Source organism: Sphaeramia orbicularis, chromosome 15, assembly GCF_902148855.1.
Source record: "Sphaeramia orbicularis chromosome 15, fSphaOr1.1, whole genome shotgun sequence".
NCBI classification, from domain to species: Eukaryota; Metazoa; Chordata; class Actinopteri; order Kurtiformes; family Apogonidae; genus Sphaeramia; species Sphaeramia orbicularis.
In genome coordinates, this window is record NC_043971.1 from 42082163 (window position 1) to 42370520 (window position 288358).

The 288358-nt window shown below is 38.6% G+C and overlaps 7 protein-coding genes and 1 long non-coding RNA gene across 12 annotated transcripts; 7 read left to right on the forward strand and 1 right to left on the reverse strand.

Moving 5' to 3' along the window:
- Positions 1–10425: 10425 nt before the first annotated feature.
- On the forward strand, positions 10426–160625 carry zmiz1a (zinc finger, MIZ-type containing 1a). 5 transcript variants are annotated; one of them, XM_030155484.1, is made up of 24 exons: positions 10426–10586; positions 48363–48487; positions 69271–69342; positions 112345–112452; positions 117587–117700; positions 123094–123199; positions 142562–142697; positions 144920–145034; positions 145823–146043; positions 146141–146342; positions 146500–146781; positions 146872–147051; positions 147240–147308; positions 148137–148302; positions 149224–149365; positions 150387–150597; positions 150704–150809; positions 150985–151145; positions 151894–151961; positions 152050–152118; positions 152203–152480; positions 153679–153866; positions 155783–156067; positions 157253–160625. In XM_030155484.1, the coding sequence occupies exons 4-24, from the start codon at positions 112384–112386 to the stop codon at positions 157358–157360; spliced, it is 3276 nt and encodes a 1091-aa protein (XP_030011344.1). In that variant the 5' UTR covers positions 10426–10586; positions 48363–48487; positions 69271–69342; positions 112345–112383; the 3' UTR covers positions 157361–160625. The 5 variants fall into 5 exon arrangements, with proteins under 5 accessions (XP_030011344.1, XP_030011346.1, XP_030011348.1 ...); XM_030155486.1 differs by lacking the exon at positions 155783–156067; XM_030155488.1 differs by lacking the exons at positions 10426–10586; positions 48363–48487; positions 69271–69342; ... (1 more) ...; positions 117587–117700; positions 123094–123199 and adding an exon at positions 130818–130929.
- Positions 160626–162944: 2319 nt separating this feature from the next.
- Positions 162945–202089, forward strand: chrna1 (cholinergic receptor, nicotinic, alpha 1 (muscle)). The gene is given in 12 exon segments (XM_030155201.1): positions 162945–163077; positions 178737–178879; positions 185351–185395; positions 186835–186944; positions 187033–187228; positions 192681–192918; positions 194427–194650; positions 197861–197942; positions 197945–197974; positions 198133–198206; positions 198208–198258; positions 201603–202089. Coding segments are annotated over 12 exon segments (1377 nt in total). The 5' UTR covers positions 162945–163022; the 3' UTR covers positions 201732–202089.
- On the forward strand, positions 179534–179822 carry LOC115433737 (uncharacterized). The gene is made up of 2 exons (XR_003937412.1): positions 179534–179571; positions 179670–179822. It is a non-coding gene; the product is annotated as an uncharacterized LOC115433737 (long non-coding RNA).
- A 7570-nt stretch (positions 202090–209659) lies between the features above and the next one.
- Positions 209660–223068, reverse strand: LOC115434116 (endoplasmic reticulum junction formation protein lunapark-B-like). The gene is given in 17 exon segments (XM_030155813.1): positions 209660–211370; positions 213227–213316; positions 215938–216042; positions 216045–216107; positions 216258–216328; positions 216839–216944; positions 217111–217206; positions 217458–217574; positions 217771–217819; positions 217933–218016; positions 218156–218196; positions 219247–219305; positions 219458–219594; positions 219683–219733; positions 220185–220226; positions 220803–220871; positions 222935–223068. Coding segments are annotated over 16 exon segments (1326 nt in total). The 5' UTR covers positions 220830–220871; positions 222935–223068; the 3' UTR covers positions 209660–211182.
- An 8253-nt stretch (positions 223069–231321) lies between these two features.
- LOC115433893 (homeobox protein Hox-D11b-like) lies at positions 231322–233990 on the forward strand. The gene is made up of 3 exons (XM_030155451.1): positions 231322–231973; positions 233242–233383; positions 233900–233990. Exons 1-3 carry the CDS (start codon positions 231322–231324, stop codon positions 233988–233990), a joined length of 885 nt encoding a protein of 294 aa, XP_030011311.1.
- Positions 233991–239728: 5738 nt separating this feature from the next.
- On the forward strand, positions 239729–242346 carry LOC115434553 (homeobox protein Hox-D9b-like). The gene is made up of 2 exons (XM_030156590.1): positions 239729–240440; positions 242102–242346. Exons 1-2 carry the CDS (start codon positions 239729–239731, stop codon positions 242344–242346), a joined length of 957 nt encoding a protein of 318 aa, XP_030012450.1.
- A 21927-nt stretch (positions 242347–264273) lies between these two features.
- LOC115434259 (homeobox protein Hox-D4b-like) lies at positions 264274–266874 on the forward strand. The gene is made up of 2 exons (XM_030156105.1): positions 264274–264739; positions 265427–266874. Exons 1-2 carry the CDS (start codon positions 264307–264309, stop codon positions 265708–265710), a joined length of 717 nt encoding a protein of 238 aa, XP_030011965.1. The 5' UTR covers positions 264274–264306; the 3' UTR covers positions 265711–266874.
- Positions 266875–269097: 2223 nt separating this feature from the next.
- mtx2 (metaxin 2) lies at positions 269098–279052 on the forward strand. The gene is made up of 10 exons (XM_030156407.1): positions 269098–269137; positions 272568–272615; positions 272722–272768; positions 272868–272940; positions 273172–273248; positions 273425–273517; positions 273602–273640; positions 273743–273868; positions 276194–276270; positions 278055–279052. The coding sequence occupies exons 1-10, from the start codon at positions 269098–269100 to the stop codon at positions 278212–278214; spliced, it is 780 nt and encodes a 259-aa protein (XP_030012267.1). The 3' UTR covers positions 278215–279052.
- Positions 279053–288358: the final 9306 nt, after the last annotated feature.

Consider the following 288358-nt stretch of genomic DNA (forward strand, 5'->3'; position numbering starts at 1 on the left):
CTCCACACATGAGAGCCTATATATGTGCATTTCTCTGAGAGGGCCATTTGAAGAGCAGCAGGTCAATACACATTCATAGAGAGTGCATTTCCCTGAATGCTTCAACAGTCCGTAAAGCCTTAGTGCCACTTTCCACCATATTCTGCTTACCGCATTAATCCATCGTACAAAAGCGTCCCTTTGCGCATGGAGAGAGGACACTCGTAGACCCACACTCACACACACACACACACCCACACACACACACACACACAACACAGGCCCATGCAGACTCACATTTTCACAGCTTCAATGGCAGAAAATCCATAGACCTTTCTGGGAGGAGGAATTCCATTAGATAATAGATATGGAATCCATCTCGATTCCCCACCTTATCTTCTCCTAGGGTGAGGAATCAATACTGGGGCTTCAGCTCAACTGCCAACAATAACAGGAAATTGATGGGACGGAGTAAGCAGAGTGGAGGTCCAGTAATGGCACTTTCTTGGCCACCTCTGTAATGCAAATCAGAAGGGGAGTTAATTGGTGAAAGGCGTCTTATAGTAATGAGGAGGAATGGGAACTGATGTTGAGTTCATGATCTAACACACTGAAATGAGGCTGTTTAGAAAATCCAACAAAATTACAAGGTGCTGAATAAACAAAAGGGTACAGACTAACAAAGTTACAGAAGAAGGGAAGGAACATGTGCACAGATATCTAGTTATCTGAACAAATGGGTGTGTGCACAGTAAAGGCATCTAATTTTCCACAGAGCTATGGAGGTTTCCTGTCAGAGTTGCCAGGTGCTGTGTTTACAGAGACCGTTGCCTGGTAACACATTCCAAACAGTATTAGGATATGAGGACAGTGGAGCCGCAAAGAGGTGGCTGCTGGGTCAGGTGCTGCAGTACATAGGCTGAGATTCTGACTAACAGATACTGTTCACCGAGGCTGGGGTGGCTCCTTTTTTACGCACACACGAGTCATTTTGTGTTTGTGTATATTAGGTCCCTTATATTACAACATGAGGATGGGTGTTGGTTGGGAAATTTAGAGTTCACTGGCTATCAAGGTCCAGAGTCCGTCCTTACTGAGGTTGTTTGCACAGCTAAAACACCACTCATTGCGTCATATCACAGAGGGGTGTCAGCAGCAGAATGGGAGAGCCTGAATGACGACTGGAAATCTACAACTGGTTTCAATCTGTGGATGTCCTGCAAACGCCAACAGACCGCTAGAGCTCATTTCGTCTTGATTCTTCCTAATTTGTTTGCACCCACCCAAACTGTCCAAGTATTCAGATCCTTAAAGTTTTAACACTGCACTGTAAAATACTCCACTACTCTGGAGTCAAAACCTTACCAAAGAAACTGTATTTAAGTAATATCCACGAAATATATTTAGTTATCTATTACCTATTGTACAGTAAAACTATCCTTATATGTTTTGCCATTATGTTACTCCTCCATTATTTTATTTTGGGTTCATTTCTATGACTTTATATACTTGCAGTGCATTATATTCTGTGAGATTTTCACATTTGTGGAGTCACCATGTGAGAATATCTCTAAAAAGACAATTTTTTTTATGAGCACAGAAAAGGTGGTCTTTTTTGAGTCAAATAGCAATACATTTTGGGATGAAAACAGAAAACAAAAACAAAATAAACTGTAACCTGAAAAGGTATTAAAGTTGTCAAACTTATGTAGTAGAGTAAAAAGTACAACACTTCCCTCTGAGATGGTGGTGAAGTGCAGGTATAAATCAGCATAAAATGGAAATACTCAAATAAAGTACCTCAAATTTGTTCTTAAAGTGCTCACATGCCACGACTGAAGCTGTCCTCTTAGGTTGCTAATTCCTAGACTAAATATTGGGATTTAACATAGTAACACAAGCCACAGCCTTTTGCAGCCTTTCTGGATGAATTAGTAACTCATTCACTCACAGCACAATTACTGTAACTGCGGGTGAGCTAGTGCTGAGCAGCATTTGGATGAGATTGCCTGGTCTCATCCATAACTAATGCTATTAGCTGATATTTGCACTGTAAAGATAACCCCCAGCCCCTCTACCCCACACCACCACTGACCTGACACGGCCAGCAGGTGGTGCTGTCCTCTGTGGTATCACTGTGTGTTTGCACTGCTTTAAATATTTAGGCAATAAATATTAATCCTTATTTTTGGCACCTTGCTGTGTGTTGACTCATTCATATGTAAAGAAATGGAGTTAGGAGTAAATGCTAACTCATTGCCGCTCTCAGTGAAGCCGCATGTTTCCACGCTCTACAATCAGTGCAGATGAAGTAGATGAATAGATGAGGCTATTTTAGATAATTGAGATACACATGATTACAAGTTGTGAGCAACACGCTTTTCTCTCTGATCTCTGTGGTTGTCGACTACGGAGCATTATCTGCAGTAATAGAGTCAGATCTTCATGGACAAATCCCTTTAATGTCATCCACAGCGCCCAGGGGAGACCACCCTCATTGGGAGCAGGGTGGTGGGAGCTAATTTCAACCCACACAATAGACTCATCTCTAAGACTGCCTTGTTAGATCCCATTATTTCTTCGTCTGAAGGCCTGTGTGTGTGTGTCTGTATGCGTGCACTATTAAATGGAGAAATGTACTGTCTGAGCATTGACACTCTCCAGGGAATTAAGGTCATGTTTTCATGCCTCTTGAATACTAATAACTAAAGATTGAAGCTTTCGTCTTCCTGGACACAATACGGTCTAATACGGGGCAGAGATGCGGCGAAACCTTCTGAGAGCCAACAGAATGTTCTCACAGATAACATCATGCTGCAAATCTTGTTCACGGGGAAAAAGATCAGGACATGATCTCAAGTTTTGATTGAGTATTGAGCCTTTGCGGCAGAGCCACTCCTGGCTCGCTCTGTTCTTTCTCTCCCCTTGCACAATGATGTCATCTGTGGGAAGGTATTTCTCAGACACAACCTGTCTGCTCCTGTCAGGGGCCACAGTAACTCGAGCTGCCTTAAAAGTCTGGGAGTGAGCACCGGTCACTTGCAGACAAGGGCGTTATTTATTTTTTCTGGAGGAGATTCAATATCTCCTCCTGCTGTTCCGTGGCTCAGAGCTTCATCGTGAACTCTGAGGCGCAAAACACTTGCCCTCGGGAGACACACAGGAGGTTGTGCATTCGCTCAGAAAAAGCTTTGGACAACTGGGGAGTGGAGGGTTGTACAACATGATTAACAATAGTAAACACATACAATCGTGGAGATTTGAGATAGCTAAGGCTCTTAAATAGACTATAGCCTATGTATTTTTACACTCAGCAATGTCAACATGAAACAGGACTAACTATAGGAACGTGAATGTAAAATATTTGTTAATCTTTTAACATCCACTCTTTTCCTCTAATCCCTCATCCTAAAATAGAGTTAGGCTTAGGAGTTATAACAGAAGTGTTTACAGATGGATCAAACATGACCCTAACCGTACATCTGCCCCTGACCCTAAAATGGGTTCTCGGTGACCTGCGGATTTTAAATGATGAATGTTACAATGTTCTGAAATCTATATTATGGTGACCATAACTCTATGATAAAAATATCCATTTTGTTTCCAATGCATAGGATTGTAGTACATGGGTTTTTCTTTAACATAGAAAACATGGAAACTCTTTGAGAGACTTCTGCTTCCAAATTTCACCAACTGCAATCCAGAATGTGATTTTTTCTTTTAGATCAAAATACTCACTATTTTATTTTCAATCCACAAAGCATAAAGTGAGTGGATTTGAATACTTGAATACAAGGACCTAAGTGATGGCTTTTACCATCCTGTGTTCAGAACAAGCCTCGTCTATCTCTGCCAAATGCTACAAATGAAAAGCTCAGCTAGTGCATCTCTTTAAAATGAGGTTTCTTTGACCTCTGGGGACACACTCAGATGCTACTCGCCATTCAGTCTTTTCATGAACTCCCTTGAGGATCCGTAACATCTCTAAATGAATCTCAAGAATCAGTGTGGATGAGTCACATAGACCAGTATGTGACACCTAGAGCCAGTCTGTCATATAGGAGATAATAAGGCTATTACGTTCACAGCATTTTTATATAAAACAAAAGCCCAAAGAGAATTCATTCTTTACACTTCTGCAAAGAAGTCACTGCACAAAACAACATTTAACATGCAAACACTGCAACAAATCCTTGCTTGAAAACATGCCCATACCAAAGCATTTGGAGATAGAGTGCAGCAATCGATTGGCTTAAAAGGTTATGCGAATCAATACAAAGTTGTTTTGGGCACCAGCGCTATTATATTAATGTCATCCTGAGAAATAGGCAGTCGCTTAGGTGGCTTGTCTGCCAGCCTGTTTTCCTTTTTAACTCTAGTCAAAGGATCCTTGTTCCAATAAAAGATTGCTACTGAGAGCTGATTTCAATGATAAGTTATGACTGAAAATTTTGAATATCAAAAAAGGACTTTATTTGGAATACGGCTTGTCTGGTGATTAACACACAATAAAACACCAGTTCCTTCCTTTCGGCACTGCACCAGAGCATGGATCAGAATACCATGATAACGAGGTAACCTCTGAAACGGAATAAGCTGAATTTATAATGTTCTGTATCCTCATGAGGGCTGCCCTGTGACTAGTGAGGTAGCTAGTTGTGCAGTCAAGGATGACAAAGAGGTTGAAGTGGTCACACATTTACTCAGCTCTCTCCATATCCCTCTGGCACATGTTCTTTCCAAGGTCAGATACTGCATTGCATAATAATGTACCAAAAAAAAAAAGGCTTGCTCAAATGTATGCATGCAAACACGCAAACTGTGCAACAATGAGGGAAAGAAGAAGCCAACTAAAAATAGCACTATCACTGCAGCCATCACCCCGAGCACTGGACCACCACTCTGCTCTTCAAATCTCAGGACTGAGCAGAAGATAAGAGGCCTTCAAGTTTGCTTCCTGAACTGTACGCTGACCTCAGGTTACATATGCTTTAGCGAATATAAACAATATATGAGTGCGCTGTTGCTTCACCGAAAACATGTCTTCTTTCCTTCAGTGGTAAATGCAAGCAACCTGTGACACCCGTGTGTTAAAGCGTAAGGATCACCTCCCTCCACCTTCCTCTGCCTTTCCTCTCCTTTCTTCTACCTCCATATCATCCCCCTCTTCTCCACCTCCTCACCATGGCCTGAGGGAGCTGTTAGCTATCTGGATGCTGGCGCTCTATTGTGAGCGCTCATTGATTGCCTCTGTGCTCCTCACAGCCAGTCGGGCCAGTCAGCATGGGGCCCCGACTGTCTGCCTTATCTGCCGCTGCTCAGTCGGCATACACCGGGAAACAACAGGGGAGGGAGGAGAAAGAGGGAAGGAATGAAAGAAAGAGAGGGAGAGAGGGAGCTTTTATAAAAGGCAGTCCAAGCTTCTTGACACTAGGAGTCATATCATCTGTTTTCTGTCCCTCTCCCAGCTCCTTGTTCTTCTCACAGCCAGAGACAATCAATGGTGTACTCAAGCAGATTCCTCTTGTCTTGTTTTAAATTAGTGCTCTCTCTTCTGCCTTCTCTCTGCAGGAGGGGATCCATTTATTGCCCAGCTTCTTCTGTGCTCTCCTGAATGTTAACCCTTGTTTATCATGCTTTGGTTTTCTCACTCAGCTGGTGAGTTGGGTTGTTGTGGCACGTCCTCACAAAAACAATCCAGAAATGAGAATTTTATGACACACCAATGATCATGTGTTCATCACAGGCTGTTAGCAATTCACACATATCTTAGGAATAATTAGTCAACCATGTGTCGATTGTATATTACTGAATATTTTCATCTCAGGATCCAAAATGTAAATGTGATTTTGATTGAATTAATTGAATTCATGGTGAGGACTTTAAACATATGCTCCTTGTTGGCTCCCAAGTCTTTGCCTGGACTCTAGTTAAAGCAAGGAAAATAAGTTAAAGCCAATAGGAAGAAGTTAAAGGGATCAAAACTGACCTCTCAATCTAATTCTTCACTACGAGCAAAATATGAGCTAATGTTGAAACAGATTAACTGATACGTAGCGACAGCAACATATTCAAAAGTTCAATGTGTAATTCTAAGGTTCAAAGGTCAACTTAATTCATTAATTTATTTATGTTTTGATTTACATAATGTAGCAGTGCAGCTGCAGACTGCAACCATCTGAATACAACTTGACACACCCCGACCTATAGAGGTCACAAAAAACACGAGAAAGAAGAACCCACAAAATTGGCAAAAAGCCAGGTTTTGTCTGTTTTATTTAAGGAGATATTAACTCTGGTCCACACTCAACCATAGTAGGTGATATTCATGTAGCTTAATGCTGGATGCAGTTTACTTGAAAATGGAGAAAAAGAGAAGATGTTCTGAGCTACTGTGGAAACAAGGTGGATTCTGTGAACAGTGACCCACTCCCTCTGTAGATATAAAGGGTTCTGTCTACGGTGATGAAAATGCAATAAATCTCACTATCAGAAAACCTATTTGAATAAATTTTATGCTTATGTATTTAGAGCTCTGTAAACCCCCAAAATCATATCCACTGGACATTAAAGCGCTTTTGTCAGGTAATTATAGCGATGATCAATTTCATCACATAAGTATTGCTTTCTTTTTTTCTTCATATTTTGAATTAAGTCAGACACTTGACGTCTTCTCTCAAACTTCCAAAAGCATCCTCCCTGTTGTTTGTTCATCCAAAGCTGCAGAGCTGAGGCTGTGTAAAACCTTGGTCAGGTTCAGTACACCAGGGTCGGAAAACCCATTTAAAGCAGTGGAAAACATTGCTTTGTCCTTGCTCCTTGTTTGTGTGCGAGGGCGGTATCAGTCACTCAATGAGTCACTTAGTCACACTCTAGTCTTAACAATATATCCTGTTTATTAGTACTTGAGAGTATTATATTCAGCAGTAGGAGTCTAGTAGTGGCGACAGCAGGGTGGCACTGTAAACAACCATCACACCTCCATGTGAACGGGGAGCTGATGTCAGCAGAACTGAAAGTCTCCCTCCATCATGTAGCTACATGAAGCCTCAGCAGCATCCATCACTCCCCCCGCTGCCTCTGCACAGAGAAGGTCTGTCACCACCACAGAGCACAGTGGCCTCAAGAAATGCACCCTAAAGGAAATGCCTGTGAATATAACAGTTTGTGTTGGATGGCGAGGCAGAAGTCCTGACTTGATTGTCTGTTATGTTTCTGAGGTCTAAACAGTTTTCATGTGTAAATTTAAAACTCTTTAACAAAGTGCAATATGTATTAACCTTGTTTGAGCATGCTTCACTGAGACTTCCCTTTGTTCTCATTTGATGCATTCACTCAGCCCTTTGAAATACTCTGTGTATGAAATTATACACAGTGCCAAGTCAAGCTGAAGTCACCCCACCTATAATCCATCCATCTTGTTGGCAGCCATCTGGCCATATTATTTTGGAGAGGCTGTGCCGCACGCCGAGCTATAAAAGCCAGGATTTCTGACAGCAAGCCATTCTTTGAACTGCCGAGTGTCACTGGAGAGTGACCTGACGTCTGCAGAACTCCTTTGACACCCGTAACAAGCCCTGTCGCCTTAAGATGGTATTAAACAAAAACTTGATGGATGATCCAGAACAGATATTATTATTATCTGACTAAAACTTTAATGACAAAATTCAACAATAGATCTATTGACGTTGATCCTAAGCTCATGGGTTAGAAGGAAACCTATACTTCCCTTGATCGTTTCTTTCTTCTGTCTAATAAACTGCCAGAAGCTAAAATTGTGAGACAAGAAGAAGCCCAGAAGATTTGAGAAGGATGCCTGCATGTAGGGTGAGTCTCATGGGAATCACCATTAATACTGTTTCAAAGGTTCAATGTGTGAGATTTAAGGAGATATGGGCAGTTGTGTTATAGTTGTTTTTATTTTACAATGTGCCGTTCATACCTACAGAGGGAGTGGATCACATCTATGCAGTCCACTATGTTAGAGACACCATATTTCCACAGTACCTTTGACCAGACTTTTTCTTCTTTTACATTATCATCACCTACACGTCTGAGTGGAAACTACAATGACTATTACCTCAACTATTAAAACAAACACTGTAAAAAGGGTCTTCTGTGTCTGCCGTGGCCACCACAGAGGAGAGTAGAGGGGCATTCAGTTAATTGCATTCTGCACAATCACCACTAGATGTCACTAAATATTCCACAGTGAACCTTTAATGTGTCGGATGAGGGCTGTCAACAACAGAGGTAGATCAAGAACAAAGTCCCGGGTCATTTTGACAGAAACCATTATCACAGCAACATCAGATCACGACTTCACAGCGAGAGCGTTGTGACATTGATGGCTCACCCAATCTCTGTCTAAGAAGCAGACCCCCGAAATAAAAATGAGTGACTGCCAGAGCTGGTGATGTCACTGGCCACATTTGTCCCCATCAGTACGACTAGCTGCTCCAACCAGGGGGCTGGGGTGTCCTTGAGACAAGCTGGAACTGTGATAGAGACACCCACCCACCCCCAACCTCATTCCTAAGCCCCCACTGCCCCGAATTCAGCCCCCCCACCCCCACACCTCCACCACCCCCATCCCCCTCCTCCTTGCATCAGGAGCCCTCCAGGCAGGAAGGCAGCGAGTCAGCCTCTTCCTTCCCTTCACAGAGGAGAGGAGCCTGGACCGTGTTGGAGTGGGTTCCTGCATGGGCTGGGAGTTCCTGACAGGAATTTGACCCCCGGACTGATGACATTCTGAGGAGAAATTGTGAATTACCTTTCAGCAGACTTCTAACCTCTACTGATGATCTTTTATGTTAATGTGGCAGCTACAGGAATAAAAGTGTGCACATGCAGACCTACTTTTTCTGAGATAGTTTATTTGCAGTGACCACTCTGCTAACCCATTGTTGTTTTTTTATTTTAAGAAAAAAACAAAGAAGAAATCTGGTGTGCAGGCACAGCATGAGGAGTGAGTGATTCTATCTGATGCATTGCGAGCTGAGCGGCCCTCCCTCTGGCCAGTTCAGCTTTGCCTGAGAAGGAAGAGCTTGTGTGCTGCTGCCGCCGCTGCTGCTCTTCGACGTGCGTGTTTTGTCTGTGCGCGACAGGGTCCGTGCGTGTGTGGAGCGAGTGTGCGTGTCGGGAGGAGAGACATTGTTCCTTGACGTCACCGCTCAGCCCAGCCTGCCGCTGCTCTCAAACACGTCTTTGTTATTCCGAGGCTTCCACCGGAGACTGGCTGGCGACAAAACACGGAGCCCGGCCTCTGGAACGGACGGAGCAGGACTGAGGTTTCCAGGGTTCAAGAGTGGAAACGAGTCTGCAAACAAGACACGGCAAACAGGAGACATCCTCACACTCTGAAGCAGGCAGTAAGGATACCCTCAGAATGGTTTTGAGCTACTAGGGAAGCTTATTGGTGCCTTGTCAGGGGAAAAAGCAGATCCATATCATGAAAGTTTGTTTTAGCAGGATGTTTTTCACCTCAAAACAATATACTTTCTCGTCATAGACATATGTTATAATCTTATTACAACATGTAGCCACATATACAAGAAACTTTTCAAATGATGGTGTAAAATAAAGAGGCACCTTAAAGGTGAAGATAATAATAAATGGAATAACAGTTAACTGTTGTGCATTTCAACAGTCATATCTACTGTAAAACTCATAATCCACTGGTGATGTGCATTTTAGAATTTAAAGCTAGTAAAATTCAGTTGGAATTGCATGTAAAATTTGCTTGCAGTTTTATAAACACTGTTACCAATACTGTAAATATCACTAGTAATCATATAATAGAGCTAAGAGGCTACATTCCTTATATATTCCATGTAAAATACACTTTTTTTTTTCATTCTATTTTCTTATAGTATGTTTTGTATGCAGGCTATTAGTCTGTAGCTACTTAGTACTTTTGTAGTAGGTGATAACCCTTTACTAATAAATTTATGAATTTAATTTCTCTGTTTAGTTTGTATATCTTACAGAATGGTGAAGATTATACTGTTGCATAGTTGTAAAGAGTATTTTTTTTTAAAAAATTAATATTATTATTGTTATTATTGTTGTTATCATCAGAAAGTACCAATAGGTAAGGATTAAGATAGATATTATTTACTGTTACATTTATTATTTATTGGAGAGTAAGAGGGCTAAACCCAGAAACAGATAAAAGCATGAATAATGTGGTGCATGTGTTTAGTATGAGGCTAAGGTAACAGGGATGTAATAAGACAGAGGCAGACATAACAGGGCTGTAGCCGCAGTCCCCTCCGGTGTGAAACGTGCTGTTAGCAAGCCATTAGCGTGTACTTACCCCTTTAACACACGGTGCCCTTCCGCCGGGATCCGGGCCGTGTTTTGTGGGCAGCCGCGGAGCACGGCTCTCTGGTAACTGAATAGCCAGTGTAATCTGACACTTCAACTTGCCGTGCTCTACGGTAGTTGATTCAGTCACTCACTCACACCGTCTCCGGGGCTCTCACGTCGGCTTTGTGAAGTGGAAGACAGAGGCAGAGCGGAGGACGGAGGAGAAGCCGTAAACACGAGGGGTTTTTACCAGGAAACCAAACGCGGATTTTACCCCACTGAGCTCCGAGCTGAAAGTAAGTTTCGCGCCCGGTTTTGTCTGCTTTTTGTGTTGTTGTTGCTGCAAACGCGGGGTCGGAACGTGCGTGCGGGGGTTAGCTCAAGATGGGGTTCGCCTCCCGCTGGACGGACACTACCTGCTAACAATAGGGTGACCTCCGAGAAACCTCCGGCAGCCGACGGTGAACTCGTGTCAGGGGGCAGATTCAGTTTGTTCCGCGCGGACGGTATCGCAGCGGCGTGATTTACAGCCCGCTGTTGTATCCTGTGTTTGCATGACTTAGGCTCGAGCGAAATAGGCAAAAGTCCGCGTGTCTGCAGCAACATGTCACGAGAGGCAGAGAGATGATAGGAGAGGAATTTGCAGGTGTTTGTGTGGGTGAATGTGTCCGTCAGCTGATGACACGTCTGATGCTAAACTGAGAATGTATGTCACTTAGCTAACAGTCCACTATGTATGTGTGTATGTGTGTGTGTGTGTGTGTGTGTGTGTGTGTGTGTGTGTGTGTGTGTGTGTGTGTGTCGAGGCTTGTCGACTCCCTTGAAGCTTATTATCGGCTACCTGTTGTAATGCAATTAGCAAGCATGTCTGTCTGCTACCTTTGTTAGGTCTGCTTAAATAAGACGCATGTAACGCAGCTTCAGGTGCACTGATATGGCTAATAGTGGGGATTAGATCCGTGCAGGATTCATTCAGAGATCAATGACTCCCAATGTGGGGTCATTAGAGTCCTAAAGGGGTCTCCACTGGGATAAACATAGCTCACAGAAAGTAAATGCATTCTGATGTCAGATAGATAATGCAAGGGTTGGACTATAATGCATGTGGCTGTAATGTGTTAACCCTCCCCTTCAATCTGACTCCCCCCCTCCTCATCCTCAACCCCCTCCTCACAAGCCCACCTTAACATTTCCACTAAGAAATGGGTCTTTCACCCTGGATTCCTTGACATCAAACAATCTGAATCCTATTTTCTAATCTCTGTCTTGTGTGGATGAGCAGCAGCCCCTCATCGCCTCAAGTCTGGCGGACCCTCCCCGTTAAATTCCTCCGTCTGGATGTGAGGCCAGCCGGGGCAGAGTGAGGCAGAAGAGGGGGGGGGGTCCTGGCAGGAGCAGGAGGAGGAGACTGCTGCTCTTTCATTACCATGCACCCTGCTACAGGACAGTTAAACTTTGGGAGGGGGTTAGAGGAAGCTTTGTTAGAAAGCCAGAGAAGTTTAAAGCAGCATAGGAGCAAATTAGGAGGGATTTGTTGCTGCTATCCACTTGTTGACTTTTGCTATTCTGTAACTACCTGTGTATAATGACCTGACAAGGCTACTACAAGTACTTATTAATAGGTGTCACCTGCAGCAGTTAACTCCCCTTTCCTAAAATACCTGACACACTTACAGTTGAAGTAAACACTGCATGCGTACAAAAACACAGCGTTTCTTGCAGAGCGATTGCATTGGATTGCAAATGTTCTTGTTACTGTGTCCACTCTCTTGCTGTGTGTACATCAGTTGAAGTAAACACATTTCCATTGGGTGCACCTTCCCCTGCCTCCTTGGTAATTTTAATAGGTGATGTAATGAAATTGTTTCAGCAGAAACACTTGTCGGCAGCAGCACATTAATTAGTGCCGGATTTTTTTGTTGTTTTTTTTTTTTTTCTTCCTTCATCTTCTTCTCTTTCTCCTGACAAACTGAGGCGGTGTTAGTCATCTCAAGAAAGCATGAAAAGAAGGCACGCTTGTTCGGAGTAGGTTACCTGATAAATTGTGAAAGAAAGAGGGCAAGGAATTAAAGCCATCTGCAACTGTTTCAAACTTGGATGTGTGTTTATGTGAGTATGAGAGTTTTCTTTCCTTCTGTTGACTCTCCTGGGGCCTCTGCAACCAGCCAGCCAGGCTGCGAGACAAGACAGGAGAGTGTCGGCTTCACTAAACAGGCTAAAGGCTGACTCACTTTGAAAGGAAATTTGGGGTTTTCTCAAAGACTGCTGCTCTATATGGGACTGCGTGCTAATGTCGGTACTCGCTGGAGGTCTCGTCCACGCCATCAGTTGGAGATTGTCGCTCAAAATAAAAGAGATGACGTCAAAAGAGAAACAAATGATAAAGTAATAAATCAGAGATACTGTGATGCGATGGCAGTCAGCCTGCATACTTAGAATATTGCAGATGGCTGTAGCTTAAACATCCACTCTGTGCAGTTTGATTTCAGTGACATGGAACAGCAAGGTGTAAAGCATACATGCTTGACATACATGCATACAACATGTTTATGTTTATGTTTATGTTTACGCATTTGGCAGACGCTTTTTTCCAAAGCGACTTACAGGGGAAAACCAATTAAATCACTCAATCAATCAAATTTTATTTATATAGCGCCAGATCACAAGAAAGTTATCTCTTGACATTTTATATATCGAGTTGGTCAAAACCAGACTCTAAGTCAATTCTACAGAAACCCAACAGAATCCTCCAGGAGCAAACACTTGTGACTGGTGACAGTGGCGAGGAAAAACTTCCCTTTAACAGGCAGAAACCTCGAGCAGACCCAGACTCCTGGAGGATGGCCGTCTGCCTTGACCAGTTGGGGTTAAAGAGAGAGGGTAGAGAAGGGGAAAAAGAGAGAGCGATAGAGATAGGGACTGGGGGAGAGGGGGAGAAGGGGGGGAGTAGGGGGAGACACATGGAGGCGGTTGAGGATAAGTGAGTGGTGATGATGAGGGCAGGGAAGAGGCCGGACCACCGCAGCAGGTCCAGAGATAATCGTGAAAGAATCTGTGGTTGTCCTGGGAAAAACCTTATTAGAATATTTAAAATGGAATGTTTGAAAGTGCTAGGACAGGAGGTGCTCTCGGAAGAGCTGGGTCTTCAGGAGCTTCTTGAAGATAGGCAGGGATGACTCTGTTCTTGTAGCACTTGGTAGAGCGTTCCACCAACGTGGAACGACCCATGAAAAGAGCCTGGATTGTCTTGTACAAGGTCTGGGGACCACCAGACTACGTTCCCCAGACGAGCGGAGTGGTCGTGGGGCGACATAAGCTTTTATTAGTGCACCTAAGTAGACAGGAGCAGACCCACGGAGAATTTTGTAGGCTAGGATTAAAGATTTGAATTTGATGCGGGCAGCTATGGGTAGCCAGTGTAACTCAATGAGTAAGGGGGTGACATGTGCCCTTTTAGGCTGATTGAAGACCAGACGCGCTGCTGCATTCTGGACCATCTGTAGTGGTTTGACAACACAAGCTGGGAGGCCCGTTAGAAGAGCATTGCAGTAGTCAAGACGGGAGATAACCATAGTCTGCACCAGGAGCTGGGTGGCCTGTTCGGTTAGGTATGGCCTGATCTTTCTTAGGTTGAACAGAGTGAAACGGCATGATCGGGTGACAGAGGCAACGTGATCCGTGAAGGTCAACTGATTATCAATCATGACTCCCAAGTTACGTACTACACTGGTAGGAGCCAGAGGTATGGAGTCAATAGTGATGGAGATGTCCAGCTGTATGGTTGGCTTAGCTGGGAAGACCAGCAGTTCAGTTTTGGACAGGTTCAGCTGAAGGTGATGGGCTTTCATCCATGCAGATATGTCAGAGAGACAATCTGAGATCCGCACTGAGACTGTGGAGTCATCAGGTGGGAATGACAGATAGAGCTGGGTATCATCAGCATAGCAATGATATGAGAAGCCGTGTGAGTGGATGATCTGACCGAGTGAGGTGGTGTATATGGCAAAAAGGAGGGGGCCCAACACAGAGCCTTGGGGGACCCCCGTGGTGAGGCGGTGAACTGCTGATGTGTGCCCTAGCCAGGACACACTGAAGGACCGACCAGTAAGGTAAGATTGAAACCAGGAGTGTGCGTGGCCTGTGATGCCCATGTTCCAGAGTATGGATAACAGGATATCATGATTGACAGTGTCAAATGCTGCTGATAAGTCCAGTAGAATGAGTACTGAAGACTTGGCTGCTGCTCTAGCCTCTTTCAAGGTCGCAGACAACAGAGCCGTTTCAGTGGAGTGGCCGATTTTGAAGCCAGATTGGTTGATGTCCAGGAGGTTATTTTGGGAGAGGAATTCTGTGACCTGTTTGAAAACAGCCCTTTCGATGATCTTAGAAAGGTATGGGAGGAGTGAGACTGGTCGATAATTCTCCACTTGAGTGGGGGTGAGGGAAGGTTTTTTGAGTAGTGGTGTTACCTGCGCTTGTTTAAATACTGTAGGAAATGTTCCTGAAGTCAGTGAAGCATTAATCACATGTGTGATTGGTGCTGTGATAGTAGGGGCAACAGACTGTAAGAGGTTGGATGGAATAGGGTCCAACAGGCATGTTGTAGGACGGCTAGAGGAAAGGAGTTTAGACACCTCGTTCTCTGTGAGGGGAGTAAATGAGGGGAATGACGCAGTTGGGCTTTATCAGTTGAGTTAGTAGTAGCCATAGTCAGGGGAGAGGAAGCAGTGTGTGATGATGATGATGTTGAAGAAGGAGGCGTGCAGTCTATGGGTGGATCAGTGAACTGACTGCTGATAGTAGACACTTTATTTGTGAAAAATGAAGCAAAATTGTCAACATACGTGATTGAATAGAAAACGCACATTTCAGACTGATTATTAATTTGTATTGTCACTGCAATTGCAATATTGTATGACTTGTATGACTTTTTTTGCCAAATCATGCAGACCTTGCACAATGTTTTTCTGTGGTTGAACTTGGTCAGAGGTGGTATCGTCCTGGTCCTGTGCACTGCGCCTTCAACTCGTTAAAGTAAATATAACCAAATGAAGAAAATGACATTTATCCTGCTACTGTTAAAATGCATTAATAATGACTTTATCATGCAAAATCAGATCATGTATGACAGATGTGTTATGCTATCAGTTTATGGCAGTATGTCTCTGTGGGAGCAGCAGCATGAAGGTGACTATGATACCATGCAAAGATTGTTAAGATGTTTTTCATGAAGACACCAATCAGAGTTTTGTCAAGACCTGCGCAGTGCACAAAATCTGGTGGAGGTGGCTACCTTGCAAATATCTGTTGTGGAAAATTCCTGTAGTATACTGCAACTACTTTAGGACAAGCAGAGAATACTACTTAAAATCTGTGCCAACACTTAAATGCCATTTATTTGTTGACAGTCATTCCTTGTCCTCATCCAGTATTGTATGTGCTGTAAAGAAATCCTCTTGTTTACACCGTTAGAAATGTTAGAAATCGGGGACAAACAGTACAGGCAGTGTTTCCCTGCTGAGCTGCAGGGTACAGATACATCCTGGTAGTTGCATTTCCAGGACTAAACAATGGCAATAAAGCTTCCACTGCAGGACAAAGCCACACACTTGTTTGGGCTAACCAAGCCTGAAGCTTCATATTAAGGGATTGCAAGAAAAATGTGGTTCTACACAGAACTTTGTCCACTGTTTCTTACATTGACGATACAACAAGGAGAGGTATCTGTTTATACAAATAATGCACAATGAACCCAGGAGGTTGTGTTTTTGTTGCTTTGACTGTCAGCAGGATTACTCAACTACTGCACAGATTTTCATCAGACTTGGTGGAAGGGAAAGGGATGAGCCTTAAAACCCTGTTTGTAGAAATGTTACATAGATCCATACATATTACTTTGCTTAGACCATTTGATTGTATTACAATACTGTGCAGGATTAGTGAGGGTATGGTCTCTCATGGTGCCTTTCTAGTTTTCATTACTGATTAATATGCTGGTTTGTGTTTTGATTAATCCAATTATTATGTTTATGAAGTGTGAGAAAATACTGAAAATAGCTGCTCTACTTTCCTCAAGAGAAATTAATTTAGCTTTCTCATTTTGCTTATCTGATTGATGAATCAAATACCTCCAAGATTACTTTGATTATAATATTTGAAAAAGAAAATCTTTAAATGGAAGGATTTTCCTGAGTCTTTTTAGGCTTTGGTGCAGCCATTTTCATGTGATTTTGGGAAGCACAGATGCCAAATTAATGTTAAAATCAATGTGAAGAGAATCACAATGAAATAAATGACCTATCTCAGATCTAGAGTTTGGAGATCATCTACAGTGGGTAACTTTTTATTGTTTTATGTGTTATCAGGTCTAGTTTCTCTGGGTTTTTGTACACATACAGTGTAACAACGCAAATAATTGTCTAAATGTAGCTTATGTGAAATTGTAGATTCTTTATTGAATAATGTAATTTTTTGGTATGAAAGGACACAAAATCATCCCTAGTGATGCACCTATGTCTTCCACAAACTAAATCGAAATATGTAAAATATATGAAAAAATAATGCACAGATTTTAGCACCCCCCCCACCCCCCCACCCCCACACACACACACACAAACACACTGACAGACTGCAAAGACAGCATCCATGTGCTTTACAGACTCAAGGAAACCCCTGAAATAGTCACACACTACTGAAGTAATTGACTCACTATTGCAGCACTGATGTTTATATCCGAAGCAGAAGCAACAGATGAATAAGAAAAGAACATTAGGATACTACGAACCAATATGGAGGCTTTATAGTATTAAGTAAAACACTTGAAGTTTTTTAAAAAACCTCTCTTTATCACTCATCAGTGATTGTAAAACAGGTCAGGCAACAAGTTCTTTCACAAATTAAATGAGGAACATGGTTTTTAACACCTGCAGCTACTTCCACTGTGCTTACTCACAGATACAGTAAGTTAGTGCACCTTACACTGTATCTTTGAACTTGTTCAAAGCAATAAGATAACGCAGATTAAAAGGGTGTATGGGAAAAAATGGCTAATTGCTTGTGTCTGAGTAATTAGCTTTTTGTTACTCGGCAATTTTACCGTGTTTATGTGTCGGCACAGCTGTAGCCCGCTAAGCACTTAAAACCTGGCGAACACTAATCAATGTTTTGACAGCCTGACATTTCATGTAGCGGCTCACATCGTTTTGTGGAGCGCCGTGAAATACTTGCTGCCTGTTCACTTGACATGGATTCTTGTTGTCTGGTGTCTCGCCGTCAGCCTGAACCCACCCACTCGTGTCCTGAGCAGAAGTCAGCTTTTGTTTCTGTCTCTTTTTTTTTTTTTTCCTCTAACGCTTTCTGTCTCACTTGTGGTTCAACTTGGCAGTACTTTTCATCTAGACAGAGCCTTTGTTTTCAGTGTGCCTATTTTGGTCTTTTAATAAGGAAAAAAAATCTTCTGTTGCCTCTCAGCTTTTTAAAGACTAATTTTGAGAATGAGGGCTTCGAGGGAGTCTACGGAGCTGCTGTTGGAAATGTTTCACTTCAAACTGAGGTTGTGCCCTCATGTCAGGCACTTCACTACTTCCTAAGCATTGTAATTGTATCTGTGAGTGTACGGCGCTCGTCAAGTCAAAACCTGGTAATTGCAGTGGAACTAATCTACAGAAAATGAAGCACCCAGATGTAAGTCATCCCGCTGAGTGTGATGACATCAGCTTGGTACAGAGAGCCAAACATGGATCAGCATGAGGAGGCGGGAGTGGAGGGTGTGTGTGTGTGTGTTTGTGTGTGTGTGTGAGTGTGTGTTGGGGGGGTAGAAAACCTCTTCGCCACATGCCTGTGACCGCTGTCCTTAAAGCTGCAGACCTTGGACTGTGGCTGGACTTTGCGGTGGGTTTACTCAGAACAGTCGGTGTGAATAATGCTGAGTCCTTGAACATGTAGCCTCAAGAAGCAACACATGGCATTGTTGAGTGACCATGTAGCTCTCAGGTGTTTGAATATGTTTACCAGTTTGCAGTTAAAGCAGGGCGGTGAAGGAGCACTTGAACTCAGGAAAACCCTTCCCTGGATAAATAAAAGACTGAACAGTGTTGACTCCAGCCACTGTACACAGCCCAGTGGAATAGGGAACTACAGTGACTATAGGAGCCCACAGGCACATTTTTACACTTAGTGGTATCGGTACTTTTCATGCAACATCTGATACTTTAATTTGACATCGAGTAGGTTTACATAACACAGACAAAGATTGCTGTGTTAGGCCAACTAATGCTGGGCTTTGAAAGTACATATAAATGTTAGCTCAACTGAAATTAAAGTTTTAAAGTCAGACTAAAGGCCCATTTATGCTAACATTACGTATGTAAATAGGTATGCCCGTTTCAAATGTTGTCAAGCGTCACTCTGTACTTCCATGCGTTCATTGCAATCAATCCACCATGCCCTGAATTAACATATTGACCAAATACCAAAAAGAAGAGTAAAGTTTTTTTTTTTTTTTGAGAGAAGTCAATAATTACAAACATGGCGATGACAGAGGAGGAATTTCTAATGTTGATACTGACAATGTTAGTTTCTGACCAACTCACACAGTCGCTTTTTTAAATGTTGCACCATTTCTGGAAATTATTTTCTTCAAATCTCAACACTGCCTCCACAATTTCCGGCAGTACTGCTCTGTTTGGGTTTGCATCCACAAGCTACCAGAGGACGGACAAAATACGCACGAAGTGAGGGGACAGACAGGATGCTCCTTTCGTATACATATTTAACGTTGAGCATAAATGGGCCTTAACATACTCAGATAACACCACTGAAAGTTAATCTAGTCCTGCATGTAAACAGACCAGTTGGACTGGAACAGGACGAGGTGTTTCGTGCGTTCGTGCACAAAATCCTGACTTGGCAGTTGAACTGCATGCATCTGATCTACACAAAAAGTGGACTGTACTAAAAGCACGCCATGTACAAATTTGCAACGTTGTCCATTGTTGCACCAGTTTACCACTGGGTTGGTAACTTTCTATCTCACTGCTGACAATTATTGTGGTCTGTGATGTCATATTTCAAACACAAACAGCCCAATACTAATAAGCTGAAAGAGTGCACAGCGCCACCTATCATAGTGGAGGCCACATGATTTCAATGGTAAATCGATAACAGTTCTGTGGATGTAGACTGGGACGAAGACAATAGTCCAATTAAATGGCTTAGATATAGCTCAACTAAACTCAGCATGTAATGTGTAATTTGTCTGTTTGTAGTCACTATTCAGTGCTCTTGAGCAATGCCCTATATTATGCAGGACAACCTTACGTCACACTTAATAGCCTATACACACTATCTGTATTATTACTTAGAGCACTGATAAAAGTATACTCATTTGATAATCCCTTCACTTCACTTATCATGCTTGTATACTTACGTGCTTTTATAATGTAAGTATTTTTTTAATAATCGTACCAGTTTAATGTGAAAACTGACTCATTTGGATGTTTTGAGCCAAGCTGATTATGAGGCATCACTACAAGACTCTTTTACTTTAGTAGGTTCTATCTTCATTCCTGGTTCCCTGGCTGTTCTTTATTTATTGTCTGCTCCAGCTTTTTATATACATATAGCTAATAATGGTCCCAAGCCAGGCATGTATAGTATATGTGTTTTTTTTTTTTTTAATTGAAAAATGTTAAATGTTCTTGCAGCAGGATGCCCAAACCCCCCACTACTCCACTAGGTCTTCAAATGGAGGCAGAATGCTGAATACACTCTTGACCATAGGCTCACTAAGCTTTGCTGACTTTATTTAAAGATAATGGTCAGAAACAACATGAAAATAATGGTAGTACTTTTTTATTAACCACCCCCCACCTGAGCACACATAGGATATATAAGTACACTGAACACCTGAACTTGTTGAAATATTGCATAATTACAGTTTTTTGTTTGATTTAACAGCGTAAATACCTTTCAGTAAAGTTTTGCACTGCAGTTACACAAAATTTTATTATCAAGATATTAATTTTTGTTGTTTGTTCTAATGTTGGACATCTGTGTTTTAGTTTGTTTTTTAGATAGTTGTGTCAGTATCAGTCTTGTAGCATCATGATCCCGATCAAAGCCCAAGTTCACATTTGAAGCCGGAGCCCACCCGGCATCAGGGACACCGGGTCTTCTAAGTGCTTCACTCCCCTGTCTCAGAGAAAAGCAGAGTGCAGAGAGAGGAGAGAGAAGTTTCTGGCCTGCCCTGTCACTGTCTCATGCATGTTTGATTTGATGTTCCTTGAGAAATGAGCGCAGGGGACGTCACAATGGCCATGTCCTGTTCCCATCCGTTGAGACGCTGGGACCTCTGAATCATAAATGACACCCTGCTTCACCAGGAACAATATGAGAGTCAGAGCCCGCACAGGAGGAACAAAATGTTCCCTCTATCCATCCATCCATTCGCCCACTGCTGCTGCCTGCACTCAAGAGTTCTCACCATCGCAAGCAATTACCCTCACTTTTTTTACTGCTGATGAAATCCTCCTAGAGCCTGTCTCAGCTGCGTTTGTGTGTGTCTGTCTTGGCAAGACCGAAAGATGAAGGGCTAGAGAGAAAAAGAGATAGTATGTGTCTGAGTGAGTGGCGTTGGCATGTGTCTGTTTGGCTTGTAAATCCTGTTTAAGCCAAACAAACTCATTGTCTTCATTCTCCAACTGTGTATGCGTGTGCCCCCCCCCCCCCCCCCCCCCCCCCCCTCCTTTGCCTCCTTTTTTGAGTTGTAAGTACAGTCACTAATTAGTCCCCTCTCCCTCTTCATGCTGGGTCAGTGGGTTTTCGGTTGCACCACTGATCTGCTGTGTTTGCCTTGTCTCTCCTGATACCGGAGCATGCCTGCAAGCCAGCGTCGACTGCAGCCTCTTCCAAGAGGTCTTCACACCTTCCACAGTGTCCCACATGAGTTCATTTGCCAGACAGACACTCAGGACTAGGCTTGCCTTAGAGCCTTTCTCTAATGCCTGCAGTACCTGAGTTCATGCCAGGCATTAGACTCAGCTAAAACCTTTACTACTGCTAACCACAGCCTGTATCAAAGAAGTGTATGTCGCCTTTATGCAAGAACCCATGGGTTTCCAGACTATTAATTTGTCACCATATCCATTTTGATGCCAGAAGCAATCATTGTCATTCCTGATCCATACTAGAAACCTTATTGGCTCTTTGCATGTCAAAATGCAGCTACTTCCTGTCACAAGCAATTTCCAGCCATTTTGCGAATGTAACTATATAAATAATGTCATCTGGTTAACAAGCTAACTGTAGCTAACATTGGCTAGCAAACTAATTACAGTTTTCCAGTCCAACACTGAAACAGCAAAGTATATTTTAAAAACCTTAAAGATAAAATTTTTCTGAAAACATGTTTGTCCCAGCAGCTACAGAAGCCAAAGAAAATGCAGCTAATCTTGTGTTTTATCAACACATACTTATCAGCATAATAAACCTACAAAAAAAGAAAAGCACATATTTATGCATGTATTCACGTATTTAGCAAGACTGAATATAGTCTTAATAAAACAATTACCATTCTTTTTTTTGTTTTGTTTTTTAAAATCTATGAAGTATTATTTTGTTTAGAAATACTGGTTTCAGGAAGTAGTTGCATTGACACATGTATAGAATAAATCAGGTTTCTGGTATAGCCCCAGGAGTGACAACTATATTAGCATGATAACACTAAGATAATGCTACTTCAAAACACTGCTTCTGAGGAGATGTTATGTGAAATGCCAAAATGTCATTCCAGATAGTTGCAAAAATGTTGATGCATACAGTTGTGTTTTTGTGTGTTTAAGTCAACTTTAAGTGATGTGTAGGAATAATAATTAGCGCTAGCAGGCCTGATTAGCAGGCTAAACAACTGCCTGACGACTGACTGATTTTGACACAATAGTGAAGTAATGCTAATTTTAGCTAGCTAACATATGCTAATGCAGTTTGAATTTTATGAAACATTTTTGTGATTAAAATCTTTTGACAATTTGTGTAACCTCTCAACCATAACTACACTAGAAAAGTCCTTTTTATTGAATAAACATAAATTCTGAAGGTCTGACACTGAAAGTGAGCTAATGAGCTAGTTTTTATTCAGTCAGTAAAAGGCCAGTCGATGGACATGGAAGCCTATTAGCCTTAGAATATTATTATCTGAGCAATTATTTATTGTTGAGTCCAAATAGAATAAATGAGACCACAATGCTTCCTATAAAAAAGTGACTTACTTGTATAGATTTCTAGAGAGGAGCTGATGTTTTTATGAATGGAGCCTGGATTTTTTGGGAGGTTTCCTCTAGTGTACATCAGTGGTATTACTACTACTCACATACATGTGTATTCAGACCATGGTTGTTTCCTCTTGCTACTTTCTTACTGGTCACAGTGGAGTCAATAAGGTACAACTTGTTACTGTTGATCTCCAAACACTACCAGTACAAAGGTGATGCAAGTGAACTTTACAGAAATGAACGGTACACAGTTTGTCACAGTTTACACAGCATGTTGGGACTCTGTTGTGATTTATTATATAAAGATAATATGCTTCGTGCTGTGTTTATAATATCATTTTTGTGACTTGTCTAGTCGGTTCTGTTGTCTCTTACTGTGATGCTGGTTTTCTGGTGGAGGTTGCGTGGGAGATGGAGAGTGATGGCAAAGATTCTCTGAGGGCGGTAAAATTGTCTCTAACACGACCTCCAGGGATACATTCTTCCTTCTATTCTGACAAAGTAAATTAACTAGGACTTACTAATGCAAAGGAACAGCAGTTATTCTTGCAATTTCTCTGTTGTGGGGGGAGTCGTGCAGTATCTGCTCTCAAATAATGGTAATGCTTTAGCATGCAAGTGCCGCACAAGATGAAATGTTTTCTCTTTAATTGTAGCTGGTAGACACGACCACTCACTAGGTGCTGATTTTCCACTTGTGCTTTTGCTCCGTTAATGAAGCCAGTTGTGGTTGTTACAGAGAGCCACTAAATCATAATGCCACCTAACATTGAGCTCCACTGCCACAGCTGTAGACTATTTTGCTTTTCGACATCGCTCAGTGACAGAAAAGTCTATTACTGTATGCAGTGTGTTTGCCCGTTTGGTGCCCTCCCTTCGTTTTTGACACTGGCGATTGAGCCAGGCGCTTTCCCAGGGTTCTAAGGACTGACATCCCTTTCATTTTCCCGCCTGGGCGGCTCAGATAAAGGGGCATATTTTAAACCTCTGTGTGGATACACCAACTGTAAAGGGAGACGGGCTGGTGGGCTGGGCCACAGCAACAGAATTAACTTCACAGGGAGGGTGAAAGAGGGATGGAGGAGGAAGGTGGTGGTAGGGGGGCGCGTTGGGGTGATGAGGAGTGAAACAAGTGCAGAGGCAAAGAATCTGAAAATCCACTTTATTAAACAATGATCTCAGCAAAGCACAGTGTATTGGAGGGAAAGGTACAACAAGGAAAAGCAAAGAAAGAGATAAAGTGTAGCTGGCTGCAGACTTGGATAGACTTTGTAAGAAAATGCACCGCAAATATCACTAACATTATCTGCAATCTCAGCACAGATAACCCATCTCTGTTGTTTATTCCCGGTCTATTAAAGGGGCAATGTGTTTCACCACTTTTTTCCCCTCATCTCCTCCCTTTACAAGTATGTCCTCCTAGTAAACTAAAGCCACGCTGGAAGCCGTTGTTTATCATATCAGTAATGAGAGCAGGCTAATCGTGTGTATTCCGGAGACAGCAATGATACACTGCTTGGCGCTTGCCAGGGATCAGCCTCTAAACAATGTTTATCATTGTCTCCCAGGGCTCTTTAATTATCTGGCAACATTATTGACAAAACAGCAAGGGTCTCTGTGTTTTATGACTTTAAAGCATGCTGGTATAGCTATTGTTCACTAATGTGTTTGTGCTTCAGCAATTGGATTTGATCTAATTATGGAAGCATATGTTTGCAGTATGCTTTAACTTAAATATGTTTTGATTGATTTTGAAGAATATGGTTGTAAGTAATGATTATTTTTTTCTAAAACTGATTAATCTTCAGGATGGTCAGTTGATTTATGAATTATCTAGGGCTGCAACCAAAAAGTATTGTTAATTATTTTCACAATTAGTCCATTATTTGTTTTGTCTGAGTGCTAGAAAATGGAGAAAAACTCTTTAAAAGACCAAAATAACTTTAATGTCATGTTTGGTCCACAATTCAAAGGACAGAAGCTGGAACATATTCACGTAGAAATCACTTAAACTATTAATTGATAATAAAAATAGTAACTGTTGATTGCTTTTGTCGTCAATAACTAAACGATTAATGGTTGGAGAAACACTCCACATGGGTATCAGTCACAAATGATCAGTAATGCTACCAATTGTGATGCCTTGGCTTCAATACTAGGTCCTAAACAATAATATAAGTAAGTCCTTAAAATAGGTCTAACATCAAGCGAAGTGTGATTTTTGACATTGATTGGATTCAGTGCTTGGGTGAAGCTTGTTGAATCGTGACAAAATTAGGAACTCTACATATAAAGGTGTTGCACTCAAAAAACATCAGAAAACCTGAAAGCATCAGCCAGTATTTTTCTTTATTTATACTAGGTGCTTTGCCAAAGTCCGATGGCAGCGCAGCAGGACATGAAATAGGTCCTAAATTGCATTGGTAATAGTGTTAGAAAAGTCCTAACTTGTTGAAAGCTGCACAAGACATATTAGCCTAACTGATTATCAAGTAGCCCCTGAATAATTTCCTGTCACCAACAGATCTATTAATGGTCTGATCCTTTTAGCTTTAATAGACTATAGGGTTTGTGGAAATGGCCAAATTGAACTGATAAGACACAAGATAAAGAAAATAAATGACATCCAAAACCACTGTTGGGAGGTGTTTTCCACTGTTTTCTGGCATTTCCTATGAGATGTTTAATCAGTCATTTTCCCCCTAAGTGTAATTTCTAGTATAAGATAAGATGAGATAAGATATGACTTTATTGATCCCACTGTGGGGAATTGCAGTATTTACAGCAGCAAAACTACAAAAAACAAAGTGCAGATAGTCAGAAACACTGAAATGACTGAGTAAAAATGGAGAATCTTCTATTTATGTTACTTGTTATTTACACATATACATATTATTGACATATTTTCTAGGGGTGTGTATTGGTAAGAATATGGCGATATGATGCAAATTACAATACAAGGATCACAATACGATATATCATGATATATCGTGATACTGTTAAAAAGGCAATTTTTTGTTTCTTTTTTTTTTTTCTTAAATGATTATTTCCTTGAAGAATTACACCAGAAATATGCACAAATACTTCACACATTTTTATTTGATCAGAAAAGAATCTAATGCCATATCACAAAATTTTCCTGTGTTTAAACTTAAATTATGTTTTACAGACGTTACAGTTTAAGATCCTGTTCAAATATTCATATTCTATTAGCTTGTGACTAACATCATAACATTATTTTTGTGCAATCCCAACAAAGGAACGAACATTATTTAATAAAAGAGTGTTAAATAGGCAGATAATAAATAAAATATAAACAAAAAAGAAAAACAAAAAAACAAAATGAACCTCCACAACATCTACATTTGAATAAATACCTAAAAATATCGATACAGTACTTTTTAATATCAATACAGTGTTGTGAAGTGAAATATCGCGATATGTTGCAGAACCGATATTTTCTTACACCTTATACACTTATATTTGCAGTATATTTGTACATGAAGTCGGTACTTATATGCTGTGGGAAGGAACGACCTGCGTAAGGAATGAATAAAACCTGTCCTTGCTTTTCCTTGCGGTGCAGTGTTAAATTATCTATATTTAACATGACCACTTCTGTTAAGAGCTCCTCTGTGTCTGCTCCTGTCTCTACGACTCCCCCCTTCCTCCAGATTATATACATTAGCCTCATCTAATACACTTATTACACACACCTCAGCCATATTGCTTTCACAACCGTCCCATAACCTTTACTCGACTGCCTGGCGGGAGTTGAGTAGAAACTGAATGGCATGTGTTGACATTGTTAAAGATACACGTGAGGACATCACACGTTTCATGTCTGACTCATATATTTGGGAGGAGAGGGAGGGGAAGGAGAAGGGGCCCCATACAACATACATACATAGAGCCGGGCCCTGCAGCATCTCCAGGCTGTTGCTCAATGTCGCACCAACACAATTCGGCCTGAGAGAAACAAGAAGATGTGAAAGTATGTGCTGGTTAGAGGCGGTCATTGACAACGGTAGACGCAGAAACACGGCTCTGAAATCTGAATAATGACCAGACAGTATGTTGTTATCATCTCCTCCACCGTCTGCTGATCATATCATATCATGTCTTTGCTTTGATGTTTAACCCTTTTGAGTCTGAGTATATTTTGGCAGTTTTTGAATACTTTTGATTTTTGACCTTGCCTTGTTTGGTATCATTTTCTCCAGCACAACCTCACCTGTGAGTCTTAACAGTTTTGTTTTTTTTTTCATTTGACATGTTGTATTAACACACTGAGCCTAAAAATACATGAAATACAAGTAGGAAAACGTTAGATTCTTTACTGTTTTCACCAAAAACATGTTGAATTAATAATATTTGTAACTTAGAATGAACATACAAACTGAAAACTTAAAAAAAATAAATACAAATTTTGCAAATAACAAAGTTATATACAACCATTTACATGAAAATGCAAGTAATGCCTCAGGTGTTTTTTAGGAAACTTTATACAACTATTTACCATTAAAATATGATTATACAAACATGTTCAATTAACCATTTTTACAACTTCGTAATTATGTTTTTATTGTGTATCATACATCTGGTTTTACTTGTTTTAACATAATTGAATTGACAGTTTACTTTGACATCTGCACTTTCTACAAGTTGAAAGGAATCATCTTAAATTGGTTATGTGATTTGGTGCATTCAGGTACTCCAAAGGGTGAAGGTAATTTTATGTCTTACATCTTACATTGTCTTTTTAGTTGTTTATTCCATTTTTTAAATTTTGTTACATCGTATTGCCCTGTTTTCATCTTGTTTCATCATATTTTGACTTATTTTGTCTTTCACGTTTTCCTTTATTTTCAGATTTTATGCCATTGTTGTCTCATTGTATTTTATCTTTTATTTCATTTTCATCTCGTGTTGTCTGTTTTGTGTTCTATGTTGTATTTTCATCTTATTTCGTCTTCTTTTGTCTTTCAGCTTGAGGTCATTTTTGTTTTGTCCACTTTAATCCTTTTCTTCATTTTTATCCTGTTTTGTCTTTTTTGTTGTTTACGTCATTATATCTTATGTCCTGTTGCATCGTTTCCATCTTATTTCATCTTTTACATCACTTTCTCCTTGTCACATTTGTTACATTTCCATCATGTGTCTTGTTTCATCTTCCGTCCTTTTTTTTTTTGTCGTCGTCTTTCAGCTTTTTTGTTTTAAAATCAGAAATAACTATCTGTTTTTTTTTTTACTTTCACCCAGGATAAAATATCGGCCATTGAAGTGTTGAGAAGTAACAATTCAACATGCATTGTGCTATTATATGTCGACATTCACTGATACAAAAACTTTTTACTGCGATAGCGTTTTTGGCCCCGTAGCCCAAACTTAATTGTATATCAAGAAAGATGGCGTGTTGATGATCTGTATGTGATCACCTTTACTGTTCTTGCTGTGAATTTGTGTATGTAAGAGACAGAGTGAGGGAGGCGGGGGTAGCGGCGGTGGCTTGGGGTGAGGTCCTGCCCTGATTTTCTCTGGAATTCCTTTGTTTTTGGAAGCCAGAAAGGGGGGAAACTGAATCTGCGTAGCCTGAGGGTTTCTTGCTCCTTGAGAAATTCTCTGCACACACACACACACACACACACACACACACAACTGCATGCACACACACTTCTCTCTGCCGCCACCTCTGATGGTTTTAGGGGTGGCTCTGTTTTCAAAGTTGGAGACAGCCAAGGTGTTTTTCACCTTCCACAAAGAAGAAAGAAGTGAGGGAGGGGGAAAAAAAGGAGTGAGGGAAAAAATTGACGACTGCAGCAGCTGAAGCGACTTTGAGCCTGGAGGGACTGATGCTGCTCAAACATAAATTTGCTCCATATTTCAGGACCACAAAAATGAAAGTCAAATATAGGCCCTGTCAGTCAGGACACAAAAGACACCACCACCTATGAATATGAGCGGAGAATACTTAATATACACCAGCAGAGGAGACACTCTTACACAGTCTTTATTCACACCCAAGAAATGAAAGTGTGGGACAATAATTGACTAATGTTTTCCATTTTTAATCAGCTCTGGTGTAAATTAATAACCGTTGCTTGCTGACTAAGGGTCGAGCAGCTGTAGAAATACCGTCATGGCCCATTAAAACTGATAAACCTAAGGTAATGGTGTTAAAATTGTACAAAGGTATCTTCATTTACTCAGTGCCACAAGTTTTCCATGACCAGATCCTTATCGGAGGGGGGGGTTGCTTTAAGTAACTAACTTCCACAAAGCCCAGCTTTTCCCTCTCGTTTGAAGGGGGCTCGTGTTGAGCGAGGGGGAACTGAATAGGCTTGTTGCCGGCTTCTATTGAGCCGGCCTCATTCTTCGCTGTCCCCTGGAACAGACAGGATGGGGAGGGGGGTGGGGGTGGGGGGCCAGTGGAGGAGGTGTGGGCAGAGAGGAAAGGGGGAACAGGAGAAGGGCTAGGAGGTCTGGTCATGTGAGCAGTAATAGCGTTCGTGCTGGTCCCTTTCAGCCTGTCACAGTAAATCTGTTTGACTTGTCACTTTGTAAATCATTACGAAGGCTAAAAGCCTTTCTATTGGATTGTGGTGGAAGGAGGGAGGCAGCAGGTTTCCTTTGTGCCTTCTTGACGATGATGATAATCAAGTTTGTTTCTGGCCATCCTGCTGTGAGGCTATAATTAGCTCCCTTCTTCTCTCCTCTCATCTCCTTTTTGCATGTTGCTCCTCAAAGTGGAAGTAGAGTGGGAGAGTCGTTGCGTGGAGGTCATACTTTGAGTTTTTGCTTCACTGTGAACACACACATCCTCAGTTTTATCGCTACTGTAGATTCAGAGCATTCACAAACCTGGTTGGTGTATCTTTGTGCCTCATGCATAATTAATTATTCTGTCTGCAGAACTGAACTGATTTTCAAGAAGAGCATCGATGGTCGATCCATGCATCAGAATCCATGATCAAATTATGAAAAAAATGATGTGCTACTTCACAATGCATTCATGAAATAGACAAGAGGCACATTGTTTTATATGCTTTCGATTTTATGGTCAAGTCAAATATGAGGAAATGGAAAAAATAGGCATGTGTTCAAGCCTAATTTTCCCATTTATTTTTTATTTGTGTGACCCAAGGTTTGTTTCCTGCAAGCTCCATTCATTAAGTCCTGCTAGCTTTTATAAGCAGTGATAGAGAATTACACCCTTCATCCTTGGTTTAGAGGAACTAGAGGTTTAACTGTCCAAATATTGCCAGGCATTATTATAGCTAAGAATACGTTAGTCATTGGATATCGATCAATTTTTAAAGGCTAATACAGTAATAATACTTTGGAGCAGGTACATGCTAGAGGTTGAACTATTGATATCAACCCAAGTAAATGAAATTGGATCAGTGAAATCAACTCAGAGTAATTAACACATCTTAATACTGAAAATATTAAAAATGTAGACATTTCCATCGGTGAAGTTCTGCTGATACTGATCCAGTTTTTCCCAATTGATTGCTCTGTCTCACATTTGTGTCAGAGCAGTTTTATAAACAGTAGTCCCAGTTTTCAGTTTCTCTTTTTCACCACAGCACAAAACTGTTGTAGTGTCTGATTTATAAATGGATAATTCATTTTTCATGATCTGATTTCAGATTCTCATTTGAAAAGAATGAATGACACACAGATGATGCTATTTTACTGCATGTGAGGTTTTCGTTTCCTTTTCCCAGGTTACTCAAATTCAGAGTCAATGCTCAAGGTTTGTCTGAACTTGCAGCGTCACTTTCCGACCAAACTGGTTGGAGTTGGACAGACACATGACAGTGTAGATCTTGTGGGGTGGTATGACGTATGATTAACACAAAGCCTACAGCAAACTCTCTCCTTTTTTTTTTCCTTCTTCCTTTCTTCCTCTAGTTTTCTTCTTCCTCATTACCTTTTTTTAGTTTTTTCCTCTCCATCTGTGTTCATCCCGCTCTTTAGCTTTAACTGTTTGTTCCCTTTCTTCTTTGGTGTTTGTGCCAGTAGCACTCATGCCTGGAACAGAGCGCCAGGGCAGACATCTGTCGCACAGTGTCCCTGATCTGATCTGTGGCTCGAAGCATCGGGGTCACTGAGAGTAGCAGCAGCCAGTCCTCACACCGTGGGAGAGAATTCTATCTTTCCCCTCTCTCCTCTTGTTTGTCCATGTTTCTCTTTTTCCTGTCAGCGTCTCATTAAAATTCAGACTATACTCCGTCACACACACACCAGGGTATTAGGCTGTTTGTTGTCTCCATGTGGAGCGTCTGTTGTTTGGACTGTGTTGCACTAAGTCAGACTGGGCTGGCACTGTCCCATCTCTCTCCTGATAAGGCTCTTTCTTCGAGTCACAGGAGCAGAGAGAAATGTCGGTTTTATCAGGCTGATAGTCGTCTGCAGTGACGTTGGGTTGATGTGCAGGGACGATTTTGACAGTTAAACTGGATCTTTGCGCTTGGAGTCGTGCCATTAATGACAAAACCGATGACAGAATGAATAAAAGACTGTTAATTGCGGCTGTTCGCTTGTGTTAGAGAGAGTAACTGTGGTTTGACATACCCGGTGTCTGCCAAGTTTGATCCTTCGCATACCTTCTTGAGAGATTAATGGCTGTGTATTGATTCCTCTCAGTGTTTTGACAGTTATTGGTGTTGCAGTAGTTGCTTTTTCTTGAAAACAGGTGAGTTGATGCCAAGCAGAAAGGCTTGTAAACTCTCATATGGTCAGTGGGAAATGTTAAATATGAAGAATGGTATGAATGAAGGGAAATGCTTTTTTGCACGCCGTTGCCTATTAACTACAAATCACTGACATTTCCCTGCCTCGGAGGCAGAAGATTGATTCCGAATTTGAGTAAATTATGAAAGCCAGCTTGCAGAGAGTCAAAACTGGATTGAACTACATGATTAATCATAGTATTTTGATCTGTAGGGATGAATGTAGTACTGTCTTAACTTTGATTAAATGTGGCTCAAACCTGTAAAATACATTTCTTGGGGACTCGATGAGTTGGCAGCTTTGATTTACTAACATGATTGTAAGGCAGCATGATGATTGATGTGCCACACTGTATTGTAGGCCTATCATGATTATTACATAATACCTGATCGCAATTATTTTAGCTAACGGTGAACATTGTGTAATCTGTAAGATAATTTCCTTTTAAGTGTGTAAAACAGGTTGATTAAGCTAACAGAGGTGTGTTGTTATGCATTTTCTCCATAAGGTCCATGCATATTACTGAACTATTATTACACATAGAACATAAAGCATTAACAGGTTAATTGATCAATCTAAATCATAGTTTCGAATGTGAGCATGAATGGTGGTTCATCTGTATACACTCTGACACTCTGTGTGCACTCTGACAGCAGCCATTTTAGTCATTTTATGTGATTTTTTTTTTTTATGTTTGTAGAACCAATAGGGTCTTTTAATCTTTTAGTCTGCATTGGTATTTATTGATTTATTTATTGTTGATTATTTAAATGCATTTAGTCATAGTTGCTTTCAATTATCTTGTATTTGTGCACTGATTTATTTATGTTTGTCACATTGCACTTTAGATGTGGGCTGATGTCTGTGGTAAGCTGCAAATGAATTGCCTGTATGGGATAAATAAAGTTTTATGCATCTGAATCTGAATATGTCAGCCCTGTGATGAACTGGTGACAGGTCCAAGGTGTACCCCACCTTTGCCTGGTGGTAGCTATGAAAAGCTCCAGCACCTGCATGAGAAAATGAACGAATGGATGAATGAACATAAAGGCACTTAATGTACAGAAAAAGACATATTGTTAAGTATGTTGAGCAGTTATTTAGTAGTTTCACGATCATGACAGCCTTGTGTGTATTTCAGTACTATGATGAGGTTCACTGATGTGTTTTTATTCACTACACTAAAGAGGATGTAGGTACAACCACATCACTAGAATTGGTTTACGTTATCACTATAGTCATGTACCTGCAAGCAGAGAAGACTGGTGTGTTCAAAGACGTCACAGTATTTGAGATTTGAGAGTCAGCTGCCAAACGGTAACCGTGCAAAAATGACAATAAACAAAATCTCATCCTAAACTCATTCTTTTGTTTGTTTACTTGCCTACCTTCCTGATTTGATTTTCTGACAGCGCAGCTTGTCAGTGCAGGAGTCAACTGTCTGATGTTTGAGGGTCTACAAAATCTACTAACAAGGAGGCTTTCCAACTTCAATTACCGTTGCATAATTTACACAAAAACTATGCAGCGTTATCTGTCAGGATTGTCTGTTTTAATGTGGAGTCAATTATACTGAGACTGATGGCAACCTTGAAGATCAGAAATATTATGAACAAAAACATTTTGGGAAATGGTCTGTAACGAAGCATGAATTGAACATGCAAAGCCACTGGTAAATATATCAGATAACCTTAAATCCCTTGGATTATTCGGCTGCATCGCGGTTCGATTCAGTTCAACTCACGTGAGTCAGCTGAGTAACAGAGTAGAAGGTTATCATGTGTGACGAGCAGATTAGCTCCCGTTATGACGCCTGTCCTCTTTCAAAATGAATATCTTAACTTATCTTGTTTACTTAATATAAATCCCTGAGATGGAAATCATGCTGAGATTAGATAAATGGCAGCAGCTGTTGTTATCTTTTGAAACATAATTGACCTGTGCCACTCAGCTGGCAGGGTCCCAGCTCAGCGACAGCTCCATGATCTGAATGTACTGTAAGTGCTTTTTAAAGTGCCGATAACAGCCTGATCAAAATAAATGTTTACAAATGGTTGCTACAAAGATGTCTGAAAGTGTGAGTGAATGCATATACCATAGCCGTAGTGCTTCTCAAGTGATTCGGTTGTCAGATTAGAGCTGCTCATATGACCAGGTCTAACTTGTAGCCAATGTACACTTGGAAGAAAAACTGGCTGCTCTGCAAATTTCGGATAACATACACCATGCAAATATAAACTGGCTTGCTTTGTGCATTAATTCTCCTTACTTAACATAGCCCAAAGATCCCAGTACAGCACACTTGACTGTATAAGTTACTCTTAAACGCTCATATTAGCACTTGTTATCATCCAGAGATTTTTGCAACACTAAGTATACTTACCTTTTAAACTCTTTCCTTGTGTACACTTGAATAATTAATCTCCAAAGTTGGTGATTTTGGTGATTACTTTATCCTTTTAGCATACACAAGGTCAGAATTTTGGGGATATATTTGATGTTTTACCTGTTGTAGTTCATTCAGATTCAGATCCAGAATACTTTATTAATCCCAGAGGAAACTGTGTGTTACAGTGGCTCCATGCAAGTAAAAATATATATGTATGCATATTGAGGCACTATTAAAACACAATTAGAACAAACATTATGTACTAGGCAGATATTATCAATATGATAAGAAATATACATGAATAAGTGTGCGAAATATGGTTGTGTGCCTTATGCTAAACACCGAAATTAGAAAATGTTCCCTTTTGGGGCTCAAAGTTTTTCTGTTATAAGCCTGATCCTCACTAAAAGTTTCCTAAAAATAGTGGATGTTAAAAGTTTAATTAAATAAACCATTTAAAGCTGGAATGGATTATCTAAAAACAGCACAAAACTGCAAACAGGCACCGTGTAAAGCTTGAAGTTTCTCCAACAGTTTCCTCTCCACTACTTATGCAGCAGCCTGGAAAAGGTGTTTTTTACTGATGACAGGCAAGGTCAGGCCAGTGAAACAGGACAGTGTGAGTGTGTGGGGAGGGTGTGAGGGTAGTGAGAGGAGGGGGTGGCAGAAGGATGAAATGTTGGAAAAAATGTGTGTATGCCACTGCAGATCTGCTGGTGTAGTCGCTGCTAATCTGCTGCAGCTCCAAATCAAACAGAAGTGAGATTCTGATGCCACTGCAGCATGACACTGATCGCTGGTACTCTGAAACGCCGTCAGAACTATCTTCATGGATAATTGGGGCTACTGAATCTTATTTGCTGTGCTCATGCTCTCTACCAATGTCATGCAGTCGGATCTCACACTGTTGTGGGGCTGTTGAAAGAAGGCGCTACAGTAAATCTATACTCGACATCAGCCCATTTTATACAACGCTATCCAAACTGTCTGCTGGACTTTGAGGCAGAAAGATCACAGCCCATCCATTAAAGCAGTCTGAAGTAAGAAACCCAAGTGTGTATTTTTGCATCAACTCTGTGCGCATGCAGCGTGGTGTGTAACCTTGTGGGTGTTTGAAAGGGTAGCAGGCTCTTCGTGAGTGTCGCTGATGCACATCGTGTCCTGTGTGACTTTGACCAGGCACAGGCCTTGCAGCTTTACAGAGCAGAGCGAGCAGCAATAGATAGATTGAGCTTAAACAGCCCCACATAAATGCAGGGGTAAAGGAGGTAAAAACGCTGGAAGGCAAGCTGTTTCCACCCTCCTGTGATTTAAACATTTAGAATTTTCCCATTAACCCTCATAACACATAAAAAAGACCTTGGCTACAATGCCTACTTTTACACTTAGACTGTTATGCTGTGCTGTTATTATCCTAATTTGCGCAAGTGAAAATGAGAGAAAGGGAGAGCCCATTGTGCCCCCTTTGATTAAGTGGAATGTTTGAATGTAGGCCCTCCACCTTCAAGAGAGATTTGATACTTGAGGGGTTGAAGTGTTTTTGATGGAAACTCCATTAATGATTGATAACAGGAGGAGAGCAGTTAAAAATCTCCCTGCTCCAGCACCATCAATTATTAAACGCTCTCTCCTTGCATTTTGGTGGCACATAAAATATCAGTCACCATCTTGAAATCTCGAGTTGATATCTGTCAAAGGAATTAGAGCTTTTGTATTGATTTCTTCCCTGTCTTAATCCGTGGCTTGTACGGTGTGCATTTTAAAGATGATGCTTGTAACAGATTGCAGATTTGAAGCCATTAGCATTGGCTTAGCCGCTCTTATCAAAGCAAAATCTTTTGGAATCATTTATATAATCCTTTTTGGCATTATCATGGGTTTATCATCTATTATTAAAACAGAAGTAACTCAAATCACTTAATGTAGTGTTATAAATCAGGCCATACTGATTTTTTTCTTCACTAGAGGTAAATTGTAGTTTGTCAGAGCAGTACATCGTCCTCACTCTTTCGCACTCTTCTGCATATTTGGTTGATCTTGTGATGGTTATGTGTCACTCGGCATCTAACTCGGAAGCAGTCGATGTATATGGCGTGAAGCTGACAAGCACTTGTCAAGTAATCTGTTGCAGGACTGAGTTGGTGTTTGAATCGAGGTTGGAGATTCGTGTCAGCCTTTGTGTGAGTGCGTCAGTGCAGCAGCGAGTGCAGTCGGAAACCGAGTGCTGATTTGAGCTGCATCGGGTTGAGCTGACAGGCCTGCAGGGTTCTCTGTGTCATAGCCAAGGTTCCCATCAGTCCTTGCAGAGGGAATTCTCTCAGAAAGCACCGATGTCCTTCTGTACAGGAGACCTGATTAAGTCTTTATGCTGCTTGTGGCAGCCACAGAGCTGAGCGTGCGGCTACTTTACTCGGAGTGCTCCAAGGCTGCTTCAAGGCACGCAACAGTAGATCTTTCCTTAATGCTTAAAGGATAGCTATACTGAATTTTCATTGCTAGCTACTTCAAAACATCACATATAATACGACCGGTTCTGTCTAGTAACATTAAGTGCAAGTACTAAGTTGCTGTTCTGTCAGTCAGTCATGGTCAGCGACATGGTGCCTCCTTCACGCTGTTCCAGCACCAGTAGTGATGCAGACTCATTGGTTTGTCTGATTACCTGGGCTGTGATGGACTGGTCACTGACCCCGTGCAGCAGACACCAGGCTAAGATGACACATTATTGGCCAGTGCTGGGTCACGTCTCTAGGACAATGGCAGAGTGCAAAGCTTATGACTTCACAAACAACGAGCGTGAACACGTGCTTTCCACTCAATCTCACTCACTGACTGCTGCTTGTTTACTCACACTGATCACCCGTAATTAACGCTGGTAAATCACTTTCGACTGGCAATGGCTACTTCTCAAAGGTTCTGTCCCCACCTGTAATACACATAATAAAAAGGTCCCGTGTGGTGCATTTATGATGTTTTTTTGTTTTTTTTAATCTGAATTTGCGCCTCTCTTGCTCATAAGTAATACACAACGCACAATTAATGTCGTAAGCATGACCAGTATGGGTACACTTTAAAGTGAATGTGGAGTTTTTCTGCTGGTAATGATTATTATCTTGCACAAGAAGGCATGCAATAACTTCCATTTGACCAAGCTGTTTTTGCGTCATCAAAGTGACATGCTATTTTTCTGGTGTCAATATTAGAGTTACTCATTGACTACAAATGCCCTAACAGCACTGTGCCTGTAGGTTTTTTTGTTTCAGCTGCAGTGATCCCTTAAGATGATCAGAGAAATAAGTAGCGCATCAAGATGGTAAAGTGTATCTAGAGCAAAGCACGGCGACGGGAAATGAAAAGACCCAGCAGCCAAAGTGAAACTTGTCCTTATCTGTAACATGTTCCGTGTGTCTCGTAACTGCAGCAAGACACCGTGTGCTGCCCGTCTTGTGTCAACAGAGGTATATTTACATAAGCTGTTTCCTGTTGGCCATTGCTTCTGTCCTCAGAGCACCAGGAGCTGTGACGGTGAGGCAGTGTGATTAGATTTACAGATGGAGATTAATGTGAACAGAGGAAATAGCACAAAGGCATAAATCACAAAGAAGAGGCTGGAAGCACCGTGCTTGACCTTTTGAATGGCGATAATGATGCTGAAGTCAGATACACTCGTAGCGGAGCAGCAGCACTGATGGCCTGAGTTTAGACAAAGCTGTCATAAAAGCAAAGTGTGTGAGTGTGTGTGTATGTGTGCAGGGTTAGTACTGTAGGTGGGGCGGTCAACACTAGATGAAATGACTTATTTACGTGGCAACAAGCATGAAGCTGTGAGGATTACACTGAGGAAAGTGCATTCAGGACAGTGAAATCAAGTGAGAAAACTAGAGCTGATAAGTGAAGTCAACATTTAAGGGTTAAAACGTGCAGGTCTTTGAATGGTCAATTAAGGATCAAATGACTCAATGCCCTCAGACCCCCATGTCAAAATTTTAGACCAGAAATACATGTTACAGCCTTGTACAAAACATCAGATTTGGTGTCTATAGCTTTTTTACTTATTCACAACGACTGTACAAAGAGTGAATTTTTACATGTTTACAGAACAAACATACAGTAATTCTATTAAGGTATAAGTTATATATAAGTAGGGGTGCTGTCACAAGTGACTAGCTGCTATGTGTGTTTTGTAGCTAGCTTACTTGGTGATTTGGACATTTAGTGCTTCTTTTTATTCAAATAAAGGCAAACACCTCCACTGTAGTTATAGTTAACAAGTTTGCATTATTGTACCACAAAATTTTCATCAAGTTTACTGGTACTTAATTACGATACATTTTATTTTAGCATAACTTTAACTAGCCTATTGTTAGCAAGAATTTGGTTCGCATTATATTGTCAGTCGGCTAGCATGCTAATCATGCCATTTAGACAAAAATGAAATTACTATTAATATGTAGTGATATTGTTGAAAAACTACTCTGTGTATTATTTTTAGCTGTTAAACATAACTCAGTTAACAGTGCATTTTGCATTTTTAAGTAATTAGTAGCTTTGTGAACATTAGCTCGCTGCGATTCACCACTCACTCAAGCTAACACTGTTTTACTCCACCCTCTTGTCTAAATATGTTCATCCCTCGGCCCAAAAAGCCAAAATGCCAAACCCAAGGTATCAAAACAGTAGTCCCTAAAATAATGAGTGATGTCACGGTGGCTGCATCCACGTCTTTCATAGTGTGGTATGGAGCTGTGTGAACATTACACTGTGAAAGAAATGGCTAATACCTGGTACACAGACGCTTTGGTTAAGAGGGAAGTGAAACCTGCCTGCCTGTCCATCCGTCCGTCCATCCATCTGTCTGTCTGTCTGGCCTTGCATTGCCGAGCATCAGCAGGGTTATTAGAAGAGCCCTATGGCTGCCACTGATAAGGCCTGTACGGGTGCTGCCACTGACAGCGCTGCCTTCCTGCCTGCGTGGCAAACACAAGTGGCCTGGCCGGGGGATTACTGCCTGCTGCCATTTCTGCTGATGCCTTTCTTTATGTTATCCTCTCCAGTCAGATGTGCTGCATTTGAATAACTTGGCTGATGTTGTAGAAATGGAACTCCTGGAAATCTCCACCTGCATACAAATGAAGGTGCACACACGCGAAACGCCCAGACAAGACTTTCTCTTGGTTTATCAGCCGTCTTTTTTTTTTTTCTCCTTCCCTTCTAGTGGCCACAACTTGTTATTTACATGCTCTGTCACTTACTGGGAGGAGTGATGCTGATGGGTTAGGAGGCTCACTAATCCACTCTGCTGCTGTCATTAGAGAGAAGCAAACAGACTATTACCACCTCCTCCTCCTCTCTCTGCTCATCATAAAGCCTGGCTGCTCCCCACACACACTCATGCACGTGCGCGCACATATACACACACGTACACATACACACACAGCTGCGATGGAGAGTGCCTCTTGTTTCTTTAGCGCTACTGAGTGGAGCCCTGCTTGGGTAATTGATCCTGTTTGGTACAAGAGGGGAGAGAAAGAGGCAGAGGGAGGCCCTAAGTGTTGTCAGTTTGCTGCATTAATTTTTCAACCGTGGCCAGTGAGGCTGGAGAGACGGACAGAGGAGGGGCCCACCGCAGAGCTCCATCAGAGGGACTGCTGCTGCTTTGTCTGTCTACACCGACACCGCCATGTATTGGCGCTCATGCTAAAATAAGTCCACGTCTGTGCGACTCAGCTATGATTCAACTGATGTGTCTCTTCAGTCCGGGCCTCCTGCTGATGACATATTTGTTTTCCTCCCTTTTCCTCCTCTTGTGCAGCTCAAAAATAGCCTTCTGGTGGTTGTGTGACTTTAGCCTCTTTGTCAGGCTGTTTCTGCCTGCTCATGGCGTACAGTATGTGCAGCTGATAATAGACAGACCTCACTCTGTGCTTTCTGATCCCAGCACTGGACTCTGGTCGCTGACTCACTCATGAAGTCATCAAGAAAAAAAAAACAGGACTGAAGAAGACTGTTTTGCTTTTTTTTTTCTTTTTCCTAACTCGCCACAGCAGATGGTTATTTTTGAAATGAAGTGCTTGTCCCTTCTTTACTTCACCCCTCTTGGTTGTGTGTTTAAGTGTTCTTACCTATAATTAGCACCGGTGTTTTCACAGCACCGGTCACCGTCTGGAAAGGATACTGCTGAGTGATTTTCATGTCCGTCAGAGCCATGTTAGTGAACACTTCCGTGAGTCATAATGAAGAGGTGCTCACAGGCACAGAGGACGTCACTGATGACATTTGTTGCAGATATGAGTCAGATTTTCTTCATTTTTGTTTTACTCCCTATTTTTTTTTTAAACAAACTCTGTGTGATACATTTCACTCAGCGCTTCTAATACCAGCTGTATCAGCATCAGCTCACTGATCCCCGCTGACGATGACCAAAGAGTAAAAAGTGCTCCGTGGTGACGCGCTATGTGAAACGCGCAGTGAAGGGAGAGCTGTGTAGAAGCAATGCAGGAGTGAAGTCACAGGATGAAATGAAAGAAGATAAGAGCAGGAGGCGACAGCAGCAGGAGGAGCTAAAAGTCTGACAGTTTACAATCCGGAGATAGACAAAGACTGGAATAATCACAGTTGTTGTTATTTCAGACCATGAAGTATTTATCAGTTGTAGAAAAATTTAATTCTGTACTCTGAATCCCTGTGTTTATAAAGCGATTGTGCACAAACTCATTCAAAATTATTCTTTGTCCAAGAGGAATGACAACTTAATCAACTGTCCAAAGTCTGTATGAGACACAGACATATAGGAGCTGATCTAGTAACTGAAAAGCTCAACATAAACAAAGATTTTCTGTGCATAAACAGGTTTGTTCTTTGAATTTGTTCTTTGAATAAATCCTGACAACACCAGCCAGTCTCATTATATCTTAATCTAAAAAAAGCTCAACATTTACGCTTCTGCTCAAAGCTCTCAGTAAATCAGCTGTTCCATTAGGGGCCAACCAGGTGTTTCCCACCATGCATTGGGTTTTTGCATTCGCTGGACAACAACTGTGGCATCTGAGTCCAACAACTGTGACAACCTTGATCTGGGTGAACAAGTGAGGTGAACAAGTTGGAGTTGAACTGAATAGAGCTGAAATGATTAATTGATAAATTAACTTGAATCAATGAAAAAAAAATTGATATTGATTTTACTGAATTGAAGCTTCATGTCCTTAAGTTTGCTGCCAATTAGAAACCTGGTTCCACTGTCACGTTTCAGACACTTACTGTGATGCACATGATGCAGGGATTGCCACATGGTTGTATGTTAGTTCTGTCTTAAGTTGTTAGTAAGTTAATAAGTTATATACAGATGTGTTGAAGACTGCAGTGCACATATTGTTTGTAGATCTCCTTTTTTTTATTGTTATATATTTCTATTTACCTATGGACCTTTTATATATATAATTTTTTTCTGTTATTGTTATTTCTATGTAGATTTTTTAAAATATGCTTTGTCGTTTCACATTTTGACTTTTTTTTCACCTATTCAATTCAGTCATTTAATCGAATCCAAATGAAGAAAATAATTGATAGATTAATTGATTGCATAAATGATCTATAGCTACAGCTCTAAAGTTGAACTGTTTTTTAAATTGTGATCAAATGTGGATAACTTTGACAGAGCTCCGGTGCTCACTGAGGGACGGGAACGTCCTAAATAGTCCCATGTAGAGGACAGATCTCCCCTCAGGGAATGTTTCTTAATTTACCAAACCTGCACTTTTGTCATAAAAGTTCAGTGTGCTTGTCAAAAGTACTGTTATTTACACTGTCTTAGCAATTTTCCATCTGTTTTTGAAATGTAAACCACACAAGCAAAGTGAAGTGTCATTTTTTCCAAATCATTTCTCTTTACCTTTTAACTTCAACACTGAATTGATGCAGCTGCCACAACCTGATGAGGAGTGTGGTTGGATTGATAGATGAGAGCAACATGGGCGATTATGTTTTAAGTTTGTCAGTAAAGGCGATAACAAAAAACAAAGGTGTGTACAAAGCAGCGTTGTGATTAAAAGTGATGAATTCCTCTGCCTCACCAGAAGTGTAGAGCTGTCGGATAGCAGAAAATGAAAGATGAGTCAGTGATGTTTGATCAGTTGTTTTCAACACAAGATACTATACACAATGATTTAGCCTCACTGAATCTGCTTGTTTCAATCCTCATATAGATGTGAAGTTGGCATTCAGAGCTTTTCCTGACTCGAAATGAGATGGAGGTGCCCTTTAACTGGCTCAGGTTTTCAATGGCATTTAGGTTTTCTAATAATTGCAACGCATAGCTGAAGAAAATTAAAGTTATCAACAATATGGTAACTACTTTTACTGTTCCTTTATCAAACAATTTCACCAAGTAAATGAAAATCAAGGAATATGTGACAATGTTGCTGTGATCACAGATTTATTGATCTTACTATCCACTCAGCTACAGGCACAAAAATGTGTTGGAAGTCTGAAAGAAAAAAAAAAAGACCTGGATGGTAAACCTTAAGAAGTTGACAAATGTACAGATAAGTGTTTTTTGTTTGTTTGTTTGTTTGTTTTTTAACAGAGACCCATCAAAGTTTGTCAAAATCTGGATTTGACACAAAATTTGGATGGAAGTAGCCACCTGGAAAACACCCTGCCACTGATGTATATTTTTTTTATGTTACTCTTGAACACATTCCAAAAAACATGTTTTGTTCCTTTTAATCATAAAAAACAAAACAAAAAAACCCAAAAATATTACATAACAGATGTGTAGTGATTTCCCAAGACGACAGATATCAAAGAGTGAAAGAAGATATTTGGTTATCTGTAGTGTATATGCTTCACAGAACGACCATTTAACCATCCTGAACGTTAGGAAAGGCAGGGCTGGGCCAGAGGGCAGCTGGGTAATTTACAGCGTTTGTCAGGTCACACAGGTGAGAGTCGTCTCTTTACCTCCCTCTGTTTAGGTCCTTCCAGCAGGTGTGTTTTCTCTCCCATGTCTGATTGCTCTCCACTGCCACCGCCCTCTCAGTCCTCTCACCCTCCCACTGGCTCAGCTAGCCAGGACAGGCCTTCTCCCACTCCAAAACCATGATTGCATTCTTGAGCTATTCCTCCCCCTCCTTCAGAACAAGAGCTCTCCTCGTCTCTCTCCCTTTCAAGTAGAGGCTGCCGGCCGTGTTTCCCCTTTGAAGATATAATCTTGGAAAACACAGAGACATCTCCGGGATTATCTTAAATGTCTTCAGTATGTCAACAGCCTGGCCCTGTTGCAGAGCAGCGCTGGCTGTTTAAGGGTCGGCTGTGATGACAGCCAAGGAAAATGCTGCACCGCAGAGGTAATCACAGGGTCAACACCGCCGATTCCATTCAGGCCAAACTCCCACTGTTAGAGCAGGATGATAACAGACACAATGAAATGATGTATTTCCCCATGTGGCAAGGCTGTGTTTACAATCAGAGGTAATAGCAGGCAGCGGAGCTCTGGAGAACAGGCAGTGTTGGTAGGTGAGGTTCATTTATGTCATGGTATTTTGGAAAAATGTTATGAAAATCACATCGGTGCAACCTCGTAACGAAGTATCCCCAAGTATTCACAAGAGGGAGAGTTACTACAAACCAAATTAAAGGCACATAAGTGGGCGCTCCTTGAAAAAGATCTTGACTTTGTAATCATATCGGATGTTATCGGGAGGAGATTTTAGGAAGGGTAAGTGCTCGGAAACTAAATCACAGCGAGGTTGTCTAGGGAACACGTTGTTATCATAATTACCTGCTGAGTGATGACTGCAGAATCGGTGTTGATGTTGACGCCGGGCTGCCCTCTCCTCTCTCCAAGACTGTCTTGTGTGGGCTGCTGCCTGCTGTAACATCCCTTTGTGCTCTCCGCGCTGTGTTTTTCTTTTTCAGTTTTTTTTTTTTTGTTCCTCTCTCCCTCTTCAGCCAGGAACAGACTGCAGGCCAAAAACACAAATATTGTTTTGGTAAGATCTGGCTCACAGATTCTGGGATGGACTTGCGTCAGTCGCTGTGCATCGGTACGTGCGGGCGCTGGCGGACTCCGGGGCCGGGGCCAACCGGAGACCTCATCTTCTCCGTTTCAAACAACAGCTCGCTCCTGCTGGCGCACAGGGGCCCGCCTGCATGGGGTTTTATTACAAATGGTGTGTTTGAATGAAACGCAGCCTCCTCACTGTTGGCATTTAAACAGGAGGAAATAACAGATGATGATATCAGAGCAGGAGAGAGTGAAGGAGAGGGAGAGACCACTCAAGCAGGAGAAACATTTGACCTGTTTGTTTTGGGAAAATGGTATTCCTGTGCTAATTTCCTCCTGATAAGTATCTGACAGCTCATAGTAAAGTGTTTTATCTTGGCTAGAGGGAAATGGCTTCTCTCGCTTCCAGTGCCAATCGATTCCAAAGACACCGCAGCTTTAAATTGCGTTCTCTGGTTTTAAAGTTCTTCTATTTGCATAGAGGTAATCAATTACATATATTAGCCTGCTGCTTTTAGCTACGGCATTTCTCCTTTCCCTCCCTCCTCCTCCTCCTCCTCACCTCATCCAGACACTGCTGCAGATTCTCGCTCTTCCCTCCTTCAGCCTAACATCATTGACTGCTGTTTGCTGTGTTGGGGGGCATTGATTTTTACTGCTCTCCCTCTCTCTCTGGTTTAACAGTTGATGAGTTGTGTTAAGATGCCCAGGGACAGCCCTGCCTGTTTTAAGGAGATGAGGTTGGCTTTTATAGCCCCCCTGCTTCCTCGACCTCGGATGATAAGGTGTGTGTGCGCGTCTGTGTGTATGTGTGTGTGTACTGTATATGTGCACACAGGCATGCGAAGTGAATCTTTTGTATGAGCACAGCAGCCGCTTGAGACTAGGATTCCCACCAGGAAGCTAAAGTAAACGTAGTGGTGTTAAGGGCTTTTAACAGGCAAACTCGGGCTTTGTCATGGGCGGCATTTGAATCACTTAAATGACTTTGCGCAGAAAATTGGTTTATCTGAGTCAATGAACAACCACATCATCAGATACGATTACCAGGATTGAAGTGTTAAGAGAGTAACGCCAAGTGAGATTACTGAAACACAAGGAGACTGGATCTGGGGAGTCGACACCGAGTTTAGATTCAAAGGTGACAGAAGTTTTACTCCCTGGGAGGCACCTATAAACCCCCCACACAGCAAAGACACACAGACACACTCAAAAGTCATGGATACAGACACAAACCTCATTTAACACGATTAGTTTCTTTGAGGGTTTTACTGCAGCCTCTTATATCCGGGATGAAAGAGTTCGTACTCCTGACAGAGACAGAGCTGGAGACTGCAGAAGCTATGAACCACTCAGCTTTTGACTGCAATATTCACCACATTATTAAGGAACACATTTCTTTATGCTGTGTTGCTCTCAACACCATCTGTAGTGTGCCGCTCAAGTGGTAGCAATTTTCTTGTAGTCTCGTGTCTCTCGTGCAGTATTACAAGTGAAACTCGATTGCAGATCCCCGCTTGGTGTTCTAGTGCATTTAGTTTCTTATAAACGTTTGCATTCTTCAGTGATTGCTCCCTGGCAGTTTCCAATATGCAGAAATGCACTACCATGTCAGTATTTAGCTCATTCCTCAGCTCTTTGGCATCAAAGCATGATATCATTTTAGTATGTGAGCGGGAAAAAGCCCCCCCACACACACACACCACCACCACCACCACACTCACACTGGAATAAAATCTTATCTTGCTTGTAATAAAACCATGCTGGTCTTTTACCAACCTCAAGAAAGCTCAACACGCTGCAGCCTCCTCTTGTGGGTGTTAAATGGTCTTACCTTGAAATAATTTGTAACTCAATAAAAGTATAATTATTTAATTTTCAGAACTGAATGTATGACCAGCTTAATAATGTGATATTATAATCTTTTTTCTTAAAGCCCATCACCTTACTGCGCACACATTTTAAGAGGTTCCATTGGTGCGTGTTATAGCTCGGTAATATCAACCTAATAGGCTTACCTGTCAGCGCTGAATGGGACATAGACCCTGTAAATCACATTTGTCTGCGACACCTGCTCAGCTCCCCGTGTATTTATGGGTTTCTCCTCCGCCCTGTCCTCTTCTTTTTGGCCTCAGTCCAAAATCAACCCCTCTTCCCACAGTATGCGCTGACCCCCCTTCTTTTCATGGATTAAATGAATGAGCAGGTGTTAAGAAAAATGGGGGGCCCCACCACTGCCCCCCCCCCCCTCCCCTCCCCTCCTCCTGGGCTCCTCCATCTGTTTATTGTCTTTTAAGATGTTGGTGTTAAGAGATATTAAACCTAAATATAGAATTCAGATTTTTAACCCTGTTTATGAGAGAAATGAGCATCTTTATTTTACCCTAAGATGACTTGTTGCTCTGGTTAAAAGTGCACTTGAAGACTATTGGCACGTTTTGGAAAATTGGTGACATGAGCAGCTCAAATGAAAAAATGGAGAAAATAAGAATGTGGTGCATTTGGTCCATGAGTTGTAAGGACTGCTACTAACACTCACCTTTTATAAACTTCACCTGAAATTCTTTATTACTGGAAAATGATAGAATTATGGTTAAGTTCAACACCACAACATGGGTGGTAGTAAGTAGATAAAGAAATATGACATTACAAAATGTTAAGCTAGCTTACATTTGAAGAAGCGTTTAAAATGCCAACACTAGTTAAAACAGTCAAAGAAAATATGAAAATTTTCAAATTTTCTTTTGACTGTTAAACTAATGGCATCAATAATTCAGTGTTTGTAGCTAGATTGTTAATGAGTGTGTTTACATGTCACAGTTGTCATAATTATAACCTGTATAGTGTTACATACTGTATATATTCACATTTAACGATAAACTTCTTTTGCTACTTTTCACAACTCTTCCTACTTAGTAGTTAGCAGTAGTTTGAAATAGTGTGATACATGTGAAATGGTAACACTCAAGTTGTGTGAATTATTCAAGGGGAAAACTACCATGGCGAGAAATACTCACCTGGTAGCATAAATAAGCTAATGGCAACAATTATCTAATATTGTATAATATGCCCAGCCTACTAGCCAGCTACTTAATGTTTCATATAGGAATGCTTTATTGTATTTTATATGTAACAGTTATCATAGTTATGTACTTTATGGTGTTATGGCATATATATTTTGTGTTAACATTTGCAAGAAGCAAAACTTTTTGTAGTTGGCAGTTTGGCTGTTTTTTGTACATATTTAGCAGTAGAGTTCCTATGAAAATAATGATACCAGCTAATAAACAATGAATATACATATTCTTTTTATGTTTGTGTGTTATTCAAGGTGAAACAACCTTAGCTTTTACTACGTGAACCTCCAGCATAACTAAGCAAATGGCAACAATAATTCAGTATTGTATTTTATGATCTACAACGTACTCTGCTAATTATTGCATTATTTGTCACAATCATCACAGTTACTGTAGTGCTGCAATATAAACTTTGTGTTAACATTTAGAAGCTAAAAATACTTTGCAGTATTTATCATAACTCTTCCCCACTTAGTAGTGTTCTCAGTGTTTTTGGTAAGTTAGTGGTAGAGTTACTGTACTTTATTTTCTTTGTATTATTTAAGAGGACGCAATCATGGCTTGGAATACCTGGCATGTTGGTATAACATAATATTAGCATTAATGCTATATTGCTGTCAGCAAGCCACCAAATTAATATATTCTTTACTGTTATCAGACAGCTGTGTTAGTTTACAATTAGCAATTAGCTGAAATTGCTGGGTGATTTTCACTGTACCATTTTGTAGTTTGCAGTGCAGTTAGTGTTTTTAGTTGGTTACTTGAAGAGTTAACAATAGCTTCGCCACCCTTCCTCAGCTCATCACCTTTTCCTAAGTTGCCTCAGTAGCCCACAAACCAGTAGGCAGCATCTTGGTGACTTCCACTTTTATATACTCTGTGTGTTATTTTACCGTATAGAAAGTACTTTAAAGGGTTGTTTTCATGTATTTTTGCAATACGTCTTTAATGGGAGATGTCACATTCATGGCAGTAACAGTTTCCAGAATTAAGTGTGTTCTAGGTTTAACTTTGTGAATGGTAGTGCACTGGCTTATCCCATTACCTCTGTGTGTATGTGTGTGTGTGTGTGTGTGTGTGTGTGTGTGTACTGGGCCTATACTGGATTGGCTGGATTTGTGTCAGCCTGCAAAAAGGGCTGCAGCGAAGCAGTGAGGGGAGACTAAAAGAGGTGTATTAAAGCAGTGAGACTCACAGCTCTGTGTGTAATGGACTCAGGATGAGGGCTGACCAAGCGCAGGGCTGCTGATAACCTTTAGGAAGGACATTGTTCCTGTGCAGTGGGGGTAGGGTCTGATTGGGGTGGAAGTGGTGGTAGTGGCGGTGGTGGTGTTGGTATACAGGACTGCTGCAGTATACAGGCACAGCAGTGTGATGGGTGGTGCAGTTGTTCATTGGTTCATTGGCTCTCAGGCAGGGTTAGGAGGTAGAGTAAATGGGGCAGTATAGCAAACTCCCTCATGGCTTCCTGCATACATTTTTCAACACCGGTGTGTATTTCTGTGTGATACATTTGTCCTCTGTCTGAACCTAGTTCTCTTGGCCATCCATTAAAAGAAATTTAACCGGCTTTTTTCCCTCTGTCTTCCCCTCAGACCACCACTTAAGGAGGGGTCAGCAAGGGACCGAGCGTGAGGAATACATGAAGGGCGGGGTGGGGGAGGGGGCAGCGACCTTAACAGCAGCAGCAGCCGCACCGCAGAGGTCAAAGTTCACACAGGTAAACAGATTTTTGTTTTAATCCACAGCTCAGTGATTGTGCACACATCTTTGGCTTAGTTTTTTTTTTTTTTTCTTTTTTAATGGAGCAGACTTGGCACGCAAAGGCAAACTGAGGCAGTTAATGTGGCTGGTTTTGATTGGACCCTCCCGGGCTGGCGACCGGGGAGGAACTGGGAACTGAGCAGTCTGCAGCTGCTGTTTATGAGGAGCTGTGCAGGATCCTGTTTGGCTTTGTTTAACAAAAAAAAAAAAAAAAAAAAAAAAAGCCAGTCCCAACCGAGAGGCTTGTGGCCAGTGTCAGTACTTGGAGAATAGAATACAGCCACCATGCTTTGATTAAAGAGGCATTTATTTCCAAAAAAGTGTTTTTTGTAGATTTTACACTTGGCAGATACAAGATTGGTGTACTGAGCAAAACACCGTTAACATTTCTCATGAAAATAAGGGAATGTCAATTTAGTACAGAGTTTTTCAACTTCATTAAAATCTTACTCTTGTTCATTTTCTGCGAACCACAGATAATTTGAAAGTTTATGAACCAAAAATGTGTTTCATATCTACATTTCTTCATAAATATATCAGTATTGTTTGTGTGGTTTGATCTCTCACTGTGCCTTTGGACCACATGTATTAGAAATAATATGCATGTGTAACTACTTATTGGTTGTCATTGTTAGATTTAGGTACTAATGGCACTTGGTCATTGTCAGAGAAATATTCCAGGGTTTGGTATAATACAGAACAGTTTTGAAAGATGACTTTTCAGTATTTTAACCAAGTCATGATATTTCTTTTTTGCTCAAACTAAATACCTGCAGGGGTGAGGAAACAATAAAATATGTTGGATATTGATTTTATTCACAGGGCAATGGAATGTGTGCAGCATTATGTTCAGAGCAAGACGTGATTGGATGTAGTTATATAGGAGTGTAATTCCTATGAAACTGGGACAAGGATTGGTGAACACAGTAAAGCCATGTTCGTGCGATAACGTAGATTTCATGTCGGTCTGGGTGATCTGACTAAAAGATCCAATGATGAGCTTTTTAGATAAGTTTAGATTCGACTTTATTGTCATTACACATGTACAGGTACAAGGTAACGAAATGCAGTTTAGCATCTAACCACAAGTGCAATCGGTAGACGGTATGTACATAATATACAGTACAGGATCGATTTTGGAGTGCTATAAATATACTATATGGATTGTTATATAAAGAGTAATAAACATTACAGTATACAGTATTGAAGTGGTAGAGACATAATGTATGGATTATGGACATATTTTACAGGTGGATATACAAGTGGGATAATATATAGAGGTGATATTAACATGCTATAGGGGCTGGCCAAGCGGTACCAAATGGACAGCCTTACTACTTTTTTGTTTGACTTTCACAGCTATTTATGGTAGAAAGATGAATGATACCTCATTTTGCAGGGAATAATGAGCACTTTTAGATGTGTGATTGAAAAAAATGTTTTAACCCAATTTTCTGGCTTAAAAATAGTAAAAACCCCTCGGTAACGGATGGACAGAAAATTAACATCTGTTTTTGATCACTTTATAAAACCTGCCTTAACCCTTTCATGCATAGTGGTCACTACAGTGGACAGCTATTCTACAGCTGTTTTCTTGTATATTCATGGGTTTAGTTGTTTTAGTTCCATATCAGCCAACCCAGTGGACGCTTATGCATCATCTCATAAACTGCAATTCATACCATTACTGTAACTTTGCTGTTCTTGATTGGTTCTAGAATGAAAATCAATTGTTAATTGTTATTTTTTGCATATTATCTCCATGAAGTGAGTAATAACTAGTATTAGAATATGTTAAAATGTGAGAAAACATTAGATTAGCTGCATTAAACATGGTTTCATTTCACTGTTTTCATATCACTTTATCATATTGGATTTTAAATACATGTTTCTTTGCTTCAAGAATAAAATTCATAGTGTAGCTGAGTGGACATTTTTGTAAATCTATGAAAAAAAACCCCTCAATCTCATTGGTTTTTTCATACCTAAGGAAGAATTAAAACACTCAAAAAAACAAACAAACAAAAAAAACAAAACAACTAAGGTTCTCATAATTCATGCATGAAAGGGTTGAAGTGCAATTCCAATTTTCATAAAACTGTAAAATCTTTACTGTTGGACCTCTAGGGTGTCTATTTTGCAAAACAGCAAACATTTTGTATTTTTTTAATATAAAAGGGCATAAAATAGCAAGAGTTTTGCTAAGTGTTTCTGTAACGGATGGACAAGGGAGAATAATTACAAGTTTCAATTGTTTTTTTAGCATGTGTATTAGTTTATACACGGCATATATAGTATCTACAAAGACAAATACCTCAATAAACTAATGTAATACATTTTAGCATATATTTATCTCACTTTATTAGATATTTGTAACCACTGTAAAAAGCGTAGCAAAAGGTTTTTAAATTGACCTTACAACTTATGATAAGTATAGTATAGGTCCAATAAAAGAGGATCGGACAAATAATGCAAACATAAATATAATGCCATCTAAGTATTTTTAAAAGATTTTTCTGAAAAATAAAACTTGTGCTGGACACTAGAAGTAATGTACTTTCAAAATATATAAGTCTTCAAAAGGTGATTTTAAATGTATTTTTTGATTTGGATGTTAATCTTCCCTTGGCCAGCCCCTATACAATTAAATACTTTGAGCATATTATACAAGTGGATGACAGACATATGGGTTTTTGAGGCAAAAATCACGATCCACAATCTGAATCACAGTTTTCTCCCCTCATATAAAATGTAGGCGAGTTAACACCAGACTTTGGTCTAGTTTTCTCTGGTTTCTGGAGGCGAAGACTGGGAATGATGGCTCTGTACTGTTGTATCTGATGAGAAACTTTAGTTTTTGCATCATTTTGGGCTGAAATGATTAAATATTGACATCTAGATGAAGTAAACACCAGCTCGGTTTTTCCTGTACATAGAGCTCGAATGTTTCCATGAGTTATCTAGATTGCAGTCTAATTTGTTGGAGTTTTGTGTGCAGTGCAAATCACACTCACTGTACATTGGAGCTCAGACATCAGCTGTCTGACTACTGACTTTGCTCTAGCTTGTTGCCATTATTTCTGAAATGGAAGCAAAACAACACACGACACAAACTCTGCAGGTTCTAGACTAAAACTGAACACCTTGTATGGACAGATGCTAAAGTATTGCTGTAAGTGCACTTAAACCTGTATTAATGACATAAAAAGTTTAGTTCAACACCTACGTGCAACACCTTGCAAAATACCAAAATTACACTGATAAACTAATGATAATAGCTGTAATTTATTTTTTAGGACATGATCTGTGCAGCACCTCTGAAAAGTAGATCACATGTCAGATTAAGATCATGAAATTGCCCACCACTAGTTTCTTGTTCTCTTCAATTTTTGTCGATCCATTATAGTTTTTTTTATACTTAGAATTTTTTTTTCTGGCCTTTTGGTAGAAAAGACATTATCTAGTAAACCTCGAGTGGAGCAAATCTCTGCATCTCTTTCACAGCTCTGCCACCTAGCTCGGATTTGACGCTCTCTTTTGCCGTTCCTGCAGTCCTCTTTTTCGCTACCACGGATTAAGAACGACGATGGGGGTTTGGGTGGTGGGTGGAAGCACATCCATGAAGCAAATAAATAATAAAGTACCAGTTAATCTTCCTTAGTGTGTGTTTGTGTGTGTGTGTGTGTGTGTGTGTGTGTGTGTAAACGCTGAGCAATGCCACCGCCTGGGGAACATCTGCCTCACACACAAATACACACACATTTATACAGACAGGCCGACACAGATACTGTAACACATGCGCGACTAGCAGGGATCAGCCAAAGCGCTTAGCATGTGGACGTCAGAGCGCAAAAAGCGACAGGTTTTACACACACACACACACACACACACACACACGCACACACATACCGACCATCAGCAAAGTGACAACTAACGCACAGTAAAGACGAACCAGAGAGATGATGCCAGGCGACAGAACAGAGCAGAGCTGCAAAATGTGAAAGCAGATGCAAAAAGTATAAAAAGAAGAGTTTAACCGATCCTTTCTCACCATAAACATCCTCCTCCTGAATGCATTAACCCATAAAGACCCAGTTCTACTTTCGTGGCAGCTCCCAAATGAGTTTTTCTCTGTAGTTAACCTTTTTTAAGTGATTTATGATCATTTATTATAACATTAGCCTCTGTATTTTGCATTTTTCACTGTAAATCATGTGTTTTTTTATTATTTAATTAAGATATTCATGAAAACTCAGAGTTAATTCAAAGGTGATTATATCAAAACAGAAAAAAACTAAGAAAAAACTTTTACTTTTACTTTTTCAGCAAAGAGATCAATAACTGAACGTAAAAACAAGCATCCCCAACCACTGTCACTGATCCAACTCCATGGGTTTTACTGTTGAATCAGTGTTTTAGAAGATGACAGTGTTTCCTCATTCACTATGGAACGTCCAAATGGGTCATATATGATGACCATGAAAAGATGACAAGCTGAATTTTACTTAAATTATTTACATGTATTGATGGGATTAACGGCTCAACAGATATTAAACATTTTAGTTCAGTATATGCTTTTGGACGCTGGTGGAGGTTTGGGTCTTTATGGGTTAAATATGTCTGTTCTTTCTCGGACATTCACAAAGCGCCAACGGTTGATCAAACAGCTGTGGAACTGAGGCATAGTCTGTCCAGACAGCCAACCAGGATGAGTAATGTACAGCTCCTCAGGCTTCATTTGTTTAGAAAGCCTATCATTGCTGCAAACATGTTACAGACTGTCGCCGCTTACAGTGGAGTATTTTTCCTGCGCAGCTTTAATTGGATGCATTTTTAATGTTAGCGGCGCATAGTGTGGCCACTGTTGACACCGAACACTGCAGTCGTTGTGAGGTGATGGAGTCGAAATCGAGGAAGGAGGCAGAGTGAGTTTAAGGGTCGGCCGTCTGTCTATGCCTCTGTGCCACATGGCAATCCTAGATAAAGTGAAGGATGTCGGAGCTTCAAGGGATTAGCTCACACCAGGGGAATTAGCATCCCAGCCCCCCCCCTTTTTTTTTATTTCCACGTGTTTCCCTCTCATTTCATGTCTATCTGCCTCCTCCTTCTCTTCCTCTCAAGAGCAACATTTGTCTGAGGAAAAATGTGTTCATGTGATGCATTTAAGTGCAGAGCAAACAAGACCTTCTGTGTTATGTACTTTGTGTGTGTTTGCGAGAGACATAGAAGAAGATAGATTAAGAGAGAAAATGTAATCAACACTCTCATTCTCTTAGGAGTTTCACCTCAGGGTGCTGGAGCTTAGCAGACAGGAATGTGTATTTTTATCCCTGATATTCATTGTGGTTATCGTCTTACAGCCGCTTTTTTTTTTTTTTTTTTTTTCACACACACACAAACACAGAAAGCTGGCCTGTTTGTGCACCGCAAGAAGCAGCTCTCAAAAACAAGCAGAGGTATAAAGTGGTAAGAGTGGGAGGATGAGAGAGAACATTGTCTTCTCTTTTCCAGCTTAGGGACAGAGCAGAACAGGTTGTGTGAGGATACTTGCTATCCTTAACAATGTCTAACACTGCCTCAGGGCCACCTGTGCTCCTCTGATGCAGCTCAGAGTTGTGCTGTGCAGAAAAGTTGTAGTACTTGCAGCGCATTCCTCAGCATCAGATGCCATTCCTGGCATTGCAAAGACCGGGGTAACTGTTTGTCTCTGCCGTGTTTTGACACAGCTAATAGCTTAAGATAGATAGACGCCTTAGAATGGTTGTCTTCATGTAGAGACAGGGCTTTCCCCTTTACACTAGTAGGACGTGATAATTACTGTAAGCACCCCTCCATCTAACTGCTTTTATGTGTGTTTTCAATCTGCACGTAGAAAAACCTGTAAGGAAATGCTTGAAATCTGAACATTCTAGGTATATCGCTTGGGAGAAGTGTAGAAGTTGGTATAATTACACTGGAAACAGTGAATAAATGATGGCATCCAGGTATGTGTGGACGGATGGAGAGTCAGCGTTCCCTGAATAAATCCAACAAACAAACAAACTTAAATGTCATATTAGATATATAAAGATCTGCAGAAACAAATATTAGATAAAGGGTCTGAGGAGTTTGAGATAACACTGTGTAAGTAAGAGACGTCGGATTTGTCTCATCAGCAGCTCATAAGGAAAAGCTAATGCAAGGATGGTGTTTTTCTGTATATCTATCACAGGTTACATAGGTTATTATATGAAAATCATGATGTTGATAAACCAGCTCTTACCATTTTAACAGTAGGTCATGAAAACAGTATTTTTTCTAGTAGATTTTCTGAAAATTCTGTTACAGTGGGCTCTACATTTAGATGGAAACCTCACTAGTATCACTTTGGATCCTTTTTTTTTTTTTTTCAAAGTGTCAGTTAACTTTATCATTTTTGTGAGGAGGGTATTAGAGTTTATATATTAGAATATTGCGACATTAAGCTCAATTCTAAAAAAAAACCCCCCAGATTTTAAATGAAGTCTATATGGAAAGACTTGTGGCTGGCGGTTCATTTTGTCTTACATACTAGTTTTGTAATCTATTTTGAGCTTTTTGACTGAGCTTTTGTTACCCAGGTTGTGTATTCTTTCACTTTTATTTCATAAAAAGTGCATCAAAGTGCAGTACATTGAATCACAACCAAGGTTGGTGATTGTTGCCAATGCACGACCCTGATGTTTGTACAGTAGTTCTGTTTATCGTCTAATATGGAAGTAGTGACATTATAGTTAATTGTGTGCTGGGAAAGTCTGCATTTGCTAAAAGGAAGTTAGATTTTATGCAGAGTGACAGCCAGACAAGCAAACCCCCAGATTTGCCAAACCTATTTGTAAGAAAATTGGAGCCTAAATGAGAGGTGAGATTTGTGGCCAGACTGACGTTGTAAATGTCTTGCCGTGTGGATAATCTTAAAGGACTGGGCTAGTTTTATGTGTAATGAGAGCAGTGTTATCATAACCTTTGGAAATGATCGACTGAACAATTAAAATAAGACCCCATTTGTAATAAAGCAAATTTTCCCCTTAAAACGTCTCCAAATGTTGATCTAATCTGAAATGACATCACCGCACTAGGCCGCCATCTTTATGCACTCGGTCGGCCCATGATGTTATCCATCACCGGGTCTCTCTTTCTGGCGTCGTCAATTACCCAGAGGAAAACAACATTAGAGGCCTGAATGGGACACGGAGCCGTGGCAGGCCTGACATGGCTGTGTTATATGATTACACAACCTGTTGGCTGTCCGCCTGTCAAGTGTCTCCTGGCTCTGATGAATGACTGTAATATGCCGCGCATCACAACACGCCACGCCACACACTCATTAATGGCTACTCATAATGCCTGGGACGTTCCTCCAATGCTGTGGCACAATTCACACAGACACAGTGAGAGAGAGAGAGAGGGAGAGAGATGGGAAAAAAATCACAAGAGAGAGACAGGAGAGGGGGTGGTGGTTGTAGTGTGAGCGGGAGAGTGAGAAATGGCGTTCATGAATACTCAAACCTTGTTTCTGTGTCGCCATTCAGAGCAATAAACAAAGGAAACATGTTCTCATTTGACTAATTTCACAAATGGTGTGGCAAGACGCCAGTGTCACAGTCGCACGTAACTCAATGAGTGATGACAGAAGTAGGATGAGAGGAGGAAGAAAGAAACACTGTAAGAATTATTGTTTTTAAGTGCGACACATATGTTTTTCAATTAGATACGTTCTTGTCCATCTGGGGCCCATTTGCATAGATTATCAGAAATGCGTGCAATGCGGTGTCCCTGCCAGTGTGTGAGAACATTACAATAGAGACGCTCGGAAGAAAAGGAGATTGAATCTGTCAGATGCCATCTGAAGCTTAGCTGATTGCTCTTTCTCTCGGTGAATTGGGAGACTCGCTACCCGCCATCCTCCAAACTACTCGACTCTCTGCTATAACAAACAGATTTGATTCTCATTGAGACACTGCTCCGAGAGGTTTCGAATTAAAAGGGTGAAAATTGTTCTGAATGAGCTATTTTCCACACAGTCAACTGGGCCGACGTTCTTTACTGCCGGCTGTGTGGCAACACAGTGAAGTAGTTTTCTCCAAAGTACAGCGTCCATCGAGAGGTTTCCTGATGATACGTGATCCTACACATCAGTTAAAGGCTATTTATGGCTCTGTCAAGACTTTGGTGTGTAATTTATACGAGGAAACGTCAGTCGCATCGCTTGAGCTCCATTGATAAGCACGCTTTCTCTTGATTTGACAGGTCTGTGCTCCATATACTGCGGCTCGGCTTTGTCTTGTCATATATTCTGCTGTTGCATCACATTAAAGTCAGTATTTTTCTATAAAGAGACACAGATGTTAAGAGATTTTCCATTTCACCTCGCTCAGATGTGCCAGCATTTTCAGACTTGATGCCGCTGAGGAGCCGCGCTGCACCTGCAATATGTGTGTGTGTGTGCAGGGAGAAATCAGTTTGTATATTCCTCTGTCTCTGCACTTGTATTAGTAAATGTGTTTTTTCTCACAGCTTGAGTTTCTCAGTTTGAAATACAACACCTGCAGATGTGTCTTGTAAACTGCAGCCCCCAGCTTCTCTCCGATTCAGAGGGGACCACTGAAACAAAGCAATTAAAGTAGCTCTCTACGTGGGGCGAAGATTTGGTGCATGTGCATGGGCGTGACTACTTGTGCCTGCATATGCGTGATTTTTCCATTGTTTTAAGCCACAAGAATCCTGAAATTGAACCACGGAGCAGAGTCAAAGGACAGCTCCGTGCCAGTCTCAACATTAGCAGTTCTGTCATATTCATGTCTGTTTAAATATGAGGGTCAGAGGTCACTGACAACTTGTTGACACAGAGCAGATTTATGCACACACGCCCATGCAAACACACACATGTAGGCACAGCCCAGGTTTTGGCACGGCACATTGCAGCAGTGGTTTCTTGTTGCTGCTGATCTTTGGGTCCTTCCAGCTCCAGATACCAGAGTTATTCTCTGCTCCGTTCCCTGACCCTCCTAATTGAGAACGGCTGTTGCTGAGAAGGAGAGAGGGGGGGAAAAAAGAGAGAGAGAGCAGATTTTTTGTGTGTGTGAGGAAGCAGGAAAAAGTAAGAACAAAAGAAACAAGCAAATGAAAGGACCAAAGAGCTGGACCTATGCAGGCCAGTTCTGGTCAAGTGCAGGATGGCGGTGTGTTCAACAGTTGGCCTCATGAAAGCCAACCCCTCCTCCTCCTCCTCCTCCTCCTCCTCCTCCTCCTCTGGCCACGAGCCAAACACAGCCGAGCACAATCCCTTAAATGTAGGAGTGGCTTTTCGAAATGGTATATGATAGCAGCAAGGAGGAGGAAAAATAAGACACTATTTGGAGTGCAGAGAGAGAGAGTTGGAAAAGAAAAAAAAAATCAGACCAGAGGGTTGGGAAGAGGAGCGCTAAGCTTAGTGACAGCTGCATGCATGTCGTAGTGGGTGACGGTCTGTCCGTCTGTCAGAGCAGATATTTCTGTCTGTTTAGTGCTGCCTTACTGGCTGCCAGAGACACTCCTCATGTCATCGCTGGGTGCCTGCTGTCACTGGCTAAAAAGGAGAGGGAGTAGAATAAGTGTGTGTGTGTATGTGTGTGTGTGTGTGTGAGAGAGTGAGTGAGAGTGACAGAGAAAGAAACTCGAGCAGCTGTCTTGAAAGCTCCTCCACTCTGTCAGTACATCTTGAATCTGTTTTTCCCCTGATATCTTCTCAGGAAGACAGTATTGCAGTTGAGTTGCGGTGCCCCACAGACAGTCCACACATGGATCTGCTGTTACAGAAGCACCTTTTCAGATGAAATCAGCATGTGGCACATTTCACCTGTTAAGTGTTGACATTATAAATCATCTGCTAGATTTCTCAGGCAGCTTTTCTAAGAAATTGCAATGCATGTTGTGACTGTTTAAGGTGTTTTCTTGCAGTAAAAAGGGAGGACTAAGGTGAAATTGCAAAGAATTGTTTAGATTTTTTTCTTTCCTTTTAAATCAATGGCAAGTTTTTCCAGTCAGTGTTTTCAGTAATCGTGCCACATGGAAATATGCTTTATTTATAACGGTAAAACAGAAATTTAAGTAAAAAAACAGGAAGCACAACACTATGAGATTTACACCGGGCATTGATAGATTTCAATAACAATAGCACACCTTGCAAACTTTTCAGTACATATCGTTAGCCTCATGGCATAATTGCATAAGTCATATTTTTGGCCAAATTGTGATGTCTGCGTAAAATGAACGAGCAGTGATTGGAGAGTAAAGTAACACTGATATCACAACTCGGCCAAAAATATGACTTGGGCAATTATGCCATGAGGCTAACAATATGACAAAATATAAATACTAGAGGAAATAGTAAATATCTACATCTTCATATCTTCATAACTAGAAACAACAAAGTGATTTTGTGGCTTGACTACGATGAATGGTGAAACTACAGTGATTGGTCAAAGTTACAGAAAGATTGACAGATTAGATGAAATTGCAAGGTCTAGGATTGTTTAAATATGAGTGAACATTTATGACTTCAACATCACAACAGCCTGGAGGGACTGATAAACACCACACTAAATCCTATGTCCTCCAGTTCATGCTGTTTGATATAGTTCTGTATGTTTACAGGCCCACTGCCGTACTGCGTGTCTATAGATGTGGCAAACCGCTGCACACTGTAGAGCAAAAGCACTAGTTTTCCCCCAAAACACCTTTGTGACAGCTGAATGAAGCCAGTCCAACCTATCAAAGCCAGTTATTTGAAGGTCTAAATGAAGGTGAACATCAAAGAGGTTTTGCTAATAATCTATTACAGAGCAGAGCTGCTTGTGGTTTCAACCTGCAGTGGTACACAAGACATGACCTGGCAAGTGCAATTGAAAAATCAAACAACATGAAATACCATGTCCAAATGATATTTTGTTGTTGAAAGAACCAGTTTGCAGCTTGTATTTCATTGGTCTCATAGGACTGTGCGCGAAGCTGTTTTCGGTGGAGGTGTGATGCACTGGGAGAAGGGCTGCAACAGAGGATTGTTTTCATTATCAAGTAATCATAGTAGTTTTTATAATTAAACTGGTTACTTGTTCATGTATAAGGTTTCAGGAAAGAGAGTTGGGGTTAGGGTTTTTCTACAGCCCAAGGTAATATCTTTGTTTCATAAATCAGCAGAATCCGGCATTTTAGGATGTGACACTGAAGACATGTAAACAGATATTACAGTCGCTATGAGCCACAATTTAGGAGCACAGGTAATTTTTGCTTTTCATTGTCACTAATTTTTTTTTTTTTTAAATTTGGCCTGAGTTTGTAACAATCCAGCATTTTCCACAACAGTATGTCTAAAGAATATGATTAGTAGGCTGGGGCATCTCTGTAGCATCACAATGCTTCATTTATAATGCTACTATGACACATTTTAGTCATATCAAAAATTGCAACTGCTGCAATTTGGATATTCCACTTGGCCATATTAAGATAAGATTTTGATGAATTGTTCAGCTCTAGATGACAGCAAGTTGTGTTTGCATCATGGAAATGATTAAAATAACCCAAAGCAGTTGTATTTTGTGTTAACCAACCTATACATTTTTCACCATCACGTACTGACATACAATTGACAATCAATGCCAGGTTGAGTGTCTGGACACTTTGACTTCAGCAAATATGCAGTGTTGACTAATAGTGGGCAGCTATGTTATTTCAGAAAACTTGTATCCCCTGTAACAATATGATGGTAGGCGGCTGAGTCTGTCAGTTTTGTGTAGGAGGTGAAATTTACATGAAATATTAAACCAAAATAGCATACTGTTTCAAATTTCCTGGGTCAACTGGATGTGAGCGTGGGTAGCATCAGGAGACAGAGCAGCTGAACAATACTGTGCAGTGGTTGTTTGCCCAAAATAATTCTAAATATCAACCTGGCAGGTGTGTAGTGAATATTCAGGGTATTGTTTGGAAGTTTGCATGGCATGCCATGAACCAAAGATAAAAAAGGTTGAAACACATGGATGATTTCACTGTCTGCACTCTTATTAATTCAACAGTGGATGCAGCCTGCAGAAAATATGATGTATTCCTTTAACTTGCTGGTTCCTGTTTCTTACTAATATGCTGTGTTTTTGCCTTAAGTACTGGCCATTGACTGTCTGATTGCAATCATCTGTTGGGAGGCTGTCATCTGATTACAAACACGTGTTTTTCACCAAATGAGATGACCACAGAGTGAGGTAATGGAACTTAAAAAAAAAATTAAGACCATTGGTGAGATAGTGGGCTGCACAGTGGTTCGGTGGTTTAGCAAAGGTGGTCAGCGGTTTGGATCCAACGGCCAACTGGGGGATTTTAGGTCCAGTTTGCATGTGTTTCCTTTGAATGCTTTTGTTTCCTTGTGTTGTCCAAAGAGGCAACAACTACAGCCTGAGTTTCGAGAAAAACTGAAGGTTCTTCTCTTTATATGGATACTCTAAGCATCATACTCATTGTGTAACTCATCCCTCTGTTAGATTTTCAGTTGAATAGAAGGTTTTGGTATCTGGTCTTTGGGCTTTGATTGACAGCTCATTTACCTGCTAAGTTATCAGCTTCTAATCATTGAATAAAAAGTATTTCCTGTCAGGCGGCTTTACTGTACGTAGTTGTGGTTATGTTACACTAACAAGACAATTAAAGTACTATGTCCCGCAAATGTTTCACAGAGTTTGTTCACTCTTATTAGAGTACCTGTTCATTGAACTATGTCAGCTAGTGTTAGTATTTGTTCTGTATTACATGTGTGGTTTGTCAGATGTCCTGATAATCAGTGTGTTGTTTTTGTGAAGTTGACATTGCTGTTACCAAACACAAGTATATGTAGTAATATTTAGCAAGAAAAATGAAATTATGTAGCATTGATTTAACAAAGTTTCCTAATTAGCACTATAGCTGTTTTTTTTTTTTTCCAACATGGAGAGTTTCACCCCTCACTCTTCTTTAAGTTGACCCTTTCACACAAAAACGGTCACTTCTGACTCCAAAAAACTTGGATGGCAATGAACACAATGCATTTATCTTTGAATCCCTGGTTTATTACTTTCACTTCTTTTATACAGCCCATTTGTTGGTCAAATGCAAGTGGAGTAGCACTTTTAATCAATAGATAGGTGTGAAAGTGTAGAAAATCTCACAGTGTGCACCCTGTATAGATACATGGGGCCTGTTGTAAATCTGCATCTTAACTTATGGCAATTATTTTTTATTAACCCATAGTGTTTTGCATGTAATCACATAAAAACACCAGGGGAAAACTAACACAAATATCATGTTTAGCTAATATTTATATATCATTTTCCATAATTTCAGATTTTAATGGAGCTCGTATCACTTTTAAGGCTTTGAATACTGATAGAGATGTGTTTTTTTTAAAAATTTGTTTTCTAGGATTTGATGTCTGTAAATGGTTCTTCCTCTGCATTAGGAGAACTAAATGTATTCTACAATGCATGTGGCATAAAATTCAATGAAGACAGAGTTAACTGCAATTATCTGTGTTGCGTAATGATTATTTGCAAAGATAATTCCCTCCTCTTTTTGTGTGTCCCCCTGTCAGATCCGAACGCTAGCAAGAAAGAAATGATCTACAATTACTTTTAAACAGTAGTGATGTCCCTGAAAATGCAGCACATTTGATTTAAAGTTCCTCGGGTGTCTCAACTTTGCTTGACCTTTTTGGGAACACTTTATATGATCCCTCTGCAAGATGACAATACTTGTGTGATTTAATGAACCTAGGAAGTAGAATCGCTTAATTCTGTAAATGTAATTCCCAGGCTGGAAACCCCCCGATTTTTGCAGCGATATAAGCCCTCATTGTGACGTCGCCTGTAATTTTGTTGTGGTCATGACAACATCAGTCCAACTTTAGATTCTGTACCGTCAGTGTTGGCTTCCTCCGTCTCCTCCACTGTCTTGACAGTTCTGTAACCACACACCGGTGTTTATGTTCTTTAGGTTAACACGGTTATCTCTGTACGTAACTGGAGCCCTCAACCTACATTGGTACTTGGCATAACATATGTGTGGTTGCGTGTGTGTTTGTGTGTGATCAGCTGCAGGACCTGTCTCCTCCTCTACGTCTCTCTCCAGAATGAGCTGCAGGGACTTGCCAGTATTTTCATTCCCTCTAGAGGCATTTCCGCACGCTAACAAAGCCTGGCCCGTGTGATGAAACGGAGAGGAAGCAGCTTTTGTAAAGGGAGCAGCCGATTTCAGTGCGTGCATGCGTGTTTGTGTGCACTGCTGACCCCGGCTAACAGTTTGTTACATGCAAATTTACTTTAGAGCTTGCAATTCAGGTTGCTCCAGGCCCTTGTTTGCTGACAAGCCTACTGTAGCACGAGAACAAGCCTACTTTGTGTCCCATTCAGATGACAGTTACCCTCTGTTTGCCTCTAATTAACTGATATAATACCTAGCTTGTTGGATGGGTTAGTGTTTTTTAACAAGGCTTGTTAACCACTGGCCTTTCACGGTCCTACTTCCTCTGTTGCCCTCACCAAAGGAAATGTGCGCTGTATCCCAGGTCACCATTCTCCAGAGTGTTTGGCTTTGGGAAAGGACTGAAACAGACCAATAATAGTAGGAAATCAGCTCGCTGTTTACAGTTCACAGGAATATGAACTATGGGGTCTGTGGCTCATATCTGCGGTAAATTACACTGCGTTAATTCAAAGATGTTTGTCTTACTCTGTGTGTGAGTATTCCCTTCGCTCTTTGATCCCCTGCATTTAGTCGGTGGTTTCTAGAAATACCTCTTTTTTTTTTTTTAAGGTTTCGGAAAGACCTGAGGTCGAAGCTCACACGAAACATCATTTCTGCTGTCTCATTTGAGGTCGTGACACAGCTACCGAAAAAAAATTGCAAATGTTTTTTTTTTTTTTTTGTAACTGGAAGCAGAGGCAGAGCAGCAACCGCAGCAGGATTTGGCAACCGCAGTGTCACTGAAGCTGAGATTTTCTGTGGGGATGTCTATAGAGTCATGCGTCCTGTGGGTTGACGGCCAGGGCCCTGTGACACACGCTCATGCCCATAAACAGGGATTTGGCGCTCTGAAGAAAATAACCTTGATAATTACTGGGTGCATATGGACCTGCCCACAGTAGGGGGGGCGAGAGAAGGAGGGAAGACTGAGGGAAAGAGAAACAGAGACACAGAGAGAGGGAAGAGAACCACATCCGCTGGTGCATTCCTCCATGCTGTGTCATTCTGGTGCTGAGTTTCCCTTCAGTTTGCAAGGAGAGGCTGCAAAGAGCTCCTGATGTAACGCTCGGGGCGCTGGACTCTGCCATTTAAAGTTTAACAAGGCAGCAAGCTGCATCCAAAGACTCCCACAGTAATAAAAGGACAACGGAAGCAGGACTGAACAGTTAATGGGAATCTTTTTAAAATCATGATGCAGCCAAATTACAGTTTTTCTTGTAAAAGGCATCACAATATGACAAGCTTATTTAGAATTGTTCTAATAATTACAACAAAAAAATTAACCAATGTAGAAACTGGAAAGTTGATGCATTGCTACAACCAAGACGAGGATAAAAGAGTTGGTTTTAGATCAATTAATAGGCATCGATGTGGTAATGTACAGAGTATTGAATGGTCAGACCTGTTTCCATGAGAGGCAGATAAAGAGGCAGATAATTACCTTTTCCACTGTAATCACTCACTGAGCAATATAGAGAAGTTTGATGTTCAGTTCCAGATTTATTCATTTATGTTTAGTTTGATGTGGAGTTCAGAAGTCATCCAGTTCTTAGTAAAGTTAAAGACAGTTAATTCTAACCATAAAAATCCACTCCAAGATGACTTCTAGTGGTCAGAGAGAAATAATAAAGAAGAAAACAAGAGGACGGATAACCCACTACAGCAAAATTTAGGAAAAGATTTGAACTAACACATGAAAACTTGAGTTGTATTTACAGAAATGAATGAAGAATTGAACAAGGCACAAAAATAAAGGATAGTCAACAAAAGGAGTTTGGGTGGTATTTCGTGAAAATCAATTGCTTTGTAATATTCAATGGCCTTCATTGAAGAGGCATCCCTGATTTCAGTGGTTGCGCTCAAAGCCGGTGGAAGCAAGTGCTGGTTATCTAGATGGCATGGAAGTTCCCAGAATCCTGCATGGAATGATTCAAGGACCAGAACTAATTTAGTGGAAAATGCCTTACAAATTATATTCCCCAGACATAAAGGAACACACTTGGTTGGTACAGACACCAGCAAAAATCATGCCTTTATTTTTCCTTTTTTCCAGCAAAAATAAAATGCAGAAGTAAGACATATCACAAAGCATGTCAAAAATAATCGCATTATTGTTTTTTTCAGAGCCGTAAACAAAAGTGTAAGGAGTTGACAAGGAAAATGCCAGAAAATCTAGACATGCTGACATGGCGCACATGGAAGAGTAGACAGTAATGGAGGACCTAACAGGGGAGGCAGTCAGATTTAGACTTGCTTCTCCCACTCGTTCTCTGCCCTCATCATGTGGCCTCTCTGGTCTGGTTGAATTGGCATCCTTACAGCAGCCGGAGCTGAAAGTCTGTGCTTGGCCCACCGCCCGTCTGCTTGCCTGTCATTCAGCTGGTTAAAGAGGCCTTGTTGAACCGCTGCACTGTGCCTGGCTACTACGGGGCCATTCATGCCTGTAACGGTAGAAACAGCCAAGTCCTGTCATCAGAGTTAGCTAGCACATACCAATTTACTACTGTAAATGACAAGGGCATCTCGCTTGGTAAGCACAGTTTCCCCCGGAGCAACCTCGTAACCCGTTGTTTGAGAGTTTGGTTTACATTTCAGAGAATGAGACGCTCTTCTCAAACAGACCATGTGTCTTTATACAAACACAAACAGCGATCACATCTCAAATATGTTCTCTGTCTCTGTTGTATGTATGCCGCCTACACTGAGCGTAAAGTGAAACAGACTGATCTTCTCCCCAAGGAATCACACAACAACAGCACTACACAACAAAAAAGGTCCTTTGTGCTGCTCAGAATGCTAGAAATTTCAAACCGAGGACTTGCAAATACAGTTTGTCACTCTGAGAATTTTTCCTCCTGCCTGTCAGCTGCTCCCTGTGCCTTTGGCTAATGGCAACTCGTCCTGTCACAGATGACCTGTGCCTTACTGAACCACTCTCCCTCCTCCTCTTCTCAGTCCCAGTGTGACACACACAGTGAGGACATGCATGAGAGCCATGACTTCATCCTCCCTCCTTTTTCTAATTCTTTCTCGCGCCCGCCTGCCTTCCTTCCTTCCTCCCTCACCGCCGCTGCTCAATTTCTCTGCCTTCCCCGACTCGTTCTTTACTCCTTTCCTTCTCTTGTCCTTTTTGCCACCCCACCCCCCACCCCTTCGTCTTCTGTCTGCAGCCCTAACATCTTCCTGCTATGATTAGCGATGGTGTTTTTCCCCAGCCAGTGTAATGTCTAGAGCCTCCTGTGTCCTTGGAAAGCAGCCTAATAAGCTCAGACACACACTGCTGTCTCCGCGCTCCATAGGCCTATTCTCCAGTGTCACCCAGCACACAGTGAGGTAAACAAAGACCGCCGCACTCACACACTAACCTGGTGCACTAATAGACCAGCACCCCAGCTCTTGTTGAAGATGGCGTTGGTGCTAGCTTGCTAATGTTGACCTTCCACGTGCCAATCACAACAAATCTGCTCCCTGATTTGAATATGGGGAGGAAAACAGCGTAAATTGAAAGTAGAAATCCCCCTGGTGTGAGACAAGATGAGCCTCTGAATAAATTATTCAGATGGCAGCGTCTTTCCTGCATGATTCTCGCCTTCTGCTACATTTAATGGCATCTGTGATGACGCCCATTGGAGATTAATCCAGATGTACGACGTTTGCGTGTGCGAGCGCCTGCATTTGGTTGTGTATTTCTGTTCGCCTCTGTGTGTGTGGCCTGCTCACCCCTCTTCTCGTGCATCCCGTTGTGTCGTGTGATGGGGAAACAAAGCCTCAACAGGGGAATTTATTTCTTCTCCGGAGAGGGCTGTAAATAAACAACTAGTGAATCAATGCCTCCATTTGTTTTTTCTCTGATAATTCTGCCTGTGTCGTGAAGCGCTGTGACAGTGTGTTTTGCAAGCCGGTGCAGCACTCGGCAGCCATATTTCCTCTCAGCGAGAGTGAGAAGACATGCCACACTGGCCTCGTGTTTCATTACCAAAATCAGTAAATTACCACTTGGTTTTTATATCAGTCACTGCAGTGCATGTAGCGCCATGATGGAGCCTTTGTATGAATGGGAAATAACTCCAGCATCAGACATTGCATTTGCAAGTAACCACTCAATGGAACACATTTCAGACAGACATTACCATGATCAGCTGAAGAGGAAATTCCACCTTGGGTTGGATTGGATGTGTTTTGGTGGATGGGACCCTCCATCATTCCTCATTCATTCAACAAAAATCAAAAGTTCAATGACACACCAACAGTCCTTGTATCAGCAGCATCTCAGTGAAAACCACTCGCCTACCAAGTTTCAAATCAGTCCGGCAAAATATAACTGAGAAAAGTCATTTTATACACATTATGAACTGACAGATGAATGAATGAATATTCCCTTTAGAATACACCTTTTACTACAGTGCAATACACTGTATTAACTTGCCATTTTAACCCATTTTTCCACTGATGAGGCCTGTCATGATCATAACATAATCACCTTACTTAAGTTATTTGAGCCGACTGCAAACATTTTATATAATGGTTAAATCAATTTCCATTCTCCCGTGTGAAAATAGCAGAAATATCCTCCTTACACCTTTTTGAGGTTAGATGGTTTCAGTGCTATCATGTTATGGCACCTTCTTCTTCTGCTATGATTTAACAGCACTACTGCCTCCATTCTCCTGATCTCAAGATGTTTATAATATTCAACCAACTACATTTTGATGCGTTTTGATCACAAACCCTAAAAGTCCAATGGAGAAGTCTGTAAATATATTATTGTCTCACAAAAAAATTGCATTATTTTTTCACAAATATTACTAAAATGTGATGATTATGACAGGCTTTTACACCCAAGTAATAAAAGTTATTTCAAAGGTTATGTAAATGTAGCATGATGGTACGTTATCATGCAGATTACATAATTAATCACCCACAATCCGTTGTTTAACTCTGACTGGGAGCCTTCACTGCATACCTGTCTCCCGTCACTTCTTGTCATTTGCACCCTGTCAACTCTCTGATTAAAGCACAAATAACCCCTCTCCTTTAAAGACTACAAAATGACATTAATGATGACATTGAAGTAAATCAGAAGCTACCTGTTTTTTCCTGAAACAGTGTCAATAAACCATCAGAACCAGTCTGTTGATTGAAACTGATCTCCAACTTCTTTAATAATCACTAAATAATTATTTTTTCAGGCAGAAACGTCACTTCTAATGTTGAGAGTTGGCACTTTTATCAGTTTTATTTGATGTGTTAACTATCTTTTGAGTCTTTATAAAGTTGTAGGCCTTAGAAGCAGATATAACCAGGGTCAATAAAGTTATAACTTTCTGCTTCAAAAAGTAAGAAATCATGTTTGTTTCAGGGTTTTTCTTTTTGTTTGGTGAACTGACCCTTTAAAGTGGCATATCAACTGTTATTTTCCATAATTACAGTCCCACAACCTACAGTAATAGAATGAGCGATGCACTCGTCCCAGAAAATATGAGGGGAGTTGCTTACATTAGCTATGGTTCAATGACTAACAGGAACGGGGAATAATGGTGTGAGCAGAGTGATCCCAGCTCTTCAGGAATAAAGGTAACCTCCCAGTGTGTAAACCTTGATTAGAAGCAATCATTCAGCTAATGCTGCTGTTGGTAATGCCAACATGACTACACATAAGAGCCTTTAATGAGCGCTGGTTTACCATGGCTTCTTTGTGCTCAAGTACCCTTTTTTTGTATCCCATATCCAAGTGTGAAATTATAATATCAGATCATATTTAGTTAATTAAACCCATATGACTAATTTAATTTGACTCAAATATGGGGGAAAATGAATAAATCATGGAGGCGTATTTAGCTTGCTAGTGCTAGTGTTAACAGTAATTAAATGTGGGGCAATCTGTAGCCTGTGAAGATAGCTCCAGTCCTCTCTTTCCTCCTACTGTACAAGTACACATGTGGAAAAATGTAAGCCAGACATTTTTGGGAAGCTGTCTAGCAGAATATTAATGAAAAGATCTGGGAATTTCAAACATAGAAATAGGAAAAAAATTAATAGCAAGTTAAAGATACAGTCCTGTAAAGTAGGCTAGTGCATTAATAGTCAGTGAGTGGTCGCCCCATTAGGAGATCTGCACATCGCAGTTTGGAAAAAAAAAAAAAAAGGCCAGAAGCATAGAAGAAATATTCCTCCATGATTAGAGCCCGGAGAGTTCAAAGACAGCTGCTTCACCAACTTGCAAAAAACTCCGAAAGAAGACAGGGAATCAACTTGTATTTGTCATTTAAGTATTTTATGTTTCATATTTGGCGGGGATTAGATGTACACTCTCCTCCAGCTCTGTCGGCTCTTGTTACGTGCTTCCAATCTGTCAGAGCGCTTTATTACATCTTGATAAATGATGCCACCTAAGTCTTGTTTTCCTATCACTAAAAAGCAGATTGTGTCTTGTCACGGTCCCTGATGTGTGTTGTGTTTTGTTTTGTTTCATTTTAGAACGCCACTGTGATTGATGAGGATTAAGAAGCAGATTTTGCCTAATAGGAAACACAGGAACGTCATCCCCTGGTAAGGATCCTGATTTATCGCTTTTCGTATGTCTTCATACGATCATTTCAGCATCAGAGACAGAAGATTCAGTGCTTTTTTTTCTTTCTTTTTTTTCATAGCATTAGAACGCTGTTGGGTAGAAAGCAGATAGGATGCTGAGGCTGAAGTTTGTTTTTTTCTCCTGTTGTGTCGTACCATATAATTTGGATTTGGAAGCACTTTATATTCAGGACCTTGTGAGAAAAAAACCTTTAGTTAATATTTAGTAACACCTCACAAGTCCTTAAAAAGATGCTTAATATATCTGTTATTTCTTGGCTAAATCTTAACCAATAAAAGCACAGTGTTTCAGTGGCAAAGTACAAAAGCTCACCCAGAGCTTTGCCCTCTAATATGTTGTATTTCTGTGCAAATTTTATATGTATTTTATCAACCTTGAATGCTTTTAAATGCTCTGTGCAGATGGGGAAATTGTGTAAAGTACATGAAGTGTTTTTTTTAAATATATTTTTTAGACATTTTTGCCTCTATTTGTGACAATAAAAAGGGAGGAGAAAACACGCAGAAACTGAAAATACACACTTCCACACATGATCAACCTGATATCGTTTTATGCCGTTATGTAAAAAAATGAAGCCACTTTTCAAAGCTTCTGTCTGCGGACATGGAGAAGAGCACATGTATTTGATCAGTGATTGGTAATCACCGCTGTCAGTCATATATTTAACCCTGTGATTGTGATACACACATAATTAGGGTATTGCAGGGTAGATTTTTGCCAGATTGAAAAAACAGGCAAGGAGTAAACGCTGAAGTGGCATGTCCTCTCAGACCACTTTGATACAATGCGTTGAAAGGGGAGTTTTTTTCATGAATTTTTTTCCTAGTGATGCTAAAAAACAAATACAAACACCGCAGCTTTAAAAAGGACTATTTGGTTGGCGTCGGAGTCCCAGCTCAGTTTATCCCTACAAGTGTAGTTCATTTACAATTTCCATTAACCTTAATAAAACACTGAATCTGGATGCTGCAAAAAGCTTAGTTAACTTTTAAAAGCCCACAGTAAGTAGTTAGAGATGAAAATATCTATGAAACTATAATACATTTTCTTGACTCAGAGAGGGCTGATATTTACTAATATTACATTTGATCTGGTCATCTGTCGTTAAGATAAGGTTAACACATAATATTACTTTTGGCTTTTTTACTTAAATAAAATAACATGCTGAGAATATCACTGTCCCTGAGCATAATATGAATGAAACTATTTTAAATAATTCAAGATATTTTGAGGAGTTTCCTCTGAGTGAAATGCTTGGAGTGACTAAGTTCAGTCATGCGTTGTAATTTTTTTAGAGCTTTTATGGTCTAAGGTAGTAACAGAAGTAGCAGATCTACTAGAAAATACACGATGTGCCTTTAAATTCATAGTTGTGCTAGTAAATGCTCTATAAAGGTTATATTTATCTTAATACAACAACAAAAACACTTAGGGCAGGTTTAATAATCACATAAAGGGTAAGTTGTTTTAACTCAGTAGTAATGTTATTATAGAAATAGCAAAAAACTTCAGACTTTAATAATTTTATTAGGATTTTACAACTGTCATTCCAAGGCCCTCAATGTAAAGCTCATGTTGTACAAATACCTACATGTTTGTGTAGAGAAAGCTTAGTGACCGTTCACAAAAAAATGGATTGAAAACCAAATATACAGAACCTTTCTCATGTTTTATTGCACAAAAACCCTAACTCGAATCATATGTAAATATTTTCCTGATATACTGAAATCGATACAAGGCTGTGTCCCATTGTCCAATGAAGGCTATTGGACCACAGACACATCAGAACATACTGAATTAATCGTCATCAGAGTTCGTTTCTGCAGTGCCTTGAATGGAAAGCACATGGGTTGCGTGACGATTTACACAATCAGTATTGTGATTTTGCGGGCAGCGGCGTTTCCTCTTTGCATGGCAGACAGCTGGTGCTTGTCAGGTAACAACTGCATCCAGTCACAAACAACAGCCCAAATAAGTTGTGATGCCAAGTCATTGTGTGCGCTTCGCTGTAGTATCGCTGTTACTCCTCTGATGTGGTCGATCTTGGAAAAAAAGGCCCCGTTTGAGGGATGTTTACAAAACTACATACTCGCATGTACGCTTCAGCGGTGATACCCTTCTCTGCTTCACTTCAAGTTGTCCCCAGGGCGCGAAACCTGAACAGCAGCGTTAGCACAGTCGAACCAATGGTGAGTTACCATATATGACTATTGATCTGCCTCTATCAATAGCAATATCCATCTCCAAGAGGAGGACAACTGCTAATCCCCATCCTCCACTCATTTGTCTTCCTCTGCAAAACCTGGAAGAAAGGGCTCCATTTGATGCCTGATACTATGTGTTCAATTATCCTTTCAGCAGCATGACTATTATGTATTCAGTTATCCCTTGAACAGCATGAATATTAAGTGTTCATTTATGCCTTGGCAGGAAAAAAACACCCCATCAATCGTCATCAGAGTATTTCAACAACCTTTGACTGACATGATGGAAAATGTAATCAGGGCGAACGAGGACGCAAAGAAACATCCCACTAAAGGCCGTAACACAACAGATTCGACTTAAAAAGAGTCCTCGTCCTCAGCTTTTGTTTTGGAGCTTGTGCAAAATGTCGACAGTGTAGTTTGTATACATGCGAAACGGCATCAAAGTGCTGGAAGGTGAATAATTTTTGGTGGCATCTGCACATTCTGCAATATGCTAATGAGCAAGGCTGCAAAAGCCAGATTGCCAGGAGAGAGAGAGAAAGAGAGAAAGAGGGGGAAAGAAAGAAGGGGAGATGGAGAGAAGAAGAAAAAAAATGGGGGGAGGAGGGGGGAGGAGTGGAAAAGAGAGAAACAGACGGAGGCTGGTGTAAATTATGGATGCAACCTGCGATTTCCAAGAGGAAAAGAAAGGCAGAGAGAAACCTCAAGTCATGCATATCAGATTACGCATTTACCACATTTTCTTATCATGGTCCGTGAGCAAACTCGTATACAATCTGGCCTCAGTGTATGTGTGTTTGATAGACAGAGAGAGAGACAGAGAGAGAGAGAGCGAGCACTTCCACTTATGTCCATGTCATGTTGTGTGTATTGTGCTGTCAGGTGTTTCTGTGAACTTCATATGACGTGTGTGTGTGTAAGGCTGAGTCGACTATGTTTTACGCGTCTGTGTGTGTTCCTGCAGTCACATGGCCGTTGATATTTTACACCTCATTTCAGTGCTGAGCATGCACACTGGCAACTCTGTTCTGCAAGACCCCGGTCTCATTACTTTTCATTAGCCGAGTCGCACTATAGATATTAACTGTATATGAAATGGTAGTTGTCTAATGATGAAATGATGCTGAGCCACCCCTTTTTCCTTTGTTAAAAATATTGCACTCATTATGAATTTTGCCTGCTTGAGCAATTCTAAGTACTAGGGCTGCACAGAGTATCGCTACAGCTTTGTCATCGATGTGGATGGGCTTAAAAAATAGATTTTCGGATTCTAATCAATCTTAATATGAATGATCCAGTATGGATGAACACAATCCAGAGATCCATCTTTTTAGATGAGTAAAGCTCTAAACCCAATGGTCTTGCTATCCACGAAACTGTTGTAACTGCTTGGGGTCAGAGTGAAAACAAAATTTTTAATAATTTACCAGCTGTAGGTGGGCCTTGTACAATTAACCAAATCAGTACAGGATTGGACTGAATTAAAAACGGAAACAAATTGCGTATTGAAATAAAAAAATCAGCAGTAACACTAGTGTAATCATCCTTTTTTTTTTTTTTTTAACAGTAATAGTAATACAACAGGGGATGTAGTGCCAGGTAATGCAATATCTACAACTTATGCTGCAACTTTTTGCTGTTGTTCACAAAAGGAAAATGGTTCTCATTTCCCAGACACTGCCCGAAAAAACTCTGATAGAGCAGAACTTATCAAAATTTTCATTGTATTTTTTATTTTTATTTTTTATTTTATTTTTACAGTTCTTCTATGCCTTTTAATCTATTCTTGTATTGTACTCTGTTATTTTGGTTCTTATTTATTTTTCTGTACAGCACTTTGGTACACTGTGGTTGTTTTAAAGTGCTTTACAAATAAAGTTGGAATGGATTGGAATTTAAGCGTTCTTGGATACACTAGTGAACCAACAATGACAGTCATCATCACCAGTAATCATCAACCAATACCTGACAATCAGAATGAGTGAGGAACACAGGCAAAATCAACTGCATTTTATATGATCAGACTCCCTCCCCTACAGAATCACAACCGTATAATAATCATAGGTTGAGGAATATGTCCAATTAAATCAATGAGGCTTTTTTGAATAGTGTGAAAAAGGTTGCAGTGTTGCAACACTGAGATTAGTTGTTCCTCTAGAGAATAATCCTACTTAACAAAAAATCATTATGTGCGGTGTTTGTTGTAATATATTAACTGTGAATGTTTATTAAGTCATTAACGACCAATGATGCGGTATTTGTACGTGTTGACACCCTTCTGTGTGCTGTTTTTTTAATTGGTGTACGTTGATATAAATTTAATACACAGTTTTTGAACTGTTTGTCTTGAGTTCATCCTGTATGTTTTTCCTCTTTTCCTTTCTTTCTTCCTTCCTTCCTTCCGTCCTTCCTTCCTTCAGTTCATGTAGACAGACAACAACTAGTTTAAAATTGCAAATTGCCTGTAACACTGAAGCTCTCGTATAATTCATTCATTATTAATGGAGCCGTTTGAGTCAAAAGTCCTGTATTCTTTACATTGCAATATATAGATTAGAAGAAATAAAATTGTCAGGATATATATTTTTTTCTCTCCATATTATGTAACCCTGCTGTCTGTATGTCCCACCCTGGTGTGCGAGTCCCTTAACAGCCTGTGTGAATAATGGATCCATTCTTGAGCCGTGTGTGTGACGGAGGCCTGTGCAGTGGTGTGGGTTCCCTACCAGAGGTGGAGGTGGAGGAGAGCAGAGGGGACTGGTGTGTGTGTGTGTGTGGGGGGGTTGTCTGGAAATAGCTCTGCCTAGGCCGGGAGCACCTTTAAGTGGGCCTCTGTGCCAGCCTCACCTTCTTTTAACGCACTCTCACGACAAAAGTACAATTCTGCCAGAGAGCCTGGCGTGTATTATGCACCTATTTTCCAGTTGGGTCGAAAGGAAATATGGTTTAACTTGTTTCCGTTCAGCTGTGCCGCCTGAGTGATCCCTTCAAAAATGGCAGGAGAATTAGAAAAAGGGGCTACATTTTCGAAGAATTGGACAGAAGCCACCTTGCATTTAAAACGAGAAGTGTCTGAGCTGGGGAACAGAAACTATGAAGCTGCCCTGGATCTTGCCTGCATGTAAATGTGTGTTAATGTGCAAAGTAGGTCATTTATTTGGAACAGGGACAGGCATAGTGTTCCTCTCTGGAGCAGAGTCAGAGTGGGGAATCATTTCATAAGCAGACACATCGCTGGATTTGGTGAACCACGCTATGGATTTACATACACCAATATTTTGTTTATGTGTCAAATTCGAACATATGAGAGGGAAAAGCGGGGGGGTGCTTGTTGAAGGTGAAAATGGCTGTGGTCAATCCAGAGACAGCATCAGTAACCACAACCACAGATAGCAGCCTAAAAATCAGACTAAATCAGATTACCAAACAAACAGCTAAGAGGATTAATCCTGATCTCTCTCTCTCTCTCTCTCTCTCTCTCTCTCTCTTTCTCTCTCCCTCTTTTTTTTTTCCCATCAGTCGGACATTAAATCTGCAATCTATAAAATCCCTTCAAATGATTTTCTATTTTACTTCGCAGCCCTCATTTTCCGGTCACATATTTGGAGTGAAGCTTTTTCTGCCCTCGCTGAACTCTGCCCTTTTGTTCTGCCTTGAGGCCTCTAGAAATTGCTTTACTAAACAGAGTGTCCTGTCAGCCTTTAAAAATATCTTCACATGGCACAACATGAATCTAACCTCCGATCAGTTGCTGCACTGCTGGCTGCTAAGTCCTGTAATGTTATAATAATGTGTTCCACCAGGCCCTGTCTTGCTGTTAGGGGTAAAACTGTGTTGAGAGACGCCTGTGGCTCTTTGGCTGTCACTACAACAAGCTGAGCAGCGTTCACTGGGGACGGACCTAATTAATAGAAAACAGAATATATGAAAGGCTGCGATTATACCTTCTCACCGGCTTTCACAGATCACAAATGTGGCTGCGTGTCGTGAATTAATCTCAGGAATGATTGTTGGTTTACAGGGAATCACTGGCAGCACAGTATGTTCTCTAGAAGACTGTAGATTAATTTGGTTAATATTTCATAAAGCTTACAAAGGCAGAGGGCATTTGAGGCTTTTCAGATTATTTGTTCTCAGCCAACATTACACACCATGGTTGAGCTGCTGTGCCGCTGCGCTGCAGTGTCTACAGCGCTGCAAAACAAAGCCAAAACAAGGCACTTGCTGTTAAAAGTGTTTGTCTGTGATAGCGTTGTTTGTGAAGTGGGAGCTGTTGGTCCTACTCCTTTACTGAGATCCGATTCTAAAGGGCCAGTTCATGCACGCCGTCGTATCACTCTCCTGAAGTGCTGATAACTTCTAACAGACCAGTATTAATATCCTCACGCTACTCTTTGATAGCAGCTGATTCATTTTGGAGCTCCACTCACGCACACCTCCGCCGAAACGCAGGAGGACAATACTCTTGACAGCTCCACAAACTGACAATCCCGATGTCGATCGCTCCATTTCGCTCCCTCCCATTTCCAGCTCCCTCTCTTTGTCTCGCTCTCTCTCTAATAGAGCCGTAGATTGTAACCAACAAGACTGTAATCAGCGCAGACCTAATCAAATCATTGCTCCAACAAGCAGCCCTGGTGGCTCGGCTTCCACGAAAACACATCTCGGATCCGGAGTACATACTGTAACCAGGCACTGCACGAAATGTCAGGAGAAGCAAGCTTATTTCCTGAAATGTCACTGACAGCATAACAGCTAAGTAGAAGGATATCTCTTATGTTTGTATCACATGTCAGCAGCTGTGTTATACCACATGGATCATGAAATGCAGACACATATCACACCTGACTGGCAATATATGATATACTTTATATGTCAACATGCTATTTTTTCCCCTGAACTGGGCTGTATTTTCAGTTGTGAGCCAAAACATGTCACAAGAACACTGGATTACAATAGTGGCAAGACATGCAACACCAATGCAGCAACACTTTTAGACATTATAGACTGTATATACACTATAAAGGATACTGAGTAGCCTAATGCAACAAGCCAACTCTTTGTGTAATACTGTATTTACACTGGTGTTCATTTGTATGCATTTGTCTGTGAGAGCAAAAGAAATAAAAATGAATCAGAATACTTTATTAATTCCAGAGGAAAATTATTTAATTATTATTATTATTGGATTACAATGCATGTGCAATACTATACTATACCATACCACTATATGTTTATTGTGATATGGTGATATATTGTGATTTATATTTCCTATGTATTTGTAGTAAAAAGGATATACCATGATCATCCGTATAATCTGAGTAAGAAATGTTGTTTATGTGATCAGAACAGTGACATCAGTGTTTAGATGTATGTATGTACTGTATGTATGTACGCACTTGGAGGGTTAAACACAATGATTTGTTTGCAGCAAATCTTTAAGTGAATTGTTAATTATTACATTATGTTTTGTGATACGGTATCGATTCTGAAACACAAACTTGCACGCCATTTCATAATCAATTTTAAATTTAAGTGTTTTTTTAATTTCCTGACTATCTTTGAGTTTGTCAGTTTAGCTTTGACAAACACTAACATTTTTCACAATTTTCAATTAATCCAGGAAATATTCAAGAAATGAAATGACAGTGAAAATCATTAGATGCAGCGTTTTCTCAGAAACTTAGTTAAGTTACTACCTGAACTTTTTTTGTTTAGCTTCTTTCCACAAATGTGAAACTAAATGTAGTCAGAATACTGATGCGATGATTGAAAGTGGTGTGTGATTAGTGTTAGTGAGTGTTGGAGCCATCAAGTTAGATCTGCACAAACAAATGCACATCTCCAAACCTTCTCATTATCCACAGCAGGATAGCTGCCGGCTGGGCACCGGGACAGATTGTGTGTGTGTATGTGTATGTGTGTGTGTGAAGTTGTGGCGTACGCCTAATTTGGTCTCGTCTCATTCCAAGATTTGGTTAACCGAGTTGGCTCACCCTGTCACTTTGCCACAGAGTGTGCAGTCGCTTCGGCCTCTGTTTCACTTAGAGGCACCCACGCTCTTGTCCTTTTGCCATGAAAACATAAAGCAACTCGTGCTTTTCCCTCTCATGTAACACACACACACGCACACACACACACACATGCACGCACACACACACACACACACACACACACACACACACACACAGCTGAATGAGAGTCAAGTTAGACAGAGAGTGAGAAAGAGGAAAAAATGAGAAAGTACCAATTAAGCTTCTCAAACAGGACTGCCAACAGACATCAAGGGGCTTGAAGGCGGAGAAGACCAGAGTGTTTATGTGTTTGTGTTGAAGAAGAGGGTGGGGTTGGCATCTGACTACAGAGCACCACTCTAACTATTGAGTCGCATTCAAACCATTTAATACTTTTCAAGGTTTTTAACAACTCATTATAGTAACCTGCTGCAGGTCGCCTCTGGCGTTCTTTAAATTCTTTTTAAAAAACTTGTTTTTTTTTGCCTTTTAAATGGACTGAAATCGGCGTAAAAATATGTTGCACTTGCATTCACTCTTCTGTTCTCGTTTACTATTATTTAAGGTTGCACAAGTTGGTAGAAAAGATGCCCAATACTGTGGTTTGAGTCGATTTGGTTGGTTATAAAAGAAGACTCATCGTTTTGAAACATACTTTTTTCAACTCAAAAATGCAAATTAGTAAAAATAAATAAAAAGCAAGTTTCATTTTGTATATTTTTTCTTTACATAGTACCACTCTGCTCAGTAACAGTGAATCTAGAATATGACCCTAAACACAGTTGAGCTTTAATTTGCAGCCTTTCGGGATTATATAATTAAAATGGTATCACAGCCGCGACTGGATTAATTGTGTGGGCCTACTATTATTATTAGTAATTATTTTAGCCATATTAAGTGTGCAGATATGGATGGAAATATGATCTGTTTGGTCCACATTGACAAATCTCAACAATGACTGGTATGAGACCTGGCACAGACATGTGGATGCTCAGACCATGAGTCTTATGATATTTTTCCAATTCTGTGCTTGTCCAATAATTGCATTTATGACTTCATATTTGCAAAACTAATGACATGATCTAAACTGTATATCAATGGACACATTAATATGTCATTGTGAACATGTTATATTTTAATAAAATGAATCTTAATGTGATCATCTCTTGGATTAACAGAGAAATTTCTTAATGTATTGTCACAAAATGGGAAAATATGTACCTCGGGAGTTGACAGTGATGTCTTAATGTGCTAACTGTTTTGTAGTCCAAAACATATTGTATATTTTACTGTACCTTTATCGTATTCATTATAAAACACACAAAAGCATTAAATCCTCCTGTCGATATTATAGTTTATCTCAGCTGAATGGATGAGATACTTTTCTCTCTTTAACAATGAGTGAGCAGGTAAATGTCATGAGATCACCTTCTAAAACTGCAGTTTCTAAGGTTGAGAATGGGCCGCAAAGTATGAATAAATTGTTTTTTAAGTGCAAAAAAGTAAAAAAAAAAAAAAAAAAAAAAAAAAAAGTTTCAACTATTTTATTGCTGATGTGTGCCCTCCATGTCAGTAACCAGTAGCTAATGTTGTCCAAATAATCTTAAAGACAGAAGACTCTTGGTGAGTAAAGCCTCCTGCTCCACTCTGTGTTCATGCTGTGAAACAAAAGGCTAGTTTCACCAAATCAGGACTGACATCATTGGCAACAGCTGCGGGCTGTATGAACTGTGTGTCTACGCGTGCATGTGTCTTTGCGTGTTTACGTCTGTGTCCGTGCGTGTGTGTTTGTGTCTGTCAAGATGAGGTGACCTGATTGCTCAGCTGAGCAGTGAGGGAAGACCCAGCCTTGTGTTGTCAGAGGAGCACCAATAATAATACAAAAAAAAAAAAGAAAAAACACGAGATGGACCACAATGAACCCCGACTAGCCCCTCCCTCACTGAGTCCCTGTGTGTTTTGTCTATGTGCCACGGCCCCCCTCCCTGACCCACCTCCCACCCTCCAGCAGCACACACTCACACTCCTGACCATGCCAAAGCAGATTTGGAGATGAAAAATGATCCATCGCTGGCCGTGCAATGCTGTATCAGCTCCCAGCTATAGAGTGGTGGGTCAGTCCAAATCCTGTTTAAAGAGCCTTTATCCTTATTGGTGTAGAGATAGAGCTAGTTACAACTGGACCTCTCCTCTCCTCTCCTCTCCTCTCCTCTCCTCTCCTCTCCTCTCCTCTCCTCTCCTCTCCTCTCCTCTCCTCTCCTCTCCTCTCCTCTCATGTAGGAGTTTTTCTCTTAGCCAACTAAAGGCTCTGACAGTCTGTAAAACCTGCAATGAAACATGTCTCACTCTGCCTTAAGGAGCTGTTAACCCACTTAAATGAATTTAATTTGTTTAGGTTTCAGTGGAGAGTTCTGGCATTACGTGATGGTCTAAATGCTGTTTGGGGAGGCTTTTCTTTTTAGGAATATACTTCTTGAAGTCTTGCAATATTATATTTTTTAAGCTGGTAGAATGAGTAGCATTGTCAAACATATCTGACATAGTTCTACTTTTTTTTTTTTTTTTTTTTTTTTTTTTTTTTTTTTTACCATTCTCAGCATTTGCACAACAAACATGCACTGAACAGAAACAGGGCTGAGTACCAAACTTAAAATCTTCTATGGCTTAGATAGAATTACTTAGATAGTATCAGGTAGTTCTCATTATAATATTTCTTTACCAGTGGAGTAAATGTCAATAGTGTCAGGGCATGAAGAGCTCACAAATGGCATCTTTACTATTGGTATTACCTTTAGAGACTTTTTTAAGTTGTAGTAAATAGTTATTTTTCATGTCACTGTACAACTGCATTGAGAAAAATGAAAATAAGTGAAATGAAAAATGCAAATAAGTTGAACAGTTTTGCACCTTAATGTGAAGGTGTGGACATTTGTGTGTACCGGTATATATGTATATGTATGCCTGTGAATATGTGAATATATAATATATGCATGTATGTATATGTATGGATGTGTATGCATCTGTATACAATTCTGAATTATCAATAACTTATTGGCAAGGGATGGGACTAAATAAATGTTTACCTCTTAGAGAGTGTATTTGTTGCTTTCTATTCTATGTTCTTCATTGACTGATTGAATCACTGCTTTCTCCATCTTCCTACAAGTTTGAAAAAAATGAATAAATAACTAAAGATGCATCATAATGCAGACACCATAATCAAATTGAATCATGACACCATTGAATCTTAACATCTCTATTTGTCACACATTCCAGAAGGATTTACACTGTGATTTTCAAATGTTTATGGAGTATGAAGGGTCGCATAAACATGATATTGAAAAGATACAGCTCTTTATATCAGTTATATGAAGAGATATTGCTGTTTATATAGTTACAATCTTGTTTTTGAAAGCACTTCCTAAATAAAATGGCTTTGAATTTATGTGAGTGCTTCTTTTAACTGATGAAACAGCAGCCATGTGCAGTAAAATGGAAAAAACTGAGGATGAAATACAATGAGATGCATCAAGAATGACTGCATTTGAATTGTACCTGAATTCATTTGTGATACCAGTTAGCATGATGTCCATTTTCCTTTTTATTAAAGGGGTCATGTTTTGCTAAGCCCACTTTTATTAGTCTTTGGTGCATTTATTTGTGTATGTGGACCCTAACAGTTCATAAAGTTAGAATTTGAACCCTCGATGTGCTGCAAAGCTATCTTTATATTCATTCTGGCAAAAAATGAGTGGATTTCTACAACCCGTTTTAGTTCCTCCTTAATTTGTTACATTTTATAACTAGTTACATCACTACATTTGCGCATATGAGGTTGAGACTTCTGACGAACATTTCTCAGAGTACACCATAATTGTTTGTCAGCAGCAGCGGTTGTAGTCCATACTGAAAATATGTCCAAACTTCAAGCCAGTTACCTAAAATGTTCAGTTGTAGGTCGTATTAACAAACACAATTGGCTGAATGGGACAGAGCAGCACAGTCAACAACCTGGATGGGGTGGGGTCATGTGCATTTAAAGGGCCAACGCTCAAAATGACCTTTCTGGTGTCATTACTCAGAAATAGGGTTGAAGATGGACCTGTGGAGTTGAATTAATGAAGAATTCAGACCCAAGCGGAGCATTTACAGTTTATGCAGACCACAGGGAAATGCTTTAAAATGCATAATTGTATTTAAAAAAGTAAAATATCACTCCTTTCAAATGGGAAATTTGTATCAAAAAATTCTGAAACCAAGGTATTGGTGTCCTTTTTGACTGATACCAAAGCTAAGCAGGAATAGCCCTGGGTCCCTGGGGGTCTAACCTCAGGTGCACCACAGCCCACTGTGTGTTTGTGTGTTAAGGCTTAATAACCTTACGAGGGCCTTGCCACCCCTGCTGCTCCGTCTTATTACCCCCACTAGCCTTTTCTACTTTGTCCAGAGGAAGGAAAAGAGATAGGATGGATTTCAAGCAGCACCTTGGGGGGCAGAGCAGGACTGGAATGAAAGCTGGAGGGCGGGAAGGCTGAGGATGAGGAGGATCGGGGAGGGGGACCGAAGAAAAGGAGAAACACAGAGAGCAGGAGAACGGCCAAGAATGGAGTGGAGGGTGGGGGTCTGCTGGAGGCCGGTAGTATTGACGTAGTTCAGATAAGTGAAGGATTAGACCACAATGAGCCTGGAGCTGCTGCGCTCCCATTCACAGCAGCCGCTGGTGAAGTGGCTCGTCTTAATGAACTGTGAAAAGGAAAAGAACATTACATACATGTACCCACACTGACATGCTTTTTGTAGATGGATTTCTACTGTCAGCTTATCCAACTAATGAGTGCAAGTACACTGATTTAGTTTCCCTTTTTAGGGCCGGGTGGTATGTCCAAGAATGTTATCAGGATGGAAATGTTCATATCTGTCAATCTCAAAAATTAGCACTGTAAAATATAATGTCAAATTATTATTTTTGGTGTTTGGACCTGAGTGACAGTTGTGCTGTTAGACTACTATTAAACTAAGACACTTGCCAAACAGTGGAGTATTTCACAAATCTAGACGTAGAACTTTCAGAATAATCACCATAAAATATTTGTTCAAGTACAATTAAGTAAAACAAAGCATTGAAACTGACATAATTAATTAAAAATGTGAAAAATCTCTACTGTAATAATTATTATGAAAATTAGGAAGGATAAATCATTGTATTGCTCAGTCCTAATGCTTTTCTGTGTCCTTGTTTTAGCACAGACACTTTATACCAGTTTATAGAACATAACAGATCATTTTTTACATGTAGTTTGGATTATACCAATGATTGAGGTAATGCTAATTGCTAATACTAATGCTAATGCTAGGTACTGTATGTGTATTATGATGACTAAAATGCAGAGAGCAAATTTCCCTACAATTATAATAAAGCCAGTTCACCTATTTTTTTAAAAACCTTTTCTCAAAAGAGGAGAAATTAAAGCCATCATAAGTAGAATAACTTGCTATTTATTTAGAGAACTAGCAAACAAGTGTAGCCCATTATTGTTGAAAACAGAGTAAGAAGTGTTCTCCCTCATTTTTATGTTTATGGAGTTGCTAATGCAGACTTAAAACAGACAAATTTGTTGTAAATATTTATAAACAGTTTAATATAGAATTACATCAATAAACCTGGAGTTACGTGGTAACTAATTGAAATTAATGTTAACTGTGCAACAGAGAGCTGTACATTTTAAATCAGTCATTTTCCATTTGCTAAACTTTCATTAGACCTAATCTGTGAATCCTTGTCGGTACATCCCAACCCCGATGTGTACATAACGTGTATTTATGCGATGAGTCTAACCAGTGTGAAGGCATTTAAAGCTCCCAGAGTGCACATTTTCTATAACCAAACAAATGTAACAAATTCTCGCATTTGAGAGGCTTGAACCAGCAAATATCTGGTGTTTTATGTTCCAAGAATTACTTAAATGACACCTCGGTCTGTAAAAGCTGGCAGTTAATTTACTGTCAGTCCGTGTGTTGTTCATAGTGGGACTGGGAATTGTTTCAGATTTTCCTCTTGGGTGCCAGTGTGATACCTGAGTTTCAGGACTGATACCAAAATACTTCTTTTAAAAAAACGTGTTGAGTCTTTTTTTCTTTCTTTAACAGCACATTATTCTCTAAATAAACCCGGCACTTCTTAATTTTAGATAAAGAAAAAAACGTGATCAGTCAGGTATGAAGGGTCTAAGACTTTTAGTGCCAGATCGATTGTTGGTCCCACACAGCTCACTCCATGTGCAGCTGTATATTTATGTTGCCATGTTACATACAGATGAAGAGACACATGCGGTAGAAACACTCAAAGAGTCGACTTTTTTAGATCACAGGTAGAAAAGCAGGATTCTGGCTACTTGCTCTTCTTCCGCCTCCCCCTCTTTTCTCCACTTTCTTTTTGAGTCTGTCTGTGCTTTAACAAAGACTCAACCCGTCTGCTGAGGAAACATGAGCACTGCATACTCTCTTTTGTTACTCTCCTCAGACACACACACACATACGCACACACTCACCCACTGCAGGAGATACAATAGGCAGTGTCATAGTAATATCTGCTGTTCATGTTGAGAAATGCTTTCTTAAAGTGAGAACTACTTGTGTGTGTGAGGATAATGATACACAAGACTCACTCTGAATGTGCTTTTGTGGGTCACTAAAGGTGTCTTTATCATGCCTGTTGGATTGTTTGTGGCATGTGTCTTATATTTTAGTGTCTGTGTATGCAGTATGTGTGTCTGTAGACATGCCTCTGTGTGTTTTGTGTTTACGTCTGACTCCTTGTGTCTCACAGTGGATTTCAGAGTCAGGTGTCTGTCCGATTTCACTGAGCCAGGCCCAGAGGCTCAGGTTTCAGGTTCATCTCAGAGGTTAAAGTTCATTCTGTTGAAGTCTGGTGGAGGGCAGCAGAGATGGTCCACACACACAAACTCACAGACACAACAACAAATACACTTCTGTAAAGGAAACCCTAGACAGACCGTGAAATTATTATCCATTCTTCCATTGTTGTGCTTTCATTTTGAGCTTCACTTATTCATTTGTTTGTTCCTTTAGGTCCAAATGTCACCTATCTAATGCAGATTTCTGCACTAGTGCTATGAATGGATGAAAAAACAGAAGCAAGGGGCTATTGCATCTACATCTGCTACTAAATTTGGACAAGATTGACATGTTTGCATATTAATAAACTTCCAGGGGCTTTGATTGTCCTCATTTCTGAATGAAGGTTTTGATGAGTCAGAGCATTTATTATTTATTTATTTGTATGTATATTTTTGGAAATGGGTCTTTTTTTTTACACTGTATTTTTTTCATTAGTCAGTAGTTTTGGATTCATCATGACAAAACAATACAAACCAGATGATTCAGAACAGCTGCACTTATATTAATTAATTCCACAAGGGCATTTGAGTCTAAATGATGTTTGTTAAAATGTAAATGAGTAGCAAACATGTACTAGATGCAAAGAAGATTGCCTATAATCTGGATACAGCCTTTACGGAAAGTAACCCTAATGTTACATAAAACACATACTTTCTGTTTTTTTTTTTTGTCTCATTCTTTTCCACCATTTGACCCCCTCCTACTTTTTTCCCTTTTCTTCCTGTCTATACATGGACTGGCCAATTTCCTGAGCCTGTTTTTCCATTTTGTCTGCATATATCTTTTACATGTGCATGTTTTCTGTGTTCCTAGGCAATTGCCTTTTTGCCATCCTCTGTCTTTGCCTCACTCCGCTAACAGCTGAAATTGTCACACCAGTTTAACTTCACTGCAAGAAGCTGATTGGAAGTTGCAGCTATTGCCTTAATATGAAAATGACATTCTGAAACTATTACCATACTGTTTGTCCTTGGGTCTCTGATAATGGCCAAAAATAGGGGCAAAGAAGGGTTACCACAGGTTTGTGTGTTAATGTCTCAACCAAACAGTTTTTTTTTCTGGTAAGGTTCGTAATTGTGGTGCTCTTTGGGTTCTTGTGTTTCACAATAAGACAAATTAAGAGTTTCCATCTGCTTAATTTGAAACAGATACACGATGTGTTAAATTTGTATGAACAACTTTGTGTAGTAACATTAGCGGAGCAAATGGTAGCAGGTCTGAACAAGGCCAGGGAAAGATTTTATTTGGCTTTGTAATGTAGTGAGATGGGTCACACAGATGCTTTCAGAGTAAAAGTGAGATTCATCTGATTGTTAATTGTTGTAAAAGGATTCATGTGCAGCAAACTGAGGTTGCAATACACCATATACTTATCAGAGGGAATGAGAAGCGAAGGTCTGTCTAACACAAGCCTTTTTCAAATAAAGGTCTTTGTTTGAGGAAATAGGTTACACCTTTCCACTGAAAGTGTGTTATTTCTGTGTCTCTAATTAAACAAAACCAGTTGAACTGTCATATTTGTCCCTGTAGCAAACATTTAATCCAAGGCAACCCATCTTTGATCAAAGCTGATGGCTGGTTCTCTCAGCAAACAGAAACAAAAAAGGTTGGCAAATGTTTTCCTATTCAGATCGTGGCAATTGGCATGAAAATTCATTTAGTGTCTGCTGTCGGCATAATGGCTGTTGTTTTGTGTGTGTGTGTGTGTGTGTGTGTGTGTGTGCGTGTGTGTGTGTGTGTGTGGTCAGTGCTGCCTCAGTTGATGAGGGAGATCCTTATTGCCCCTGGCACCAGAGCTCATGAAAATCAATGTTTGATTTGCTGGCTACTTGATAAAGGATTTAATGCTGAAACATGCCCCCACTCTTTGCTTCCCCACTCACAGTAAAGAAATCATCGTATTGAGTTCATTTGTTCATTTTGCTTTCATTCAGGCATGTGTTTGCAAAGTGGTGCTATTTGCCCGCGATCATGTTTGTGCAGTAATAATAATAAAGCACTAAGATGGCTGTGATTCCCTGACAGGCCTTATGTCCAGTCGCTGCTGACTGCAGATATGTGTCCAAAGTGGTGTATAACCCCCTCACCCTCTGGTGCTCCCTGCTCTCGCTGTGTGTATCGACCAGACTCTGGAATGGAGAAACGCCTGCCCAGCACACAAAATCAATGGCTGCTGTTTTCCCTCCTCCAACGGCCTCCTGTTATCTGCAATGAATACAAAGCACATATTGTAGCACACAAGACACACACTCATACACCTCATCTTAAGTCCACTCCCCTTCGCTGCGGCTGCAGCCGCTCACATACAGACCACAGGAGATTGGAGTAAATTACAAGTCAGTTAAACCTAATTGGAAGAAATATGGCCCTCACCCTGTGTTTCTCTGCTTTGGAGCGTGTTTTTGTTTCAAATATTGTGCAGCTGAGTTCCCTGTCACCTAACAGCACTTGAGTCAGGCCAGCTCACACCACACTGCAGTTTATTATTTCTTCTACCATATACACTCTGCTGTGCAGGAAAATCAAACAAGGCAGGGGAAAGTGTGAAAGAAACATCATCCGTCTTCTATTGTGTTGAGTAGAATTAGCAAAGTGGCCACTGAGTGTTTATTTAGCCAGCAGGCAGTCGGCTTCACTAAAGGCACCGGGATCAGATCAAACCTGTTTTCACCATTATGCAAACCCCACTGTTTCTCTTTTACTCTCACTGTCCTAAACTCTGTCTTTCTCACTCGCTGCCTCTCGGAAAGGGATTATAGGTGGCGGAGGGGGAGGTGGTAGATTAGCGGCCGCTGTCCGGTGGGTCCGTCTGTCTACCGTCAGAAAATAGAATTCATTTGCGTGATCCAGATGCTTACGCTTAGCTCTCCTCCACATCTCTTTTTGTGTGTGTGCTGCTCGGTCAGAAGAGAGGATTGGCTGATTTACAGGGGGCGGGGTGTTTTCAGATGGAGGGGGCTTGTTCGCATCCGTTGGGCATCAAAAGGACCAACCTTGCCCTGATGGACAGAGGTGGGATGTAACAAAGTAAATATACTCTGGTAGTTTACTTTAGTTGGCTTTCTGTGTAATTACTTTCTTCTTTCTTTCTTGTTTTCAGCTAGCTTCTTACATTTACCTCCTTCATTTTAACATATTGGTACTTTACACTCCTGACATTTCCAAAACAGGCGTGACAAAATATATTTCAACTAATATACATTAACAATGACATTGGACAATAACTCAAAGAGGATAAGAGTTTGAGTAGATACTGGATCCATAAAAGTCCATGTTTAAACAGGCTCTCATACAAAAACATTGCTACTTCTGCCAAGGAGTATTAGGTGAATATTATTTTCCAGGAGTCATTCTTGTGTCTTGGGGTTTCTACTAAGTGTACTGGCAGTTGTTTTCTTAATTATTTTTCTGTAAATAAGGTTTTATGGGTAATCAAAATAACAAAAATAGTTAAACAGCTAAGTTTGCTTGCTGCTTTGCTTGCTGAGTTGAAGTTTCCGAGCTTCTGTTAATTGAATAAAACATACTCTCTTGATAGATAGCTCTGCTTTAGTTGTAGTTTGGAATTCATGCTAAAAAGACCATCCTATGATTTTGTTACACTTACAAAGCCTCCTGAAGTTTACTGGTATTTAATAAAAAAGGCAAGCGTGTTTGCACAGCTTTGCTGCATTAGCCACTGTTAGCATTAAATTGGTGTTATATGATCTGTCAACTAGCCAGCTAATTGCCCAGGTAGCATGCTAGTTATTGTGTTGATACGGAACTGACCTTTGTGTGTTAATATTTAGCAAATAGCTGAAATTACTTGGAGGCACTTAACATAAGCATAAACTCTCAATCTTTTCAATAAGTTAATGATTGGCTACTGTTAGCTTTGTGAGTTTGTTTGAGTTACTTTCCCAAAACGAAAAACAACCTAATTTGGACTCATCTTCACAACAGTAGTACACAAACCACTGGGTTACATCACTGTGGGTATGTCCATTTGTTTTACAGGTTATGGATATGATTTACTAATACATCAGCCAGTTTTATGTTGTATTGTCTTAGGCAGTGATCTGGAACAGTTTGTGTTAACAGCAGTTTTATTGGTAACGAAAACAAAGGTTAATTGCAGCCACAATGAAGACAGAGGAGCAGACGGCGGCTGTGTTAACAGGGTGTGTGTTAGGGTTACGACAGAGGGGAGTGGGGTCCTGCGCTGTGGCTGGATACTTCATGCATTCAGGATGCGAGGGGGGTTGATGGATGGACCCAGACTGGAGAGCTCATGGAGAGCTGCGAGGCAGGATGCTGGAGGAGGTCTGCGAGTCCCTGAAGGAAGTCTGAGGGAGGGAGGGAGGGAGGGAGTTGAGGGAGAGAGAGGCAAAAAGACCTGTCATTTATCAAACTCCCTCCACCTGCCACCTCCTCTCTCTGCCTCCTGTCCTCCCTTTATCCCTCCTGCCACCCCTCTTTAATTCTCCTCCCTTAACCATTTTTTTGTTCTAAGCCCAAGTGCAGTCCTCCATTGTGTACGGCTCTTTCACCGCCTTTGGGTTGCGGTGTACTCACTCCCAAACATCACTTTGGGAGGTGTTTAATGCCATTATGAGGTGGCAGCCCAGGCACCATGCCCTCCAACATGGACAGATGGACTCACGCCAGAGCTAAACACAACTTAGTTTTCTTAATTCACTTAAACCCGGGTGCTTCTGCTCCCTGCCGCCAGCCACTTAACTTCCCGGTCGGCAGCGGCCCTCTAATGCTCGCCTGAGACTGCGGTGATTCTACGGGTTGTTCTTTTTGTTGCTTTGAGGCCAGTAAGAACATTACGAGGTGCTTTGACAGGTCAGGAGTCTTGGCCGGAGCCGGTGTGTGTTGCCTGCAAACTCTTCCCCACAGCGTCTGGCAGAGGAGGGTAGGTCTCTCTGTGTTACTGGATTACATGCTGCAGTCTGGATGGTCGGGGTGCAGTAGGGTCATGGTTCCTAATAGGTCATTAAGTGAGACGGCTCAGTCCATTCACTCTTCAGTCCATAGTAGCTGAACATTCAACTTTCCAACTGCTGTATTTCAATGAAAATCTGTATAAGCAGAATATTAAAGCTGGAAGGTATCTGATGCAGACACCTTGGTACTACATGGATATTTTATAAGTTGTCTGTATGTGTATCACAACATGCCCATATGCTTGAAGAAACCCAGAGCAGTGTGTAATATTTAGTGGCATCTAGTGGTGGAGCTGAAGATTGCAATCAAATCAATACCCCCTGTCTCTGCACTAGACTGGCTGTAAAAAACAACTCATTAATGCAAGTAATTGTAGGCTTTTTAATTAAGGTGATAATAGCATGAATTGGTACTCAGTCATACTAAGTTGACAATATTGGACCTTAACACTAGATACAACTGCCTATAAAATATCAAAAAGGGGAAGACCATTCAGAGTTATTGTAGAGGTTCAGAAAACAAAATGACTCAGTTCTGCTTTATTATACACTCACGAAATGTCAACATTTCACTGCAGCCAGCGTCTCGAATGTGGATATTATATTACTAATACTCATGTTATTCCACTGTGGTAGTATTTTTGTACTTTTATCAGGAATCTACATTGATTACTTAGTCACTTAGGAATCAGTAGGTTACTGACGGTATTATTAGTTGCACATATAAAAATATAGTAATCAAATGTTTATACAGTGAATGGTGCCTTCCTGCATAATGCATGACTAAATTCAACAAATTTATTAAAAACCTTTTTCACTGCCATTCATGAAGACGAAGGAAACATTCAGATTAGTTACATAATTCACCTTTAATATAAAAGGTATATCAAAATCATACATAAAACACAAGTAGTAGGAGTCATATGACACTAATATATAGTAGTGCATAATTATATTGGATATATATGCTTTATTCATATGTTGTAGACAGCTGCACACATCTGTGAAATTCATTAATTCTGAAAACAACCTTTTGGTCTGATAAGATATGCAGCAATTATGCAGAAAACTGCTAAGAACATTAACAACAGAGACAAAGGACTGGAACATAATTACATAACTGGAGTAAAACATGGATCTTTTACTTTCTCTCACTTCTCTTTAAATGACCAGCTTTTCCCCCTCCATCTGCAATCTCTAGACTGTACAGTATATTAAATGAGCAACAGTGTGTGCTCATTAAAAATGCATGCTGTGCATTGAGCTTAGGAGACCAATTATCCCACCTAGCTCTTTTACAATAGCTGATGATAAAAGCCCCTGCAGTCGACCACTTCCCGATTGCTTCGCTGCTTTACCACCATCACCCTTCACCTCTCTCGCTCTCTCTCTCTCTCTCTCTCTCCCCCCCTCCACCTCCCTCTTTCTGTCTCCCTTCCCAGCAACCTGTAGTCTTCACACCGGATCATCAGTAAACAGGCTTTTCAGTGGATTTGATGGAGTACAGTGTTTTGATCTGCCGGGATTTGTGTGCGTTTGTGTGATCTGCAGGTGGCAGTGGACAATGGTGTTACAGAGAGAGGCAGGCATTTCCACACGTACACACACATTGACAGTGCAGCCACACAGATGTAAACATATAGATGAGACTGTTAGAGAACACAATGTGCCGTCATGCTTTTTGACAACAGTGTCTTGAGAACATCAGAGCGCCTGAAGCTCAGAGGCTGTTTCCCGCCACATGCTGTACATCAAATATGGATGCGTGTGGGAAGGACCTGCATCACTGGAGCTCTTTAAAGTCACCATAAAGGCAACCTGCTCTTCAAAAGGCCACTATCACTGTATATACACGTAAACCTATATAATTTACAACCCCCACCTGTTATTTATGCGTCTTTGTATATGCATTGCTGAAGGTGTGCACTTTGAGGATCAAACAAGGGTAAGTTTAGCACTCAGCAGGCAAGTAAACAGTGCATGAAAACAAAGCGATGCAGCAGTGTTTCTGTTGTTGATCATTAGGGTTTGTTTAAGCATCAGCACACATGGTAAGCTGTCATCACCTTCTTATGCACCTCTGTTAGCAAAAAAGCTAAAAAGACCCACCTGAGCTTCTTTATACAAACAGCAGAAGGATGACATACTTCTTCACACAAAAATATCATCTTTATTTTATCTCTCAAACAAGTACTTGGATTACAAAATAGAAAGTTAGTGGTAATATGCTAGCATTTCTGCTTCGTGAATGTGTGACTTGACATTTAGACAATCATTTTTCATTGTTTGTTGACCATATTATTGTTCATTAAATAAATAACTAATCTCTTTATATTTAGTTTTTCAATCGTTTGTGTTTTTTCTACCTGTCTTTTTTCTTTACACCTGCTTGTTGTATGTTGCTGTTGTTAACTGTGAAATTTCCCCACAGTGGGATATATCTTATCTTGTCTTAATCAGTATAAAGTAAAACCAACAAATGTATCAGTAGAGCTGTACAGATTTGTTTATCTATTCAGAAAGAAAGCAATATAAATGCCTCCCCTTATAAAAATACAAATATTATAATAAGTCTACCATCTGCTATTGAAATAATGGCTAGTCATAGTGACTTCTCTCTGAAGTATGTTATTTTTTTTATAGCCGTACTAGTTAGAGGTGTCAAAGCCAGAAGTCAAATCAAGTTTGATTTGTTCCCTGGCTGAGGAAAGCCCTCCTTGACTCCCTGTAGGTGTTGTTAAAATCAGAGCGACTTCATTAATAGTCTGATCTGGATGTAATTAAGAATGAGGGGAGAGAGGCCGGCAGGGAGAGAGGAAAGTGAGAAGGAGTGGAGGAGGAGGGGAGACTCTGCTCCCAGCTTCCTTGTTAAACTCCTCTGTCATTGGAAGTGACAGGCTGGGGACGACGTTAGAGGAGGAGAAGGTCAGCGCAGTGAGGTTATGATGAAGCACAATGCTACTGACCCTCTTTATGTCACCTTCTTACAACAGCTCTCTCATGAGAAGGTCCTCTTACAGCTGGTAGACTCTGCTGTCTCTGCAGTCTTAGATTTCTGGAGTCATTTGTCTGTGATCTTGTCTTTCTGCTTGCCTTTTTGTTTTGTGGGTGTAATCCTCATACACACCCTCAACTATACACAACACACACCCATGTCGTGTTTCCATATGTTTAGGGTGCATTACAATGGCTTAAATTCATTTCATGGAGACTTAGCCTAACTGCTAACCTCCTAAGCCGAACCCTAAAGTTTGTGTGAAATATTTTGTGACATATTAGTGGTGAAGCTGTAGAGTGCAACCAGCTGAACACCCCCTCACCCTCATGGATGGTGGCTGCAAAAAAAAAGTAGAAGGCCCTCATAAGACCTAGTGTTTGTTCTGTTGGTTTTTATTCCTGTACACATTGAAACATAGAAGGTGACAATAATATACCCACTATAAATGGGAAATATAGGAGAGGATGATGAAGTTAGTTTGGTGCTGCTTTGGACAGCACAACAGTTCTTATTTTAGTGTCATTAAACACTGGTTTAAATATTCCACCCCCTTAACTTTTACACACTGGACCTTTAAAACATCCTTTAACCCTCAAATTGTAAGTTTTATGTCATGTAGACCTGTATTTAGTTCCTTTAAGAGACTCAAGTTCCCAGAGGTGCCTGTGAAGACAGATTCATGTCCCCATAACATGAAAAATAAAGTGCATGCAAAACATCTCATTGACATAATTTATCCGTCAGTCATTACTTGAAGCTTCAACCTAATCATAAGCTGAACCTTAAAATCAAGTCTTAACCATTAAAACGCTGTGATGAGTGGCAAAAATGTCCTCTAAAAAGTGTATGAATACTGAAATTTGCCCACTGAGCAGTACAAAGGCATGCACACATGACTTACATTCATTTCCTGGAACCTAACCCCCCCTGCTTAACCCTAACCCAAACCTTAAAGCAACTCTTAACCCTTGAACTCAATGATAAATGTTAAAGGGTCCCCACAAGTGACTATACCAACAGCTTCAAGTTCCCGTAAGGTAATGAATATGTGATCACATACACACCAGTTTCTACACTGGTGTTTACGCAGCACTGGGTGGAAAACATAAATTGGAGACAGAGCGTTCCCCGTCTGCAAGGCTTGGAAGAGAGTTTGGGCTCGGAAAGCTGGCTTTCCTCTCAGGAAGTGTTGTTCCTCACCACTCTCCATAAACACTGGAAAAGAGACCCAAAGAAAATGTCCCAGACTCACTATTTCCACTGTAAACACACAGACATACACATATTATAGAGCTCTCTCTTTCTCTTTCCCTTGCAGGCAGGAGGATATATATTTCTCCAAAGGAGCAGACAGAATACCAGAGTGTGTGATCCCGAAAGCCAAGGCTTGACCTGTGCACATCAACTGCTTAAACTTTGCATTTATTTATGCATTTATGCATAAGTGTGTATGACCACAGAAAATGAGGAACTTGTTCTTGCCTTTCATTCAGTCTTGAAAATTCAGGATTTACGCAAAGTCTCATTTCCCATTCCCACATTTCATTGCAACACTGCTGTTGTTAGATATGGAGAAATAGCAAATAAGCATTTGCTTGTTTACGTGAAAGCTCTGGGTGAAAATGCCAGCCACTATGTTGCAACTGAATTACCTCTCCCAGCAGTGTAAATGTTACATTTCTCTCCTAACAAGTGGTTGGAATTGCAGTTCCCCTCATGTGCAGTGCAAGTTAATAAATCCTTGGCAGGGAAACAAAGAAAGCTCTTTCCATCAGTTTTAGTTGTCATGGCACTTATTCCTGTGCTGGAGCATTATGCTGTGAAAATATCATTGCTAAGTCCCAAAAAATCTCAAATAAGACTTGAAATGTTCACAGTCTATCATCGTCAGAGGCTGGATTTGACAACAGGGAGCAGGGCAAGCTGTAATTTATCACATTAGACCAGGTTCTGCTGTCTCCAGTTGCTGTGATATGAATGCAGATTGTTTGTTTTTTAATGGGCGAAGTTCCATCCGTACCTGCCGTTCAGCTTTTTTGGGGTATGAGTGGGTGTTTCACTGTGGATGATGAGCTTTGTTGCAACACCAGCCAGACCTTAGCTTTTTCTGCTGTTTTCTCTTCTGTGGTGGAAAAAAAAAAAACCAAAAAACAGTGTTCACTTTTCCACCAAGCTGCCTTACACAGCACCTTACCCTGTGTGTTTGTGTGTGGAGAGGGGGAATGGCAGAGTAAAGAAGTGGTAGAGCGAGCAAGAGACAGACAGGGAGAGAGAGAGGTTAGAAACCCTTTTTTTATTACATTTCCTCCGCAGTGAGAGAGGAGGCAAGATGGACACTCCATATCTCCCCGCTGCGCCAGAAAACTCATCTAAATGGAAAACACATTGTCTTCATTATTTTGCGAGAGCTGAAAGAACAGGGTTGTCATGGTAACAGCCATCTGAGTGAGCGCAAGCGGGCGGCCGAGGGGCTGGTTTTAGGGCCAGAGGAATGGAGAGAGAGAGGGAGAAGAGAAAGAGGAGGTGGGAGGGGGGCTGAGAGAGGAGGGGAGGTGGTGGAAAAAGAGGAGAGGGGACTGAGATGAAGAGGGTGGAGATGGAAAGAAGAAGACAATAGAGATGGAGGGAAGAAAAATAGAAAATTGAAGGGTGAAAGGGTTTGTGAGAGGAAGCGGCGACTGGCTTTTCCAGCGGAGTCAGACGGTGCAAATGGCCAGTTAGTGACTCTCAGAGAGCAGTTCAGAGGCCCTTATTAATTTCAATGGGCAACAAGATGGTAGATTTAACATCACTGCAGCCCCTGTGGTGTTCTGCGAGGGTGTGTTTGTGTGCGCGCAAACGTACAAGAGTGCATACTGATGTACAGTCAAGAGAAGAGCTATATTTGCCCCGCTGAGCTAACATTAGAAGACCCGTTGCTTTGGTAAACACGTCAAGGGCGACAGGCTCCACTCCACTCTCCAGCCACTTCCACAGAGCCAGTGCCCCGGCGCTGATCGACAACCTGCCTTTCGCTGTCTTTATTAGTTGCTCCCTTAGACCAACCCCTGGCAGCAGTAAGCCCAACACCATCACGCTTTCATCAAATATTTACCCCTCGTGAATCTACAACATGCACCAAGGCCACATCAAATAAAAGCAAGTGCCAAGGCGATATCTAATCCAGTCCAATCCCTCTCCTTGTCATCTCCCATTCTCTTCCCTTCCCGATGCTGGGCGGATTTTCATGATGCTCCTGTCAGTTTTACATCAACTCGAGGATTAGGGCTGTTAACGGCGCAGAAAGGCGACCTAGCTGATTGTTTATTTACAAGTTGGTCCCTGCTACTTCGCGGCATAGCCTGTGGCGCTGACGTGACTGAGGCGGGATATGACATCGTTTTGACAGCCGTTGGGTGATTAAAGAAATTAAAGTAATTGCTTAAGTCTTTGTCATGTAAATACTTAGCACCTCCCCCCCTGAGTATTTGACTTCCATCAGGCTCTGACATCCAGCCTTTTAGAGGAGCTGGATCATTATTACCACCATTGTTTGTGCTGCAGATTGAACTAAGGAGCCAAAATACTTAGTGTCAGATTAGATTGGGTTGTAAACTTCCTCTGCGCTTTTGCTCAGTTCAAGATTTACAGTTGCAGAGCTTGGCCAGGTTTGATGATCACCGACAGAGATCGTTTTCTATCTATGCAATAGGAATAATTCAAGAAAGGTTTGAGTTGAATGACTGTTAAATGCGTAAATCAGTCTTACTACAGTAGTTAGTTTTGTCTACTTAACTCATAAACACCCAAACAGCCACTGGCAACTAAAATCAGCTACTGATCTCAAATGTTTATACCTGTTGATCCACTAATCCTATCAATACATGTAAATAATTGGTGTAAAATACAGTTTGTCATCTTTTCATGGTCATCAGATATGACCCATTTGGACGTTCAGAGGCTCAGTAGTGAACTTGGAAACACCATCATCTTCTACAACACTGACTCACCAGTAAAACCCATGGAGTTTGATCAATGACAGTGGATGGAGATACTTGTTTTTACGCTCAGTTATTGATATCTTTGCTGGAAATGTCACTTTTTCTTCAGTTTTCTCTGTTTTTGTTACAACAACCCTCAACTTTAATCTGAGCTTTTATGAACATCTACATAATGAAACATTGGAAAATTTCAGATTTTTACTGAAAAAAAAAGCAAAATACAGACGAAAATATTATAATAGTGATGTAGCAGTGATAAATTACTTAAGAAAGGTTAAATAGAAGGAAAAATTCATTTGTGAAATGCCACAAAAGTAGCACTGGGTCTTTATGGGTTATAGTAATCCAAAACAATGAACATATGCAGTGTAATTCAGAGTAGTTTACTTGTATTCTAACACCAGAGGCTGAGCTCGCTAGCTATGGTTATATGGACACCATTTCTTAAACAGAACTGAAATGATTTATAAACACCAAATGAAGCAGTCTGATGAGATGTGTTGATGTGTTCCAAAGGATTTAATCGGAGTACTTTTTTGACATGTGCAAAGTGGTTCCTCCTACTGTGATAAGTCGAAACCACTTTTGCCATTTTGACCTTTCCAGGTGGTGCACTGTCCTGGTTCTGGGTTTGATTCCAACACCAGGGACCTTTCTGAGTTTGCATTTTCTCTTCAGGTACCCTGGGTTAAAGCTATAATTGCCCGTAGGTGTGAATGTGAGATTGGTTGTTCGTCTCTGTATGCCAACACGTCCAGGGTGTACCCCATCTTCGCCCATAAGTAGCTAGAATAGGCTCCAACACCCTCCCCGCAACCCTCTCGAGGATAAAGTGGTTCTGAAGAAGACTGACTGACCTCTCTAGGGTTTGTAGTTTTAGTCGACAGTTCGGTGGATTCCAACTTTGTTCAGTTCTTCATTCATTTTTGCAGCCTTTCAATGAGCAAGGGCGTTTAACAATCGTTAGATACTCAACAGTAAAACCTTGTACCAGCCATTCAACAGTTTTTGGTTTTTTTTTTTTTTTTATTATCTCCATGTTTCTATCTGTCTTGGTCACTTAATATTACCCCTACATTGGGCCAACACATACAAGTACAGGTACATCTCAGTATTCCCCTAAAGGATGTGTAATATTTTGATTAAAATAAAGATAAGAATTGAAATACTGAATAATTTACACAAACTTCAGTTTACGCTCCAATCTTCCATGCATGTAGAACGAATAAGAGCTTAACTGTTTATGTCTTTATTTGGTGCTAATTTTTTCCAGTGTTTACACCACCCTTCTCATCCCTGATTGGACCAGTGTCTCCTGTTTGAGGTGGTCACATGAGGCTACATTTTTATTCCAACTGGAATTTTGTTCTGATTATTAGTGGGATATTAGGGTCTACACAAACGCAGCTACTGATGTTTTTGTGGCTGAATGGAATCCCTGCAGCCAAGATCACACAGAATATAGCCCACATACTTTATTTGGTCGTCCATCAACCTTCAGAGCCTCACAGGATCTCTCAGCACCGATGCGGAGGGAAAATCCTGTTCGTTATTTCTCTCATCAGTTCCTTCCAGATGTGAGATCACGGTCAAGTGAGGACCGAGCGGCGCGGGCTGCTGCGATCGACCAGGGCTCACGGAAAAAGACGGCGAACGCGCTTGGGCCGGCACTGGCCACCTCGCAGACTTGCTGGCTAGCTGTGTGGCTGCCTGTAGGTTTTAGTGATTCATGTCACACTGTAATTGGTTTACCTGCTCCCTGTGTGTCTGCGCTCTGAGAGGACCAAAACAAATTACCCAGGGATGACCTCTCGCCATCTCTCTCTCCTGCACTCCAACCATTTCCCCCTATCTCTCCCTGCACGTCTCTCCCTGCCTCCCACTACATGAAATATGTGATGTGAGTGTTTTTCTCCCTCTCCCTACCTCTGTCCGTGTCTCTCTTGTCATCTATTTGTCTATCTCATCTTCCTGCACATCCAAAGAATCAGCCGAGCAGGGCTAGAGCAGAATAAAACAGAAACACGTTCACACTTAAACATCCCTATTTACGCATTAAATACTCTTTCAGCATGAAATGCACTACTGTGTTTATGCTGAAAAATAAGCTGGTAGGGTGGACTTTGTCTATTGATACTTGAGATCATACCTTGCCAGAGTGCTTTGTGCCACAAAGAGTGAGTTTGTGTTCTGTGAAAGCTGCAGTGGAGTGCATTAGCCTTTCAGCGGCGGTTTGTGCGCTCGCTGTGCCAAATAGTACCTGTGTGAATTGTCCCTTCAGTGAATAAAACTGGTGCTCTGCGTACACCATTAGGCTGTTTCATTTTCACAGTAAGCAGATGTTTTGTGTTGTTTGCTACTGAAACCCTCACACTGACACACAGTGGTGCACATGTAAACACACACACACACACACACACACACACACACACACACACACACACACACACACACACTGAGAGCAAGATGAATGAGTGCATCATTTTCTCCTCCACCCGCACAGGAAGGTCTCGCTGTCTCCAAGGTTATTTAGTTGTTTCAGTAAAAATCCACTGTCAAAGGGATTTCGCCGCGAGTGTGTGATGCTTGAAAACATGATTTGTTTGTATTTGTTTGCATCAGTGGTTGCACAGACTGTACTTACACCAGAGGAGCTGGAGCATGCACTGGCAAACATCAGTCTTCTTCAGATGTCCTTGAATGTGTCATGTGGCGTGTGCAGAGTCTAGAGGGCGCTGTCCTTTCAACCAGTGGCAGATAAAGAACGAGACACTGCTCTATTTTGAGATATTAAAATCTTTGGTCTCTGCACCTAAATTAGTGTCTTATTCTACAATGTTTAGTAATAGTTTTCCTTCAATAACCTCCTACCTACTACTGATTCATATTTAAGTAAGGACATTTTATCTAATAATTGCAATTTTTTTATACTTATAAGGAGAAAATACCAGAATAGCCATTCTTATATTCCTGACACTCTAATGTATTAATGAAGAACCATTTATCAGCAGTGAACAGTGGAACATTTGCCCTTTAAATGTTGTAAACAAAAACTTTTGACGCAAGTAATAACTGGAATATCCAAAGCCTGTTGCTGACTGATAATGACAGATGACAAATGAAGTTATGATGTTTAAAGAGCAGCAGCTTAATCTCAAATGCTGGAAATCACATGGGAAGAGTGATGACATTTGACATTTTTGTCCTGCTAGCTTTGTACAAGTTAATGGACATGTTCCTCACTACTACACACAGTCATTCAAATAGTTTGGATGATAATAGGAAGGTGATTATGTTGTAACTGTTTCTGAGGGTCTTATAATGTAATATTAAACAGGCCTATAATGCTAATATCAACACTTATATGGTGTTATTAACGCATAACAAAATTAAGGAGTGGCCGGTAAAGGCTTATAATGGCTTTATTAGCTATTAACTAACACTCATTGCTTTATATGGCTGACTGTAAATCAGTGTAAGTACACAAAATAATTGTTAAAATAAATTGGAAAGAAAACATACTGTGATCCTTAATCGTGTTTAACTACTTCCCTGAGCAGTGATTAAGAGTTCATTGTCGGACAACTGTTGATGGTCTTGTATTTGCAGAATAAGCCATTTAAGAATAAAACACCTAAGTTAATAAGCATCTACTTAACTGGGAATATGTTGCCCTTAATATTTTTCATCCAATGATTGAATATACTTGTTATTGATGTGTTTATTTTCAGTACTTATTTGTCAAGCAAGAGCAAATAAAAAATCTGTATTGTACTTTTCACATAAAAAACCCTTTGGGGTTGTTGCGTACTGTGATTTGTTCGGATGTTGAATTGTCAGCTTTTGTAATTTGTAATTTAGCAATCAATTTGATGTTAATAGAAAGCAAGGCCGTGTTTTTCTTTCTTTTTTTTTCCCTCACTTAGGTGTTTAAAAAAATATCAATTTTTAAGAACAAAGAATAAAGGTGGCTCAGCAAGAGCTACAGCACCATAGGACGTTTTGTTCTACAGAGTGCAGCAAGGCTGAACTTGGTTGCTTTTTTTGTGTGAGGATTGTACTTTTGGAGTGTCAGAGACAAAGGGAGTAGAGGGCAGACTGGCACAGATATATTTTTGCTCTCCCTAATGACACCAATACCATTTCATGGCTTACTGAGCAGATTGAATCACACTCACTCACTCTCTGCCTCTGTCTCTGTTTCTCTTATTCCTGCACACACACTTCATCCCCTCTCCTCACACACTATCACATGTACATTCATATGCTACTGCACATCAGTGTGTTACACTTACCCCGCTGGATGTTGTTTAATTGCATTTGGGTCAGCAGTTTGCTGGTGCTGAAACCGAAGGACATGGAATTTGTCAGTTTACCCATTCAGCAGTCACAGGGGGCAGTGTGTGAGCTAACAACTCTGCTGGAGTCAGGCCCATAAGGTTAGCTTTACACAAGCCTGTCAGACTGCACTGTCAATCACTGGCAGCTCCTCTCCTCATCTCATCTGCTTTTCTTGTCCTGCTGCTCCCGCTTCTCTGAGAATATTTCGTCTTTGAAAATGTTCTAGACTGCTGTTACTCTGTTTAATATTGCTTAGATTTATGGATTCTTTGACTTAAAAGCGTTCAACACTTCAGGCTGTCCTACAATGGTCTGGTGCAGCGATAACAGTCACACAGCGCTGGCTTTGTGTTGTCCACACTCACACATACAGACATACACCCTGCCTTCATCCCCTTGTGCATCACAAGTGATAGAATCTTGCCTTTCGTGACAGTGGAAAATCGTATGTGGCAGCCAGGACATACAATCTTCTCCAGCTGGTATTTATAGTCCTCAGCAACTGGAACATTGTATGGAATAAGGAGTTCATTCATTCATCATGTGATGCTCAAGCTCCGCTCTGCTCATGGATGACCTGATTTTGTATCTTACGGTTAGATAGATGGCCTTTCTCTATTACTGCACTGGAGATGGAATAAATACAACAACATGAAAGCAAACATCAACAGGGAACCACACACAAATCCACAGAAAGAGCACAGTGATTAAATAACAGTCAAGTCTCAGTCTGACACAACTGTATGACCAGTGTTTTGATAAATGATTGAATCACACACATATTGTTCAGATGTCAGCTCATGTTTTGTTGTGGCATGTCGTTTACTCAGCTCACTGAATCAATCAAATCTTAAACTAAATGCATGTTGACTTTCAGCTGTCGATCACACAAAACCAGTACCTTGAACACTACTACTTTATGGTATATATCAGACTTCAGTTTAAATAATTAATTCATTAGTGAAAATAATCAGCAATTGTACCTAAGTACAGTCTGTGATTACGTACCATTAAAGGCAAATGGAAGATCATAAATATGGTCTCTTTGATAGTTGATCTTACAAAAAGCTTCCTCTCCATGTTTCACATTACATTATGAGTATTTCTCATGCACAGCTGCTGAAGGTGATAACTATTGGTCAGTGGTCAATTCATATTGGTTTTTCAATGGCAAATATGTAGATTGTTTAGAAACAGAAGGAGCCAATTACCATCGATACATTGAAAAAAATCCAATGCACATTTATTTAACACTAAAGTTATGTCTGTATTATTTCTGTTTCCTTAAGTAGATCTATTCTGTGCTCTGTACTGCAAACATTACACTACTCCTTAATGCTTTATCTCTCTGTTATGTTAGTTTACATGATGTATTAAAGAGTAAGAAATGACAAGGACTTAAAAATGATTAAGCAAGCAGGGATAATGAGCATGTCTACCCTAACTTAACAAGCTTTCCAACATAACCATTAGTTGTAGCCTAATAGTGCATAATATTTGTTAGCTTTGTCAATTCAGACAAAAGCTACATATAAATACTGCTTATATTTTAAAGAGAAGATACAACTCAGTATATATGTAGGATTACCCTATCATTCCAAGGCTTAGGTGCAGCACCCTGTCCACTTTGCACACCACTTATCCAGATTTAGTTAAATCAATACTTAAGTAATTAAAAGTGGCCCCCAGTGCTTGTTTGGAACTTTTGTTTTAGCCCTTTTTAGATTTTTATTAATGCGTTTCCAATTTTTTATATAAATATGTCATAGTAAAATGGACCAAAATCATGGTAAATGAGATTTATTGAAGTACGTAAATTGTTCTTGTGGATGGGCGTCCACAACCCAGTACCTAAATTTTCTGAAAACATAAGACAAATACCTAAACACCAAATCGAATCAAATCCAATTTTATTTATATAGTGCCAAATCATAACAAAAGTCATCTCATGACACTTTACATATAGAGCCGGTTGGAACCAGACGCTCAAGCCAATTTACGGAACACCACCGCCGGCAAGTGTGAGAAGTGTAACGGTAATTAAGATAAAGAGTTACTCTTCATTTGTAAGCCACTGAATCAACTGGAGACAATAGTCAATCATTTTATGGAGCATAAAAGTTAAAATCTAATAGAATATTTGACTCTGGACACACTTTTCTGCCTTTTCTTGTCTCCTCTCCTTCTCTGTGTATGTATTGCTCATCTCAGCAGGATGTTGGCTCATTTCCACATCTTGTATCTGTCATTTCACATTAAAAACCATCTCCAGAGTCATGTCATTGCAATTTCATGACATTTTGTTAAATTCCAAAACAGTCCCAAAATGTGCATAATGGAAACCCTGAGATGATTGGCTGCACTGCAGGTATCCTTGTTTCTGAGAGAAAAATTTAGAAAGCTAAATTCAAGCTAAATTTACTTCCAGCAGCATCTCTTTACTTTTGGTCTCATTGTCCAGCTCTTTTTCACAGTTTGTGCTACAGATGTGTCTGCATATATAAAATGTAATCACTGATCACTATCATAACCCCAAAGTATTATTGCACTACCGTCACTACCCACAGTCTGGACAAAATGTTCTCAAGATATAGGACTTTCTCACCCGTTACCAAGCAGCAGCTCACTGTTAGGTGAGTCAAAACAATCCGGTGCTGTTTAGCCAACCATTTTCCACAGAAATGTATTTGACATTCTAGTGCAGATCATATCATTTCCAAAGATACCAAACATGTCGGGCTGAATTTATTGGGAAATGTGTCCAAAATAAATCTCATTTATGCAGGGTTGTAGCCTGAAAAATAGGTTTCACTTTGACAGAGCCTTAATGAAGACCTGGGAATTACTGTTATATGGCACAGAATAAGATTAGTTTGATCTTAAAGCTACTTAAATGGGAACAAGAGATCTAAAAAGTTTAATCTCTTAACTGAAATCCCTGAAATCCAAATCTCAGGTTGCTTGCCCAGGTCTTGAAAGTCTTAAAAAGTATGGAATTTTGATATGTTGTTTTCCAGACTTTGAAAAGTCTGGAATTTTGTGTGAAAGTCTTAATCAAGTATTGACAAAAGTTTATCTCATTTTCAAATTTTAGAGTACTCTGGCTTCCTCCCACCATCTAAAGCCATGCAGTGATAGGTTAGTCAGTTAATCTAAATTGCCCATAGGTGTGAATGTGAGAGTGATTGTTCATCTCTATATGTCAACCCTGCGATCAACAGGCAACATGTCCAGGGTGTACCCTGCCTTTGCCCATAAGTAACTGGGATTGGCTCCAGCAACCCTAGTGAGAATAAAGCAGGTTCAGAAAATGAATGAATGAATGAAGGCACATGATTATGTAAGATAAGGAATACATGGGGAAAGCATATAAAAAACTTGATATGATTTCACTATCTGGTCAGTACTGGAATGATTCTCGTGAAACTTGTTTGTGTGATATCCATCCACTTTTGTGATTTTCATATATTTTGATAATGTTTCTGTCAGTAAAATATAATTTACTGCAAAATGTGCATTCATTCATTCATTCATACATTCCTTAAAATTAACTTTTTTACTACACGCAACAGGTACAATTTCAACTAAAAAAGTAGGCTCACAAGTATAAAAGTACAGGGTGTCCCCCCAAAAAAAATAAAATAAAATTGACATCGGAGTGACTGCATGGTCAGGAGAAATGATTTAAAATTTTTTGGGACAACCCTGTACATAAAGCCAAGGTCTTGAGTTTAAAAAAAAAAAAAAAAGTTTTGAAAACGTCTGGAATTGTTATTTAGATAAAGAGCAAGCACCCTGAAATCTTGACTGCCATCCTCCAGTAGACCATGCTTTTTTTTTTTTTTTTATCTTACATATTGAGTAGTGAAATAATCGGCTGCTCCCGAGGGTATCTGGTGGCACATACCTGCAATACTCCACAACTGAAGCTCCATATTTATAGATGCAACAGAGCGGCTCACATATCCCCACATCACAGCTGTTTGCATTGCAGTGTTGGGTGTCACATAGCTGCCCGCTGCTCCTGTGGTTGTCACATTAAAACTGAAGATAAACAAACAGCAACATTTAGAGTTTATTTTTTTCCACCCCAGGGACAAATCATTTCACATTTTTATAGAGGCGACTGGTTATGATGTTGAGGAGAGGGGTTGAGTTTTATAAAGGCCGCAGGGAGTGATATGACTAATAGTTGGCTTTTTCTGAGACGGGAGCAGTGAAAAGGAGAAAGGGGAGATTAAGAGAGGAGAGGATTAGCAGGAAGTCGACAAAATAGTGGCAAATAAGGGGAAAAGTGGCAGAAATGATGATGCAATAAGTGCATACGGGCTGGTAATAAATGAAGATGAGTGGAGATTGGGCTGGGCGATACAGACAAAGATGGGAACAAAAAGTTTTAAATCAGTGGAAACTGATAATAATCATTTTATTTTAGGTATTGAGTGAAAGCCAAAGTAGCCAAGTGGTTATTTTTGGGTTTAAATGCTTTGTAAAAGACATAATAAGATGAAAATGTAGGAAAAGACACAAAAGCAAAATGTGAAAGACAAAAACTGTAAAAAAAAAAAAAAAATACAAAATGAGATGAAAATGATGTAAATAATGTAAAAGACATAACAAGACAAAAGGTTATTTGCAATGTGAATACTTTTTAACAGCTGTAATGAGATGAAAGTGTTGTAAATGATGCAACAAGATGAAAATGAAAATAATGAAACAAGATGAATATGATGTAATCATTGTAAAAAACATAACACAATGATTTAAAAGTGGCAGAGACAAAAACACTGCAATAGAGAGTTGTAAATGGAAAAAAAACAAGACAAAAATGACATTGAAGACATAACAAGATAAGGTTGTAAAAGACAGACATAACCAAAGAGTGACAACAAACACGTATAATGTGTGACAACGCAAAGAAAATAACGAATGCAAAGAGATAACAGCACCATAAAAGAAGCAAAAAGACCAGAACCCAAATAATATTTTTAAAAAATGCAAGTGATGTAGAAGACATAGCAAGATTGTGATTTAGTGTTTATTTTATTCATTTTCTTTGTTTATTATTTAATATCACATTAATTACGTATAGTTAATTATGTAGAATTATGTAAAATTATGTAAAGCACACTGAATTGTGTATGAAATGCACTTTATAATGAAACTTGCCAAAAGATGAAAATGTTTATTTTTAACCTTCTGCTTATGGTTGATACATAATGAACACTTATTAAGCAGCAGAATATTTCAGAAATTAAGTGTTAGACCATTCAAAACAGCTACCATGATACAAGCATCAACATATAAATGAATAAAGTAGAGTAAAATATCAAAACACCAGACTGTTTTTTTGTCAATGTTTTAGCTGAAAAACTCAACCAAATAAACACAAAACACAAAAGAACAATATGCAACATGATAAAGACATTCATCATGATGTGAAATTCCAAAACTACAATGTTGTATCTGTAACTCTGAGTGGAGTGGACAGGACGAAACAGGGGAAATGAGTGGAAAAAGTGGTGTGGGAAGGTAATAGTGCGGGTATGAGAGAGGGGTCTGGTGGCTTTTAGAGACATGGTGAGGGGGTTGGATGTGGAGGGTGGAGGGGCCTGCACCGCTGAGTGGTGCTGATTGGCCTGTTTGAAAACATATGAACTGCAGACACTGAAAGCCAGAGAGAAGCTCTGAGCAATGGGAGAAAGTGTCACTCTGCGCCATGCCACGCTGCAGCCCAAACCACATTAGAGCAAATGAATCCATTCCACCTCCTGTTATGGCAGCTCCCGCATGGGGCCTCAGGAAGGAGGAGGAGGGGGAGAGGGGGAGTGAGAAGAAGGGGGAGAGGTTGAGATATGAGCGACAGGGCGAAGCAAAGAAGAAAATGATAGAAAGGGAAATGGAAGGTGGTAGAAAGGAGTCGCATGCTGGGTGGCTCTAATGATGTCTGAGGGCTATAGAAAAGAGGAGCGAAAAGCACATGGTGTCAGTGAGAGAAATAAAGACGGCGGTCATAATAACTGAAGACGAGGAGGAGGAGGAGGAGTAGACATGGCACCATGCTGCGTCCAGAGCAGGACTCATGCTTACATCCAGACTGTGGTTGAATAATGAACATGATCTCTGGCCACTGCTCACCCGGCTGCTTCTCTTATTGTTCTGCACTGCCCTCTACACTTTACACACAGGATAGGCCATGGTTTTCCATTAAACCAGGAAATTACATGAAAAGAGGAAACACAGTCCTGGAGGTAAGAATGCAACACTTAACACACTGAAGCCTTTGTAATAAGTATTAGTTACTGAAGTCCCATTATTATGTCTCAGGAGGTGGAGCTTTATTTAGAAGGAGAGTGAAGCATATATGAGTGTAGTTAATGTAATTAAAAACATTTAGAATGAACAAAAACCACACTTAACTTTTAATTAGAGCATAGTTAGCTGCTGGTAAATGCATGAAAATGATGAATTAATCTTAATAAAAGAGAAAAAGTTTAGTCTTTTTAAAACTGTGTTGTAAACAACAATGAAACACTTCAATGTTTCTAAGGAATCAACAATTCTGTTATTAACGCTTAAAAGTGTTAAAAATATACCTGTTTAAAAAAGTGCTGGTCAGTGCGTATTAAACTCGGTTAATCTTAATAAAGCAACAAAAGTTTAGTATAGGCTTAACAATGACAAATGATCAATCAATCAAATTTTATTTATATAGCACCAAATCATAACAAAAGTTACCTCATGTTGCTTTACATGTAGAGCTGGTCGAAACCAGACTCTCAAGTCAATTTACAGAAACCAACAGAATCCTCCAGGAGCAAACACTTGGTGACAGTGGTGAGGAAAAATGTCCTTTAACAGGCAGAAACCTGGAGCAGACCCCGACTCCTGGAGGATGGACGTCTGCCTTGACCAGCTGGGGTAAAAGAGAGAGGGTTAAGGAGGAGAAAAAGGGGGAGAGGAGGAGAAGGTGGGGATAGGGGGATACACATGCATGCACAGTATACTGAACTAGAACTGTTACAAAGTAGAACAGCTGGTGCTAGTATAATTACCAGTAGCTATGGCAAATGTCCATAACTGTTAATACTGCTACTACAGTATTAACAGTGGATATGCTAGTACTACAACTATTAGTACAAATAATAGAAACCTCTACCATCTATGCAACTGTATAATAAAGACTATCATAACTATATGGATAATTTAAATGTGTTACAAACAAGAATACGAAATGCATAGGTCTGTTATCAGCATTCTGCAGCAATCCATCGCCTTTTAAGTTTTAAGTGTTTGCATTATAACCAAAAAAAATAAATGTTTTAACAATTCTAGTAGATAAAAGTGTTTATTGTATGTTAAAAAGTGCAGTAAAGTGTTGATAAATACATATTACAATACATATCCTCAATAAAGCAACAAAAGTTTTGAAAACATTTAATATTCATTTGATAAATAAGTTGCAAAGCCTTCTGTGTGTGATACTGTTAGAAGAGACGCCTAAGGTGTTAAACAGTCTATAAAGTCTATAAACCGTTAAGTCTCTTATACACACTCACAAACCACAAACGGTTAATGTCTTAATGATGCTATAGTTAAGTAACATGTAATCATGCTAATAAGACCTTAAAAGCACTAATAACCTTGTTATTACCTATTAACACTTACTATGACTTCTACAACTGGATTCTGAAATGTATGTTTGTGTTGATGTTTACATCTACAGCAGTTATTTAAAGTGTGATAATTACCTGCTCTACAGCGTGATGTTCAGCCATGCTTTTCCTTATGTTTTTGTTGGTTTAAAATGAAAACAGATGTGGATGCTCCGGTATTTGCAGCCTCAGCATCATGCTTTCAGACAGACAGATATTACCCTCCTTCTCCTCCACCTTTATTCTGTGCTCAGTGTTAAAGTGTATCATTGGCTCCGGTGTAAGCGGCTTCATGCAACCCCCACCGACTGATTGCATTCACAGACCAAGCTGTACTTGACAGAGGTGTGTAGTCATTTGTCTGCTGAAATGAGAAATCACTCATGCTATGAATGATCATACTCCGTGTCTGCTTGTGTGTGAATGAATGAGTGTGTGTGCGGCTGCTGATAATGAAGAGATAATTTCAACACACTCTCTTTTCCTCTCTCCCTCCCTTTTCCCCGGCCGAGCCTGGCCCTTCTTGCCCCCTTCCCGCCATACTCCACTGCTTTTCATATTACTGTGCTTTTGTTTCTGAGCACTTATTTCTTGCCCCACTTCCCCCAGCTTGTTTTGCTCGGGAGAATGAAAGTGAGAGTCGAAGGAGAGAAAGAGAAAGACAAGCTTCCTCAGATGTTAGTATTATTTGTGGTTTGTTACTCTGCTGTGATTCACAGTATCCTCCTACTGCTGTTAAAACTGAGGTTGTAATATGCACACCATAATTGGCTGTGTAATCCTTTGCTTTGCACCTCTGGTAAGCAGTGCTGAGTGGAGCTGATTAAGATGTTTGGAAGACAATAAAGATTAAGCAGGGCCTGTCTTCAGTATGTGCAACGCTTCAACAACAACAGCAGCAGCAGCAGCCCAAAAAAAAAAAAAAAAAAAAAACTGAAAAAGGAAAGAAATCACAGTCCTCTGCTTTTTATTTGTGTCAACCTGTCAGCTGTCAATCTTTGAGATGTGAAAACAGATATGACATTTCGTTGTAAAAACATGTTTTTCTGATGAGATGACAGATTACGGCGCTTTATTTTGATAGTACACAGGCTCTGCCATGTTTCCACCTAAGCATCATCTGTTATGCAACATAATTTTCTCCCATGGGAGGTGGTGGGGGTTGTCAGGTGGATTGACCTGATAGACGCAGTTCCACCTCACTCATTTTCCTCCCAGAACTGGCAGACCCGTCTTTTCAACACTGGACAAAAGCCCTGACAAGTGTGTATGTGTGTGTGTGTGTGGGAAGAAAAAAAAGAAGTGAGCCTAGGGTTAAAGAGGCAGCTATCTCCACCCCCTAACCCTCCTTCCCCTGCTCCTCCTCCTCCTGCTCCTGCCTTTTCCTCTCTGGTCTTGGCTGTGGGTCTGTGTTGGGACAGCAGGAAGGGGAACTGCTGTAGGAGAAACAGTTAATCAATAGCCACAAGGTCAGATGGCCAGCGCCAGGCCGGAGCGTGCCCTGTTAGCGGTCCGTGGAGTTGCCTGGCCACAGAGGGGGATTTGTAGCACTTGTCAGGGCTTAAAGGAGCCCTCTCTGGTCTGTGGGTGTAGTGAGTGGAATGGACAGGCTGGTTAACAGCAGGGGAGGGAGACATCTACTGGGCAGTGGGTGACACCACAGCACTGTGGAAGTAGGCCACCCAGAGTTCATGCTCGTCAGATGGTTATGGGTCTGCACAATGGACAGTTGGCTGTAAAAGGCTGGACGATAAAACACTAATGTCATGGAGTTTTAAATCATGCATTGCACATTATGCATCCAATACTCTGAAAGGTCTAGGCCAACACTGGGTTTGTTAGTCAACCAAAGTTCTAATGTCCACACACATGCATTTTCCAGTGTCTGTATTTAGATCCGATCTGGATGTATGTGAAGTATGTACAGCTGGAGAAACCAAAGTTTAAAGGTACAAAACAGCTTCTTTAAACCAAAGTGTTTAGCGTATTTGGTATTTAACATGTCTTTAACCGGACAATATGAGATTTATTGCATTACTTTTCTGATGTTTTATTCAACACATGCCAGATGTTTCTGACTGTTTGCGCTGTTTCTTGTCATGAGGTCAGGGGTCACACTAAATAGTGACTTTAACCTTGACAACCCATTTAGTTCAGTTTTTTTGTGTCTTTTAAGGCTTTGGACATATTCAACATATTTTCTTGTATCTGAAGAAAAGAGAATGAAAAACAAATATGTATGCTCATTTCAACCCTGGACAGCACAGTACATTTCTCTTTTGGATTTATTTTGTGCTGTTGTACTTTTAGACTAGATCACTGTTATCACTGCTTGTCTGCAGTAAAACCACAAATAACCATGTTTTATGTCATTTTCAGCTTGCTGTGTAAGAATCCAGTTTTTGTTTATTTTGATTTAGTGAATAAAAGAATGAATTTAATGAACAAAATAAGCACAATATCCACATACGTGTTTTGGTCTGGTTACAACTTGTGTCTTTTATATCATTTAAGTCATTTTTGTCTTGTTTAGTCTTTTATCAGTAGACATACCACAAATTATCATCTGGTTTTTCAACTTTTACTTAGGACCAAATATCAGGGTATAAACTTGACACATTATGACATTTACCGTGATAATCATTGCTATCAGTTGTTCTGAAAATTTTTGGCCTCTTTGCTTTTATGCTGGAACTGTACAGCCATTGTAGCATCACATCTGAATAACCTGAACATTTGGCTGAGTATTGTTTGACCACATTTCTGCCTCATCAATTCCCCTCGTAACACATAGAAGCAATGTACCCACTCATGTTTAAGACATTCTAAGTGCACTCCAGGTAATTCTACTCTGCTTAAACTCAAAGGATTAGTAATACACTCTTATTCTCTAAGTGTTACTTTGAAGTTTTACCTTTACGCTTAATCAAAGTGAAGAATCCCTGCTTTTGTGTTTACATGTTCTGAAGAATGTGTGAAAGAGTCCGCATTCTTGCAATATTCTCTCCCAAGATAAGCCAACCAGACTGAGCATTATGCTTGAAAACTCTCTGGCTGGGCTCTAACACTTCCTTCGTGTTCTTTCTCCTGTTCTGTTTACCACAGCAGGGGATCTTGGGGGACCTTTTATCAGTACTGAGCAGATTTCTTGAGTCCTGGCTCCCCCTCCACCACCAGTGGTTTCGCACTTTGCCTTTTGTGTGGAGGAATGTAAGGCGGACCAGTACAGATTGAGATAAACACAGAGAGACGGTGAGGGATGGAGGCCTCGGTGGTCAAACAGCACGATACCTGTTAATCCAGCCTCGTCAGATCGCCTTTAGATGGTCAGAGTTTTGGAGCATGAGGCTTAAATTGGTCTTATTCTTTAGGTTCACAGTTGGATCAGGACAATAGATACAAATAAAGAGAAAGATGTTGTAACCCTGCCTTATCTCCTGGTAGATGTGGACATAAATTAGTTGTCTATGTCATGCTGATAACCTTGACTGTGAGGTATGTTACTTTAAAAGAGCAAGATAACCGCCACTCTCCTGTTTTTTGCAGTCGTGGTGGATCTTGCAATGTGTGCTTTTTTTTCTTCATAGCAATAAAGTTTTCTTTCAGTCCTTCAATGTTTCTATTTGCAGTATGAGTGCAATTGTGGATCATGTTTTCATGCATTTGCCAAAAAAAAAACAAACACACAAAACAACATATCATATTTGCAATACTTGAGGTAGATCGCGCCCTTCAGTGAGTCAGTACATAAAGAGCACGCTTCCTTGTTTGAGGTGTCATGTTGTTGTCACAGATCTGTCAACTGGTAAACAATGATTGAACTTGCAAGGCTACACACACACACATACACACACACAGGTGACATGACAGGAACTTGTTTTAACACATGTACCTCTCCTCTTGTCTCTGCAGAGTAAAGAACTTTAATGGCGTTCCGGTAGAGACATCAAGATGAACACGTTACCGTCAATGGACCGGCACATCCAGCAGACCAATGACAGGCTGCTGTGCATCAAACAGGTGTGTTTCTGTGAACCTCATTATGTTAACACAACAAACATCAACCTTATGGTCCCCATTTGGAATCCAGCTGAAGAGATGTGTCACACGCGAAGGGCTGCAACTGTAGCTGTAAATTCAAAGTCAATGCATGAATGTCAACGACTTCTTGATTCTGTCTCCAAAACATCCTGTCTCCAATTGACTGCCAAATTAAAATAAAAAAAAAAAAAGAAAAGCTTCTCTGTAAATAATAAGTCAATATGTTTTACCCAGCAGTCCTCGAACCCTCTAGTAAATGTACTGGTGTTCTCTTGATGCAGTTTTAAGGCTAAGTGTTACTTTCAGCTCATTCAGTTCATTCCGCTGACATTTCTAGCTTCTGCTTATTGAATGAAACATGAACAATTTTTTTTCCTCAAGACAGTTTAACTGTAGCTGTGATTTATAAGTTCCGCTAATATTCAGCGATAAAAGCTGGCCTGTTAGCACAATTTTACTCCATTAACTAATTAAGGATTAATTCAGTTATCCTACTGTGAAAAAGGTCTGTTGGTGTGTTCATGTATTATGTAAAGCTGATATTACTTTGATCAAGCACCGCTGTATGTTAGAATTGATCAAGTAGCTTAAATTATGTGATGTCTTTTAACATAATATTCCCCACTTTGCAGTGAAGTTGGCATTTTTAGTAGGTCTGGATATGCATGATAATGCTGCCATAAAGCTGTCCTCACACTTTGTTAGAACTGTGCCAGTGCTGCAGATAGGTCTGAGACCCTTTACTATTGTTCTGGAATAGGGGTAAAAATAATCTGGGTTTTTGGCTAGTTATTGGGTGATGCTGAGCACAAGATGGTGCGGCAGTGCTTTGGTGCCTTTCCAAAATAGTCTCAGGAGAGAAGTTCTTTAGGTGGAACGTGCATATGAGGAAACTCCATACAAAATAAAACAGCACATGCATATGTCTTGGTCAGAAAATATTCACCCTTATTGTGGCAGAATACATCCAGCAAGACCGACTTTGGCAGCATTAATGATAGCTTTGTGAGATTTACTTCCTCACCTCTACCTTGCTCCAACCTCTCATCCAAATATGGCCTTTTCTGACTCCAAAAAAACAAAATGGTGATGACCAAATGATTAGTCCCATGACTTTAAAACAGCAGTCCAATAGTTTGAGAGTCTATAACTGCATGTTTGTCCTTATTCTGTCACCTCACCAATGCTGACACTGAGTAAAGGCTTAAACACATGAAAATAATAGCTAATAATAATGCAATTGCTGCTTGTTTATTTGCAACTCCTATCGCTCATAATCAGATGCAACACGACATAACAGTCATGCACAGCTCCTGTTTTATTTAAAATCATTTTCGTGATGCTATAGAGATGATTTGGACCCAGTATCTGCCCTGTTTCATGTGAGTGGGAGGTAAATTTATTATTAGAAACACTGTCAATGTAAGCCCATGATCTGTGAAACTGTAGCAGCAGTAATGAAGTTCCTTTCCTTTCCTTTCCTTTCCTTTCCTTTCCTTTCCTTTCCTCTCCTCTCCTCTCCTCTCCTCTCCTCTCCTCTCCTCTCCTCTCCTTCCCTTTCCTTTTATGGCCATCAGTTTCTCCGGTCATTAGCTGCAGTCACACAGATCATGTTGCACAGGGTCAGACAGACAGACATAAAGAAGAAAATCTGGCAATGAACAGAAGACAAGACTTCAAAGCACCAAACAGCATTACAGACTTCTCTTCTTTTTTCCCCCTCCCCTCCTGGTCCTGTGTTGCCTTACATCATGTTCCTGACTCTTGACGTATACATGTCCTTGTTGTGGTTTTACTTAAATGCTTCCTTGACTGCAAGCTTTCAGGAGACTCCTTACAGACAGAAACAGGCAGAGAGAGACAGACAGACAGACAGACAGACATAACCTAGGGCTACCGCCTCTGCTTGTGATTAATAGTCTATGAGAGCTGACTGGCTGGCAGGCTGTGGGTTTATTTGTTTATGTGTGTGGGTGTGATCCTTTATATCTCCCAACATCCATATGACACCATGCCTTACAGTGAATCAGTGAATGATGGAGCTGTGAGCCTGCGATTATAAGGTGACATTTCCCTTTTTCCGGTTCCTGCTTTTCGTTAACAACCCACCGCGCCACCTTGTCTCTCTAAATAACCTTTATTTAAACAGGCTCAAATTGAACCGCTTCCCATCAGCATTGTAACAGCTTGTCACTAAACAATCCGTGTTGGAATTCCAATTTGTTCTGCGCATGTGTGAAAATGGCACCAGTGTCACCAGCGTTTTGAACAAATCTACATCAGTGTCTGGGATTTAAGTAAAATACTGTGAACTGTGGTTTTACTAGTTATGATATACATTGTATAACATAACTAGAAAAACCACAAATATAGTATTTCTATATACAGCACTATATAGACTATTGTATAATATACAATACTCTATTTTGCTACCTTGTGTAAAATCGCCAGTTGTAAGATACAGTTAGAATGCTACCCAAAATTAGCCCATTACAGTATGTTTGAGTTACTTCCTGATCAGTAACATCAGCCTTTTTATGTATCTGCTAACCTCGAGTTTAAGCTGCCACAGTTCTGTTTGTGTTTATTGTGTAGCAAAACACACATGCTATACATCCAAGTAACCAGAAGAATGTCAACTAAAGGAAAACAGAACATAACTCAAACAACAAATGCTTAAATGGAAAAATATTGAAAACAAGCTAACTGTCTGAGACCAGCATATGTCATGAATAATTTAATAAAACAGACCAAGAGACAAACTTTGCACCACTAAGCTAACACTAAGCAGATCCTGTAGTACAAGTATTTCAACAATTTCCCTCTGGGATTACTAAAGTATTCTGATTCTGATTATTTCTCTACCACTAAAACTCACTGAATGAGATGACAAAATGCACAAATACAGAATGCATCATATGTTCTGCTATTAGCTACTACATTGTTTTGTGTAGAATCAAATGGCCCAGGGTTTAAGTGGTTAATAAGAAAAATATCTCATTACGAAATCTTTGATATAATTAACTGTAAAACCTAAGACCATATACTTTTCTTAAATCCTAGACACTTTTGTACATTGTTTTGAAATGGTGGTGACAGGAATTAGCCATGTTTTGTTTTGTTTTTTTTGTTTTGTTTTTTTTATGAATATGCAACAGTCAGGTTTCCAGTATAAAACAGGTATTGACATTCAGTCCATCACTGTCATTGTACATTATTATGGGTTTTATTAGGTGTTTCTTCTGATATAGCACATTTGTGGAACTGACACCACACATTTAACAAAGCCCTCTTAATTATTTTCCTTGGCGTCACTCTTAAGCCCTTAAAAGCCTTAGTTTACGCGTCTAGCCTAATAAATGCAGTCATTGTCATTTGGTTAATATACTCTGCACAGGCAGTGATATGACTCATAGTAAACCTGACTTCAAAGGTGCAAAGTTAGTCAGTGAGCTCTGGGCTTGTGGCTTTCGCTGCCAGCGGGGTGTTGTTTTGGTTTGGGGAAAGCCGCTGGCACTGAGCCAGGTGCTATGCTGTTTTTCAGGCAGCCAGGTAAGTAGTGAACAACCTGATCCTTGGCTGGCCTGAAGGGAAAAAAAACAAAAAAAAAAAAACTGGGTAGTTGGTCCGTCATCTCACAGAGGAAAGTCTGTCAAATGTCTGGCTGTTTGTCTACTGAAACCCCATCACTGCTGTCGCTGCTCAACCCACCCCCCCCCCCCCCCCCCCCCTTCTCTGTTCCTGTCCTCATCCAACCCTGAACAGCAACAACAACAAGAACAGCTCCAGCCTCATCCTCCTCCTCCTCTGCCTCCTCCTCTTGCTCCTAAAACTCAGTGCAGCTATTTCACTCTGCTGTCCTCCCCCTCACACTGGAGTCGAGGTTGTCAGGCAGTCGGTGGCAAGCACTGCAGCAGGAGGAGCTGTGAGTTCAGATCTAGACAGACAGCCCCTGCTGCGCTAGTTCTGATTCCTCTTGCGCTGGAGGCTGATACGCCTCCCATCAAGCAGCAATAATGCCAGATTATATCACTCATCTAGAACAGGCTCCTCTCCTCCCTCTCAGTCAGCAAGAGCATCTCTCACTTTCCCTGGCCCTCCCTGCTCCTCTTCATCAGTCAGACCCATGTGAGAATCCGCCGCTAACTCTAAAAGGCCTAATCTTCAAATCACAAAAGATGAGTCACTCAAGGCCTCTCTTGAAACTCATGATATCTTTGGGAGCTCACCATAGGCGGCTTGCGGGCCTGACATGTTGGGGCCCTTTTGTCTGACACTGCCAAAAAGCTGCCCTTTCAGAAACACTCACCTCTGCTGCCCCCTAAAGACAATAGTCCTACCTTCTCTACGAGACGGCACAAAACAAAACGCTTGGGCTCCAGATGAGAATAATAAATGCTTTCAAGTGGGCTCAATCTTGCCGACTGAACAAGCCGCAGCTCTGCAGCCATTTCGGAGCTATTAACCTCCTGAGCCGTGAAGAAAAAGGGAGCCCAATTTTAAAACCGCTTATTGTGTCCTGCCAGCCTGAGTAGCCTTCAGACACTGGGAAGAAAAGACTCAACTGTTTCTGGCCTCAGTGAACAAGAGAGAAAGACGGACAGAGACAGAAAGAGATTAGACAACACACCAACGGCCGTATTGAGTCTGCACACATAGCTGCCAGTACCAAGGTTGTTTTCTTTGTGCACAGCCAAGCCAGGCAGTGGACTTCTAGTGCCGAGGCTCTCTTACATTCAGAGAATGGGCTGTGAATGAGGAAAAGGAGGATTGGAGGGGAACAGATTTGGTTGCTGTGTGGTTCACTGGGGTGAGGGCTGGGTGTTGTCAAGAGAGATTAACAAGAAACACTGGCATCATTGTTGATATGGGTGTGATCTTCTTCCCACAATGCAGCGGAACCCTGAGTGGGCGTACATCGGAGGGATTCGAGGTCCTTACAGGGTTGTGCAGAAACACAAGACACTAAATCAAGCCAGTTTGGAGGGAGAGTGCTAAGGCTACAAAATGATTTGGTTTCACTGTTTTTCCAATTTGTACTTAATGTGAAAAAAATGACGCTCATTATTCCCCATTGTTTCTAATGGCAGCCTCTCTACCCTTGTTTGCACAGCACTTACAAAACCCGGCCAACTTCCACTCAGCGGCAACAGAACTGCTAGACTGGTGTGGAGATCCCCGGGCCTTCCAGCGACCTTTCGAACAAAGCCTCATGGGATGTCTGACGGTATGCAAACACTAATTATGTGTTTTGGTTTTTTTTGGTCTGGTCTTTCAGGTACTTTTTAGGCAATGTGAGCAAAACAATAATTAAATGCGTTTAGAGAGAAAGGCTAAGATCCTGTGTCCACTTCTGAGGCTTCTTTTAGGATACTGCAAGTGAACAAAGATGGTATAGTAAAGCAACACTGTACGTAAACATGGGTAGAGCTATTGCATTTGCACGTGTCTCACCTACCTGCAATTTCATATTCACGCAAATGAAAATATATGCCATTGTATCACTTGCACAGCATTCAAGTGTCTTTTCGCAACACCTCCACCAAATGAATAACTATGCTGAGAGGCCTTAACCATGCTTCCCAGATTTGTTATTGAGCACATATACAGTAGTATCATTACTGTTGTAACCTTGACAGTTAGAGCTGTCGAAATATAATTTAGTTCAACTTGAATTGGCATTTTTTTATGGCATGCAGTTTATTTCTTCACAAAAGTTTGCAGGATTGCCTTTGCAGTTAGAATATTTACTTCACTTTGGCTTTATCTACAACATGTTTGCTTTTTTAGACATTATTAATGACCAAAATAATAGTCAAATAATATCACGTTTTCTTGGGACGCTCCAAATCCCATGTTTCTACCCAGAAACCAAAAGGAAACCATATGTATGGATCTGTATATGTACAAACCATGTATTAACCCTGTTTGAATATTTTTGCAGTTTTAAGTGTTACTCCCAGGCTGTAGTCGCAGTAGCCTTGAATCGAGCTGTTATCCGAGGCAGCTGTTCAGTCCGTCAGGGGCCAGCGCCAGAGATTAAAGTCCTTGTCACTCGCTACCTCTCTTCACTCTGTGTTTGAGACAGAACACACGGGTCAGAGGCTTAAACAGGACTGTGGGTAGACAGTCACCTCTGGCTATTGCTTTTCAGTTCACCAGCTACGACCACTGCTCATCGATCTGGGCGCAGGGCCAGAAACGCGGCCCTAGTTGTGTGATCAAACACACATTCACTCAAGGGAAAAAAAAAAGACAGTTGAGTGAAGAAATGTCAGTTTCACATGTGTATCGCTTAGATCAGCCATTGAAAACGGAGGAACATTGTCCTTGAAGTGGTAGCGTGAGCAAACAGATAAATGCTCATTAATGTGTAAATCACAATAAAGCTTCTTAAGGGCTGATAAAGAGCTATACAATGGAGCCCACCACTGAGATCCCTCTCAGCATGGGGCTCCTTCTATCGGCTAAATTGCTTCATCAGACTGAAAGAGTAAATGGCTTCTTATCCGGAGAATTACAGCGAGCAACAAGTCTGTGCATTCTTTCAAGGATTTAGTCCTCGTGAAGTTACCTCGCCTCGGTAATGTTCGGGTTACCAGAGCGCTGAAGTGAAATGTAAGAAAGACTGTGTGTGTTTGACGGAATCGCAGCTCATGAGATTTGTCACGGCCGAATAAAACTGTAGAACAACGAGGTCATCTTCTGTTAGATTCTCGCTGATGGAATATCAGAACCCAGGAAAAAAAATGACATAAGTGAGCTGCCGGCGCTTTACTTGCAGGACATAGCTCTGTTTGTAGCTTAAAATATGGGCTCATTTTTCTGTTTTTGTAATGTTTTTGACTCCTACATAATCCACAAGGAAATGCAACATAAAAATAAAAACAAATCAGCAGGAAGAAATGAAGTACAGTACATGTTTCTTCAGAAAATAGATAAAGACATTGTCTGAATGGCCCAGTAACCCCCTGGACCGTCTGTTTTCATATCGACTGAAATTTAGATGTACATCCACAGAGATTAAACTGAAAACAGGCTTATGAGTTGAAACACGGGTAAGTCTGTGTTGAATCTATGCTAGCCGCTGTAGTTGGCTTTCTGCCTTACATAAACTGTAGGGCACACTCACTGAGGAAGGAAACGAAACTGGACTGAATGTCAGAGGATGCTTGTGAAGTTACATCATCCTTCAGTCGAATCAGGGAAGGATACCTGGTTAGTGATAAGACCCAAAACGCAGACAGAATGCCTGTGTGTGTTTTTATTCATCCATATTACGACACAATGCTGAAGTTTCTAAGCTACAACAGGGTCAGCAGTGTTTCCAAAAGTTGAAGGGATTGTAAAATGTCTTTTTTTTAAATTTTATATAACCCTTTGACAACGGCTGTCTCTCTGGCACTGGGTTTTGCACTTTACAGCATTCAAATTGCTATCACTCCTGAGCCATTTGCGCTGTCTACAAAATTCGAACGGCATCGGGAAGTTGAGATCCTGAGCTTTCCAACACTGTATAACACTTTATGGCAGCTACGTGGGACTCTATTACAAGTAGAAAGGGACTGTTACAGAGACATCCACACAGGCTCAACAACATCTGGAAATAAAAAATTTGAAGCCATAATGTGGATACTGAATGTTCAAGACCAAAAAGCATGTTTGACCAGATGTAAAATAGTTGAAAGGGTTTTTTTTGCAATCTCAAAAAGTTTTGTTATGGACATTTACCATTGTTTCTGATAATAAATATGCTAAAAACTTCATTTTTTTTTTCTTTTTACCTAAAACACACTGTTTTAAGCTTTTATTATGTATAATAATGATAATTAATAGCCAGATACTGAAAGTTAAGTTTTTCATGAAAACAAAGGTGCAAAAGAATTGGCGCAAAAAACATTTTCTGACACTTTTTTATTGCATGGAAAACATGAAGACACCTAGGTGGCCTGTTATTATGGCATTCTTAAAGGGGTTAACCAGGCAAGACAGATTAAGAAAACATTCTTATTTGCAACCGTGGCCTGGCAAAAGGGAGCTAGAAAAGGGAGCTTAAAAAAAAAGATTAAAATTAAACAAACAGGGCGATCAAAACACAAGAATAAATTCCCATATTAATTAATATTTAGGCCTAGCTAAAATACATAAAACACCAAGACTAACAGGACAGGCTAGCAGCAGAATGCCAGGTTAGTGTGGATGATAGATGAAATATAGCTAGAGTTATACAGAGTAGAATAAAAATGTATTCATGTGAACAAAGCCTAAGCTCTCAGAACAGAGAATAGTCAATATCCGTCCATCCGTTCAATGTCAGCCCTGAGCACACATGGAGCCTATAAATCTATAGTCTTAAAACTGACTTTTCCTGACCCTCCCAAACCAATTTTAACCTTCACAATTAAATTCCAAACTGCAGCTGGTACTGAAACCCTGCAACAACCCCATGTCCTTAACATCCTCAGATATTCAACATGATTTACTCTAACTGAAATTTTTGCATCTGTGTTGAACTCCAATTCTCCCGTTCCAGCCACATTACCTGTTACAGAGCAGCATCATGATCTCTAAAAACAGCACCTCCACTGACCTTGTTGAAGCTAATGTGTGTTTTGAGGTCAGAGAGCGCAGAGGAGTCATCATCTGTTAGCAAATTAAAGCAGAGGGGTTTCCCTTTTAATAATAATTTACCCCTGTCTCCCGAGTGCTGTTTAACGTCACTCAGCATCTCCTTTAACATTATGTCAGAGTCTGGGAGGCTCCTGCTTCACGTCCCGTAAATGTTCAACCGCTTTTGAAGTCATTAACAACGAAAGGATTATTTAAATGGTACAGCGGGGACTGGTTCCTGTCAAGATTTGAGTGGAATAACCTGTGTTCACCTTCAAGACATCAGATAAAAACACATGCCTGAAAGTCCTCGTCGGTGTACCTACACAGTGTCACAGGTTAGACTAGAAAGCTGCTTCATCGCGTTCTGAACCTGGATATTTTTTTTTGTCTTTTTTGCACAAACATCTGTTTATTTTGTGACTCCTTTGTTTCTTTGCTCAGATAAAATAATCCGTAGAAAATAAGTACATTAGTGCAGTAAAGGTTACATCTCCCAGAGGGTTCTAAACCAAAAAAACATTGCTGATTCCAGCCCGTTTAAGGCGCACGTCAACACCTACTATGTTCACATTTTTGTTGGCCTTTGTGGATTATTAAATCTGCAACCTTTAGTTGGGAGACAACCACTGAAAAAACTCTGAGCCAAAGCGTTGGAGTGTTTGCCCTTTGTGCTCGGTGATTGTGGTCTGGCTCTCTCACCCCTCTTGGAGGTTGAAGCAGTCATCAGACTCGTCCTGACTGTGGATCAGTAGAGCGGTCCAGACTGGAGACTCCACATTAATCTCACTTTGTCTGTGTATGTGAGAATGCACAAGTATGTCTGAACGTACAGGATGTGTTTATGCAGATACCCAAGAGAAGTTCAATGATATCAATGAGTCAGAGAGAAGAAAGTGAAAGGATTAGCATGTTTTATAATATCCATTATGTAATAACTTGACAAAATGTGCCAGAAATGTAAATTATTCACTTAATATTATAATAAACAGTCTGAAAAAAATGTCCATACATATCTATATAGCCACATCAAAGCAGTAGCCAGATCCAGTTGTTCTGTTATTTAGCTTATAAATACAGCCAAAGCCTCATTCATTCTATTATTTCTAATAAGGCTGATTATGCAGGGGTTCTTTTACAGTACTCCTGAAAAGAACAGAAAAAAGCTTCAACTTATTCAGTGCATTTGGTAGTGCTATTAAAATTGTAAGTCTCATAATTTCTAGGAAACATTCTGTTGCAGGCTCTCGATTATCTTGTGGTTTATTATACCAGGTTTCTGTTTAATTCACTAGAGTTCTTTAGACTTGGGCTGTGTTTAATTTTTTATTTTTTTGTCCAGATGATCCAGTACTCTATTATCCATATTTCTGTTCTGAATTGTTTTTTTTTAATGCTGTTTACATAATTGTGTATGTGTTTTCCAGTTGTATCTGGACATTAAAGTCCGTGAAACCCACATATACTGTTTTTCAACAGTTATCAATATCACTGATTTAACAGGTCTGTTGTACAGGGGTTGGACAAAATAATGGAAACACCTTCACCTCAAGATGATAATGCCCCAATCCATACAGCTAGAATTGTTAAAGAATGGCATGAGGAACATTCTAATGAAGTTGAGCATCTCGTATGGCCGGCACAGTCCCCAGACCTCAACATTATTGAGCATTTATGGTCAGTTTTAGCGATTCAAGTAAGACGTCGATTTCCACCGCCATCGTCTCTAAAAGAGTTGGAGGGTATTCTAACTGAAGAATGGCATAAAATTCCTTTGGAAACAATTCACAAGTTGTATGAATCAGTACCTCGGAGAATTGAGGCTGTAATTGCCGCAAAAGGCGGACCTACACCATATTAAGTTATATTTTGTTGATTTTTTAAGGTGTTTCCATTATTTTGTCCAACCCCTGTAGATGCATGGGTAGATGGATGGTGATATACCGATACAGAGACATAAACCCTGGCATATTTATTGCTGTCATTAAAGTAATTTGCACTGTTCTCCAGGTGGTGAGTCGCGTTGCTGCTCAGCAGGGCTTTGACCTGGACCTGGGCTACCGGTTGCTGGCTGTGTGTGCGGCTAACCGAGACAAATTCACACCCAAGTCAGCAGGTAAGACACAGACTTTTCTTAACGCCAGCTGTTGCATGCACAGACATCCCCTCAGTGACTGCAGCCGACTTGCAGACAGTAGACAGCATGTAGCGCTTTGTTTTTCATGTTGCATTATTGACTTGTTCGTCGAAAGAAACCATTTTGTGGCCTACAGTCATGATCTATTACTCTACCCACGGCATGAATACACAGTGTAGCTGCAAACTGTGTTTTGGGCTCAGAGGATCTCATTATGTTACTGACTTAATTTGGGAAGAGTTGTGTTCAATGCTTAAATTTGGGGTTTGGAAATTGTTGCAAACCACTGCAACCACAGACATCATACACGATGCCCATAGAACATTATAATGTCAGATATTTTTAGTTCCCATTAAACATTAATGTGCTATTGAGATGAGCTTCCCGGGTGGTACTCTCACAAAAACAGTCTGCTCAACAGCGTTCTCACTCACACTCCTATGCACACTGTACACACACAGCTCCTTGTACTGCTTCTCCTCAGACATTTACTTATCAAATGCAATTCTGCCCGATCCACATGTCCACTCCTGCCCTCGTCCAGTCCTGCAGAAGCGGTCTGGTCTCGTACATTTTTCAAAGTGAAACCGGCGGAGGTGGGAGAGGGAAAAGAGAGGAAGATGGATAGCACGAGAGGTGTCACTGATGTGTCTTGGAGCACTCACTCTGCCTGACAGAGGCCTGACAAAGCTGTAGTCATCCAGTCAGAACACAGATAAAGCTTTTTTCAGCAGTTAAATAAGTGGGAGTAGCAGGAGTCAAATATTTTGTTTAAACAGTCAGATTTTTCTTCTGTTGGCTTGTTTGTCTGACATGGCAGATATCTCATTGTTTTATAACGGGAACTGCTCTGACAATACTGACAGAGAAGCTCTGAAATGTTATCCCATAATTCCTCATACAAGCTGCAGTGTGTTGCAACTGAATATGTGGAGGCAAACAGGCAGAAATGTATCAGATTCTGCAGTTTCTTTTTCGTATGCTGCTATGAAATGAACATCTGCTGAAGCTAAATATCCTCTTTCAGTTGTGGTGGGAAGCATCTTGTTGGGAGGAACTTAAGTGGGCAGACAGACGTCAGCGTACGATATTGATTGCTGTATTTCTCTCTCTGTCTGTGTTCCTGTGTTGGGATAATGTGATTGTTGTCCAGGCATGGCTCGGACTGGCTGGCTGTCTTGGCCGACTGACAGTCAGAATCATCTTCAGGCCCGGCTGATGGTTCTGGGATCTAATAGAAGACGGCACTGGGTTTCAGGAAGGGCTGTTGCGCAGTGGACAAATGGGAACTGTAGTGTAATTACACGCAGGGAGAAAGGAAGGGGGGAGGGACAGGAGATATGATGCAGCCAGTCATCAAACGAGACAGGCAGGCTGTCGGGGTGGGAGGCAGATGTGACTCAGGGCAGATCTTACTCACCGAGCATCCATCTTACCTCCCTTACAAGGACGTCTGTCTGACAAAGCAGACGGGAGGGCGACACAGGAGACGTGATGCACACTCCAAGTCCACGCTACATACGTGCACTCACACAAAACAAAAGCTGCAGATGAAGGGAGCGCAGATCTCTCTCCTCTGCCAGCTCTGTCTTTGTGGTCACATGTGTTTATTTTTACTTTTTTTTCTCTGCGTGTTTGATTGTGGATCTAATTGTGCAGCCACAGCACAATCTCCTGACAGCCTGCACGGCGACAGAGGGCCGCAAATCTGACACCTGAGAGCTCAGACGAAGCCAAAAAGGAGTCTGGGATGCTCTCTGCGGGCTCCTCGGGGAGGGGAAGAGCCAGACTGTTAAGACTGCAGATCAATCCCACAGACACTTTCTTTCATAGCAGAGTTAAAGATGACATTGATAAAGCAATTTCTGCTTCCCTTCTTTAACAAATCAACAACTTGAGTGGCTGCAAAATTCAGTTTATGTGTTATATGGAGTCACAGGAGTGCCAAAATAAAGAATATGTCTGTAAATGTGCAAGATCATAAATGTTGAAATATTGAGAGGAGTAAATAAAAATACGTCAGAAATTGGCAGAGCAATAGTAAAAGCAATATGGGAAATAATGGAAAAGGATAAAAGTAAAGAAAATAAGTTATACAAAAATACTGTAAAAAAAAAAAAAATTTGTCAAAAATGAAAAAATGCAGTAATGCATATACCATAAATAATGTTTGTGTAAAAATGCATAAACAAATACACAATAAATGAGAAAATGGAAAAAATACAATAAAATACAATTTCAAATTATTATTTGTAATCACTTACAAAATATAAATGCATTCATTCATTATCTGAACCCGCTTTATCCTCACTAGGGTCACGGGGGTTGCTTGAAGCCTATCCCAGCTACTTATGGGTGAAGGCGGGGTACACCCTGGACATTTCGCCAGTTCATCACAGGGCTGACATGTAGAGACAATCAATCACTCTCACATTCACACCTATGGGTAATTTTTAGATTAACCAATTAACCTATCAGTGCATGTTTTTGGATGGTGGGAGGAAGCCGGAGTACCCGGAAACAACCCACGCAGACACGGGGAGAAAATGCAAACTCCACACAGAAAGGTCCCACCCCCCGTCAACTGGTGTTGGAATTGAACCCAGGACCTTCTTGCTGTGTGAGGCACGAGTGCTAACCACTGCATCACCACATCGCCCCAAAATATAAATAATAAATATATAGGTAAATACATTTTTGATATATAAATGAAAATATATGATTATTAAATGAGAATATATAAATATTCTTTTAAAGTTTCACCTTCCACATCGACTATACATTTATTTATACCATCTTAACTCATGATTCCATAGTTTCTTACATGTTTTTAGTGCTGTCATTGCTGCTGATTGTTTAGAAAGATTTGATAATAAAAGCTTTTTGGCCAGGGAATGGTCAGTAGTTAAAGAATTACATTTTCTGTTTATCATGTCATCCTTTTACATGTCTGAGTTCCTTTTTTTGTGTCTTGGTAAATTGACTGAACAAACCCCCAAATGTCCGACACTGCTCTCTTGCTGATCTATAAACTGTAAACCGCAGCCTGGTGAGACTTGTCCAGTGAAGTGTAGTGATTTTCAACAACAGCCGGCTGCTGCTGATGAGCTGTCTGGAGATTGTGGCCCTGCAGTGTGACCCAGAGGATTATTGTGTTGCTCTAATCTGGAATCAGCCTGTGAAGAGACTTACCTGCTGTTAGATAGGCTAGCTAGCATTAGCACTGTTAGCTCTGAGGACTGGCCACTGGTGCAGCATTAAAACAGCTATCAACACTGCACTTCTGACATTTAGCTGACAATCTGTAACACTTCTGAGCTTTAATGGTTGTACAGTCTCCACTTGGTGAACCGTTTGTTAAACTAAACATTAAATGTGTCTTATAAATCCTCTTAGACTTGTTTATGTTTTGCCTGCAGTAATCTGGAGTCTGCAACAAGCAGACTCCCAACTGAGAGGTCCATTAGATAATAGGCACTTTGGTGGCTTACAAAGACACGCACAGCCCTAAAAGACCCTCAGCTGTTGGGTTACTGTGAACGACAGCAGACAACAAATCAGATTAGCCATATAATCTATCAACGGTTTCCTTCCTCTGTGATGCTACTACTCTATCACCAAGCTCACACCAACAGCCAGTGAGTCAACAAATAATATTTTCATGCCTATTATTAACTTCTTCTCTATATTCACTGTTTGTCTAAAGGCTCGTCTTCTGTTTAGGCTTTGAATGGATTAAAAGTAAACCTTAAATGTAACTCAGATTGTTTTGTGTTATGTTTTCAGCATGACTTGACACGCTCTGGATAAAGTTAGATCCTCCTGGAATGATAGCTATGTTTTTACAGACCTGTAATGTTTAAAGTGATGCAGGTTGCTGCTTGTTGTTCCTTACACTCAGTAGTAATGATTCAGTCATTTGTAAAGTGTATTATTAACTCACAAACGAAAAGAGCTACAATTTACACAAGGAGTGAATTGTTACTCTTCCATAAGACTCGACTCAGCTCCCTCATAGTTAGATTTGTATCAACTTGGATTACCGGGTAAACTGCATCTGAAATCAACTCGTGAGAGTATATCATGGTTTGTGAATTTCCCCACCCACTCATGTCTAACATAAGAAAAAAATATCTCTGAGCAGAAGTGCAAAATTGCCAAATGGTCTGTCAGTCATCAGAACGTACTCAGAGGGTGATCTGGGGTTTCACATCAGGAAAACAACCACTTTACTGTGTTGACAGTGACAGAAAACTTCCAAGGTGTGTCTCCGACTCACCCCATGTCCTGTGCAAAATATACATAGAGTTCACAACTCCCATAATTCACCAACCACAGCAAGAGACTGAGAACAGACAGATGCAACACAGGTCATATGAAGTATATGGATCTTTAACTGCTTACACTGTTAAAATCCAATAAGTAATGTAAATCAAATAATGTACCATGAGTTTGGATTACTTATTCAGTAGTTCCCTCATGAAAGTGTCTGTATTAGGGCTGTCAAAATTAATGCGTTAACGCAAATTAATCCATCATGATTAATTGGATTAGACATTTTAACGCAATTAACCCATCTGCAGCGCAGACTGACTCTGAATGTTTCTGCCAACACATTTGGGTCAGTCTGTCCAAGTAGAGTTACCGTCATGCATGTGCAAACGGGCAGGTGTTCCAGTAGTGACAGGCAGCAGAACTAATCCATAAAGATGGAAGACACTAAACAACACATTGGCCCTCTGGATGGAAATATGAGGACAAAAAAAAGCAAAGATGGAACAGTTGTTTCAAGTTGTTTTGTTGAAACTGTTGAAGGTGTTTAATAAATGCGTTAAGTGCATATATATTCCCTTCTATCTTGAGTCTGTTTGCTCATGCAAAATGAAACGCGATTAGTATAGATTAAAAATGAATATTTAATTGTGATTAATCTAAATTAATCCACAGCAACCTTGTGATTTATCTGATTACATTTTTTAATTGTTTGACAGCACTAGTTTGTATATATTTGTATATTTCTTGCACTACTCATTGCCTATACACCAGTGTCTGGCTCAACTATGGTTAACACATCACTGTAGGTGTTCTTAATGGACAGTGTTATTTCTTAGACAACCATTTAAACAAAAAAAAAAAAAGATTATTCATCCTTTCAGATTTTTATGTCCCTTCCAGAGGACCCCGGGGTTGTTGAGGATTGTTGGCTCCGTGGGTGCATTTGACCAGTCAGAGCAGGAGGGGCCTTATGATAAGAAGGTGGCTTTCCTCCATTCCTGTTTTTAAGTAAATACGTAAAAGCAGATGACACTCCAGTAGCTCTTTCTTGGGTAATTGATTTGATTGATCAATGGAAGGCAATCAGTGCTGAAAGTTTTAGCCACACTGCCAAATAAATAGAGCCTGGACACATGAATAGTGCACTTAACCATTTCTAATAGTTTATTAGTAACCAACTTTGCTTGGGTGCATATATTAGGTTTTTGTGGTTATGACACATTGTTTATTTCATTTCTTGGTGAATGACTGTTTCCGTTGCCTACATCCATCCCAACAGCTCACACATTAGATAACATCCGCTTAGAAACGCAAACTTCACATAAGCACACAAGCATGTGCAGGTCTTCTATACTGAACCTTTAACCTTGTTTCTTTTTTATTTGATTTGATCATTTCATTTCACATGAGCTGGACCCAGTTACTGCCCAACACTGAACATATTTGTGCCTGCCTTTAAGACTCACAACAGTCTGACACAGCTCCCACTTCTGTCTCCATTTACTAGATCCTGATTGATTTTCTCACCCTGACATCTTTGTCTCTCGCTCCCTCTCCTGTTGTTCGTCTCCATTGTTGAGCTGTGTGTGTAGAACTAGAGGAAGGTGTAGGCCTCTTTTGTTACTGACCCAATCAACCTTACAGACTTTTATATTTAATTACTGCTGAGTAAGAGCAGCTCTCTGAATTATTAACAGGAAACAGGGTTTATTTTTAGCAGACGGGCCTCTCCTCTGACACTCTCCAGTGGTTCGCCTTAGATGATGAAACCCCTTTGCAACCTAAAACTACCTTTAGAACTTCGCTAATAAATTTATAGAAATAAAGCTCACAGGGAAACACTTATTACGGCGCTGCTTTAAACAGCCACTGGCTGATTTAATCCTCTATCACTTGGTGTTTAATTGGTTTGGTTTGTACAGTTGCAAGTAAATTCATTTTGGTAATATCCCCACTGAGGCGGCAGTGCAGTTGCACTCCGAACACTGTAGACTTTGTTCTTGTCAAAACCGGATGAGCAAATGATTTAAATCCTCCTTTTGTTCAGGGTTGACTGATCTGGCACCCACACCTCAGGACTCAAGCCCCCCCCTCCCCCTTTCCTTCTCCCCCAGGGGTTTTGACACACCCTTTTCAAGTGATATTTCTGTCCAACAATGCAGCTGTTGTATGTGTTACATTTATGCGTGGGATATTTTGTGAAACTGTTGATGACTGAGTGTGTCTGTCACACAAAGGCCACACAAAGACAACTTCCCTCCGCTTGTCAGGAGGCCAGTGGGCTGTTTCCCTTCCTCAGCCGCGCAGCACATCTCCACTTACTGAAGTGAATAGAACAAAGACAGGTCACATCAGTTTGGTCCAGCGTTGATGATAAATCGCATTTTCATTGATGTTGCGAAATTAACTTTAGCAACATTGCAAGCTGCCTGAATCGCAATGAATATAAAGGGTTTGTGCAAAAATTTCAATTATTTTTGAGGCTATTAAGGACAATTTTGAAATTTTCGATAAATAAATGGTATCTTGAGTGTCTTTGTTTAGTTATTAAGAAAAAGGCCAGGATTGCTGATCATTTTGCCATTTGTAATTTTCCCATCTATCATACAGACTTAAAACAGCACAAAAATGAAACATAGAGAGAAGCAGAATGCACTCAAACAGAGAATAGGTTGTCACATTTACACATTATTGTTTTATTTAATTGCAGCCTTTTCGATGATATAATTGCACAGGATGACACTCAGGTTAGATTAATTTTGCAGCTTTTACACAAATGGAAAATAAGAAAAAGAATAAGAATGAATGAACTACTTGTCCTTGGTTATTCAGTTCTGCAGCAAAAAGACATAAGCGCTGTATGGCTAATATTCACCAGTGCATATTGAACAATGTTACTGCACATCATTCCCTCTTATCTTGCAGTCTTAGTTTGTTCTGTCAGATGTTTTTTTTTGGCAGACAGATCCAGGCTAAGTTATGTTAGCAGCAGGTGAAGAGAAGTTGAACTCCAGTTCACCCTGGGTGTGCTTTCCCCTGGTTGCACTCTTCTGTCTGCTAGTCTTTTACTCTGATGTGTCTTGTTAGTTGGCTTTCCAAAGAGGCGTCTGATGTTTTCAGGTTAGACTGTCCAGCAGGCAGGAATCCCCTCTTTGATAAAGCTGATGACTTACTACTCGCCTGCCTTTGAAAACATTGATCATGTGTCTTCCTCTTCTCTTCCTGTGTTTTACTTTGGCTTGCGGCCAGCCACAAACAGCCGAGCGCAATAAGCCCCTCCCCTTTCTGCAAGTTTGCAACCTGAGCTCAAAAGCTTTCTGCCCTTCCTGACAAATTGCTGGATTATGCATGTGTGCGTTTGAAGTGTGTGATGGCATCTTAGAGAAACAGGGCGATGGAGCAGTAGACATCAATAACAGACGCTCACCACGGAGGTGAGAAGCTTACAGTAGGAATATCTCGCCTTCTCTATCTCTAGTCCTGTTTGTCTGTCGGTTCGCTGTCTCTCTTTATCTCCTCTTCTCATCCTCCCTCCTCCTCAGCTGTCTCTACTGCTCCCTCTGTCTGTTTCTCTCCCCTCCCTCCCTTCTTCCTCCTCCTCCTCCTCCCCTCTGGTGTCTCAAGAGTGTGTTGGAGCCGGTAGCAGGTACAGCAGGAGCCCATTAGTGCCGAGCCCTCCTCTGATTGGATAAGCCTGAGAAACCGGGAGCACTGCCTCTGAATAATTGATGTGCATTGTGCAGACGCTGGACAAGGGGGGGAGAAAAAAAAAAAAAAGAAGAGAGACAGATCAGAGAGCAAGGGAGGAGAGGAGTGAGCAAAGGAGAAAGAAGAGCAGAGCAGAGAGGAGAGGAGGAAGTAAGAAAAGAAAGAGTGAGCAGAGTAAGGGATCTGTGCAGAGAGTGAGAGTGATAAGGCGCAGGCAGGAGGCTCGGCAGCAGCCAAAGCTTTGAGAGTTACCACTGGCCTCTGCGGGAACAGGAGCATTTGTGACACTTGAGTCTTTTCTCTGCGCTATGAGGGGAATGAGATGAGATGTGCAGGGACTTTGCTTGGCTCTGGGTAAGTGCTGGTGTGTGTGTGTGGTGTGTGTGTGTTTCTCCTGTCCACGTGTGTGTGTGCATCTTATCAAAGTACCATTCGAGGAAGTGCGTTTGTACAGAGTGAGTGGTTAACTGAGGCCAATTTGATTAACATCTAAAGCACATGCATTGTAAACTCTGACAACTAATACAGCCTCTGGTGTTGTTTACGTCATATTCTACACTTTTAACCAGGTTGAAGCCGCAAATCAATCCCCTCTTGCACTTTGTAAATTGTTGCATTTGTAAATTAGGCCACGTAGGCTTCTATTAATGTCTTTTAGTGTGATTGTCATCCAAAGCGCCGGCTTCTCGCTCAAGACAGGATCAGGACAGATCAGCTGACCACAGGTTGACCTACATGCAGGACTGTCATAGGGTCAATCTGTGGAGGGTGTGTGTATGTGTGTGTGTGGATGCGTGCACATGCTCTACCACTGTGAGGACCAAATATCAGCTTTTAAACGTAGCTGATAAGTAATCCATTTATGGCGGCAGATCTGTTCTACGCTTTGTGGGCCCTGAGGTTTAATACTGAGCACTGTCTACATGGCTATGTTTGGTTTATTTAGCATGAGGCTGTTTTACTGTTGATAAACTTCTCAGTTTCTTTCTCCATTAATAGAGGAAAGGAACCAGATAATGCTCGAATTAATACACTACAATCTAATATTTGGCATTTTTCTTTAATTATTACTCAAATGTATAACTTAATAATGCAAATTGCTTCTTGTATCTCTATTGATTTGCTTTGTGGATTGAAATTACACTTTACACTAACAAAATTTTTGACCTTTATGCATTTCAGACAAGACATAGACCAATTAATAGGATGTGTTATGAACTATTGTCATTGGCAGAACTTGGCTCTAATAGTGACTATGTGTCTTGTCAAGAAAATCACTAATAGAATTGTCTAGATTTGACAGATTCTTTGATTTTCAACTCTAGATTTGTTCGATTATTGAGTATGATGTTCAGCGATCATATGTCTTAATTTGTAGAGGTTGAGTTCAACACTTAGTCCACTCTCTAGTAAAGTCTAAAATCTCACACTATATCAGCTTTTAATTGGTCAATGTCTGTTTTAGATCCTGCAATGCAAACCCTGATGCTCTAACAGATACTTGTCGTCTAAAGTCTTGGTCTGTTTTAAGAATAATATATGAGTACATTGAGTAATATTATTAATATTGATTGAAGTATATGTCTTTTCCCACTTAGTAAATCTTAAAGCTGGCTATTTTACATGCACTTCAAGTTAAATTACTGTCAGAGATGCTGGAAATGATCACACATTTGAAAACTGCATTTAAGAAACAATGCGTGGGAGTGTGATGTGCCTCTGTGTCAGGAGAAGAGATGACCTACTTTTCCACTGTGGATTCTTTTTTTAAGTTGTCGACCTGTGCTCGGAGCCAGATCCTGACGGTCTGTCCACTCATTAGGAGTGAAAGAGGGGAGGGGGAGGGGGAGGGTAAAGGGTGACGAACCCTTGATCTTTTAATTGAGCTTGTAGTTTTCAGTATTAAAGAATGGATTCCACTCACTTGAGTTTTATTCTCTGTAAACAACGTGGAACCATCTTTGGTGGAGTTTCAGCAGCACTTCCTGTTAGCCTGATAGAAACCACTGAAACCTTCTGCGTCCTACTCCCCCCCCCCCTTATTTTTTGGCCTTCCTCTTTTTGAGTCCAACGCTTTGTTTTTATGACTTACTCGTACTTGCACGTTTTTGTGATCTCTTGAGAGTTCACTTCCCTTTAGACTGCTTCAGTGACTCATTCATGACATTTGACGATGAACTGCATGTGCCTACATTTGTTTTTGCAGCTTTGTTCCATGAATCACCCCACCCCACCGAAAGCAAAGTAGCCAAGCTGAGTTTTTACTGTTTGAGAATTAATAAAGGTAACTGATATCAGAGAGGTGAATCTCTAAGCCGCCTAAGGCATTGTAGAAGGAGGTGTTGTAGGAAACACTTGTTAAAACCTTCTTAACACCTCAGTGCTCTTGTCATGTCTTCGACTACTACCCGTGATTAATCCACTGTGATTTCTTCCATAACTAATTCACCTGTAATAAAGCCACTGCAGGAAATTTCATCACTTTTTAATCATTGTCTATATTATGAAACAGTCGCCCCAGGAAATCTCCAAATTCTCAAATGTGTTTTTCACCCTAACGACTTCATTGAAGGAACAACAACATAAGATGAAAGACATATTGTGGAAGTTGTGAAAAAGTAGCGTGTCTAGTTATAATTAGGCTCGTGATATTCACCAGTTCCCCTCCAGTGGCGGGGATCTGCACGTGGCTGATAAGAACAGTTCATTCATAGCTTGATGTTGGCTGGTGTTCTGTCTTGTCGTGTGAGATTCTTTACTGTATTAGCGCATCTTCAGCACACCCAGCAACTGACTGTTTGTTTACTCATCGACACAGATTTACACTGCCACATTTACATTTGTTTCTCTCCTTTTATCTGTCATATTAGTCAGTTTGTATGCGCAATTGTGCCTTTTTACTGCACAACTCTATACAGTACGCGTGACTCATGTGGATGTAGTGAATGCAGTATAGTACATAGGATTATTTACGGATATGTGAACATCGTGAGCGTTGTGACAGTTCTCCGGTACAGATCTGAAAGGTTGTGACCCTGAGCTTTGTGCTGTGACTCAGAGCAGCTGATACAGATCAAAGGGCAACAATGTCTGCTTGAAATTGAAGTCAGAGTCACAGTAACTTGTAACTTAACAGCAAAAACAGCCACCAGACACCTGAATAAACCCCTGGCCTCCATTGACTTCCCATTTAAAATCAACTTCTTCCTAGAAATACAGTGTCAATACGTTTTTTGTTTTTTTTCCAGGCATCATTCATTGCTTGATTCAGGCTGGTGATTATTGTGTAAATTATTAGCATTAATAACAACTGACGTCTAATAGAACGCTGTCATGTCTGTGATGAGGACTTTGACTGACAGTTCACTCATCTGCAAAGCTCTTTTCATTGAATAGCTCTACTGTAGTTGTCACTGAAGTTTAGCATCGCTTAATGTCAATATTGTCAGTTATCTTCAGCTATTCAGCAAATCAAACCAACCAGCATACTAATTTATGTAAAGCTGACATTACTCGATCAAACAACTGTACGTGCTAACATTTAGTAAGTAGCTGAAATGAGCTGAATTTACTTGGTGGTGTTCAGCATTGCATTGCTTATTTAGCAGCGTGGTTGGGGTTTCCAGTAAGTTATCATTAGCAAAGCGAATTTCAGCCTTTACTCTGTCCCACCAGCTCCACCGTCTTGTACAAATATATCCTCCTGAGACCCAGCAATGCACTTTTGTCTTCTGTAGGGGACAAGAGTTTCACCGTTTTACCTAAAAAAAATGAAAAATACTGTCCACTGCAAAGGACATTCCATAAAAAGATAAAAAATCTATGTGAAAAAAGTGTTGCATCATGCTGTGTCCAAGCAAAGAAATTATTTAATGTAAAAATAGTTTTACTTTCCTGGGTCTTAGGAGGTTAAGGTCACTCCTTGGCTCCAGAACATACTAAACTCTGGGCCTTTAAACGGCAGTCGACCACCCAGTAGGTACCATTATCTATGTCCGTTTCTTTTATATGATAATGCACATCCACCAGCCTCAGCTTTCCTTTTCCAGCGTAGGATATGAGTCACACACATACAGTTGGTCAGTGGCATAAACAGTGACATATCAAATCTACACATCGCACACCTGTACTGATGATGAAGTAGAAGAGTTGACATATACGCACAAAATATACAGACATTGATTTCTGGCTAAAGTCTGTTTTATTTGTCCTGTTCCTTTGGTTTTGTTTGTCTTCATTATGTGCAGATTTTGGAAGATGTCAGTGTTTTTTGCTGAACTTAAATTAGATAAAATATTGTGGGTGTCCTTGTTTTTTTATCGTCGTGACCCTAACTCAATGTGTTACATAAAGACACAGCAGACCTGTGTGACTGTGTGATAAATGACAATGATGAAAAACGTACTCTTTCAGAACCGTTGCTCAGTTTGAAAAAAAAAATAGACTGTAATGGACTCTTGTAAATACATTACATTTATGGAAATATAAGTATATTTGTGTGTGTGGCAGCTTTCAACATGGAAATTCTACATTTCCTATATGAGATCCAACATTTTGCACCATCTTATTTAGGTCTATACTGCACAATGTTTGGTTTTCATGCTGACTCGTATAACTCTGCCACGTTTAAAAATGTGCAATTTGAACCCCACAGAAACCAGCACCTGCAGGAGATGTCAGAGTGACTCAGGTAGAGCTACCCTCCCTTCTGGGCTGCAGCATCTCTCGGCTTGTGTGACCCACACGCATCCCGGGGAGGAGGGGATCTGCCCACTCCCTCCATCTCCACCTGTCCTCCGTCTAGCATCCTTCCATCCATCCTCTCCCCCCTCTTTTCCGCTCTCTTCTGGTGTACTGCCAGAGATCGTGGTTTGGGAGACTCTGCTAAACCAGCCAAAAAAAAAAAAAAAAAAAAAAAAGTGCATCGTGCAACAAAACAATGAAGGAAAATTGCCAGTAGATTTAATGAAAAGATGTCCCAAATATTTGGAGACTAGTTTCAGATTTGGAATATTTGGAAGGGGTGTGAATAGTGTTGTTACAGAGCTGGTTTTGGTTGAGTGTGATTTCTGACACAGAGCTGTCTCTGCAGGGCATGTTTGAGCTGTTCTGCCTCCAAGCTGTTGAGACTAAAGCCCATTTGATATGCTCTTCTCTGGAAGAAGTTGGCTGAATGGAGAGGGGGCAGGATGGGGGATATCATTGACTGCTTAAATGGCTTCCATTACACTTCTGCAACAGCATGATTTTTTTTCCTTTTATTTCACAGGGTTTCATAGCCTTCCATTTGTTTTTTGTTTTTTGTTTTTTTGCATAATATCCCGTACCCACACAGTGCAGACCTACCTGCCAGTGTTTTACAGACCTCTGCCTATTATATCTATAATAAATTGCTTCTTTTTCTTTAATCATCCCACACATTTTCTCAAAAGGCTTCCTTGTCTAGTGCTGCAGTGTTCATGCTCAAAAAGTGTAATTCCTTCATGTAGTATCTTCTCTTTTGTCTGTTATTGTTATCACCAAAACGACAGTGGACCTGCATGCACAGTATCACTTTTTTTATTTTAATGAAAGCCTGGTGTGACTATAGGGCTCACTTAGTAAAATGTGTTGTTTTAGGGCAAAATACAGGTACAGGTGGGCTCTGAGGGTATAGCCATAGCTCAATTTAGCAAGATAAACATGTTTGTGGAAGTGTTATGGAGTGCTGTGACAATGTATAACAGCAGGGATCACAGAAAATTATACAAACTGTTTTAGCGGTTTTGTGCAATCTCACCTTGTTGACTTTGTAATTCATTCTCGAGGATGACACTCTGCAGCTGTCACTGTCAACATCACACTGAGGCAAACACACACAGAGATCTCAGGGTTACATTTAATGTAGCTGCTGTTCAGGAAAAACAAAACATCTCTGTATTATCCGAAAAAGAAAAATAAGCAGCAACAGTGATCCTCAATATGTGCTTTACAGCAATTAATCAGCTCATCATGTATTCATTTATCAAACATTTACTGGTTTCGGGTTTCTCACGCAAAAGGATTTTCTTTTCTGTTTTATTCATTCATAAAGTCTATGTCTGTGTGCTTTGGGCTGTTTTTAATCTGAATAAATCACATGAATCTGGTCTCCTCTGGCAAATGGTGATTCCCCAATTTGAAGCGACTATGCAACTGCATCAGCTGAAGCAATGAAAATGTCAAGAAATGCCAAAGTAGTCACATGCTTAAAAAAATAAGATCACATTACGTCAATTGTGTTTATTGGGGAAGTTTGATTTTCTATTTTTACCCTTCAATTCTTTAGAAAATTGGCTACGACAAGTTTTATAAACATATGGAAAGAATCTCAAGATGGTAAGAAGGCAACACGCACAAATACGGCAGTGAGGCAGCTCAGCCATCACAAAATACTATCAGAAAAATGTGAATTACACGACAGCTATTCACCATATCTTGCATGTTTCAATGCTATGGATCCATCAAAAGGCTTATCAGCCAGCACTCACTTTGTCTATTAAACTGTAAATGTATGTATTGAGAGCAACACAAAGCAATCTTCACCATTTGACCGCTCATATTGCACAATTCTGCAACATATAGAGTAATAAAAACACATCAGAATCGCAAAAAAAAAAAAAAAAATCCTGACTTGGTGTGTAAAGGCCGTCACACTCAGAACTGGTCAGGGGGATTTTTCAACCCTACATTACACTCTGCTGATTCTGCTGAACATTCACCAGGATCCTTATTGAGTCATAATTACTATGTGGTTGCAAGGAAAGAAAAAAAAATGGTTGTGACACTGACATTTGAATATGTGGATGATCCCTTCATGAGTGGCATTTAAGACACAATGGCCCCAAAATAGGTCCTTTGTGCATTCTGGTGTTTCTTTTTAATATCTGAATAGTGCACTGAGAAACTAAAATGATACAGTTTTACTATACTATCAGTTATTCACACTTGAGAACCGTACCTAGTGGTGGTCATTTAGAATCTGCACTTCAAGAGGCTGTAACTGCATCACAACACAGCAGATTTTCAGCTGAGTGGCTCTCTCCATCATTTTTCCCACCCAGAACATACAGTCCATGCAACAGCCTCACTACTAAAATGTGTCAGACAGTTATCGACTAAGTGGGGTCACTATCACACATCTAACTCGGTTATGTAGGGTTGCACACATTTTAACTCTTACATTCAGATAGTTCACAGTCTGTCTTGATTTCACTGGCAAATGATGTGTTGTGTAGCAGAAGGCTTTTACCGCACACAGACACACACAGATGCTTACATACACACAACACTGTCAGAGTTCATAGTAATTAGCATAGGGGTTTCCTTGTTAAAGAGGACTTGTACACACACTTTGTCATTAGTTAATGGGCCTTGCAGCCTGTTACCAGGGCTCAGCCTCCCTCCCTGCTGCTCCCAAAGGGGTTGAGGGGAGGTGAGAACGAGCCAGGGCTTCTGCTATCAGTCAGCCATACAGCATTAAATACAGCCTGGGTGAGGACGGCACATATGTTTCAGGGCATTACTCAATTAAAACCTGTAGCTTCTTAGAAATGGAGCTAAGCGAAGGTTCAGGAGAGTTTCCTGAAAAATCAGCTTACGTTCTGCTCTCGCCACTGGTAGTGGAGAGACGTGACTGGTTATTAGGGAGAGATCTGACTATTGAGACCCAACATTAGACAGAGCCCTCGAACTGTGTCGGTTCAGTCTGGAGTCGCCCACTGCTGCAAACTACAAAATAGTTACCGTTTTTACAACCGACGCAGCCGACTTATTAATCAGTACAATCCCTCAGTCTTGAAGAGGGTGCCTTTGGGCAACGTTCATATCCAATGTTATGTAGCTGGACTCTACCATTTATCGCTAATGTTCAGCAGGGCTTCTCCTTTATCCTCCAGAAATCAGGTTTGATCAAAGATAAGCTATGCTGACCATTTAACATTCATACTGCATCCACCACCACATGTTCACCCCACTCAGTGTTAGTTTAAGCATTAGTAGTACCATTTACCACAGCTTTGATCTGGCCTTTTGCAGATTTTGCTCATCCCGAACTCGACTTATCATTATTTCATGATGTTTAAAACAGTTGTGAGCACAGATCAGACACATAACTCATATATTGTATTTTCTTTCTTTCTACAACCTTCTTACAATCCCGAATGCCTTTATATCTTGAAGCAAGATGCCTTTTCTGTGCTCGTGGAAACCTTGTAGTTGAAGTTAGACCGTGTAAGGTTAACTCAAAGCCTTTAAGTAGTTGACCTTAGCTTGTCTTCAACAGTTAACAGGTGGTTTGTTCATGTAGACAACACATGCTTGAACCTAAAATACGTGAGATTCATGGAACCAGGGTTGTAATGAAGGTAAAACTACTCTTAATTTTATTTTTCATAGTCTTGTTTTTTCTCTAAAAGCCTTGAATATTAGATTTTCTACATTATGTACATGTATTTCTTAATTACACAGAATATTTATTACTAATCTTCAAGTGTTGAACACTGAAACACTCAGCTTTACGCTGACGCCATTGTAGAAATATGTTCAGTTGTCGTTGGCTGCATAAAATGTTGGTTGCAAAGGAACTTCTCTGGAAGTCATTTTTCCTAGGGGCCATTGTGTCGGTTGTTCCCTTGTAAGTTATTGCTCCTTTAATAACATTTTAAAGCTAATAACAGGCTTTGATGTGTGTCATGTTGACTTTTACACAAATGTTTAACAGAGTTTATGTGTATTTAATTCCAACACCCAGTCTGTCAGTATAGCTACATTAGATTATTTTGGATTAGCATTATATGGTTAGTCAGATATCCTCCTAATTTGTGTGTTGATACATTTTGCAGCATGAGCACCACTATTATTAGATACAAATGAATGGGTTAATATTTAGTAACCAGCTGAAATGACTTGGTGGTGTTGTATATTTCCTAGTTTGCCGTTTGCTCAGTGTTTTCAGTAAGTTAGCGATAGTGTTAGTTTGACCCTATTAGCCTGTTCCAGCTCCAGCCTCTGATTCAAACATGATCACTTCTGACCACCAAAACACAAACTCGAGGCTTCAAAACAGTTGTTCACAAACCGATGTGAGATGTCCCAGTGGCTATGTCCATTTCTTGTTTTACAGTCCATGCTTTTCAGGTAGTGTGTTTCTTCAGGGCTTTGTGGGCCGGCTGAGCACAGTTGATTGACACTGGCCTCAAATGTCATCACATCTTGATTCAGGCTTGTCTAAACTCGATTGTTGCATGGAAAGAGACTGCTTCACTTTTTTTTTCTTCCCAGTTGATACCAGGTTTTTCAAGACCTTTGACATAAAAGTACGAACACAAAATAGAGAAATGGCTGTGGCTGCGAATGTGTGAAGGACTTTGGTGCAGATTTAGTGATAGAACAGATGCAGTTACAGATGTGTGATACTGTTGGCAGAGGTTTTAACACAGGGGACTGGGAGGTAAACACCAGGTCATGTAAACTGTAAACTTGCTAAATATGCGCAAAGCCCAGAGCAGACCCAGACTCTATCATGAATGACTTGTGGCCTCGGCAGCTTGTTAAATTCAGTGGCTCGGAGCCACGTTGATATGATAAGTCACTCCATCCCTCCTTTTCTCCTCCGACCCTCTCTCTCCTTCTGTCTCCCTCACAGCGACTCCATCATTCGTGCTCAGAGCTGATGTTTAGGTCTAAATGGTGGGTTGCCAGTTGAAGAGACAGTCCCTCGGTGTGGAGGTGGTGATTTAGTGTGGAGATAAGCTCTCTGTAATGGCAGGGTGGAATAATTCCTCTTTAACTAGGAGGCTTGGCTCTCTCCACCCTCAAAATGAAAAAGTTACCACTGCTCTGCTGTGGTGTTCTTTCCTTTCTTATTCAAATACCATTACTTCTGTCTTTTTTTTTTTTTTTTTTTAACCATAGTCTCATTTGTCTTTGTAAAAACATTTACCATTACCGCCTAAAGTACTTGTAGCCATGGTTCAATGCACAGAAACACAATAATATATGATTTTTTGGTTAATATTAATTATAACTATATTTGTAATTGTAGATAAATACAAGTGTGGACTGAATAGGTCATAGGTTGGCTGTGATGCCCTTGTTATTGAGATTCACACACTTGTTCCAATAGAACAGCAGAGCCTGAATCCTATTCATACAGAAGTTTTTATCTTTTATTTAAAAAAAAAAAAAAAAAAGTACATATCTGGAGCAGATTTGGCCTTGTCATCTCTTCAATATTTCAATATTTGTCTCCAGCTAATTTTTTTTGTGCAAATACTACATGTGGAAACCATACAAGCATGCAACAACACTAGCTACCAACAAAATGTAATGTTGTGTATTAGCCACTGACCTGCTTCAAGAGTAAAATGAGTTTTCCAGATACTAAGTTTCATCAATCTAGCGTTTTTCCTTCATAATCAACTTATGAACTTCTCATTAAATGCTCGTTCCATAATGATAACAATGTCACACACCATATAATAGACGCAAACTTAGTCGAATACTTGTAGATGAGTCTCCACTGCTAATAATATCATCTGCAATTATTTATTTTAGTCCCAAAGCCTAAGCCCTCTGATATTTCTTAACTTTAAAGTTTGACTCGGCAGTGTTCTTTAATAAACAAAAGTGTGAGGTTCTCAAATCACAATACAGCTCTGATCAATTTGATTGGCATTTGGAGAAAACGTAAAAAAATTAGGTCACCGATAGCCCGAGGAAAAAGCATCTCCTGCATGTGATACGTCTGCTGTCTTGTTTTTATTAAGAAAATGAGAGGGTTAAAAAAGCGTGATGAGTCCTTCGAGACGGGAGAGGACTCGCAGAACACAATCGAAGAATAGGCTGTTTGTCGTGAACTGAAGAAAGTGGCAGCATTTGAAGATGTCACAGTGGTTCCTTCCTTCCTATACAGATTAGATCAGCTCCCCTTATCGCTCCGACTCTGTATGCTTCACACGCTCCATTTCAGCTTTTCCCTCTCAGGAAGAAAAAACTGGGAGGTCCTTTGTGCTGTAGATAGATTTCAGTCTGTATTTCACACTGCAGGTAGAGATGGGCTGATGTAGCAGATGTGAAATCAACACAGGCAGTTATCAATGAAGGTTTATTGACTTAGGCTGCCCCCTGGAGGATTTTAGAATATTCTCATCCTGAATGTTACTGCATTGTTGAGACACCTGACAGGCTAACACTATTTACTGCAGGTTTTTGTGTGTGTGCGTGTTAATTTACGTACAGAACCTTAACCATGCACAAACACACAGGCTGCTATAAGTCCATGCTGTTCTGGTGTAACATGTGTGCATATATGTGTGTGTGTTTGTGTTCGCCTTGCAGCCCTGCTGTCGTCGTGGTGCGAGGAGCTGGGTCGTCTCCTCCTGCTGCGTCACCAGAAGAACAGGCAGAACGAACCGCAGGGGAAAGTTCCCATGCAGCCCAGCATGAACAGCATGAAGCCCAGCCTTACACACAGGTCAGTGGGGACTCTCCAGGACGTCTCCTTTCACTTCAATGAACCAGTTCTCTTTTCATTTCAAGGTGGTCTTAAATGTCGAGTAAAATAACTTTTTTCTATAAGTAAAAGAGTGAAAATGAGACTTTGAAGGCAAAAAAAGTAGACTGCAATGTATTAGTGCAGGCTTGAGTTTGCTACAGCTGCAAAACATTTGTTAGAGTTTTTAGTTAACCCTTTATTGGACAAGTGACTATTTTTGGTCATTTCTACACTCATTACAAGACACTGACAGCCACAGTTACAGTGAGGCAACAGTCTCAGGTCCAGTGTGGTCTACAGGGTCCGTAAGGTCCACCTCTGCATGAACAGTGAGTGTACCTGCTTTGTTTGGTACCGTGAAGTAATGGTACTAATGTAAGGGATGATGTTCAAAGGGAGAATGTGGATGTGGACAGGTGTCTGGATCAGCACTTTGGAATGTTCTGACAGTGATGTTCTAATGTTCTAAAATACATGTTCCTTTCACCTTACATGTGTTTTTCTTGTATTTTTTATATATACTTCTTGGATTTTTTTTTTTTTTTTTTTTTTTTTGCTGCTTACAGGCAAAGAACCAAATATGGTAACTTCATTGACCTTGATTTTCTACATAATAATAAAATAAATGTTGAAAAATTTCACAACAGTAATAAAGTCTTGTTATGTCCTCCAATAACACACTAAGGTTGAAAACATGAATTACAGAGTATTTCTATGAATGCCCTGTAAAGCGTTAAAGTAATACTATTTAATACTGTAAAACAACAATCAAATACTACACTCCTATTGGTTGTAGTTGTGTAAAAGATAGTTAATAGAAACTAATGCTAAAACTAACTGTAAAATAATTTAATTTAATTAATTAACAAAAACTGTAATAGTTGTTTTCAAAAGCACAGAAACTAAATAAAAATAATTCGCTTAATTTTCCTTTTCCCTTAATTAATGGTGACAGGTATAAAATGGCTTTGCATAATGTAGGATATTGAATAAAATTTGTTTTTCAAATAAACATTTTTATCCTACTTTTTCAGCTTCTGCAAATCAAGGTTTTCTCCTGAAAAACTGAACTAAAAAGAGTCAGTTCCTACATTTATTAAATCTACTCATGTCCTTGTAGAACTAAAACGTGACTGAAGTGAAAAAATAGCTGAAAAACTAATACAAATTGGAAATAGTAACCAATCTACTGTCAATCTAAATGACCTTTTAGTTCTGAGCATTGACTTCCTTGGCTTCCTGGAAGTATTTTGATCAATAACTGGATATTTGATGACACATTCTCCGTCGTGTACCAGACTGAATCATTAAAGCTGAAGTTGGCCAGAGAAAACTTGAGTGTTTTGGAGAGACTGAGTGCAATAGTGTGTCAGCTACTATTAAGATGTTATGTACTATTCCATTGTTATGTAATAGAAACATGACACAGAGGATTTCCATTGTTAGGATAAGAGTGGGGCTGAGTTTGGGAGGGGCTGGGATCATTTGGGGTGGAGGGACAAACCGACAGCGAATAGAGCAGTGAAGTAATGTTTTGGAGAACATTCTGTGCTTCTGCTCTCCCTCGGTCTCTCCCTCTCCAGCAGAAAGAGTTTGCAGCCAAGTGTGCTGTTTGCTTCTGCTGAGGATCATGGGATATCGTTGAGATTTTATAAGGAAATATTGAACACAGCGTTCATTCCAAGAGCTAACCTCTGAACGAAAACAAACCGTTGTCCAAAAACAGCAGCTCCTTCCCCGCTCCACTGGCTTTTTGCCTGTCCCCATGATGGCTGAACTTGTTTATTATATGCAACAGATTCTCATGTTTCCCCATTTTATTTGTTTTCAATCTGAATGCTAAACATTCCACTTTAACTAGCCATTCCATATGCACTGATTTTCCGTCAGTTCACATCGATATAACTTAAACATATCCATCATTCGCTTCTCATCCAGCAATTTGGAGTTTAGGGTTTGTTTTTTTTTTCTATTTCACTCTAGCGGTTTTTAGCGTTTTTTTTTTTTGGCTCTAAATATGTTTTGAAATATAATGCCAAACATGTTAAATTGACTAACATTTTGGCAAGAAGAATTCCCAAATTATTCACATTTTTTGGATGAATGCACAGCTCTTCTGGCTATTTGTTGGCATTTTCTGCTGGTCATTTGGAATTTTCAGTGACACTAGGCACATGTTTATGTATTTCTCCATTTCCCAGTGATGGATCTTTTCCCTACGACTCCGTACCCTGGCAACAGAACGCCAACCAGCCCCCCGGGTCCCTGTCTGTGGTTACAACAGTGTGGGGTGTCACCAATACTACACAGAGTCAGGTGAGATTGTCATGTGTATCTGATGTGGAATACTGCTCTCTGAATATTACATTTCTATATTACATGCTTTGTTATTTCTAGGTGGCTTCTTTTAAAATGGGAACTAGGTGACACTTCACATTATGCAGTTTATTTCTTTATTTAATGTGTGATCCATCTCACATTGAACAAATGTAACTACACAAATCCCATTCTATTCTATTGTCATAAATGAATGAAATGGTGATAGCGGAGTCCTACACTGATAATTAAGCAGTAAAGCAATTGCAATTACCATGAAATATCAAAGTAATAACCACACAATACCTTTATATTAACAGAGGTATAATTTGGTATGAGTTGAAAAAGAACATAATGTTAAAAAAGGAAAAATGCATGTAAAGACTGCAATATAAATATGGAGGCAAAATTTTTACTAACAGATCATAACCTTTTCACAATAAAAGGCTTCTATCACTTTAACATATGGAAGAACACAGTGGTTGTGTTAATAATAAAGGTTTAGTGTGGTTATAACTTTGTTTTTTCCATGGGAATTGCAGTTGCATTACTGCTTTAGTTACTGGTTTGTTACTCCACTATGACTGTTTCCTTCATTAATTTCAGTAGAATAGGATAAACTGGTACTAGAATGACATTAATAGTATAATAATGTGATAATAATAAAGTAAGATAAGCTGAAAATTACATGAACACATCACAGAAATTCATCCTCCTTTGTGTTCTTGTAACTTTCCCTTTTGTTTCAAGGTAATAATGTACAAATTGTGCCGTATTGTTATTTCCAGGTGCTGGGGAACCCAATGGCTAACAGCAACAATCCCATGAATCCAGGGGGTAACCCTATGGCGTCGGGTATGTCCGCCAGCGGAGCAGGACTCAACTCTCCTCAGTTCAGTGCTCAGCAGCAGCAGTTTCCAAACAAAGGAGGCTCCAACCAACCGTACATGCAGCAGGGCATGTACGGCAGGCCCGGCTACCCAGGAGGCCCTGGGGGATATAGTGGGAGGTACAGTGACGGCACATGTACAACTGTTAAAAAAAAAACAAAAACATAAGATAAGCCTTGAAATATGATTAAAGCTGGAATTGTGTATTTTCTGCAGTTATTCTGGAGGTCCAAACACTGCTCCAGGAGGTATGGGAATGACGTCCCACACACGACCTCCTGGTGACTTCACTCAACCGGCCGCTGCCGCCGCAGCTGCTGCTGTCGCCGCCGCCGCCGCTACAGCAACAGCCACAGCGACCGCCACCGTGGCAGCGCTGCAGGAGACCCAGAATAAAGATATGAATCAGTATGGACAGGTACAGTACGAGAACACACCTGCCAACACACACTTACAGCTACATCTAATTACCACATCAGGCTACACAAAGCAGACACGCACAGAAAAACATCCTCCAACCCCTAGAGACCCCGGATAACTGTGTTTAAGTCTGAAACCCTGCATTTTGCTTCCAGATGTGTTCTTCGTTCCAAATGGGCCCCACTCAAGCCTACAACAGCCAATTCATGAACCAGCCAGGCCCTAGAGCCCCCCCTGGAGGCATGAATCCAGCCAGCATGGGATCAGGCATGACCAATCCCAACATGAGTGGGCCTCCGATGGGCATGAACCAGGCTCGAACGCCGGGCATGGGGCCTTTTGGAGCGCACGGCCAAAGAATGCCTCAGCAGGGGTATCCTGGAGGACCTCGACAGGGCATGCCCATGCAGGGGATGAAGAGGCCGTATCCAGGGGATGTGAGTGGAAACCTCTGAAGTGTAAATATCGGTATATTTGTGCCATGTTTCACTGCAAGTAACTGATTCAGCATTCTCTGACTCTTCCAGGGGAGTTATGGCGGTCAGCAGTATGGGCCTAACAGTCAGTTCCCACCTCAGCAGGGACAGTACCCTCCATCCAACACCTCTAGGCCCCTGCCGTCTCCTAACTACCCCGGTCAGAGGATGCCAGGGCAGCAGGGCCAGGGCCAGTACCCCCCTGGTGTTCCAATGGGCCAGTACTACAAGGTCTGCTCCTAACTCTTCCAAAAATACACCAGCCTTTAACTATTATTTATTGTAGACACTAACTTAAAGTTGAAGGTTATACATTATACATTTATAGCACTATCTCAGAATCCTGCCTGGTTTTGAAGTAACCCAGAGAGAAGTGTAAAAAAGAAAAAAATCATTCTGTGTCTGTGTTTCCTTCACAGCCTGAGCCCTTTAACGGTCAGAACACAAATTTCTCTGGAGGTGGATACTCTTATGGCCAAGGCACTGGGGTAAGTTTTTGATTCCCTTTAGTATGAACACTTGTGTTTCTACTATGACCTATTGTGAGGCCGCTGTGTCTGGCATTATCTTCGTCTTTATCTGCGTCTTTGTTGTCGTCTTCGTTAGCAGTTTCTTCAAACATCGTCTACTGGTCGGATTAATTTCAAATTTTATATGTAGCTTCTATGTAGCTTATATGTAGACAGTGTCTATAAAGTTTGTTCACGGTTTTGAGAAATTTTGATTTTTGAATTTTGGATGAATTTTTGAAATATTTTAAATTTGTCTTTACTTATAATAATATAATGGACCATATTTTGATGATTTATAACATGGAAATGGTTAGAGATATCAATATAGTTACTATTGAGCACTGATAGGAACTCATTTATGGACTTTCGTTTAATTAGTTGAGTTCTCCTCTAGTGAAAGTCCCGCCCACTTCTATTGGGAGATTGATATCCTGTATGAAGACCACAGGACTCTAAAACAGGGGCAGAACCTGACAAACTCACACATTCAGGTTGTTATTGGTGCTTGGTAGAACATGCTGGTGAGACACAGGGCCATTGGTCCTATTTTTCTTCTGTGGATTAAGCTGACTGGACACTACATAGTAACTCTAACTGAATCCCACCCTCCAACCCCTGATGTAAGCAGCTCCTAGCTTTAGACCTGCCAAGTGTCGGTGCAGGTCCAGGTGCAGTTTTCCTGGTGGAGACTGGAGCTGGTTCTTTGGCTGACCTTGTTCACGATGAGGAACTGGTTTCAAACTGGGTCATGTGTGGATGTTTTATCCAGATGTGCTGATCATTGGACTTTTGTGTTCTCTACAGCCTCCCAGGCCTGGTAACTACCCCCACTCCCCCGTCCCTGGTAACCCCACGCCCCCGATGACTCCAGGAAGCAGTATACCTCCATACCTGTCGCCAAACCAGGATGTCAAGCCCCCATTCCCACCTGACATGAAACCAAATATGACAGCGCTTCCGCCCCCTCCAAGTGAGTAACTCAGCAGCTGTGGAACTCATGATGAAGGCCTGTTAGATTTTAGCATGTGCTTTTTTTTTTTTTTTTTTTTCTCTTTTGCCCTTATTTGGTTTCTAACATTGGGAGCTTAATGTATTTCACAGTCTCTTCTTCATTTCTGCACACTCATTATTATTATTATTATTATTACCTCCGCCAAGGAGGTTATGTTTTTGCCAGGGTTTGTTTGTCTGTCTGTTTGTTTGTCTGTCCGTTAGTGTGCAACATAACTCAAAAAGTTATGGACAGATTTTGATGAAATTTTCAGGGTTTGTTGGAAATGGGATAAGGAAGAAATGATTAACTTTTGGGGGTGATCCGGAAGAAATCCTGGATTCTGGATCACTTTGAAATTTTCGTTAACAGTGTGGTAAATGGGGCCAAAATTTTCGTTTCCCAATATCTCGCTTAATTATTGACCAAAACTCATGAAATTTAACTCAGGAATTGACAATGGGGTCCTCTATCACATTTCAAAGGCTGATCCGGCTCTGATCCGGCTCTGATCCAGAAGGCGGATTTTATTTTAAAAAATAAATGTAGGATTTGTATCACCGATTATGTGGGGAATTTTTGCGCTTGGTGGAGGTCTGCGCTCTCCGAGTGCTTTTCTAGTTATTATTATTATTATTATTATTATTATTATTAATAATAATAATAATAATAGCAATAGTAGTATTAGTTTTTGTCACTTTCAGTCACATTAACATTTTTTTTAATCTTTTTTTTTTATTGTATTTGATAGTTATTGTCCTGTGGTGCTGTACATTTGAATTTCTCCCTTGGGGATCAGTAAATTCCTCTTCTCTTCTCTTCTCTCCCCTCCCCTCCCCTCCCCTCCCCTCCTCTCCTCTCCTCTCCTCTCCTCTTCTCTTCTCTTCTCTTCTCTTCCAGGTAACCCTAATGAGGAGCTGCGACTGACATTCCCAGTCAGGGATGGAGTGGTGTTGGAGCCATTCCGCCTGGAGCACAACCTGGCTGTCAGTAACCACGTCTTCCACCTTCGACCCTCCGTCCATCAGACCCTCATGTGGAGGTCAGACATTGCACAAGCCCTCATATGGACATACCCTGTACTGCACAGGTGTCGAACATACGGCCCGTGGGCCAAAACCAGCCCACCAAAGGGTCCAATCTGGCCCGTGGGATGAATGTGTGAAATGCAAAAATTACACTGAAGACATTAACAGTTATGGATGTCAAAGTAATTTTAGTTCAGCTTCCACATACAGAACAATATGATCTCCAGTGGACCAGACCTGTAAAATACTATCATAATGACCTATAAATAATGACAACTCCAACTGTTTTTTCTTTGTTTCAACAAATATAAACAACTGAAATGTCTTAAGAGAAATAAGTGCAATTTTAACAATATTCTGCGTGTTACTAAATATTTTATGGAGTAACACGCATAATATTGTTAAAATTGCAATTATTTTTAAGATGTTTCAGATTGTCCACATTAATCCACATTTTTAAGGAAACTATAATAACAATAATAATAATAATAATAATAATAATAATACATTGGTTTTATATAGCACTTTAAGTACTCAATGATGCTTTACAATAAGCAGCCAAGGTACGAACACACAAATGAGTAAAACAGATACAGAGTTAATACAAAAGGGCAAACAAAGAACAAATACTCAAGCAAACAGGTAGAGACAGATACAAAAAAGAAAGCACATGAGAGAAGGTAGATGAGGATGGATGAGGTGGAACAGGCAGTCAGTGATGATGGTCAGTGAGTATGATGATCTGAAGAGGTGAGATTTGAGTTGGCTTTTGAATGCAGTGAGTGTGTCAGAGTTCCTGATGTGAAGGGGCAGGGAGTTCCAGAGGGTTGTAGATGTAAACATTTTCATTATGTAATTTTACTTTTTTCACTGTTATTATTTTACTGGTTCGGTCCACTTCAGATCATACTGGGCTGAATGTGGCCCCTGAAATAAAATGAGTTTGACACCCCTGCTCTGCTCGTATGTTTTAAGCTCTGTTTACGTTGTGTTTTGGGGAAATGACAACCAAACGCTGCCTTTTGTGTTTTTTAGGTCAGACTTGGAGCTGCAGTTTAAGTGCTACCACCACGAGGACAGACAGATGAACACCAACTGGCCCGCCTCGGTGCAGGTCAGCGTCAACGCCACGCCGCTCACCATCGAGAGGGGGGACAACAAAACCTCCCACAAACCCCTGCACCTCAAACACGTCTGCCAACCTGGGAGAAACACCATCCAGATTACTGTCACTGCCTGCTGTTGTGTGAGTACTGCACTTTTACTAAAGTCTGAACTGTAATCATTTTAACACAGATGATTTACAGCAAAACAGACTCTCATTTTTTTAATTTATTTTTTGTGTTGTGCAGTCCCACCTGTTCGTGCTGCAGCTGGTCCACAGGCCATCTGTGCGATCCGTCCTCCAGGGGCTCCTGAAGAAGAGGCTCCTGCCTGCAGAGCACTGCATCACCAAAAGTAAGGCTTGTTTTGTCTCTTAGGGCGGTTAATGTTCATATGTGTGTCTTAATTACACAAGGCTGCATCTGTTTCTCTTCATAGTCTGCTTTGAAATATTTCACAGACACCTGCAGGTGATAAACTAGTTCGTAGTGCTCTCAAAGGCTTCATCTGATGCCTCTTCTCTTTACAGTTAAGAGGAATTTCAGCAGCGTAGCAGCGTCGGCAGGCAACACAACTCTGAATGGGGAGGACGGCGTGGAGCAGACAGCGATCAAAGTGTCATTGAAATGTCCCATTACCTTCAGACGCATCCAGCTACCAGCACGAGGGCATGACTGCAAACATGTCCAGGTTTGTTCAAATCCAATCCCCCAGTCATAGTATCCAACATTTTCATGTCAAAATATCCAAAAAAAACCCCAAAAAACACTAGGTCTGTTGTCTGAGACCCACTAATTGTTCAATTCTTGTATAATAAGGTTTAAAATTACAATGTGTTCACTCCAGTATTCATGTTATTTTGATTTTGTTATTACAAATTCCCCCTTTAGGGAAGAGAAAAAAAAGAAATAAAATATGTTTGATAAGACCTAATTGCAGTCTGTTTGAATGAGCACAAATTCATTCATACAAACTTCTGAAACAAACCTTTAATATAACACAACGGATGAACCCTGCCTCCTGTCATCACTTAAATAAGATTATTTAATACTTTGTTTGCTTTTATACATTATATATATCACATTTCTAAAATGTTTGAATTCAGACAGCAGCGTCATCTGGTCACATGTTAATGGCATCATATCACTTACATTTGGTGTTTAACATTGTTTATTTTCTTAGAATGACACAACATAAGTGTAATGTGAATTAAAGTCTGCTACATAAGCTCATCTGTGAACACTCATATCAGCTTGACTCACGTCAGACACTCACAATTCCGTGTTTCTTAATAGCGTCATCTAATGCTACTATATTTTGTTATAGTTTTGGTTGAGAACCCCTAGTAGCAGAAATTGCATTACATGCTATTAAATGACATAAATGTGAGTTTAAGTTTGGTTTCTCCACTGAACGTTTGTGTTGTTTCTCTGTGCAGTGTTTCGATCTGGAGTCATACCTACAGCTTAACTGTGAGAGGGGGACATGGCGATGTCCTGTATGCAAGTGAGTCAAAAGTCTTTTTTTTTGTTAAGTTAAGGAGAAATAATGTGATAAACATAATGGATGACACTTTGTTTCTTTCTCCTCTTAGTAAAACAGCATTATTAGAAGGTCTGGAGGTGGACCAGTATATGTGGGGAATCCTTAATGCCATTCAGAAGTAAGTTCCTCTGTCCGTCTCCTATCTGCACACATTGCTGTTTTGTTGTGAGATCAAAGTCACACTGTGTTTTCTTTATAACAGTTCAGAGTTCGAGGAGGTCACTATCGACCCCACGTGTAGCTGGAGACCGGTTCCCATTAAGTCTGAGTTACACATCAAAGAAGACCCCGATGGACCACTGGCCAAGCGCTTCAAGACCATGAGCCCCAGTCAGATGACTATGCCCAATGTGATGGAGATGATCGCCCAGCTAGGACCAGGACCGGGTCCCGGCCATGGCCCCGGACCAGGACCCAGCCCGTACCCGCCTCACCCTGGTCAACATGGCAGCGGCAATGGGGGCGAGTACCCAGGAGCAGGTAACTGAGACGACCCAGGATCATCTGGGCTCATTTGTGAGATGGCGGAGGGTGGAGAGGAGGAGCTACTGATGATTCTCTGATGCATGAAACAGAAACAGGCCAAAGGAGACTTCACTGCTGAGTCTCTTTTAAAATATTGTCAGCTCGTTGGCTTGATCAATGTTGTATTAAGGCTCATTTATGCTCGCTTTATGTACGTACACTACCAGTTAAAAGTTTGGACTCACCTTCTTATTTAAATGGCATGAGATGGACCGCTGATGGTCAACAAGTGCTCAGCATCACTGGGAACTCCTTCAAGACTTTTGGAAAACATTTCAGGTGACTACCTTATGAAGCTCATCGAGAGAAAGCCAAAGAATGTGTAAAACAGTAATAAAAGCAAAATGTGTCTATTTTGAAGAATCAAAAATATAAAACACGCTTTGAGTTATGTCACACTTTTTTTAACTAGATAATTCCATATGTGTACATTCATAGTTTTGATGCCTTCAGTGAGAATCTACAATGTAAATAGTCATGAAAATAAAGAAAAACCAGGTGAGTCCAAACTTTTGACTGGTAGTGTAAATATGTACGTCTGTTACTAAAGTTGTCAAGAGTCACTGCCTTCATACTCAGATGCATCCATTGTGTTAGAATGAGTGTTTCTCAATCAATCCACCAGAGGGCGCCGCTCTTAATTAACATACAGGCCGAATACCATAAAAGTAAAGAAAGTCAGTAATAACAAACATGGTGAGGACAGAGGAGATGTTACTATTGTGGATACTAAAGTTGATATTGATAGGGGTAGTTGTTATTAATTTGTCGGTAGCTTTTCACTAACTCAAACAGTACCCTTAGAAAAGTTCTGCTATTTTTAAAAAATTATTCTCTTCAAATCTCAACACTGCCTCTACAGTTCCTGGTGGTACTGCTCTACATACTCTGTCTGGGTACGCATCTGTAAGCTCCCAGGAAATGGGCAGAAATACACACGTAATGTACACGGAGGACAGACAGAATGCTCTGTCCGTATCTATCTGTGTCTTTAACGTAGAGCATAAATGAGCCTTAACACTGTGAAAAAGTGTAAAAGTATGCACCCGTTATGTAACTTCTTCCAAAAGATAAAGTTTTGCAGAAGTATAATAAACACACTTGAGTAAGTTGCTGCGAGTTTTTGACAAAGTTTTGTTTTTCATCCTTGAAGGCAACAGTTACCATGGACAGGGGAACTTCGACTTCCCCCACGGTAATCCATCCGGTGGTGTAGGAGGAGGGGGAGGAGGGCCCCCTTTGAACGACTTCATGCACGGCCCCCAGCTCTCCCACCCCCCAGATGCACCCGGTGGTCTTCTACCCCAGGACAAGCCCCTCAGCCACAGCATGAACGACGCTGTGAGTACAGGCTCCTCCCAGTGTTAATGATAGTGTGAATTCAAATGTAGTCATTGAATTATGTTTGTTCTCATTTTAAGGATAAAACCAAAACTATATTAATCTGGTAACATATTAATCTCCATAGTTTCAACAAACCTGCACCCTGGGAATTTTTTTTACAATGTTCCATGATAGGGCTGGGTGATAAAACAATAATTCGTCTATAATTGTAGTGTCTTTTTTTGTCTCATTGCCTGTTATTATGTCTTTCCCATCTTTTACTGGTTTTAGTTCAGGTTCCACATTCAGCCCACTATGATCTGAAGTAAAATAATAGTATAATGACCTATAAATAATGACTCCAATTTTTCTTTTAGGTTTAATGTAGAAAAAAATAACATTACATTGTGCCTATAAATTATGACAACTCCACATTTTTCTCTTTGTTTAAGTGCAAAAAAATAACATTAAATTATGAAAATGTTTACAGTGAACTATCCTTTAACAATGAAATGTGAATAACCTGAAGAAATATGAACAACCTGAAATATCTAAAGAAATTTAAGTGTAATTTTAACAATATCCTGCCTGTTACTAAATGTTTTGTGCCTTTGTAGATCTGATTCATAATGCATATTTGTATGTATAAATGATAAGTTGAGGCATAATATTGTTAAAATTGCACTTGGTGAAGGAAATTTTAGTTTTTTCAGGGTTTTTACATCTTTAGTTTGTAATTTTTTTTAAACTAAAACAAAGAGAAAAACTTGGAGTTGTCATTGTTTATATGCTGTTATGCTATTATTTTTCTGGTCCGGCCCACTTGAGATCACATTGGGCTGTATGTGGCCCCTGAACTAAATTAAGTTTGACCCCCCAGGTCTACTGAAAATATTGAACATTTTCATGGTCTTTACATGCACAGCCAAAGTATTGTTTCTCAATTACTTTTCACCTCTTAATGCAAAAAAAACCCAAAACAAAACTGTGCCGTCATCACCTGCTAAAAAGCTTTGACTGATTTGATCAAATGCTTTTCTGATGAACTTCATGGAAAAATTACTTTCACAATATGTTTTTATCAGCATTTTCCTCATCATTTATGGATTTATCCACCCACAACCCATTCTGTGTTTTTGTAACAACGGTCTCTCCTGAAATGGGCTGTGGTACCTTTTTACTGTATAGTCATTTGTTTATTATTTTGTTAATTTTTAGTAAATTTCTTGATTATTTATTTTATTAATTGTGATTTTTTAATGTTCATTTGTTTATTTGTAAACCATAATCAACCAACTACAGTACGTTCACTCTTTATTGATTTCATCTTTCACATTTACAGACATAAAAATTCTTTAAGTTGGTTCATTTTCAGTAAAAAGTGAAGCTGTTCAAGCATTTAAAAATGAATTTTTCAAAGTTTGGTTCCCAAGGAGACTCCACGTTTCTCTTCTGGGGTCTTTAACGATAAAAGTTTGGGAACCAGGACCGCCCGATCATGGTCCGTGAATATAAACAGTAAACTGTGCATCACTTCTTACAACCACAAACCTTTGAAAAGAATAATGAACTGACATTTATTGTGACCATTTCTGAGCTCAGCTGACTCATAACTTTTATCAGGGTAATGTTTTTGTGTGTGTCACCCAGCCCTGTGTGGTACTCAGTAGTCTGATTAGAGTGTGATGGAGGTGCAGTGTGTCCCTGTAGTCAGCATGTGTGCTCAGTCATGCTCACATGCTCATGTCACCGTATAATGTTGCAGCTGTACTCGTCTCCTGCTCACAGCTTCCACTTAAAGCCTGGTCCATGTTATTCACGCTGGGACTCATTTCACTTTTCCTCTCTCCCCTTCATGCCTCCTCCTCCTCTTCCTCCCTCATCACTCTCCTCTTTACTCCCACTTTCTCTCTCTCTCCCTCTTGCACCTCCAGATATCCCATCCCGATCAGTCCCATAATTCCATGCAGCAGAGCTTGCATGCATCTCCTCACCCCGGTAGCCAAACAGGGCCGCCTTTGCATCACAGTGGCCAATCAGGGCCGCCCTTGCATCACAGTGGCCAATCATCGCAGCCGCCTCGCCAGTCGCAGCCTCAGCAGCAGCAGCCTCAGCAGCCTGGGCAGAACAGTCACCCCCACAGCGATCTGAACTTTAACCCCTCCTCAGATGGCCAGATGGGTCAGGGAGCCCAGGATATGCCTGAACCCTCCCTGGATGTAAGTGTGTGCTTTGGGCGAGCTTTGTGTGTCGCAGCTGCTCTCATCTCTTTGCGTGTGCTATTTGTGAACTGTACTCTGTAGTAGCTTTTATTTATGTGTACACTGACATTTAATTCCATTCACACTCATTTGGCAACGGCATTAGAGGATTAGGGCCAAATCTGGGCAAAGAAAATATTCCCCTCGCCTATGGAGGCGGGTTATAAAGTTGTAACTTTACATGAAAAACTCAGATGTTCTGTTAATATGAGGAGGGAGAGTATGAATAGTTTTTGAGATTTCTTGAGGAAAAAAAGACTTGTTCTGCCAGTCAATGAAGTTGTGAATTTACCAGAAAAAAAAAAACATGAACAGGTAGAAATAAGTTGCAAAAATTACAGGAAAAGTCTCAAATTAATGAAAAAATGGACATTTTCTGAGATTATTTGTTAGATTTAAAAAAAACAAAACAAAACAAGACATTCTAAAATTGAGATTAAAGATGCATATGTGTAAAAAAAAAACAAAATAATAATAATAAAAAATTTAAATATCCTTAGATTAAAGTAGCAAATTTATAAGAGTGCACACATATTTGTAAGACTCAAATATTCTCTGAGATTATGCAGTTTAAATTTGCTCAAAAAAGTCATAAATTCTCAGATATTAATGTCCCAAACTGAGGAAATGTGAATATTCATTAAGATTAAGATCATTTTAAAAACTGTAAATGCTCCCTGAGAGAATAAAGTTTTAAACTGACAGGAAAAACTTAACAATTCTCTGAGAATAGTCTCTCAAATTTATGTAAAAACTCATATTTGTTATATATTAAAGTCAATAAGTTAGCAACCCAGAATTTATCTGATTAAAGTAATGTTTATTTTTAAATATCACACTTTTATGAGAAATAAAACTTAAATATTCTCTTATAATGATAAATTTGCAAGAGCAAATTTTGAGATAAAAATCCCAAGTTATTACTACTTACTATGACTTCATCTTCTTTTGTATTTGTTTTTCTTGTGAATGTGTCATTTTATTATCAGAGAAAATCTGAGTTTCCTTCTGAAATTTTTCTTCAGCTCGTGGTTTTTTTTTTTTTTTGTTCATAAATTATCTCCACTTTGCAATCGTAGACAGAACAGTAGTTTGGTAAATATAGTTCTGGTCCTCATTCCCGTCTTGTCGGTCTCTCTGCAGCTGCTACCAGAACTGGCCAACCCTGATGAGTTGCTGTCGTACCTGGACCCCCCGGACCTCCCCACCAACAGCAACGACGACCTCCTGTCGCTCTTCGAGAACAACTAGCCTTCCCTTCGCCGGGAGCCGCAACGTGTTTGACTGTCCGTCCACAGACACTTCAGCAACGTCCGATCGACACTTCAAGCAGCTTCCTACGCTCGCACACGCACACACACCTGACACTCGGAAACACCACAGACCACGTGTGACGTAGGAAAAAAACAACAACAAAGAGGAACTCGGAGAGACAAGAAGGCAGGAGGAGCCACTCATACCCACACTCCCTTTTTTCTACCCATGTAAAGATTCAACACACCAGTTTCACGCCTCGGACACTCCGACACACCATCAACAGCCATTTTGGCGGCACTAAAGCGATATTATATATACATATATGATATTTGTGACTTTTCAACTCAAAACTGTGCAGCTATAATCATGTGTACACAACATGGAGGAGACGGGGGGCCTTTGTGGGCTCCAGGTTAAGTGTTGTAGCTTATATATACATACATATACATATATATGTATATATATATATATATATATATATAATTTTTTTTTTTATTTTATTTTCCTTTTGTGAAAAAAAGACAAGATTTTTTGAGGGAAAAGAAACATGGTCTTGTTCGAGTGTATCTAATTTGAAATGTGTTCTTCCAAAATATTTGAAACTTTGGCACATGCCATGACCTTTGACCCCTTACTTCCTAGTGTGTCTCTGTGTGTGAGTCTGTGTGTATGTGTGCGTGTGCGTGTGTGTGTGTGTGCGCATTTCCAGTGGGTTTTCTCATCATAGACTGAAACTGGAACAACCTCATCAGAATCAGAGCACTGAACAAACGAGCTATAAGCGTCACCACAGTAAAACCATCCAGCATTGGGTAATGGCGTCTGTGTGTGTGTGTGTGTGTGGGCGTGTGGGCGTGTGTGTGTGTGTTAAGTTTGTGTTTACATGTTCTTTTTTGTTCTGCCTGAAATGACAGATATTATGAAAGAGGAAGAAAGGAAGACAAACATCATCCACCTTAAGAAGTCTCATTGTTTGGTGTTTTTTTAATCCCAGCTGGTTCGCAGTAGCTGTATTTATTGTTACCGTTTCGCTTTTCTTCATCTGTTTATCACCGTTTCGTTCTCATGTGCATGTGTGCCAACGGCTCCTGATGTCTTTGTCCAGCCTAAATGTGCTTGATCAAATTTAACTGACTCATATTTATTATTTTAATGCAAATCCAACTGTCCTGTTTTTTTGTTTGTTTTTTTTTACTCTCGTCCTTCATTTTGTGTTTTCTCTGTCTGTCCAGCTGATCAGATACTCATCACCAAAGCTGTCCTATGCGTTTTATAAGGAGTTGGACCTAAATATTCAGTTGTTAAAACTGGATTACAAACATCCTACAGACAAGTTTTAAAAATCACTGTATTTTATAAAAATGTCTGTGTGATTGTATCGATGTTTCCTTATCTTCTTTTTTTTTTGTTTTGTTTTGTTACTATTGAACTGCGTCCTTTTTGGGGAAAAGAAGAAAAAAAACATTGTGCATGATCCAACAGTGTTTCCAGAGCTGTTGTATATACCCTATGTGAATACTTTGTGACTGTACAGTACTGTACCTTTCTATTACTGGCAACTACATGGTACTGTATGTCTGTCGAGGACTACACACACACACACACATACACACACACACACACACACACTCACAAACACAGTGAATCCCAGAGAAACAGTCCACTAGTGTAAATGAATTGATCCAAATGCGCTCTCACTGGACTCCTATTGTTTACATGTGTATCAGTGTATGTTTTTTTTCCCTGTTTACCCTGTGACGACACATCCGCGGTAACCGATATTTGAGTGAATCGGTGCGTCAGTTAGAAGTCCGTCAGTTTTATATGAAAACAGTCAGCTTTATGTGATTGAAAGATTGTTAAAGCAGCTTTGAGCTCAGAATTTCTCCAAAAATGACATGTTTGATATTATTGGAACAAACGACCACCCTTGTCCGCTAAAAAGTGAGAATGTGCAAAACTTTTCCTCGTCATTGTTTTGAGGCCTGATATGAGCTTTTTTCTAACCACACTCTGCAAAAAAGATGTGAGCATTATTTTATTTTTATCGTGTTTTATATTACTTTGAGTTTTAAGTTATTATTTTGTTCTGTGTTTTTATGAGGAGTATAATTTGGTTTACACAATTTTATGCAGTACAGTAAATGGATTTGGAACATACTGTATGTTGTACACTAACTGTCCCCTGTTAAAGGATAATAGTCCATATGAAGAACGAGGCTTTCACAGTCGTCTTCATTGATCAAATCGCCTGCGTATAAACACAGCTGAAGGATCTGATGTTGTTTCTGTTTGTTTCTGTGTTTGTTCAAGACAATGCACTGCTGCATTGGGATGTTTTATTTCCCCACACAGTGTGTAACTGTAACTGTAACCTTTCACAAAACCACATCTAGGAAACTGAACAATGCTTGGATGTTCAGGGCATCCTGCCCCGTCACAGATTGTATTGTCTGATTGCAGACGTTGGAAAATTAAGTCGAGAAAATGAAAGAGAACGCAATTAATGTAGTCAAATGTAACAGAGGGAGGACTTCTCCTGTTCACATTACAAGCAGAGGTTGTTGCAGAGGGTAGGGGGTGGTCTGGGGGGTTTATGGGATATGTGTACATAATGTAAATGACAAATAGAGACACGTTAACAGAAATGTATTCATTTTCTCCAGGAGGAGTGTGCATAGTGTATTTAGAATTTGTAAAGCTTGCATCCTCCTGTCAGACATTGAATTGGGAAAATGAGTCTGTGTTTGATTGCGTCTGTGCAGACCTCTCTAACCACACCTGTTCATGTATGTAAAATACTTTATGTACCCCTCCACGCAGGGTTTCCGAGAAAAAAAAAGACATTTTCTTTCCTTTGTGTAATATTAAACTTCTGTGTTTTTCTCTATTACCTGTGTACTTTATAAAGGTGCTACAAAATTATCGAACCCTTTTGAGGTGTAATTGGGACTTGGAGACGCCGAGCCTGGGGAGGCTGCAAAGGGTTGTTTCCAAATTTACAGTTTGTAAAAAAAAATTTTGTCAAATTTATAATTTTTATGCAATTTGGCAAAATATGCTATAAAGGTACAATCTGAAATGATTGGCACGACAGGTGGCAGTTGTCTCTTTGGTTTTGTACATTCTATGTACAATCATTTCATATTCTAAACTGGTCAGAAAAACATTGTGATTTTTAGTGTTGCAAATCTGTATGTAGTTAGATGATGTGACATCCTAATATTTATCTAATAAATATGTATTCAGATGAAACACAGTCAGTGGCCTCGGTGTGTTTTTGACATAATAATAATTATAATAATCATGGATTAGATTTCTATAACACTTTTCAAGGCACCCAAAGCGCTTTACATTATTGATCCATTATTCATTTGCTCTCACATTCCCTCTTACATACTTCTTGGTGTACATGTAGTAATACATATAATACTAATATATATTAATGCAGTACACATAGTACTACATATTAATAGAATATTCATATTTCATAAGGATCCATTCCATCATAAAATTATCTAAGTTAAGCTGTTTTATAAGGTATGGTTTTGTAGAACAGGCTTTATTTTTTATGGATTAGAAATATGTTGTGTATTTTTTGGTAAGCAAATTTCATATTTGTAAAACAAAATGCATGTTACTCAGTGGTGATTTGCATTTGTAAAGTATACTGTGTTTCTGGGTGAACTGTAGTGAACTTGTAAATTGACGCTAAATTATTTCTATGCTTCAGTTGTTTGGTTGATCAGTCATTTCCAATCGCAGATTTTACAAACTATAAGTTCAGCTAAAACATGGTTGTGACTGGTGCCACTGACCACAGCCTCCATGAGTTTGGTTTATGTTTAGGCTTTTTTACAAAGTTTTCCTGATCCTTAGTACTTAAACTGAGGAAACAAAAAACTCAGCTGGGATTGCTGACAATATATAATAATAATAATAATAATAATAATAATAATTGAGGCTTGTTTTCTATTGTCAAAACTTGTGTTTTGACTTCATCAAAGAGCAGATTTTATTGCGTTTGAGATATTTTCTAAAAAAAAAAAAAAAAAAAACTTTCTTTAGGTACAAAATTACAGACAGTTGATAAAGATGCCATTGTCATATAAAGATAGTAACTTCACAATTTTTACACCCATATATATATATATATATTAGATACATGCGTTTTTCTTTCCAGTGACTTTTCTGACCTTGTCATACAGGGGTTGGACAAAATAATGGAAACACCTAACATTGTGGCATCATAGAAGGTGTTTCCATTATTTTGTCCAACCCCTGTACATTTGTCATATATTTCTACATTCTTCTGTTTTTCATTTTTAATTCCATACTGTTACGTGCCAGGAGGTCTAGGGTGCCGACACGTAACAAAAACTAAAAGAAAGAAAAAGATGGTCCAGGAGACAGCAAGGAAAGACGTGGAGAGCAGGTCGCTTGTAACAAAATAACTGAAAATTTATTATGGAAAAATAAATTGTACATAGCCACAATTATTAAAAAAACACATAAATAACATAGGCTGAGTCAAACAAAAAACAAACTGCAGCGACGGAACCACTGGTCTTCATGGTCGGAGCTCCAGGCTTTTATAGGCAGGCGAATTTGAATGCAGGTGTTTCCAGTCAGCCCAAATTGAAGGCAGAGACAAGGGAAAAAAAACAGAACAACCAACGGCCCCAGCTGTAACACAAACAAATCAGAAAAAATTGTCTTTTAGAAATATGACTGAGACTGTGACATCATAAGAAATAAACTCCAAACTCTGAATGCTCAGTGTGTCGATGCATCCCCTTAAACATCCACCATAAGGTCAACACACACTCCTCTGCTCATGGGTAAAGTCATACTGGTAGGTGTGTAAAAACTTGTTTAAAACCTGACTGTTCCCTTTTACTCACCAGGACAGACAGACAGTGGCCACAGAACACAGAGTGGAAGTCGGTCTCTGGTGGGTTTCGCCTGCTGCCTGGATGGTCGTTGGTGTGTGTGTGTGTGTGTGTGTGTGTGTGTGTGTAGCAGCCTGTGTGAACATGCTTGTCATTCCATCAGTGACAGAGCTCAGCTGTCCCCCTGTCTGCCTCCCACTCACTGTCTCTGTCTCTCCTCCTGTCCCCTGCACCGTCCACCTGTCTGTCTCTCTCCTCCACTGTCCTTCTGTCTGTCCATCTGTCTGTCTCTCTGTCCCTGTCCCTGTCTGTCCGTCTGTCTGTCTCTGTTTACTACTCTCTGATGTTCTGTCCTATTCATATTCATGACTGAATTGGAGACAAGAAAAACAAACCATCTGAGAAATTATAACAGTGTTGATTTGAGTGTATTCAACACACACACACACACACACGCACACACACACACACATGGACACACACACCTCCAGCTGTCTGCTGTGCCTTGAAGTGTGCTGAGAGGTTGGGTGTATTTGGATGGGGGAGGTGGAAGTTTGGCACGAGAAACCAAAGCTCAGAGTTCACTTACTGGCCCATCCACCTTCACCCCACTCACTTCTCCACTCACTTCAATTCCACACTCCACCCGAGTCGTGCGTATGTCCGCGTCTACAGCCGCTTCATAGCCAGCCGAACAGGTTTACAACACGTTATTGAGCTGATGCTGTAGATTTCAGGGCTGTTTTTTCACATCTGGTGGAGAGATGAACCTTTCCAGGATCCAGATCCTGCTGACATGGATTCTTGGTGCAATAGCCGGTGAGTCCTGTGAATGTGTCTGTGGGAGCATGGACCGTATATGTCTGCCTTTTCCAACCCTCTTGTTCTTATTATGAGTTTATTTTAACAGCACAGGTTCTAAACATTTCTCAGTATCAAGTGAAATGTAAATTAGTCTCTCGAGTCACTAAATACTGAAAGAAAGTTATTTCAACAGGAACTTTTAGTGTGATTTTAGTGTCAGCAGCTTAAAGAAGAAAAACCTGCCATCTTTTTTTCCATTTTATGTGATATTATATGTCATGTTGTAGAAGCCAATAATGTAATAACAACCAATAAGGTAATAAATTTGCCATTTTTAAAATGTAATAGGCCAATAATGTAATAAAAGTCCTGAACTGATAACGGAATAGCTTTTGGCCAGTAACATTATAACTTATTATGTTATTGGCTCAGTTATTACATTTGCAAAGAATTGTTTTTTACCAGGCCAATAGCGTAATAACCAGCCAATAAGTTATAACATTATCAGTTCAGGACTTTCATTACGTTGTTGGCTTACTACATTTTAACCCTTTCATGCACGAATTATGAGAACCTTAGTCAAGATTTTTTTCTTCAGTGTTTAGCCATGAAAAAAACAATGCGATCGAGTTTTTTTTTCTGTGGAGTTACAAAAATATCCATGCATTTAATTTTTGAAGTAAAGAAACGTGTTTAAAACCCAATATCAGAAAGTTATATGAAAACAATGAAATAAAAATGTTTTAATGCTGCTAATCTGATGTCTTCTCACATTTTAACATATTCTAATGCTAGTAATTACTCACTTCATGGAGATAATATGCAAAAAAAAACCCTTCTTGTCTACCAAATAGCAATTGATTTACACTTAAACATGTTACTGCAGATCAGGTTTATCAAGAACAGTAAAGTTACAGTAATGATCTGAATTACAGTGTATGGGATGGTGCATAAGCGTCCACTGTGTTGGCTGATATGGAACTAAAACAACAAAACCCATTAATATACAAGAGAACAGCTGGAGAAGAGCTGCCCACTGGAGTGGACAGTGCATGAAAGGGTTAAAATTGGCAAATGTATTACGTTATCGGCTGTTATTACATTATTGGCTTCTACACATGTATATATGTTAGTAAAGTGCTTGTCATGGGGATAAATGTATAAATGAGATACTCCTGTCTCATAAACCATACTCTTCAAACAACAGAAAGTCTTGCTGGCACATGGCCTGGTACACAAATGCACAAAATGTAGCGTACATCACACAATCAAAAGGCAAAATAAACAAAAACACTATAATGTATGAATCGGAGGCATTCATACTGATATGTGTTGTGATACAAAGGATGCTTTGTTGGATATTTTGGTGTAAAGAACAGGTCAAGTTTTGTTAATGTGATGAATTCAACACCTGAACAGACAGTAGGTGTACATTAGTGGTTCAGTTCACTGATAATAAAACACCTAATATTACTATAAAAGACCTGCCTGTGTGTATCACCACCTCCTCAACACACTAGTGATGATGGAGACTGATGGGAACCATTTATAGTTAATGTCAACTGTTTTATAGTAAATGGACAGCTGAATGTGAACTAAAACTTGTTGCTTTCTGTACAAAACATCTTTAAAAACAACCACATCTATGCTTTAGTCCTTGAAGTAACCTTAAACGAGCTGTTCACATTTGTCGCTGCATTCTCATCCAAGGCATTTACTGTAAGTGACGTCCTTTTGAAGAGTGATTTATTCTCTGGGAGTAAGTTTGGGTTTATGTCTTTGTTCAAGGACACTTGTGCACCAACACATGCCTGTTGATGAACAATGTGTCTCTTGTGGAGATTAACCTGTGACCTGACAGTCACTGGGCAGGACGCCTCTGCCTCCACAAATATGAAATACTCCACAGATATGGAGGTGATCCACAGTCACGCCAAACATCCAGAAGGCATGGGACACGTACCATGTTCAGCAGTCTCTACATGTTAATGTGCTTTAGTAAAATGGTACGGACTATAATCTGTAAAATAATTTAAGGAAAGAGTAGAACAGTTATATGACTGCACCTGTGAATAAAACTAGAGAATATTAACTTTACTCTACAAGAAGAAGAGTGAAAAGCTCAGACAGTGCTCACTCTGAGACGTGAAGTTGCAGTGGATAAACTGTACATGTATAAATTCACACTTTAAACCATTACATTACACACCAAATAATTAAAAAACTACTTTGATCAAATCATATTCCAGAAAACACCCAAACTTGAAAAATCCCTTTCCTTACAGCACTTAAATGAAAGGGGTCTGTGTTTTAAAGCAGGGGTGTCAAACTCATTTTAGTTCAGGGGCCACATTCACCCGAAGATGATCTGAAGTGGGCCGGACCAGTAAAATAATACCAGTGAAAAAAGTAAAATTACATTATGATAATGTTCATATCTACATCGTTTCCTTAAAAATCTGAATAACATGAACAACTTGAAATGTCTTAAGAAAAACAAGTGCAGTTTTAACAATATTCTGCCTCAGTTTATCAGTTTATCATTTACACATGTGCATTACAACTTACATTACAATTACAAATACAAAACACATTTAGTAACAGGCAGAATAGTGATGAAATTGCACTCACTTTTCTGAAGACATTTTACGTTGTTCATATTTCTTCAGGTTATTTGCATTTTTTGTAAAAGGATAGTTTGTTAATGTAAACATTTTCATGTAATTTTACTTTTTTACACCAAAACAAAGATAAAATCTGCAGTTTTCATTATTTATAGGTTATTATGACAGTATTTTTCTGGTCTGACCCAACTGAGATCTAATTGGTTTATATGTGTATGTATGGAACCTGAAGTAAAATGATTTTTACTCTATTGATTAATATCTTCAGTGTAATTTTTGCATTTCACAAATTCATCCCATGGGCCTGATTGGACCCTTTGGCGGGCTGGATTTGGCCCCCGGGCCGCATGTTTGACACCTGTGTTTTAAAGGGATGTTCATTCAGTCCTTTATATACAGGTATTTTATAGTAAACACATGAACATTTATCAGGATGAATGGATGGGACCAACCAGCTGCAGGTAGAGCTGAGGGAAGAATGTGAGGAGCTTTATTTATGGATGTTGTACATTCGCTTTGAGGTAACAGTTCATAAAACATGAGAGGACATTAATCCAACTGTATCTTGTCTTGCCAGTTATGTAATGTATGTGTTTAGTATGTGTTTAATTATATAATGTATGTGTTTAGTATGTGTTTAATTATATAATATGTGTTTAGTATGTGTTTAATTATATAATGTGTTTAGTATGTGTTTAATTATACAATGTGTGTGTTTAGTATATGTTTAATTATATAATGTATGTGTTTAGTATGTGTTTAATTATATATGTGTTTAGTATGTGTTTAATTATACAATGTATGTGTTTAGTATGTGTTTAATTATATAATGTATGTGTTTAGTATGTGTTTAATTATATAATATGTGTTTAGTATGTGTTTAATTATACAATGTATGTGTTTAGTATGTGTTTAATTACATAATGTATTTGTTTAGTATATGTTTAATTATATAATGTATATGTTTAGTATACGTTTAATTACATAATGTATTTGTTTAGTATATGTTTAATTATATAATGTATATGTTTAGTATACGTTTAATTACATAATGTATGTGTTTAGTATATGTTTAATTACATAATGTATGTGTTTAGTATGTGTTTAATTATTTAATGTATGTTTAGTATATGTTTAATTACATAATGTATGTGTTTATTATCTCAAAAACAAAGGTAAAGATGACTCAGAAAACAGATCCAGGGTTTACAGAGGCCTACTGCACAACTAACAAGTCAGTAATAGTGTATGGCTGTTTGATGATTGATTGATAATTTCTTTCAAGTATGTGGAAGTGGAGGAAAAAAGACAAGAAAAGAGAAAGACGAACAAAAAGAGCAAAATTAATGTACAATATTTACAAGAAAAATGTATGTTTATACACATATACAAATACATATTATAGTTGTATCCTGCTCAAGGTTGTTATCGTAAACGAAAACTAACGAAATGACGAAAACTACAATTGTAGAAACATTTTCGTGAACTGAAATAAATAAAAACTATAATTAAAAGAAAAAAAACGATAACTAACTGAAACTGTATTGTGTGCTTACAAAACTAACTAAAACGGATAAAAATTATGGATAAAATTCCCTTCGTTTTCGTCTTTGTTAATGTCAGAATGATACGAAATCGATTTATTTCCCTCGAGCAATTTTATCTGCTGGCACCATATGATATTTAACGGTCCGTCACTTCTCATCACTTGTCATTTAGAGTCGTCTTCACATCCCCAATCTACCTGGAAACACGAAGACTAAAGTTGGGAGAAAGCAGCAGAGTCCTGTCTGGGATTTATTTGAATATGACGTCGAAAAAGATAAAAGATATAAAACTAAACTAAAACTAAGCATTTAGAAAATAACGAAAACTAATAAAAACTAACAAACCTGCTCTACAAATGAAATAAAACTAACTGAATTTGAAGAAAAAAAAAAGTCAAAACTAAATAAAACTAAACTATGATGAAAAATCCCAAACTATTAGAACCTTGATCCTGCTAAACCTGTTACAGTTGAACTTCAAAGTCAACATTTTGTACAAAAACGAGGGTTTGGGTTTTACTCTTCCATGCCTGTGCTTTTGTCACTTTTCAGATCGGCGCTGGCAGAAAATGAAAGGGCCTTTGGTACTTTGCTGTTGCATTTAGCAGTTCAGCATTATGCGGAAGGAGCTGAGATTGAGCAATGACTGACAGCTCCAAGTGGCTCTGCTGTCCCGCCTCCTTGCTATTTTTATCCGTGGCCACATCAAAGCATGCTGAGCGAACAACAGACGGCGAGCAGGCAGACACACACAAGCAGTGACAAAAATTAACACCAGCTCTTAATGGACCACAGCACTCCTTCGAATCCAGATATTTAAGAAAAATACACAAAAAAAAACACAAAAAAAAAGCAGTGAAAGAAAACAGTGTAAAAGCAACCACCTGAGTGTGTGTCTGTATGTGTGTGTGCATGTGTGTGTGTGTGTCCTCTGCTTGCTGGCTAAATGAAACAGGATCCGAGGCTGCTCAGTTCAGGCCGAGTGCAAACAGCCAGCAGATTTCAGAAATAACATGCACGGTGTGTAATGTGTGTCAACCTGACTAGCAGCGCAACGACGGATATAATAGAAATATTTGACGTATTTTAATGTTATTATATGAACAAAACATTTCCTACATTTGGGAAATATCAATACACACTGTGTTAGTTATAACAGAGGAGGCTAATGTGGAAAATCGTACCGTATAATGCACGTTCTGTTTCCGTCCGATCGATGTTGCAGCACAGGAGGGCGTTTGTACAGATTTCCTCAGCCTTCACAGGCCCGATCGCCACCAAACTCGCCAAATGAATAGAAACATTATCTGACTATCTACTAGGCACAATTTTGTTTTATTATTATTTTTTTTTTTTAATTTATTTGCACATAATAAAAACAGCAATGGAAAAAACAACAACATTCAAACAATTAACAAAATTGTGCAGGAGAGGTTAGAAGCCAAAAAAAAACAAGGCTTATATAAATACCTCCCCCGAAATGAACAATACACAAAAAAAGAATTAAAAAATACAATATAACTGAAATAATAAACTAAAGTAAAAACAATAAAAATGTAATCCACATTAAAAATCATCAAATACACATCAAGTGATACACAGCCTTACATTTTTTCATGAATTAAAGTCCTTTTCAGATGCTTTTTAAACAATGATAAAGTAGATGTTGATTGAAGTTCAGGTCTTAGATTATTCCACAGATTTGGTCCACGATATTTCAGAGAATACTGACAGACTGAAGTTCGGCAGTACGGAAGAGAAAATTTGCTTGAATATCGTGTCGAAAAGTTGTGAATAACAGAAGACACTAAAAAGAAATTCTGAAAAACTTTAGGAAGAATATGAGTTAAGTGAACATATTTGTACATGAAGACACAGGTCTGGTAAACGTTCACATCAAAAACTGAGAGAAGTTCGAATTATTTGAAAAGAGGAGCAGGCGAGTCGAGTCTCTTAGAAAAACTGATCATTCTTAAAAATTTCTTTTGAATTAGGAGAATCTTATTGAGATACGTAGGACAGGTTGCCGCCCAAACAGTATTGCAATAAATAATGTAAGGATAAACTAAGCAATAATAAAAAGTCAAGAAACAAGAATGATTTATCAATGAATGAAATCTGTTCAAAAGGCACAATTTTATGTCCATATTCAAATGTTGTGAGGTATGTTGGGTGATTTTAGCCTCTCCCTAGATTGAATTCTTCATCCCTGCCGCCATACTCCTTTTTTGGAGGTGGTTATGCTGCCGTTCATGAAATTTCTACTGCTAGCAGACCATGCTACAATGTGAAGGCTGCAGTTCACTGCTGCTGTATGAATTAACCATGCTTGACAGGCCAAACAAATACATGCTCTTCCCTTCATGCCTCACATGTTGGTTCAAATTATTACCTGCACAATGCATGATTAAATGGTAGTTTACAAGTGGATAGTGGTGGCAGACAAGTTGTACTTATTATGCTACTGTACAATGGCACCACGTGTACAATGCCACTAGTTTAAAGACAACTCAGGAAATTCAACAAGACACAGGCAGGAGTTGGCTTATATGTAACTTTATATCTCAGTATGGTTATTGTTTTGGAAGTGAAACTGGGAATTTACTTTCACATTTGGTTTATTTTTCTTTCATCTAAAACTTTCATATGAACATATAAACTGTTTGGAATGACTGTGTTCTGTGCTGTTCACTCTCCTCCGTGTTCATTTGTGATGCCTTCATGCAGTTTCCCTGCTGCAAAAATCGAAATCCTACCAAGTGTATTTTTCTCATTTCTAGTCCAAATATCTCATCACACTTAAAATAAGACATAATCACCTAAAGAGTAACTTTTCAGTGAGGTATAAGAACTTGTTTTTAGACTATTGATCTTGAAAATCTTCTTTCAAGAAATCTTACCAAGATAATTTTCACTTGTTCCATTAGTAGATTTTTTTTTTTTTTTTTTTTGCTTAATTCAATGGAACAAGTGAAAATTATCTTGGTAAGATTTGTTGAAATAAGATTTTCAAGATCAATAGTCTAAAAACAAGTTCTTATATCTCACTGAAAAGCTACTCTTTAGCTGATTATGTCTTATTTTAAGTGTGATGAGATATTTGGACTAGAAATGAGAAAAATACACTTGGTAAAATTTTGGTTTGTTTCCAGTGAATTCCACGTGTGTTTCTTGTGTCCATCACCCATGTTATTCTGGGTAACTGGAAGTTTCCAGCTGGAATAAGGTGAATATTTCCGTTATGCAGTGGTAGGATTGTAACTCTTCTTCCTTTTGTGATCTGTTTTTCACTTCGAAAGCCCCCTCTTGTACGTGACAGACACAACCTCTGAGCTGTGACCACACAAAGAAAATGTCCCATATCTTGTTATATGCTGGTTTCTTTTGTAAGGACTTTATAATTTTAACCCACAAAGACCCAAACAGCCACTGGTGACCAAAACCATACTGATCTAAACTGTTTAATAACTTCTGATCCACTAATCCTATCAATACATGTTAATAATTGGTGTAAAATGCAGTTTGTCATCTTTTCATGGTCATCAGATATGACCCATTTGGACGTTCAGAGGCTTTATAGTGAATGTGAAACACCATCATCTTCTACAACCATCCAGACTCAAAACTCACCTTTTCAGAATAGCCTTCCCCCCATAAACTCTAATCTCCATTCTACAACTTCATTTCTATATATAGTAATTATTTGTTTTAATCTTTTTATTTCTTTGTATTTTATGGATTGTTTTATCTTGTTGTACAGTGTCCTTGGGTGTCTTGAAAGGCGCTTACAAATAAAATGTATTATTATTATTATTATTATTATTATTATTATTATTATTATTATTATTATTATTATTATTATTATTATTACAATGTTGATTCACCAGTAAAACCCATGGAGTTGGATCAATGAGAGTGGATGGAGACAGTTGGTTTTATGTTCAGTTACTGATATCTCTGTTTTTAAAAAAGTCACTTTATCTTCAGTTTTCTCTGTTTCTGATATAATAACTAATAACCTTTGGATTTATTCTGAGCTTTTATGAACATCTACATGATCAGTGAAATAAATATAACAAAATACATGATTTTCACTGAAAAAAAATGCAAAATACAGAGGACAATGTTATCATAAATGGAGATAAATCACTTAAGAAAGATTAAATCCAGAGAAAAATTCATTTGGGAACTGCCACAAAAGTAGCATTGGGTCTTTATGGGTTAATACTATGATGTACTACCAATGTTTTTTGTTTTTTGTTTTTTCGCAAATGCACTGTTGCAACATCCTGCAGTCAACAGTGGAGGGAATCAAACATATCTGCAGCATTGATCCAGTGCTAATGAAGTGTAGAGATTGGACTGGATATATGAGATGACCCATACAGACTGTAATTTATAGTCCATGAAAGAAATAATACAGCATAATGCGAAGGAATTTGACATTTTTCTGCCATCATACATCGTCATATCCCAACAAATGAAACCCTAACCCCCTCAGACCATGACCACTAAAAAACCTCTGAATAATTCCACTGAATAAAAATATAAATAGTTATATAATCTGTATCTAGACCTGGTTCATCTTGAGGGAGATAATAGAGCAGTGTTTTTCAACCTTGGGGTCAGGAACCACGTGGGGCCGCCTGGAATTCAGATGGAGTCACCTGAAATATCTAGTAATTGATAAAAATTTTACAAAAAACTTACTAATAAAAAATGCATAGTGAGTTGACAATCACAATCCATAAAAGACGTGACAAACTGTAAAGCTGAAACTGAAGCGCTGTGGTACTGTTTATCTGTCAAATGTTCATTGTGGTCGGTTTCAGATGCTGCAGCTCTTTCATAATTCATAGCTTGAGTTCTTGTTTGTTCAGTATTAACCCTTTCATGCATAAGTCACTCCAGTGGACAGTTATTCTCCAGCTGTTCTCTTGTATATTAATGGGTTTTGTTGTTTTAGTTCCATATCAGCCAACACAGTGGACACTTACGCACCATCCCATAATACACTGACATTCAGACCATTACTGTAACTTTGCCGTTCTTGATAAACCTGATCTGCACTAACATGTTTGAGTGTAAATCAATTGTTATTTGTTAGACAAGAAGGTTTTTTTTTGCATATTATCTCCATGAAGTGAGTAATTACTGGCATTAGAATATGTTAAAATGTGAGAAGACATCAGATTAGCAGCATTAAAAATGTTTTTATTTCATTGCTTTCACATCACTTTCTGATATTGGGTTTTAAACACATGTTTCTTTACTTCAAAAATTAAATGCATGGATATTTTTGTAACGCCACAAAAAAAAAAAAAAAAAAAAACTTGATCGCATTGTTTTTTTATGCCTAAGGAGGAATAAAAACACTGAAGACAAAAATCTTGTCTAAGGTTCTCACAATTCATGCATGAAAGGGTTAATTGTCAGCCTTGTAAATCCAAGCTGGACTGACTGACCAAGAAAAATAAAATTCTGACTTTGTGCAGTAATCTACACCTGGCTTTACTGCCTCCATCCATAATAATATACATTATATAGACTAAATGTCATCTAAAATTAACATTTATTTGCAACATAGTATAGCAAACTATTACATGTTAAAAAACAAATTCATTTTAGCAGAAAAAAATGTCTCCGTCTTGAATGTCTGGGGTCACCAGAAATTTGTGATGTTAAAATGGGGTCATGAGCCAAAAAAGGTTGGGAACCACTGTAATATAGAGATATAGTAGAGACTTACAATGTTGAAATGTATAAAACATTCAAGTTGAAATGTGCTGTAGATTTTGAGTTAGGGTTCAGACAGATAGACAGACAGACAAAGGTGTGTTAATATCTAACATTGAGTAATCCTTTCTAATAGGGTCACAAAAAAGGGTTTTAACTCCAAAAGTGAAACTCAAACTCCAGTGGATTCCTAAAGTCAACATTTCCCTGGGTGTACAGAGTATTTTACTGCCTGTAAAGCAGCTTTAGGTTTAATGACCACCGACATCAAGTCATCATTCAGCAAAACACAAACATCAACAAACTGATAAATAATACACTGAACAAGTGTGACACTGTAAATAGAAACCATCTCTAAACAGCTTCAGTGGGAATTCACTGCTCCTGAAACTAACAGTGAAAACAATCCACAGTCACAGTCAATTCTCATAATGTTACTAAATAAAAAGTACAAATTCTTTAATTCACAAGAATTAAATTTAAATTCTATTTAAATTACAGACATGATATAATTATATTTTATTGTCTTCCAACTGTGTGTCATAACTGGCCTCAGCAAAACCTTCTCTATTATGTAGAGAGCTAAGCTACTAATAATAATTTATGGATTGATTTATTATCATTTATCATCAATCCAAAAGTCATTCTAATCTCATGTATATGAATAAATACTGGCATGTGAAATACTAAAGGTGAACACGGAAGGTTTTCATATCTAAACTACAGCAGTAAAATAAGGCTCATAATACAAATACAGAAGATATAAATAGCAAAAATAAAAACATTCGTCTGCATCTGTTCCATGTGGAAGAATGTAAAACTGTCCATGTGATTTGTGACACAGTGGGATGTAATATGAAACAATGGACGCTTTAATGTGATGATATCTTCATGTGACAGAGTTACTACTTATGACAAATGACTGAATGACTGTGGTTGGATGGATCTGTCAGTCTGATGCCATGTATGAGTCTGTGAGCTGCAAAAACCTTTTGTATAAAGAAGTGTTAAATGCAGGTTAATTGTTGTGAACTCTGTCTGATCCAAGCTTAATGTGAGGCGCGTTGGCCAAAGCTGGCTTTCCCAAACACGCTCTTAGCACTTAGATTAGGCCTAAGGACGTATAGAGGAGCAGATCTGATCAGAGTGCTTAGGCAGCTCATGGGGCAGAGTACAGAGGCTTTCCACCAAACTGGAATGTCAGTAACTCCACTGCTGTCGCTGTTGATCTGTCTGCATCCGCCTGTTCCTGCTTCCTCTCTCGTTTAATAACTCCACTGTGTTACCGTCTTTCTCTGTACATTCCTATGTCTCTCTCTGAGTCACTCGAAGGGTTTCGGGTTGCTGCTGGTAGGTCAGGGAAATGTTTGCTGTGTGAATCACTGCTGGCTTCCCTCTTACTTTAGCTATGATTTCACTTCCAGCGCAAAAGCATTTGTGTGGAGCTATGTTGTCAGCTGGATATTACGGCAAATGATACTCACTATTCCTCAGCCAAAATAAGCTCATAGTAACATTTCTTCTAAATATATTTAGTAAACATCTGTGCATTAATGATTTTAGTTTCAGGTAAATAATCTCTATTTGTTATGAGTCTATTCTAGGTTAACAAGGGCTGGGCAATGTGGCCAAAAGTGTGATAAAAAAAAAAAGTATATATTGAGAATTTTTACAATAAACATCAAATCATCATTCCTCTAATGCACAGGTGTCAAACATGCGGCCCGGGGGCCAAAACCGGCCCGTCAAAGTGTCCAATCCGGCCCGTGGGATGAATTTGTGAAATGCAAAAATTACACAGAAGATATTAACAGTCAAGGATGTTCAAATCATTTTAGGTCAGTTTAATCTAAAGTGGGTCAGACCAGTAAAATACTATCATAATAACCTATAAATAATGAAAACTGCAAATTTTTGTCTTTGTTTTAGTTTTTAAAAAGCAAAATTACACAAAAATGTTTACATTTACAGAAGAGCCTTTTAGAAAAAATGTGAATAACCTGAACAAATATGAACATCCTGAAATGTCTTAAGACTAGTCTGTCTAATTTTACCAATATTCTGCCTGTTATTAAATGTTTTGTGTATTTGTAGATCCACTGTGATCTGTAAGGTGTGATGTAGAAATGATAAACTAAGTATACTAAACACATATTTTTAAAAAATAATTTTCAGGTTGGTCATATTTATTCATGTTCAGAATGTTTGTAGATGTAAACATTTTCATTATGGAATCTGACTTTTTTCACTCAAAAACAGAGAGAAAACTTTAGAGTTGACATTATTTATAAGTTCTTATACTATTATTTATATTATTTTACTGGTCTGGCCCCACTTTATATCATAGTAGGCTGTGTGTGGCCCCTGAAATAAAATGAGTTTGACAGCCCTGCTCTAATGTAAAGGCTGAGAAGTGTCAGACAGCTGAAGAAGCCAGATGGTTCTTTGTGCACAGTACAAAAAAAAAGTGTCAATTTAACTCTTAGAGAGTTGAATTTAACTCTGTTTCAAATAACATTTGGTCCCACTCAAAATTTGTGTAAAATTCACTTTATGGCCAGTGTCAAATTTTCAGAGTTCATTCTAATCAATTCAGCGTCAAAATTAACAATGAAATATGTGAAAATATTTAACACTGTGGTGTTTTCACACTGTTGGAGTGATATGATTACACTTTATAGAGCTATTTTTACTCCAAATTTAGTTTAAAAATGACTCTATAATGTGTTAATATTTATTTCTCTAGTTTTATTTTCTTCATCAGTTTGCACCCTCCACTAATATTGAAACAATGTAGAACTAGAAGGGTTCTCCAGGTGGGGGCTGTGAGATGATTTACAGAAATTTCTTGAAGTAGCTCCTGGGATGGTAATGGTAGTTTAAGTGTATTATTAACGCACTAACAGTTTGAAGGGAGAAGACTTGTTCTATGGGTTTCCATCGTTTATAATACCATGGTAACTTTGTATGGACCAAGGTTCTAATAGTTTTGGATTTTTCATTATTGTTTAGTTTTACTTAGTTTTGACTTTTTTTTCTCTAATTCAGTTAGTTTTAATTCATTTTTAGAGCAGGTTTGCTGGTTTTTTATTAGTTTTCATTTTTTTGTAAATGGTTAGTTTTAATTTACTTTTAGTTTCTTTATATCTTTTATGTTCTTTGCCATCATATTCAAATAAATCCCAGACAGGACTCTGCTGCTTTCTCCCAACATTAGTCTGAATGTTTCCAGGTAGAGTGGGGACGAAAAGATGACAAAACGACAAGTGACAACACGTGACGGACCATGAAGTGTCATATGGTGTCACCAGCTAAAATTGCTAGAGCGAAATAAATCAACTTCATATCAATCCGACATTGACAAAGACGAAAACGAAGGGAATTTTATCCAGAATTTTTATTAATTTTAGTTAGTTTTGTAACCACACAATACAATTTCAGTTAGTTATCATGTTTGTCTTTTAATTATAGTTTTTATTTATGTCAGTTAAGGAAAATGTTTTTTCAATTCTAGTTTTTAGCATTTCGTCAGTTTTCGTTAATGATTATGACCTTGGTATGGACAATCAGGTTCAGTATTGCTCTGCCTACAGGTTCGACTAATGGTGTCACATTAATAAAAGTAAAAATAAAAAGGCCAATAAACACTGTAAAACAGACACATTAACCTAAATAAACATTAACAAAAAAGAAAAAAAAAAAAAAACCTTGAATCCCTGTACATAAAATAGAATACAATGAATAAAATGTCCAGTACCCACAATGCAATGCGGCAGATTGGCACTAATCATCCCTCTGTAGAGTTGAATTTTACACTGCATCTGTGCTAAACTTTACACTGACTTTTAACTCTACTGTTAGAGCTGGTTTACTCTCCATAGAGCTATAAAAACTCTTTCTAGGTTAAAATAGTTTGACTCTGACATGTTGACACTGCATTTTTTACCGTGTGGTTTTAAACTACACTGCTTGGCCCAAAAAGTCACACATGTAGTATTTGAATGCACCACCTTTGGTTTTGATTCCAGGAGACATTCACTGTGACATGTTTTTTTTTGCCACATAGTGTTTATGTAGTGTCACAATAAGGTTCATAATAGTATGCATTCATTTTTTGATTATTGATGATGGAGAATCGGACCACTGCATCAAATCTTCATCACATCCCAAATTAGAGTCTGGACTTCATGGAGGTTTATCCATGTGTGAAAATGATGTCTCATTCTCCCTGAACCATTCTGTCACAAATCTGATGATCCTGATCAGTCCTGGTATTGTCCAGTTGTTTTGACATTAAAGACATGAGAGGACACTTACTGCATCGGTTAGAGTTAAATAACCTGTTACAGCTGAAACATTATTAACCACTGCAGTACTTACCAGTGGAAGGATCTGAACTATCTGTTTAGTTAAATCCAGTGAATGTCTCCTGGAATCAAAACAAAAGGTGGTGCGGTGGAATATAGCATGTGTGACTTTTTTGGACTGAGCAGTGTATTTGTAAAACATATAACAAGATGAAATTGTTGTTAAAGACACATAAAATATGAAACAAGATGAGAACAATGTGAGACACAAATAGCATAAATGATGTAAAATATAAAAGCAGTCCAATCTTCTACGAGCAACAAGACCCTTATTTGGGATTTTAAACTCATCTTCACAGTAAGAACAGGACAAACACTTCAGAAATCAAGAGACAAAACAATTAAAACAATTGTCATGATGGAATGTTCTTTCAATGTGAAAACATGCATGAATAAAAGAAAACATGGATGGATGGATGGATGGATGGATGGATGGATGGATGGATGGATGGACAGATGGATGGACGGACGAACGGACGGTTGGATGGGTGGATGGACGGACAGATAGACGGATGGATAGACGGACAGATGGATGGACAGATGGACGGACGGACAGACGGACAGAGGGATGGATGGATGGATGGACGGATGGACGGATGGACGGATGGACGGACAGATGGATGGATGGACGGATGGATGGACGGACGGATGGACGGATGAATAAATGGATGGATGGATGGATGGATGGATGGATGGACGGATGGATGAATAAATGGATGGATGGATGGATGGATGGACGGACGGATGAATAAATGGATGGATGGATGGATGGATGGATGGATGAATGGATGGATGGATGGACGGACGGATGGACGGATGAATAAATGGATGGATGGATGGATGGACGGATGGATGAATAAATGGATGGATGGATGGATGGATGGACGGACGGACGGACGGATGAATAAATGGATGGATGGATGGATGGATCTTTATCCTTAGTAACTGATTGCACATCCTTCCAGACCACCCGACATGTATCCAGTGTTTGTCTGAAGGGGGCCTCTCATGGTTCTTGTCAGAACCCAGACCAGAGGTTTACTGCGCTGACACGTTTTCCTCTAAATCTCCAGTGAATGTTGCTTTGTGTCTAAAGTGAAGCCAGAACTGACATGAGTACATCTGGGATCACTGTGTGGGATTTTACTCATTTGATGAAACAACAAAACCAGGCCAAACTGATGAACTGTCATTTTCTTGAACCGTATAAATATTAGAGCTCCTAAAATACACTGCCTGTAAGCCTGTCTCCTTGTCCACATCACCATGACAACAACAACTCTGCCTCATTTTGGGTGAATAACGCGTCTGCCTGTCCTCCCTCTGCAGGTTTTCATCAAACTCCAGACTCTGTCAGGAGATGACTGATGTGTGTGTTTGTGTGTGTGTGTGTGTGGTAGGTTCAGTGTTCTGCTCGGCGGATGAGACCCGACTGGTGAAAACCCTGTTCACCGGTTACAACAAAGTGGTTCGACCAGTCAACCACTTCAGTGAAGCTGTGGTGGTCACAGTGGGACTGCAGCTCATTCAGCTCATCAGTGTGGTAAAGAACAACCAACATCTCACTCATTTTGGTCTCTTATGACACTGGCTACTATAGTACAGTGAACACGTATATACAAATAATTCCTCTCATATTTTAAACCTATCTGGAGATCGCCCAGTTTGGATTTCTACAACCTGATGTAATTACAACAGTTTAGGGCAAGAAAAAGCAAATAGTTGTGGCCCTAAGAAGAAAGCATTAACACTGTCAGGAACAAGTGGTGCCAGGCGCAGCAAACCCCACCCCTCACATGTGTTGTAGCTCATCGATCCAGCTGATGTCATCATGTCTACGCCTGTGCTGATGTCAGAATATCAATTGCCTCTATATATATGTGTGTCAAGTCTGAAGTAAATTGAAACAAAATTGATGCTTTTATAGACATGTGGAATATCAGCCATTATAACTGAACAGAAAAAAAAAAGATTTAAAAATTCATTAAAAATTTGAACTTTGACCCATTTTTCCCAAAATAAAATGACATCTATTCTGGGTCACTGGTAATCTATGAACCCAGTTTGGTATGAATTGAACCAGTAGTTTTGCTGCTGCAGTGTTAACAAACAAACAAACAAACAAACAAACAAACAAACAAACAAACAAATGAAATAGCCATAGTCAGCGCGCATGCTGGCGGCCTTCGAAAAAGAGCTTTGGCCTATATTGTCATGCTTTATAATCTGATACTAGTTGTTTTTCTCTATCTGCAAAATTGAGGGCGTTATGATCAAAAATTGGGTATTTTGAAAATCATGACCTTGAGTTTGACCTTTCAAGGTCATCGAAGGTCAGCAAAACTGGTACCAAATGAAAGACCATGTCTGACTTCCTATAAGTCAATAATACAAAGTTAGTCGACATCCGTCTCAGTTTTCAAGATAGAAGCCGTTTTGGGGATATGCAAATTAAGTACTTGAGCCCTGGTCACTTTAGATGACAATAATTCATTCATTCATTTTCTGAACCCACTTTATCCTCACTAGGGTCAGGGGGGTCACTTGGAGCCTATCCCAGCTACTTACAGGTGAAGGCGGGGTTCACCCTGGACATTTCACCAGTTCATCGCAGGGCTGAACATGTAGAGACAAACAATCACTCTCACATTCACACCTATGGGCAATTTAGATTAACCAACTAACCTATCAGTGCATGTGTTTGGATGGTGGGAGGAAGCTGGAGTACCCACAGAGAACCCACGCAGACACGGGAGAACATGCAAACTCCACACCCCCGTCGACTGGTGTTGGAATTGAATCCAGGACCTTCTTGTTGTGAGACACGAGTGCTAACCACTGCACCACTGTGTCGCCCAGATGACAATACGTTAAAATCTATATTTTCGCACATGACAAATGAGGTAGGTAATGGAATTGGTAATTGAATTTCCAATAATTTGGCATTAGTTTGAAATCGCTACAATGAACAGAACGGAAGTTATTAACAATAAACACATTTTACATACATTACCATAGCAACTGCAACGTAGAGTTGTGAAAATTTGGCATATGAGAAGGGACTTACAGAGAGATATTGCTTGTCAAATTTCGGTATAGTCCCTTAAATATTGGCAATATCACAGCAATTTGAAATTTTGGAAAACTGAGTTTACTGATAACCCTGTTAAAACCCAGGGAGCTAACTAAGGTGTCACCCTTATGATGTCATGATGCAGACCATTGGGCTCCCGTAGAGATGAGGACCAGAGGAGAGTCACCTGCTTCAATAAGGGCTTAGTTGAGATATACAGTTCATTATTAGTCTTCTACAGATGAACAGGTAAGGCATTGTTCGGCCTACAGCTTTCACTTATGGTAAGAAAAATAAACATAAACATAAAAAGGCCAATAAACATTGTCATACACACACTTTAACCTAAATTCACACAAACACAATAACCCCCGCTGAACCCCTGCCCATAACATAGAACACAATAGAACATAATGTCCAATACCCATAATGCAATGCAGCAAGCACGCCACAATACATTTACTTCTCACTCTCTTTTCTTCAGATTTAACAAGAAAATACAAGAAATGTGTATAGCCTTAAAACACACACAAAAAACTGAACTAAATGTGTTCTAAAGGTTAAAGTTACTATTTCTTGTGACCTCTGACCCCATGACAGAAGCAGCGCAAACAGTTTGAAACATCTGTCGTGTGGTGAATGAAACCTGGTGTAAAATGTCAGAAAATTAATGCAATAAATCTCATATTGTCTGAACAAAATAAGACATGTTTAGTACACAGGGAGGTCACACTAAATACTACCTCTGTGGTTTATAGAGGCCTTGTTTTCCCTGAAATGTTTGTTTTTCCTGCTGTACATACTTCACATATATCAGATTGAATCTTAACAGAGACAGAAATGCGTATGTGGTCATTAGAACTTTACTAAACCAACAAACCTAATATTGGCCAAGGACTTTTGCACAATACTGTATATTTGGAAAATTTTACATAAAATTGAAAGTCCAAAATTAATCAGTCTGGATGTTAATATTAATATAATGCTCTGAAGTTCTGCAGATACTGAAAATGTCAAATACAGCAGTTTTGTACAGAAACAAAAATGTGATGCATGATTCATATGTAAGAATCTCAGCTCATACTTTATTTATAGAACAGCTTTCATGCAAGATTTTAACATACAGTGCTTAACAGTCAGATATTAAAACACGAATACAACAGTGTGTGCACGGTGATACAACAAATACAACGTACAGCAGCACAGAGAAGAAGCATGATAACTATATAGAGATAAATGCAAAACTATTAACTGGGTTACTTTTTTGGCTGGAGTCATTTTCATAAATAGTGCCATTGTTGCACAGTATTTAAGAAACAGCTGCTGTTGTAAAATATTCTAGTGCTTTGCCCCTGAGGGTGTGTTCACTGGGCTGTTTGAAAACACAGCTGAACACTTCTCATCTGCAGTTTTCACTCAGTTCAAGTAAGTAACATCCAGACACAGATTATGGACACTCCCACTGGCAGCAGGACTGTCCTCTGTCCTTTGGACCTTGTTTTTTGAGGGTTAAAGATGAGATGAAAGTAGGGAAATAAAGCCAGACTGTTTTATATTAAGTCTATCTCACACATTTCCATCTCTTTTACTATAACAAACATTATCTGTTTGCATAAATGTGTCACAGTTACACTAAAAGGCAAAATAATACAAACTTAGATTCAAGATTCAAGATTTTTATTTGTAAATGGGTCATGTTATGAACAGTAGAAATGCAAGAACAGTCCACAAAGGCCGTGTAATAGAAGTTAGACAACCAAATGATAGACAAAAACTTGCTCTTAAGCAGTGACGTCATGTAAATAAAATTAAATATAAAGTTGAAGTGACTATATAAATAATAGCATAATAGCTAAAACACTGTATTACAGTATCGAAACAAACTCAAAAACCAACTCTTGTATTTGCATAGTGCAGAAAAAGAGGATACGCAAAGTGCAGGTGTAATATGTATGTGTGTATATGTTTGTGTACATGTGTATATTTGCATTCTTTGCGGTCCAGGGTTAATCTCGGCTACTTTAATGGGACAAATTGTGCAATTTAAAGACCAATACTACGATTCACAAAAATTAGTCTTAGTCACTGAGAACAAAGTGCAAAAAGTATGTCAGCTTTTAGGTTTGTCAAATGCTCCATTTAGTAATAATTAGTGCAGTCAAACAATTAAAATTTTTGATCAGATTAATCACAGGTTGCTATGGATTAATTTTGATTAATCACAGTTAAATATCATTCATTTTTAATCTAATCGCATTTCATTTTGCAAAGAAGGGAATATACAGGGTGGGGAAGCAAAACGTACAATATTTTGAGGCAGGGATTGAAAGACAGTGTATGACCAATTAGTTTATTGAAAGTCATGAGAATTTATTTGCCACAAGAAAATGTACATAATAGAAAATGTTTTTATTCTATGTGTCCTCCTTCTTTCTCAATAACTGCCTTCACACGCTTCCTGAAACTTGCGCAAGTGTTCCTCAAATATTCGGGTGACAACTTCTCCCATTCTTCTTTAATAGTATCTTCCAGACTTTCTCGTAATAGTTTTGCTCATAGTCATTCTCTTCTTTCCATTATAAACAGTCTTTATGGACACTCCAACTATTTTTGAAATCTCCTTTGGTGTGACAAGTGCATTCAGCAAATCACACACTCTTTGACATTTGCTTTCCTGATTACTCATATGGGCAAAAGTTTTTCTGAAAAGGTATGGATAATAGTGTTAGGTATGATTATGACATCAATATATGTTTGGTTTCAAAACAATTGACGTAGTGCCTGCTGAGAAAAAAAAACTAAATGTTCATAGTAAATTTTGCTTCCCCACCCTGTATATGCACTTAATGTGTTTCTCACAAGCAAGCTGACTAACGTATGCTTTGCGTTAATGTGGTATTTGAAGCTGGAACCGCTTCGGTAAAAACAAAAGTCCTTCCTGGAGAGTGTACATAATACTTTGTCGGTCGACTGCTCCGTCATGGCTTTTTTTTTGTCCTCATATTTCCATCCAGAGGGCCAATGTGCTGTTTAGTGTCTTCCATCTTTACGGGTTGGTTCTGCTGCCTGTCACTACTGCCCATTTGTTCATGCGTGACAGTAACTCTACTTGGACAAACTGCCCCAAATGTATTAGCAGAGACGTTCACAGTCACTCTGCACTGCAAATGGATTAATTGCATTAAAAATTTTAATCAGATTAATCATTATGATGGATTAATCTGCGTTAATGTGTTAATTTTGACAGCCCTAGTGATAATCAATCTAAAATCTGTATATAATTGTGAACTCCTACAGCCACTGAATCATCTTAACTAGCTCAAACCCTTTACTAAGGCCACATTCTCTGATAGTTTTAATCAGTACATCAGTGTTATGGTCAGTTTCATTTTCCTATATTAAACAAATCATTCCCAAAACACCTGATGTGTTCTGAATGTAGATCAGATTTAGTATCTTTCTGAGACACATGTGATCTGTTTAAGTCCAGTCTTTTAATGCGTCAGTGATGTGAAAATGTCCCACAAGCACAAATGGTTAAATTTAACAAACAAATGGAAATGATGACAGAAGAGTATATGTGTGTGAAGCCATTCTATTAAACATGCAAACATAATCCACAGTAGAATCAGTATTTAAAAACAATACATGACCCCTGATAGTTTATTCTACTCTATTGTGTTTTGAGTTGTTACTTTAGTTATTATAGAAAACGTCTTCAGTTTATTCATTACAATATTCTACCAAGACAGTCGGTCATCTGACTCCTGTTCTGACAAACCTGGAGAAAAGCTAATAAAGATTTCTTTTTCTTTTTTGTCAGACAGGTGGAAAAAAAAGTTGATTTTTTATCTTAACATGTTTGGGCTACAGCCTGTCGCCTTCCTTGATGTTATTGTGACGTGTCATTGTCAGCTGTTTTATCCAGGTTCACCAGGCAACAGGGGACGGTTATGCCCCCTGCTGCCTGGGATCCCACAGAGGACAGCATCCCAGGTGTGGGAGAAGGGGTAGGATCCCTCATCCCTGTTCATGGTCCTTTTCTAATTTCTACGGCCTCCCTAATCCAGCGGTGGTATTTGTTAGTTTCAGAGCAGATGACCGCGGCTTTTCCACCTGTCTGACAAAAAAGAGAAAGAAATCTTCATAAGTTCAGTAGACAGTATGAATCTAATTGGACTACTGGAGAAACACTAATACACAGTTGTGTCAAACATGTGGCCTGGGGGCCAAAACCGGCCCGCCAAAGTTCCAATCCGGCCCACGGAATAAATTTGCAAAGTGCAAGTTAAGGCATCAAATTCAAAAATAATATCATAATAACCTATAAATAATGACAACACCAATTTTGTCTCTTTGATTTAGTGCAAAAAACAGTAAATTACAAAAAATGTTTACATTTACACACCATCCTGTAACAATAAAATGTGCATAACCTGAACAAATATGAACAACCTGAAATGTCTAAAGAAAATTAAGCACAATTTTAACAAAATTCTGCCTATTATTAAATGTTTTGTGCCTTTGTAGATCTGATCTGTAAGGCATATGTATAAATGATAAGTTCAGGCATAATATTAATAAAACTGTACTTATATTTCTTAAGAAATTTCTTTTTTTTTCAGGTTATTCACATCCTTTTTGTTTGGATAGTTTGTAAATGTAACTATTGGCATAACTGAATGTTATTTTTAGCACTAAAACAATTTGGAGTTGTCATTATTTATTAGCTGTCATGCTGTTATTTTACTGGTCCAGCCCACTTCAGATTAAATTGGGCTGAATGTGGCCTGTGCTAATATTTAAAGACCAGAATCTTCAATTTTACACAAGGGAAGGAAAGAAAACTTCACAATTTACTTAATGTGAGAAACAATGGAATACACACATACAAACCAATCACACTGACAGTTTTCTGTTGTTTTTCTTCTTCTCTTTAAGGATGAGGTGAACCAGATTGTGACCAGTAATGTGCGTCTCAGACAGGTAAGATGAACTTTCATGAACCCTCATGTAAAAGTCCCCATTAGAAAGACAACTGGGTGTGCTTCATATTATTACTATTCAGATGATTTGTAATCCGTCCTACCTAGTGCACATATGAAGGATCTCAAATGTTGGATTGATGATCATAAGATGCTTTAATTATGTGAGTGATATGGAGTGAACATGCCTCACTGACACCAGTAGTCAGAGGTTAATGGTCAGAAAGGCAACAATCTGAGGTCTGCAAAAGAGTGTATACCCATACTGGCCGCTTTATTAGGTACACCTGGTACTAGTAAGATGTACCTAATAAAGTGGCCAGTGAGTGTATATTGAAAATAATGAACATTATTAATTATGATATGTAAATCAGTTTTCAGTGTCAACAAGAGAATGTAAAACATTTTCTTTTCTCCGACCCTTTCATTTGTTTTGTTTCTTTGCATATTTTATTTAACATTTATTTAATTTTCAGTTTCATGAGTTAGTCTTTTTTATATTTTTCATTTCACTTGTCCTGTTGCAGTGTATCATTTCAGTCTTGTTTTTTTTTTTTATTAAGTCTTTTCGCATCTCTTGTATTAGTGTCTCATGCCATCATTTATATCACAGGTGTCAAACATGCGGCCCAGGGGCCAAATCCAGCCTGCCAAAGGGTCCAATCTAGCCCTCGGGTTGAATTTGTGAAATACAAAAATTACACTGAAGATATTAACAATCAGTGGTGTCAAAATCATTTTAATTCGGGTTACACATACAGACACATACAGTCCAATTAGATTTCAAGTGGGTCAGAACCAGTAAAATATTATCATAATAACCTATAAATAATGACAACCCCAAATTCTCTCTTTGTGTTTTTTGGTGTAAAAAAGAAAAATTACATGAAAATGTTTACATTACCAAACTATACTTGTACAAAAAAACGTGAATAACCTGAACAAATATGAACAAACGGAAATGTCTTGAGAAAAGTAAATACAATTTTACCAGTATTCTGCCTGTTACTAAATGTTTTGTGCGATTGTAATGCACATGTTTAAATGATAAACTGATAAACTAAGGCATAATATTGTTAAAACTGCATTTGTTTTTCTCAAGACAATTCAAGTTGTTCATGTTATTTAGATTTTTAAGGAAACTTTGTAGATGTAAACCTGATCATAACATAATTTTACTTTTTTCACTGTTATTATTTTACTGGTCCGACCCACTGGAGATCAAATTGGGCTGAATGTGGCCCCTGAACTCAAATGAGTTTGACACCCCTGATTTATATCATTGTCATCTTTGTGGTGTTTGTCTTGTTGCATCTTTTCTGTCATTTTCACCAGAGAAAATCTAAAAGGAGCTGTTGTGTCGTCCTGCTGGAGGAACAGGATTTCTGTTGTATTCTGGGTGATGAGTGTATATAAATGAATAATAAATTCTCTCCTCAGCAATGGATCGATGTGAATCTCCAGTGGAATCCAGATGATTATGGAGGAATTAAGAAGATCAGAATCCCATCGACAGATATATGGAAACCAGACCTGGTGCTTTACAACAAGTACGCAGTTTTTTTGTCCTTAAAGAAACAAAACAAGTCTCTACACCGAGTCTCCTTCCTCCTCTCACACTCTTCCTCTCTTCTTCAGCGCTGATGGTGACTTCGCCATCATCCATGAAACTAAAGTCCTGTTGGAGCACACCGGGATGATCACGTGGAACCCTCCGGCCATTTTTAAGAGTTACTGTGAGATTATCGTCCTCCATTTTCCTTTCGACCTACAGAACTGCAGCATGAAACTGGGCACGTGGACGTATGATGGACTGCTGGTGGTCATCAACCCAGTGAGTTTACATTAACCCGCAGGCGGCAAACATGCGGCCCGGGGGCCAAATCCGGCCTCCCTTGGGATGAATTTGTGAAATGCAAAAATTACACTAAGATATTAACAATCCTTTTAGTTCAGGTTCCACATCAGAACAATTCAATCTCAAGTGGGCAGGACCAGTAAAATACTATCATGATAACATATAAATAATGACAACTTCAAATGTTTCTCTTTGTAAATGTAAATATTTTCATGCATTTACACTAAAATGAAGTATAATTTGCAAAAAACGTGAATAATGTGAACAATATCTTAAGAGAAGTAAGTACAATTTCAACAAAATTCTGCCTGTTATTAAATGTTTTGTGTGTTTGTAGATCCACTGTGATCTGTGAGTTATAATGAACATGTGTAAATGATAAACTGAGGCAGAATATTGTTAAAATTATACTTATTTTTTCAGTTTGTTCATGTTATTCACATCTTTTGAAAGGATAGTTTGTAGATGTAAACCTGTTTATAATGTAAATTAACTTTTTTCGCTCTAAAACACAGCGAAAAGTTTGGAGTTGACATTATTTATATATTATTATGTTATTATTTTAGTGGTTTGGCCCACTGCAGATCAAATTTAGCTGAATCTGGCCCGTGAACTAAAATAAGTTTGACACCCCTGCATTAACCCATAAAGACCCAGTTCGACTTCTGTAGCAGTTCTCAAATGATTTTTCTCTCAATTTAACATTTCTTAAGTGATTTATCACCATTTATTATAATATTATCCTCTGTATTTTGCATTTTTTCAGTGAAAATCAGATATTTTCCTGTATTTAATTCACTGATCATGTAGATGTTTATGAAAGCTCAGATTAAAGTTGAGGGTTACATAAAAAAATAGAGAAAACTGAAGAAAAAGTGACTTTCTCAATGAAATATATCATTAACTGAACATAAAAACAACTGTTTCCATACATTGTCATTTATCAAACTCCATGGGTTTTACTGGTGAATCAATAACTCCTTTTACACAGCACTCCTGTTGGAGGAATATTTCGCCTTTATTCCAGAACTACGTCAGTATAGATGAAAGAGTGGGATCATTTGATTCCACCTTTATTGCAGCTTTGTACCACCTCTGGAGGTATTAAAACCCCTTTAGACCTATTGGCCCACCCGCGGGCCGATAGGGCTAAAAAAAATCATATTAGGGCTAAAAAATTATATTAATATTGATCTACTATAAAAATATGATAAATCAGGACAATGGATGTTTTTTTCAACTTTTGCTCAAAGTTTAGACCCTGATGTTGGTAAAAGTACATCAAAAGTGTATTTTAGTGCAAACTTTAATGCTCAAACATGATTTTTAATCTTTGTGGGGTGAAATATACACTATTAAAAATCTCAGACACAAACAATTAATTTATGCATATCATTGTCAATCCAGCCGAAAAAAAACAGGCAAGGATAAAAAAAATTCTAATTTCTCTTTATAGTTTGTTACAGTTTACTCAGACACAGTAATAGATACAATATTTTAGACAATGGGAATAGCATCTGTGAGGTCTCTAAATGTCCATAGACACCAAGAACATCCATATGAACCTTATTATTGTGGAGTAATTCTTCATTTACTTTGGGTATGTCTTTTTAGGCGTTTTTCCCCTGAAAATATGGTCAGGGTTAAACAGGTTTTTAACAGAGCTATGATAAAGGTGGGATCATGATTTCGGAACGCTACGTAAAAGGAACACCTCTCGTTCTGCAACTAAGTGCCACCTCCTGCGCAGGACTGACAGCGGGCGCATATGGAGACACTGGCATGATTCTGCGGCTACGTGCCATTTTCACCTGGGGCACAAAACTGGGCACGCCGAGCACAAAGCCAATCACACCAGGCAGGAAAGTGGCCACGGCTGGCACGAAGCCAGCCGCCATGGGCCGCAGAATCCATGCTAGTGCCTCCATATGCACCCGCTGTCTCTCCCTCACCAGGGGGATTAAAAAATGAGTGCTGTGTCACCACCCCTTTGATTCCAGAACACAGGTCGGCTGTGTAAAAGTCCAGCCTGTCTCACCTCTGTTGTGCCTTTGGCTTGGCTGTAGAATTCAGTCAATGGTGGAAAAGAGGCGGGATCACCATCTCGCCTTTTTTCCGGGATCTCAGTGTGAAAGTGGCTAATTAAGCTGAAGAAGATGACAGTGTTGCCACGGTAACTACAGACCCCCTGAACATCCAAATGGGTCATATCTGATGACTATGAAAAGATGAAGAGACAAAGACAAACTGCATTTTACACCAATTATTTACATGTATTAATAGGATTGATGGATTAACAAGTATTTAAACTCTAAGCCTAAAATGATCTGCCTGGACTTTTTTTTTTCTTATTTTGACGGTTACAAAATACACACTTTTGCACATTTTTCCAGAGCACTTTTTTCCAGATCTTTCAAAATCTGGCAGTCATTTACCATTTACTGCATGTAATAATACTGCTAAAACCGCTTCATCTCCAGCTTCTAGTAAAGGCGTGAGTGAAATTACTGTAATGGTCCAATAAAGCCTATAAAGCACAACGTCTCAGGTTTCAGAAACCGTTGGAATTTGTACAATTGCACAAACAGTGAAAGAGTAATACAGCCATCTAAACTGCATATGTTCAGAGTGTGTCAGCGATGACACGTCAGGTTTTAAAGAGTTAAACATTTAAATCAGTTGATGATTTTGGTTGATGGTGGATGTTTAGGTCTTTATGGGTTAAAACTAGGGCTGCACCAATACCACTTTTTTCCAGACTGAGTACAAGTACAAGTACTTTCATTTGAGTACTTGCTGATACTGAGTACCGATATGAGTACTTAATAATACTGTAACCCTGAAATATTGCTTGTCTCACCGAGGCTGTGGGTAAGGCGGGTTACAATGGTATTGTTGGTGGTGATAGGTTTTGCTATCTTCTGTGCTAATAATCACCAAACGGCAGGACAGTTTCAGCATGCTTTATTGCCAGCAGCTCAGGACAACATACCCAGAGCGCGCTCCACTATGGACAACACTCCCTTGAGTCACCCCAGAACAGGTCGTACCACAAGCAATAGGCAGGAACCAAAATATTAAGAAAGGCAAGAAGAAACATAATAAAAGAATATATACTCAGTGCCAATGAAAACGTAACACTTGAAGATTCTTATATTTTTTTTAAAATCGATGAGGATTTTTATTCCATAAGCTCTTTGGAATTAATCATAGGCCATTTCTATAGAGTAAAAATAAAAAAAATCATATCCAAATTTGTTGACAAAAAATAAGGATAAAGAAAGACACTCAAGGACCCCCAAAACCAAAAGTCAAAGCGGTCCTGGAGGTGCTGCAGCTCAATGTAGCGATCCTGCTGTGGCGTGGTCACACGTGCTCGTCCAGGGCGAGGTCCGTCTGCAGTTGAGCCAGTTTCTTCATGCCTCTGTTGCATCCTGACTATGGTGGACGCATTGCATCCAAAACGACGCGCCACCTGCCGAGCAGAGATTCCGGCCTCCAGGAGCCCCGTAGCATGGCATCTTTGGTCACGTGTCAGTCAAGGCATCGCTGAGTTATTGCAAATGAATTTCCTGCTTTTCAGCTTGCCTTTATATACAGAACATGACCACTCCTTAACTGACCACAATTCCTTAAGTTGAGCAGTTCATTACTGAGCAATGAGAAAAACAAGTCTTATGAATGCAGACAAGTTCATTCAAGTGTGACAATAGCTCAACTCATCTCAGGTTGTTAAGAAATTGTCTGGGATTATCTTATACATGCAATGATCAAAGTACGGAGACTGAACCCACATGCAAGACCTGGAGGCAGACGTAAAAGTTCACAGGGTTTATTAAGCACAAGGTTAACTGACAAGTCTCTGATAGTGAGAATTAATAGAATCTTGAGGCCACAGAGTTCAGGATTCTTCACGGGTCTCGTGAAGTGGACCGGATACTGACCCGCACAGTCCGGACCGAGAAAACACGTCGGGGATCCGACTTGGGGAGAGCAGAGGGATGTCAGTACACAGACCAGGTCATACACGGGCAGGCAGACGGAAAGGCAACGGTACATAGGGGACAGACAAGCTCATGTACCAGTAAAACAGGCAGGAAAGTCAAGCACACGTAGACTCAACGGTAGCAGAGGTACAGACAAGGGTCGGGCAAAAAGCAGTGGTCTGAGAAGCAATCCAGGTCAAAAAACAGGCAGACAGACAAACAGGATCCAAAAACGCTGGTAAGTAACACACAAGGCGATATGAACTGGCACAGGACAGGGGAAAACACAGGGCTTAAATACACAAGAGGGAGGGAAGACAATGAGACACAGGTGGAACAAATCAGGGCGGGGACAGGTAATCACACAGGTGGAAATGATTAGGGAAAGGAAGCAAAGACACCAGACATGACACACGAGGACAACTTAACAAAATAAAACAGGAAGTGACCAACAAAACACACAAGACAGACAAAACCAGACTAACGTCTGGTGGCAGACGTGACAATACAGGTGAAACTTAAACATATTGATGCAGCTCAGGAACAATAAAACACATTCAAGTGTTGCGTTTTCATTGGCACTGAGTATATAATATAAACTGACTAAATAATTAATGAAATAATATGTAAATTACAACATAAACAATGTCAAAATAATAAACAAAAATGAATAATTTGGAAATAAAATAATATTCAAATTAAATGTTACAGTACCATTACAGTTCTTAGTTACTGTTGAAAATATGTTTTACTGTCGTTGTCATTAGTCTGACTGTGCTGCTACTGACTTTTAATGTGTTGGAATGAGCGTTTTTCAATTAATCCACCAGGGGGCGCCCCTCTTAATTACCCATACTGGACAAATACCATGAAGAAGAGTAAAGTTTTTTCAGAAGAAGAAAGTCAGTAGTAATAAACATGGAAACGACAGAGGTAATACTAATGTGAATACTAATGTTGATATCGATACTGATGAGGGTAGTTGTCCTAAATCTGTCAGTAGTTTTTCTCTAACTCACACAGTCGCTCTTTGAACAGATCCTCTACATCCACGGTTCCCAGTGGTATTCTCCGTCTGGGTACGCATCCACAAGCACCTGGAAACTTGCATTTCAGTGTTACTTTTGTCACCGTCATTTATTTTAAAAAATCTCCACTGCTTACATTACTCCTCCGCTGCGTACCTGCTGCACTTACCTGTGAACGTCACGGTGCCGTAAGTGGTATCGGTGCGGTTGTATCAGAGTACTTTTATGAGTACGAGTACAAGTACACACCTGAGTATTGGACCTGATACCCGATACTGGTATTGGTAAAACCCTAGTTAAAACTGTATCATCTCACCACTCACATCATAAAAACTAAACTCCCATGGACACCAGAGGCAGTACCAGCCTGCAGACACTTCATGAATCCTCTTTCCTGCTGTCTCCTCCTTGTAGGACAATGATCGGCCTGACCTCAGTAACTTTATGGAGTCGGGTGAATGGGTGCTGAAGGACTACAGGAGCTGGAAACACTGGGTTTACTACACCTGCTGTCCTGACACGCCCTACCTGGACATCACGTACCACTTCCTCATGCTGCGTCTGCCTCTGTACTTCATCGTCAACGTCATCATTCCCTGCATGCTCTTCTCTTTTCTCACCGGACTGGTGTTCTACCTACCCACAGACTCTGGTGAGTACATCCTAGTGGGTTTGTGGAAGAAATTATTGGAACACAGTATGAGGTCAGAGAAGATACAAGGTCAGATGGACAGTCACAACCTGCTGCTGTATGAATGTCACTGAAACAAACGAGGCAAAAGTTTGTACTAGGTTTACTTCAGTAGAAAGACTGACACACCCTTATTTATTTACAAGAGTAAAATTGTAAAATAATAATAATTTTTAAAAAAGTATTCTACTGACAATAAAATGCAGAAAACATATCTAATATTTAAACTAAAATGCACCATCTTAAGAAAAAAAAATAAAATTGGAATTTGATGGCAACAAAACATCACCAAAAAGTTCAGATATGTCAACATAAGTCTGGAAAAGTATGTGTAACTAAAATAAACAACTGGAGAAATGTTTTGCCATCAAATACAAAATGACCTCTTTTTTTCTTAAAATAGTATATATCATCAGTTTAAATATTTAAAATGTTTTTGTTTTTTTTTTATGTTCTATTATTAATACAATATAGGTTTGTGAGATTTGCACATCATTGCATTCTGTTTTTTTATTTAGATTATAATGTCCCAACTTTTTTGGAATTAGCCTTCTACCTGTTGAATGACACCATTACTGGCTATTTATGTGCAAAGTGAACTGAACTGTCATGCTAATATTATGTGAAAGTATTAAAATGTTCTAATGTCAAGTAAAACAAACAATATACCCACTGGCTGTTTTATTAGGCATGCCTGTACAATGACTCACTATCACAAAACTCATATGGGCCAATCACATGGTGGTAACTGAGTAGTTTTAGTCATGAAGTCATGGTCCAGACAAACTGCTGAAGTCCAAACCAAACATCACCACTGCATATACACACATCGGCCCCTTTATTAGGGACACCTAGGGTGTCCCTAATATAATGGCCAATGAGCGTATATTGAAATTAATGAACATTATTTCATTACGTGTACATCAGTTTTCAGTTTCAACAAGAGAATTTGGAACATGATTTTTTTCTCTGGTCCTTTCATTTGTATTGTATCTTTGCATATTTTATTTACCATTTATTTCATTTTTGTCTAGTTCCATGTGTTTGTCTTTTTATATTTTTCATTTCACTCGTCCAGTTGCATTAGGTCATTTCAGTCTTGTTGCATCTTTTATAAAAAATCTTTTAGCATCTTTGGCATTTCTTCTCTCACGCCATCATTTATGTCATTGTCATCTTTATGGTGCTTGTTTTGTTGCATGTCTTCTGTTATTTTCACCTTGTTATGTATTTTCCATTTGTTGTTTGTGATATGTACTTCCATCCCCTTAGGTTGTAATCAGTTTTGATTTTGGGAAGTTGTACAATGATACAAAATAAAATTCCCCTCAAATTCCTAAAAACTGAAATATAAATATATGTATTAAAATGCAGGAGGTAAAAGGAAGTTGTCAGAAAAATGATGTGACAGCTCTGCTGAGGTATTTGTTCTTTCCCACCTGACTGTGACCATCGATCTGTGTCCTCAGGTGAAAAGATGACTCTGTCCATCTCTGTCCTGCTGTCTCTGACTGTCTTCCTGCTGGTTATTGTGGAACTCATCCCGTCCACCTCCAGTGCTGTTCCTCTCATCGGGAAGTACATGCTCTTCACCATGGTGTTCGTCATCGCCTCCATCATCATCACCGTCATCGTCATCAACACACATCACCGCTCACCCAGCACACACACCATGCCCGCCTGGATCCGCAAGGTTTACACTGCAATTCTACTTAAATCTAAATTATTTTGAAAGAATATGCTTTCTGTTTTTTAGTTGAGATTAAAGACATTTCATATCAGTGTTGGAGGACAAGAAACAGGAGCAATTCTCGAAAGGGACATTGACGGCGTTGCCAAACAGTTCTGTTTTATTATATACACTGAACTGAGAATGAAATAACTCAAGGGTTGCAGCAGCGTGTTCAGAAAATAATGTATTATATTATAGTTATGGCAGGTCCCTTCTCAGCCCAATAGTTTTAACGTAGAGGTTTCAATTAACTAAAACTAAATGCAAACAAGTGGTGCCAGGCACAACAAACCCCGCCCCTCACATGTATTGTAGCTTATTTTGGTTTCGATCTAGCTGATGTCATCATGTCTATGCGTGTACTGATGTCAGCATAGACAAATTTCGGCCATTATAAGTAAATGTATGACAGCGTATTAGGGCCACATAAGAAAAAAAAAAAAAGCTTGTCACTACGAAAATAAAGTTATTTAACGAGAATAAAGTCGTTATTTAACGAGAATAAAGCCATAGTTTTAAAAAACTCATTATTTAACGAGAATAAAGTTGTTATTTAACGCGAAAAAGCTCATTATTTAACAAGAATAAAGTTATTTAACAAGAATAAAGTCGTTATTTAATGAGAATAAAGTCATTATGTAATGAGAAAAAACTCATTATTTAACAAGAATAAAGTCATAATATAATGAGAAGTTGTCCCTACTCATCGATGTAGAACTGGGAACATTTAGTGCAGTTCTCCTTTCATTTGGGGTTCGGCTCAAAGGCCAAATACTGAGTCTATCCCCCATCAACACATTAGAATAAGGACTTTGAAGAGAGTTTGCACACATTTGGGTTTGTTGTAAAACCCGAACTGATTTGTAGCAAATTGCCTCTTTTGTGGAGGAGGAACTGATGAAGTGTTCAGCTGTAGGACTATCAGTGGAAACACCAGAGAACTAAACACAGAGGGTCTGGTGTTTCTGAACAAACTGTGGGGATTCTACTCTGAGTTTTTCAGTCCAACAGAAGGGAAAGTTGCTGCTTTGCTTGTTGCCTTCGCTGTAAAACCAGAAACTCTGTCGAATTTTCAAAATATTACGAGTTTAATCTCATAAAAGTGGGCGACACGGTGGTGCAGTGGTTAGCACTCGTGCCTCACAGCAAGAAGGTCCTGGGTTCGATTCCAACACCAGTCAACGAGGGGTGGGACCTTTCTGTGTGGAGTTTGCATGTTCTCCCCGTGTCTGCGTGGGTTCTCTGTGGGTACTCCGGCTTCCTCCCACCATCCAAACACATGCACTAATAGGTTAATTGGTTAATCTAAATTGCCCATAGGTGTGAGAGTGATTGTTTGTCTCTATATGTTCAGCCCTGCGATGAACTGGCGACTTGTCCAGGGTGTACCCCGCCTTCGCCCGTAAGTAGCTGGGATTGGCTCCAAGCGACCCCCGTGACCCTAGTGAGGATAAAGCGGGTTCAGAAAATGAATGAATCTCATAAAAGTACGACTTTATTCTTGTTAATTAACGACTTTATTCTTGTTAAAAAATGAATTTTTTTTTAAAACTATGACTTTATTCTCGTTAAATAACGACTTTATTCTCGTTAAATAATGAGTTTTTTAAAACTACAACTTTATTCGCGTTGAATAACGACTTTATTCTCATTAAATAATGATTTTTTTCTCGTTAAATAACGACTTTATTCTCGTTAAATTACGACTTTATTCTCGTTAAATAACGACTTTATTCTCGTTGTGACAAGTGTTTTTTGTTTTTTTTATGTGGCCCTAATACACCGTTGTATAAATGGGGAAAAAAAGATTTTAAAAATTCATAAAAAATTTGAACTTTGACCTACTTTTCCCAAAATGTAATCATATCTATTCTGGGTCACTGGCAACCTATAAACCCAATTTGGTATGAATTCAACCAATAGTTTTGCAGCTACAGTGTTTTACAACAAACAAACAAACAAATCAAAATAATCCAATAACAATACAATAAAGCTGCAGCAGATGAAATCAAGGGGAACACCACTGAAATTACACATTGTCCTGCAGCTCTCTCCTCTCAGTCCGAATGAAAAGATTGAATACAAATGTAGATTAATCTGATGTTGTTTCATGCTGTATATGGAAGAGTGAAGTCACTTTTTTAAGTTTATGTGTCAAACAGGGTAGAGGAGTCAAATCAAATCCAACTTGATCATTAATTACACTTTTTTTTTTTTTTTTTTTTTTTTTTTACAAATTATCTGCTTCAGAGGTTAAATGAGCTAAAATTCCCCCTTGAAGATTAATAAAGTAAATCTAAATCTGATCAACTATAACCCCTTAAAGTCGATTGTCGTAAATTTGCACCAAACCATTTCCATCAGAATCAGCCAACACAGAGTATGTTTTCCCCCAGTGCTGCTATATTCAATATTCACCTTAGTCACGACACTGAAAATAATGTCATGGCATCAATAAAACCATCTCCATCTCCTGAAAAGGGAAAATCTGTCTTAAATACTTTTTCATGACAGTTGACCATTATGCCTATTGTTGCAAATTTGGAACATATCCAAATTTCTTTCTATTTTATGTGTGACAGTCAACAAAATAATACATATAAAATAAAATCAATACTTTTTGACCTATTTTTTTCTGGAAGTGTTTCATTTGTTGACCAGTGTTACACCTGTTGGTCACATATTTACCCCACAGTATGATGAGAGGCAATTATGGAATTTTTTGCCTAATTATGCTAAAAGCTACTCAGCATCGCAGCTTTAAGTCCTCATTTATTTACAAGATTATAGACAAATTGTCAAGGCTGACATTTTACAAGCAGTAAGAAAAAGTTTTACTGAAGAGCTTAATTTTAAAGCTGCTAATGTAGCTTTAACTTTACAATATCTCAAAATGACTTGGCCTATGTTATGTAAAGTGTTAACTTGTTCAAATACTGTAGTCAGTGTATTGGCCCTTATCATTTGGTCACCTGTTGATAGTGTCATGTCCTCTTTACTGATGTAAACGTATGTTACTTGAGATTATTTTATAAGAATGAAAGGACATACTGTGGAAGCCCAGTGAGGTGCAGGACCTGTTCTCCTTTCTTTGTTCCTGTGCTGTGATAAAATGATAAATGACCAGTTCGTCTTCATCTATACCTGTACCTTTCTGTCTGGATCCTGAAGGTCTTCATCGAAACCATTCCCAACATGATGTTCTTCTCTACGATGAAGCGTCCCAGTCAGGAGATCAGGCAGAAGAGGCTGTTCCCACCGACATGGACATATCCGACATCTCAGGTAACCACACATCCTGAACCAGGGTCAGCGGTTACATAAAATGTGAAGCATGATACTGTGGTTCTTCACTTTATTGTCAAAGGGAACATCTTGGTGTAAACATGTGATGACTGTGAATTGTCGTGGCTGACACAGATCTCCACTCTCCTCCTCTGTAGGAAACCCCACCCCCACCAATGTCACCTACCAGTCACCCATAGTCAAAAACCCTGATGTCCGCAGCGCCATCGAGGGGGGTGAAGTACATCGCTGAGACGATGAAATCAGATGAGGAATCCAACAATGTAAGACAATGAATGCACCAAAGAACGACAGAGGTGTTTTAGTCCAATCAAATAAATAAAATAACCTGACAGAGGTTTGATAATAACTGATTTACTAAATAAAGAACACAGAGGGTGTGGATATTTATGTTATCGGCTAAAATTTGCTTAGAGGTCTTATTTATGTCTTTGTGCGTAAGAAATCAATCTAAGTGAATCCCCAAAGGAACTTTGTGTTGGTAAATGCAAGTTATGCAAATTTACAGGATTTCAGTTCTGTTCAACATGTTGATGGTCATATGAACTATGTTTTCAGGTCAAAAATGTCCAATTTCATCACAATTAATGCTATATTTTCATGTCACAAATGGCCAAGTTATATTTTAACTGAATTTACCTGAAAAACAAATCTTCTATTCTTTTAGATTCCCCAATTTTTCTTACAAGATTATACTACATATCACATGTTTTATTTTTACAGGTTGCAATATGGAGTATGGTGCTGATCCATCCTGCTTATGTTACGCCAATACATACATTAAAAATGTCACACATCATATTTTAAATCAACAGTTTTCTAATAATAAGCATTTTTATGAAGAAATAAGAATTCTATATTGTTATTTACTCTTTAGTATGATGATAAACTATACAATAAATTATTCTGATCCTAGTTTTTGCACAGGGATCATTAGTGTAAACGGTGACATGGCTGCCGAGCATCAGTATGATGGGATCCATAACAACCATGTCACATCCGTCCACTGCCACATTTTGTGTTTTTGTGTCAGCTGTTACTGTTTTAGATCCACAATACTAACATTTATGAATAAGAGGAGAATTAGCAATAGTAAGTATATAAGTTTATTACTAATAAAGTACTGGTACTGACCAGAGCATCATGGGTAATGTCACGTTCGTCCACCAGCAAAAGTTTTCACATACACGTGCTATTCCAAATCCAATATTTCTGACAATATGGCTTCCACTGTCAAATAATATCAGTAGTCTGTGCACAAATGTATTAGCATTATTTCAACACAGTTCTATGCATTTCTTACAATTTTTTTTTTTTTTCCAAAAATTGTCACTCATTTGACCCCCTAAGTAAATTTTAGCCGTTATGTATATGACATTAAAATGAGTATGGAAAGAGAAAGTGAATTAACAAAAGAATGGTACTGGTTGTTGGTTCAACAAATTCTAATAGGATCTCATGACTAAAGAATAGGTTATGCAATAAACTGATTAGATTAGTCATCTGTAATATTATCATAATCACTGAATCAGGAGTTTTTATTTCATTTAACTGTAATTTCAGTTAGTTTCATACATAGTTTTTTTTTGCATTTAATTTTTATTTTAAAGAATAGACTAGTTTCGACTAAGGAAAGTTTAAAGTTTAAGTTTAAGGAAGTTGCTTTTTAGAACCTGAAAAAACTAATAAAACCATGATACTTAAAGAAAATTATGGATTTTATTTAAGTTTTTGGCTGGTGATGCTGAAAAGTATCAAGTGCTGCAACTTTATGTCCATTTTTTTTAAACAAAATTCTAAACAAAATATCATGGCTGACAGTTTACAAGCAATTTCACTGAAGAGCTTAATTACAAAGACTGCAATAAGTAACATTTTCACACAATAACGGATTCAGAATTCTTAGAAAAGCACTATATAAATCTAATCCATTATTATTATTATTATTATTATTATTATTATTATTATTATTATTATTATTATTATTATTATTATTATTATTATTAGTTGTTGTAGTAGTAGTAGTATTAATAAAGTATTGGCCTATGTTATAGGGTGTGTTTACCTGTGTACTGTACTATTATATTAAATGTTTCCAGTGGTGTTCAAATAGGATAAGATAAGATAAGATAAGATAAGATAAGATAAGATAAGATAAGATAAGATAAGATAAGATAAGATAAGATAAGATAAGATAAGACTTTATTCATCCCATTATGGAACAAAAGTACAAAACACATTTGTAACTTTATTCAGTGTATTAATCCTTATCTTTTTCGCCTGTTGACAGTGTCATGTCCCTTCTTCTCATGTTAACATATGTTACTTGTGGCTATATCACATGAATGAAATAAGAAGGAAATGTGTTTTTAGAACTTCAAAAAAACATATGAAACCATTGTTTATCAACGGTACTGTACTGCAATGGAAACATTTTGTTCTTGTTCATTAACATAGAAGGAAAATCTGATTCCACCAGTACTCCTTCACCAACACATGATGCACTGCACCCATAGGTGACACTGAGACACTCAAGTTTATGTTTCTCAAGAACTTTATGGTCTACAATCAAAATTTATTTCTTCAGCCAAACCTCTCAGTCTATCTAGACTTTTGCTACATTGCTCTTCTGTTGAAAATACGTCAAATTTTGCATCTTTTTACTATTTTTCTCCATTACCTCAAAAGCCTGTCAAATTCTCATTTTTATTTAGCTTTTATGGTTGTGAAAACAACTCTTTTTTTTTTTTTTTATCTTTATTTCCATTAATGCCAGTATTTCTTCCACTGCCAGTTGTGATTGTGGTTTTATTAACTGTAAAAAAAAAAAAAAAAAAAAAAAAAAAAAAATAATAATAATAATAATAATGGATTGGATTTTATATAGCGCTTTTCTAGACACCCAAAGCGCTTTACATTACTGATCCATTATTCATTCATTCATGTCTCTAATACAGTGTTTTTCAACCTTGGGGTTGGGACCCCATGTGGGGTCGCCTGGAATTCAAATGGGGTCGCCTGAAATTTCTAGTAATTGATAAAAATAGAAATAAAAATAAATACTTACTAGTAAAAAGTATATGGTGAGTTGAGAGAGACCATCACAAATACATAAAAGACATGACAAGCTGAAACTGAAGCACTGTGGTACTGTTTATCTGTCAAATGTTCATTGTGGTCAGTTTCAGATGCTGCAGCTCTTTCATAATTCATAGTTTGAGTTCTTGTTTGTTCAGTATTAATTGTCAGCCTTGTAAATAGAAGATGGACTGACTGTACATATCGTGACCAAGGAAAATAAAATTCTCCCTTTGTGCAGTAATCTACACCAGGCTTTTCTGCCTCTGTCCATAATAATATACATTATATAGACTAAATGTGTCTAAAATTAACGTTTATTTGCAACATAGCAAACTATTACATAGTCAAAAACAAATTAATTGTTGCTAAAAAAAACATGTCTCGTTTGGAATGTCTGGGGTCACCAGAAATTTGTGATGATAAAATGGTGTCATAGGCCAAAAAAGGTTGGGCACCACTGCTCTAATAAATGCCCTCATGGTTCCTCAGATGTCTTCAACCATGTCTGCCTTTGTCCTGTCCTCAGGCGGCAGAGGAGTGGAAGTTTGTTGCCATGGTTTTGGACCACATCCTGTTGTGTGTGTTCATGGCCGTGTGCATCATCGGGACCCTCGCCGTCTTTGCTGGAAGACTCATTGAGCTGAACATGCTGTAGTGAGTCTGTATGGAAGATTTCCACACACTTGTGAAACCCTCGAATATGTACCCTTTTCTCTGAGTACAGTGTGGTAAGAGATGAATCCAGGCACGTTAAAGGCTGAGTCTGAAAAGGCAAGGCTCATACTTGAAACTTTTATTGTAACTAATAACTTTTTTTGTATTGTTTTTCTGTGTTTATTTGCTGCCATTCACTCCTGTGTGTCTTATTACTGTAATAGAAAAACCCTAACAGTAATAATCACTGTGTTTTGTCTTGTTTTAGCAGTTTGGTTTAAGTTTGGATAAGGGATAAGTTTCCGATGCTAAAATATTAAAATATTAACCCTTTCATGCATAGTGGTCACTCCAGTGGACAGTTATTCTCCAGCTGTTCTCTTATAGATTCATGGGTTTTGTTGTTTTAGTTCCATTTCAGCCAACACAGTGAACACTTATGCACCATCCCATAATACACTGACATTCATACCATTACTGTAACTTTGCTGTTCTTGATAAACCTGATCTGCAGTAATAGGTTTGAGTGTAAATCAGTTGTTAATTGTTATTAGACTGTAATTAACCCTTTCATGCATACTGGTCACTACAGTGGACAGCTATTCTACAGCTGTTCTCTTGTATATTCATGGATTTTTTATTTATTTATTTATTTATTTTTTACACATATCTTTATTAAAGTTTTAAGACACTACATATCTTTTCTGACATGAATTGGTAACATTCTGTAGATCTCTCCTGAGCATAAACCCTCAGAATCACCAGCCCTCCCCATAGTTTTCACACAATTTATCACTAAATTCATGTTTCTGTGCATCAAAAATTAAACGTGTGGTGTCCAGCTGAGTGGACATTTTTGCAACTTAATGAAAAATAGGTTCATAAGAATTTTTGTTTTTCATTATTATTATTATTTTTTTAATGTATTTTTGAATTTTTTGAATGATTTTTATTTTATTTTATTTTTTTAAATTTATTTTCAGAAGAAATTTTTCAATCGCATTGTTTTTTTTGTGCGTAAAGAGGAATAAAAACACTCAGGAAAAAAATTTTGAATAAGGTCCTCATAATTCGTGCATGAAAGGGTTAACAGGTTTTTTTTTTTTGCATATTATCTCCATGAGGAGAGTAATAACTTGTATTAGAGTATGTTAAAATGTGAGAAAACATCAGATTAGCAGCATAAAAAATGTTTTTATTATTTCACTTTTCACGCAGTATATCGTTTTGCTTCTAAAATCAAATGCATGGTGTCCAGCTGAGTGGACATTTTTGTAACTCTATGAAAGATAGGTTACAAAAATTTCAGTCACATTGTGTTTTCATGCCTGAAGAGAAATAAAAACACTCAGGAAAAAAAAAAAAAATCTTGATTAAGGTTCTCATAATTCATGCATGAAAGGGTTAAACACCTTGATAAATCACAGATGACTGATCTGTTGTTAAATATTAAGACTTTTTGACCATGCAGCCAAACAAGTAATAGAGATTAACCCTTAAAGACTTCAAACTATATCTATGGCGACTTCCAAGTGAATTTTTCCTCTACATTTAACCTTTCCTAAGTGATTAATCACCATTTATTATAATATTATTCTATGCATTTTGCATTTTTCAGACAAAATCAGATATCTTCCAATATTTAATTCACTGATCATGTAGATGTTCAGAATGGATTCTAAAGTTATTCTATCACAACAAGCAAAAGGGACTTTTCAGCAAATGATATCATTAACTGAACATAAAAACAAGTGTCTCCATCTACTGTCATTTATTAAACTGCATGGGTTTTACTAGTGAATCAATGTTGTAGACGATAACTGTGTTTCCATGGTAACTACGTAGCCTCTGAACGTCCAAATGGGTCATATCTGATGATGATGAAAAGATGCGAAACTGCATTTTACCTGAAATATGAACATGCACTGATAGAATTAATGGTTTTGAAGTTATTGAACATTTTAGATGAGTAAATGTTTTTGGTTGCTGGTGACTGTTTAGGTCATTAAGGGTTAAATATTTATACACAAATGCAGCCAAATTGTCCATGAAAGGTTGTTGAGCTGGTACCAAACAGGACTAGCAACGTGATGGTTTTATTTTCCACTTGTGTTCTTTGAATTTGTTTGAGAAAGCCCACTGCTGTCCTTGAGTGCAGGGTAGGACGTCATCCAGGAGGAAGTCAGATTGATTTATTGTTCCTGACACTCAACTTCAGATTTATTTTCTGGGTTTTTGACTGATGTAAAGTTCAGATCTTTCTTCTGGTTTGTGACCGACCCATGTGATGTTGTATCTCTGTTGTACAGTATGCTAAGGGATTGCTTTTTTTTTTTTTTTTTTTTTTTAAAGCAAACCCATGTTTTATAATGAAACTGTTCTTAAGGAGATAATGATGCAAGATGTAAGTTTTAAAAAAATACTACAAATGAAAACCTTCCAGTTGCCAAACCTGTCGACAAAATAGATTTAATAAAGTAAGTTAAAGGGAAATATGCATAAACTGAGTAGGACTAGATATTTTTTTCAGCTTCAGCTGTGCTATAGGTAAAAACTAGGGTTCTGATGGTTGAAAAATGCCTTTTATTTCACAATATCCTCTGTTATTTGTTAACCCTGTAAAACCTGACCCATTAAAACTACCCACAAAATTCTAATTTTTTGGAACTGAAAAGTTTATTAGCCCTTTTAACTTAATCCAAACAAAAATTTTGCCATATCATTTTATTTATGCTATATTTTTTTGTATCACATTCGATACATTGGGTATTTTGGTAAATTTTTTGCTCACAACAACATTAACGTTAGATACAAAAATACATTACCAGTAACATTTTGAAAATACAGAGCATTTCAGGTATTTTTTTTTTTTTTTTTACATAACACATTTTACAGCCTTTTTATTTCCCTTGGATGGCACCATAATTTCAATATGTTTTAATTTTCTACCGAATAACAATGTAAGTGTTCTTTTTATTGTAACCTTTTGAAAATTACCAAAGACTTTCCTATGAAATGTGTGTTGGACGATTTAATGTTAGCGGCTATATTGAAAAAGGCAACAACAACAAAAAGCCTTTCCGCTGGCTGTAGTGGGATGATAATCCACCAGGAGGCAGAAATCATGTGTCAGGTCATATACAATAAGTTTTTAAGGAAAGTATTGATCTTGTTGATAAGATGCAGTTGTCAGAACCTGGTGTAGCAAATATGATACAAATGGTTTTATAGGGTTAATTTGGACTGTGCTTGTGTCCTTCTACATGGACGCAGGAAGGAAATTAGCATGAGAACATCAAAAATGTGGAGGAGAATGAATGTAACGAGAATTATTTGTGTAGAAATTCCAAATACACAAAGAAAATCATTATATGCAATGAAATAGGGTATGGATATTTGTACCCATTCCTTTATTGAAATGTACAGAGCCTCTAGACCCCAGGTGTCAAACATATGACCCGAGGGCCAAAACCGGCCCGCCAATGGGTCCAATCCGGACCATGGGAAGAATCTGTGAAATGCAAAAATTAAGATATTATATAAAGATATAAACGATCAGTTGACAATCAGTCATTTTAGTTCAGGTTCCACATTCGGACAAATTTGATCTGAAGTTGGTCAGACGAATAATCTATAAATAACGACAACTACGTATTTGTACATTTTGTAAAAAAAGAAGTAAAATTACACTTACTTTCACAAAAAATGTGATTAACCTGAACAAACATGAGCAACTTGAAATGTCTTGAGAACCACAATTTTAACAATATTCTGCCTGTTACTAAATAGTTTGTGTATTTGTGATCTGTAAGTGGTAATGTACATGTGGAAATGATAAACTGAGGCTTAATGTTAATAAAATTGCACTTATTTTTCTTCATAGATATCATTTTTTTCATGGTTGTTCATGTCATTACATTTTTTTTCAAGGATAGTTTGTAGATGTAAATGTTTTCATAATGTAATATTACTTTTTTCTTTCTAAAACATACAGAAATGTTTGGAGTTGACATTATTTCTAGGTTATTATGTTATTATTTTATTGCTTCAGATCATATACTAAAATTAATTTGACACCCCTGGTCTAGACCAAAAGGTGAAATCATTTTATCTTGTGGGAACAAAATAAACAGATAGCATCTTTTGGAATATAAAGGGTTCCATAGAACTGACAGAAAACCATGATGCAAAGGTTTTTACTAACACAGGAGTTTATGTATGGATGGCCCAGCCCTGGTAAAACCTACCATGAATTCAGTGTTTTTCAAAGGTCTGCTGCAGTGTCGCTGCTGGTGTCTTCAGTGACCACATGGAAGTGACTTTATTTATTATGCAGCTGTGATTCCTTTAGACGATTAAATATCTATTTCTCGGTTCTGCTTAATGTTTCTGGAACACGTGCGGACGTTTGTCTTTTATATTTGCAGTTGTGATGATTTGAAAGAGTGAAAAATAAAAGTCATGTGAACATAAAGCACAGTGTGTCATGTTATCATTTGGAAGTAGTGTCGCTCAAACAGGAACATAGGAGATATTTTCATTCATAGTGACTCATTTCAGAAAAAAAAGGACCACTCATATTGTGTCTGTTTATGATCCAACACAGAATAGCTTGGACATACAGTCGCGGAAAAAATTATTAGACCATCAAAAGTCATCAAAAACAATGGTTATGCAATCACTGTATCATGTGACTAAAACAGACAGAAAAGAAAACATGGAATGCCTCAAAGCACTGTTTCTGTCAGTACAATACCATAGATACTGATGTAAGAAATTAAGTGATTTTGGTTATTATTAAGAAAACCATGGAAAATGGCTAAATATCAGCTCTTAAACTCTTATGAGCTGTTTTTGTTGTTATCATTATATTTGTCCCAACAAATGTACCTTTAGTTGTACCAGGCATTAAAATGAAGAAGAAACTGAAGAAAACAAGGGGTGATCTAATAATTTTTTTCACGACTGTATGTATTCCAGTGTGCTCCAAGTTTATAAACTAATGCCCATAATGTTGTAAAAAAATATTTCTACCTCATCTCATGAAATGATTGTGGCAATATGATTTATTCTTGATATTCTCATGTCTGAAAACAAAATTCATTGCAACTACAGTGCACAAATTTTTACGAAATATTCACAGGTTTATGTAGTGACAATGAAATGTGAACACCAAGGACAATATAATATATGTATAATATATAATAAGTGTTCAGAGAACGCAAACCTCCACCAAGCACCCCAAACGGTGTGCATGTGTGGACTGACTATTTCTTTTTAAATTACACAGTTTCAAGGTTGTTCCATACAGCAGGTAAAGTTGAAGCTTTGTACCAGTCATGTGTATGTCAAATTATATTCAATTCCAATCAATATTTGTTGAGTTATAATGAAAAATGTGTTGTAAATGGGATTTTCAATGTTAAATGTAAATGTCCACAGAGTCCACATTCCACAGGGGATGTGGACAACTTTGTGTCAGATACAAGATACTGTTATAAGCTACGGGTGGATCAAATTGGAGGCTAATCGGAGTCATTCTGAATTTTTTATGAATTTTGGAAAATTGCTCAATGATGAGAGATAGGAAAATTGTAGATTTTGTGACCTTGTTGTGACCTTGAACTTTGGCCTACTTGGCCCAAAATTTAATGGGTTGGTCCCAGGGCCTAGGCCTCTCTGTGGGGGAAATTTGGTAAAGATGGTTGGAATAGTTTTCCCATAAAGTTGCTAACAAACAAACAAACAAACACGTAAAACAAACACAAAGCAAAGTGATCACAGTACCTGCTGGCAAAGGTAATGAGATTCACACAGTTCAACTATCACATTATCATATGTGCATATTAAATGATTCCTTTTTTCTCTAACCATGGGAGTGTACACTTAACATGGAAGCACAGTACTTGAGTCTAAGACTAATTTCCCTAATTAAGAGAACCGTAAAGTTTATTGTGCCTTCTCATATTGTACTGAAGAAGTTTTGTCACTGAATCTTAAATAATGCCAGTTAATTTCATACATTTTACTACAACAAAAAGTTCAGTTTTTCAGTCTATAATAGGTTCATTAAATAAATATTTCACACAAGTCATAACTAGTGGCAAATTCACATGTGTATGTGAAACACTGAGCAAAGAACTGAACATACCCACGTCTTTTCATTTTCGCAGAAAAACTTTATTAAGCGTGCCATGCACACACTTAGGACAGTGTTGACAGAAACGTACCTCATAAATCAAGCGGAGAAAGACAAAACTATAAATAACAAAGTAATCCTAAAAAGGCCAGCGTGAAAAAGGACATGTGGAGGATCTGGGAAGTGGAAGCTTCTTATTTAAACTTATGCACCTACCGGTTATTATGAACTCATTGACAGTTCACATACTCTTTAACTTCATGGAAAGCTGCGGTAAAACATACAGTCAGGAGATTATTAGGTGGTTTCTTGTCTTAATCAAACAGGTGAAACAGTGTCTTTAGACCCCCCAAATGACCCCATTACAAGGGAAAGGAAAAAATACAACTAGAATTTACAGATGTTCTGTGACAATCTGAGTTATTTTCATCCTCTAGAGCACAGGTGTCAAACATGTGGCCCGGGGGCCAAATCTGGCCCGTGGGATGAATTTGTGAAATGCAAAAATTACACTGAAGATATTAACAATCAGTGGTGTCAAAATCAGTTTAATTCAGGTTCCACATACAGACACATACAGTCCAATTAGATTTCAAATGGGTCAGACCAGTAAAATATTATCATAATAACCTATAAATAATCACAACCCCAAATTTTCTCTTTGTTTTTTTTTGGTGTAAAAAAGTACAATCACATGAAAATGTTTACATTACAAACTATACTTCTACAAAAAATATGAATAAGCTGAACAAATATGAGCAAACAGAAATGTCTTAAGAAAAGTCAAAGCAATTTTACCAATATTCTGCCTGTTACTAAATGTTCTGAGCGATTGTAATGCACATAAAGTACATAAAGCACTGTGAATTGCCCTGTGTATGAATTATGCTATACAGATAAATCTGCCTTGCCTTGCCTTGCCACATGTGTAAATGATAAACTGATAAAACGAGGCAAAATACTGTTAAAATTGCATTTGTTTTTCTTAAGACAAATTCAAGTTGTTCATGTTATTCCAATTTTTAAGGAAACTTTGCAGATGTAAACCTGATCATAATACAACTGTATTTTTTTTACTGTTATTATTTTACTGGTCCGGCCCACTTGAGATCACATTGGGGTGAATGTGGCCCCTGAACTAAAATGAGTTTGACACCCCTGCTCTAGAGTGACTTCCTGTCAGGCCTAGAGGTTTGTATAGAGTCCACTTAACAAAGCTGTTTGGTTTTTGTTCTAACTGGATTTATAATAAACAAATGAAGCTCTTTAATTGGATGCAATAAAGTAATGGAAAGAGGAAAAGCAGCCAAGGCACACAGACAGATGGCACCAGGGATTTACTGTGACTACGCTATAAAAATGCCACAAACAAAACACCGTCAAAACTGTGTAACCTGCAGCGACATAAACACTACAGAACATAAACCAGACCTACACTTTTCAGTTGAGGCAACGCCACACACAAACATTTCATTTTCTATTCAAAATAAGCAGTGCAGCAATACCTGAAATTTAGTTTGAAAAACAAACATGGCCAAATAAATAAATCCACAGGAGTTCAGTGCAAATAAAGTGATAGATAAAATAACACAGCATTTGGCAAATGGTGAGCCTACTGACAAACTATTGGCAATATTATTAATAATATTAATCATAGAGAAGAAAATGGAGAGGAACTGGCAGTTTTAACTGCTGTCTAGTCGTTCGCCTTGGAGTGTTAGTTAAATAGGAGACTGCTACATTGTCAGCATCATTTAGTGACTGAACCTACAGAAAGAAAATATCAGAAAAAAAAGTTACAGAAAAAAAGAACAAATTTACTATTAACTTTCACTTTTCCCAGACTCCAGCTAGATTTCTTAGGCAAAACAGTGGCTAATCTCACAGACCTCACACAGAGCTACATTGTTTTGAAGAGACTGAGAATATATTCGACTGCTGAACATCAGCGTCTGCTCAGATGAAGGGAAGTCACTGCTGATTTCTGCCTCTGAACGCTGTAGGACACTTCCCTTCCCGGCGAAACAGAAAGCGGACATGGATATTTAAAATCAGATGGTGAAAGGACTTCAAACAGTGCTTTTAAGGTTAGTTTTATCTTGGCTCTCCTTTGTAGGAGACTGTCTTCCATTTCATAGCGGAGTTGCTTTGTTCTTCTGGTTTGTTCTTTAAAAGCAGTAACTCATCTCTGTTTTAACACAGTGCTTTGGGTAACAGCTCACATCCCATTTACAGTCTTGTCAGGTGAGGATGCAGGTGGAACTGAGGTATTAGATCCACGTTCTCATTGTCAGTTTAAGAACATGCATGAGGGATTAAGTAGGTAAGGGTTTTTCACTGTAGCTCTAAACCAGACGGCATAGTTGTGTCTACACTGAAAACACATTTGATCACGTCCTAACAAAGTGAAATATTTTGAGCTTTCGTCGAGTAAATATTGTGTAATAATAACACTGAATCAAATCAAGGCTCAAGCAAATTTACAATTAGGGATGCACATCCATTTATCATTTGGCTGAACATCTGTATGGTTCCATTATTCACCTTAATGACTGACATCAGCTGTTGGCAAATAAGATGCTATTTCATTGCTGGCAGTGGTCGATGTTTGTCTGTTGTGTCATCTTAAAGGTTGTTTGATAAATCTGCATAAATGAATTTGATGAGATTTGTATGATGAGAACTTGTGCCTAAAAGTCTTTACAACACTTTAGTTGAAACAAAAAGGAGAATAAATAACAGCAAAAACAAAATAAACAGAAAATAACATCAGTATCAGCCAAGTAGTTATTTTAAACATTGTTATCAGCCCAGAATTCCCTTCACAAAAGGTGCATCTCTATCAGACGACAAACCAGTGGTGAAACAGCAGCTGGATTTAAAATCATGACACTTTCATTAAACAAATCAGAGCATCTACAGTAACTACTTAAACACCTCAAACCTTCTACCATTTCTGTAAATGATATAATATTCAACTTTTTGCGTTTGTCAGTTTCAACCCTTTAAGCCAAACCAACAGCTGACTACTCTATCGAAGAACACCTTAGAACTACGAGTACAATCATCAATCTGCAAGCTTCTCAATCAGCAAATCAAACTGTTATGGCCACGGTACGACGGCAGCATTTTAGTCTCAATGAATGGACAAACTTAGAAATGACTAATTACTTTGATGCACATACTGTATCAGCGTATACTGTGAAGTTTTGTGGTTGTGTAAATTGTTTAAAATGTTTCCTGTGTATCATGGCCTTTACCAACACCATTGAGTTTGGACAGAAAGATCCAATGTGCCTTTTCCTCTTCTGACCTACAGCGTCGGTGGCTCTGTTCCAGCGGGGTCGCTCGGACTTTGCTCCTGTTCCACCTCTTCTGCTTCCTGAACTACCTTGTCTTCTTCTTCTTGCTCCTCCTCCTGCTGCTGCTGCAGCAGCTCCTCTGATTGGCTTTCGGCCTCAGCTTCTTTAGCAGGTCCCTCTTCTTCCATATCTTTCTCATCTGTGGATAATTACATACAAAAGTAAGGTGTGAATTTAACCAAGAGAGAACAGGAAGAAAGGGACAGGTATGAGAGAAAGGGCGAGATTGAATAAAATACAGAAAAGTGATTGGTCGGTGAGCAATTCAATCACTGATGAGGAGAAAAGCAGAATAGCAACATTCTCTTTGTTAACAGAAGTAAATATGAGTGAACTGAACAGAGGTAAGAGGAAATGAGATGAAAAAGACTTTAAAGCCTCCCTCTTCCACACCATATCAATGACTCCCATAAAATATTTAAATGACAAAAATCTGCACAAACCCAAAGGATCCAAAAACGCTCCAGAATAGAATTATAGCCACTCAGTGTACTGTAGGGGTGCAACGGTACAGGTATCCCACGGTTCGGTCCGTACCTTGGTTTTTGGGCCACGGTTTCAGTTTGGTTTCGGTACATGTTTTTAGCATAATGATAACTGTTTTTTTTTCTCCCAAAATTATATTTTTTATTTTGCTTGTCAGCAAAAATTTAATTTTATGGTAGGAACAAATTATATCACTGTACTGAATAAAATAACACTTCCTGTGCTGAAAAATATAACCCTTTCTTTTTCCTTGACTACTTGTATAGAGTCGTATAAAACAGGCACATGCACAAATAGGGCCCAAAAGGAGCTTTTTTTTAAATAAATAAATTCCTGTTCTGCATAGGGATGTAAAAGAAAACGGCAGTATAAAAACACCATAGTTATCTACCATACGCATTTCCTTGTAATAGCGTATCACAATATTGTATGTGTGTCAGAGTCCTGTACCAGGTCAAGGACCCACTAGAACTTAAAAGTGAGTTACTGTGTAGACAATGTGTTTAATCACAGATCGGGTCGGGTTGCGGGTCTAATGTACGCGAGTATTGGCAGGTGCCGGTGTTGGAAAAAGTGGTGGACCCGTGCAGGACTCTGATATGTGTTGAGTCAAAAGCCACTTCTCTGTCCACTGTCTCTCACAGAGGGGCGGGGCTTCCCTACACTGTGTGCTCACATGCATGTTGAGGGAGCAAGAGATAGAGAGAGAAATCAATTTCCAAGAATCAAAAACCAGTGGTCAATGAGAGCGGATTGTCCTGTGCAGGGCGGACCGAATGGTACATGGTTTTCCCGAGTACTGTTGCATCCCTAGTATACCTGTCCCACTGCCAATCAACAGTCAAATTACATTCACTATCAAACTGCATCCACATTTTCGGCACATACACTTCATTTCATTTCAGATTTTGGATAAAATTGTCAGAAACAAAATGTTACTTTGTGCACAAAATATTAGACTTTTAAGTTTTTTGGTTTTTTTAATGAAGCAATCTGACCAAACAGAAGCTCCAATTTCTTTTAGACTTAAGGTTGAAGTAGCTGTAAAAGAAGACAGATGTTTAGAAAATGTTAGGATTTTTATGTCTACAAAGACAAATCTGTAAGAAAGGTAGTCCAAGTATTTTGTACACTCAGTGAACACAAGATCTGGGTCAAACTTTATGGAATTGCATACAACATAATGTACAAATGTTCAGGACAGTCAGTCACGTTAAGAAATTTCCTAAAAATTATTTTGCCAATTCTTTCTCCAGCAATTTTATTTCTGTAAATATGATTAGACATGTTTGTAAAGAGCCTTTGACCCAGATCTTGTGTAAATATTTAGTAACTGCTAAACCCAATGCTGCTTTAGTAAGATTAGTAGAAAGTCATTCTGGATAGTCATTGGGCTGAAACATTATGATTCAACAGTGAGGTAAATGGACCCATTTGTGAAGTAATCTAAAATCAGTTTAAATAAAGCCATTTCAGACAGCGCAGTCAGAAGAGGAGGGGCAGGGGAACCTGGACTCTGCAGAGGTTGGCTCAGAGGGTTCTTTGGTCTCTGCTGGATCTGGAAACTGTGCACCACATTCCATGGAGCCGGAGCCTTGGCTAGAGGCAAGACCACACTGTTAAACCCACCAGTCATTGGAACACTACATTATGAGTGCTCACAGGTGAGACAGAGGAAATTTGATACTTGACTGCTTGTTCATTTTCATTGTGCTTTTTTTTTTTTTATCAGTTCAACAATTTCTGTAAAGCCCTGTGAGGCGACTCTGTTGTGATATTGGGCTCTATAAATAAAACTGAATTGATCAGAATCAAGCCTGCTCGTCACTTCTGCTGTTATCATCTCAACTCTTCAATCAGCAATTTGTTGAAAATATCTATGTTACAATGTTTAGTTTACTTGATCTGTTTCTCCATTCTGTCAGTGCATATTGTTCTGCAATATGGTATTTTTTCTATTAGTCAGTAGGTGGTAATCAAATAGCTGGTACTTTAGTAAGTTTTAATACAAGCCTGTCGTTTCTGACTCATTTAACTAAAGATATAGTGAATAGTCAGGGACCCCAATGCTTGTGATGGCCCCTGCTGAGAGTCACCACTAAAAACAAAAGAAAATATATTAACTGAGACTGAACAATTCTATAAACATATGGATTTTACATAAATTTGCAACTATAAATATTTTTAATAAATAGTTGAAAATCATAACCCCTCTGTACTAACTACCCATACTGCTGAGGTCACTGTCTCATAGAAGCAGATACTATCCCCTTTTACACAGCACTTCTGTTCCAGGAACATTTTACCTTTATTCCAGAATGACGTCTGTGTAAATGAAAAGGTGGGATTATTTGGTCCCACCTCTGTCAAAACTTTGTAACGCCTCTGGAGGTAGTAACAGAGCCCTGATAAAGGTGGAATCACGGTTCCGGAACGCTATGTTAAAGGAACACCTCTCATTCCACAACCAAGGTGTGACGTTTTGATGACGTATTGCGTGTGCGAACCCCGTGCCGGGGCGATTTAAAAATGAGCACGGGCCATGTACAATAAACAAACATATCAACCTGACCAGAAAAATGTCGAACTGGGGACACGCTGAGATCTGTGAGCTGTTGTTACTTCGAGTGGAGGACTCTATCCATGCTAACATTTGTGGAACGGTTAAAGATGGACCAACCCTGGAGAGGTTACCAACACCGCTATGCTCGGGGTATTGCCGATGCGCAAGTTATATGTCACACTATAGGCTGTGCTGCATCACTGCCCCTTTGATTCCGGAACGCAGGTCCGCTTTGTAAAAGTGCAGCCTGTCTCACCTCTGTTACTCCTTTGGCTTGGCTGTGGAAATTGGTCAATGGTGGAGAAAAGGTGGGATCACCATCTCACCTTTTTTCTGAGATCTCTGTGTAAAAGTGACTACTGACTACATTTACATGCACACAAAATTATTCAGAATGTGACATTATAAATTTGTCACGTAAACAGCATATTCTGCTTGGATATTCCAAATTACGCCTTTTTTTTATGAATGTAAAGTTTTCTGATTTAGACATAAGGTTAAGCCTAACTCCTTTTATTATTACTGTAGGGAAATTTGGACTCTGAATTTACCCAACCAAATACACACACAATACCTAGCATTAGCATCAGTATGTGAAACTTTAGGGGCAGTGAGCTGCTATTGAAGATGCTTGGGGACCAGCTCTAGATCTTCATTAGCTCCATGGTCAAGGGCACTGACAGAACATGTGGGATGTGCAGATATTTTAACATATATTTCTTCCTTTATGATGATTCTTTGGACATGTATACAGCGTGTCAGCTGGAGTAAAGACAAAGATCCTCTAGAGTAGAGATGGACACTACAAAAAGTCAATTTCTGCCCAGAAGGCAAATATCACAAAGCTGACTTTTTCCAGAGGGAGTTTAATGGAAGAAAAGAGGGAGGCTGACTTCACTATAGAACATCAAATGTGAGTGGAAAACTTTGAAAGACACTATTTCTAAACTGGAATATTGGGTAGTTTGTCTTTTTTAAAAGGTCAAAAAGTGGAATATTTTGTGCATGTAAACACAGTCAATGAGTCACTACAACTTGCCACTGCAGTAACAGCAGCAGAATACACTAAACAGTCACCAGATTTAAAGACTTTAGTTAGTGATTGGATTATTGTGCACAGACAAAAGCAAAAAGAAAAGTTCCACATGACTTCTGGGTTCTATCATATGCAAAAGGGCAACAAAGTTCAACTGTTCTAGAGATTTGATTTAATAAAAAGTCATGAATGATGATAGTGAAACATCCCTCTTCCAAATGTTAAACTCACTGAACAAGATGGGAATATTTTACGGTTGTGTTGTTATTGCACCTCTGCTGGCTGCTTGTTCACTGATAACTACAAAAGGTTAAAATTTTGCATCACTGAAGATAAGAAAAGCCAAACAAATGTGATCAACTGAAGCACTAAAAGCATCTGTTGTCAGGGGTTAGGACATGGAGCAAGGAAAATAAAATGTACAGGAAACTGTGCTGAGTTTGTTTATCTGTTAGAGGTGTAGCAACATGATCCAGATCATCAGATTCATGATTTGACATTGGGACATCCCTAAGCCCTCTGGGCCTGATGGGAATGTGCCTCGAAGTCTGTGAGTCTGTGAGCGTAGATATTAGGACAGGGCCTTACTGGGTCTTAATAATCATGTTCATTTTCCAGTACCTCCAGAAGGGGGAGCACTCTCCTCAGTGTCAGTCCCAGATTGCCGTGAAGGTCCAGGTGAAGGAGACTCTGTTCGCAGTCTTCTCTCATAGCTGAACTCTGGAGTCTGGGAGCCTGAGGGCGGGTCTTCCTGGCCGGATTCATGAAGTAGCAATATGCACAACGAAACGCTGAACACAAACAGGGGGACACAGAGAAAACAATAGACTGTATTATTTGAACTATGAGGAGAAAACAATTAAGATTCCACTTGGGAATAATTAAAACTTGCATTTAATTAACTTTCTGGAGTTTTAAAGACCTGCAGTGTTCTTTCTTACCTAGATATTCAAACTCTTCTTTCAGAGCCATGCCATTATGAGAAAAACACTGTTGGCAGATCAGTGCATATCTGTTGGACAGACAGGAGAGGGGGAGGGGGAGGGGGAGGGTGAGGGGGAGAGAGAGAGAGAGAGAGAGAGAGAGAATGTGGCAAAATATTTAGTAAAATGCATTGCTTTCCAGTAGTTTTTAAGTAAACGCTGTTAATTTGCCTGATGCCTTTAGACTGTTTTGTGTCCCACAGAACCTCTGATAAGCACAGACATGTAACTTTTACATTTAGATGTAAATGTGGGTGAACAGGTTCAGTCAACTTGCAAGAGCATATCTGTTACTAAATGTTCAGAGTTTTGGAGCCAGTTGTAGACAGTGGATTTCCTGCAGAAGACTGCTGTAGTTGCAACATGGCCTCAATCTGCAAAGCCAAGTCATGTCCTGCTAAAGATGAGGCCAGGAGCAAATGTGGTGCTTTATCCTGTTAAATTAAGCCCACCTAAAAAAAAATAACCTTTCACTTCAAGTGTATGCTACATTTAGAATATTGTCAGTATGGCTAATAAAACGGTGTGAGTGGCTTTACCTGTTCTGTGGTCCATCCCCTACCAGGTACTCAATGACTCGGTCCATAGCTCCTCTGTCTTTGGGGAGAATGGGTCTTGCTAATGGAGGACCTGGAGGGTGCATGCCTACAAAAAACAAAAATATTATACATACCTCGACAACAATGTATGCCATTTCAAAAACAGATATAGACTGAAATTTTAGATGCCCTCTCATGACCTTTGCACATTCTAAAACCTTAAACTGCATCAGCATTTCACCAAACTTGTTCTGTACAGCATGTCAACCTACCAACTCCTGGTATAGGGGAGGTGGGAGTCCTGTGAACCGAGGCGGACAGCGCAGATCTCTCTGGAGGTCCTCCTGGAGCTGAGAGAGGGACACGTTCTGTAGGGAGAGCAGTGTGGAATAGAGACACAGCGATATCTAAAGCAACTAAGTCAAAGGTAACTGGACTGAACAGAAAGTCCAGTTACTTTTAACTTAGTTCTTTCACTCAGGGAACCTTAAGGCTGCGAAATGTCTACTAACAAACAAGAAATCCAACTAACAGGGTGTCCTGGTCAACTCATGGGTCATACACTTCAGCCTATGGAGGCACAACAAGCAAGACTTAAAGCTCTGGTGTGTGTCCTTACCCATAGGTGTGGCCCCTGAACCTGGTGGAGGTCGAGCTCCAGGTGGGGGAGTCATCGGCATGGGAACTGGGGTTCCCATTGGCATGGGCCTCAATGGCACCCCCCTCTGCCGAATATCTGAGGAGAGGAAGTCAAATGTTTTAAACTAGAATACTTTTACCAGGGGATGAATTTAATATGTACTTCAGTAACATGGTTTGATTTTTTAAATCTTTTCTTCTTCCTCTGTTTCTGGTTTAAGCTATATCACACATTTCAACAAACTCTAAATATAATCTTGGAGTTGTTTTTGGTGCAGTGATGTGTACTGTACCTTGTCCTGGTCGAGGAGTCAGAGGACGCACCGGAGTCGACTCAAGCTCCTGCAACAAAACAGCAAACAAACACATCAAAAGTCAAAGAATACAAAGGCATACGAACATAAAAAACTAAAACAGAAAATAGATGAAACTGACAACTAGAAAAGAAAACTTACAGTTTTTTTCTTAGATTCAGGATCAAAGCGCTCTAGGATGAGTTTGGCATTTTTGTATGTCTCTGTTTCCATCACTTCTTCAAGCTGGAAGCATAAAAGAAAACTTTGTTAAATCACACAACAAAAAACATTCAGATAAGAAAAGTCACAATCACAATCCCCATGACAGAATGTATTAAAGTAAAAACAGTCAGAGGTGCAAAACCTAAGACAGGATACTTACAATCTTTCTTTTTGAAGCCTTTAAATCCTCCAGTTTATCACCTATAACAGTGAAAGAAAAATATACATGCATTTAATCTTCATGTTACAGATTATAGGCAGTGTGGCTGTGGTGGACTGATGTTAGCACTCACTATTTTTACTATACAACAAGCAGACTGCAGACAGTGTACAGAATAAATCTACTGAAAACAAGTGAAAAAAAAGTAACACTTAGCCCCTCCTGTTCTCTGATACCCTGCCTACCCAGGGTTAATTTTGAGACTTAACATTCAGTCTTTTTAAAAGCTTTCCAAAATTTGTAAAACAAAAAAAAACTGAGTTTAAGGCACATGTAATGAACGTGTGCATGAAATTTGAAAAGAACTAGGTGGACAGAGTCTGAGACATCAGATGGACAAATTTTCTACGTTGAATTTTTAATTTAAAAAAAAAAAATTTAAATTCAGCCATGAAACTGTGCACTGGACCTCTACTAGTGGTAAAGAACATGTGTGTCTAATATGAAAAGAATCGGGTGAATAGTGTCCAAGAAATGGAATGGACAAAAGCCTCGGACAGACAGAATTCCTGGTATATCTAAATACATATAATAATAAATTTAAAAAATAAATAAACAGGCCAGTGTAGACATAACAGTGTTACTTAATGTTCATGTAAGCCCCTCTCTTCTGTACCTCATTTGTTATTGTTATTTAATTGTATTTTTATTGTACTTAATTTGTATTGCTTTTTATTAGATGTAAAACAAAGACAATATTACATCAGCATTATGCATCCACTACCAGCTGCCATGCACTCCAAGCACTTGGCAGCAGCTACTGAAAAACCCATATCAGTTCATAAACCAATTAATTTACTACTGCTAAATAAAATGTGATGTAAATCAAATTCATGTATATACACATTACTAAAATAGTATGCAGTTCCATCTCATTTTAATTGAATTGTAAAAATGCATAGTCAAAATGGCATATGGATGCATCCTGAAATAAATAAAATCCAGTGTATTTATAGAATGAAAGGTGGACAGAGACAGACAGACAGACAGACAGACAGACAGACAGACAGACAGACAGACAGACTACTTACTGTTTCTTTCAGTGCGTTTGGAAAAAAGGTAAATCAACAGCTTCCTGATGAACCACACCCTGGTGAAGAAAAAGAAACAATAATGTACTTCTGCAAGCCAAGTGGATGTTTGTCTTAGCTAAGAGTATAACTCATCAGCTCAGACACTCACAGATGACATTTCTGAACTGTTGTTTCATAGATTAAAAGTAGTATAAACATAGACACTCACAGTATAGGATATAGAAAGAAAGGCAGGGCCATGATAAACCTCTGCAACCATTGTTCAGGCAGGTAGAGACAGTAGACGATCAGAGACGTCAGCAGATAAAGGATTGATGAGTAAAAGAGCAATCTGCCCACCCATAGCTGCAACAGAATCGAACACACTGAAGAGGTAAGGAAAACTGCTGTTCAACAACATCTCTGCATGTCTTCAACATTTTATCAACTTCACCTTCTGCAGACGCTGGTTTTTAGTTCTAAACTCTTCCAGCTCTTTAATCTCCTGCAAGAAAAACACAGAGGTTAAAGGTTTTTTAAACAAAATCTCAACAATCAATTATGTTCAAAGTTCACCTTTTCAGTTTTGAAGGAATTTGCTTTGTTTTGTCCAGTTAGTTCAATGGTTGTGAACAACTCATTTGGGATACATTATTCCTTCATGTCTGTGTAGGTTATTATTAGCCCTTTTTAGAGGTTTGACTGTGCTCTTAAGGCCAAATTAATACATGAAAACAAAACACCTATGCTGGGTAAAACATGGAATATCTGCCTCTTGTTTATTTATGATGATGCCTTATTTGAATACTCCTGAATACGGGACTGTCCCTGCTCATCACATAACAAGAAAATCATAGGAACATGCAATGAGTACATTAAATAAATTATAAATTCTAAATAAATACATTACACACATTTTATGGGTACCTAAAATAAATATGATATTGAATACATACCTTGTCCAGGTTCTCCAGCTGCTCTACTGTCGTTGGCTTTGTCTGAAAACCATAACAATAAATTAATTCAATTAGAGCAACACTGATTTAATAAAAATAAACTTGGAAACAACTGCAACTTTGTTGCTCAGTTTATGTTCATTTGTATCCCATTGATTTCTCCAGTACATATGTCTAAAGATATTGACTTAATCCGGCTTCAAAACAGGGTTTTGTGTGTGTGTCTGTGTGTGTGTGTGTGTGTGTGCGCGTGTGTGTGTATACTACTGGAATGCCAGAATGTGAAAAAGAAAACTACAAAACGTGTATTAACAATCATGCCTGTAAAAATTACACTACAAAACAGACACTTGATACCTGCATACAAACAATGCACTGAAAATCTGCAGTAAGTTTTTGTTTATCAGGGAGAATGATCAGCTTTTCTGTGCAACTGTTTTTAAAATTTTAATGATTCCTGTCATTTAATCTCTATGAAACCTGTATTTGTCCATTCCTCCTCCTCTGTAATGTGCAACTTTTACAGCATATTGAATCAGCATTTTTTTTTTTTTTTTTTTTGCATGTCCAATCCTTTTTCATTTTTGTTATTAAACCCACTAGTCCCGCTCCACTTACCCTCCATCGTGATATCATAGCCCCCATGTCTGCTAATTACAGTGGTCTTCTCTTTGACTCCTCTGTTTGCTATGGAATGAAAAATGACAGTAAATGTATGTGCCAGTGGTTCTCAATCTTTTTCTGTCAGGCCCCCCTTTGGAGGACAAAAAATCTCCAGGTCCCCCTCAACCCCAACAACATTGTAACGGTGGTGCAATTGTAACTTTTATTGAAAGAAACATCAATATCGTAACAATACATTTTGGTTTTCCTTGAATAATTTGTTGTTCTAATTAAAAATAACTTTTTGCTTGAACAATACAAATAAACTCAACATGACTGCTCCCTGAGACAATATTTTTCCAAATAAAAATAGGAAATGTTCAGTTATCTTACAACTATGACAACAAAGTTACTTTTTTAAGAACATCAAACAAATTTTGGTCAAAAAGATGAACATTTTAATAACACCAGTGGCTGCAATGAGCCATTTTCCATTGCATATCTCAGAATATTAAAGTGCAAACTGCAAAAACAGAAACTTTGCACATTGTTCTTTTCCAGTCAAATTCTTGTCCATTCTCCAAAACTACACTATAGTCTAGTGACAGATCACCATGGCAGTGGACTTGTTTGTTGTACGTCCCTAAAATGACTCCAGGGTGCGCCAATGCTAAAACATTAGTTCCACCTGCTACATGTTCTAACCTGAAGGAAAAAAAACACTGAAGAGAGATCCCATGCCCCCCTGGCCAGCCTTTGTGCCCCACAGTTTGAGAAACACTGGTATATGCAAATAAAGGACATTGTGTAAAGTGAAAAAAACAAACAAAGAAAAAAAAATAAATAAATACACTCATGTAAGCCTTGTCACAACTACATGCTTACATTGTTGCAGGATTAAGCCAGCTGCCTACAGAACAGCTAGGCACAATGGTTACTGCAGTTGTGGATTTGCTGAGAAAATCCTTATTATAGTTCTTATGTAACAAATAGTAGCCTGTACAGATTTGTTTGCACTCACTGTGTAGCCATGTGTGTAAAGCTGTATTGGATACAGAAGGTAATTCTTAAAAACAAACAATAACCCGCAATGAACAAACTTTGTTTTATTTCTCTGGAAGTGCAGAAGTGTCCAGGTTACAACAGGAGTAGGGTTGGATATCAGACTTTGGTCCTTTTATGGCACTATCACTATGGCACTATGGTACTATCAACTATCAAATAATACCTTGGCATTTGCTACTAACTGTCAATACTTAAGTAGTAAATCTCATTAGTGCTTTTCTATGTTTTACTGACCAATATGTGCTGCCAGCCAATTTCAGGGTGTGATGAATATGTTATAAAACCAAAAGATTTGTACAATAAAGTGTAAAATAGCCAACTTGTTTCTTTTTGTTGAAGTCCAAACCAGGGTATCGTATCTAGGACTAGTGCATTAACAAACAACACTTGCCCCTAAACAGGAAACATATTTGATTGAAATAAGGAGCACCATCAATACAAGTCAACATGACTCAGTATTTCCCCTTTAGAGTTTGTGTGGCCTAAATACAGAGTCTTTTATCACTGCTTTTAAATCACCATCGGATCAGTGGACAGAGAATAACAAATAGTCCAACTGTTGTCCATAATGTTACTATAAAAGTGCCAACCAAGACCCAGCTCACTGAACCGGACAGACATAAATATTACAGTGTTGCTACTTAGGTTGGAGTGGGAACTAGATGTTTTCAAGACTCTCAGTGCCTAGCTTCTGAAGTTTATCAAGCAAATTAGCTGATTTCTTGGTAGTCACTGCTCTGCTATCACATGAGACCGATACACATTAATATAATTTCACGTTAGCAGCTAACAGAGCTAACATTAGCTGTTGGAACCAAACTGGACACACACCACAGCTAAAAAGCTACCTTAACGTTACATAGCCGAGGCCATAAAAACATAGTTATCTAACTCGTAAACCCTTACCTTTCGGTGCAAATAATAATAATTAAAAAAAAAAACATAACTTTTGTGCTTGTAAGTGAACTGCTTTACCACGCTAGCTACTGCAACAATAACACACTGGTACCGACACACTCCTCGTGCAAAACCTTCATTATCAGGCTTTAACCAAGTAGCTGCTCAGTTCAATACCTACGTACATGAGGTGGTGTTCCCTTAGTCGATCATCTAGTCAGGTTTGAGTTTGTGGAGAAACTAGCAGACGACACACTTCAGCCTTTGTGACCTGTATTGACATCTCAACTGCCAAACGAGAGTTGGCGCGGCGTGGTGACGTAACGGAAAGGCGACTGGGTGATTTCCCATAGTCCTTTGCGTTGTAGTCTTTCTTTGTCACATGCAGTCCACGTTTCCCCAACTTCTTTTAGTTTAATAAAATGAAAAACAACCGCGAAAAAATGTATGCATCCGAATCTATGCAAATATAACTGATAATTTTTATCCTTATTCCACATTACTGTAAGTATTAGTTTCAGTTTTAGTTTAGTTTAGTTTGTTTCAGACACAGACATAATACCAAACACATGGAAGAAAAAACAACACACAAATAAAAAAAATCAAATAATAGACAAAAAAAAGAATAACTGTTGTGCCTGAAAGGGAGTAGGAAGAAGCCACTGCTTATCCAGTCCTGCCCTCCAATTCCAGTCCTCAGACTGTTAGTGCTTAATCACTTGATATACAACATAAGATTGTGATTATCCATAAACACACCCCTCCAAACCTGTACACACATACACATACAGTCACATACACATTTACATACACACCAATTTATCTCTACAGCTGTACACCACACACACATCTGCCTCCCATGTTTATACACACACCATACAATTATAACAGCCTGACAATCACATAATGATCACACCCTTCCTTGAGCCAGATATTGTGAAAAAAACAAAAAAAAACAAAAAAACATTTCTTAGTGCTTTTTTTTTTTTTTTTTTTTTTTTTTTTTTTGAATTTTTGAATGTTTGGACGCTGTTTGAGGTCTACCCCCAACCCATCCCAAAGCTTGACCCCACACACTGATACACACAAGCTTTTCCTAGTGGTCCTGACTGCTGGGACTGTGAAATCCCCACATCTCCTCAGGTTATAGCCCCCCTCTGTATGGGCAAATAGTTTTTGTATGTTGGCTGGTAGTTGATTTTTATTGGCTTTATAAAGAAGTTGAGCTGTGTAAAAAAAAAAAAAAAAAAATCATAGAGTTTTAATAGTTTTGACTGCAAGAATAATAAATGAGTATGCTCCAAATAGCCGACTTTATGTAAGACTCTGACTGCACGTTTTTGTAAAATGAAGAGAGGGTGTAGAGTAGTTTTATAGTTATTGCCCCATAATTCTATACAGTAGGTTAAGTATGGCAGGACCAGACAACATTTTGATATATATCGTGACTTATAATCCAATACATGTTTAGTTTGTTAATGATGGAAATGCTTTTGGATACTTTGGTTTGTATGAACCTGATGTGTGATGTACGCTTTAATGAACAGACAAACCAATGATTTTAAGAAATACAGCCTACATCACAAATGAACATGTCTTGCTGTGTAATCACTTGCACCAAGGTTCATTGAAAACATGTTGATCGATTCTTGTTTCGGCTACTTTAATTTCATGAGAATGCAGTCACCTTAACTTGCAGCCTTTATCTCAACAAAGGCAGTGGTGAATAAACATGTGTGGTCATTACACTAATAATAAGGGTGGCTTTACAGGACTTCTCGTTTACAGTGTACTGTAAACGTATTTTCTTCTATGTTAAATCACCATGCAGTGGAATTATTTCTGCTCCAGCCAAACAGTAACAAGTGCAAAATTGAAGTCAGGCAAAAACAGCACAGACTCTCTTCATCTTTTCCATGACTCCATTTCTGTGATGCCTTTTGTATTATGGCATATGCTCACAAGAGGGCGCTGGAAACTTCTTTAAGAGAGAGACTGGATGGAAAAACCAAGCTTCAGGTCAGGGTTACACACGTTGAGCTACAGATGCAGTAACACCCAACATGTAGTGAAATGTAATGGACAAAGTCACATATTAACTGATCATATGGAACTGCAATATATAAAGCCTATAATATTTTAATCATATATAGGCCTATATCCTATATGATGTTTTTCCCTCTACTGTGATTTGCTTTTCAGTTGAATTTCTAATTTCTGGACACATCACATTTTTGAACAGGGTTTGCCAGATAACATATGATGCTGTTTTAATGTCTGGCCTGAAGGTGATCGAATGTCTTCTCATGTGAACACTGAACACTGAGTGGCTTTTGTTGGACGTCATCCACACGTTCACATGTGAGGCTATACTGCCTATACCACAATGTGATTAAATAACACATCGCAGTTGACCATGGTGAGAGATGAAGCCATGAAATCTCTCGAATATTTAGCAGTGTACTCTCAATTCCCAGCTAAAGTGTTTTAGATTACCCCGCTGTGTGCAGAGATTTGGCCTGCAGCTTTTCAAGAGTTATGGCCCTAATAAAACTCATCTGTCTGTCTGTCTGTCACACACACACACACACACACACACACACACACACACGCACGCACGCACGCACGGACGCACGGACGCACGCACTGATGATGCAGCCCATATTAAATCTGATGTGCAATCTTGATGCTGATGTTATTTCTGTTTCATTAACCCGTAATAAATTCATCGCTGGATGAAAGTGACCACCGGGGACTTGTGCAGCTCTTACAACCACAGTTTAGAGTTTAGAGGGAGAAGAGGATGGTTTCAAAACAGAATACACACACACAAAGTAAACTGGGCACTCCTCACAGATGCCAAACACGGAGAATGCGCATGTTTAAGTGATTTTATTTTTAAGTGATTACAGAAAGTAGTTTCTGGGGAAAAGTAGCACTAATTACGGGTTTCATTATTTATGTAGTAAAGTGTTTTCTTCAAAACCATTGTCAGTGAGCCTTTCACCCAGGGATATTTATTTGTTAATTATTTAATCACAGTTTTCTTGTTATTTATTGTGTTGCGCGGGTCATGCGGGTTTAATTTTGATTTCTACTTGTGTTCTGTGTTATATTTTTCTCTTTTATAAGCATATTTTAAATGCATGCATCAAGAATATGTAGAAACCCTCCAAGGCCTCCGTCCTCATCCGTGTTAAAGACTGTCCTTCCACAGGGGGTGAAGGGCCATTTGTTGTCTAAGTCTGTATTGTTTTAACATTTCGAGTGGGCCAGTGTTTATAGACACTTCCAGGGTGTAAGAGCATTTATTGGACTTGGCAGTCAGTGTGTGTCTCTGGGGGAAAGGACACCTGCTGTCTTTTGGACACATGTCCATGTCCGACTCCCAGCCCTGTTGGTCCAGTCCGCTCAGCCTTTAAATCCATCAGGATCTGAATCCAGGTAAGCACCTTTTATCTATTTATTTATTTATTTATTTAATTAATTATTTATTTATTTATTTTTGTAAATTATAATTTTAAATTCACTATGGGTCAGTCCAGTTAGGCCTGAATGTGAATCAGTGTTTGCTGTAATTCTTTCATCTTCATATGTTTCTCTCATTTGTTGTATAATATTCAGTGTGAGGTGAGCGGAGTTAACCATCCTGCATTTACCAATTTTAAAAAAAATGCAATTATAGAACAATAATTTTACAGTCCTTTAATCTAAGGTCTACACTTCCGTCCTTTTCATTCCGACATATAGGCCTCACATTTCATATCTTGCGCATTAACTGGCTAAAGCCGCAGAATCTGCACATAAATATACGACTGGGTTTAATGAGCGAAAACCACTAAGAATCAGAGAAACATCAGACAGGATGTCAAGCTGACCAGGAATCACCAGGGTTTATCCACGGCGTTAAACATGAGGGGAAAACCGACGCACTGCTAATTACAATAGGCCTGTAATATATCTAGTGTAAAATCACCAACAGGATTACATAACACAAATAAAAAGACATCTTAGCCGTTTCAATCAGATGTCCAGAGGTCAGCATTAAATACACAATCTCAGAAATTAGACTGAAAAATTCCCATTTCTTTATAGGCGAGACTGGTTATGATTATATGGAATATCCACCAATGATCATCATGTCATTCATTTCATTATCCACCCAGTTTCTCCCTTATCCCACATGTGCACATTTTTTTCTCAAGAGTTTGTATTTATTATAACATGAATTTATAAGTCTTATACAGATGAAATTGTAGTTTCATGTGTTTTCCTGCTAATTTCAACCAGTATGCTAATAATGTGGCTATACAGTGACAGAAAGTGGCTGTAACACAGCATTAAAAAGTGGTACAACCCTCCATTACAACTAAGGACCCCTTCTCCACTTTAATAATTTCATCTAATGCCTGTAGAAATACATTTACTGACCTTGTTTAGATCTGAGTTCTTTACTGTAAGGCTGAACAATTAATCAAATTATGTTATGTTATGTTATGTTATGTTATGTTATGTTATGTTATGTTATGTTATGTTATGTTATGTTATGTTTTGTTATGTTTTGTTATGTTATGCTAATTTGGTCATGTTCTCTGATGTGTTACACCAAAACATTAGGAATGGATTATTGTGAAGCTGTGCAGATGCTTCATCTTAGAAATCATTCAGAAAAATCACATCATGTAGACTATTTTTTGCTTTTTTTGTGGGAAAATTAATGGCCAAAACTTGGATTCCCATTAAAATCCCGACTCATACTGCAGATCGGTTTTCCTGCATATCGTTCCGCTCTAGTTCTTCGACATAGCATGGCCTCCATTGTTACTTGTTTTACCCAACCTTTAATAGTGTGTCCCTATACCCCAGCAGGGTGTAGGTTATCAAATAACAGCATAGACTGGGATTAATTGTGACTTTCATTAGCTGCTGCCATGTAAGCAACATGTTGACTACATTCTTAATATAGAACTCAGACATTTTTCAGAAACTGGACTTGACTCTGAAACATTACCTTAACCTCACTCTTAAACTTGCAGTAAACTGTGCCATACATTGTGAAAGTTTCATTAACTAAATTTCTTAGAGCTGAAACTTTCACCTGTGTTTTAGTTGTTCTGCATCTTTAATCCACCACCATTGTCCCTCAAGTGTCTGATTAATACTATGCAACTCACAGAAATAATAAGGAAGCCAGATCGCTCACTCTGCAGCGACTTCCACCATCGGCTCCACAAAGGGTAATACGATCAATTATTTTTTACCTCTCATCCAATCATGCAAGTATGTTTTTTCTATAGATTTTGTTGCCAAATCCAATGGGAAACCCTTTTGTTGAGCCTGGAGGGAAGTTGCTGATACAAAAAGTGTTAGAACCATACTTTGTGTACCCTTTATATTGCAATACTCCTATAGGTCATTTATCACTTTCCATCTGCCTGTAATAGCTACATGCCACATGTGAAACACAGCCTACTGCAATTTAGTTTGTTTTGTTTCGTTTATTCTTTATTGAGGATCCCCATTAGCCGACCCACAAATGCCAGGCTAGTCTTCCTGGGGTCCTCTTAAAGAAAAAAGTTCAGGATGCAAAACCACAATACACAGATCCAGTTACAATACATACACAGATCTAGTTACAGTAAAAAAGAAAGGAAAAGACAGAGAAAGAAAAAATTCCCAAAATGGTAACATAAAAAGACTAGTAACTCTCAAGCCTGAATAGTGACTTTACATGTTTTTTTTATGTTTTCTTACTTGAAATGTTTCTAATATTTAAAGGAAAAGTGTTCCATAAAGAAAAAGCTGTATATACAACCGTGCTTTTCATTGAATTAGTTTTTGGGCATGGTAATGTAAGTAGACCTTGAGTTGAGGCTCTGGTACCATAGTGATGAACATCAGAAATATATCCAATTTGATTTGCAAGAGCTGTAGGATACTTGGTATCAATAATGTTGCGAATAAATAACAAAAGTTCTAGTCGTTAAGGTACTTTTAATTCACTTAAATTCAATAATAAAATGTCTGTAACTTTACTCACAAAAGAAGTTCCCTCCGCCCCAGAGACAGATGCACAAAGTAAATATTTATAGTCACTATCTGGTATAACCACAGTTCTCTGCGCCCTGTGGAACCTGTGTCTGCGATTGGTCGGAGAAAATGTGTGTAAAACCTGAACACTGGGAAACATTGCCCAATTATACCCCCCTTGTCATGTTCAAAAGGCTCCATCATCATTTCAGCCGCCACCGCCTGTGGCTCAGCAATGCAGAGCAGCTGCAACATCATCAGGCACCTGCAGGCTTTCACTGTGCAGGCCAAGTATTATTAACACGACATTACTCATTATAACAGTGGTAGTATGGTTGTAATTAACACAGTACATATGGGTGGCACAATTAACATTAGCTGAAAATAATATACTTAAGGCTATGCATTTTCTACATATATATAGGACGAATATATAAGAACACACATTTATCGGTAAATTGGATGGTGAATACTGATACATAAAATGACAAAATACATGAAAAATAAAAGAATTAAAGAAAGCTACAATGTTGAAGAGATCATTAAAGGCTTTTTGTGTTTTTATCTGATTCTGTGAGGTGATAGATAGATAGATAGATAGATAGATAGATAGATAGATAGATAGATAGATAGATAGATAGATAGATAGATAGATAGATAGATAGATAGATAGATAGATAGATAGATTTACTTTATTCAATTTCAAAACATGGTCACCGCTCTACAGAAACAGTCACACCACAGCAACAATGAATACAGAATGCAAATAGCTAAAAAAAAAAATAAGTTAGATTAAAAAGAAAAGTAGAATTTCAAAAGGCAGGGTATGTGCTCTACCTAACACACACAACACAGAACCCCCCCGAGGACAGAGGTGTTCTGGTGGTTCTACCTCCTGTACACCTCAACACAACTCCTCCTCCTCCCGTGGGTCCTCTTTGGATCTTCTTCTATGACAGTAGTGTTTTTTATATGTGAATACACCATCATTCAATACACCATCAGCTGTAACTGAAATAGTATGTGGGACAGTCATCGTCAACTTCAGCAACCCTCGTATTTAAAAAGCATCAGGCAGATGGAAGCATGTGTCAGGATTTACAACACAATATGGTCTATAGATATGACAAAGATCTGAAGGAAAAGCCAGCCTTTGGTGTCATGTGTGACATTTCCTTGGAGCAACATGCTGATGTGTTTACAGATGTCCTCAGGGTGGGTGGATGTGAATAGACAAGTCTTTTGATTAGACACAAATATTTATTGGACTATGAATAAGGAAAGCCCCTTACACTACAAGGGATTGTTTTTTAAAGAGCTGCTACATATAAATAACCATGTAATCTGATGAATACTGCAGCATTTGCTTTACTAAATGATTTCTATCTTCTTTTATCACTCTTACTTCAACTGCTGCCGTTGAAAAACTGTGTTTATTTGTGACCGGAGAAGTCAGCAATTATTTTGACAGACAAATGCTAGATTTTTAAGACAATTGATATATTTTTGACTAAAAAAAGCACTCAAATCTCTTATTAATGGTAACATTTATGATTATTATGTGAGGAAAAATGTAAGCGTTAAAGAAAAAAAAATGCAAAACGTAAGTGTTAAAAAGAAAACTCACGTTAAAACTAGTCAATGCCACCAGTAAAATGCTAGAACTGGCCTTTAAAAATTACAGCTACTCGTACAAACGTCCTGAATCTGACAGATCACACATGTGAAGCATAAATAAACATAAGTGTCTGTGAACTGACAACAAATGACCACTTCACGTCACTATGTAGTTCCAGTTAAACTGCAGAAAGACCTTCTGGCCACTGGTCATGAGCTTCTCCAGCATAATGTTAAAATGATCTAAAGGAAATGCATCTTCGTTTATATCCTCATGTCAGGCTTGTTTGTACTTTTTTTTTTTTCCTGTTAAAGTGTAACGAAATTTGCCTTGGAGTCTTGTGACCTGCACGCAGCTGGCATAAAAGAAGGCTGTTTTTCCTTTACATTGAACCACACATTCATTTATATAAATATACCATCCAGGCCTAAACTACATTAAAGATAACTAAAGATTTGGGTTCGTTTAAATGCATTTTTACGTTTTTACGCAGTATGTCATAAAAGCATAAATTAGTTGAGCCTACTTTGATGTATGAGTGTGTGTAGGCTGTGTGTGTAGGATGTGTGTGTCTGTTTCTTTAGGGCAGGCCATGCGTGGTTTCCTAAAAACACGCAGCTCAGCCTGAATGGTTTAGATCAAGTTTGAAGAGGCTCAAGGTCAGCAACTTTGTTTTCTTCACTTCCCTTTTCCAGAGGAACACTGAGAGGTGAATTTATTGTGCTCTTTCGAGGGTAATCTAATTTGGTGACTATGCTCCTTATTTTAACTTTTAACGCAGTTTTTTGCAGCCTGTTTTGGGCCTTTTTACGGCGCGCCATGTGGATGTAAAGACACAAACATTCGCCTCCATTTATGACAATTTATAGACTTTGCTCCAGCCTGCCTTTTTTACTCACATACTGACATTATTTCTACTGACTGATGTACCTACCGAGCTGTTACAACTTCCCGTCAAAGTCTGACTTTGGCTCCATCACGCCATCAGGGACCTTACTGGACCACAGCAACCTCTCAGGCAGAAGACTGTCGGAGTATAAAGGCTACTGTTACCCGGAGCTCTGGCAGCATCCCGCTCCCAACAAATGGGCCCTGTACCAGTCCAACCGGCCCGGCACCTCTCCGCAGCCGGCGCGCTTCAGCTCCCCGGGGGACGTCGTGTTCCACCGGGATCAGGCGGTTTACGCGGCCCCGACCGGTCCCTCCCGTTTCCCTCATGGTCAGGTATTCACCGGAGAGCCCCACGGTTGTTTCCCCGGCGGGTACACGTCCACGTCCGGCCCCGACTCCCAGGTCTCCTACCCCAGGGACGCGCGCAACAGGGTCCTACCGTCGGCCTTCGACCAGTTTTTCGATTACGCGCAGGAAGGAGGGGATCTGAAAACGGACCCAGCACCGAGGAAACAGCACGACAAAGAGGGGAATAGGAGCGACTGGACGAGCTGTCACGGAGGGGGGAGCAGAGGCGGCAGAGGGGCCAAGGGCGGGTCCGACACCGAGCCCCTAGACGCGGTGACGGAGGACGAGAAGGATGCGCCCCTGTCCAACGGCAGCGCAGAGGACCCCGAGGCCCCGAGTGAGTCCCACTTCACATCAGTTTCATAAAACAAACCAGAAAGAGATGATTTTTAACGCGACACACGAAGGAGGTTCTTTAAAACACACCAAGTCCTGGTTCAGACACGAATCCACGTGGAGCCTCCTGGAGTGGAAACATGGCCGAGACAAACTTCTCCAATATTTAAAATAAAACCTCAGTTTAGCTCTTATATTAAATAGGCTACATATAAGCCCATAAGCTCATCTATATCTTTTAAGGCCCATGATAATTTATTTTACAGATGTTTGTTAAATGTCAGCCTGTTTGTGTTCAGGCCGAAGTGGCTTTTTCCTTTTTTATTTTAAAACAGGCGTATTTACAGAGTCCAGCATATGATATAACACAATATAAACACCTACTTTAAAAGCTTTAATATTATATTCTAATTCTAGTCTGATATTTCCTATAGTAAAAAAGCACTCATTTGCGTTATCAGTGTTCTGTATGTTGTTGGCCTTGGAAAATATGATCATTTGCAAAAGTGCAGGTTAAAATTAATTTGTCCAAATAATTAGTACTAATTCTTTATGTTTATTTCTCATTTAAAAAGGGGCAATTCAGATTTATATATGTAAAATTCTATCAGATTTAGTCATACAGGCCAATTTCCGTACAATTTCGGGCAGATAGAATAGAATAGAATAGAATAGAATAGAATAGAATAGAATAGAATAGAATAGAAAGCTTTATTGTCATTGCACTTTAAGTGGTAATACATTTAAAAAAAAATCATACAAACGCATGTACAAATACATAATACTTTATAGAGTACAAATGTAAATGCACAAAAGCTTAGAAAATTATTAAATCAATCTATGTAAATATAAAATAAATGCAAAAATAGGTTGCATTGTTCCATTGTAATTACGCTCAGCTTAACCAAACGAACTGCACCTTAACAGCGTCCATTCATATGATTTAAAGAAGAATTTATTGTGTGAAACATGTCAGGATTAAAATAAAATCTTCCACCGATGAGAAGACATTAGCTTCTTGATCTCAGTGTTTTGACTGAGACCTTAACATTCACCTGAAATCCAAAGTCACTGAATTTAAATTTGTAAAAATCACCTGAGTTCAGTTCACATCAGCTTCTTTCTCCACTGAACCTGACAGGATTAAATGTTATAGATGTCTGAGGGAGCCAGACCTCCTCTGCTTTGGCTCTTAAGTCCTATCTGAACCTAAAATGATGTAAAGATTTTAATTCATTTTTTTTTTCTCTTCTCTTTCTCTTTCTGCAGCAGAGCCCTGCAGTGTGAGGAAGAAGCGCTGTCCTTACACCAAACAGCAGATCAGAGAGCTGGAGCGAGAGTTTCTATGTAACGTTTACATCAACAAAGACAGACGTATGCAGCTGTCCCACCTTCTGCGCCTCACAGATCGGTACATTCAAACACTTGCTTTGCATTTGACATATAGTAACACACAGAAAACACACAGGTCTCACGCTTATGACTCAGCTGTAACATCTGAAATACTCAGTTTCAGCCTGACATGCATTAGCAAATACATCTGAGTGGAGGAACAGATAACAGGACTGCATTTAGAGCTCACATCAAGGTCACTCAGGTCTAGTGTTTGATGTGAATGATGACATAACGCCCCACCAGGCATCATCCGTGACACTTCATCTTTCAGGTTGCACGTTGAAACATTCACATTACCACAATCTGTGCAGTTGTCAAAACACATACCACATTTGTGATGGCATCCATAAAGTGCAATGGGAGCCATGGAGGTATCAGCATGATCAGCATTACAGAGGTTTGTCTGAGTGTAGAGAGTAATGCAACAGTAAGAAAAATACAGTAGCAAGGTTTTATTAATGCTATCTGCAACCAGAACTACACAAAATAATGAAAGAGTATAAACGTATTCTGCTGTTTTTGTTTTTTCCAGACAGGTAAAGATCTGGTTTCAGAACAGAAGAATGAAAGAGAAGAAACTGAAGAGAGAGAGACTGCAGTACTACACAGGATATCTGTTCTGATGAGAGGAGAAAGAACAAAGAAGTATCGCCCCACAGCCACACAGAACATAACACCACAGTTGTTTTGAATATTTCCTTTAATGTGGCAAATGCTATATCATTGGTAGGTGGAAAACAAATCATAAAGGATGAATATGTAATAAAATACGCAGTAAAAATCTTCGTAAATTGTCGTAAAATCTCAGGTTGTGGGCCCATGTAATTCTCTACCTCAAATACGCACCCACATGGTTATTTTCTACATTTTATAAACACAAACAAAAACTATTGATAGACTTCTCTGGCTTTGCATTTCCCTTTTAGTCATGTGTCTCAATATGAAGGAGTCTTTGCCTGTGGCATTTAAGGAATGTGGCCATATTCCTCTTCATTCTTCTCATTTTAACAACAGAAATGTGCTTTGTTCACATGCCTTATGTTTTGTACTGTATGCATCAGAAAGTATCAGATTGCTTTTTGTTCTATTTTTTTTTAGCCTGTATGTATTGTACTGTATTTTCGTCTTGTGCGGCTGACAATCCAATGAATCTGCAGAACAGATGCTTTTGCTTTCTGTTCATAAATATGTTAATACAAACTCATAAGATTAAAAAAATTTATATTATTTGTTATATGAACTGATGCACTTAAAGCAAATGTAGACAATCTGTAAAATTTGCGATATGACATTTGTATTTCTTTCACTTTCATAGACAAAAACCAGACTGCATAAATGCAGGCAATCTATATTCTTGAATTTTGCTGTGACATATCATGATGTACTTATTATAACTTAACTGTGATTCAATAATAAATGATGAACTAATGATTCAGTATTTTATCCATCTACTACTTTTTGTCGTTTAAATAACATATTTCATTTCACGTTTTATTAATTCACACAATTTGTACCAAATTGTATGTTAACGTTTCGACATTTTAAAGATTTTTTTCAAGACATTCTATTTTAAAGTTCCTTTTTCTACAAAAAAAAAAAAAAAAAGGCTTTTAAGGCTTTAAGGAACATTTCCTACTTTAGAATGTGTAATTTAATGTAAAAAAACATTTCATATGTTGCAAATTGCATTTTTAAAAAGGTTTTTCTGAGAAAACTATCATAACAAACTGACTTGAAAGCTTGAAAGGGAGGTCTGTCTGTGATTCCATAACACATGTAGATTTGAAAGGTTTTGAATCTTACTTGTGTCACAAACCAATATATGTTCAATTTAAGTAAATGAAAAAGATTTACCACCAAAAATATTACAGAAATGACTCTTAGACTACATAAAAGGAACTGATTTTTATTGGGTTGTCTCATGGTAGATTTTTTTTTCCCCCTTTAACTAATAGTGGAATAACTTTGAAATGGTAGTTTCCTGACACACAAAATGTACTGTTTGGATATGTTTAATGTTTTAATCAAGTAATAGGAATGTCTCTCGTCTAGTTCTGATGTCCCGACCCAGACTTTGAACAACATCAAACCAGACTGCAGAGCGAGTCCAAGGCTGCAAATGAACCTTGAACCGCAAAGCGACCACAACACACCGACACAACCTATCATTTCCTCTCCTTAATGCCTTTATTGGGGCAATAGAGACAGTCTGCTGTCTCTGGTTCTTTGTCTCACTCATCCACTCACTCTCTGTGTGGGACTGCGCATTTGTGCATGACGTAAAAAGAAAAAAAAAGAGAAACAGAGATGAAAGCAGAGAAAGGGAGTGTTTCTTGTTGGAACTAAAAGCATTCAGACTAATGGCCTACAATAAAGCAGAATAGCTCGCTCAGCTTTTTTTTTTTTTTTTTATCCTTTTCCTGTCACCTCAAGAACATCTAAAGCTGTAATGCAAATGTACTTATCTATTAATTATTCCTGTGCATTGACTTTGAATGATATTTCTTTAACTAATCCTTTTAACTAAATAAATATAATAATAATAGTTTACAGTAGACTAAAAGACTAAAAAGCCTTGTATTATTACAAACTGTGGAACATGTGTCATTACATTACAACATTATCTAATATCATTAAAGCAGAAGGTGTTATATTTGTAATAAAGAAACTGTAGCAGTATAATAGTGATTATTCTAGTAGTTTATGTAACAATATGTTAATGCTTATTAAACAGAAGCAGTTTTTAACAGTATATCAGTGACACTAACAATAGCTGGGATAGTAACATAGTAAGTTACTGGTAGTGATATAACAAAATAATGCTGCTGTATTTGGAAAATATTGGTTTAATGATGGCAAAGTAAAAAATAATTGGTATAATGATGAAAGCAACTACCATGTTATCAAGGTTGTGTTTTCACTGCCATTAAAGTGAATGTTTTAATTTATGCTACAATATCCTGGATGGCCTCATAATGTAATTAGAGGAATTAAACTGTTTTATTAATCACAGATCGGCTGTTAATTATGAGAGATCTTCTTAAGGCTGATCTTTAAAATAGGTGTCACCATCTTTATATAATACTCCATGGACAAAACTGCGCATACTTTTATCATTCCTTACAGCAGTGTCAAAAATATTGTCTGTCCTCTTTGGCTGAAATATCTCATTTACATATGACTTCAAATGATTTTAAATGTCAGATTTAACCTCCACACTGTTCACACTGTCAGACTTAGTGCTCAACTTGGATTTATTTCTCAGATCAAATGTTTGATTTTTCATTTAGCTGTTCACGTTTTTTAATAGAATAAAATAGACTAGAATAGACTAGAATAGAATAGAATAGAATAGAATAGAATAGAATAGAATAGAATAGAATAGAATGCTATTGCACTAGACATTTAATTTTGTAACTCTGTGTATATTTATGTTCTTTATCTTTATTTATGCATTTACTTTCACCTCTTTGTAAACCTTGATAGATGAAATGTGTGGTTGGGGGGTTGGGACTGGGGTTACTATAGTTCATATTGTATGCCCATGTTCACTTTGTATGTATGTACTGTGACTATAATATTCAAAATTCAATTAAATATATATATATATACATATATATATATATATATATATATATATATATATATATATATATATATATATATATATATATATATATATATATATGAAGAATAGAATAGAATAGAATAGAATAGAATAGAATAGAATAGAATAGAATAGAATAGAATAGAATAGAATAGAACAGAATAGAACCAATAGGCTACCAGATTGTAATGAAAACTGCACAGTCCTGAGCACAAAGCAGCAGTGTTAGAAGTGTTTGGTGTTCAGTGTTCATGCAGTTTCCTTCACTAAAAGCACTAAAAGCAAAAGTAGTTAAATTACTCCACTACAAGAAGCAGTTGCGTATTCCAAAATATACTTGTAAGTAAAAGAATATATAAATGTATTCATTGTGTAATGGTCCTTGTCAGTGTTTTGTATTACATACTGTTTTCAGAGTCAGCCACATGAATGTGCATGTTGGATTTTAGTGCTGTACAGGTTTAAGGTAGAGTTCATTTGTACTACTTTATGGTTTCTGAGTGACTCCCTCCAGTGCAGTCATGACAAATCTCAATCTAGATCAGCTCTGAGTCACCTCTGCCAGCACACTGAGTATAGCTTAATTATTCACCCAAATCTGAGTCATGAATTTCCTACTATGTCACTAATACACAAATTGTAACATAATAATTATATACACTTGGTACTAAAATGGGCCATCTGTTATAAAATGGGCTCATTAACATCTTTAGTGCAGCCAAAGAGCCAATAAGTTCTTGTTCTTAAATGATTCTGTTCAGAGCTTGACCCTCATTTTGGTTTCAGTTCACATTTTTGCACCGTTTGGGGTTATTAAAAAAAATGCGTTGAAGTGTTCTCAGGTGATTTTCCCACTTGTCCAGCCAGCAGGTGGTGCTAAGAATGCAGGGCAGACAAATAAACATGGTCTGTGTGTGGAGAGTTGAGCCAAAATCAGCCAAAGCACAACAGATCGTTTGTGTTGAGGCCACGCCCCCTTTGGTTCTCCAGCCAATAAGATTTGACTTTCACACAGAGACACTAAGAGAAAGTTTTCACATTCACTTACATGAGGCCACAAACCTTCTCTGGGTTTTTATACTTTAATTTCTCTGTATTAATCAAACAAACTTAACTATTATCTATTATTTTAAATAGAAGCTGCACAAACACTCATGTAATTGAAACAAATGTGTGTATTTTACATTCTAATATCACTTTTGATGAATAAATGACAATAACAAAAGCAGCCATTTTCACGGCTTTATATTGTTACATTTTCAACAGAAAGTTATAAAACATTTGTGTGAACAATATAATTACTCTTCCCTTGAATATTATATAATGCTTTTTATTTATTTATTATTTTTTTTAATTAACTACCAAAACTAGATGTGTGGCGTTGAATAGACTGGATTGTCGTCTTTACATCAAGAAAATTAAAGACAAAAAATGCAGAAAATATAGTAAGCTCAGAAATATTTATTTATTATTGGACAATATAATAAAAGGGATTAATGAGAAAGAGGCGGTAGTTGTTACGATGTGTTAAATCCTTTGAATTTTATTTACAATCCATGAAAAAGTGCTGTCATTATATTTTATTTATCATATCCTAACAATTACATAATATTAGTAACAATGTATTTAAATTAGCATTATTTGTTTGTAAAGCCTGGAAAAAGCGGCAGATATGTTTGTTTAAATAGGTCAGTATTTTGTTTTGTTTATATACTGTGCCTATTGTATGGTATTTGATCTTTGGTTTGTATTTATGGTGTCTTATAAGCCCATGGAAGAGCTTGGCATGTCTGTATGCAAGACACAATAATAAAAACATTCATTCATTCATTAATAGTTAGAGTCATGAAAAAGACGATTCAGGGATTTACTTGGGTTAAATATTACTTTTATTCAGACATAGTTGGGATAGTAATTGCAGACTTAAATATCATATACTTTGTTTCAGAACCCCACCTAATAGCTTGATTCCCCTTTCATAAACATTCCAAATGCATCTTACACCAGTGTGTTTGCATTTTACCTGTGAATAAACTGACAGAATTAAACTAAACTGGGGAATAGTCGTATAAAACACATGATTTAGCCTAATGTAGGAGAAAAACAGACTACATGACATCCACAATGAAGACTATTTAAAACATCAATATGGACTTGTAGATGTAAACTGGAATTTAGTCTGAATGTAACCCCTGACATACACATTTTCAGTGTGTGTGGGTCAACTCAAGGTTAGTGTTTTATGCAGAGATACATCTGCCCACACCAGAAATATACAGGATCCTTGTTAATTTTACACTTTTAAGTATATGTGCAGTTGTTTTGTCTCCGATGACAAATAAAATCGAGCTATTCATTTTGCGTGGAGGAAATGTACACACAGATGCACACACGCTCCTCAGACACGCTTGTAAAAGGCTCCTGCCGCTTTTTATTCCGCTTGTAAAACCATGGTTGAAACCCCCAGGATTCAGAATTTGGTGTTAGCCTACATTCAGCCCCATCTGGCTGCAGGCTATAGTAGGCCTACTATCACATATCTTCGCACAAAAGAATGATGTGATTTATCTCCCGTGCTGGGTAAATACAGTCTAACCATGTGATCCACAGCTGAACCAATGGGCAGCCGAGGAGAAGGTAAGGGCAGGAAAAAAATTACTACCATTTTAGGGGAGGATGTAAGCCACTATACCAGCCCATCTAAGGTTTTACAGTCGCACTTAAGTGACTTTTTATTGAAATAATAAAATAAACATGTCGCTAACGAATTATTATTCCATGATGGGGCTCCAGACAGACGAGCCGTACGGTGCGCATTTCATCCCGGGAGGTTTGCAGGGTTCGACGGCCGGCTGCGCAAAGCCGACCCGGGGAGCGGAGGACGAGGAGAGCCCCGGATCCCTCATCCCGGATTTCTCACATTTTTCAAACAAACAAACGGGCTTAAACGGCTTCTCTCCTTGGACAAACACGTCCACTTCGTCGTCGTCTTCTCCGCAGCTGCAGTCCACGCCGGGGCTCTTCCACCCACATCACCTCCTGGGCCACCACCACCACCACCACCACCACCCCTACTACGGCCCGCAGACGCAGACCCACGGAGAGCACATCACACCCACAGCGGCGGCGGCAGCGGCGTCGGCGGCTGCTGCTGCCTCGGAGAGTAGGTTTGTCCGCTGCTGGGAGGGGGCGACACCCACCCCGGACCCCGCGCCTCTGTCACAGGCTTTCCCCGCGTGTCTCCCCGCGCAGGGTGACCTCTCCAGTCCGAGCGCCACGAGGTACGAGGCGGTCAAACCCGAGAGTTCACCGCCGTCGCACGACAGTCCCGAGGATTCCAGCTTCGCCAGTCCGAGCGAGGTGGTCCTTGAGCGGCTGGGGACCGTGGAGGAGCTGGGGAGGAAGCCGGAGCCCAAGAAGGAGAACGAGGAGAGGAAAACACAGCAGCAGCAGCAGCCGGAGCCGGGTAAGGACATATATACTAAAGTCTGCAATGTTTATTAGAGTTTAAGAAGTGGGAACACAGGTGTGTGTGAGTGTGTAAGTGTGTGTATGAGTGTGTGTGTATGAGTGTGTGAGACTCAGGGAGAATGCGGCCTGTGTAAGTAAGTGTGTGTGACTTTTATTGCCCTATAAATGTCCTGTAAACGACAAAATATAAAACTTTATAGTCCATTAAAATAATTAAATTGTTATTTAGCAATTTGTCACTATGGGAATCACGCAGGTATGGGCATGCGCAACATTTCTGATTTGTAAAGGCAACAGACTTTATTTTTTTCTACTTCTGCTTAAATAATTACCTTTACTTTTTTGCCCTTACAATATTCTGCATAGCACTTTTGTAATTAAAAGAAATTAATTGAAGGAATTGAAGGTTATTTGTTGCTTATATTTTTTCGTACAGGTGAGTCATTACGTAGCGTTCCTTTAAAAACGAATCAACAAACGAGACAAAAAAAAAAAAAAAAAGTTTCTAACTGATCTAGTATTTAATGTTTGAGCGAAATATCATAATTGTACGTGCGATCAGGGCCAGAGGAAAGAAGAAGAAAAAATAAAGTAAAAGAAGAAAATGTCTTAAATTAAATAGACTAAATGAAACCACGGGGTACATTTTCTGAAGCCGGACTGATCAATGTGAAAATAATAATGATAATAATAGCAACAAATAATTAACTTTTTTTTTTTTTTTTTTTTTTGCTGTTAAAAGGTTTATTGTTTAATTTCAAGAACAAACACTAAGTACTATAGACTTCTCTGTAAGACACAGAGCAAAAATGACCTTAATAGCATGCAAAATGCAAAAATAAACTGTTCTATTTCAATGCAAAATGAAATCTCTGGTGAAATAGTTTAAGTCCAATTCATCAGGTGGGCTACACATCAAAACAAGCTGAAAAAAGAGCCAGGGCAGAGATGTTTTCTTTGTGGGAATGCGGGACTAACAAGCCAAAGCCACATACTTGTTGCTTTCTGTGCTGTCAATAATACAAATCACTCCCTTATAGACGCTGTACCTATTTTTTTTGGCCAGTAAAGGTAAAGAATCACATATCAGTGCTCTTATCACTGAAAGTTAAAATGTCTCATTCCAACTAGGTTAAATAATTCTAAAAATGCACAGTTTTGGCTGTATTTCAACACTGTCTGCACTCAGAAGTACAATTTATGGGATTAGTGTGCTCTTCTGTATTTACTGCATCTTACTATCCTTCCAAAAACATTTTTAACATAAAAGATAAGGAAGAATCTGCATAATTTTACATCTTCCTCATTATGTTAAATCATTGCACTTCAGAAAGGGTGAAATGAGGGCTTGAGCTACAACTTTTACTGTTCTGGCCACAGTATCTCAGTCAAAAAAGCATTAGGGTTGAAAAAAAAGAGAGAGTTGGACACTGTCTTTATTTATAGAGCAGTGTTTCTAGAGTGTGGTTTTGTTTCTTAATGAGCCCAAAGTTGCAGGCTCATAAAGTCAGTTCCTGAGGCCATTCTTGGGTTTTTATGTCAGTGTTTGAAGTCTTAGGGCACACAAACAAGCAGATACACCACAGCCACAGGGAAGTCCGCACTGGTATGTGGTTATATTAAAAACACAGGCCACTTTTGTCTCCTGTCCAGCAGAAAACCCATCAGCTAGTTGGATTCACGCCAAATCCACCAGGAAGAAAAGGTGTCCATATACCAAACACCAAACCTTGGAGCTGGAGAAGGAGTTCCTCTACAACATGTACCTGACCCGGGACCGGCGCCTGGAGGTGGCAGGACTCTTAAATCTGACTGAGAGACAGGTGAAAATCTGGTTCCAGAACAGACGGATGAAGATGAAGAAGCTGATGATTCGGGAGAGGAGGAGTGTGAATGAATGATGGATTTTTACAGGGGAAGCTACATGGGGTTTGCTTTATCATGGAGACAGAGACAGGTGACATTAGAGCTGAAAAAAATAAGAAACAAACAAATGCCCGGAAATGTGCAACGTCATAACCATTACCTGGTATGGTCAGCAGGTAACATGGCTGCCTTGGTTTAAAAAAAAAATAGACTGTAGGGGAGACAGGGGCGTATTGTAACACTTCTTTTTAATACTCTTTGGACTTTTTATGCTCATCAGTACTCTGGTGAAGAATCATCCATCTGCATGTCATTGAATCTGGGGCAGCTGTAAATAATGTCCACAGTAAAATGTAAGAAGTGTGGCCAAATCTGTAGGTCTACATGGATTTAACTCCAAGACTTTATTCATTCAAATCACATGCTGTGTTTTGAGCGGTTGTATATCTTAAATGTTAGAAAACTGAAATGACTTGACACACACTTGACTTCACATAAAATGTCCGTGCTTTCTGCCAAAATATGAAATGTATTTTATGATTTGAAAAAAAAAAAAAAAAAATCTTCCAGACAAGGATCTAGTACAAACCAAGCTACGATAGATAAATCTTACAAGTGGTCTGTTGTGGCTTTAAAGTACTTTCAGTGTGTTTATGAGATGCAGGCTGGGGTCTTTCTGAGTGGAATTTTCATGTTCCCCACTATGGCTGAGTGGAACGTCTCCAGTTACTCCAGTTTCCTCCCACAGGCCAAAGATATGCACCTTAATAGGTTTCCTCTACATTTTCCCAATGAATCTGGGAGTCAGTTGTCTGTTAATGACCTGAAGACCTGCTCAGTGTGCCAAATCTTTGTGAAATTGAAAAAAAAAAAAAAATTAAACAAAACAAAAACAAACACTTAAAATCACAATAGTCTGCCAGTATTTCTAAGTGATGCAAATATTAATTAATTAAGTCTGACCATAAATGACAAAACTGCAACGTTGACTTTCAGAAATTACATCCACATAGACTTTCTTGTTTGTTTTGTCAGTGTTTTCTGCGTTAGCTTGTACTATACAGTGTCTTACCATCTCATTGTAAGTTAGTTCTTGGCCAAACGTCACGTATCAATGCAATGGGGACACTTTAAGAATCATATTTTAATGCATAAAACAAACTTTATTTATCAATACATGATGTTTTCTGAAAGACATCTATCTAGTCAGTGTTGTGGTTACTGTTTGATGAGGTGTAGACATGCAACTTTGTTAGGGTTAAGAAAAAAGTTGGGGTTAGTATTAAGAAAAAATGTCTTGGAAAAGGCAAAAGTAAGGAGGCAAAGAAAGAAAACAAATGCAGAATCAAATAGGACATGAACCCTGATCTGTGTCTAAAGCAGAAAACTTTGGCGTTCCACAATAACAACCCCAATGTCATCTATTTTTGACCTCTGAATACTTGTCAACTCGTATTGAATCAACTTGGATTTTATACCCTGAATGTTGAAAATCAATGTTAAAAGGGAACCCTTGACATTGAAAATAGATGTGAACAGCTCATGGACAGAATGACTTGGGAGTCGGAATGGGCTTCATATATAATTAGTGCCTTGTTTTTGTTGCAAGGATAATAATCTACTAGTTTTTTGTTGGTTTGTTGATTTTTTAACCTCTCCTCAATAGGCAAGAGGTGTTTACAGTAGACTCTTAATCTATAAAATACAAGACTTCAGCACCATACAGCAGAATTTGCATCCAGAATCCAAAAGTTTTTAGGATTAGAAAATAAAAACACTTCATGATTTTATGATTATGGTTATGGAAAATGAACCTTGGCATAGTTTAGATATAATTAAATATGCTGTGAGTCATTTCCGATCACATCTTTACAAACTTTTAGCAAGCTCTTGTATCGTTCCCTAATCTTAACCAGGTGTTCCCTTTGCCCAAACCTAATCGTAAAAAGTTAACACGATAGAAGGTGATGCCAGATGTGTTGTGTTAAAACAAGAAATAAATGGACTGTGAATAGTTTATGTTTACATTCAGGATCAACGTTTGTACGACTGACTTTGTATAAACAACGATACATAAATAACTTTTGCTTATTATGGTGTACAAGACATAATGCAGCATAATGGGGCCTTAAATTCTATTCTGGAGCTGTCTAATTTCTGTTTCTCAGAAAAGTCTTTTCAATCAGAGCTACTAATGTACATAGAAATAGTTGCGACACTTAATTTCCTCCAAAAAAAACCCCAAAACATAAAACTTTAGTGCCACTCAAGTGAATCCATCCCTTTAGAAAATGAAAACAGATCAAACCTTCACAAAGTCCACTCCTTTTTCTTTTCACAATACTGTTAAACCACAAAAATACCACAAATTATACCCTATCTTTTCATCTTTTCTATTATGTAGTTCCTTTGGCTAAGAACTTGTAATATATTACTCTATTGCAACATCATTGTATTGGAACAGAGCTCTTTCTACCACATGTTGGACTGGAGGCAGTTGTCAAAAGTGGTCAGCGGTGGTTTTGCTTCTTTTCTCTAATCTTTTTGCGTATTCTCTTTTGTCAGATTATATTAACGAGAAGCAGAAGTTGAGTATTCGAGTATTTGCAACAACATCAGCACATAAACAGTAGAGCTCCATCTCCACTATGTTGCACTAAAAGCTGTTTTCTAAAGCACCCGGGTTTGGAGTCTTTGCTTCTATTTTCTTCATCTGAGCTTATTTGGACTTTTACCATTGTCACAAACACTTAAATTGTCAGGTGGTGTAACACTAATGACTTCATGGACTTTTTTTTTTTCTCTAGTGTCATTCACATTCTGGTGCTTCTGTTTATGTTTATGCCTGAAGCAGTGACTGCAGTGGAAAATATGCTGGTCTTGCTTAGTCTTTGCAGGTACAATGGAATTATCCATTTGTTTCTAACCCAAACCTGCAGCACTATCTTCCCTATAGGAGGTCGGTTCTTCAGTGTTTGAAAATGTTCTGCCCCTTTTTATGGATGGGCTCTGTAATTTCATGGCTTTGTCCTTGGCCCATGCTCTACTTTTCCATCAAGTTTCATGAAAGTCAGCAGCTTTTGTTTAATCCTGCTGGCAGACAGACAGAAGAATGTGAGTCTTTACGTAACCTCCTCTGGTAGATATAATACAAATAAGTACAATTCTGAAGTTTGAGTAAATGTTACTTAATCTAGACAGCATAAAATAGAGGTTATTGTGATTGTAAATGGTCTTCCACATGTCTTAATAACCTATATTAAGCTACAACTTACTTTAGGCTAGAAGGGTAACAACCAAAAACAAAGGAAATTCCATAAAGCAGCATCTTCCTAAATGATGAGTAATGTTATAACTAGTGCTGTAAAACGATTAAATTTTTACTCAGATTTAATCACTGGGTTGCCGTGGATTCATTTAGATTAATCACGATTAAGTATTCATTTTAATCTATATTAATTTAATTTTGCATGAGCAAACAGACTCAAGAAAGAAAGGAATATATATGCACTTAACGTGTTTGTTGCAAGCTGGGCGACAAAGTTAGCCTAAGCGCTAGCAGAATCCCCGACTAACGTATGCTTTGCATTATTGTGGTATTTTAAGATGGAACTTCTTCCGTGAAATGAAAACTCCTTCCTGCAAAATGTGTGTAATACTTTATGTTGGTAAACTGTTCCATCTTGGGTTTTTTTGTCCTCGTATTTCCATCCAGAGGGCCAATGTGCTGTTTAGTGTTTTCCATCTTTATGGGTTGGTTCTGCTGCCTGTCACTACCGGATCAACTACCCATTTGTTCATGCCCGATGCTAACTCTACTTGGACAAACTGCCTGAAATGCTTTGCCAGATTTGTTCAGAGTCATTCTGTGCTGCAGATGGGTTAACTGCATTAAAATTTTTAATCAGATTAATCATGATGATGGATTAAATCTGCATTAATTTTGACAGCACTAGTTACAACATTATTTACATTATTATTGCTCTTATCATCACAGAGTTTACAGTTGCAACCTCTGACTCTTAGATCAGCATGAGCTGATCAATATCAAGCTTTTGCATAAATAAAATACTGGTAAATGACTGAACAAAGTATCATGTTTTTAGTGCATCCCAGGTGTGAGAGGCCTATAGATAAATAATCATGGGATTTCTATCATTGGAGTTGATTTTGTTTTTAATGTTACAACCGCCCCCAGTCTCCCCTAAAAAGATATGAACTAATAATAACTTTTCCTTCTTCCAACAGAATAAGCTTCCTTGATTTGTTTTTATAAACTGTGCATGTGGCCTAATGGGCGTATTGGTTTTTATTGTTGTTATTGTTGTTATTGTCATCGTTGTTATGTATATCTGTTGTTACTGTGGCTCTTATGATATGGACATGTCTGTATTTCTCAACACACGCAAACCAGTCATGGCTAAGCTATGGTGTGACAGCAGTCTGATGGTCATTTCTCTGTTCACTGTTACCTCCAGTTTGAAGAAATACACAGCTACAGACCATGTAAAACATTGTACACAACAAAAGTGACGCACAAATCTACAGTATGTACCTGTAAATGTCTCAATTTCAATCCAGTGAGTGGCATTATGGACATTATACAACATCATAGTAACATTACCAGTATTTTTTTTTTTTTTTTTTTTTTTCTGTTTATTTCTTCCATGAATAGACAACACATTCTCTTTGGGAGAAACTCGTCAGGCTATGTTAGCCTCCAGGCCTGAGTTTTGGTTGAATGGAGTCATAAAGACGAGTCGGACAAGGCCTTCATTTGCTCACTATAGGCTCAATATGCTGCTCGTGTTGGATTTTTTAAAAAAGTTAAATAAAACATGGCTTACATCATTGTTAAACACAAGCTCTTCGTGTGTTATTTTCAGATGTGTGGATCTGGTTTTTAGATTTTATCTGATATTGTATGTGTTTTTATGCGCCTTATTGGGGCGTTTGGCATCAGAGGTGACAAAAGTATGTATTCTTTTCTCTAAATCCAACACGTCTCCAAACAGTAGAATACTGATTCAGTGTCTTTACTCAAGCAAAAGTGAAGAAATAAAGACTAAATTTTGTTTTGTTGCACCTTTTACATAGGCTCTATCGTGCGTAATATTGGCCAATGGATGCACCAAGAGACAGTCTTTCTTTTTCTTTTCTTTTCTTTTCTTTTCTTTTCTTTTCTTTTCTTTTCTTTTCTTTTATGGTTTTGGATTTAGGGAATGCGCACAGCGATAGGAAAATAAAATAAACGCATTGAAACTGCAGAAAATTAAAGCGTAAAATATAAAACGTCAGAAAAATCAATGCTGAATTTAAGAACACATGCCTGAAAACTCTATATAAGTAATAAAGTAGTTGCTGAAACTTCCTACTTCTGTTTACTATAGAAAACTCAATAATTGACAACAAAAATTATTTATTGTGACACACACCGATAGAAAAACATAGTCACGACGTATTTTTACGAATTTTATTGTCTGGTAATTTTTTTTTGACACCGGGTTACAAAATATACAAGTGCAGTAAAATGATCACAATAATAAATTATGTTCTGTTGTCCTGTTATGAAGTTATGAAAGGAAAACAAACAGTCGTCCTGTCATATGCTGGATTATGAATAAATACCTTTATTTCATAACCAGATACTTGAACGTCAAGGTGTTCCGCTGTTCGCAGGTATGTCAATTGGAAGTTTCCATCAGTCCACAGAGAGACATTTCTGCCTCTTTGTTTTGTCAAAGTCAGTGCATCGCCTCGTAGCTTCCCTCATTTATTGCGGCCATATAATCTGCTCAGCGCTCATCCTACTGCAGGGTCATAAACCAACAGCATGCATTTGGAGAATAAACGTGACTTTCCCCCCACTCAAGACAGAGAGTCACACAGAGAGAGGTGCCATAAAGTCATTTAGCCCAGACAGTCATCGTGACTATATGGTTTTATTGTACAGCCTTTCCTGCTTTGGAGCCTGAGCCGTCCTTCTAAGTGTTAAAGTCATTGTCTGCAGATGAGACCAGACAGCCCTGAATCACTTGGCTACACACCACAAAAACACAGGAAACCACGTTCTACCGAGGATTCAAACTGGAAACAAAACCGCATGACGCGTTCAGTCCGGATCTGCTTCATCGATGTCTTTTAATATTGGGCCTAAAAATGGAAGACACAAGAACAACCAAGATTAACTAACGCCTTGAATTTAGGAATAATACAGGCCCCATCAGAAATTTGACATTTCAGTTAAACAGTGACCAAAACTCGTCAGATTTGTCAGATTTTTCTCTCATGTTGTTGCCAATTAAAACGTTTAAGCACAGGACGCAGATGCTTCAGAAAGATCCTGAGAATGTGGATGGAAATCACGGATGAAAGTATGAAGAGGTCAATGTAAAAAGAAAGAAAGAAAGAAAGAAAGAAAGATCTCGGAAAGCAAAACAAATGCAACTAAAATAGGATTGTAATTCTGATTAACCCTTTCATGCACAGTGGTCACTACAGTGGACAACTGTTCTCTTATAGATTTATAGATTTTGTTGTTTTAGTTCCATATCAGCCAACACAGTGGACGCTTATGCATCATCCCATACACTGACATTCATACAATTACTGTAACTTTGCTGTTCTAGATAAACCTGATCTGCAGTAACATGTTTGAGCGTAAAAAAATGTGAACTGTTAAACATTTTTTTTTTTTTTTTTTTTTTTTTTTTGCATATTATATCCATGCAGGTATGTTAAAATGTAAGAAAACATCAGATTATCAGCATTTATTTCATCGTTTTCTCACAATATATCAGTCCAATCACTATAGTATATCACTCCATGAAAAATAGGATCATAAAAAAATCAATCGCATAGTTTTGTTTTTGTTTTTTCATGCTTAAATGTCTAGAATAAAATCTTGGTTAAGGTTCTCATAATTCATGCATGAAAGGGTTAAATAGAGACGACGCGTTGATGATTTTCTAGACGAAAATGAACAAACTACTGCATTAACAGTTATCTACAACAAAAGGGAATACTCTGAGCTTCAATAATTAAATACGAAGGCGTGTAATGGTTCCTTCGATTAAATGCGGTTCAGTTTCTGCAGTAAAAATAAATGAACAATTGTAAAGTCAGCCACTAATAAAAATGATTATTTAGAACAAGTTTTACTCGCCCGAAGGCATCAGTTTATATCCGGTTTGGAAAACTATTGAACATGCAGCTTATAAGGCCTCATATGGTCCTTGAGGTGATGATCCCAGGGTCCTTAAAGTCTAATAACAGTAACTAAAAGAACAGAAATGCGTCTTAATTATAAAACTGACTCTTCTTACGCCTTTGGGTTATTGTGATGCTTCTGAATTCCTACAAGCCTTAAAGATGGGGGAAAAACCCCTCACCAAAAACAACACTGAGACCCGGTGTGTTTTTACGCGCCATGTCCACTGGGTGGGAGTGTTGTGTCACATTAAACTGAGTAGTGGGTCCACTGTTGTGAGGTTGTTTGTAATGGGAGCCAGTCTGGACCGTGGATCCATCAGTTCAAATCGCATCAGGGTTGACAGTTTTCATCTGAATGTATGGGCTGATAGTCAGGTGAAATGGAAAAAAAAAAGTCTCATATATGTTATATTTCAGCTAAAATGTCTTTTATATGAAGCAATGGTTTTCTGAGACAGCTTAAATGTACAATACTCTCCCCATAATACAATAAAATGTTTGGTGACATCATTTGTCCAACTTTACCTGAACCTGTCATGGGGGTGATTGATGGTCCAAACATATTTCATTTGTCTGCATATTTTCCCCAACAGAGAAAGCAAAAGCATAATAATAGATAATAATAAATGAAAGACAGATTTTTTTTTTTGTCATTTATTACATTATTTTCTTTGTAATCCTTCTCAATGTGAACCAAACAACCTGACTTTCTCCGTGCTTTACAAACAGATGAGTGATATTTATTATAGTGTGCAATCCACAGGCTTTTGACTGCATTCATGATCTTCTTCAGGCCCTTATGTGTTCATGTTCCCTCTAAACTGGATACTTGCAGGTTGCAGTTTTTACATGTGCCACAAAGACACTTACTGGTGTTCTCCCTGTGTGGACATCAGTGTGATGTGAAATGGAGTGGGTTATACCGCAGTCAGAGGGGAGTCCAAGACGCTTCCGCTTTCTGTTTCCTCTTCAAAATAAAGCTTTTCACCTTGAGGTCTGGGCATTTTAACCCATAAAGACCCAAACATCCACCATCTACCAAAACCATCTGCTGATCTAAACTGTTTAATACCTGTTGATCCACTTATCCTATCAATATATGTTAATAACTGGTGTAAAATACAGTTGGTCATCTTTTCATGGTCATCAGATTTAACTCATTTGGACATTCAGATGCTCTGTAGTGAACGTAGAAACACTGTCATCTTCTACAGCATTGATTCACCAGAAAAAAAAACAAAAAAACAATGGAGTTGGATCAATGACAGTGAATGGAGACACTGGGTTTATGTTTACTGAATGATAGATTAGCTGAAAAGTCACGTTTTCTTCATTTTTCTCGGTTTTTGACGTAATAACCCTCAACTTTAATCTGCACTTTATGAACATCTACGTGATCAGTAAATTAAATGTAGGAAAATACCTGATTTTCACTGAAAAAACGCAAAATACACAGGATAATATTACAATAAACGGTGATAAATCATTTAAGGAAGGTTAAATATAGAGGAAAAAAATCTTTTGGGAACTGACACAAAAGTAACACTGGGTCTGTCTGGGTTAAGGCCTGCACTTTTGTTTTTTACGAGTCAAGAAGTTTGTAAAAGCAAACGCAAGAAGATTTGAGTGCTTTCATGTTGTTTTCAGGAGTATCTCATAATATTTAGGCCCATCCATTAGTCTCATGATATATTACAGAGCTCAGGCAGAGAAACATACAAATAAGATCTCAAGGCATGGAAAACCTATTAAGTGCCGTAAAGCTGTGACACAAACATTCCTGTTGCATTTTTATAGAAGCCTGCTTTCTTTTACTGTTGATCAAATCCGATGTAAATTAAGTTTGGAATAAATCCAGGCAGCGAAAAGCTCGTCTTCTCAGAGTCATGATCAGCTATGAAAATGGATTCAACGACCATAAATTAGACGCAAAAACAAAAGCTGCATAGATTTACCACACAACAGAATAAATGCATGAAATTTATAGGTTATATTCGCATGAATGTGTTACGTCTTCTCCAGGCAGCTGTTTGAAAACGGATTTGAATATGTTTAATATTAAAACACACTGAGATTAGAAAAGTTTCGAATAGTAAAAAAAAAAAAAAAAAAAAAAAACATGGTAGGGATAATTTGATAATTTTCCAGACAGTGGTAGACTTATTTGTTGCAAGATTCAGATGAGTCCAGATGAGTCTGGTGAAGAAGGCGCAGATGTAGGTATCATTGTCGTGAAAATGGGTTTTTGGTTAAAAACGTGGATGCTGGTGCACGGTGACGCTTTTGTTTTCCTTATATCAGACAATTTCACTTGGACCATGATCCGTCCAAAAACACGAAACAAACATAGTAATGCAGCTGAAAGCTGAAATAAAATCAATAAATGAAAGCTGTCATCTGATCAACAACTTAAAAAAAATAGTAATGCATTGTTAAAAAGAAGGATATAAAAAATAATAAAATAAAATAAAAAATAATCATTTGTATAAAACGGCACAACAGTAATAGTAAAATAGTTAACCTATAGCTGGAATATTGAAGAAAATTCAAGGAACCAAATTACAATATGGTCCATTCTTTGTTCAGAAAAAAAAAAAAAAAAAAAAAAGTGTGTGTATAGGCCTAAAGCTGAATCAGAAAGAATAACCTATCCTCATATGCACACTATTTCACGAATGTCAGATATGTCTTTTTTTTTTTCCCCCCCGAACAATCTCACAATATAAACTACATTTTTACAACACATATTGATCTAAATTTTACAATTTCATTTAGGCTATTTATTTTTCCATTTTTTATTATTATTTTTTTTAAATTTATTTTATTTTATTCAAGTTATTGGTGAATAAAAAAAAAAAATCAAGAGAAATGCCTAAAACGATGCCTGAAAGTGTTCAAAATGTTCTCATCTGACATTATTTCAACAATACACATCTGCATATTTTAGTTTAAACGGGCCTGGTGTATGTGTTCCTGACGATTCCTCTGTTTTTGTTTTTTGTGTGTTTGTAATTTTGTTGAAGTAAAAGTAATTATAATTAACATCACTGCATGGATACATCCCCTTTACAGTGGAAGACAGTTTCCTAATTTGCATGTTTATTTATTTATTTCTTCATTTATTTATTTATTTAAGCCTGTTTTATAGCGAAAATACACAAAAAAAGGAAACAAAAAGAAAGACAAAAATCTAATGAAACCATTCGAGGACATTAGACCAATTGTTGTCAAGATACCCTCGTGCGTCTGTGCGTGCGCGTGTCGATGTTTGTTTGTGTTGTTTGTTTATTCGTGAGTACCAGTCTTCTGTCGAACGCAGCTGCCACACATTTCTCTGCCGCTGCGCAATTTACGCACACGGACGGACTCACAGCCGCAATAAAAAGCGGTTTACGAGCCGACAATGCCCGCCATTGGCCGCTAACGGTCATGTGTGCGCGTGCAGGGCATCCCCTCGCAGGCAGTCTTCTCCTCGCGCGCTCTCGGTGTAGCCCCACAACTGCTCCTCGAGACCCGCGCGCCTCAATGAACGGTAAACATATTTTTTCTTTCTCTTACGCATTTTCCCCCAAAAAACTATCAGAATAAGCTTAAATTATTCGTTAAAACGAGACCCTGTAATGTTAAATTTATAAACGTGGTGATACTTGTGTGCAAACATTTGACATAAAATAACATTTATCAGGAAGAGGGGTTGGAGAAAAAAAAAAAAACAACTCAAAAATATGTGCGTCACTTTCTCCATTGTCTCCATTGTAGACTTTCTCCATCCATTTTTTTTCTTTTCATTTCCAGATGTATTTATCTTCGTGTTAGAAATGTGCTTTTCATTAATTGTGGATTTGTTTACTTATTATTTTGTCTTGTCATTCTCAGGATGCTGCAGCGGAATATGGAGTTCAGCAGACTGCTCAAGTCAGGTACCAAACGCAGATTCGACATTTTACACAAACTGGACCATGTAAATGAATACATTTAAAATAAATAGATAATGAATAGAAATACAGCAGTAAAATGATTAGAAATAGAGTTTTTTGTAGAACTTTTTCTGCTGGGACCTTTACTTCATGTCTATATGTTTTGAATGATGCAGAAAGAAAGTAAAACCCTGAAAAATATGTGAGAAATATAAAAAATATAGCTCCCTTGCTAAACATTATTAATAACACCTGCACATAACAGATTACATGTGACACAATAATGCATTTGGTCATATTTTTTAAAGACTTACACACCCATACTTAAACTGTGTAAGACTCAGATGTGCTGTAAAGTTTACATGAATGCATTAAAGACATGATGTTTAAGGATGTGTGATGCTTATACAAGTACAAGTGCTCTCAGTGTTGTTATGAGCAGTCTATGTGATTCTGGGGATTTGAATTGACAACAGGTTTAATCCAATAATATATTAAATGGGCAAAAGGCCTTGCTACTTAACACAGTTTTAAGGTGTGTGAGGTAGCAAAACTGTAAAAATAACCAGTAACAGGCTAAAAGTTAATTAGAGGTTAGTTACATAATCAGAATATTTCTTTCCTTTTTAAGTTTACCTGTTTTGTTTTCTGACTTCATAATGCTTTGATAGAAAATGTTCTTACGTATCGTTCAAAGAAATAAACTAAAAAAGCCTGAAAATGCTTTATTCTTCCTGGATGGGAACATAGAAATGGACAGATGGACAGAAGAAGACAGAAGGAATCCTCTCCTCCATTCTGTGGTTTTGTTTTCCCTCTTTTTTTTTATGAGGGCAGCCTCAGTGTCAGGGGGACAAAGGGCCCCAAAGACAGTATTTTCTCCCTTTTTTTTTTTTTTTTTTTTTTTTTTTTTTAGAATTTTACATTTCTTTTTTTCGTGAGGGCAGGCAGGGTGTGAGAGATAGCGAGAAACAAAGACAGTATTTCACTGGTGCTGCTCAGTGGAGCTCAGCTGGCATTCAGTATTTACAACCTACTGCAATGCGGCAGGGAATCTGTATGTATGTGTGTGTGTGTGTGTGTGTGTGTGTGTGTGTGTGTGTGTGTGTGTGTGTGTGTGTGTATGTGTGTACGAGTGTTTATGTCTCGTTGTGTGAGAGAGAGAGAAACAAAGAGACAAAAGGAGATGGAAAAGACAGTGACGTCAAATTAAAGTCTAAGGCAGAACCCTAGGGAACAGAATGACAAAAGTATACCATAACAGATAAGGTGTCCACTCTGTTTCTAATGTCACAAATATTTGAATAAACACTTTTGTCTCTCTCTGCCCCTGCAGGATGGTGTGCAGACCTCAGATTCTGCTGGACATTTATGAAGAAGAAAACCACCACATTTATCCTGTAAGTCAGACACCACTTTTGTTAGACCTCTCATAACCAATATTACCATTATCTGACTTGAAAACAACTTTTACAAGTAATAATGTGGGATTGTTTGAGATTTTAGCCATGATCATTTTTGTGTTGCATGTTTTTAAATTCATTTATTTATGTTGTATGCAGGTGTCTTGCACAAATGAAAGCTTGTCTCAATGGGATGTGCTGCTTAAAGACAGGAAAGAAGACAAAAAGAACAAGCATCTATTTGATAATATGCCTCTTTTCTTTTATTAGTGAGTGAAAACACTGGAGCAGATGGCCACTACCACCTGATACAGGTAATTCAGGAAAGAAATATGGATTAACTGACATAAAAAGCTATTAAATTATTTATCAACAGTGATTAGTACTGGGCGTGAGTTCGATATGTCATTAAGCCGACCATTTAGCCTGATTATTACAGTTAAGCATACATACACTATGATTTGTTTGATTTATTAAGCATTTTGTGTCATGTGGTTATTTAATTTTGATTCAGAAATGATGTTTTTTGAAGATGAATTGCAGTTTCAAGTGTTGACGTAGGCTGCTGCTATTACTATATTCCACCAGGTGGAGCCAACACATAGAAAGTGGTCCAAAGGGACTGAAAATAAATGCAGATGCAACTAAAGGGACCCCAAATGTACCCATGAAAGCTGCACAATTATCTATCCTACAGTTTATATTATAGGCTATATGATGAGGAGGGTTTGTTTAATACATTATAATATACTAACTGATGGTTATATACTGCACAATTCACTCACTACTATATCTTTTATGTGTCATTACTCATGGAACTATCACTACATCATTTTTAATGAGTCATAAGCCTTGGAAATGACTGTAAGACCTCTATAATATCGTTTCCCTTGGTCTGCGTTCTTCATTGCTTTAATATAAAGGGATAACGGCGGTGCTGCGTTTCTTTTAACCACTAGATGGCGCTATAGACTCAGAGATGCCATCTGCAGCACAGCAGCCGTGTTCTCAGACACCAGCAGCTCTCTGGCTTTGTCGTCAGTCCCTGTTCAGGTTCGGGTAAGAACACCATCATCCTCATGTTGCTGTCGAGTTCATTCAGGTCATGAGAATCCTGTTCTCCCAGTTACCTTGAATGCACCTTGGCTCGAATATAGCCTCTTCTTATCCGCTGCTGTCCTGGGGCGGGTGTGTTTGGCCTGGACCTGGTTTTATGTTATGCAGCAGCTAGGGGGCGTTATTAGGCAAGACGCCAAGCCAAAGAAGCTATAAATCACAGGTTCAAGTGGTTTGCGGTTTAAAAAATGGCGATGGCATATTGTTCATAAAAGGGAAGGAAAAGACAACTTATTCTATTGGATTTAAATTCATGAACATCTGCAGTGTAAAGCCACTCTGGTGCGTGGGTGTATAAAGTCTGGGAACGACGCGGGGATTCACCAATAAAAGAAAGAAGATAAAGAAAATATATTTTTTAGCCAATGCACAGAAATAAAATCATCATTTTAATGTGGAAAAGAATGCAGCATTCTAAGTGTGTGTGACTGCTATTATTCTTATTCTTATTATTATCATTATTATTATTATCATTATTATTAGGTTATTTATGTTTTAACAGTATTTTAAGTGCCGTTTTCTATTAGATGAATTGTTTTAACACTTGTCCTCAGCAGCCGCAGAGCTGCTAAAGCAAGCAAATCGGTGTCCAGTTTGACACACCACCACACACACACAGAAGCTTCTGCTCTGTTTTCACAGAGCTTGTTTATGGTTTTATTGCTCCCCATTTACGGAAATCAAAGCAGGAAACAAATGCTCCAAACAGCATTCCAGAAACATCCGGAAAAATGCCAAACAGCGCTTAGTCTCAGCCTGTTTGGAAGCAGAGGACTGCAGTGCAAAACACGCGCAGGTCAGAAGTGGTGCCAGAAGATTTTACGCACGAAAAATTATTACTTTTACTAATATAATCCTGTTCCAACTGCAATTTCCTACAAGAACACGGGTTTCCGCTATTTAAGCATCTAAAATATACTAGAAAAAGTATTTGATAAAACACCAGAAACACAACGAAAAAAAAACAACCAACTGCTCAAATGACCACAAATATAAAAAGGTTCAGAGAGAAAAGCATTGCAAGAATTTTCTAAGTAAAACATCCAGAAAACGCATAATGTTCTCATTTGCAACAACACAAAACCCCTGAGATTAAAGGGCTTTTTTTCTTTGGCGCCATTATCGAATAAAGTGGCTCTTGGTGCAGGGCCTAATAATTTATGAACCCGCGTGGGAGCACAGAAAAAAAAAAAAAAAAAACTGAGCACGTGACGGTAATAAAGTGTGTTTTATTGCCGGTGGTTTGACAAGCCCCAAAATATAACTCAGAGAGAATAGCCGACAGGCGGCCAGATGGGATTGGTAGCCGATATTTGTCCGAAATCAACAGAATGCTCTTTGTGTCGACGAGAGAAACGTCGGAGAAGGTTCTGATAATCCGGATCCATCCGCTCTAACGGGATTTTACGAAAATGAACGTTCGTGGTATAACGCGAGATCACGACACGACAAGTAAGTGAGTGTGGTTTACATATTTGGCACCGATATGAAGTTATGACTGTATGGGGCAGGGGGGCAGATGGAAGCCCAGGGTGTGGGGGGTGTTCTTCAAATTAAAGCGGTGGTCCGAGGACCCTCAAGGACCCTTACCCCTCTGGACAAGAGATCCACCTGTGGTCCAGTATCTAATTTAATTAACTTCGAATCTATAGAAGTGATTTGGACTCAAACGGCAACTCATAATTTAAGAAACTGCAAAGAGTGGCTTTCAGGGCATCATTTCCATCTTTGATTAAATTAGGAATTAGTAGCGCATATTACAGTTCAGAATACCATGTTAAACATTAGCCTAAAATTACCCTCTAATTTCTCATTCGATATTATAGATGTCATTGTTCGTTTTATTTTAATTTGTTTTTCCAAGTGAACAAATTAAAAACGTTCTTAACAGTTAAATTGAATTCGTTTTAATAGAATTACGTTATGATTTAAATTAAAGCTGGACAGTTTTTTTTAAAGCTCCCAAAAATATGGCACTACATCTATTCATTAAGTAATTTCTCTAATATATTTATTTTTTCTTTTTTTCCCTAAAATTGAAGGCATGGGAACTCTGTTTCTAAGAGGTCTGTTGAGGATCAGGCTGTTGTTTTTTTTTTTTGTTTGTTTTTTTCATAAATAATACAGAAAGGTGATGGATACGAATCTAATCCGTGTGACTTTATTTTTAATTTTTAATTAAATTTTGTACTTGTTTAGTTGGAGCATGAAGTGTCTGTGTGTGTGGTGAGTGTAACATATGGAAGCTTGAGGTGTAATACAAAAATCCAATGGTAATGATTTTGGATTAATTTTGTAATAATAATAATAATAATAATAATAATAATAATACGGTAAAATTACTTAAAATTACCATATACAATTAAATTCCTCTTAATATATAATGAGCTGAAATATGTAGGCTGTTTACAAGTGTTGGATTTGGGTGTGACTTTCTAATTCATCCCGTTGGACATAGATGTATTTGTTCAAATGATAGCTGCAGCACTGAGCCGTGTGGCGCATTTAAAATGATTTCCCACTCGGGTCATACAGTACTGGTGGATGTTTGTGTGGATATGTAAACACACTTTGAGTTATCGAGAGTTATGGCACTGCTTGTGATGCTAAATTTTACAGCTTTCATTCTTGACACCAGGCGAATTCCTGTACAGGCTGTAAAAAAGAACCGAGGAGAAAACTAGACTTAGACCTGTCATAAATTGCTGTTAGTTTATATATATATATATATATATATATATATATATATATATATATATATATATATATGTTAGTTTATTTATATATATATATATATATATATATATATATATATATATATATATATATATATATATGTATAAACTAACAGCAATTTATAACAGGGAGAAAATTTGGATTATAGTCACAGCTGGGCACTTTAGATAACAGCATGACGGGGAGCAACACACCGCAACAGTGACATTAATCTCTGAGTTATATTCAATATATTATAGGAGAACACTGCTGCTGCTGTCTAACAGATAAACACCGAAGTACTTCATTCCAAAACATGCAGCTTATTATTGTTATTTTTTAAAATTTAATATTAGGCTTGTATTTCTGTCATTTTTTGTCTGCATTAGAATATTTAGAACAAAAACCGTAGCAGTAGCTTTTAACCAGACGAAATTGTACGGAACAAGATGCAGTTTTAAGTAAAAATAAATACAAAGTCTAAGTAAAAATTTAAATTATATAAAGAAATAAAACTGTAGCATTTAATTTCACTCGTGTGTCTTATTTACAGTCCTCAAACGTGGCATCTCTTATGGTCAGCGCGAGACGGTGCCTGTGTTCCCAGGGCTGGAGGTCAGTTAATGTCTAAACCGGGTTAAAGCTGCTCTCAGCTCGGCTTTGACCCGGCACAGGGCCGGGGGCGGAGGGGTGAGCCGGCGGTCAGCCTGTCTAAGATGAAAAAGTGAAACGACCCCAGAAAGAAAAGCCACATCTGAATGGCTTTATATCAGACAAAATAGACAGAAGTGAATTTAAATAAAAGGCCAAAGTTAGAGGGAGTTGGTACTGTCACTGAGCTGCACCGGCCTCACATTTAGGTTCGGAAAATGCAAAATAAAAGATTACAAGCAGCTAAAACGCATAATGCCGCATATTGGATGCGAAAACTGGTGAATATTCGTCTCAAACTTGCTGACTTGTAATGAATTAGTCCATGGCACCAGTGGTCAATTGGAAATCGGTATGAAGGTTGATGATTTTGCGCCTGTGGGAAGAATCGAGCGCGAGAAATAAAAATTAATTATTGGACAATATTTCGAGGGTTAAATCCCTTTATTTCCAACAGGTAACGGGTCCCACTTTAACCTTTAAATATCGGACTATCGACAATTTGTCTTTGCACAACAATAATCTGACCACAGAGGCACAGAAAGAGAGACAAGATGACAGAGAGAAACCCCGTGGAACAATGGGCTCGCGACTCCCGCAGGCCGCGTGAACTCTGGATGGTCCCCAGCTCGAGCCCCTGCGTGGCCCTGTCCAGCGCGAGGACTAATGGAACGGTGAACCAGCGGTCAATGATTCTGATTGACCCTCACGCGACCTGACGGCAGCTAGGCTACATTCTTACAGAAGAATGCTCTTTCACGAACCGAAACATCTCTGTGCTGTTGTTGTTGCTTCTAAAAAGGAGTCCACCAAAGTTCAGAGTAGGGAAGCCCATTCAGAAGGTGTAAGCTAATGACTCCAGGTTTCAAACCCCTATTTAGCAGAAGAATTTAAGCCGGAATAATTGTGAAAAATGAAAGTTTTAGGTCAAAGTCCTTTCTACTCAAAGCATGGATCAATAGTCTTTACTGAATAGATTTTTGTGCCATTTGTATTTTGAGAACTGCACTAAACAGCAAAGTTTCATTACTCAAATCAGTGTGAAAGTTAGTGATTGATGTTTACCTCTGCTTTAAAACGGGTCTGTGCTTACTTTAAAGCCATGAGGCTTGGCTGATCTTCTCATGCAGCTTTTTTGCAACAAGTTGTTTACCTCAGAGCTTCCAGCCTCCTCTCATTTAAATAGAGCAGACATATACAGCTAAAATCACTGCTTACCACAGCACAAAAAATTGCCCATGGCAAGAATGCACAAATCTCAGGCACCTTGTGGAAAATGCACAGAAAATTTGCACGAATTACACTTATTAGGTGGTACAAGCAAATGTGAGCAATAGTCTTAATGATGCATTACCAAAAACATGATATAGAGCAAAACCCAAGAGAAAGAGTCTTAAGTGGAGCATGGGAACGTATCTCTGTATATGCTGGATGTTATTTCAACAGTCACACAACAAAATAGTCCAGTAACAATGCCATCATTCACTGGCAAACCTGTGTTCCATTACCTCAAATTGGCTGCTTATATAAAGTCAGACTGGCTTGGAGCAGGTGGTGCCATAGCTCAGGCTGAATTACAAACATTATAAAATAATAAGATAATTAGATAATAATGTAAGATTAAGATTAAACAGAGCAGGCTCTTCCACCATAAATCTATTTCAAGAGAGTCTGAACAAGAGCCAGAGATTCTTCTCCAGGCCTGAATTCTCATTTTAGTCCAGTGTTAGGTCCAGTCCAGATTGTGATGTTACTCACCATCCTGATGCTGGTCACGTTTCTCCTGCAGCTGGTAGCTTGTTAACCAGCAACTGTGGCAGGTGACCGGCTGTCATTTGACAAAAACCCTGTCCCTTTGGCACGAACAAGTGTGAAAGGCATAGATTTGGAAAGGTGTAGCATTTGGAAAAGATTTGCTATCAACTGACTAAAAGGACTGTTCAGCAAACTAGGAATTAGCAGAATGGATATAAATTCTGGTTTTTTTCTGTAAAAGCAAGCAAAGGCTTTTGGCAATTCAGCAGTTTTATGTCACTGCAGTATTAGTTTATAAGACTCAGCCCAAGATACAGATGTTCAGCAGAGAAGTCACATTCACAGTGGTTTCTGTAAAAGCAAACAATGATGTGGGTGAATTTATAAATATTTGATGATTTCACCATATTTCTAAGTGCTTAGTTTGGTGTAAGCACTAATGTACTATAAATGAATCATTGGGTGAGACCATTTCTGGAACGAGGTAGCCAGCTCCATTGACATGGCTTTTTAATGCAGGTGGAAAAACCTGACTTTAGAACAGATCCCTTCAATAGCCGTTCACTTGTTACATCTTATACCATTATGTCAAACTTTTGGCTCTATTTCCTCTGGAAGACCAGCAGTAAATCCTTCCCCACTGTGATGCAGGCTTCATGCAGATTTCCTCTCCATATATCCAGTGTAGTCTGCAGTGCACTGTTGAGGGTGCTGCTCTTTAAGATGATGATTTCGCTTGCTTGCAATAATTACACTTATGAATCAAAATTAATGCTCGAGGCTTTAATGAGTTATTGATGTCAAGAAGCTACATGCTTCAGCACCATTAATAGCTTCAATAAATTACATATTGACACTGATTCATCATATGTTAAACAACAAGAACATGCACATTAGAAAAATGAAGGCGTGGGCTGAATGATGGTTTTAAGTACTGTAATTATTTTTGGGCAGAGTGTAAATACTATGTCCTACATAAAAGAATCCAGTAAGTGAGGACACATGGGTGTAAATCTCTGTCAGCACCAAGAAGGAGTCATCAGCAGCCATCCATGAAGTGAACCTTCGCCTATATATACCCTGTAGAACCGAATGTGTGTGGAGCTGTCTCAGTCACAGATTGGGTTCTAGGGGAGTCTATGGGCGATGACTAACCATCCATCAAAATCAATGGAAGGGAATGAAGTACTGCTTTGTGTTTACTGTGCTGTTGCTTTGCCAAATGCCAAATGCCAAATGTCAAATGTCATGTTGTATCAAATGTTTTCACTGTATAGAAAGTAGATTTGTTTTATAAGGTGGTCTATATATTCAAAGTGGTGGAGAGGTTAACTGGTCATGGTAATCTTTGTGTGTGTTGAAAATGTCTCCAAACAATAACAACATCCCTGCTCTCTGTAAAGTCGATTCTCTGGTTGGTGCAGTTATGTTTGGGGAATCTAAAGAGGCAACTAAAAATACCGATAAGAACATGAACACAATGACAATATTAATTATTTAGATTATGTGCAAGTAAACGTTAGGATTTCACTTAAAACATGGACGTGGTTCCAGTCCGCTCCACAGAATGGCTCATCAAAACCCATAGTTAATGCAAGATATTAATCTGTGACTTTAAAAATACATGTCCAGTCAAAACTTCAGTAGCACTAAATGATTTAGAAAAGGCTAATGTGAGAACACTTTTCATTCAAATTTGTTCCATATCACATAAGTGGAAATTAAATTCATGGACTGACCAAAAAGCAAGATTTAGCTACTGGACTACCTACCCTACAGCTACTCAATCATTTTCAGCCTTTCATTAAAGGCTCTTCTTAACAAATGACTCATTAGATCAGACATATTGAGTGCATAAATTTAGTCCTGTCAACCCTGCCAAAATCTTCAGACCTATTAAAGCCTGGTGTAAACTGTAGCCAAGCAGAAACGTTTTGTTCTCTTTTCTTTATTAGAGCAGGCTACTATTAGCTGATTTTGAGTTAAATAATGGCACATCACAGGAGTTATTAAGAGGTTTTGGCCTCTGCTTCCAAAGAGAGCAGCTGCTGCCAAAGACGAAATCCTCATGAAATCCTGAAGGATACAACGCAGATTTATGACTCCTTCTTTGTCCGCAGAGATTATTTTTATAGACTTGAGCCATTTTTCATTTACGGCCTTTAATTTGTGCAAAGACAAAAATAAGCAGACCAGTAGTAAGGACGGAATACCCGCATCCAACGTCCCATTGTGCGTCTTTTTCTCCGTGTGGGGGCTTATATTTAACATATTCCTCTCTTTCACCTCTTTCGATTTCGCATTTAGCTTAGTTCACTCTCATTTTTTAGCCCTTGTCGCATTTTTTTTTCTGTGGTCCAGCTTTGATTTAGCATCATTTTTTATGCAGAGCTGTGCATTTTCTCCTCCCTTAAACGCTGAGTTGTTGTTGGTGAAGGGGACACCTCGGGCTGACCCCAGCCTAACAAAGCCAACTACTAGTCACTGTCTGGGAACCTTTTATCCCATTCTTTTATTAGAGGCCTTTTCTGACCGGCCACGTTTTGTTGTGCGTCCTTTGACTGGCCACAAGGCCAAATATGGCCCCGCCGTCCCTCAATATGTGCCAGATTAATTTTTCAGTTCGGGCCATCTGTGTGGGGGGAAAAGTCAGTCAGCGAAAAGTCATAAATCTACAGTCCGAGCGTTTTCAATAGGTGCTATTTGTGTGGTAGGGGGTTGGGATGGGACAGATGAAGACACAAAATAGACAGACAGACAGACAGATAGATAGACAGATAGATAGATAGATAGATAGATAGATAGATAGATAGATAGATAGATAGATAGATAGATAGATAGATAGATAGATAGATAGATAGATAGATAGATAGATAGATAGATAGATTTGTTTTTGATAATGGCTCTACATGTCACCAGTCTTTATTCTATTCTTAAAGTTATTTTTCAGTCTACGAACATCTAATCTTTGCCGTTTCCCCCGCCAGCACATCTTCATTAGTCCTATAATGAACATTTTTTTCCTTCAAATTATCCCATTACGTCTGACATAAACAACCTGCAGTGCTGCCTCTCATTGGTTGGCCGCAGGGTCACGTGGCCCACATGGCCGTCCGTCTATTTGACAGCCGCAGGATGGCTTGATGCCAGAGGGGGAAAAAGAGACAGAGAGAGGGGAGAGAAAGAAAAATTAGTATTCTCCTACCAGCCTCGCTATAAATCAATCATGGAGTCCTACGTGGTGAGCTGTAAATATGCTGAGCCGCAGTTCCCGCCTTGTGAGGAAGATTACAGTAATTTTAGTGACCAAGGGGGGTATTACAACAACCCCCAGGACAGTGGTAGTTATGGAGGGGGCTATCAGTCCATGCAGCCCCCTCCGCCTCCATACTCACCACAACAAACCGGCTATCAACACACTTTGCAGGGGCATCACCGGGAGGATGGAAAGGACCACTCACAGCATCACGGGGCGACCTTCGACTACACAGACACAGATGGACCCGGTAAGGACAGGTTTTCGATGGGTGACCTGCAGTGCCAGGCCTGGATGACCTGCGCAAAGCCCGCTCAGGTGCAGAGGAAAACGGCCTGCCAGGCCAAAGACAAGCCGCCCATTGTTGTCTACCCGTGGATGAAGAAAGTGCACGTCGCTCACGGTGAGGCAGACCTGAGAGTCCTATTTCATCCACCTCTTTTTCACATCCTCTACATTTTATATTCGCATCTGCAGGTTGTATTATTCCTCTGTTTGTTTGTCTTTCTTTTCTTTCTTTCTTTCTTTCTTTCTTTCTTTCTTTCTTTCTTTCCATTTGTATGCACCGTTTTTTGTTGTCGAGTTATTTATGATCTCAGTGAGAGTCAGGCAGAATTACAACCCCTATAAAGTTTTATGGCTCTGCCACAGCGTGTGAGTGTGTATGAGAGAGAGAGAGAGAGTGTGTGTGTGTTTATGTTTATGTGTGTGTGTGTGTGTGTGTGTGTGTGTGTGTGTGTTTATGTTTATGTGTGTGTGTTTATGTGTGTGTGTGTGTTTATATGTGTGTGTTTCCACGCGTGCACAGATTTTGTGCTTAAATGTGCAACGCTGCAAAAACTTAAAAGTAAAAATTGTTTCTTGGACATACTCCCAGCAAACCACAAATGAAATGATCAACAAAAACTGACTTGAGAATAACTGTTAAATATTCGATAAGGTTATAAAGTGCAGTAATTCAGTTGCCTACAATTCCCAAGGTTACTGAAATATTATTAACTAAAAAAAATCTAAATAAAATGTAATGCATCAGATGTAATTGGACTGATTTCCATCTAATTTTCTCCCTCCTCATTTCTCCATCCTTCAGTTAATCCCAACCACGTGGGTCCGGAGCCCAAACGGCTGAGGACGGCCTACACGCGCCAGCAGGTTCTGGAGCTCGAGAAAGAGTTCCACTTCAGCCGCTACCTCACGCGCCGCCGCCGGGTTGAGGTGGCTCACGCGCTGTGCCTGTCCGAGCGGCAGGTGAAGGTATGGTTTCAGAACCGGCGCATGCGCTGGAAGAAGGACAACAAGCTGCCAAACACCAAAGGAAGAAAGAGCAAGAAAACAACGGAGAGCGACAGCGACAAGGCGGTCATATCTGTGTGAAAAATAAAAAAAACAAACAGTGAAGGAGCGGAGGTTGGCGTCAGAAGCAGCACCTTCTACCAGACTGATATTTTTAACGGATCTGAGGTGTCTGCACTTCTGAAATATTCCAAGACTGCTTTTAAAACTATAGACTAACCGTGTATAAGCCTGATCTTCAGAAGTCATCCATGTAACCTATTTTTCATTATATCTGAGCTTTTATTTTTGTCTTTTTACACCTTCTTGTTATATAGCCTTGCGGTTTGCATCGAATTAATTTCCGTATTTAATGAATTGATGAATGTCTTACATTTGAGGGTTGCAGATCACCTGACATGAATCTGTTGATATTAAATGAATTGCTTCATATTTATACAGCCGGTATTAAAGGCGCAAAAGCATGGTTCCTATAGTTGCAGTCGTGCCAAACTCTCCCGTATGTGTCTTTTGGAGAAAACAGGGTTTTATTTCTACAGGGTAAACATAAAACAGGGTTTTATATGAACTACCTAAAACCTGAAAGAATAATTTATGTACATGCACATTTCAAAATGGTTTTTCTTTTTCCACAAACTGCTTAAGACAACACAACCTAACGACCTGAAACACCAAATTGTTGGGCGGCTGACGTGCAGAGAAGCTGTACACAGAATGTTTAGATTTTATGTTACATCTAAAAAACAAACAAAAAAAAATGCATATATAGTAGGACATGTAGCCATATTCTGCAGAATTTATTTTCTGCGAAAGGTCAGTGAACTTTTCAATAATGTAAGGAGATCGTCCTACATTTTTACGCAAGAAGGAAAAAAAATATGAAGGACTTATTTAAGCGGCCAAATTTGAGGTACATGTTTTTTCTACATAACACCAATTGTAAATTCAACTTATTTTCTCAGGGTTACAGGGTTTTAATGAACATAACTTCCTTAAGCGTGTAAGTTTGTTATTTCGTTAAGCACCGAGAGCTTTAAAATTCTCTCTGAAATGTTGCTTTAAAACACTTCACTCTTTGATTCCAGTTTAATATGCTATTGATTTTTATTAGTCTACCTAAGTACTTATTTTTATTTGTATTATTTAGAAGCATATTTTATTCTTTGTAGTAAGCATCATCTCTGTGTTACTTTTTGAGAAAAAAAAATTTATATGTGGAAATGTTTTTGATAAAATACTTAGCTGATAAAATTAAAAAAAAAAAAATGTCACGGGAATGTGTTTGTCGTGTTTTTTCTCCTGTTGTTATTATATATTTAAGTGAACGGTGGATGAATGGTTAGGCTGTTTGTATGGTGGATGGTGACTGGATGCTGAACTATGAGGGAAGTGACGTCGAGTTACACCGATAAAGAAATATCCCCCATATCCATATTTCCATATCATATTAACGCAGAAACGCTATTCATTTGATTTTAATGTGTTGATCGATCATGATTTTTAAACGAGATTTGCTTCGAAAGGAAAAAATCCATTCTTCGCGTTTACTGGGAGTGAACATCCCTTCCATAATAGATATTTGTTTCAGTCATAATTTACCGCTGCGTCAGGTCATTTGAGGGAAGGCAAGACAAATACTCCGTGATGTCTCCACGCTTTTTACATGTGACGATTTTCCCCCGTGGGGGGGTTTAAATGCCTTAAATCTGATCCGAATAAGTCCTGCAGATAAACGGGAAACCTTAGCCTCTCCTCCTTTTAAATCATTAAAGACACGTTGTCTGAGACAGAGACAGAGCTGTGGTGTTTAAAGGGATATAGGCATTAAACTAACAGCTAAAAGAATATAAATACGCTGCATTAGATCATCGTAGGACGAAATTTAACGTTTTAATGCCGATAATCCTTTAGATACCCCTCAGATATTGTCTTCTTTGCGCTTTTACGCACGGTTTACGCACAACGCATTGGATCTTTGTCGGATATGTTTACTGACAAAACACCACACACACCCTTCTATGGGAGTACGTGTTTGTGAGAGAGCATATGTGTCGTGGGATGTAAAGGGAAATGAGCTCCGAGAGGCATTAATTGGTGGCTTCCGCTGGAGATGCGGTTGAAAGCAGAGATGGGAATGACACGAAGAAGCCTGGAATATCGATCACAGGTTGCAGATCCACAACAAAGCTGAGCAGAAACATGACCAAATACACGTGAAAATACGAACTCGTGCAATCTGGGATAACAGATGGATATTATACACGTTTTAATTTGACGTGGGAAAGAAAGCAGTGGAGGCATAAAAGCAATGGACTGCATTTTGATCAAGTAAAAGTGCTAAATTATTATAAATAGTCTGTAGTCTGCAAACAAGTTTTGGTAGACATTGAAATATCTTTACTTAGTCTATATTTTTTTATACTATGTGACTGTGTGTCTACCGTCTACTATTTCTCCCAAACACCAACACTCTCTGAATATGGTGAAGCAGGTAGGCCCTCGTCAGGATACACACGGTACTGCAGTCTGTTGGACAAACAAACCAACTGATGATAAATAGCTAACGTAGTAATTATGGGACCAGAATAGAGAAAAGTCAATATTTGTCATAAATTTTAGACATTATGGTAGGTGGAGAAAGAATCTGGCAGAAGGGTATTAATAAATATATAAGATGTATTACATTAATGACAAGAAAAACAAACAAAATTCTTAACAACAGGTTACATATTTTAGAAATATCTGAAGTAGAAAACAATCTAGAAACAATTAATAGGCTATTCCAGGAGCAAAAGATGGAAAGGTCATGTTAAGATGCTGCTGCTTTTTTAAATATAAAATCATTAACAGGAGCTTTAATAATTCTAAACTACTAAAAGGTTTGTGAATTACACACATAAAGTCAACTTCTATATATTTTTCTACAGTTGGTTTAAGCTACAGATAACATACAAAACAACAATAACGCCCCAAATTAACTGACTGCAATCTTTTACCACTATCTTTTTGAGACACACATTTTAATCTGCTTTTTAAACGGTTTCATGAATCATTTTCAGCTTTTATGGGACATGTTTAGGCATTTTACTCGCCTTTTGCCATGACTTTAAGTGTCCTTATCCTCCCATGTTTGTTATTTAAATCTAATGCTATTTGGTGAATTTTGAGTATTTCCGCTTAATCCATTATTATGTATATCCTTTCCCCCTCTAAACGATCCGATCGAAGCCTACAGTTTATAAGAGCCTCTCTTGCTTTGATAATATTTCCCACTGCGGCAGTCCACCTCCACCGTAGACACAACGCGGAACCTACGACTGGAGCAGTTGTTTCTTTCCGGACAGTAATTCGGCACGGACAAGTCAGTGTCTGTAGAACAAGCACTTGCCCTTAAACTTGCCTTCACTGCTACTAGCGTAAATCCTAAAATTAATTTCTAGGGACTATAAAGGACATTATAACAGCGCCATGTCTCTGCCCGCGGAGGCTTTCATGTCGCAAATAGCAGGTAACGTGTTGACTTTGCTTAGTACTTATCTTATTGTTTTAATGAGCGAATTTGAAGCCAGCTAATGTTTACATTGTGTATCTGAATTCATCACTGTTTAACATAGCCGAATTCTTCAACTATACCTGTCTCAATAACTGTCAGTTTTTTTTGCCTTATTGTTTTGTGTTAGCTTGCCTCGCACTGAGACAACACTGTTATGTCTCCTTGTGTTGAACTGTAGGATCCACTATTGACAAAGCCAAAATAAAATTAACAACAGCGCTGTTTATTAAATAATTCGTGGAATACAAACCGAAAGGATGACAGCGTTTTGTTACGACAGCCTGTCAGGGGTCTTCATGTTGTAAACAGTTGTGTTTTGGGCAACAAAAAAAGCAGGATTTGCGTAAACATATCGCTTTAATTAAACCTAACAAGTCATGTCAAATCCAAGATGGCGACGAAGGTCTTCCTCGCTTATGTGGGCTGTGTCTTAGAGGTGCTCTGCTATTGGTTTCCCCCTGGTGGTAGAGAGCGATACAGCAACAAACCTAATGTAAATGCACGGCAGATTGTTGACTTCCGTCTTGGAGCCGTTAGGGCAGCATCCAGCGTTTGGAGTTAGTAAAAGCGAAGAAGAAATGCTAGCCATCTTGCATTCTGCTCAGCGAAAAAGTGAATGAACTATATGTAGAAAACTCGCAATTGTATCTTTTTATGAAGCCGTGGGATGTAAGTGAACCCCCTGAACTGTAGCTGGGAGGTTAAGCCGTCATCTCAAAATTTCATATTCTCAAAATGGGCCAGAGGTGGAACTTCAGACCCTGTAAATGACTAAAATGTGCCCGTGTCAAGGGTAAGATACAGCGGTGTCAGTGCTGCTATGGGGGCGTGTCTGCCAGCTGCAGTGTAACTAAGAATAAAACCATGTGTTTACATGTGCATGTCACAGTTACATTAGTTAACCCTCCGGTATCCCGTCCAGCGAGGCCCTTACTAAGCACCAAGTGTGCCATTTTGGCACATTTATGGAATAATGTAAAAAAAAAAAAAAAAAAAAAAAAAAAAAAAAAACCAACAACTTCATACAGTTTGTTTTTAAATCTTTTACACTTTTTTCTATTTCATCAACGTGAGCCATAAATAAAAATACCAAATACTCAATAATTGTCAGATTTTTTAACCCTTTAAATGCCATGTTTGTAATGTAAACAAACCATTTTTTGGATGCAAAAAAACACAAAAAATTATTTTTTTTCAGTATACTACATAAAAAGTGGATCACATATTATTTGATTTTTCTCATCCTGGGATATGTCAATGATTAACAGCGACATTGGTTAATTTGCATTATTATTTTTGGCGCTAGGTCAAATGTTAAAAAAATACTAGCATCTGTCACCAAGTGTGTCAAAAATGCACACCTATAAATCAAACTATTATATATTGATTTATTTTTCTGCTCTAGTTTGATTTTATTTTTGTAAATCAAGGTCAGCCCTAATCATACTTATCAAATGGAAGAAATGGTGCGTTTTAGGCACACTTGGGAGATAGATGCTAGTCTTGTAATTTTCTTTTGTTTACAATGTGCAAATTTTAGTTGGTGGCCAGAATTTTGAAGATCATGCAAAAATGAACAACTTTTGAATTCCAACCTTATTTAAACTGTGAAAAATAACATGAAGTTTTTTAAAACGAAGTGCAAAGTGTGCCTAAAAGGCACACCCGGATACCAAAGGGTTAAAGATTAGTGGTTTATGTAGATCAGTGATAAAGAGTGTAAAACAGGGGCGTCAAACTCCTTTTAGTTCACGGGCCACATTAACCCTTTCATGCATGAATTATGAGAACCTTAGTCTAAATGAAATAATAAAATTGAGTGTTTTTATTCCTCCTTGGGCATGAAAAAAATAATGTAATCGAGTATTTTTTCCATTGAGTTACAAAAATGTCAGTGCATTATATTTTTGAAGTAAAGAAATGTGTTTAAATCCCAATATCAGAAAGTGATATGAAAACAATGAAATAAAACCATCTTTAATGCTGCTAATCTGATGTTTTCTCACATTTTAACATATTCTAATGTTAGTTATTACTCATTTCGTGGAGATAATATGAAAAAAATAAAGTCTAACAATTAACAACTGATTTGCACTTAAACATGTTAGTGCAGATCAGGTTTATCTAGAACAGCAAAGTTACAGTAATGATATGAATTGCAGTGTATGAAATGATGCATACGCGTCCACTGTGTTGGCTGATATGGAACTAAAACATCAAAACCCATAAATATACAACAGTTTTGAATAACTGTCCACTATAGAGACCACTATGCATGAAAGGGTTAAGCTGAATTTGATCTGAAGTGGGCTGGACCAGTGAAATAATAACATAATAACCTATAAATAATGTCAACTCCAAATTTTTGTCTTTGTTTTAGTGTGAAAAAAAAACCCCCACTAAATTATGACAATACTTACTTTTATAAACTATTCCAAAAACAAACAAACAAACAAACAAACTGAAATTTAAATTAAAAAACGTAAGAAAATTCAGGGCAATTTTAACAATATTATTCTTCCACTTCTCATTTCTACATGTGCTTTATGGATCAAATCTACAAAGACACTAAATACTAAGTAACAGGCAGAAAAATTGTTAAAATTGTGCTTAATTTTCTTTAGACATTTCAGGTTGTTCATGTTTGTTCTGGTTATTCACATTTTAGTGTTTCACGATAGTTTGTAAATGTAAATATTTTCATAATTTAATGTTATTTTTTGCACTAAAAAAAAAAAAAAAATTTAAGTTGTTAATTCTAGATTTTTTTGGCTTAATTCAACATTTTTTTACTTAATTGAAGATATTTTTTGGCTTAATTCAAGATTTTTTGCTAAATTTGAGATTTTTTTGGCTTAATTGAAGATTTTTTTTACTTAATTGAAGATTTTTTTTGGCTTAATTCGAGATTTTTTTTTACTTAATTGAAGTTTTTTTTTGGCTTAATTCAAGATTTTTTGCTAAACTTGAGATTTTTTTTTGGCTTAATTCAAGATTTTTTTTTACTGAGTTGAAGATTTTTTTTGGCTTAATTCAAGATTTTTTGCTAAATTTAAGATTTTTTTTTGCTTAATTCAAGATTTTTTTTTACTGAATTGAATTTTTTTTGTTTTTTTTTTTTGCTTAATTGAAGATCTTTTTGCTTAATTCAAGATTTTTTCCTGAATTCAAGCAAATTTTTTTTTTTTTTTTGCTTAATTCAATTCAAGCCTGTGGAATTTTTGCACTTGACAAAAACATCCCAGGGGCCAGATTGGAACCTTTGGCGGGCCACATTTTGCCCCCGGGCCGCATGTTTGACACCCCTGGTGTAAAATAAAAGCTTTGTGACTTAAGAATGTCCTTCATTGTTGTGTGTTTGTGTGTCTGTTTTTGACTGTGACAGCTGCTGAGCCTTGGCCTGAAAATGCAACCTTGTACCAACCTCTGAAGGGTAAGACTGTGTTTGTCTGACAGGGAGACACATTTACTGTATGAATACTACTGTAACAGCTGTAGGTAGTTCATATTCAACTGGTGTTTTTTTTTGTTTTTTGCAGAGGATCAGATTCTGCTGTCAGACTGTGCCTCGTCTCTCGCTGTTCAGGTAAACATGTGTGTTTGTGCAGGTTTGTGTGCATGTGTTTGTAACTGATCAGTGAATTTTTAGGCCCATCTGACCGTGTTCTGGTTCTGTTCTGGGTAGGCCTACCTCAGGATGTGCGGTCTACCAGTGCAGGTGGTTTGCAGAGTGAATGCTGAATATATGTCACCTTCTGGTGAGTTCACCTGCTGTTCAGGCAAATTGACCACTTTGATAAGCATGAATGCGATCCCTAAATGTCAAATATTAAGTTTAGATATTTATTATATATTCATTATTGTCAAAGTTTTCAGACCCTTACATTCTGATGTCATTACATGGTGTTAAAATCTTGTTTTTTGTTTATTATTTATGTCAGTATTGGTCATTTTCAGTTCAAGTTTTTCTCTGTATTTTCTTTTTCTAGGTAAGATTCCCTTTATCCACGTAGGAAACCAGGTAGTGTCAGAGCTGGGACCAATAGTACAATTCACTAAAGCTAAGGTGAATAAGATGAAAAATACACACATACACAGAGCTATTAAAGTTGAAACAGCTCAGTTTCATGTTAATAGAATGAAGTTACCTGTAGTATTTTATTAGGAATTAATTGGTAGTTTATTTTGACATTTTTCAGATTTGCTTGAAAATAAAAATAAACTTATATTTGTGTGTTTCAGGGTCATTCTCTGAGTGAAGCCTTAGATGATGTTCAGAGAGCTGAAATGAAGGCCTACATGGAGCTGGTCAACAACATGTTGCTTACTGCAGAGGTACATACAGATTCTCGATCATCACAGCACTTACACACATGGAAGTCTATTTACAGATGATTAAAAATCGTCTCTTCTCTACAGTTGTACATCCAGTGGTGTGATGATGCAACAGCTACTGAGGTGTGTTTACAAGCCTTTATTTTTATCTATTTATTTATTTATTTTTTACAGATTTAACAGACTTTTTATTGCCTCCTTGTTACATGCTTGTGTTTTGTGTAGATCTCTCGTCCCAGATACAGCAGTCCCTACTCGTGGCCTCTCAGCAGCATCCTGGCCTATCAGAAGCAGTGGGAGGTTCGCAGGAAGATGAACGCCATCGGCTGGGGAGGAAAGACTTTGGAACAGGTGAGCAAACACATGCGTATCATACCACCGCACAGCTCAGGTCATGGATTTTCTGTAAGCAAACGTCCCTAAACTTCATCATTATTGTGTGTATTTCATATTTAGAATAGAATAGAATAGAATAGATCTGTGTTGTCAGTGTTACAGGAACAATGAAAATCAGTTTCGCAGTTCTGTTCTATTTAGCAGCAAAATCAGTGCAAAAATGACTGTATAAAAATATCACACAAAATACTAAAGAAAAATATAGGCATGTGCAAAAGATTCAGAATAAAATATTAAATACACATATGCCACTAAAGTATTACTAGAACTACTGCAATATACAAAAGCTAGCTCTATACCACAGATGAATGATATGTACAACAAATTAGGATATATACAGGTAATATAGGATATGTACAAGGTAGTTTAATGACTGAATTTTATGTTTATGTTTATGCATTTGGCAGATGCTTTTTTCCAAAGCGACTTACAGGGGAAAACCAATCAAATCACTCAATCAAATTTTATTTATATAGCGCCAGATCACAACAAAAAAGCTATCTCATGACACCTTATATATAGAGTTGGTCAAAACCAGACTCTAAGCCAATTCACAGAAACCAAACAGAATCCTCCAGGAGCAAACACTTGTGACTGGTGACAAACTTCCCTTTAACAGCAGAAACCTCGAGCAGACCCAGACTCCTGGAGGATGGCTGTCTACCTTGACCAGTTGGGGTTAAAGAGAGAGAGTAAAGAAAGAGAAAAAGAGAGAGCGATAGAGATAGAGACTGGGGGAGAGGGGGAGAAGGGAGGAGTAGGGGGAGACACATGGAGGCAGTTGAGGATAAGTGAGTGATGATGATGAAGGCAGGAGAGAGGCAGGACCACCGCAGCAGGTCCAGAGATAATCCTGGGAAAATCTGTGATAATCCTGGGAAAAACCTTATTAAAATATTTAAAATGGAATGTCTGACAGTGCTAGGACAGGAGGTGCTCTCGGAAGAGCTGGGTCTTCAGGAGCTTCTTGAAGATAGGCAATTTTGTTGTAATATGAACATCTAAGAAACCCTAATGATGATTTCCAAAAAATATTCATGATATTCATGTAAGTAATGAGATGAAATTAATAATCAGAATCAGAATACTTTATTAATTTGTGTGTTACAGTTGCTCCATTCAAGTATAATAAAAAGTAGCTGGAGAGAAAGAAAGAAAAAGAAATATCAAATACACATATTAAAACACTCTATTAAAACACAACTAGAACAGCAATTTTTACAATATATACTAGACAATATAGAATTGATATGATAATTGAGAAATATCCATAAATAAGTGTGTAAAAATGGTTGTGTTATTAAAATTATGTGGTTATAATGAGGAGTTAAACAGTCTGATGGGCACAGGCAGGAGTGATTCCCTGTGTAGTTTAGTGGTGCATTTGAGTGGAACTAGTCTCTCACTGAATGTGCTTCTGTGACTGATGTCATGGAGTGGGTGAGTGGAATTGTCCGATATTGTCCTGATCTTGGACAACATTCACGTCACTGACAATAATAAATGTACTGAAAAACAAAAGAATTGCAGGTAGGAGTATGGACAGATTTATGGGTAGAATTTTTAATTTGCTTTCAGTTTAGTGGAATGCTCTCCTCATCCTCAAACAGCTAGTGGTGCATTCATGGACATTTATGTGCCTCAGTATGTTACAGGCTGTCAAGTTATCAGCCAATAGCCCGTTCACACACATGTCCCATAAGGCCTGTCATGTTAAAATGTTACCTTATTAGCATTTAATGGTTTGTGTAATAGGTCTAACTTGCCAAAAGCACCACCTCAGATTGTTTCCATCAGTGCATTATTCTATTATTATTTTCACTGTTTCGCTTGTGTTTCTTTTGTTGCTCAATATAAATCATTTTTGTTTACCTGACTGAAGACTCCTCAGCGCTCCCTAACAAATAACTGTAGTAATTTCCACGTTGCTGCGCCAGATTTTGGTTCTATTATGTCTAGAAGATATTTGCCTGTGCATCTGGATACATATCTGGATAAATGTAACTTAGAAGCAAAAACATATTGTGGATGCTTTTTTTCCCGCCCTAATATTGAGACTTTTTTATGGGAAATGTCGTTATGTATGCATCATATCATCATCATAACAGCTTTTTTGTGTAATAATTTAATAATGTAGATCTTTAAGATTGTTTTAAGGTCCCATGAGATTAATAAAAGTTATAACATTTCCTTTTTTGTCATAAGGTGAGCTGGTTGGAGGTGTTGTTGAATGTGGACAAAAGTACAGTAATAATAATTTTTCCCTGTTGTGTTTTTCAGGTGTATGAGGATGTGAGTCAGTGCTGCCAGGCACTCTCCCAGAGGCTCGGAACTCAACCCTACTTCTTTAATAAACAGTACGTATTTATGCACAGGTGTGTTCTTTTGTTCTGTCAGCAGTAGGACACACCTGTGAACTAGCAGTGGTGAATTTGTACACATGTAGTTTTTTGGTTTGACCTTACAGATTTACAGTCAAAGCCTCTGACAGCAGTTAGAAAAAGAATAAAAAAACAAACAAATGAAATGGAAAATGATAAACAATTCAATTTAATATTAAACTAAGGAATTTTCAGATGTAATTATAAATACGACATATGAATATATAATATATAAATATTGGTTAAAATTTTTAATTCATTATAACAGAAAATAACACTGGGTTACAAAAAAATGTTTTTTGCAAGTTGTCTAGGTTTTTTCAACTGAATTAGGACCATTTTGCACTGCTAAATCCAAAAATGACATCTGTTTTTCTCAATCAGGTCAGGTTTTTTTGCTAATTTGATTTAGAAAAATTTGATCTTCTCACAAAATATAATAATTAATACCAAAATAAGATTGGTAAGCACACTTTATGAAACTTGTGACTTGATTCCTGTTAGGTCCAATGGTGTATTCACCGCAGATGTAGCAGAATACGTCAGGCTTATTTTTGCAAGATCTTCTAGTCGAAGCCATTTCGTTCACCTGTAATATTAAAAAAAAACAATCATAAATTGGCAAAAGTAAAATCTTCAGAATTCGTTTATTGCAAGAAATATGAAAGAATTTTGTATCATATGATGTGAAAATGCCCATAAATGTAAGCAAAAATGTTAAAAAGCCAATATGTAGCATAGTTCAGAAAGTTGACCTGATTGAGCAAAATTAATGTGATTTTTGGATTCAGCACACCAAAGTTATCCTAAATCAGCTCAAAAAACTTGAACAATAAATTTGTTGTTGACCAGTGTAATTCTTTAAAATATCATGGAATGAATTTTCTTAAGAGCCTCCGTGTTCATGGTTAAATAAAAGCTGTACTTTACTGGACCTAATGTACGTGAAATTTAAGAGCTGAGATTCTAAGATTTATCTCTTAATTAAAATAATCAATAGTTACAGCGTCTTATTCTAAATAAAATCCAACTCCTTTCAGAATTCAAGAGCTGCTACAAAAAGTACATTTAATATATATATTGATACATTTAGGTTTTTTGGTGTAAATATGTGGTAAATGAATCGCCCTGATCTTGTGACCGTAATCTGGACTTTATATTTGTAATTGTGAGTTCCAAAAACATGTAAAGTATTGTATGTTTTTGACAATTAATTCTTTTCTATTCTTAATGTCTTTTTGTGCATTTATTCTGTCCCATCAGCTTTTAAACTAAAGGCTTCTTTGGCGCCACCCTGTGGTGTAAAGATCTAACCTTCATTTAAAACAGTACAAAACCTTTTTCCTAAGCATGTGTTGATTGTGACATTCTGGAAATCGGTTTGGCCACCATCCAGTGTTATTTTGTGTTTTCTTTAATTTTTGGTTGTTAATTATTTCCCATTTGTCTCAAGAAACAAAGAAATCCTTATGATTAAAAACAAACTGAACTCTCTTAGAATCCTTCAGGTCTACATCACACTGTCTTTGTATGAGCACAAATTCATACAGATTTTAGAGCTTTTAAGAACATTTAACTGTAATTATTAACAGCTTTTAATACAGCACAACAGACAAACATCTTATTGTCTCATAGTGATATTTAGCCACAGTTATTGTACATCTCAGCTGTCCTTTCATTTCTTGAGAACATTCAGTGTGTATTATGTATTTTCTGTCTCTATCAGTGCATTGCTTTATTTCTGTGTCTGTGTGTCATAGTCCGACAGAGTTGGATGCGTTGGTGTTCGGTCACCTCTTCACCATCCTGACCACCAGACTGACCAGCGCCGAGCTGGCGGAGAGGATCAAGAGTTACAGCAACCTGCTGTCCTTCTGCAGACGCATCGAACAGACCTACTTTGAAGACAAGCGGTCCTGAAGGACTGAACGTCCGTCTGACTCTGAACCATCTCATCTCAGACATTCTGTGCTTCCTTCTTTCATTCCCTCACTGTAATACCGACGCTCATATCCCCTCTACAGTTTTTTTTAGCCTCCTCATTAGTCTCCGTTTGCTTTGGGCTTGTACATTGTTGCATGCTGCTACTCGGATCCCAGAGGAGTTTTCAGTTTCTTATTAAATAATGTGTTAACAGTGAATTACACAGGACAGATGTGTACTCTGATTCTAATGAGCAGATCATTTTGCTAGTCACACTTACATGTTTAAGGCTGTTACTACATGGATACTGTTGGAATTTTTTTTTTTTTTTTTTTACACAAAACCAGATTAATTCAGTCGTCATGTAGTCTTTAAACATTCACAGTCGATGAAATGTGATAAAATGATCATCCAGCGCTAAAAGGAGTTCAGAGAGCGTCGTATTTGGCCACTCGACCCTTAAGCACAGCCGCCGACTTTAACGGCACTTACAGTTTTTCTTCTAAGCTTCTTCCCCAGAGTATTCTGCTGTTTATCTGTGTATTTATAAATACCCACAGTCTCACTATGAAGAATTTGGTCACAGCTGTGAGGCATGAGTAGTCTGGACTCCACTTGAACTGGGTTTGAGGTTTCACTGTTTCCTTTCCCTTTAAGGAACCATAGAAGCTTATAAATATTAGGCAGCGTTGGAAATCCAGAAGGGAGTTATTGGAGTTTTTGTGCATCAAAGCAAAAAATGAACATATTGATGAAGTGGATGTGATGTATTCTTTAGTTTTTTTCCAATGTCGTATGAATGGAAAGTGCCTCAATAAAAGACATTAAGAACTTAGAGTTTTCCTGTTTTTCATATTCACATAAAGCGATGGAAATATTGTGAGTTTTAAATATTCTATAATTTGAACATGTTAACTTCATTCACATCTTCAAAATGCTGTCAGAATTATTTCCAGAACTCAAAAGGATCAGATCACACCAAAGTGCCTGCCTGTCAGATTTTGTATTGAACTTACGTTACTTTAAAGCTCTTCTACACTTGTGCTTTTAGATGTTTAAGGAACTCTTAACCCTGTATGTGCCTGGTCGATCACCCAGATCAGCAGATTGTGTTTATTGATCGGTCTCTGATCCTGTTTTGTAACTAAAGGTCATCGTACTTGTACAGTCCAGACTCCAAAACCTAGAATGACCTGCAGAGACCAGGTGAATCTGTTCCTGTGTCATCTAAAAACCACCATTTTAGGAAAGAAAAAAAAAAGGAATAACTCTAAATTCTGTGATTTGTAGTTGTGTTTTGACTTTTAGTTTTGTCATTTTGTTGTACTACTTAATATGTCTGTTACACTTTCTAACTCTGTTAATAGAAATGTGATAGAATATATATCTTACTTTCATAATCATTATTATTATGATTATTATTATTATTATACTCTGAGTGCACAGAGTCCTCTGACCTGGGTGGTGAGTTTCCACACTTGGCCGTCTGATTTTCTTCCTCCAGGTCTCGTACAAGCTCATTGGTACCGTCTGATCGTCTCGTGGCCCTGCACCACTGAACGTCTGTTTCCTGTGAGGTCAGAGGGTGACCTTTGAACTCCATACCCTAAGCTGTGACATCCTGACTGATGAGACACGATGTTCAGACTCTGCACAGTTAGAGGTCATCCGGCTGGCTTCATACAGACGGACGGACGGACAGACAGACAGAAATAAACAGGAAGACACAGGTGTGTGTCTTACTGAAGAGCTCCAGCTGAGTCTACGGTCATTTGTAGGTTTCCAGACCACATGACCTTATGACCCTGACTGGGACAAGAGTGTGGGACTGTGTCCCATGTGTAGGAAGACCTCTAGAAAAAAAAAGAAACCTAAATTTCAGATTGTCTCCCAGTTGAAAATGTCTGGAATGGGATCAAGATTTACATACAATCAGTGCAAACACTGACCTCTAAACTCTGCCCAAGTTTAAACATTAGTTGTTTTTTTTTGTAAATGAACATTAACTTTTACTAAAGATTTGGAGTTTTCTTTGTCCATTTTCTGCAAAGAATTGGCCTAAATGACAATATTTAATTTGGAATTTGGGAGAATTGTATTTTCAACAACAAAAATATCACTGTTAATTTTATACAAAAACAATGAAAACAGTGGAACTTGACTTGAACACTTAAGTTTACAACTTTAAACAAGTAGACATGTGACCTTCTATTTTCATATTGTTGGAAAACTTACATAAATATAATGATACAGTCAAAATACTCATTTGCCTAATAATTGTGCACACGGTTTTAGTTAAAGCCACTGACTCATCCTTTTATTAGAGTCATTTATAATCTGTGTATGAAGTCTGTTCCTTTACAGTCTTTGCTCTTTGACTTTCAGAATCACTCATCTTTAGTCAATCAATCAATCAATCAATCAATCAATCAATCAATCAATCAATCAATTTATTGCAAAATTATTACAAGCAGTTAAGATCATCAATTCATTTACAAGGTACATTTTGTAATAGGACACCACAGAAGCAGTACTCAGTTTATAAATGGGGGTCCTTAAACATATGATGAGACACAATTTACATTAGAATCTTTAATAAATTCAAGTGTTCTGAATAACTACAAACATATTTTAAAATATTTGCCTATCTACCTAAAGATGATTCATTTCCTTTTCCTGAGTCCTATTGTAGTCAACACATCCCAATAATCTCAGATAATTTAATATTCAGACATGGGGCTTTATCCACAGAAAGAAACAGTTTACATGATTTGTGTATCAGTCATGTGGGGTTCAGGGTCAGACGTATTTTTGAAGTAGCTTTATTTTTATTTATGTTTACATGTTTTGTTTTGGTTCATTAGGCTGTATAGTTTTACACTAAGCATAAAGCAGCAATGGTTTTTGCTTAAGACGCTTTTTAAATATATTAAAAGAAGGAGTTTTTTTTTTTTTTAAAGAGAGAGTTTTTAATCTCATTCCAGACCTCTGGACCCTTACATGCTACACTAATGCTATGTTTTTGACATGATTTTGGTCTCTGGTATTTGTGAGCACACAATTTGTTTTTTTATTCTTTTTGCTTCACTTTCATTTTAATCTGGTCTGACTTTGATTTTACTGTCATTTTATCTAGTCTTAGTGTATTTTCTTTGATTCTTTCATCATTTTTGTTTGTAATTCTATTGTATCTTTTTGACTGAATAACACCTTGTAATCCTGATTTAGAAAAACACTACATTACCTACTATTAGTATTTTTAACTCAACTGTCAGTCTCAGTTGCTATTTTAACCCTTTAAATGCCAGTTCAAATACGTGACACCACTTGTTTTAGTAAAACATTTACACAAAATATGACATATTTTCCATATGGCAGTGTATAATATTCTCAGACATAACAAAGATTAGTAATAACACTGATTTCATTGCATCAGTAGTTTTTGTTCAGTGCATGACCAACATGGCAAAATAATATCTAACACGACTGGCACTGAAACCACATAGAAAAAAAAAAAAAAAAAAAAATCTGATGCAATGAAATCAGCATTGTTCTTATTTTTTGACATATCTAAGACTCTAAATACCAGTAATGCCCCATCTCCCATTCATTATATGAAAAAAAATCTCATTTATAAAAGAAGACACAAAAAATAACAGTGACATCATGTATTCAAACACATTCAGAAAAATGAATAATGGCATAATTTATTTTTAAGTATTTGCATCTATTTGATTTCATTTAAATGATTAAGGTTTTAGAATTTCTTTATCCAAATTCCTTAAAATCAGCATAAATCTGTTAATTGTGAAAATGATTAAATTTAATCAGTTAAAACGTATGAATATACTGTAGTTTAAATATGACAAGCTGTGGGTCGACCAAGATTCATTTAGCTAAAATGTATGACATTGGTTTACATCTGGTTTACATAAAGATTTCAGTCCATCCATGCTCCTCACTCCACGCTCCCACTGCATTGTGGGTACTTGACGTTTTACTCATTGTGTTCTGTTTTATGTGCAGGGGTTCGGGGGGGGGGGGGGGGGGGGGGGGGGGTTATGTTAATGTTTATTTAGGTTAATGTGTCTGTTTTACAATGTTTATTTGCTTTTTTATGTTTTTTTGTTTTTATTGATATGACATCATTAGTCAAACCTGTAGGCCCAACAATGTCTTACCTGTTTGTTCCTATTAACATGTTATTTATTCTGAATTAAGGAAATCCCTGCTTCTACAGAGCAGAGACAAATCTTATGTACTCTTTATATGAATGATATCCTTTCTTTGAAGTATGTGAAAGAATATTACCTTAATCAGGTGTGAAAAACTCAGGGATCACATCAAGATTTCTGAAAATTATGTTGCGACCCCTGTGCTAGTATCTTGTAACTCCCACTTTGGGAACCCCTGCTGTAAATATTACTGTAGGTGCAGACCAAATTAAAAATAAAACAAAATATCTGGTTAAAAAATTGATATGCATTAGGTTTATTTTTTAAGTGCATAAACTTTATGCATTTTATTTAAATGGAATTTAATGCATAACCCTTTGTCTAAGCATTTCAAATACATTGGAGTAATTCATATCGAATACATACACTTGCTCTTAAGTATTTGAAACAAATTGGATTTATCACTGATGAATACATAAATCTGTCATTGCTTATTCAAAACACACTGGGTTTATTGGTATTATTACATAAATCTCATTCTTAATTGTTTCATTTATATTTGACTGACAAATACGCAGCACATAAAGTTTATTGGCCTGTTTATGTTGAATCTAAGTAATTCAAATGGATGGAAATATTATATGCCATTGAAACACATAAATCTTAAGAATTAGGCCTAAATATTTCTGTGAGTGCAGACATTTAAAGGGTTAAACCTCCTACTTTGCTGAAGTAGGGATGGTTTGATCAACTATACATGTATCGATACTGTGATGATTAAAAACAATGTCAGAATAATACATAACCATTAGATAGTTCAAGGACCTCATCTATACGGCTCGTAATAAGATAAATGTAAAAATTAATCTGAAATATAAGATCATGGCCAGAAGTTTTAGGCATGGCACAAGTTTTGTTTTTGCAAAATTTGCTGCCACGGTTTTTTTTTTTTTTTTTTTTTAAATGCCACATGTTTCTGAGGTACATTGAAAAATCCAATCCAACTTTATTTGTTAAGCACTTTGAAACAACCACAGTGGACCAAAGTGCTGTACAGAAAAATAAATAAAAGCCAAAATAACAGGGTAAAATACAAGAATAGATTAAAAGACATACAACTGTGAAAAATAAAATAAAAAATGTTTTAAAAATTTAAAAAATAAATAAATAAAAATACAGACGAATAGGTAAAACCTAAATAAAAGAATAAAATACAAGAATGGAATAAAATAATAATAAAAAAATAATAATAAAAATAGTAAGGCAAGGCAAATTTATTTGTATAGCACATTTCAGCAACAAGGCAATTTAAGGTGCTTCACACAGGACATTGAAATACAATGACAGGGAAGAAGAAACACATTTAAAACATTGTAAAAGAAACATGTAAAAGGTGATTAAAAACAGCAAGTAAGAAAACAACACATAAAATCCAAAAATATAAAAACACACTCATATTAAAGTAAGAGTTACAGTGCAAAGTTTCGAAAGAGAATATGAAATTTAAAAAATAAAAAGCCTTTTAGTCAAAGGCAGCAGTGAACAGGTGAGTCTTTAACCTGGACTTAAAAGAACTCAGACTCTCAGCAGACCTGATGTTTTCTGGTAGTTTGTTCCAGATATAGTAAATAATAAAAAAAATAATTAGAACCATTGCACAGGTTTTGAAGGCCTTTACTGACAAATAAATCCCAGTTAACCAAAGAATCCTTTTGTGTCATTCCCATAACTTTGGTCATAACTGTAGATTCTGGACAGATTTGGAGACTGTAATGACACATAATGTCCACGAGGGGGCAGCATCAGGACAGAAAAAACCCCTGCTGCTGCTGAAGGCGACCACTGCAGAAGTTCAGACATCTGCTCAGGAAACTGGAGAAAAGAAGTGGAACTAAATGGACTGTGGCCAAATCCAGTTCACAGTGACCCAGAGTGACACTAGTGTTTAATCAGTTTTCCTCTCCTCCTTTTTTCCTCATTTTTCTGCTTTTCTGTTTTGATTACTTACAGTCTTTGGCTCCGTATAGGTTTAGTTTAACACTTGTATGAATATATGCTCTTTGAATTGGCTTCAGTGACCCGTAGCACAGCTAGTTGTGTTGTTTGTCGTTCTATTTTTGGATGCACCCTGGGATGGGATGCAACAAGGAGGAAAAAGGAACTGAGGAATTTACATGGAGTTGTGCAATCGGAATACACTCAGAATAATCATTTCAGTTCCCATACTCTGTCTCTTATGTGCTCACATATAAATCTGATGTGTGCAGATTAATTACTCTTAATTAATTAGGTGAAAATTCATAAAAAAGAAGACCTTGAATGCACTGTAAAAAAAAAAAAAAATTCCTGTTGTTTTTACAGAAAAAAACTGGCAGCTGTGGTTTCCAGAACAATACTGTAAAAAAAAAAAAAAAACATCCAACTGTAAACATATTTACAGAGTAACATGTAGATTTAACATTTTAAACATGTAGATTTAACTATAAATGGACTGCACTTATTCAGTGCATGTTCTACACCTTCATGGTGTCCAAAGCCACCAGGTCAATGTAGGGTTCAGTGTCTTCCATGGACACTTTAACATATGGACAGTCTGAGCCAGGATTCGAACCACCAGCCCTCTGGTTATCGGACGAGCCGCTCTACCAACTCTACCAACCCATTCATTTACAAGTTTAAAATGTTAAATTATTAAATGTTTACTTTTTTATTAAGTTTTTATTAAAAAAAAAAAAAAAAAAAGCAAATAGGCTGTTATTTCAACATTATGGTCTTTCAGTTTAAACGTCACCACATTGTTTTTGAATGTACAGTTTTATTTTCTAAAAACAATAGAAATACATCATCTCTACATACAAATCTGGTTTTGTTAACTTACTCTTCCTGTAAGAACTACAGCTATATTTGATTCAATCATTAAAATCTTTTCAAATAAACAACTTTGCATTGTATTATCACTTACAATTTTTCTATGTTGCAATTTTACAACTTTTTGGTGTTCATTCTACAGTCATTTTTTTACAGTGTGTGAATGTGTATGTCGTGATTTATAGATCCATGTGCTTCCAAATGGAAAAACAGATCAATCAAAACACAGAAACATAATTTTAATTTCCAGAATGCGTCTATTTTTCATGAATTTATTAATATATTTCTGTATTTTCTCGTTGGCAGATTCGGTTCTCATGTGAGTGTATATGTGTCTGTGATGTGAAATGTCAGATTACGACCGGAGGCTGATATAATTACACATTATCAGAGTGACTCATGAGTCATAATCTGGTCTGTGTGAGGGTCAGAGGGACCAGGACAGAGGCACAGTGGACTGTCCTCTCACCACTTTATTTATGTGTAAATGAGCTGCATCTCTGTGTTTCTGACTATGAATCTGACATTTATTTATAAAACCTGTGCAGCGAGAGCCTGTGATCTGACTCACATGTCAGCCTGTCATCTTAGGTGTCAAAGCACTGGGCCAGTTTGTGATCCTGAGACCTGAGGCGGGTTCAGACCGAGCTGAAGGCCTGGGGCGCTGTGTCTGAACTACACACAGGGTTCATTTTCAGGTGTCATGACAAAATCATTACAACCCAAACAGACGAATATGACAGCTGACTTTGCAGCGCAGAGCATATAGAAACCCTCCCTAATGCGGTGTTATGTACAGGTCTGTACCACGGCTCGGTGCCATGAGGGCATGGCAGGAAACCATGCCCTTCTCCTCCTCACATGACACACTCATGGCAAGAAAGCAAAAAGCGTACACTGGCAACTCGTTTCCATTGATAGAGCCAAGTGAGCGCTCCCACTAAAGGATTCTGAACACACACTGAGGACAAGGGACAGATCCACCATGCTGATCACAGGGGTCCACCGTGATTTTTCTACCAGGAGAAAAATACCTGAGTTCACCTAAATCAGACATTCTGATTCCGTATATCCCATATTTTAGCCAAAAACGTCCATATTTAATTTGAACATTCAACATAGAAGGATTTATAGAAGCAAGTTGTGCTTGGTGTCAAAATTTAAAAGTAAAAGACACCATGTGAAAGTACAGGAATTGCCCTAAATTTTGACACCAAACACAACTTGCTTCTATAAATCCTTCTATGTTAAATGTTCAAATTAAATAAGGATGTTTTCGCCCCCATATTTTTGCCATTTATGGCAAAAATATGGGATTTATAGAAGCAAGTTGTGCTTGGTGTCAAAATGTAGGGCAATTCCTGTACTCTCACATGGTGTCTTTTATTTTGTGACACTACCTATCCCACATGCTGATATTGACCTTTGAATCCAAAGGTCGGGCAGATATTTTTCATTTTAAGCTGTTCATATATCATACATAAAATAACATAACATAGGACCTTCATTTTAAACAGATCCATTCCCTAGGTAGCCAAGATATAGCACATAAAATTTCTAATGAATATGATGATTAGTTTTTGTGTAATGAGTGGCCAAAAGTAGCATTTTAGAAGTTCGAGATGGATAAAATCTCAACTTTGCCATTCTCTGTAACATGCAATTATAAATTTTTAGTAAATATTTTCACATTTCATAGGACTATAGATTCCTGTGAAATGATTCTGAAAATTTCAGACCTCTAGCTTTTGTTGTTCAGAAGTTATAGTAGCCTGAAAATAGCTGAAAATTTCAAGTCTTAATTTTGGTTGCAATTTTAGGGTACCCCTACCTACTTCAAATGGTCATAACTTTGGAACTATTTACAATTAAGCCTTGAAATTTTGGATTTTTCCATCATATATAATGTACTAGAAGTATGTCAAAATGTAGAAAAATCTGAGGGTCAGGTGGGGACCACTTGATGAAATTATATGGAATGACCCAACTGTGAAGCTGAAACTGAAGCACTGTGATTCTGTTTATCTTTCAAATATTCATTGTGGTCGGTTTCAGATGCTGCAGCTCTTTCATAATTCATAGTTTGAGTTATTGTTTGTTCAGTATTAATTGTCAGCCTTGTAAATAAAAGCTGGACTGACTGTACATATCTTGACCAAGGAAAATAAATTTTCACTTTGTGCAGTAATCTACACCTGGCTTTTCTGCCTCCGTTCATAATAATAAATATTATATAGACTAAATGTCGACTAAAATTAATGTTTGTTTGCAACATAGTGTAGCAAACTATTAAATGATTAAAAACAAATTAACTTTAGCAAAAATAATGTCTCCATTTTGAATGTCTGGGGTTGCCAGAAATTTGTGATATTAAAATGGGGTCATGAGCCAAAAAAGGTTGGGAACCACTGGATTAAGTTAAATACATTCTGTTTGTCTGAAGTGATGACCAAACCCATAAAGACCCACTGCTACTTTTGTGGCAGTTCCCAAATCATTTTTTCCTCTATATTTAACCTTTCTTTAGTGTTTTATCACCATTTATTGTATATCATCCTCTTCATTTTGATTTTTTTTTTTTTTGTGTAAATCATATATTTTTCTATATTTAATTCACTGATCATGTAGATGTTCATAAAAGCTCAGAGTAAATTCAAAGGTTATTATATCAAAATGGAGAAAACTGAAGAAAAAGTGACTTTTTCTGCAAAATTTATCATTAACTGAACATAAAAACAAGTGTCTCCATCCACTGTCATTTGCCAAACTACATAGTTTTTACTGATGAATCAGTGTTGTAGAAGATGACAGTGTTTCCACGTTCACTACGGTGCCTCTGAACGTCCAAATGGGTCATATCTGATGACCATGAAAAAAATGACAAATTGCATTTTTCACCAATTATTTACATGTATCGATAGAATTAGTGCATCAACAGGTATCAAACATTTTATATCAGCAGATGGTCTTGGTCACCAGTGTTGTTTGGGTCTTTATGGGTTAATGGAGATCAGTTCACATTTTATGACCAACTGACGCAGAACAGTAGATTTCAAAGGGTTTACATACTTTTTCTTGCCACATTTATTCTTCTTACT

Excerpts from the sequence above, each read along its gene's own strand:
- zmiz1a (XM_030155484.1), top strand. The coding sequence starts at position 112,384 with ATGAACACGTTACCGTCAATGGACCGGCACATCCAGCAGACCAATGAC. Across the intron at positions 146,044-146,140 it reads CCTGGGGGATATAGTGGGAG|TTATTCTGGAGGTCCAAACA; the intron begins GTACAGTGACGG and ends TATTTTCTGCAG. Across the intron at positions 146,782-146,871 it reads AGAGGCCGTATCCAGGGGAT|GGGAGTTATGGCGGTCAGCA; the intron begins GTGAGTGGAAAC and ends TGACTCTTCCAG.
- LOC115433893 (XM_030155451.1), top strand. The coding sequence starts at position 231,322 with ATGTACCTACCGAGCTGTTACAACTTCCCGTCAAAGTCTGACTTTGGC. Across the intron at positions 231,974-233,241 it reads AGAGGACCCCGAGGCCCCGA|CAGAGCCCTGCAGTGTGAGG; the intron begins GTGAGTCCCACT and ends CTCTTTCTGCAG. Across the intron at positions 233,384-233,899 it reads CTTCTGCGCCTCACAGATCG|ACAGGTAAAGATCTGGTTTC; the intron begins GTACATTCAAAC and ends TGTTTTTTCCAG.
- LOC115434553 (XM_030156590.1), top strand. The coding sequence starts at position 239,729 with ATGTCGCTAACGAATTATTATTCCATGATGGGGCTCCAGACAGACGAG. Across the intron at positions 240,441-242,101 it reads GCAGCAGCAGCCGGAGCCGG|AAAACCCATCAGCTAGTTGG; the intron begins GTAAGGACATAT and ends CCTGTCCAGCAG.
- LOC115434259 (XM_030156105.1), top strand. The coding sequence starts at position 264,307 with ATGGAGTCCTACGTGGTGAGCTGTAAATATGCTGAGCCGCAGTTCCCG. Across the intron at positions 264,740-265,426 it reads GAAAGTGCACGTCGCTCACG|TTAATCCCAACCACGTGGGT; the intron begins GTGAGGCAGACC and ends TCCATCCTTCAG.
- mtx2 (XM_030156407.1), top strand. The coding sequence starts at position 269,098 with ATGTCTCTGCCCGCGGAGGCTTTCATGTCGCAAATAGCAG. Across the intron at positions 269,138-272,567 it reads TTTCATGTCGCAAATAGCAG|CTGCTGAGCCTTGGCCTGAA; the intron begins GTAACGTGTTGA and ends TGACTGTGACAG. Across the intron at positions 272,941-273,171 it reads TGAATATATGTCACCTTCTG|GTAAGATTCCCTTTATCCAC; the intron begins GTGAGTTCACCT and ends TTCTTTTTCTAG.